Here is a 288,358-nt window from a genome sequence, read left to right on the forward strand (position 1 = left end):
TATGTGGGCGGGGCACCCCAGGGTTGGTAATGGGGCCATGCATAGTTGAGATTAACCGTATTGTTATAAGAGAGGTTCAGTATAAATTTGAAGTGAATCGGTGTACAAATGAAGAAATAATAGTAAAAGGCCATTTTGGGTGGGCGTGGCCTATGTGGGTGTGGCCTATTATGGGCGGGGCGCTCCAGGGTTGATAATGGGGCCTTACATAGTTGAGATTGACCGTATTGTCATAGAGAAGTTCAGTATCAATAAGAAGTGAATCGGTGTAGAAATGAAGAATGTATAGTAAAAGACTATTTTGGGTGGGTGTGGCCTATTATGGGCGGGTCGCCCCAGGGTTGGTTATGGAGCCTTACATAGTTGAGATTGACCGTATTGTCATAAGAGATGTTCAGTACCAATTTGAAGTAAATCGGTGTAGAAATGAAGAAAGTATAGTAAAAGGCAATTTTGGGTGGGCGTGGCCTATGTGGGCGGGGCGCACAAGGGTTGGTAATGGCGCCATGCATAGTTGAGATTGACCGTATTGTCATAAAAGAGGTTCAGTATCAATTTGAAGTGAATCGGTTTAGAAATGAAGAAATTATAGTAAAAGGCAATTTTGGTTGGGCGTGACCTATGTGGGCGGGGCGCCCCAAGGTTGGTAATGGGGCCATGCATAGTTGAGATTAACTGTATTGTCATAAGAGAGGTTCAGTATGAATTTGAAGTGAATCGGTGTAGAAATGAAGAAATTATATTAAAAGGCAATTTTGGGTGGGCGTTGCCTATGTGGGCGTGGCCAATGTGGGCTGGGCGCCCCACGGTTGGTAATGGGGCCATGCATAGCTGAGATTGACCGCATTGTCATAAGAGAGGTTCAGTATCAATTTGAAGTGAATCGGTGTAGAAATGAAGAAATTATAGTAAATGGCAATTTTGGGTCGGCGTGGCCTATGTGGGCGGGATGCCCTAGGATTGGTAATGGGGCCATGCATAGCTGAAATTGACCGTATTGTCATAAGAAGAGTTCAGTATCAATTTGAAGTGAATCGGTGTAGAAATGTAGAAATTATAGTAAAATGCAATTTTGGGTGGGTGTGGCCTATGTGGCCGAAGCGCCCCAGGGTTGGTAATGGGGCCATGCATAGTTGAGATTGACCTTATTGTCATAAGAGAGGCTCAGTATCAATTAGAAGTGAATCGGTGCAGAAATAAAGTAGTTCATGTAAAATAACTTAAAAAATGAGTGAAAATCTCTGACCCGGCCCCGCCCCAACCCCTATAAAGTTTGACCCAGGGGTCCGATAACAATTCCGTCACTGTCACCGTCGCACATATGCTCATAGCTACCATGTTTGTAAGTTTCAAGGTTCTAGTGCTAATAGTCTAGGAGGAGCAGATGGCCAGGACGGACGGACGGACGGATAGACGCACATAAATACAATATCCCCACTTTTTCTCCGAAAAATGTGGGGATTACAACACAACTCCCCAAATTATTCAATCGTTTTGCGTTGCAACGCTTTATAATTTTTTAAATCGTTAAAAGATGCATATAATGGCTATATTAGACCATGGTAAATGTTCAGTAATACTGTTTCTTCACAAATAACATAACTAAAACGAAAATTTGCGAATCCGATACAACTTTTTTCAATTTTGTCAATTTACCAAAACGTGAAAAGATCCCTTTAAAGTTAAATGAAATGTATCACAGTAAAAGAGACATTAAGGCGATTGTGGCCAATTTAGATCCAGATCAGCCTGCAGTTGCTTGAAAGCTGTTTGCTTAAGAGCGGTTTTCTGACAATGACAAATAGTTTACCTGGCTAATTAAATTCAGAAGCCTGGTATCAGTTTGACGTTAATATGACGAATGTGTCAGACCAGGGCCTGGATTTTGAAATCTAGGACATGCATGGTCAGAAGATGTCATTTAAGATTAAACATTTTTTCAAACACATACAAGTATCTGTAGCTGATGTAGATGTTATAAATAGTAAAGTAGTCAGAAGGCATTTGCTAATTGATGTAAAATGCTTGCAGGAATAATATTTAAAGTTTAAGAAGGCATTTTCTTTTTGTTTTAAAGGATTTCTTTGAAAATTATATTTCTTATGAATTTTTTGGCAACAAGGGGTAACGCATTTAAAAAAAAATGTAATTAATTTTCTGAAAAAAAACTGGTACCATGAGTAGCATGAAATATTTTTTAAACATATGTAATTGATGAAAAATGATTGCAAAAATAATATCTAGGGTCTAATAAAGCATTTTTAGCTCGACTATTATATATGAAACATATATAGTAGAGCTATCCTACTCACCCCGGCGTCGGCGTCTGCGGCTGCGTCTGCGTCTGCGGCTGCGTCTGCGTCTGCGTGCAAATGTTAAAGTTTTCGTACTACCCCAAATATTTTCAATGTCCCTTGAAATATTGCTTTCATATTTTGCATACTTGTTTACCAACAAAACCCCAACCTATAAACAAGAGCAAACAATTCTATCAAGCATTTTGTCATAATTATGACCCCTGTTCCTCTTAGAATATGCACCAAATGTTAAAGTTTTCGTACTATCCCATTTATTTTCATTGTCTCTTGACATGTTGCTTTTATATTTTGCATACTTGTTAACCAACATCACCCCAACCTATAAACAAGAGCAGACAACTCTATCAAGCATTTTGTCATAATTATTGACCCTTTTATACTTACAATATGCATATTATTGATAAATCTATGTTAAAGTTTGCGTACTACCCCAAATATTTCCTATATCTTTTGACATATTGCTTTTATATATTGCATACTTGTTTACCAACATGAACCCAACCTATAAACAAGAGCAGACCACTGTATTAAGCATTTTGACATAAGTATGGCCCCTTTTACACTTAGATAATTGAACATTTTGCTTAAATTGCCATAACTTCTTTATTTATGATCACATTTAATTATTACTTTGACAAAACAACACTTACCTGAATACCACAATGGATTCCACCCAAACAATACCCCACGCCCCTAACAGAATCCCCCCCCCCAACCTCACCCCAATTTTTTTTTTTAAGCATCATCTTATAAATTACCACACCCCACATTATACCCCCCTCTAAACCCCCCCCTAACACCTTCCAACCCCTCAATTTTTTTTTAAACATCATCTTATAAATTACCACACCCCACATTATACCCCCTCTCACTCCCCCACCCCCCTACACCCCCACCCGCCCCCATTTTTTTTAAAAACATCATCTTATAAATTACCTCACCCCACATTATACCCCCCTCTCACCCCCTACTCTCCCCCTTACCCCCCATTTTTTTTCCTTTTTTTATTTTTGAAAGATCGTCTAATACATTAATGAATTTGAACAATTTCCCCATGATGGCTTACGTTATACTGTCAAGCACTATAGTCGAGCGCGCTGTCCTCTGACAGCTCTTGTTTATTTTAATAGGTTACTCTGAAAATTCTATTTTTCATGATTTTTTTTTGCAACTAGGGTTATGAAATTTAAAAAATGTTATTGGATTTTTAGACCAAAATTGGTACTATGATAACACTATGATGCACTTCACCAAAACATTTATAATTATATAGTTTATTCTTGAATATGTATTTCCCCTATTCACTAAAAATAACAATTTTGATCAGAAAATTCATATGTAATGATGTTTACTTATATTTTCAAGAAGCATAATGCCTCTTTCTATTTGTATTCAGCCACAAGTTCTTGTCAGCCACTTAGGGGTTATATGTTGCCTTTCTTTTACTAAATGCAAAATAATTCTACACTTTGAGACATTTCATAAAATATTTTATGTCTTTACAACACCCAAAGGCTAATAAATTTAGATATCCGGTACTTCCATACTAACAGGACTATTCTAGGTGGGCAACCTATCAACCTTGATGTGTTATGAATCATTTGTTCGGAGAACATTTAATGTTTGTTATAACTTTTAAATAATTCAATGTTCAAAGTGATATTGTTATTGACCGATAAACCAACATACTGATTAAAAGGGAATGTTTTATTAATTATTTGCATTTTATCTTACATGAGTAATATTTACCTCAATGTTTTTCAATTTATAGAGAAATCTATGTAAAATTGACGACGTTTATCAAAATAAAACATTTAGGAAATGGAAGTTAAAAGATAAAAATAAATAATGCAAGTTTTATTAGATAATTTCGTAATAATTTCCAATAAAATTTTGTGACTGAGCAATGTGGATGAATTAATATATCGGATGGATGAAACACTTGACTACACTTGAATTATGATTTATTTTTCAATATGTTATGCACGTAAGTTTAGCCTTAATGCGTATTTATAAGCATTTATAGACAGTGTCCCTCCCCAAAATCAAGGAATTATTACTTGTTATTCGTTTGTGTAATGGTATACAATAATTTTGTGGTAGAATATTTGAGAAAAACATTAGAAACGAAACTTGTCAGTGATGAAATTTTCCATATGGTTACGGAAATTACCGATCGTCGGTTTCCGAAAAACAATAAGTCGCGGTTTCCAAAAATATGATGGTTGTGCCGAAAGATTTTGGTGTTAATGAACATTACTGGTTTAAATTTTAATTATTTCGATTCTCATTTGATTAATAGGTGATTTCAAGGCTGATAAACTTGAAATATGTTAGCAATTTTTTCGTTTTGCGTATGTCTGTCAATTCATCTGTACAATCGGTAATTTCCGTGACCACTCGTTAAATTGTAGCAGACACAAGTTTAAATAAAAATTCTTATGTTTTACACAAATATTCTACCTCTTTCTTGCTAAAAACTAATACATGAATGATTTAAAAGTAATATTGCATCGTTTTCAGCCAGGAACATTGTCTATGACCGCGAAAAAAACAACAAACTTTTTTATTTACGCTATTTGCTTTCTAAATAGCTTGCATGCGGCATGGCATAGCATGTTCCGCAAGATAAATATCTCGACTTTATTAATTGGATGATTTCGGACTGTTTCATCCAATCAGAAAAAAGCTTTTAAACGAAATTTAGACCCATGTTAAGCGAGATAATTAATACAATTTTTTACACTGCCAAATTGTGACAACGAGTTGCCTCCCTTGTTGGTTCATGCTACTGTATTAGTATGCCCCCCTACGAAGAAGAGGGGGTATATTGTTTTGCACATGTCGGTCCGTATGTTCGTCCACCAGATGGTTTCCGGATGATAACTCAAGAATGCTTAGGCCTAGGATCATGAAAATTCATAGGTTCATTGATCATGACTCGCAGATGACCCCTATTGATTTTGAGGTCACTAGGTAAAAGGTCAAAGGTCAAGGTCACAGTGACCCGAAATAGTAATTTGGTTTCCGGATGATAACTCAAGAACGCTTATGCCTAGGATCATGGAACTTCATAGGTACATTGATCATGACTCTCAGATGACCACTATTGATTTTCAGGTCACTAGGTCAAAGGTCAAGGTCACAGTGACTTGACACAGTAAAATTGTTTCCGGGTGATAACACAAGAAAGCTTACGCCTAGGATCATGAAACTTCATAGGTACATTGATCATGACTCGCAGATGACCCCTATTGGTTTTCAGGTCACTAGGTCAAAGGCCAAGGTCACAGTGCCAAAAAAAGTATTCACACAATGGCTGCCACTACAACTGACAGCCACTATGGGGTCATGCATGTTTTACAAACAGCCCTTGTTTCAAAAATGTGTTCATGTAGTAAACTTATATTGATATTTACAAAATTGATGCATATAAATGATAGACTTTACTGAAAACATTTAAATGATACTGAAGTCATGGCAGTGAATTAATACTGATAATTTTTCAATATATTTTGCTTGATACAATCATGTACATCTATATCAAATGAGATCATACTGTTACTTCAGTGATAAATTTTAGTGATATAAATAAAATCCAAAATATAAGTAACTCCTATATCTCTCCCGGAGCGCGCACACATAAACATCCTGCTGTGAAACTATCCATCCAGATAAAAAAATATGATACATAATTATGTATCATATTGTTAAGAGGAGATGATTTTACCTCTGTTGTATCAATGTATTCTTTAATCAGTGTGTTTAAAGATATATAAACATAGCTCCATGGTCAGCATTTCATATCCTGATCTCTTTCTCTAATGGATATTTTTACTTGTTCCTACATTCAATGCAGTCAAATATATGTTAAGTAGTATCTATACACATTGGTAGATTAAATTTGTACATCAAATATTATTTTTAGTGTTAAAAAGATATAGTTCAAATGTTCATACTAGATTTATTTAAAACTTTAGTCATGTCACGGAGATCTAGAGTCCGTGGTCATGTGGTAATTAAACATTTTTAAATATAACCACTTTTATATGGAGTCCTGACCAGATCTCAAATGCATATCCCTTTTTCTGTCACCCTGGTCATCTATCAAAATGGCAAATTATATGCAGAACAGTTCATTATACACAATGGTTGAATGAAGTACTTCAGGAAAAAAAATATCAACCTTTTCACATAAAAATTTCACTTTGAAAGTCATGGAAAAGAGCCTGCACAAAACAGATCAAAAATACTGTTTATTTGTGGATCATCCCATATCTTGAAACTCTATAAATATCTCAAGTCTTCATGAAATCAGGACAGAAAAAAAATTAAGTCCTAAATTGACCTGGCTATAGTAATCAGATTATTATAAGCTCAATTAGTCTATTTATATCATATGCTTTGTGTATTGTAAACATACACACAATATTGCAGGTACATGATAGCAATAAATAATAACAAAGCCATGCATACTATAAAGGTCAATGGCAAAGCCTGTGAGAAAAATTTGAACACGTTGAGTGTAATCGCACACCGTGCTCATGGTGAGGTTTTGTGATCGCTTTATGGCCGTCGTGAGCCGTCAACAATTGCCTTGTTAACTCTGTGGATGCCACTTTTATATTCCAATCTTCATAAAATTTGGCCAGAATATAAGTCTCAATGATATCTTGGATCAGGTCGAAAATGGTTACAATTGGTTGAAAATAGAGCTGTAACGATTCGGTTCGATGAATCGAAAAACCGGTTCAGCCGCCGATTCGATTTCGATACCAATACGGCCAATTTCGATTCGATTCACTGCAATCCCGATTGATCCGCATTTTAAACCTTACTTTCCAAAACCGTCGTCTTAACGTTGTTGTCATTTGTAATACGTATTGTGATTGGTCAATAGCCAATATGGATCCAATGAATGAATGAATGAATGAATAACATGCTGAGCATTACATCATCCGGTTAAATGGCTTCATTAGCCATGCCGAAAGACGCAGTGTCAAAATTAAAAGTATGTAGAACATTTCGGGTTTGTTTACTAAACTGTGTGCATTCTGTTAAGAAGTCAACTGGATGTTGTTTATATACTTACATTTTTGTTTGTTGTTGTTTTCTGTTAAACGCATGTGCCTTTTATGTTATTTAAGAATAAATCAACAGGATGTTGTGTTCGATAAATGTGTTACTCATAAAACAATGTTGATCCCTATTGATGTTCAGGTCATTAGGTCATAATTCAAAAGTCAAGGTCACAGTGAGTCAAAACAGTTTAATGATTTCCGGGTGATAACTCAAGATTGCTTACGTCTAGGATCATGAAACTTCATAGGTACATTGATCACGACAGGCAGATGGTATCCGGTTGATACTTCAAAAATGCTTACGCATAGGATCATGCAACTTCATAGGTACATTGATCATGACTGGTATATAACCCTTTTGATTTTCAGGTCACTAGATAAAAGGTCAAGGTCACAGTGACTCATAACAGTTAAAAGATTTCCTGATGATATCTCAAGAAAATTTAGGCCTAGGATCATGAAACTTCATAGGTAAATTGATCATGACTGGCAGATGATCCCAGCTCACTAGGTCAAAGGTCAAGGTCGCAGTGACAAAAAATGTATTCACACAATGGCTACCACTACAACTGACAGCTCATATGGGGGGCATGCATGTTTTACAAACAGCCCTTGTTTGTCTTATGTTGGTAAATGTTCATCTCGGTCAATTCAAGGTTAAGTTTGAAAGTAGGTCATATGTGGTCCAAACTAGGTCAACAGGCCAAATCACTGAAAAGGTTAGTGAACACTCCAGAGGTTACATTTTTTCCAGATCTTCATTGAAATTGGACACAACGTTATCTCGATGAAATAAAGTTCCAGTTTGAATGTTGATAGTTTGTCAAAAACTAGGTCATTAGGTCAAATTATGGAAAACTTCCTTTACCTTTCTACAGGTCACATTATCCTCCTGATTTTCATGAAAATTGCTCACAATGTCCATCTTAATCAAATCAAAAGCTGAATTTTCAAGTTGGTCATTTGCAGGCTAAAGCTAGGTTACAACTTAGTAAAATCATACACAAGTTTTTGACACTATAGAAGGAGTTTTGGTTGAGCGATACAGGGCTATCTTGTTTTAGAACAGCCTGTAGTAAGAAAGGGAAGGTATTATAATAGTTTTAAAAGAAACATTTTATTGTTATTGGAAGCTACTTAGCAATTACATGATGTCAAAGTTTTGGTTATTTTGCTCACTTGTTATGATGTGACAAGGTGAGCTTTTGTTACCGGTAGAATGGCATAAAGCAGTTGAACTGTCCGTCAGTCAGTTTGTCAGTATGTGTGTATGAGTGTATGTCAGTCTGTCCGTCCGTCCGAAAAAAACTTTAACATTGGCATTAACTTTTTCACTATTGAAGATAGCAACTTGATATTTGGCATGCATGTGTATCTCATTGAGTTGAACAGTTTGAGTGGTTAAAGGTGCATGTCAAGGTCATCCTTTAAAGTCAAATGTCAATATATGGCGTCTGTCTGTCCGAAAACTTTAACATTGGCCATAACTTTTTTCAATATTGAAGATAGCAACTTCATATTTGGCATGCATGTGTATCTCATGAAGCTGCACATTTTGAGTGGTTGAAGTTCAAGGTCAAGGTCATCCTTCAAAGTCAAAGGTCAATTTTTTTATATAAAATTTTAAGCGGCGTTCTCGTGAAGCTGCACATTTTGAGTGGTGAAAGTTCAAGGTCAATGTCATTCTTCAAGGTCAAGGTCATCCTTCAAGGTCAAAGGTAAAAAAATTAATTCAAAGCGGCGTTCTCATGAAGCTGCACATTTTGAGCGGTGGAAGTTCAAGGCCAAGGTCATCCTTCAAGGTCAAGGTCATCCTTCAAGGTCAAAAGTCAGAAAAAATGGCGTTATCATGAAGCTGCACATTTTGAGTGGTGGAAGTTCAAGGTCAAGGTCATCCTTCAAGGTCAAAGGTATAAAAATAACTTCAAAGCGGTTTTCTCATGAAGCTGCACATTTTGAGTGGTGGTAGTTCAAGGTCAAGGTCATCCTAAGGTCAAAGGGAAAAAAATAATAATTTCAAAGCGGCGCAATAGGGGACATTGTGTTTCTGACGAACACATCTCCTCTTGTTTATCCAAAGTTTATTGTGAACACATAAGATATCATTTTACAATGTTTAAATTTGGGTGTCACCTCTTTGCCAGATTGTTATGAAACGTAGTCACCTCTATGTCATTTTGGGTTTCATATTCTGTCAAAAATTAGGGCACTAGGTCAAATATAAGAAAAGGTATGTAAATACTTTAGTGGTCACATTCTCTCTCTGATCTACTTCTAAATTGGTTAGAACATTATTTTAAATGATTTCAAATTCAAGCTTGAAAGTAGCATATTCAAAATTTAGATCACAATGTCTAGTCTCAGTGATTAACAGGTCACGTTCCAAATTGGGTCATGTGCTTCCATGCATTTGATCAATAACTAAAATTATTAAAATCTATGTTAACACTTACATTGTTTACCTGATCTTCATGGCAGTTGATCAGAATGTTCAAATAAATAAAAGTAGGAACTCGGTAACAAGGCTCAACTAGATCGGATGGACGTAAATAGTTTGTTCATACTCACAATGCCATATTTTTTCTAGATCTTCATAAAAAATTACTTAACATCACTAGGAACAATCAGTTTCAGGTGAGCCACATTGTGCTGTTAAGGTTATCTATGTATAGTATAGATTGTTACAAAACCTTGTTTATCATTAAAAATAAATTTAAAAAAATGGCTTTCTAAAAGTTGTAGTCTTGGATGATATATTCCTCAGTTTATAATCTACGACAATCTTTTGAGAAGAAAAACAAAATTTGACTATTATTATACCCCAACATACTGTGATTGGGGGCTAGCACAGGAATTATCAATTATGTTCCTCAAAAAATTATGGGTTAGCATATTGTTGCTGTCTTATCCATTGGTTGTCTGGACCCTTACTCCAAAAAGAATTGTAGGTTCAAATATGAGACTTTTAGGTAAATAAATCTCATTGAAGGGGAGTGCAGTGTCCAAGAACGAAAACTATTGCACCACAACCATTAACTATTGAGCTGCGGATAAATGACAAGCAATAAAAATTACACAATTGCGGTGATGTAGATTAACTTAAATGGATGCTTATTTATTTTATGCTTTCCGGTGATTTATACAGAAATATCAGTGAAATAAACTGGTATTTCACTGTTTTTAAACAGTGAAAAATAACAGTGAAAATATTGATATTTTTCACTGTTTTTCTGGGAAAATCGATATTCCACCGAATCCAACAAATATCCTCTATATATCCATCCTTTCCAAAAGCATCGTCACACCAGTACTTTCAGTACTTTGATTTATTGTTTCAATGTGTAAACACTTTCTCATCGTGTGCATTTATTCCGATTTAAATTTGTCATCCTAAAATACTTTATGTACTAAATTGCAGGTCTATATTTAGTTACAGCACCAGGTCTGTTGCAACACGCTGGCTTTTCATGCATGGAACTTAACAGACGACAGCAACTATTTCGATCTCTTATAAAACACGTTTTTAGATGCGTACGAAGAGACTTTAATCAGCAAATATTAACAAATGGCTATAGTAAGCGAAAAATACATGTATTGAAGTGAAATTGCTACCGCGTAGATTCTTTAAAGGTTGTTGTTTTCCCAACTTACTCGCCATAAGGATTCAATTGCTCACCATTTGCTTTTAACTTTTCATAAGTACCTATTGTTTACAGTTAAAAGGTGTGGGGATGATGCCCGACATTGTCTTTAATTTATTATATTAATTACCGTTTTATATTAAGAAAATGGTAAAACTGTAAGTATGTGTTAAACAATCTGCCGTAAACGCTCACTTCATTGACCGACGTCAGTAAAAAATAATAGTCGCCAGTTAACTCCGTCCTCAAAAGCATTCTCGGAACCGACTGCACGGCGAAAATTACAGTTTGGCGACTAGAAAGTAACATGCGAATTTCTCGTGACACATCTTTATCAGCACACATGTCTGTAAGGATCCAAATAGTCTAGTGCATGGTGGTAAATGACACCTTAATGTGCATTGGTAGACAATTTAACGACAGATCGTGTCTGGTTGCCTTTAAAAGGACAAGGTTATTCTGCAAATGGAGTGCTGAAAATTAAAGAAGATCTTCTTCCCGCTTCTCGCGCGCTGCGCTGCTTGTATGGCCTCTCTAAACGCCACAAGATGTGGACCCAAACCCCAGAACGGTTTCCCCGAACGCTATCCATCGACAATTCCATTATCTTCATAGGGCCATCCCCTCGAAATCCTGACCTGTCTCTCTGCCCAAGGTCCGCCCCGCCCGTCCTCTACGCTGTCACATCCGCTGCACCCGTCCATCTTCCGGCGATGTAGTGAAACCACTGTCTGCCTACGGACAATTTCCATTCCGCTTAGCGATCCTTCCAAGTACAGCGAAGTCAGCAGGAGAGGACGTCCGGGTCGAGGGATGACGGTACTCGCTTGATTTACAAAGCCGCCCGAGGTGGTTCCCATATCCAACCCTCCTCAGCGATGTAGTGAAACCACTATCATCCTACGGACAATTAACATTCCGCTTTTCGATTCTTCGGAGTCTTCAACACAATCTTCTGCGGGTGACTCTCCCCCCGACCGCGAAGTGCATGCTCCAGCTGCTGACTGAGCTCTGTTAAACTAATGAATACTATATCATTTATAGAGTTACCTTGAATTCTTGGACAATCGCCATTTTCTTTTACATTTTCAACTTTAATCGCGAGCTGACAGATTCATAGCCTTTGGCGATTTTGTCGATCGGAAACGCTAAAATATAATCTCGTGACTTTGAAATTAAGTTAGAAAAATACGCTATTAAAAATTAGAAAAATATGCTTTAAATAACTTAATTAAACAAAAAGATTTAAATTGTTGGTGTTGTTTTTTGTATCTTGTTTATCGCATATTCACCGCTTAAATTTTTGTTATTAATTGCACGTGTATTCAAACCAATCGTAAATGCTTGTAAATGAAAAATATATGACGGGAGATCACATCATTTGAATCCTCAATTTGCTTATTATGAGTTTATTTTTTCACCATCGAAATATATTGCATTCAAATATTTGATTAGCATGCAGTTTTGTTTCGACATGCATTTTTCTTTCGACACATTCAAATCATACTTTTCTAGCCGCTTCATGCGAAAATAGGTCTTATGGCGCTTTGGCTAGCGTAGCTAAAGCCCTGTCTGCGCAGTTTATCAAGGTTTCGTGGTCCCATTATGTATCGCCTTACCTACTGCGAGATGAGCAGGCTGGATCATAGTTACGCTAGCCGCATATGGCATAAGACTCATTTTCGCAAGACGCGGATCTATATACTCAGTGGGCATCAAACGTTGTGCGAACGTTGCTGCAACGTAATATTTAGGTCGCAACGTTGGCAACCATTACCGAACGTTGCCATAACGTTGCATACAAAACATTACCCGGACGTTTCATCAAACGTTGCAGTTTGGTTGTCACAATGGTGTATATGAAAGTTTTCCCGACGTTTTTTTCCAACGTTGCTGCAACGTTGTATTTAGGTTGCATTCAAACGTTGCAGTTTGGTTGTCACAATGGTGTATATGAAATTTTTCCCGACATTTTTTTTCCAACGTTGCTGCAACGTTGTATTTAGGTTGCATTCAAACGTTGCAGTTTGATTGTCACAATGGTGTATATGAAAGTTTTCCCGATGTTTTTTTCCAAACGTTGCTGCAAAGTTGTATTTAGGTTGCATTCAGACGTAGTATTTTTAATTCTTTTTTTTTAATAATAAAAAAAATAAACAATCTATTTACTGCCAACTGCTCTTTCAGGTATTATCGGCAGATATGCACACTGTCGAGTCCGTTTCCTAGAAAGAACCAGTACTTTGTGTCTAAAGAGGAGATAATAAAACGCTCCCCGGGTAGGAATCGTACTTAATAATAATACAGTTCATGCATAGCATCAATAAAAATATGATTTCTTGTAAATTTTAGAAATTCATTTTTTTAATTTTACAGATCAGTTGCTTAAACTTAAAGATGCTAAAGATAAACTTTAACTCAAAATCGCCGGATAAAATATTTTGTTTAAGTTGTGTTATGCATTAATATGGTAGAATCTAGTTTCAAAGTTTCAACAAAAAATAAATAGTCAACATTTTTGTCTGTATCTTTCAATTTTCGCCGTGGTGTAGTGGATGAGGTGTCCGCCTAGCGATCGGTAGTTGGAGGGTTCGATTCCCACTCGGGGAGCGTTTCATTAACTCCTCTATAGACATCAAATAATGGTTCTTTCCAAGAAAGGAAAATGTCCATAACTGCCGATACTAATCAAAAGAGCGGTTGGCAGTAAAAAAAAATTATTATTATTTTATATTATTTAAAAAAAAAATAGAATTTAAAAATACTGCGTTTTAATGCGACATAAATACAACGTTGCAGCAACGTTGGGGAAAAACGTCGAGAAAACTGTCATATACACCATTGGTACAACCAAACTGCAACGTTCGAATGCAACCGAAATACAACGTTGCAGCAACGTTGGATGCCTACTGGGTAAATACCTTTGTTTCTTATAAATGGAACATCCTAGCACAATACTTTTCGATAGGAAATTGAAGTCAAACTGTGTTATTTTTAGCAAACTAGCAAATTTTGGTAGCATTTTAGTATTTCAAGAACAACTTCCATACCGACTGATTTGTGGTTCGATCTCGTCCAAGATATCATTGGGACAAACCTTTTGACCATTCGAATTTAAGAGACCTCAGACCGTTTGTCAGTATGCGAGTAGTCATATAAGACAAGTTCATATAATCGTTTGAAGTCCAAACTACCGCAATGATTTAATATTGCCTGCAAAACCCCTATTGCTCATACCTGTAAACAGTGAGGAAATTTAAATGCATGAATAAAGTTTCCTCATCCTGGCAAACAGTATATTTTGTAATCAAACTAGTTTTTCATATACATTGTAATTGAATATATGACATTAAAAAGAAGACCGTCAAGTTGACTTTGTTCGAACTTAATAACATATAATTCTGAGATCAGTTCTTGAACTTACAAGACGGGTTTAAGTGAATAACTGTCACCAAGCATAACATAATCATGGATCTAATAAACTACAATCGAGTCCTGTTATCGGAGTTTTTGTTAATTATTTTGGTGAGATAACGCGTATTTTTAAAGTGCGATTATTTTCACTAAAAATAGATACATTAAGTGATAATTACTACTAGAGTAGCTCTGTCAATCGTTCATTTCTTAAAAGCAGCATGTAAACACGGTGTTTTTACTAATAAATATCATAGTCACGCGCTAACCACCAGTGGTTTCATGCGAAAGACTGAGTTGTCCATGTTGCATTTAACAATTGTACGATTGACAGAGATTAAAAAAATCGTCAAATCTCGAGCAATTAAAATATCGTCAATAAGGCCTAAAAATACATATAATTTGCACCTTAAAATAAATTTCATGATGTGCGAATACCAATAACTGTCCGCGGTTTCCCGTGATTGAGAACGTTTTTCAATTCAACTTGCTTCAACCTAACTCTGTTCGTGATAGTTATTCTTATGCAGAATCAGTTTCAATATATTCGATTCCATTTTTATCCCTTATGAATATGTGTGCTATACAAACTGCAGTGATATTAACATATTGGGGTTATACCTCTTGGAAAGGGAACATAATAAATTGTGGAAACATAACAATATACGAGCGCTCTTTTTGTTTAATAAGTGAAATTATGTTGTTATTACAGTATAGCCGTTAGTGTTTTTTGTATACAACAGTATGTGGTCAAATCGAGGACCGTACAAGCGTAACTGGCGAAGTGTAAGCGATACAAATGATAACTGTCGTAAAACCTGTGGGATTTCTGCTGATAGCTTGAATGTTTGGTGTAGATTGTAAAAGGTTATCTACGCGTGTGTACTTTTTAAAGCACAGCTTTACGATTTCTGAAAGAAAATATAAACTATTTTTTTGTATAAATTACCAGTTATTTTCTTTCAAAAAGCGAAACAATTGTTGTGAAAGGTTTGGGTGATCAAATTTAGTTCACCTTTCTTTAATAATTGATAAATATATTCGGTACTCATAACATTAACAAGTAATCAACATAGGTTACTGTATTAGGTGATAAAGGCCCGGTCACACAGCGATTTATGGCTTAATGATAGTGACAACTCGTCAAACATTGATCTTCCGTGAAGCAGACGATGTTGTTCGCGTTAATGTCGAGTTTAAGACGGGGTTAAGTCGATGTTCAGACGTGGCAGGAAGCGTAGAAAATTCGGAACGGAGTTGGACGCAGGGAAAATGTTTGAACTGCCGCGGACAACCACGGGTGATACCCGTGGTAAAGACGTGCAATGTGCGTGAAACAAACGTAATAAAACGTGTTCCAGCAGTGATTAGAAATTTGGAAGACGCAGTAAGACGCGAAAGTTTAGTGGGCTGCCAAGGGTAGACGGGTGTTGCGCGTTGGTTTCAATGGAAATGGCGTGTGTTTTCCGGCTTATCACTGACAAGTGAGGTTCTCCGCGCAAATCGCAAACTTTATATGTCAATTTTTATGAACGTTTACACAGATGGTACTCTCATTTGACCATCAATTTCTTTTCAAATTTGTTATTTTGTAATATTTTTAAATTGATATTGAACACTTATGTATATAATAATGAATAAACTATAACCTAATATTTGCTCTCTGTTAACTTATTTTTATTCCCCAAGTATGCTGTAATATTTTAAGAAATTCGAAAGGTCTGCCGAGATCATTATACAATTTATACGATTAGTGTGCGCTGGAAACTAAAAGTCATGATGATAAAACAAAAGTAGGAATGTACAAAAAGGTGGTTATAACACGCTAAATGACATATTTCATTGAATTATACATCACATGACCTTCCAATTTTAAAATTGCATGTATCCAGTCCTGCGCGATTTTAATATTCCATGACGATTTAACATAATACACTACTTAAAGACTTGCTAAGGCCAAAACAAATTGATTAAATGTTCGATGGATTCGCCGCACCTAAAAATCTTAAAACTAAATAAAAATATTTTTATTTTGCGCCCGCAGCAAAAAAATTTGCTGCGCACCTTTTTTATCAAATGATTTAGTTTTATTTAGCCTACGTATTCTACGACAAAGAGTGTTATACCGCTTTGTTATTAGATTGGTTTATGGTAAAAACAAATGGCAGCGTTCGTCTGTCTTGTCATGTCGGCAAAAGACACAAATGGAAATATTAATTTCCCCCCTGGGCAATTAGTCATTGCATCACAGATGATATGAGTTATTTTATAATTTCAAACGCATCAACATCAGTATGTGATATGTCTCCGGTATGCATTCGATTGGTAAAAATCTGCAATAAATTTGTTGGTATTGATTAAGTTACAATATTAATAATAAGCATGCAAAGGAGTGTCGCCGTTGAACTGGACAAAAAATGTCGAGCATAATATAAAATGTACGAACTACCTATCTACTAGTTCAAACTGTTGATGGCTAATGTACATTATGCCCCTAAAACATGAATTTAACATAAGTAAGAAAGTGAAGAAACTATCTGGACCTAAACAACTTAACTGGCATTTTATTGACATTTTTATATTAAAATACAAAACTTTAACTACCCATTTCTAAATTTTCTTTCATTAGGAAGTTATGTTGTTGTTTGTTTACTTTATAAAAGTTAAACTTCTCAATTCTAGTTTTAACATTGCTAATATAACAAAAGTAATGCATCGAGTATTGTATAATACCATAACCTATAATATTTAGAACTAATACAATTTCGAGATATTTCGTATCAGTGTTTTTTGCCCCATATTACAGACTCGTATACGCTGTGTCCAAATTGAAAATTGTAAAAAAAGCTGGTTCTCAAAAAGTAACTTTTTTCTTTTAAAAGTCTCGCCAAATTTCCAAAAGTAAGTCATTTAAAAAAAATAAACTCAATTGATTAATTGAGTTTATCATACAGCAGATTAATGCCCTAGCACTGTATAGTATACATTTTAGAATGCAGTTAAAGATGCACTTATTGGCAATTGGTATACTGTTATCTATAATCATTATAATAATAATTCGATTTTCCCAATTTTATGGTTTATCACACGTTATCTCCAATCAAAAAGGCACAGGCTGTAACATATGACGCGAAGAAAAATCACTGCTTATGTTTGATATTTATTGTATTATTTATTGTGTCATGTTATTAAACCACCATAACAGAAATCTGAGCTTCTTATAAAACTTTGATAATGAAAATTACATGTACCATGTTAAATTTAAGTAACCTCTACCTGGTGTGAGTAAGCAGAACAGCTATTAGAGACTTCTTTTCATTATTTTTACAAACATTTGATAAGGGCTTAAATTATTACTTCTTAATGATCTTGTACTTGTATTTTGCATAAATCATGTATTTATTTGGCAAAATATATCAATTTACATTGACAATAATGAATATATGTATTTTTTATTTTTCGCTTTTCGCTCGCCTGTGATTTAATAAAAAATAGAATAATAATAATTTTATTTTTATTTCGCTCGCTCGCTCCATTTCTGGGAAGCAAAAATCCGTAGAACAAATCATCAATTTGTTGTGGCCTTATCTTCAATTTTGGATTACGTTCATTTTAAATTGTTATTTTGCAGGTTTTTATATTAGAATGTGCGTTTTGGATTTTATTTGTATGTATTGATTTATCAATTTTGCGTGACGCTGGCTGCTCTAGCTAGGGGTGACTTTCAAATTACACATACTATAAAAAGTGATCCTCAGCAAATTTTGAATAGTATATATCACGATATTGCTTTAGCTTTTAATAGGTTTTCCGAAAATTCCGTTCAATTAGATATTGGTAAGAGCATATGAAAACGTCTACAAAAACTAAATATTTACGAGTCCTCGCTAAACAAAAAAAAAAATGCAATTCGCCTAGTTTGATATTTAAATAAAATCACATTTGTTCCATATTATACATTATTATGGGCTGTTTAGGGCGTCCCGAGAATTCTACGAGGGGCATTATTTACTATATATCGAACAATATATTCTGCGAGTGGTGCTAACACGCACGAGTTTTCCAAAACTTCCAATCAGAAGGCGCTCATAATAACGTATATAACAACTCTATGGTGATCAGTTCTTCCTTGTGCAATCTGACCGTCCGCCTGATTCTTTTTATTATCAGAACACCATGTATGTTTGGTATATTAAAATAACTATCAAAGACAGGTTTCGGGGAAAGGTAATAAGTGCCCTTCGTAGTATAATGTTCACCTCGATCTAAGGGGACATCACTCTTCCATGGCCTACATTTTACTCTACCCCTTAACTGCCTATGGTATTTGTATATTACTATACTTTACAGGACTGTCCTATGTCCAATGTCCATGTGCCAGTCCAAAAAAAGTTAATATCCCTTGACGATTGAAAATTATTTATTCCCATAGGGCTATAAAATATTATTGCCATTGTGTGAGGCTTAAAAAAGTAACACGGGTTTGCACAAATATATTGCGTTGAGGCAGACAATTTGTAGACGTTTATTAAAAATTATATAACAACTCACTATTTATGAGTGAATGTGTTTTTATAAAAAAAATGGATATTCGCCTAGTTGATTATAAAATGACAAGCATGCTTGTTCCATACAATAACATTAAATCATAAACAACTCTCTCATCTGCAATGTTCACTATTCCTCACAACTGCATATGCCATCCATATTATATTATGTATGAATGACTAGAACACTTCAATTCACTTATCTTGAGATTGTATCATCATGTAGTAGATTATTTATGAAAACCACTCAAACTCTATCAGATAAGCGATCAATTGCGTAGCCAGGTAATTTATTAGTCATTGGGCCCGGTCATGAAACCAATATACGAAGTAACATTTTATTCAAATTAACGGTAAAATTAGTGCGGTGGCGTAGTGGACAGGGTGAATGCCTAGGTCCCAAGTTCAGGCGTTCACAAAATGTACCCCATAGATCATTATTGTTTGACTCCGCTCAAACTGTTATGGTCCAATGAACTTATAAGTAGACGATCGTTAAGAAATAAATTTCAGTGAGACATGTTTTGCCCAATAATGGCGAATAACCTTTTGTCTGTTTTTCCACATAGAATATAATTTCCCAAAATTGTAACTCCTCTTTAACTACAAAGTGAATCTCCTGCACTTTTTTTCAGCTGTAATACCTTCCTGTGTAAATGATAAGTAAAATACTGCGATAAGTTTTGAACAGTTCGTGGCTGTTCGATCAGTTTTGGCTGAATAATGAAAAATTGAATGTTGTATGTTTATCACCATTGAATATATTATCCAAACATTGATTGCACTGCAATCATCTTGTACTGCTTATTGTATTTCGTCAAACGAAATCGCTGAGATACTGTAATGCGCAGATAATACAAAAGGAAGGATTTTTGGCTACAACCATTGTTGCTAGAACCATGGTCCGTTTTTTATTTTTGTCAACTGTAGCATATAAAGTATATTCTTCTGTTTCCAAACATATCTCGTAAAAGCATGCGTGTTTGTGACACATTAGTAGATCTCTTCAGTCGAAGAAACCTTTATCACTATCCATGCTTATTTTGATAAGCCAATTGGTCTTCGCTATTCACTCTTTAAATAACTTGTATAAGTATTAATTACTGATGTATTGCTTTGTTACATTGTTTGTTGAGACGTTATTTTAGTATCGTGTCAACATGCGGAATGTTGTTCTAACTAGTCGCCAGCGCAAGTTCTCAGTATATCGTACGCTAAACGTAAAATCGTACGAATTTTTCCATGAAAAAAGCATGATCAAAACTTTCAGGTTAACCTTTTTCCGAAAATGTAACCAGTTAACTGGTCGTTTCGGTTAACCGGTTAACCTCTTGCTACCAACTATTAATGAGTGTACAAGTTTTCATTGTGTATGGTATTATTTAAACTGCTAATAATTCTCTTAAAAAGATGCCTGTAAGATTTCGTAAAGAATTGCCATCTTTGAATAAATATGAAAAGATGCTGTAATAAATTGATGTTACATACACCATGATGACATAAGCATACAACTATTTTTTGCAGGTGATACAATTGATTATATGTAATTCATCCTTATGCAAATGTTGACCACTAATGAACCTTCTGGTCTTACATCAAAATAACTGTATGTTCCCTTTTGTTCTATGATTTCAGTAAAATATGGCAGGAGATGAATGTTTATCTAAAGTTGCAATCTTTATTCAAGAAGGAAAGGCACTGAGATCACTTTGGAGAGGCACACGGTTAGCTGAGCCTGTTGTACCCGACAAATTTACATGGATCAGCCACGAACTGTTCCAAGACATCGAACTGACGCCTATCGCTCTACGACATGCGATACAAAAACATATTTTAACCGGCCGGAAAGATATAACAGAGGTCCTCATAGATATATTTACCGGCTCTGGGCAGAATGCGAACACGCTAGCAGCACTCCAAAATCAAGTTCTTGACCCACAGTATGACAATGCAAATTCTCTTATATATTTCGATTGCCTAGCAACGTTTGTTGACCTTGACATTTATGTCGTGCACTCGGAAAGTAACAATGAATGCAAAAGGAATGAATACAAGGCATTGAAATTACTGAATATAAAACGAGAAATAGATTACAATAAGAAGACGTACAAGTTTGATGTTAACGGAACTAAATAACCCAGCTTCCTGATGACGTCCATGCACATGGATGCAAGCGGACTGCATATGTATATAATACGATCACAATCAAGCCAACCTCAGAGACCGAAATGCAAAAGCATGGTCGAGCTGGCGGCACGTCAATTAAGAAGTAGATAAGCGTAACATACGATTTAAATTTTTTCGCTCACTTGTGATATGCACAGGATGAGCTTAGGGTCCTTATTTTGTCTAATGTATGCCGTCAGACGTCAGTGGTCCGTAAACGTTTAATTCAAACGACACCTCCTAAACCTGTAGGGAGATTTTAATAAAACGTCACAAGAATAATCCTCATTTGATTCACTTTAACAATAGTCTTGGCGATAATAAATATACGCATGATAATAAATTTTGCTAACCGGTTGATTGTATGTCAATAGCTTTTTTGCGAATATGTTTCAACGCTAATAATCAGCCATGTTTCCTGTGATACCTTTTTTAGGTACGCCACTAGTTGCAATTGCAGTTCCGAACTCGTTGGTTGTTGATGTTCAGAAGAATGCCGCTCGGATACCATCGCCTTGCAAACGTATCAGCTACTGGATAGAAGAACTTTGGTAAGCATTTTGACAAATGTATCAATGTCGGTGACAGCATCGTATCGAATTAATTCTTCGCATGTTACGTACATTTTAATTTATTATTATATTACGATCGGACAAAACATAACCTGACTATTTCCATTGTTTATATACTTTATTCGTGAGACAGACTCATGGCATATTTACGAAAGGGAAATTGAGGTCCCAAATGTAGACTCCTGGAGCGAACACAGAGTACCAAGATCCGATTCCACACTCCGTCTAAAGTTAATAAAGCATTTGTCGGACGCTTCAAGGGATCACGTGTTAACGTTCTGCAGAGTAAGTACTAAATGCACTTATTATACAATTTGTTTTCCATGTCTGTTGAAACGATCAGGCCACAATTGAAAACTTTAACTAAAATAATTTTGATTCGTCTTTGTTACCATAATGAACATTTGTGAAAAGGCTAATTGCTGTATATATTTCTTGAGTTATGTAACATTCTAATCTACAAGTAAAAATACGAATTTCAAATCCTTATACTAGCATCATTCTTGATAAATAAATTAACTGCGAAGCCATGCTCGTGATCAATTTAACAACCTCTTATTCAAACATTTAAGCGTCACAATTGGATATGAGGTTACCGAAACGACGGCTATAATGTGTTCACTTATGAGTGTAAATGTGTTATTTGGCAGCAACATTATTGAAACAGAGGAGAAACGTTAAAATCTCAAAGCAAGTTAAGAGATGTAAGAGTGTTTACCGAAATTCACACATATATTTGAGTTATTTTCCAACGTTGGTTTTAATTAATACTTCAGCTTTAACCTTATAATAATATAAATATATGTTGAACTTCTCATGACTAAGCGAAAGTTTTTACTTTTTCGATTCTTTTAAGGCGTTGTGAATTCAAAGTTTTAGAGGGTTTGAGTGACCACTTTTAATCAGCCGGTAAGTATGGAATGAAAACGATATTAAGGCAATTAGTTTAATACTAGTCGATGTTTAAAGTTATGAATGGCATTTATTTGAGAAAATAAAGATGCATCAAAATTTAAACTTAAGCAAGTTTATAGACTTTTGCATTTAATGCATTCATTCTAATAGCTTATAAAAACAACTAATGTTAGGCTTAAATCAATAAAATTTGTCGACATGAAATTTACAGGTTTAAAAATGACAATTTTGTGGACACTAACGTCGTCGATTTTCATTAATAAACTTTAAATAATGTTCCCCAAAACATAAAGTATTGCAGTGTTCTGTCATGCGTAAATATTTTTGTCTTAAGAATAGCACTTACTTACAATGTGTCGTTTATTTTTTTATTTATTTCAGATATTCCATTCAAACATAAATACGCAGTTTTAAGCAAATTTGAGACGGAATTAGGAAAGTTCAACGAAGCTATATCTATCGGGACAAAGCCGTCCGAATTACAAGAAAGGAGAGGAATAGTCAACAATGCAGTCATTGGAACATCCATATCCGGCTTGGTTGGAGGTGTTCTCGGAGTTGTTGGTCTTGCTCTCATTCCAGTAACATTCGGGTTATCCTTAGGTTTAACTGTTGCTGGAGGTGTGATTGGTGCCTCAAGCGGAATAGTGCAAGGCGGTTTCCGCGTTCACGAAGCGGTTAAGCAGAACCAATTAACTGCTGAAATGAGGGAAACGTTGGAAAAGGTAAGGGGCGACTTTGAAAAAGCGCTTACAGATTTCACGAGATAATTCAATCTAGATGCCATTGGAAACAGCGGTCCTGAAAGTCCAGGTTTGAACATTCGAGGTTGTTTGTCAATAGGAGCGATTTTACGGTTAGTTCATAGCGGTGTTGGGATAGGTTAGGCTGCTAAAGTTGGGGCCTCCGCTGCAACAGCAGCAGCAGTAATTCTTGCTCCAGTTAGTCTTATCCTTGACGGAGGATTCATGGCAGAAGCGATTTATGGCAAGGCAACAGGTAATCACACCGAAGTCGGGAGGAAACTTGAACGTTTACGAGTTTTTCAGACTATTGTTAATGCTACATATCGGGGAAACGCTGACTTTAACACAAATATTGTCGAAAAAATCATGCAGAATGATTAAGAGGTAAACATATGCGAAAATACCATCGTTAACATATTTCTTATGGCCGGTGCCAAATCTTCTTATTTGGTCGCTTTTTCTTCTGTGTAAAATTGCTAAGCAATAGTATAATTCTAATTTGTAATGTATCAACCGAGGAAAATACCTTTTTTAGACATAAAAATGTATTAAAACTTTTCATCATTACTTTGTTTGATCTTTATGTTGTATTTTGAATTAGTTTGTAAATACATGTTTGTTGTTTTTGTAATTGATCAAACCCCGTGATTTATATAATTGTGTTTGAATATTTGTCTGTGCCTTATTAATTTTTCAGATTGTGTGAAAGGTATGTTTAGCTGCAATAAGCAGATAGTCGATTTATGCATGTCTTACTTTGTTGTTTGTTAAATATGTGCATGTTCATTTTATGTTTGAATAACTTTTTGTTGTCAAATCACGGTGCATTAAATGCTCGGACAATTCATTAATTTGAGTGCAAATTTTACATGTATGGTATACTAAATAAAATTCTTAAGAACAATATAACAACTGGTTTAGCTGGAGTGTAGTTTGTGACTGTCTTTATACGTGTTTAAAAATAATATAGACATTCAGACGCAAACCAACTTCTTATAAGCACTATGTTCTTTACTATTACAAATACAATGCTTGAAAATAGCGCGATGCAAAGTTCTGGCAGAAAATTAAAAAATATTGACGACATTGGTATGAGATCATTAAAATATAAATCAAGTTTGTAATGTGACAGTGTGCGCTCTAATCGAATTCCAAAGTGCATTGAAGTATTAAAATTTGGCAAACACTCTTATAATAATCGAAAATGTTCATGTGCCGAAATTCAGTCTCATTTAGTTTTAGATTTTCTTTCTGCAAAAGTATAATGATTGAAATATTAAGTGTTGCGTTGTTTGCATTAACAGATCCAAGGCGCTGACAATACGATGGTTTAATTGTATGGGTAATGTTGGGATGTTAGAAACGACTGATCCAAGGTGGTGGCAATTGTTTGATTTGCTTGAATGTTTGATGCTCCGAAAAATGCAATTAATACTGAAAAAGGCGATGGCAGATGTGTTTATCGGTATATATTGTTAGTTGTTCTTGTGTACGTCTTTTTTAATTTGATGTAGATGAATGCTCTCAAGTATTATTTTTATTCACAGCAACATCTATTTCACTTGGTGTGATCAGACATATGTCATGTGGAGTGGATGGGCTCTTTAATATCAATTTCCCACCACATTGTATTCATGATTGAGTAGCTTTTTGTTATAATCTTAAACAGTTTTAGATGGAATATTTTCATTTTTATACTGTCACCAACATGCATTTTTTTTAAGGACAGCTAATTAATATAATTGTCTGTTATTTATGTTATTAGAATTATCCACATTCACAAAACATAACTATACTAATTTGTCAATAATTTATCTAAGTAATGCTCTATTGAATGGTCTATTCATGACAACACACTATTAAAAAGCAAATACACTGTCTGCATTACCTGTGATTGAGGAAAGCACAATTAGTGCAACATAACTGACGGTGGTCATTTCAAAACATTTTTTTTTACGTTTTTCTTCATGAAGTTATGAAGGTCATATTTCTGATAGAAATCCTCCTCTTCCTTAGATACTGCCCACTTATTTGGGTCTCCCCTTCCGAAGGTCACATGTTTCCCTAAAAATGACCATGCAGGGTAATACATTTTCCACAATAAAACGTTTCGGAGTTAGACTCGGCCCAATGGTCAATGTTGTGATTAAGAAAGGGTAAACAACACAATTTAATAACTAAATCAGCGCCCATAAGTTTACCGACAAAAGGTCGCCATCTTTAATATTTAGTTTAAGTTAAAGAATCCTGGTGGACTTCAATTTTACTTTAATTTAAACGTTTAATATGTTTATTTACCAAACAAACAAATATAAAATTATTATGTCAGATTTCAAACAACTTAAATATTTAAAATACCTCAAACCAGATAAACTTTAGATAACTTCCGAAGTTTGGCTTATTCTTATGGAAGCAAACGGAAGTAAATATGCAAATATGTCCCATAAGCATAAGGATTTACCAAACCTACAATCACACAGCAAAGTTCTATTTGGGTTTAAAAAGTTAAAAGGCACTTGAATGAAATACCCAACGTCTCAACGTCTTTATTGATTCACTACTTAGGTGTTCATAAAACACACTATAATGTGAACGGTTTAATTAAGATTCCGACTATAAAAAATATAGGTTGTGTTTCTTACGTTTATTTCTGCGAGGTTTGTGATCCTTAAAGTGTGTATCCACAATTGTTAAGTCAATGTAGTAACCCTATTACAGATAACCAAGTAAAGTGAATTAAAAATGTTCAACACGTGAATATTAAATTTTGATTTTGAACATGTTTGTTTAATTTTAATATAAAACATAATGACCTAAAGGCTCTATGTCACTCACCAGAGACATTAAGAAAACAAGCACATTGCGTGATGTTTGTGTAACGACCTGGGTTTTAAATCTAGAAATCTGTGTACGAAACAGACTTAATGTGGTCAGTATTTGAAAAAAAATTCTCAGTTTTAATATAAATAATAGATTGTCATGGGTCCTACAACTTTCGCATGAGACTTGAAGAAGCTTAAATATTTGAGAAGGTGGAAGCTAAATTGATGAAATTACGTTTTATAACACATAAATATGCAAATTCTGGGCACATTTCTATTTTAAAACTCGGCTTAGGTATAATTAGAACAAATGTTCTGAACAAGTATCAAATAGATTACACACAAAGTTTACTTCTAGAGTGTAAAAAGCTTTGTTAATTTGACATATTTGACTAGTTTTTGAACTCACATGACCCAGTTTCAAACAATGAGGAAACTTCATTCGAAGAAATTTTCTGACAAAGCTTCATGAAGAGTATACAATAAATGTTGCCAATGTAGTGCAAACAAGGTTTCAATTAAGCCATATAAGTAAAATTCCCCTCCTCGGCCACCAAAATATCATCAGTACAAATGTTCAGACCAAGTTTCACGAAGTTTGAACAAAGCGTGTTAGTTCAATAGTGTTAACAATGTTTTACTATAACCATGTAAGGAAAACTGCCATCCCCTTTAGCCGTGTTTTTCTACCAACCACTTCCATTTTCGATAACGGCCGTGATATCCTTAGAACACATGTTTTGACCAATGTACACGAAGGTTTAACCCTTACTGTGTCTACTAGAGTCTCAGCAAGGTTTCAATATAACCAAATACGTAAAACTTTCGGCCCTCGTTGCGGCTTTTTTTTATTGACGAACCGGAACTATCAAACTCGGCTTATGTGTTGTACTGTTTTGGCAATTGGTCACTTGCCTTAAATCAAGGACCAACTAATAGTATATAATGAGAATGCAATACTGCTCCAGCAGCTGGAGTTTTACTTTTTTATATTAGATATCTTTAGAATACATGTTCTAACCTAAATATATCAATTTTGGACTAAACATGTTACTTTTAGATTGTGTACAAGGTTTCATGATCAACATATAAGCAGTACTGTACCGACCCCTCAGGCCATGTTTTTTCGACCAACCGAAACTATTTGAAATTTGAAATCAGCCGAGACATCATAAGAACAAATGTTCTGGCTAAGTTTCATGTAGATTGAACAAAAATGTGTTTCATCGAGTGAGAAAAATGTTGTGCTATACTTATATATGGAAAGCCGCCTCGTCCCTTGGTGGACATGCTTTTCGTCCTACTACCAACATTTTCAAAATGTATCAAGACATTATCGCAACAAAATAATGTTTTGCCCAAGTTTCATGAAATTTACTATAAATGTTACATCTAGAGTGTTGACAAGCTTTTACCTTAATTTGACTTAGTTATTTTGTTTTTTACCTCACATTTCCATTTTTCAACTTTGCGATAAATCTTTATGACAAATGTTTCTAACAAATTATCATGACGAGTGGAAATAAATGTAGGCTTAAGTATAAACACACTCAATGTTTACGACGCATGACTGGCGACGCAGAACGGACAAAAGGCAGCCACAAAAAGGCAGCCGCATTAAAGCATATAATGCACAGGTGAGCTAAAGACACATTAATTTCGATTATTTTAAAATGTATTTACAGGTATTTTTTACGCTTTTTCAAACAAACATGTTGAAAGAAAAGTTATCATATTTGTGTTGTATTATTGTTTTACCACGCATTTGTCTTCTTTATATTTATGATTATGTGTGGTATTCGAGCTATATAGATTAGCATTTGCACGGAACTATTTGATGTATAGCAGACCATTATTTCAACACTTCTTAAAATATACTTAACAGAAGTTTTAAAATAACATACAATAATTATCAGCTGAAAAATAATAGCGAATAAAACAGAGACGTAGATTTAAATTGTCCAGTTGAAATCAACAGTATGTAGCATCATATTAACGTAAATAACAAATAACCGTTGTTTATAAGACTTCCTTGGTTTTTATATTTTCGTGTATCGTGTAATGGACTGTTTGTTCAATTAAATCTTCTGAATAATGAATACGCGTTTCTAACGTTTCAAGTATTAGTAGTCTATTAATCAATACTTTACACACGTTCCTTTCCTGAACGTAGAAGAGGTAATTATGTATGTATTGCGAATATGTTTCCTTTCTTGCAATATATATAAACAGTATTTTATTATGGAATTTTTATTTGTTGTAATGGCAGCTCATTTTGAATCGAACTCTTTATCTATCAGCACGGCGGTTTGTGTATCTGTTAATACATCCATGATTGCACGGCCTGTGCTGTTCGTGAAGTAATTTACTCGGGTTAAGAATATATTATTGAACACGTAAAAGTAATCCTTTTTTGTACTAATATAAGCATATCTGTTATATTAAAAAAATGTTTTTATGCTTCTGGTGGTTTATAGAGAAATATCAGTACTTTAAAACTAATTTTTCACTATATCAAACAGTGAAAAATAACAGTGCAAATTATCGATAATTTGTGTTGTTTAACAATTGTTTACCCCCCCCCCCCCCCCACCATGTTACCAAGGACGTTTACTCTGCATTGTATGTTTATAAATAGAAACGAATAAGTTTCCCTTGAACATATAACATTCGGGGCGCCCAACTGAGAGTTATTTTGTCCGGAATGGCAAAAATGCAGCAATAATCATTTGTAAGCATAACATATATATTCGGTATTTACGGTATTATCACGTCGTCAACATAGGTTGTAATGTTATTTGGATTAAGTAAGAAGCGATTGATTTAAATACCAAGATAAACCCTCATGTCTTCAAAGCTGAAGTATTCAAGAGTGTATACGAAATCACCGAAGGTTATCGTTTTGCTATAACTGTATGATAAGGTATTACCCCACAGTGTCTTGTTTACAGGTTTCCTTCTGAAGGTAAATGATAAACTTACTTTTCCCAAATGAACTAACTTGTCATATAAATTATTATCTTAAATGAACTTTTTAAAACATTTACCTTGACATCATTACAACGTTAATCGGTTTGCAATTTCAACAGCGAGATGTTTGTATTTTATCACTGACGCGTTGTTTGGAAATTTGGTTTCACAGTTGCAGTTTTCTGTAATCTGTGCAAGTAAAGATTTATCGAATAGACAAAGATTTCCATTTTAATTTTAGTACGCCCGTTTTTAAAAACGGGTCGTATTATAGTTTCACCCATGGCGGGCGGCGAGCGGGCGGCGGGCGGCGGGCGGGCGGCGGGCTTGCCCGTGCGGGGCGGCGGGCGGGCGGCGGGGCGGGCGGCGGCGGGCGGGGCGGCGGGCGGGCGGCGGGCTGGCGGCGGGCGGGCGGGCGGCGGGCGGGCGGGTGGCGGGCGGGCGGGCGGCGGGCGGGGCGGCGGGCGGGCGGCGGGCGGGCGGCGGCGGGCGGCGGCGGGGCGGGCGGGCCGGGCGGCGGGCGGGCGGCGGGCGGGGCGCGGGCGGGCGGCGGGCGGGCGCGGGCGGGCGGCGGGCGGGGCGGCGGGCGGGCGTGCGGGCGGCGGCGGGGCGGGCGGCGCGGGCGGCGGGCGGGCGGCGGGCGGGCGGCGGGCGGGCGGCGGGCGGGCGGCGGGCGGGCGGCGGGCGGGCGGCGGGCGGGCGGCGGGCGGGCGGCGGCGGCGGGCGGCGGGCGGGCGGGCGGCGGGCGGGCGGCGGGCGGGCGGCGGGCGGGCGGCGGGCGGGCGGCGGGCGAGCGGCGGGCGGGCGAGATGTTTGTATTTTATCACTGACGCGTTGTTTGGAAATTTGGTTTCACAGTTGCAGTTTTCTGTAATCTTTGCAAGTAAAGATTTATCGAATAGACACAGATTTCCATTTTCATTTTAGTACGCCCGTTTGTAAAAACGGGTCGTATTATAGTTTCACCCATGGCGGGCGGCGAGCGGGCGGCGGGCGGGCGGCGGGCGGGAGGCGGGCGGGCGGCGGGCGCGGCGGGCGCGGCGGGCGCGGCGGGCGCGGCGGGCGAGCGGCGGGCGGGCGGGCGGCGGGCGGGCGGCGGGCGGGCGGCGGGCGGGCGGCGGGCGGGCGGCGGGCGGGTGGCGGTAAACATTGGATCTTAAAAGCTCCAGTTAAAAATCCAGAATAAAATGCTTAAAAAAAAGGAGCCCGCAGCAGGGCTCGAACCAGTGACCCCTTACTCCTGAAGTAAAAACGCATTAGCTTGCTCGACTATTCTACCAAGTATAAATGGTTGACGTATTTTATACCTAATATAAGCAATCTTCGTAGTTTCACAAAATTAAACGACAACTAGAAATGGCGCGGCAGAGGCCAACGCGCATCCCCACGCCGCATGTTTGACCCAGGGGCCCCCAGAGTTGGTAATGGGGTCATGCATAGCTGAGATTGATCGTATTGTCAAAGAGATGTTCAGTATTAATTTGAAGAAAATCGGTGTAGAAATAAAGAAGTTATGGTAAAGGGCAATTTTGGGTGGGCGGGGGCGCCTCAGGGTTGGTAATGGGGCCATGCATAGTTGAGATTGACCGTATTGTCATAAGAGATTTTCATTATTAATTTGAAGTAAATCGGTGTAGAAATGAAGACGTTATAGTAAAAGGCAATTTTGGGCAAATATTGTGACTTCTAGAGTGTTTACAAGGTTTCTCTATAGCCAATTAAGGAAAACTGCCCCCCCCCCCTCGGCAGCCATGTTATTCAACTGACCGGAACCATTTTCGAACTCAACTCTCATATCAAGGAAACAAATGTTCTGACCAAATTTCATGAAAATTGGGCCAAAAATGTGACTTCTAGAGTGTTCACATGTTTTTACTATAAACATATAGAGAAAAATGCCCCACTCACTGGCGGCCATGTTTTTTCACCGATCTGGACCATTTTCGAACTCACTTTCATGATGATTGGGAAAAAAATTGTGACTTCTAGAGTGTTTACAAGTTTTCTATATAGCCAAATAAGGAAAACTGCCCCGTCCTCTGGCGGCCATGTTTTTCAACGGACCGGAACCACTTTTGAACTCATCCAACATATCAATAAGACAAACATTTTGACAAAGTTACATGAAGATTGGGCATAAAATGTGACTTCTACAGTGTTTACAATTTTTTCTCTTTTTTTGACCTAGGGACCTAGTTTTTGACCCGGCACGACCCAATTTCGAACTCGACCGAGATTTAATTGGGACGAAGCTTTTGACCAAGTTTCATGAAGATCGGACAATAAATGTGGCCTCTAGAGTGTTAAAGAACAAATGTGGACGGACGGACGGATGGACGGACAAACGACAGACAAAGACCGGTCACAAAAGCTCACCTGAGCAATCAGTTGAGCTAAAATTTGTGTAACACTTTAAAACACTTCTAATTTCTGTACTGCTTGCTTAAACTGATACTAGGTCACATATGCATTTATGTTTAAAGAAAGAATAAAAATATACTCAAATAGCACATATAACTGTGAAGATTAATCAAGCAATTAACATTTTCTATGAAAAAAGACTGAAACTTTAACTTAACTTTATAATTTCAAACCTTTAATCTATATCTAGAATTAAAAAACACATAATATAATTCAATTTAAGAAAGAATATTTTATTTTCCAATCTGTTATTTCGCAAACATTAATAATTTAAAACAAACTCTAAAACACATAACTCCCACTATTTATCCTGATATTTATTTTAATATTATTAAAAAGGTGAGTTTTTTTGTAATTAACAACTAATTAATATCTCTACTGCAATAGAAATCGGGTAACAACAAAACTTGTAAAAGAAAAGTGTACACTATTAATGTTTCAACAATTTTGTTTACCATAGAACTAATGGGAATAGAATCTTTCAATTTCCTCTTGTCAAAACTGGATCCTCAAAGACAAATATTTGTTATTTATTTTCACGAGAAATAAAGTGAAATCAACAATCTTTTATATTTTATACCATAACCCAAAGTGCTCTATTTTTGAAACTACAACATTAAAAAGCTATATATAGTATTCAATATAATTCTCCCATTCTCCCATGCTTCAGATATTTACAATTTATAATAGATGAAATTAATAAATTTGATGTATGAATCTTAAATCAAGTTAATCGGCCTAAAGAATCTACATAAAAGCTATCATTTTCATTTAAATATGTAACAATTTCTCACAATGTCTTATTTAATTTAGTAGTTATACGGAGCGTTTAATGATATCAAATGTTTCGAGGACCATAAACCAGATCATATCACACCATTTTAAAATTTTATAGACCCTTAAATCGTAATATCCATAGCTTAGCATGGAAACCTGAACCCCAAACCTGAATGTGCAGTTTACAGCAGTAAAACAGATTATGCAAATGTGACTCATATGAAGTTCATGTGACAACTTCATGAAATCCACAGGTTCTGCCACTTAATTATAAGTCTGCCCATTATATAACTTAGTTTTTTTCAAACAGAACAAACACTATTTGCCTAAATATGCACTAATTTGTTGACCGAACATCTTTGCAGATCAATTCAGCTTGATTTTGTTTAACAAACATGTCATTCATAAATCAAGACACTATTTTTCTAAATGTATATATAATTAGTTTGTTTTATGAGTTTTAAGTCAGTCAAGCAGTCATATGGTTGTGTAAAAAAGCGAATATTCAGCACACGTTTTGGTTTCACATTATGCATTAGTATAATTGTTAATACTGAGTATTATCAAGTTTAATCTTTATTTAAATATCTTACTTTGTCCAACTGCAATACATAATCATGTTCTAAGCAAAAAATATTGTTCAAACATGTTGTTTTCAGTGTGAAAACAGTACATCAATGTTTAGAGAGAAACAACAACAACAAAAAATCATTCATGATTCTTTTCATGTAAGAAACAACCCTGAAACTTCAGGGAATGATCTTCATTTTTGCACTTCCACGGAAATGCAGCCAGCCGCTACCAAGATTATATAATTCAAAAAGCTTATGCAACAAGATAACAAGAAGCTCTGGTTCTTGTCACAAAATGACAGAGAGTCCGGGCGTTTCAAATCACAACATGGTTTTTACTGTGTTTAAAAATATATCAGTGTATGTTGCAAAGTTTAGTAACACTTTTATCTAGATTCTATGAGTGATTAGATCAAAACTATATACAGCAGCACTACTTAATGTCTTGGAGACATACTGCATGAAAACATTAAAATATTTTATTACAAAATCATAAAGCAAACGCAGATTTAAATGTTTAAAAAATATTCCTTTAGAAACAATTCTAGTGGTTTAATGTGTAACTGCCAGAATGAAAAGTGTTTGCACAAAAAATGACATTTTCCTCAAAAACAAACTTTTGCATTTTTGAAAGAATAAAAACAGCAAAAAATAGGTAGCAGTACGTAAATTTGTAACAAAAATCAAAGAGGCCCCTTTGGATATGAAGAAATGATAACACGCATCAGCCTTCATTTAGATTTTTTTCCGTTGTCAATAAAGGCATTGCTGATCAAGAATACGGTTGATTGGGAACCGATTTGGAAATTTAGTTGTCCGATTAACAACCAAGCTATGTGCGTTTAATATTAATGGTCCACTAAGGATATTTATAAGCCTGCTGCCAATAACGTGTCCCGCTGTTTAAGAGCAATCAATTTTAACTGTCTAGTTCAAGATATGGTTTCATAGATTAATAAACCTTTAACATAATATTCATTTAGACCTTACGATAACATTTGTTGTATTAATAACCCACTGAAAAGTGTCATAGAGGCACTTACACACATGCATTAAACCCTTTTTTTTCAGAAAATGGCTCATTTAATTGTACTTTATGATGGGGAAAGTATTGGACATCATGCATGATTTGATCAAATACAAAAACTTGTGACTACAATCAATGTTACAATCCCATGATGTCATTACTGCATTTTTATTACAGCACATTGCTGTGCTTTTACATCGTTGTCTTCCTGCATTTCTGGACACTTTATATAAAGAAAAGCTGTAAGATCACCAAAGTTTACAGATTTTAGCAACAGGGTAGGAACATGGGGTAGAAATACAAAAAATGCCTGTTTGAGATTGAAATAAGATATGCTAGAGTCATCATAGCAACACACAGAAATGCCACATAACCGTTTAGAAAGCTGTTGTAATTTATATTCAGCGATTTTATTGCTTCACTGAGAAAAGTACCAGTACAGTAACAATTGGGAAATATTAGTGAGAAAACCCCTATAAAATTGCACAACCCAAATCAATCATATTCATTTACATGCATTTTGACTTCAATGTTAAGTTTCAGTGCTCTTTTTTTTGTTCACTTGCAGATAATGCGCTATCTGAACATAATTGACGGAATAGCCTTTCATTTTTGGAATTTTTCAGACCACAATTGGGAATTTTGTAGTTTTTCCTCAATTGGGAGATTGCCTTTTACGGGTTCTTCAGAAAGAAGGGAAAAAACGCTGATATTGTATTTCAGAAATCTATTTTTTGCAAGGAACGTGTTGTGTTTACACCATTAATAATGTCATTAGCTAGGTCATTCTCTGTAATGTACTGTCAAGATATAGCATTTAAAATAATCCCTGTTTAGAGACTTCTTTTAAAGCAAAAAATTCCATAAAAGCAAAATAGCCAGCACAGACTGCACAGGCTTATCTTGGGCAACACTTCAAGCACACTAATACCCAGTATTACAGCGTCATTTAATCCCAGTATTCATTTGGTTACATTTTTTTAAACCCATTTATGCTTTCCGTCTAGAAAAAAGCCTTGGCAAACAGCGTAGACTCAGATGCGTCTCATCAGGGTCTGCGCTGTTTGCTTAAAGGAATTTATTGAAGAAATATTCTAAATATAAAAATAAATATACTAGACATCCCTTATTTTGGAAATAAATTGATCCAATTTATAAGGATGGGAGAGTCCACTACGCATAAATGGGTTATTAGCTCAAAGAACACTGAAGGTTCTGTGTGTCATCATTGGATACCAGGTGTGCTGCATAAACATTGTCCCTAAGAAGTGCAACTTGGAAAACAGACTTTAGAATGGAGTCTCAGCGCATAAGCGCATATAAGGACAGGTTATCCAAAAGACAACAAAACGACATGTGTCCAATGGGAGGCGGAAAACGACAACGGGCGAGGCATGGTATGGTATTGCGCAAGGGGGGGGGGGGTTAGAGGGTTGGGGTTAGGGTTAGGGTTAGTGTTAGGGGTCGGGTTAGGGTTTGGGTTAGCCTAAACCCAACCCTAACCCTAACCCGACACCTAACCCTAACCCTTACCCTAACCCTTTTTGGGGGTTATCACCCCTGACCATGCCTCGCCCGTTGTAGTTTTCCGCCACCCGTCCAAATGTGCAGGATGATATAAGAGGGCTGTAGTTATAAATCATGCACAGTTTGAAGAGCATTTACATGATTACGTTTCCGGCGTACACCAAAGCGGCACTGTTCAACAAAATGTCAAAAACACATCCAAAAGAAATAATCCAGATTAATATGCCACTTATTAAATGCGCCAAAAGATAACAAATGACAGTCTAATACATGTCATCCCAACCCTTTTGATGCATACCCCGGTCTAGGTACACAAAAATGCCGCAACATTTTGAATTATGACTCAATAAATAATCCCCATACCTTCTGATAAGGCATGTGCTACAAACTAAATAAAATGCGTTTGTTAAGAAAATACAATTTGGTTATGAATTATGAACTTTTATGAAAGTTATTTTTGCAAGATCCTATATGTATTCCTGAGAAGCTCGGATGTTCAGTTGTCTTGTTAAAATGTATCTATCTTTTTCTTTAACCCTTTCCCTTATAAGAAGCAAAGTGAAAATGGATTTTGCAACCAGAATAAAACCAGAACAGCCGGCAGGTAACTCGCAGTCTGTTCAGCTTTTATGCTGTTTGCTACTCATCAGTATTTAAGGGTTGGAAATGAATCCTTTAAATCTGGAATCTAGTAAGACATGTTTTTTTATTAGATTTAACTTTCTAAGGGACCACAAATGCGTCAAAATATGTATCTAAGTGCTAAAGGGTGCATTTTCATGGGTCTGCAATGCAATGCCCTATGGAAACTGTTGTAACCATGAAGTATTTGTTTCTCCACAGTAAACATCCTAGTCATAAATACATAAAACAAGACAACTTAAGCCTACTACAAAACAACCTATCTTGTCATAGAATATAAAGCACGCTTGACTCTCACACTACATATTATCCCATTCAAATTACTTGACAGCTGATACAGCATGTCGACTAAACAAGCATGGGAAAGTAATTTCAGTTACTGAAATCAAACATGGTACAATGCTGAATATTTGTACTTCACGAGATCCCAATTTGCGCCTTCATAAAGTATGTGTGTTGAATTTGAGGGTGGCTCTGGGAAACTGGGGCTTAATGCATGCGTGTAAAGTGTTGTCCCACTCACTCGGATTGGCCTGTGCTAATGAGGGAAAACACTTTCTGCTTTTATGGAATTTTTCGTTTAACCCTTTCCCTCTCAGAAGCAAAGTGATAATGGCTTAATAATGTGCAATGCGAGTAACTCGCAGTCTGTTCAAGTTTAATGTCGTTTGTAGCTCATCAGTATCTAAGGGTTGGAAATAGAGCCTTTTAACATGAATTTAGTAAGAAAGGTCTTTAATTAAATTTAACTTTCTATGGGACTACAAATGCCTCAAAATACGTATATAAGTGGTAAGGGGTAAAATAAAGTCTATCCATATTGAAAAAGAGTTAAGGAGAAATTGTTGCCCCTTTGCGGACTGCACAGGCTGACTCAAGGACAAATTTTTCAAGCACATGCATTAAAACCTGTTTTTCATGAGCGAGGCTCATGAATCAGCAAGAGCAGCTGTTGGCCATCAATATTGAGGAACACATTATTTCTAATTATTTCCAGGCCTATAATTTGGACATTACAATTTAGCTACATTCAACATGTAATATAAACAATTTAACATTATTACAATTCGTGTCTGATTCAGGGAAATAAAAAGCATACTTGAAGGCATTACCGGTATGTTATTCCGATAGACACTTTTTTGCTTGTAATAACTGTTTGATGATGTATTAAAAAAGACATTTTACATTATATAATACTGCAGGGCAAATGGATTGTCAGGCTGTCTTGACCTGCTTGGTGAGCGGATTTGGAAAACTTGAACTTCAAAGCCTAATGATCTGAAGGTGACCTTTAACTTTTATGTATGGCAGTTGTGGTAACTGATATTAAAAGTGCACAACTAATAACCAAGATACAGTCTAGATTTTAAGCGCAATCAGACAAACTCACACACATACACTCCATTATTGTGACTGCTACATCAAGCTTTATGCATTTGCCAACTCTTCAAAAATCGTGCTATTATAGAGATACGTAAAGATGGTGTGTTTTTTCGTAGTTTCTTGCTCAAAGCAGTAACTTAGAAATACTTTATCCTTATTCTTAGCATTGCGACAAATCACTAGTGTACTTTTTACCAAGCTCTGTTTCCATTTGAATGGCCTCATATTTAAGCTTTTAAGATGGCATGTGGAAAAACATTCAGTAATTTTCAACTCAAGTAAAGCATATGCCCCTTGGAGAACGATAAAACTTGAAATGGAGTAAAGAACTTTTCTTCCATAAATATGTTTGTGTGCAGTGCACCATTTGCTACGGAATTATTTTGCAACTTTGCTTGAACAATCATTGATTAATGAAAAATAAACAACTGATTCAGATGTGTGGCCATTCAACAGCCCAATCATTAATAAATCTACGCCTGAGAGAATGGTTTTAATGCCTATGCGAAAGGACTCCAACTCGGCCCATACACTATGATAAATGTTATCAAGACCTTTGAACTCTTGATTTGAAAATCATTAGCGGTCATCCTTTTCAATAATAACCAGCATATTAACTTATGTAAACTCATTATACCAAATATAATTATCCTAGGTTATAGCATTCTTAAGATTAATTGTTTCATGCAGAAACAAAGTAACTGTTGCAAGCCCCCGAGATCTTGAAAGCAACTGTGACCTTTACCTTTGACCTGTTGGCATGAAACTCAGTTTCTTCCTTTCCTACTAAGTAACCATCATATTAATTTGCAGGTAAATGTTGGTAAAAGCATCGTCTAGCAATCACACCAAAACAAATGGTCTACCATCATCAGGGTGCAGGATCACGTGACTTTATGCGGTTCCACCTTTTAACTTTAACGGATTTAAACGACGGTAAGTGGTACTTCATTTCAAATAACTGTTTAAAACAAGTTTTCTTAAGAATATCAACTAGTGCATAAAAGACAGATTTTTATGCTGCTTATGGCAATGTGAAATACATCAGAATTACTTTATTAAATAAGGATGTGTTCTTGTTCAAAAATTCAATTTTCACTGCATTCATGTGACACGCAACGTGACATTTTGTCACCGATTTCAGACGTATTCAAGGATTTATTCTTATAACTTAAGAAATCGGCACAAACTGCAAGAAAACCTGTCTTTAAGTTCTTAAATGGAGTCATTACATTCTGTCAAGCCCGTGTGTATAAACCCCTGAAAACCCCGTTGATTCGCACCCTGATCATATTGACCTACCCACTGACAGAACTACTGACCGATTGACGGGCAGGTGCAAAGCACAGCATTTTTTCCTAATTTATAAATTACCAGAAAACCGCACTTTCTTAATAAGAAAAAAACTACAAATTTTCCAACTGCTGCCAAAAATAATCCATTTGAAGGCTTCCATATATATATATATTTATCAATAAAATGCAACATTTAGTTAGTTTCCATATATGCAGCTTTATTACTTTAACCTCAGTAAATATAATGTTGACAACTTGACAACACTAAGTTATTTTTATTATTTATTATTTTAAGTATTTGGGAGCAAAAAAATCAAGTACACCAATTTCCCAATATGAAGATTTCAAGAAGCGAATTTCCCCAATTATAGAGTTTTTCGCGCACATTTTTTCCAATTGGGCTGGTACCGCTACTTTCCCAATTTGGGACAAAAATCGCTGAAGCAGCATTATATGTAACCCTCTCTTCTCCAAATTGGGGGGGGGGTAGGTATATAAAAAATCATGCTTTAACCACACAATAAATATTTTACATGTAAATCAGATTAAAATTTACTAATGACATATGAATTTGTAGGCATTTCCAAATGAAGAAGTAGTACACTTCCTCTATACAATCTAAAATTATAACATGCTGTTTATGTTTAAATACAGTTGTATTCCAATTTTCTTCTTGTTACATAAATATTAAAATACGAAAGGTTTTTACTAAAATCCTCTAATACTTGCTATAACAAAACTATTAAATGCTAATTTATTAGAACAGTCTATAGCTTCTTCATTTTTTAAGCAAGTATTAAGATTGAAACGTCAACAGCTCAACATTACGCAATCTGAAACCAACATATGACAATGAACGAGGAATGCTATATAAAATTTATTACATGTATATAAGGCACTTAATAATAATAAATGTTGTTCACTTCAATTAAATTTGTAACCAACAAGTTGACTGAGAATCCACATGTTTACTCATCTTTGTTGCAGAACCAAAATGTGTGTCTTTGTGTCGAAAGAACAAAACTGCACAGAGTTAAATGTTTCTTAAAAATGTTAATTTATCGTGTTTATGAAGGAGTTAAATTCTGCTGTACATGAAAACACTATTGCAATTAACTTAAAATCTACCTGTGTTTATTTTCTGATAATGCTATATCTAAACTAAGCTTTTTTATTCATAAATTTTATTTTGCACACACAGTTATACAATCAAATACGCGTGCTGTAAATGTGTAAAATATAAAATCAGTCAGTGGTGTCGCTAAACAACCGTCATTTTACACCAGTATGACATAATATATGGTGACATTTTTTGACAATTTATTTTATTTTTACCACAAAATTAATAAACATGACAAAACGCAGCTCAAAATTAAAGGGCTTTTAAGAATTAGAATACAGGCAGTTTTTCATATGGATATATCCCCCCCCCAAAAAAAAAATCACAAAACAAAACAAAGATATGATTGCAGGAATTGTGGCTAAACTACCTGACAGACCCAGTGGCAAGCTTGAACAGGCAATTATTTTGCAGAATTTTTATGTCCCCTACCACTATAGTGGGGGACATATTGTTTTTGCCCTGTCTATTGGTCTGTCTGTTGGTTTGCTCCAACTTTAACATTTTGCCATAACTTTTTCAATTTTGAAGATAGCAACTTCATATTTGGCATGCATGTGTATCTCACTGAGCTGCACATTTGAAGTGGTGAAAGGTCAAGATTTTCCTTCAAGGTCAAAGGTCAACAAAAAAAAAGTTCAAAGCGGCGCAGAACGGGACATAGTGTTTCCGACAAACACATTTCTTGTTGTATTTGCTTTCAGGCATGCCATTACAATGTACATGTATTTACTTGAAATCTTGAGAAATAAAAAGGGCTCAATGATGACATTTGTATTAAAGGGTGATTATACAATTTTGTCAAAAATTTATTAATTTATATAAAATGTGTAAAAAACTTATTATACATATGTTTCAATATAAATTAAAATAAAAGTTAACAAAAACATGTGTCGAAAAATGCGAAATAAGCCAGATATTAAATTCTGAAATCGAAAATTTCTGTTCAGTCGAATTTGCCAGCAGCAACACTAACTTCGATCCAAATAAAAAGACGAATGCTTCGGTTATTGTAGGAAAATATGTGCGAATCGTCTTTACTGCATTTTTATGAAATTCGTCCTCAATGTATAATTTTTCTTGCCTTTTTTGTTATTGTAATATATTTTTATCAATTTATTACAATTTAACACATATACACATTGTATAATCTACCTTTAAGACAAGTAAAACAACTTTTGCCGTTGTTGTTGGGTTGTGCACCTCATACTTCTAAATTCAAAGGATAATAACCCATCATTTTTGCAATTCTAATGTCTTAGTGTGTTGATGTATTTTGTTTATAAGAACTTTAACCACCACCACAACAACATCAATCATTTTAACCTATTATCTTTGAAATACTTTAGTCTGTATAATATGATATTTACATCAAAATGGATTGAATATAGAGCTAGTAAAATTTTAGTTATTTATCTGTCGTGTCTATTATTACTTGGTTAATTAGAACTGCTGGAAAAATTAAGATACACAAAAGAAATATAATTATGTGTACTACAGTGGTATACTTCAATAATGTCATACACATATATATATATGTGTTGTAATGCCCTACATGCAAACCCTTGTGTCCGAGTCTGCACACTTCTCCCTAGAGTCTCCTTCCTAAATCAGTGTCCAGGGAGAAGTCACTTCTCCCTAAAATTTTAGACCAGCGTGAGCCCTGTTTAATTATAAAGGTTACAAAGCCTTGAATGACCCAATATTACCCGATAGCTCCACCCATTCTTACGTTTTATTCAACAACGTCATCTCATGCGTAAGCGAACTCAATGTTAATTGGCCAGCTACCATGTGAGCTTCAACGAGGCCAACCGATGTCTCATATTCTGGAGCAGACCGTGTTTCGTTTATTGTTCAAATTGCGAACACTTTCATTGACAGAAAGACAACAAGAGCTGTCAGAGGACAGCGCGCTCGACTTTTTGAGTGCTTGACAGTATAACGTAAGCCATCATGTAGAGGGTGGTATAATGTGGGTGTGCGGTCATTTAATCGATGATCTTTCAATAAAAAGAAAACAAAGATTTTTTGATTTTTTGGGGGGGAAGGGGCGGGGGATTCTGGGGTGGGGCGTGGGGGATAGTTTGGGTGGAGTCCATTGTGGTATGTCAGGTAGGTAGTGATTTGTCAAAGTATGAATCAAATCTGATGCTTAATAAAGAAGTTATGGCAATTTTGCCAAAATCTATTAATTTGACATTGAGAGTCAAGGTCATTCAAAGGTCAAGGTCAAATTCAACTTGCATGGTAAAGTAACATCATGATTATAAGTATTTGAAGTTTGAAAGCAATAGCCTCGATACTTTAGAAGTAAAGTGGATCTAAACACAAAATTTAACAAAATATTAAAAGTTACAAAGACAAAAAAGGGCCATAATTTCTACAAAATACTTGATACAGTTGTCTGCTCTTGTTTATAGGTTGGGGTCATGTTGGTAAAGAAGTATGCAAAATATAAAAGCAATATGTCAAGGGACATTGAAAATATTTGAGGTGGTACGCAAACTTTAACAAAGAGTAAATAATATGCATATTCTAAGTGGAAAAAGGGCCATAATTCTTACAAAATGCTTGATACAGTTGTCTGCTCTTGTTTATAGGTTGGGGTCATGTTGGTAAAGAAGTATGCACAATATGAAAGCAATATGTCAAGGGACATATTTGGGGACTAGTACACAAACTTTAACATTTGCACGCTCACGCTCACGATCACGCTAACGCCGGGATGAGTAGGATAGCTCCACTATATATATTTCCTATATAATAGTCGAACTAAAAATATTGAAAACCAGTCCGGATTAAAATTGCGGATGTTCTCAATGAAATTTTAACATTTTCGCAAATCAGATTTTTCTTGAGCCAAATTCTCAATATTTTCGCAAATGGCTCAAATGGCGAAGGACAGCACGAGCCATGATTTTAAATTTTATAAAGTATCAACTACTATTACTTATTAACATTCCTTGCAATATCACTAAAACGGGCATGAACAAACTGATTATTTTTCTCTTAACAATTTTTCAATATACCGGTACATAAGAAATCCAAGTATTTAAATACTGTTAGTTTTGTTTGCTGAAGTGAAATCAATTTTGGAATAACTGAAAGGTAAATGCAATAACATGTACAATACTAGAAATGGCGCGCCAGAGGCCGACGCGTATCCCCTAACCGCATGTTTGACCCAGGGGCGCCCCATGGTTTGTAATGGGTCCATGCATAGTTGAGATTGACCGCATTGTCATAAGAGGTGTTCAGTATCAAATTTAAAGTAAATCGGTATAGAGTAAAGAAATTATAGTAAAAGGCAATTTTGGGTGGGCGTGGCCTATGTGGGCGGGGCGCCCCAGGGTTAGTAATGGCGCCATGCATAATGAGATTGACTGTATTGTCATAAAAGAGGTCCAGTATCAGTTTGAAGTGAATCGGTGTAGAAATGAAGATACATTGGTAAAAGACAATTTTGGGTGGGCGTGGCCTATGTTGGCGGGGCGCCCCAGGGTTGGTAATGGGGCCATGCATAGTTGAGATTAACCGTATTGTCATAAGAGAGGTTCAGTAACAATTTGAAGTGAATCGGTGTGCAAATGAAAAAATTATAGTAAAAGGCAATTTTGGATGGGCGTGGCCTATGTGGGTGTGGCCTATTATGGGCGGGGCGCCCCAGGGTTGGTAATGGGGCCATACATAGTTGAGATTGACCGTACTGTCATAAGAAAAGTTCAGTATCAATTAGAAGTGAATCGATGTAGAAATGAAGAAATTATAGTAAAAGACAATTTTGGGTGGGTGTGGCCTATTATGGGCGGGGCGTCCCAGGGTTGGTAATGGGGCCTTACATAGTTAAGATTGACCGTATTGTCATAAGAGATGTTCAGTATCAATTTGAAGTAAATCGGTGTTGAAATGAAGAAATTATAGTAAAAGGCAATTTTGGGTGGGCGTTGCCTATGTGGGCGGGGCGCCCCAGGGTAAGTAATGGCGCCATGCATAGTTGAGATTGACCGTTTTGTCATAAAAGAGGTTCAGTATCAAGTTGAAGTGAATCGGCGTAGAAATGAAGAAATTATAGTAAAAGGCAATTTTGGGTGGGCGTTGCCTATGTGGGCGGGCGCCTCAGGGTTGGTAATGGGGCCATGTATAGTTGAGATTAACTGTATTGTCATAAGAGAGGTTCAGTATGAATTTGAAGTGAATCGGTGTAGAAATGAAGAAATTATAGTAAAAGGCAATCTTGGTTGGGCATGGCCTATGTGGGCGTGGCCAATGTGGGCTGGGCGCCCCAGGGTTGGTAATGGGGCCATGCATAGCTGAGATTGACCGTATTGTCATAAGAGGGGCTCAATATCAATTTAAAGTGAGTCGGTGTAGAAATGAAGAAATTATAGTAAATGGCTATTTTGGGTGGGCGTGGCCTATGTGGGCGGGATGCCCTAGGGTTGGTAATAAGGCCATGCATAGCTGAGATTGACCGTATTGTCATAAGAGAGGTTGAGTATCAATTTGAAGTGAATCGGTGTAAAAATGAAGAAATTATAGTAAACAGCAATTTTGGGTGGGCGTGGCCAATGTGGTCGGGGCGCCCCAGGGTTGGTAATGGGGCCATGCATAGTTGAGATTTACCTTATTGTCATAAGAGAGGCTCAGTATCAATAAGAAGTAAATCGGTGCAGAAATGAAGAAGTTAATGTAAAAATAACATAAAAAAACGAGTGAAAATCTCTGACCCGGCCCCGCCCCAACCCCTATAACTTTTACCCAGGGGTCAGATAAAAATTCCGTCACTGTCACCGTCGCACATATGCTCATAGCTACCATGTATGTAAGTTTCAAGGTTCTAGTGATAAAAGTGTATGAGGAGCAGGTGGCCAGGACGGATGGACGGACGGACGGACAGACGCACATCAATACAATATACCCACTTTTTCTTCGAAAAACTTTGGGATAACAACACAAATCTCCAAATTATTCAATCGTTTCGCGTTGCAACGATTTATAATTTTTAAATCGTTAAAAGATGCATATAATGGCTATATTAGACCATGGTAAATTTTCAATTGTACTGTTTCCTCACAAATAACATTACTAAAACGAAAATTTGCGAATCCGATACAACTTTTTTCAATTTTGTCAATTTACCAAAACTTGAAAAGATCCCTTTAAAGTTAAATGAAATAAATCGCATTAAAAGAGACATTAAGGCGATTGTGGCCAGTTTATATCCAGATCAGCCTGCAGTTGCTTGAAAGCTGTTTGCTTAAGAGCGGTTTTCTGACAATGACAAATAGTTTACCTGGCTAATTAAGTTCAGAAGCCTGGTAACAGTTTAACGTTAATGTTACCAATGTGTCAGACCTGCAGGGCCTGGATTTTGAAATCTAGGACATGCATGGTCAGAAGATGTCATTTAAGATTATACATTTTTTCAAACACATACAAGAAGTATCTGTAGCTGATGTAGATGTTATAAATAGTAAAATGCACTAAGTCAGAAGGCATTTGATAATTGATGTAAAATGCTTGCAGGAATAATATTTGAAGTTTAAGAAGGCATTTTCTTTTTGTTTTAAAGAATTTCTTTGAAAATTATATTTTTATGAATTTTTTGGCAAGAAGGGGTAACGCATTTAAAAAAAAGTACTTTATTTTCTGACAAAAAACTGGTACCATGAGTAGCATGAAACAATACTTTTTTAAAACAGATGTAATTGATGAAAAATAATTGCAAAAATAATATCTAGGGTCTAATAAAGCATTTTTTGCTCGACTATTATATATGATATATATATTATCATTATTATTATTATATATTACCAACAAAAACCCCAACCTATAAACAAGAGCAGACAACTCTATCAAGCATTTTGTCATAATGATTGCCCCTTTTATACTTATAATATGCATATTATTGATAAATCTATGTTAAAGTTTGCGTACTACCCCAAATATTTCCAATATCCTTTGACATATTGCTTTTATATGTTGCATACTTGTTAACCAACATGACCCCAACATATAAACAAGAGCAGACCACTGTATCAAGCATTTTGACATAAGTATGGCCCTTTTTACACTAAGATAATTGAACATTTTGCTTAAATTGCCATTACTTCTTTATTTATGATCACATTTTATTATTACTTTGACAAAACAACACTTACCTGAATACCACAATGGATTCCACCCAAACAATACCCCACGCCCCTACCAGAATCTGTTTCCCCCCCCCAAACCTCACCCCCCCCCCCAATTTTTTTTTAAACATCATCTAATAAATTACCACACGCCACATTATACCCCCCTCTCACCCCACCCCCCCTATCACCCCACCCCCTCATTTTTTTAAACATCATCTAATAAATTACCACACCCCACATTATACCCCCCTCTCACTACCCGCCCCCCTGCCCCCACCCCCCCCCCCCAAAAAAAATTATATATATTTTTTAAACATCATCTAATAAATAACCACACCACACATTATACCACCCTCTCACCCCCCTACCCCCCCCCCCCTAAAAAACAGTTTTTGTTTCCATTTTTTATTTTTGAAAGATCGTCTAATAAATTATTGAATATGAACAATTTCCCCATGATGGCTTACGTTATACTGTCAAGTACTCGAATAGTCGAGCGCGCTAACCTCTGACAGCTCTTGTTTATTTTAATAGGTTACTCTGAAAATTCAATTTTTCATGATTATTTTTTTTTGCAACAAGGGGTTATGAAATTTAAAAAATGTTATTGGATTTTTAGACCAAAACTGGTACTATGATAACACTATAATGTACTTCACCAAAACATTTGTTTATTGTTGAAAATGTATTTCCCCTATTCACTAAAAATAACAGTTTTGATCAGTAAATTCATATATTATGATGTTTACTTTTATTTTCAAGAAGCATAATGCCTCTTTTTATTTGTATTCAGCCACAAGTTCTTGTCAGCCACTTAAGGGTTATATGTAGCCTTTCTTTTACTAAATGCAAAATAATTCTACACTTTGAGACATTTCATAAAATATTTTATGTCTTTACAACACCCGAAGGCTAAAAAATTTATATATCAAGTACTTCCATACTAACAGGACTATTCTAGGTGGGCAACCTATCAACCTTGATTTGTTCATATCTTCCTATCAATCTGTTATATGTGTTATGAATCATTTGTTCGGAGAACATTTAATGTTTGTTATAACATTTAAATAATTCAATATTCAAAGTGATATTGTTATTGACCGATAAACCAACATACTGATTCAAAGGGAATATTTTATTAATTATTTGCATTTTATCTTACATGAGTAATATTTGCCTAAATGTTTTTCAAACTATAGAGAAATCTATGTACAATTGACGACGTTTATAAAAAAAACATTTATGAAATGGAAGTTTAAAGATAAAAATAAATAATGCAAGTTTTATCAGATAATTTCGTAATAATTTCCAATATAATTTAGTGATTGGGCAATGTGGATGAATGAATATATCGGATGGAACGCACACTTGACTACACTTGAATTATGATTTATTTTTCAATGTTATGCACTTATGTTTAGCCTTAATGCGTATTTATAAGCATTTATAGACAGTGTCCCTCCCCAAAATCAAGAAATTATTATTTGTTATTCATTTGTGTAATGGTATACAATAATTTTGTGGTAGAATATTTGAGAAAAACATTAGACACGAAACTTGTCAGTGATGAAATTTTCCACATGGTTACGGAAATTACCGATCGTCGGTTTCCGAAAAACAATAAGTCGCGGTTTCCGAAAATATGATGGTTGTGCCGAAAAATTTTGGTGTTAATGAACATTACTGGTTTATATTTTAATTATTTTGATTCTCATTTGATTAATAGTTGATTTCAAGGCTGATAAACTTGAAATACCAAAATTTTTCGGCACAACTATCATATTTTTGGAAACCGCGACTAGATTAATTTAGAACCTTAGTCATGTCACGGAGATCTAGAGTCCGTGGTCATGTGGTAATTAAATATTTTTAAATATGACCACTTTTATATGGAGTCCTGACCAGATCTCAAATGCATATCCCTTTTCTCTGTCACCCTGGTCATCTCCTATCAAAATGGCAAATTATATGCAGAACAGTTCATTATACACAATGGTCTAATGAAGTACTTCAGAAAAAAATTGACATCCTTTTCACATGGAAATTTCACTTTGACAGTCATTGAAAAAGAGCCTGCACAAAACAGATCAACATTTTTTATTTGTGGATCATCCCATATTTTGAAACTCTATGTGCATAAATATCTCAAGTCTTCATGAAATCAGGACACAAAAAATGTTTTTTAAGTCCTAAATTGACCTGGCTATAGTAATCAGATTATTATAATCTCAATTAGTCTATTTATATCATATGCTTTGTGTATTGTAAACATACACACAATATTGCAGGTACATGATATCAATAAATAATAACAAAGCCATCCATACTATAAAGATCAATGGCAAAGCCTGTGAGAAAAATTAGAACACGTTGAGTGTAATCGCACACCATGCTCATGGTGAGCTTTTGTGATCGCTTTATGGCCGTCGTGAGCCGTCAACATTTGCCTTGTTAACTCTGTGAATGCCACGTTTATATTCCAATCTTCGTAAAATTTGGCCAGAATATAAGTCTCAATGATATCTTGGATCAGTCCGAAAATTGGTTGAAAATAGAGCTGTAACGATTCGGTTCGATGAATCAAAAAACCGGTTCAACGACGCCGATTCGATTTCGATACCAATATGGCCAATTTCGACTCGATTCACTGCAATCCCGATTGATCCGCATTTTAAACCTAACTTTCCAAAACCGTCGTCTTAACGTTCTTGTCATTTGTAATACGTATTGTGATTGGTCAATAGCCAATATGGATCCAATGAATGAATGAATGAATAACATGCTGAGCATTACATCAGCCGGTAAAATGGCTTCTTCAACCATGCCGAAAGACGCACTGTTAAAATTAAAATTAAAAGTATTTCGAACATTTCGGGTTTTCGGGTTTGTTAACTAAACTGTGTGCATTCTGTTTAGAAGTGAACTGGATGTTGTTTATATACTTACATTTTTGTTTGTTGTTGTTGTTTTCTGTTAAACGCATGTGCATTTTATGTTATTGAAGAAAAATCAACATGATGCCGTGTTCAATATATGTGTTACTCATAAAAAAATGTTGACCCCTATTCATGTTCAGGTCATTTGGTCAAAGGTCAAGGTCACAGTGAGTCAAAACAGTTTAATGATTTCCGGATGATACCTCAAGATTGCTTACGTCTAGGATTATGAAACTTTATAGGTACATTCATCACGAATGGCAGATTATCCCTATTGATTTTTAAGTCATAAGGTCAAAGGTCAAGGTGACTCAAAACAGTAAAATGATATCCGGATGATAACTCATAAATGCTTATGATCATGACTGGTATATATAAACCCTGATTGATTTTCAGGTCACTTGGTCAAAGGTCAAGGTCACAGTGACTCATAACAGTTAAAAGGTTTCCTGATGATATCTCAAGAATAGTTAGGCCTAGGATCATGAAACTTCATAGGTAAATTGATCATGACTGGCAGATGATCCCTATTGATTTTCAGGTCACTAGGTCAAAGATCAAGGTTTCAGTGACAAAAATGTATTCGCACAATGGCTACCACTACAACTGACAGCCCATATGGGGGGCATGCATGTTTTACAAACAGCCCTTGTTTGTCTTATGTTGGTAAATGTTTATCTCGGTCAATTCTAGGTAAAGTTTGAAAGTAGGTCATATGTGGTCCAAACTAGGTCAACAGACCAAATCACAGAAAAGGTTAGGTAACACTCCAGATGTTACATTTTCTTCCAGATCTTAATGAAAATTAGACAAAATGTTATCTCGATGAAAGTTTCAGCTTGAATGTTGGTAGTTTGTCAAAAACTAGGTAATTAGGTCAAATTATAGAAAACTTCCTTTACCTTTCTACAGGTCACATTATCTTCCTGATTTTCATGAACATTGCTTACAATGTCCATCTTAATCAAATCAAAAGCTGAATTTGCAAGTTGGTCATGTGCAGGCTAAAGCTAGGTTACAATCATACACAAGTTTTTGACACTATAGAAGGAGTTTTGGGTGAGCGATACAGGGCTTTCTTGTTTTAGAACAGCCTGTAGTAAGAAAGGGAAGGTATTGTATTTGTTTCAAAAGTAACATTTTATTGTTATTGGAAGTTACTTAGCAATTACATGATGTCATAGGTTTGGTTATTTTGCTCACTTGTTATGATGTGACAAGATGAGCTTTTGTTATCACTCTTTGTCTGTTGTATTTTTACCCTCGGTAGGATGGCATATAGCAGTTGAACTGTCCATCAGTCAGTATGTTAGTATGTGTGTATGCGTGTATGTCAGTCTGTCCGTCCGTCCGAAAAAAACTTTAACATAGGCCATAACTTTTTCACTATTGAAGATAGCAACTTGATGTTTGGCTTGCATGTGTATCTCATGGAGATGAATATTTTGAGTGATGAAAGGTGAAGGTCAAGGTCATCCTTCAAGGTCAAATGTCAAATATATGGCGTCTGTCCGTCCGAAAACTTTAACATTGGCCATAACTTTTTCAATATTGAAGATAGCAACTTCATATTTGGCACGCATGTGTATCTCATGAAGCTGCACATTTTAGTGGTGAAAGTTCAAGGTCAAGGTCATCCTTCAAGGTCAAAGGTCAAACAATATATATAAACAATTCATATCGGCGTTCTCATGAAGCTGCACATTTTGAGTGGTGGAAATTCAAGGTCAAGGTCATCCTACATGGTCAAGGTCATCCTTCAAGGTCAAAGGTAAAAAAAAATTCAATGCGGCGTTCTCAGGAAGCTGCACATTTTGAGTGGTGGAAGTTCAAGACCAAGGTCATCCTTCAAGGTCAAGGTTATCCTTCAAGGTCAAAGGTAAAAAAAAATTGGCGTTATCATGAAGCTGCACATTTTGAGTGGTGGAAGTTCAAGGTCAAGGTAATCCTTCAAGGTCAAGGTCATCCTTCAAGGTCAAAGGTAATTTTTTTTAATTCAAAGCGGCTTTCTCATGAAGCTGCACATTTTGAGTGGTGGAAGTTCAAGGTCAAGGTCATCCTAAGGTCAAAGTTAAAAAAAAAATTCAAAGCGGCGCAATAGGGGGCATTGTGTTTCTGACGAACACATCTCCTCTTGTTTATCCAAAGTTTATTGTGAACACATAAGATATCATTTTACAATGATTAAATTTGGGTGTCACCTCTTTGCCAGATTCTTATGAAACGTAGTCACCTCTATGTCATTTTGAGTTTCATATTCTGTCAAAAATTAGGGCACTAGGTCAAATATAAGAAAAGGTCTGTTAATACTTTGGTGGTTACATTCTCTCTCTGATCCACTTCTTATTTGGTTAGAACATTATTTTAAATGATTGACAAGTCAAGCTTGAAAGTAGCATATTCAAAATTTAGGTCACAAGGTCTAGTCTCAGTGATTAACAGGTCACGTTCCAAAGTGGGTCATGTGCTTCCATGCATTTGATCAATAACTAAAATTATTAAAATCTATGTTAACACTTGTCTTATCCATTGGTAGTCTGGACCATTACTCCCAAAAGAATTGTAAGTTCAAATATGAGACTTTTAGGTAAATAAATCTCATTAAAGGGGAGTGCATTGTCCAAGAACGAAAACTATTGCATCACAACCATTAATTATTGACCTTCGGATAAATGACAAGCAATAAAAATTACACAATTGCGGTGATGTAGATTAACTTAAATGGATGCTTATTTATTTTATGCTTTCCGGTGATTTATACAGAAATATCAGTGAAATAAACTGGTATTTCACTGTTTTAACAGTGAAAAATAACAGTGAAAATATCGATATTTTTCGCTGTTTTTCTGTGAAAATCGATATTCCACCGAATCCAACAAATATCCTCTATATATCCATCGTTTCCAAAAGCATCGTCACACCAGTACTTTGATTTAACTTGTGTATTGCATCTATAAAATAGAATGTTAATCTTTATGAACCTACTAGATAGTTAAGTATAATATGTGTCTTGTTTGCATATAATTATTGTATTATAATACAATGAATTCTTGTGGTATGATTTTTACGATGTTTATATATCCATAGTAAACATAATGTGTGTGTATGTCTCTCTGTTGTGCTTTTAACACATAATCTTTTGTACGGTATGAAGCAGGATGACATCGACCTGCACATATCTATGGACGAGGTACAATAAGTATATTTTCTCTTAAAACAAAGTTTGATGTGTAAACTCGAAAGTGTATTTAATAGGTCATAATTTGCCATAAATAAGCTCTTGAATATTTTGTAGTTTTCCATAAAAATATACAGTATAAATACAATACAATATTTATATTTTACAATATAAAGTTCTGAGTGTGTTCTTTTACGGAATAGTGTGCTAAAAATCCTTTGTTGGTATATCATTTTCTTGTTATGTCCCACCACTATAGTGGGGAACATACTGTTGTTGCCCTGTCTGTTGGTTTGTTTGTTTTTTTGTGCAAACTCTAACATTTGCCATAAATTTTGCAATAGTAAAAATAGCAACTTCATATTTGGCATGCATGTGTATCTCATGGAGCTGCACATTTTGAGTGGTGAAAAGTCAAGGTCAAGGTCATCCTGCATGTTCAAAAGTCAAATATATGGGTCAAAATCGCTCATTTAATGTACACTTTTGCAATATTGAAAATAGCAACTTGATATTTGGCATGCATGTGTATCTCATGAAGCTGCACATTTTGAGTGGTGAAAGGTCATGGTCATCCTTCAAGGTCAAAGGTCAAATAAATAGGGACATTTTTCACAAACACGTCACTTGTTTTCTTTCAATTAAAATATGAAGTACCGTAATTACTCTAAATTCTCGGACAACCCCGTATTTAGCCAAAATTATTATTTTTCGTTACTAAATTTTGGGACGACTGGTTTTCGTCCATAATTAATGACTCAGAGGTTTTAGGACAGTTTATTTTTACAATGGTATTTAACCATAATTCTGCTATGTTGCGCTTATCTCGTGACATTTCGATCATATGTTTTTACAACTGGATTAAGGTCATAAAACCTGTTAGACGCATGCCTTAAGGCGACGGATCTTTACATATGCGTTTTGGGGTAAATAACTATGTATACCGGAAATAGATAATGATTTTACCCAACAGCTCGAAGTGAAAAATATATACGTAAAGTCATTGTATACTAAAAGGCGTGGTATTTTGTAAGCCTGTGCTATTATTTGTTCAACGCTGATACAACTGATCGTCAATGCAATATTTATATAGTATCTCTAAATGTTCGAATATCTCTAAATTTGTTTGTCACTAAATTTTCAGACACCTGTAATTACAGATTTTTTTGTACCTAAATGTTCATGCAATATTAAAAGAATAATCTGTTAGTGCAGTATGCGTTTATGGTGATTCAAATTTGTAAATGAAGGAAGTGTGTAAACTCGGAAACTTTTTTAATTCAACACTTATTTCAGATTTGATCAGTTCAGTTATGGGTGAAGATTATGGTTAAACATTGTACATTTGATACAAAGAAAACTTAATCAAAGTTGTATTAATAACATATTTTCCTTGTGTAAGAACTCACAAAATATGATGAAATAAAATAATGATTATCTCGCGTTTCACCATTGCCACCTGCAAAAAGAAGAAACCAGTACTTCATATGCTAAAGAGTCTGATCGCCATACAATTTTAAATAAAAATCTTCACTCATACGTGAGAACTTTTGTGGAACTTCCGGAAGCTGTAACGGAATGGCTAACAGAAACCTCAACAGCTCTGTATACCAATTACTGCGTGTACGACGGAAGGCTATCAGACTTATCTCGCAGTGAAATCGAGGTTCAGAACATTTGGTATTAGACAAATCGGGGATACGCATAAGCGAACATGTTTTCCCAAGAAAATGACAATGTGTCTGTTGCAAAACCCAGATGGGTAGGATGCCAAGTGCAAAATATTTCTGTCTGATGATTCTGTTTGGACGAAAACAGATCAATCAATGGGTGACTCCAAATCGAAAAAATATTCCGTTTTCAAGGACCATTCTGTTCCTTGAATTTTTAATTGGTCTGCCAACACATTGTTATTGTCACAATTAAAATCGCCTGTAGGGACACTTTATTCTAAATAGCCCACTTCCACATTTCCCAAGTTTTCATGCACAATTTGCCGAAGCGAATGCTCCCTGGTGATTGATATATCGCATACAAGTTGTATTGCCTGTTTTGATCAGTATAGTATTAAATAATATTAAATACAGGTAACATAGAAATAATCCTTCAACGACATTGCTCTCGTAACGCATCGTCCTATTAATTTTTGACATCGGTGTAAGACTGATACTCAGACGAGACATAATTACATACAAAGCAAAAATAAACCAGGCGTGATCAATAAATACGAAAATTCATGCGCGGAAAATCCGATATACTTGAAAAGCTGTATTCGTGTGTCAACAAATAGTCACTGACAAGCGGACCAATAGAAACTTTGCCTACAGCTATTGTCAACTATACCATTCACAATATGTATTCATGTGGATGCACATAAATCATTTGCCCCATGACTATTCAGTGAACTGAGGCTGAGGCCCTGGGCATTATCTGAGCAGTAATCAGCGCCATCATATCCAGTATTTTGCCGTGAACAATATAATCACATGTATTGCAAACCATGCTATTAAGATCGACAGGAACAACAATTTCACCATGCTCATACAAATATGTAATATCGTTTTCTTAAATTTCAAACAAATCACATTAAATGTGTTATATAGAGGATACTCATGCCGCCATATATGAGTTGCACAGAACAAAATCATCTGAGAAATTAAAGCATGTTTGTTCAATTTAAACCAGAAAATTATATTACAACGATTGTAATATCATCAACTTCACGACCTTTAGCTAATTTGTCTTTAATTTACACAACAGGCACAACACAATTAAAACGAGCTTTTATATGCTGATTTTTTTCAAGAAGTTAAAAGGCAAATTTACACTAAAATTGATATCACTATCATTATCTGTCCAAACAAACGTTTATCATGAAAGCTCAAAATATAAACAAATCCATTAAGATTAAACGACATGATGTTTACGTCATCACTGATAGGGATATAAGAACAGCTAAACCTAGGAGAGTTTCGTCTTGTGTCTTGCTGAAGGGACAACATATGTGGTGATTTGGATCTTACGTGTATGCATAACTCAATGTATGCTTTCTTTTATTGTACATAATATAAGTGCTTATTTCAATTTTTATATGTAATCGCTTAATCAGGATAACAAAACATAACTTACGTCTTTTGTGAAATACAATATGCCGCGTTATTTTAATTTGCAGCGCTCGTAACTGTTTATCTTTGGAAACGCTTACAATATCAAATTTAGAAAGAACTCACATTTCATTTAACTTATGTCTGTTTTTCCCACTATAGAAAATAAAGTCCTAAAATGTTGTGTTTGGACGCCTAACTACAGGGTGGATTGTGTGCATTTATTCTCTGCTTATTGACCTTCATGTGTAAATAATCATGCAAGTGGACTTTGGACTGCAATCAGTTTGGGCAGAATTATTACGCAATTGTCTGTTGTGTTTTTCACTTTTGACAATATTTACCAAAACTATTTAGTACTTAACCCAGATTTTAATTCTTGGTGTATTTCGTCTAACTTAACAGCTGACATAATGTATTGCGTAGATGATCGAACAGGAAGAAATTTTGCTGCAATATGGAACTTTTAGTACAATTTTGAATTTTCGTCTTTTTGTCCAGTGTTAGTTTTTTTCGTCTGTTTCCAAACATGTGTCGTAAATAAAGGCGTGATTGGGGCATATTTGTAAATCTAGTAATATGTATTAGTATAAGTGAATATCAAAAGTATACTATTTAATTTTAGATTAAATTGGTATTATTTAAACTGTAAGTAATAGCTCATGATAACATGTGTCTAAACACTCGCGGAGTATTGCTAGCTTTGAAAAAAGATAAAATTACGTTTTAATAAAATGGAGATTAAAAATATACTAGCCATGAATATACGTCCGGTCTGGATTCACCATCTGTATATGTTCATGTTTGTTCTATGATTTCAGTAAAATATGGCCGGAGATGAATGCTTGTCTAAGGTAGCAACCTTCATCCAAGAACTTAAGGCACTTAGATCTCTTGTGAAAGGTACACGAACAGAGGAGCCTGTGTTATGCGACATATTTACCTGGATCTGTCATGAGCTGTACAATGACATTGAACTGAAGCCATTAGCTCTACGACATGCAATACAAAAAAACATTTTAATAGACCGTAAAGATATAACAGAGATCCTCATAGATATATTTACCGGAGCTGGGCAGAAAACTAGCAAGTTAAATGCACTGCAAAATGAAGTACTTGACCCACAGTATGACCAGGCAAATTATGTTATATATTTGTATTGCCTAGCAACGTTTGTTGACCTTGACATTTATGTCGTGAATTCTGAGGTCGACAATGAATTTAAATGGATGGAATACAAGTCCTTAAAAATACTGAACATCGAACAAAAAATAGATTACATAAACAAGACGTACACGTTTGATGTGAACAGAGCTAATAAAACACCAGGTTTCCTGATGTCGTACATGCATATGGATGCGAACGGACTGCATATGTATATGATACGACCAGAATCAAGCCGACCTCAGAGGCCTAAATGTCGAGGAATGGTCGAGATTGCTGCACGGCAATTAAAATGTCGGTATATCTTAATAAGCAGGCCACTGCTTTTAATTTAAGAAAGTATTTGTGTTTAAGTGCTGCTGGTTCAAAAATCTTATTTGCTTTTTTTGGTCTCAGCGATAATTAATCTTTTCATGTTGATGCTGGTTTTAAAATACTTCTTTTGTTGAATTTGTATAGCTTATGTGAAATTGATTTTCAATATAAACAATCAGCTATGTTTTCTGTGACAATAGGTACTCCACTAGATGCAATTACAGTGCCGAACTGGTTGGTAGTTGATGTTCAACAGAATGCCGCTCAGATACCAACGACTTGCAAACGTATCAGACTCTGGGTAGAAGAACTTTGGTAAGCATTGTGACAAATATGTCTGTGTCGGTGACAGTATTTGATCGAATTCTGCGCATAGTACGTGCTTTTTAATTAATTATCGTATTATTTAGCATTTGAACTAAACCTAACATGACTAAACCCAGTGTGTTATATTATAAAGTCGTGAAACAGACTGCCGGCACATTTATGAAAGGGTAATTGAGGTCCCAAATTAAGACTCCTGGACTCGACTAAATGTTCCATTTGCCGATTACACACTCCGCCTGAAGTTAACAAATCATTTGTCAGACTCGTCAAGTGAAAATGTGTTAACATTCTGCAAGGTAAGCACTAAACGCACTGATTATATCTTAATTTTCCCTGGTTGTTAATTAAAAGTGACTAGTACCTCAAGTACTATTTGTGAAAGTATATTTAAACAACACACCATTGTGAAAGGAAATTGATAGTTGATCAATTTAATGGATGTCATGGTTATCTAGTAGTATTGTTATAAACTTGGAACTTGTGTGAGAGTAAAACTTGAAATTGATAGGAGGAATAGCGGAATATAATACACACTGTACAAATTAAACCATTGTGACATCATTTATATTTTATATTTATATTCGTTGCCATGAAGATTTATGGATTAAAAAAAACATTTTCATAGTATTCTGTAATGCGTCAATATTTTTTCATAAGAAAAACACTAAATTACAATGTGTCGTTCACTTTAGACTTTTTTCCAGATAGCCCATTAAAACATAAATACGCAGTCTTACGCAAGTTTGAGACGGAAGTAGGGAAATTCAATGATGCTATATCAATTGGGACGATGCCGTCGGAATTGAAAGAAAGGAGGGGAAGAGTCAACAATGCAGTTATTGGTTTATCACTATCTGGCATAGTAGGAGGAATGATTGGAAATTGTTGGTCTTGCTCTTATACCAGTTACATTCGGGGCATCATTGGGTCTAACTATTGCCGGTGGTGTGATTGGTGCCTCAAGCGGAATAGCGCAAGGAGTTTTCCGCATTCACGAAGCGGTTAAGCAGAACAAATCAACTGCTCAAATAAGGGCAACGTTGGAAAAGGAAAGAGGAGACTTTGAAAAAGCGCTTACAGATTTCACGGAAGAATTCAATGTAGATGCCATTGGAAACAGCGGCCCTGAAAGTCCAGGTTTGAACATTCGAGGTAGTTTGTCAATAGGTGCGATTTTACGGTCAGTTCATAGCGGTGTTGGGATAGGTTTGGCTGCTACTTAAGTTGGGGCCTCCGCTGCAACAGCAGCGGCATCCGTTCTAGCTCCAGTTGGTCTTATCCTGGACTTTGCTTTTATTGCAGACTCGCTGTGTGACAAGCTAAATGGTAATCACACCGGAGCTGGAAGGAAACTTGAATGTTTACGAGTATTTCAGACTGTTGTTAATGCAGCATACAGGGGAAATGCTGACTTAAGCACAAACATTGTAGAAAGCATATTGCATAACGACTAAAGGGTTAAGAATAAATATACATATGGACAGGCTAAATACTTTTGAAAATCGTATTATTATCTGTTTAACTCATTTAGTTCATCCATGTTATTGGCTGGCTTTATTGTGTCATTCGTATCACATAGGTATTGTAGTTTTTAGCTCATCCCAATAAATGAAACGACACAACTGATGCTTCAGCCGAAAAAAACGTTTAGATAATCCCATTCTAATACATCTTATTTTAGTGTAACCATATGTTTAAATGCCGATTTTTTTTAAGTGGATGATGTTTCCACTACTATCATGTACAATTGTTCCACTGGTCATGCACTTGTATGGTTAAAAGAATTATTGTAAAAACAAGAACCAGGACGCACATTTAGATTCGATACTAGTAGATTGAGTCAATGATGTTATGCAATTCATTTTAATAATCGCAATTCAGTGAAAGAAGCATGAGAAAAATTGGACAAATACTATTCAATGGGTAGCAAATGGGACAAATACTGTGGAATGGGCTACTCTTAAAAAGAAACTATCAGTTCGTTTTCATATAACTCAAAAGTTTATTCGTCAAAACAGTGAGTAAAACTTTTAAATTTTATTGATGTGATTGACTTGCTTATGAACTTAAAACTCGTTTGAAATTACTGTTAAGTATGTTTTGTATAATCCATATTTTCATTAATGCTTATTTGTTATGTCTTTTATCGTGCATGTGTGTTTTGGTGTGTTGATAATTATGACTTTGCATTTTTCCAACTGATTTAAAGTAGCCACATATAAATTTTATCTATTGACGTTTATCGATGCATTCGTATTAAAAATGTTATATTTTGATGATCGGCGTGTAAGAAACAAATGTTAACCTCGACGTCCTATATCAAACATTTTAATTGAAGGACTTAATTTACTACAACCAAGTTAAGTACAACAATTTTTACTCGCTAAAATTTAAATAGGTTGTTATAGGTTGAAGATTAACTGTAAATCGTGTAGACCAGTAAATAATTGAATAAAAACACGATTAAGACCAAAATAGTTATATTTTAAACAAGTTTCGTTAAAACCTCAGCTGGATCGGTCGCCTCAAGTATTTTTGGTTTTGTTAAATTGTGTATGATTCCCAATTTAATTGGAATATTCAATAACATACGGATCTCATCAAAATCAATTAAATGTTTTCTTTAGATAATATCAAGTTCGTTAAGCGATCGTGATCGAATAACACATATACAAAAACACAAAAGTTATTTAAAAGAATAACAAAAAAATAATCGGAAACTTAATTTTGACACATTTTGAAGATGTTTTGGGTCGGCACAAAAAAGTTCTATTGGGCTACCATAACCGACATTTTCTCAAGTGTTTTGTTATCAAGACTGTTTTCTTAAAATCATCTTAATCGTCATCATATTATATGGTATCAGTGTATAATAAATATATAATCAAAATCATTATGAGTGTATAGTCACTTGCTTTTAAGCAATAATTCAGTAACTAGACACCAGCACTCCTGATTTGTCTATATCAAAGCGAATGACAATTAATATTGATAAACTGGTAATGAGAATAAATTGCTGCTGATTATGCTGATATTAATTATAACAACATATTAATTTTATCATTTACAAATGTTGGAAACTTTTGCTCTTGCAAAATTAGTAAAAGGAAATAAATATAATTTTGCTGAACACCATTTAATTGTAAGTTGATACAAGTATATTGCATATTATTACATTTATAAAAACTGAGGAACATGTCTCCAGTCGCCTCTTTCTCAAGCAATGCTAAACAAGTCTGATCATCTCTGAATTGCGACGTCCAAGTATGTTGACTAACATTTACTATGGAATAATTATTTAAGCATAGTACCGTACCAATTATAATTCAACTTTTATATTGACCATAATAGTTTCCAGTTTATCCGACCATACATAACACGAATTATAAATAATTTTGTCGGTATGAAGCTGCAATAACTGTTTAATGTTTATATTTTCGAAATGTAGTAAATTGAATTCTACAATCTAACAACAATCTAAGTTCTCTTAACGTGACCACTAATATATCATTGTGTTACAAAAACCCTTTATCTTCAATGACATTCATAAAACATTTCAAAATATATGAAAATATTTAAAATTAACCTGAATGTGTTTCCAAATGGTTATCCGACACCAACTTGTGAACTCCTATCTCTTACATCGCTATAGAAACTAAACCTACTTACGAAACACACATGGAACTTATGTTTTTAAACTTGGGTTACCATCTACAACAATCATAGCACATGAACCTGATTCAAATATTGTTAAACACTTTACCTTTTACCGATTATCAGCAGATGTTTAAAATATAAAATAATTAAGATTGTAAAAACATTAGATTTATATTATAATTTAATTTGTTTAAGAAGTATAAACATTAAGAAGTATAATACACTACGGGCCAATGCGTTCCGGGATCGCTTGGCTGAGTTACATTTTTGAGTGATGAGTTTTTAAAATTAATTCATGCTGTATATGTTTACATAAATCATCAGGTCTTCCACTTTATTCCACCACCCCCCCCCCCCCCCTAAAAAATGCATCGGTATCCTACAATAAATAGGTGCAACTCCAGGAAGTGTTTATGTTGCAAGTTTTTAAATATGTCCTCTTTTATTCTTTCATCTGTTAATAACCGCAAATTTTCAGTTAACATTAAATCCGATGTCTCATGAAATTCTATGCATGTGGTTTATGTTATTACTTGAAATATACCCTGTTGTGGTGCGCAATACGTTGGGCAGACTGGTAGATCACTTAAAACACGTTTTAGGGAACATTTTTTTTTAATTAAAAATAACAATAAATTTTACAACTTCATTTACCAGCACTTTAATCAAACGGGTCATAGCGTAACAAATATTTCAATTCAACCTGTGGAGCAACATATTTTTAATAATAGTACTTCAAATCAGTGCCAATTAAAAGCAATGTGCATGTCAGAATTTGAATAGATTAAGCGTTTGCAATCAGCTTACCCACTTGGATTAAATGATAATATTCTAAATATTGGAACAATTTCTAAAAATAAATCGATAAATTCATTTTCAGTGTTTAGTAAACGTCTAAGAAATAAACGTTCACACGGCATTAGGAAAATGGTAACTTAAGGCGTAAATTTAAACGTCTGCTTTCTTTAAATGACTGCTACACATTATTACAAAATGGGGGTAAACATAAATTACTAAGTGCACTTTGCTCTCTTTCTGTTTCTTCGTTGGCGCATATTGATAAGGGATGTAAACTTATTTTACTTCAATCTGACTCTTTATATGAATGTGCTTGTATTATTGAATCTTTCACTGACTACTATCTTAAACCTTTTATTGAAAATGCACTTAACAAAACTAGAAATCGTATCAAAATTGAGTTTTGTAACAAAGGTCTTGATTTAATTGACCTTCCAAAAATATTCAATGATAAAAATGTACGTCGGTTGATTCCCCCTTATTTCCGCAATAATGAATCACCACTTATTTGCTACAAATATAGTAAACCTGTAAGAAGTATCGTTTTTAATTATATTTCTATTTCCACAGATATAAATGTAATAAGAAATTGTCCTACATTATGTGACTGTTCTAGTTCCAAATATATATATTTGGTCCAGTTGGACATTCTATTACTGGGGACCTTAATTTCATTCAAAATAAAAACCTTAGAAATTTACTACGCAGAAGCCCTAAGTACAGACTGCCTATTCCTGTTGATTTTGATGACTGCATTAAGAAAATCGTAACATCCTTACAGGAGTATTGCACTAAATGGTGCAGTAAGGAAAACGCTGAAATTAATGCACTCAATGATTGGAAAACAAAAATATTTAGTATGGCCATGAATAAAATATGTTTTTATGATACAAATCCTTTGGCCCTACCACATTCACCTAAATTTAATAAACAAAATCTCTGTAAATTTCTTGAAGACTTAAAATCTAAATTCGTCATAGTTCCTGCTGATAAGGCTGCTAATAATGTTATAATAATATGACGAGTGTTTTATGTTCAAACTATTTCACAAGAACTTTCACAAACTACATCATATTGTGAGTACAATAAGCAACCTAATGAAATTATTGCCGACCATATTGCCCTATGCAAAAAATTTAATGTAATAGAAAGTATTACTGACAAGAAATTGCCATCACTTTATTGGATACCTAAATTACATAAGACGCCATATAAAAGTCGTTTTATCGCTAATTCAGTGTCTTGTACCACCAAACAATTATCAGTATATCTTACATCTTCATTGAGGGCTATTAGATATCATATAGCTAAATTTTGTAATAAAGTTTATGAAAATAGTAATATTAACCTATTTTGGTCAATAAAAAACTCCTTAGAAGTTATTGATAAAATTGAAAAGAAAAAATATAAGGTGTCACAGGTAAGTACTTATGATTTTTCTACACTATATACAACGCTTCCACACGCTTTAATAAAATCCAAACTTGTTTCTTTGATTGAAAAAACTTTTGCTAGAGAGAAGTGTTTGTATCTAGCTTTAAACACTAAAACAGCTTTTTTTTACTTATCAGATATAAGATAATTACATCATTTGGACTGGTCTTGACTTTTGTGCATCACTTACTTTTCTTCTGGATAACTTGTTTGTTGAATTTAATGGCAACATATTTAAACAAATTATTGGCGTTCCTATGGGTACTAATTGTGCGCCACTTATAGCTGACCTTTTTTTATATTGTTATGAAAGCGAATTTATGTTAGAATTATCTAAAACTAAGCAAGTAGATTTGATTCATTGTTTTAACCTTTCTATTAGGTACATTGATGACATACTTAATTTAGATAATTCATTATTTGAACAATATATTCACAAAATCTACCCAAAAGAACTAGTCTTAAATAGATCGTGTATATCCAATACAGGCGCTGCGTATATAGACTTACATTTAACTATTAATAATAATTTGATCAAAACTAGTTTATACGACAAACGGGACGACTTTAACTTTGAACTTGTTAATGTTCAGTTCCTAGATGGCAACATCCCTAAAGGACCTTCCTATGGTATTTACATTTCGCAGTTGGTACGTAATGCCAGAGCATGCTCATGTATTAAAGATTTTAATGATCGTAATCTAATATTAACAAAAAAATTGCTAAAACAAGGCTTTTTGTATCATGACTAAAGAAGTAAATTCGCTAAATTTTACTCTAAGTATGGTGATTTAATTTCAAAATATAATGTTTCTTTAAAACGGCATTTAAATAATGGAATTCCCCATCCATCATTTTATGAAGATGTTTTGAAGCGTGTCCGCAAATTAAAATATGTTAAACCATATGTTATTATTAAACTTTTCAATTTAATTAACTTGTTTTACCAAAAGGATACGATGCTTATGTAATTAAAAACACGTGTTTGATGGTTTTCGATTCACTATATCTTTCTTCTCTTAAAATTTGGAATCATTAGTGATATTATAGGCATTTTTCACTATTGAACAAAATTGTGTCGTATGCACAAATCTGCATGAAAGCTACATTTGGACTCACATCGTACATCAAATCATTTCTGTCGTCAGTTGTCAAAACACCTATATACTGTTTGATTCCAATAATGTCGCTTAAATGGAATTACTATCTTTATACATTTGATTCTTAATATTTAATCAACTAAACTTGTTTTATTAGTAGTTCAATTTTGCAGTAGCCCCCCCCCCTTAATAGTTTTATTATTACTTTACAGTATTGGCCCTTGATTTTGTTCACGTCATTGTGTCTTCGCTTGTCAATTACGTCATAACTCTTTCTCTGTTCCTGGGTTCATGGATTTTTTGACGTCATACGATCAACTTTCCAGTTGTAATCTACATGCATAGGTCATTGGGTTTATAACGTTCAATTTTATTTATATTTTCTCTCTGATAGGCGTTTCTTGTTTGATTTAATTATTATTATTTTATTTTTTAGCAGTCACATAAACAACCAAGCAATTTAATACGGAATTTTTACACCCATTATTGCTGCTTCTTCCTGTATTTGCGCGATGATTATCTGAAATATTAACTTAATGACGCTATATTCTTAAATCTTTTTCTATAAAGAAGGAATGTAGTTGACACTTGTTTTTAGTTTCATTTGATCGTTCGTCAAAAAGTTGTAACTCTGTTGCTCTGGTAGCTTCAATACCATTGAGTAATTAAATTGTAATTAAATTGAATGCGTTTTAATTCCCTTTTATTATTGTTTAATTTGAGTTACAATCCTATGACGTTAAATTTTATTTACACTTGAATGTATTATGAATATTGCTTGGCCTAGTGTGAGGTCAAGCGCTCTATAACCGGTTTAAGCCCCCAATGCTTTGCATTGACCGTTCCAAGGCGGTGACCCCAGTTGTATTCATATTTTGTGTTTATGTTGGTTTGTATTGTGCTGTATTGTGCTGTTTTGTACTGTTTGGGCAATCGGTCACTTGCCTTAAATAAAGGACCAACTAATTGTTTATAATGAGAATCCAATACTGCTCCAGCAGCTGGAGTTTCACTTCTTTATATGGTTTGAATAAACTTGTTAAACAAAAACAATACGTAGCCAGTTTTCACGAATATTGCACAAACATTGCAGGGCCTGCAACAGTACATACTTTATTCGTCCATAAACTGCAAAAAGTTTATCCTCCGACAGAGAATTAACATAGTACAGGTTTGGAATATAACGTGTGTTTTACGATTTGAAACCCACTATGAGCGGAACCATTTTTAATCCCATAAACATCAGTTGAACAAACTTTGTAGAGGACAAATATACAATGTAAAATACTTAATACTGCTAAACCAAATGTTTAATTTAAGATGTATGTTCAAAGTTATTTTGCTAAGTAAGTCATTTGTTTATGTGAACCCTAGTTTGTGGTTGGGACTTAGTTATTCTGAACTACCATAACGATTTAATCAAAGTTTTGAAGACCGGGAAAAAACGTATAATAGCTGGTTTAAATAACCTATATTCTTAAAATTGTGACAATCAAATTGTATTTTAAAGTCGGTATAGATTATAGCGTAATACCTTAGCTGCTTTGTCTGTGTTTGGTTTCCGTACCTTAATTGGCAAAGACGATGGTTGTGCCCATACTGTTTAATAAAGATGAATTGCAGCGTATTCTTGTAAGTTACAATGAAACATGGTTTATAATGCCCGTTTGTTTTGCAGTTATGTACACAATTAAGCCTTGATCGGTAGTATTATAAACATATAAAGGTAAAAATGAACTTGGCAAAGTGCAAGCGCTCATACCGGTAACTCAAGAATGTGCAGATAACTACACATGAAAATTGTGATTTGCATGGCGATGTCTTACATGTATTTGAAGTGAATGATAGTGTGTATACATTTGCATGAAATTGCCTTGCTCTTCTACACTCCATAGTGATTATACATATTTCAAGCTTCAATTCAATCGCTTCAGAAATTCAACAGAAGTTTTCTCTATACAATGAGAACAGTTATGCTTCGGTCGTAAAAATGGATATGCTCAGAGCACATTACTGAGGATCATAGGAAATAAAAAAGTGTATTGCATATCAACACTTCAATATGATGCCTATCTACATGTGCACTCCTGGTTATGTCATATTTTAAGATTCAATACAATCGCCTGAGAAATAAGGAACAAGTTCGCTTCATATAAAACTTATTTATAATATAACTACCCGTAACCGGCAAACCATCGTCCTGACCTATATAATTCCATCAAAACAGCGTTTGCAGCGGATGGGAGTGGGGGAAACAAAAACACTCGATATAGGTATTTTTAATACAAAATAACAAATGTCAATATGATTGAACAACTTGTAACACTAAGTAATCAATTGAACGATATACATGTACTATTATTGTAATATAAATTGTAATATAAATATTATAGAAAATGAACAACATTGTAGCAATGAAAAGAAAAATCTCATAGGAATACACAATAAATTGACAGTTGTATACACGTATACAGAAAATTATACGTTTGGTACATATTATAAAGATTCAAAGTTTCAATCCCAAACTCCCTTAATAAATGTGCCAATACAATTAATTTCAGATTAACGTTAATTGTGAACATTTCAGTATGCACATGTTAATACTATAGCTGAAAAATATTTTATTGTATTGAACGATGGATTTTCTATAGATCCTATGTATTGCAATATGCTTTTCAGGTACGGAAATATATCGTTACGTATTTCATACTGCAGGATTTCATTATTACTCCCAAAGATAACACAGTTTTACATATAATTGTTGCCAAAAAATGATCTAATATAACTTAAAATATAAAATTAATACTGCGTTATTTGGAAACATAAATATAATGTCAAACAATTACATATTATCTTTATTTATTAATCTTGGCATTAACAAAATTGAAGTGATTACATAAGCCATTTTATTTATTTCAATAAATATCAATATTTGTTTTCCAACTTCCAATACATTGCTATATATTGTGATTTCCTTATTTATGCAGCCTTGGTTGATATTAACATATTGTGGTTTTAGGAGTTCTAACATAAGTATTACTTAAATATCCATTCATTAAAACATATAATATGACACGACTTAGATATTATAAGTTTTTGTAATATCATCAATAAATCTGTACACAATAATGTTTGTCGCTGGAATTAATGTAAACCTTAAATATTTTAAACAAAATATGGTACTGCTTATGTGTTTAATTCTGAAAAAAATAGTGCTAAATGTTAAAAATAATGAAACATAATTTAAACAAGAGATGTGTTCGTCAGAAACACAATGCCCCCTATTGCGCCGCTTTGAAATAAAATTTCAATATATCATTTGGCAGGTTTAGAAATTATCTCCCTTTTATAGCTTATAACTTCCCTTGGATTTTATTTTTTTTTACTTTTGACCTTGAAGGATGACCTTGACCTCAAAATTTATTTTTTATCATATCCTTTAAAAAAAATTACTTCCCTTGTGAAATTGATCTGTACCTGCCAAATGATATAAAATAGAAATTATCTCCCTTAAAGCTTATTACTTCCCTTGGATTTTGTTTTTACCTTGAAGGATGGCCTTGACCGTGACCTTTCACCCCTTAAAATGTGCAGCTTCATGAGATACACATGCATGCCAAATATCAAGTTGCTATCTTCAATATTGCAAAAGTTATGGCCAATGATAAAGTTTTAGAACGGACACACAGACAGACAGACGGACTGACAGTTTAACTGCTATATGCCACCCTACTGGAAGCATAACAATCGCTAATATTTTAGCATTTTTGTACTGTGTTAATTTGATTGTACTTTTTAAAAATTGTAATATATAGAGGATGCATCTAAAATAAAGTACCATATGCCAACAACAATGAATACTATTTCATGAAAAAAGGGTCTCTAGACCAGGCGTTCAATAAAATATGTGTGAGTAATGACTGAATTAATCATGACATGCTTCAAAGTGTTCACCATCAATATATTTCAAAGTTGTATCCGATGAAGACAAGTTTGCAAGAAAGAGAGGCCATCCGAAAAGACATCCCTTTGTGCTAAAAATGGAAAAGTTTACATCAAACATGCTCTCTTTTTTATACTACGAGAAAAATAATAACATTATCACATTCAAGCAACACTCTAATTTGCTACTTAACAAATGATTATTATAAATTACATATTGCGCTTTATTATTTTTTTTAGATAGCTTCTTTTTTTATAAATCTGCCTAGCTTTCAGCCAGTTATAACTGTTATGGGATGATATAAACAAAAATTAGATACCAAATGTATAACTTCAGGGTCTTATACATCAAATATTTTCACTGCGTTATATTTTATACTATCAGGCAATATATGTAGGATCTGGCACGAGTTATCATATCATACCATATTTTATTAAACGAGTTCAGGAATTGTGTTAGTAAACGAGCCTTTGGCGAGCTTACTAACGAATTTCCTGGATGAGTTTAATAAAATATGGTACATGAAAACGAGTGTCAGATCTTTTTTATCACCTGCATTTAAATGAGCAAATTAAATAAATATTTACGCAAACATAATGATAAATACCAAATGTTGTTTACATTTTGTGATGTCATTTGACGTTGCAACGTCATTTCAGCAAAATAACAAAATGCGATTGGTCAATCGAACAAAAACTAAGCCAATGAAAACGCTTAAAAAGTATAATACACATGTGTAAGATAGAAATATTCGAAATGGTTATATTACATGGGAAACAGGGTATAGCATGTGATAAATAACCATATCACATTACAGTACATCTGTATCAGTTACAAGATTGTAAATATGTATAATCCACACAGCACTATATTTTATACTATCATGTTATATATAACCATATCACATTTAAGCACCTCTGTATCAGTTATTAGATTGTAAATAGCACTTTAAAATATAATATCGCTCACCTCAAAGTCACTTTGCTAGCTAAGTTTGTATTAAACGACTACGTACATGTTGTGACCAGTTTTTACGCAATTGTATAATATAAAAAAGTAAGACATCAATGACTTATGAGCCTTAAAGTATGACAAAACAACATTTACCACATATTTTTGTAAAAGAGAGGCATCATAAAAGAATCTTAGAAGAAAACCTTTTTAAAGAGTAACATATCAAAAACAAAGGGGCCAAAGGCACGACTGAAAAAAACGCTTAACCACACGTTTTAACTACCCCCCTTGTATTGCACTGCTGAGATCAGGCATGTGGTTAAAGCTAGAATTAATATGTGTATATACATTTATGAAGCCATGAGAGTGTTGGACTAAGTATCGTGCTCTGTCATTCTGTCAATGCTGTATGACTGAAGTCAATGACAACTGAACCAAAGGTGAACTTGGCCCCAAAGTGGCCTGCCCAGAACTGCCTGTCCTTCCCCTTGTGAAAGAAGCCAATGTATCGCACACCTGCTGGGTAATCTTTAAACACGTGCTCAGCCTGAAAAACAACAAGAATATATAACAATATTTCAATTATGAAAAAAATATGTAATAAAAAATGTAATAGAAAGGACTAGGATTCCCCATACGGCAGCTAACTACTTGTTACTAATATTTTTGGCAAGTATCAAACTCAGACCACTCGTTCATTTTAGCTTCATAATTGCAGTGGTCGAAAATGCCTATATAAAAACATACTTGTGTCTGAAGGACAATAAAAATAATTTATTGTAAAGCCACATTCCTCTTTTGTCTTAAAATTCTGCTCCTGTTGAAATAAATGCACCAAAATACCAAGGAGCGAAAGTGTACATGCTGATTTATATAAATGTAAAGTTTCATTACTCCATCAGCTTTACTTCAGAATTTAGCATAACATTAGTTTAAAATTGTCCTTACCATGTAAATAAGATTTTCTATATGGTGGGCATGTTTTAACAGTGTGCAATCCTTCCCCAATTTACACAGGATATCATTGAGACAAATAATCTGATCAAATTTCATGTTGTTTGGGTAAGGAAGTGTTTTCCAGTGTTTTTGTTTTTACCTTGACCTAGTGACCATATTTGCAACCCAAGGTGATACAGTTTTGAAATCAGCTGAATTTACATTGAGACAACTGTTCAAACAAAGATTGGATATATTTGTAAACGTTACAGTGCTTTCGCTCAAAATCAATTTAAAGATTTCAAAAAAGCCTGATGTGGAACAGCTCTAACTTCTGGTGAGCTGGTTTTCAATGCAGCTGAACCAGTTTCTAACTCTGTTCAGATATCTTCAATGACAAATGTTATTATTTAGTTTCATGATCATTGTCCACAAAATCAGCCATTGCAAGCTCATTCTAAAGCCATATAGGTAAACTAACCCACTCCCTGGCTGCAATGTTTATTTCTAAATGTAACAATCTCTCACATCTATTGAGATATTTCTTAGAAATATATATTTGCCAAGTTTTATGTGTCTTTGGCATAACATGTGACTACTAGATTGTTCATGTAATTTTCTTAAGCTATACAAGGACAATTGCTAAGACACCTGGCAGCAATAATTTTTTTTATGAATGGAATCCCTTTTAAGCTCTTCTGAAACAAGAGCTCCGCGGTTGGAGACAAATGCCCGCCCAAACAGGGCCGTGACACAGGATTTGTTGCAACAAAACTGATCATAATAGTTAATAATATAATATAAGTGTGACTTAGCCACTTAAATAAGTTTTTAGTTGACGCAGAGTTATGCACTTCTGTTAAATCATCCTTAAAGTAAATAGGTTGAGAATATTATAATATTATAACTAGGGGTGATCTACTGTCCAAGACCAATGCACATGTGAAGTATCAAGCCAATCGGTCAATTCGTTGACGAGTTATTGATCGGAAAAGATTTTCACACTTATTGTGACAGTGACCTTGACCTTTGACCTATTGACCCCAATTTCAATAAGGGCCATCTACTGGCAAAAGCCAAAACACATGGGAAATATCAAGCATATTGGTCCCTCCGTTCACAAGTTATTGATCGGAAACAATTCTTACTCTTAGTCTGACAGTGACTTTAACCAAGTTACCCCAATTTCAATAGGGGTCATATACTGGTAAAGTCCAATGCATATGGAAAGTATCAAGCCAATTCATTGGTCATATCAAGCCAATCGGTCAATCTGTTCTCAAGTTATTGATCGGAAACAATTTTCACTCTTAGTGTGACAGTGACCTTGACTTTTGACCTAGTGACCCCAATTTTGATAGGGGTCATCTACTGGAAAAGCCGAATGCACATGGGAAGTATCAAGCCAATTGGTCAATCCGTTTACAAATTATTGATCGGAAACTAACTGGTCTGCTGACAGACAGACCGACCTACCGACCAACATCCAGCAAAACAATATACTCCCTCTTCTTTGATGGGGGGCATACATGTATTAACATTACAACAAATGCCTCAACTACGTTTCATGCTTTTCGGACAAATATTTGTTGTTCACAACCCTTATCTAAAGCCATACTATAAAAATAGCCATTAAATGTTAAATGTTCACAAGCTTTTCCTAAAGTCATTTAACTTGATAAGGACAATAGACCCGTCCCAGAATTTTGTCATTGTATAAGCTGATTTTATTGCATATTTGGTAAAATATATAATGAAGGTTAGATGAATGTAAAATTGAATCAGATAAAAGTGCATCAAACCTCTCTTTTTTAAAGCCCATTAATCAACAGCAATACATTAGCAACAAAGAACAGGCGGTTAGTAACAAACAACAGGCGGTGAGTTACTGCGGCTTACTTTGAACCAGTCTCCACCTGCTGAAAGAATTTCTTTGGCAACATATAAGCAGTTTTCTGTTATTGTCTTCTTCCAAAACAACTCCTTCTTATTGTTTTTAAGCAAGGCTACTTTCAGGACATATTTGGCTGCGCAGTCAACCCTTGCTGCATACCTAGAAATAGGAAAAACAACTATGGTATATTACCAGTAAATATAAAGCATATGAGGTTACCAAATTGCATGTGAAAATGGTTAAAGGTTAATTCATAGGATCAATTAAATGTAAAACAAGAAACAAATGTGGATACAGTCTCCTTTACTAATTTTTATAATAGACATTATGAGTTATCAAACATTCCCTATGTCCTTGACTGTCCAGGATTTTCCGAGAATTTAATGACCCTCACGCAGTCCTAGAATTAGATATAATATCTTTGTGAATACAAAGTCTCTTATGCACAGCGCAATTTCAATTATAAATCAAGGGCAGTTAATAAAATCATCCACTTACACTAATATCTCACACCAGTAGCTCCAATTAAAACCATCATTAAAATAGTAAACGAATCTGTCAATCATATTATGCTGATACTGTAACAACAGTGACAGCGCCTATAATTATCTCAGGCCTCTAAAATCTGCATGCTGTTGCCCATAGCAACAGTGATTGTCAGGCCAAATTAGGACCAGGAGATGTCGCTTTGAATATGAGTAGAACTATTATCACGTATTTGTTGAAAAACCCTTCATACATATTAATTTCCTCGCCAAACCAAGAGAAGTTGATAACACATTAATAATTAATTTTCTCTAAAAATGTACAGTGTGTGAAAGAGTACCAGTAACAGTTTACCAATGTCAGTCAAAACAATTATGTTTCATTGTCAAAGAATGATATTGAAATTGCAAGCGCTTCATGCTAGTATAGTAACATACCGGTACTAGCTACATATGATGCATTAATGTTTAACAGAAACGATCTCAGTAGTTCTAAACCTTTTTAGTCTAATAAAACTGAAACAAGATTGCCATAATTATCCTAGAGCGCTCACCTAAGTATAGGTATAACAATGGTTGACAACTTGACCTGGTGAACTTTTACCACATATGATCCATATTCCAACAAGGCATTTATATTCTAAACTCTACTCATGTTCTATAAAATTGAGAAGTTTTAGAGTGGTTTTATGGTTTTTTTTAATGATTTTTCCCGGTGATTTAGTTTTTGGATGCAAAGGATACAGTTTTAAACTTAGCCTAGATATTGTTAAGATAAAAATTTTGTTAACAAAATGGAGTCATAAAAAAGAGGCTTCTTAAATGGTGACAAGGTTTTTTAAATAAGTTTCGAACAGGTGACTTAGTTTTGTCCATGTTCCCCAGATTCAACCTTGGTCTAGATATTTTAAAGATAAACATTCTGAACAAGCTTCATAAACAAGAGGGCCTGAAAGGCCCAAAGTCGCTCACCTGAGATAACAAGATATCATTGGGACAAATCTTCTGACCAAGTTTCATGAAGATCGGAAAATAAATGTGGCCTCTAGAGTGTAAACAAGGTTTTACTAAAGCAATATAATGATAAATGCCCCGCCCCCAGGCAGCCATGTTTTTCAACCATCCGGCATCATTTTTAAACTCGTCCATGATATTATCGGGATGAATCTCCTGACCAAGTTTTATGAAGATCGGACAGTAAATGTGGCCTCTAGACTGTTAACAAGATTTTACTATAGCCATAATAGCCATATAAAGAAAAATGCCCCGCCCCTTGGAGGCCATGTTTTCAAGCAAAAGTTACCATTTTTAACTCATCCAAGATATCATTGGGAAAAATCTTCTGAGCAAGTTTCATGAAGATCGGAAAATAAATGTGGCCTCTAGAGTGTTAACAAGGTTTTACTATAGCCATATAAGGAAAAAGCCCCGCCCCCTGGCGGCCATGTTATTCAACAAACCGGAATCATTTTCGTCCAAGATATTATTGGGATGAATCTTCTGACCAAGTTTCATGAAGATCAGACAATAAATGTGGCCTCTAAAGTGTTAACAAGATTTTACTATAGCCATATATAGACATAGAAGGAAAAAAGTCCCGCCCCTTGGCAGCCATGTTTTTTAGCAAACGTAACCATTATCGAACTCATTCTAGATATCATTGAGACCAATCTTCTTACCAAATTTCATGAAGATTGGGCAATAAATGTGGCCTCTAGAGAGTTAACATGGCAAATGTTGACGCCGCACAACGGACGACGGACAAAAGGCGATCACAAAAGCTCACCATGAGCACGTTGTGCTCAGGTGAGCTAAAAAGGAACGTACTTCATTGCATTAGTCATTAGGCCAATTAAACTTAACAATTTGATCCACTCAACATATGTTATATCAACTTTAACAGTTAATAAACTTTATTATTAAACCTCTCTTCGGACCAAATTTCATGACGATTAGACAAAAAATTTGGCTTCTAGAGTGTTAACAAGGTTTTACTATAGCTATGTATGGAAAAATGCCCGGACCCCTTGGCAACCATGTTTTCAACCAACTGGCAACGTTTTCGAAAAAGCAACCAAAACCATTTTCGTAATCATCTAAGATTTCATTGGGACAAATTTTCTGACCAAGTTTCGTGATGATCGGAAAATAAATGTGACCTCTAGAGTGTTAACAAGGCTTTACTATAGCCATATAAGGAAAAATGCCCCGCCCCAATGGTGGCCATGTTTTTCAACCAACCGGCATCATTTTTTAACTCGTCCAAGATATTATTGGGATGAATCTTCGGACCGAGTTTCATGAAGATCGGACTTTAAATGTGGCCTCTAGAATGTTAACAAGATTTTACAATAGCCATATATAGCCACATAAGGAAAAATGCCCCGCCCCTTTGCATCCATGTTTTTCCAGCAAACATAACCATTTTCGAACTCATCCAAGATATCAATAAGACAAATCTTCTGACCATATTTCATGAAGATTGGACAATAAATGTGGCCTCTAGAGTGTTAACAAGGCTTTACAAAAGCCATATAAGGAAAAATGCCCCGCCCTCCTGGCGGCCATGTTTTCGAACCAACCAGCATCATTTTTGTACTCGTCCAAGATATTATTGGAATGAATCTTCTGACCAAGTTTCATGAAGATTAGACAATAAATGTCGCCCCAAGAGTGTTAACAAGATTTTACTATAGCCATTTATAGCCAGGAAAAATGCCCCGCCCCTTGGCAGCCATGTTTTTCAAGCAAATGTACCCATTTTCAAACTCATCCAAGATATTATTGAGACCAAACTTCTGATTAAATTTCATGAAGATTGGACAATAAATGTGGCCTCTAGAGAGTTAGCGAGGCAAATATTGACGCCGCACAACGGACAACGGACGACGGACAAAAGGCGATCAAAGAAGCTCACCATGAGCACGTTGTGCTCAGGTGAGCTAAAATGAGTCAAAAAATGTTGCTTCTATAGTTATAGGTTTTTCTAAGATTAAGACCCAGTTTGGAAATTAGCCTAGATATTGTCAAGAAAAACATGTATACCCAAGTTCATCAAAATTGAGTCATAAACATGACTTCTATAGTGAAAACAAGATATTTTTTAAAGATTTCACCTGATTACCTACTAAGTTACATTAATATTGAGTCAAACATGTAGATTCTAGAGTGGTAACAAGGCTTTTCTAAGATTTGACCTGGTGAACTAGTTAAAGGATGCCTATGACCTAGATTTAAACTTGAACAAGATATTGTCGAGATATAAATTCCTACAAAGTTTCAACATGATTAAGCCTTTAATGTGATTTCAAGGATGAGCAAAAGATTTAACCTGGTGATCCAGTGTTTTCAGGAGATATAGTTTCATCAAGATTGGGTGAAAATGTTGCCTCTAGATTCGTAGCAAGCTAAAAGTAAGCTACTCATGACCCACAACGCTGGACACAGACTACCGCACTAGCTCAAACTGAGCAGTTTGTTCTAATGCAAGCTACACAAAAAACATGGCAATTCCATAAAAATAACAAAAGGTTTTCTAAAAAAAACTTATTAATGTACTTAATAAAAATCAAGTCAATCCTAGCTTAGGTCTGTGTGAAATGTACCTATACATGTACACACAATTATAACAATGTCAATGCAACACCTCCATCAGGATTCAAGTTATTGCATGAAAACATTTTTTCCTACTTTAAGTAATCTGTGACCTTGACCCAACTGTTTTATGGTGAAAGGTCAGTAAATCAAGCTTACCACTCCGATACTCGAATGCTGGGCCTCACAACGTCAAGAACATGTTCACTGCAGCCTACTTCAAGTAAATCTATAATCTGGTACTTATGACAGGACCCATATGAGGTAGCCCAGCATCCAACTGGACCATCTGAAATACAAATGGGCCTTCCGGGAAAACAGGGTTTAATGCATGTGCGTATAGAGTTGTCTCAGATTAGCCTGTGAAGTTTGCATTGGCTTCTCATGTAGGAAGCTTTTTTCTAAACACAGAGAGGCTCAAATGCATACTTTGAATTATTTGTATAAACTTGTTTTCTTTTGTGTTCTGATTTAATCTACTGGTATATCAAAATCGAATAGTAATTTAGCAGTTGTTAATACATGTACAACACAGCCATTGGGATTACCTATATAAAGTTATATAAAAATCCAACTAGGAATAACGTAAAGAAACTAAATATTTTATTGAATATTAACCATGACATTTGATGGACAAAGTCTCGGGCCTTTTGCGGCAGATAAAACGATTAACCTAATTTGTGTTGTTTTTTCCTTTTACACATAATTGGTTTCTTGACCTCTCTTGGACAAGAATTGGTCATGTATGGCATACATATTGTGGTCATGGCGCAATAATAATCTTGAGGTCTTTAAAAAATGAAGGCACCGAGAAATTAACGGAACACATTCAAAATACAGACATCCTCACATTGATGTGTGGCGTAAAATGTGACTGACATACAGTGTTCATTTATGGTACAAAAACTTGTGCTATGGTCTGGCCTGAAAATGGTTCTTAATACCATGCTTTGAAAGTTGCACCTTTTTTTGCATTTAATTTTTTTCTTAAAACCAAATACATGGTAAACATGTACTGGTTGCTAAGAAAAAGGCAAATGCTTTAGAGCTACGTCAAAGTTAAAAAATAGTTTGTAAAATTGAAACAAAATAATAAAATAGAAAAGGATTAATGATTTCACAAGCTTTTTGTTTCTATTCATTATTGTGAAAATATATTTTTTTAAATTTATTTATCCAAAAGACCATATGAATTTTACCAAAATTACCACATGTTTCAGAAGCTTTTTCTTAAATTTTCAATGTTTATAAAGTTCTTGACACCATTGACAAGAAATATGTTTTGTAATAGAAGCATACCATGAAATTCCTTACTTTATTACAACAACAAAAAAATTCGTCGAATTGATATCCCCCGCCAATTTCATAATTGTGACAGACGGACAGACTGACCGACAACGCCAATTCTATATCCCTCCGCCTTAAGCGGGGGGGGGGGGAGTAAGTAGTCTTAATGTACAAGAAATTAAGAATGTTTGGTGAACATGGGTCCAACATGTGTGTATCATTAGTATTTGGGAAAATAAAAACTTAAAACATTTTAGTATGGTAAAATCCTTACCAAATAAGGCATATTTAATCAAAATGTGTGATTTTGACCTTTGTGTGTGACTTTGACCATTTCCCTAGCAACCTGGATCTTATATTTGCCACTCAGCTAGATAATGGAGAACAATTGTGGACAGTTATTACAAAATCCCTTGACGCATAGTAAAGGAATGACAAAATAATGAACAATTCATCAAATTTGTGACCTTTGACTTCAATGTGTGACCTTGACCTTAGCGCCTAGGATTATCGGTGTTGAATGTAAAGCTCCCCCGGATGATTGAGAACAACTATGGCAAGTTTCATGGCTCTGGCTCATGTGTTAATGGAGATGAAGCTCTAAGTTTAATTTAAAAAGCTTTTTCCAAGATACAAAGGGCCATAACTCCGTTATAAACAGATGGTGTACTATGCCATTTGGCGTGCATCATCCTGATATCCATATATACTCATACAAAGTTTCAATGAAATCCGCCATAGCACTTTCAAGATATGGCTCCGGACACAAAAGTGCCGGACGGACGGACGGAAAGACGGACGGACGGAAAGACGGACGGACGGACAACGCCAAAACAATATCCCTCCGCCTATGGCGGGGGATAACAAAGTATGCGTATGAATTTGCAAAATTTTAAATCCCATAAACACTCAAAGTCAACAAATATTTCGTACAATATTCCGAAAAATAAAGTTAACATATACAAAATCAATATTCCATACAGCAATAGCTAGAATTTAAAAGCTACATGTGTTCTGGTAACATAGATTTAACACGATTAAAATGCTTGTATTTATTTTGTCTGTCACAATATATTCCATGTGAATTTCCGGTTACGATATCCGGACATTAACGAGTGAAAACGAGATTGGCTTCGGCCAGCTTCCGATGCACGATGTAGTTCTCATGACTACATCGTTCATCAGACGCTGCCAGACGCCAGTCTCGCTTTAGCTCATAAATGTTTGGATATTGTTGCGCGAAATTAAAATGGATATATTGTCACACTAAAAAAAACAAGCATTTTGTATCTCATTAAATCTATGTTACCATACCACATATAACGTTGAAATTTTGGCTTAGCTATAAGGAACACTGGTTTTGTATGGGTAAATTTTATTTTGCTAAATATTTTGCAAAATTTCGTTGATTTTGAGTATTTATGTTACTTTAAATTGAAAATAAACTCAAACCTGTGTGAGTTAATTGAGACAGTGTATGAAGCCTATAGGGAATTTTTCTACCTGCCAACCATCTCCCCCCTGACTTTGTCACCTTCCAGTGCTTCATATCTGAAAAATAGACTTCATTATTTGTTTCTTGCTCAAGGACCTAATGGCAAAGCTGTTAAATCCTTTCCCACTTATAAGCTAAGTGAAAATGGCTATGTGTAAACAGCATAAAACAAGAACAGCCTGCGAGTAACTCGCAGTCTCTTCAGGTTTTTTGCTGTCTGCTGCTAAAAATGCGTAAAAATACGTATCTAAGAGGTAAAGGGTCAAGAAACATCAAACGTTAATAATAAATTGATAAAGCTATTGAAGCCTTATACTGTTCATGCATACTAGAAATATGTTTTCAGAAAATGCTGTTTATGTCTAAACAGTGCTTGGATGCTCAGTATTTTACATTTTGATTTAATTTTATGAGTGTATACCAAATGTTATGTAATGAAAAGGTAGCCTTGACATAGTGGTTATAATGTCCACAATAAAATTTACGTAAGTGTTAACATAATTCTTTTTCTGACACTGATGACATAACATCAGATGTTTGGACACTCTCAAATCCAGTGCATATCTTACTGTGGACAAAAAGACAAAGATTCATAATTCAGCCAAAACTGTTTGCAATTTAATTCCTTTCTTTACGTATCGTATACACATTATAATGATTAAACTGTGTAAGTATGAGCAAGATTCACCCAAAAGTTTACGTGTTGTAAAAAATAAAATGGGAACTATATATTCTAATGCAGAAAAAAATAGACAGATTGTCATAATTCTGCTCAACTTGTTGCAGCCATAATTCCTTTCTTTCAGATCATCTAAACATTAAGGTCATTCAACTGTGAAGTTTTGAGTGAGATCAACCAATAATTAAAGAGGAGTTAAACACACAAGCTTCAGGATATACCTACATTTGCATACAGTTGGACATAATATTGGAATATTAAAACATAATACAGGGCAACAGATAAAGATCAATTTATCGTTTTAACGATTTGTAATACAGTATAAGACATACAACTAATTGAAATATAAAAACCGTTGTACATAACACATTTATGAAAATGGGAAAACGAATTGCAATTGATTCTTAGTCGTATAAGTTGTATTGTTTCGCTCCGTATCGCATAATGATTTGAATAAGTATATTGTGAGCTTCAGTGCTGCCATAATATTTGTAGTAAGTTTGCGCGCCCAGTATTATAAGACAGTATGGGCTAGGGCTGGATCATGTAATATTTAAAAGGACACAATAGTCAAGCACAATAATAGTACCAAACACAAGGATGCAGAGGAGAAAATATGTAAGTTTTTATCAAATTGTCAAAAACTACCGTAATTGACATATATATAGTTTTGAGGGAAAAAACTACTTGTTACAAAAAATCTTGTAGTAAAAACGAATTGAAATGAAATCTTATCTGTTGCTCTGATAATATGCATGGGGCGTAATAATTTGAAACAATGAACATCTTTATTGCAGATCTATAACTTTTAATTGTCTCATGCATTTCTGACCAAAAAGAAATAACACTGACCAACCCACACTAGACAAGGGGAAACACAGAAAAATTCCCAAAATTACCTTGTGATGCATCACAATTCTTTATCAAGTTCCTCTCGTACGGTCTCTTTATATACAGCCTTCGGAAATCTTCCTCTTCACTCAATGAATGTAATAGGTTCTTTGAAAACTTGAAGTCACGTGCACATTTCTGCAGCCAAAAACCCCTCGTGTCAAGAAGTGCTGCAAATCTCTGTAACTCTTACAGACCTTGAAACATGATTTCAAGTCAGTGAGAGGAAGTCGAAGAACAACTTCGAGTATAATGTCATCTGGAATTTCGTCAAATACAGAATATGCACCATCAACATAGTCTGAAGACATATCACTTAAACGCAAATTAATTCGTAATTTAGCCTGGACTCCTCCCATTCTGACCTTACAAGTGTGAATGGATCGGGTGCTTTTCTGTCGTATTGTAAAATACCTGCAATTTTAAGCAACTAAAAACAATAAGAAAGTCACACAAAGAAACATTAAAAAAAATGTTTCACTCTTTTATACTTACTTTACTTTATTAATTAATCCAATGTGATGTATTTTATCAAATATTAAGGGAAAATTCTAGCTATACAGGGCTCTAGTAATATTGAGCTACATTTTATATGGGAAATATTGTATCACAAGCCATACTGCTTAAAAATCAAAATGGGAAATTATCATTCTTAACAAATATTGAATTAACCAAATTATGGTTCCAACTTTTTTAGCACCAAATAGGCATGCTAACAATAAGTATTTTATGGGCATGAATAAATTAAATTGTGAGTCATAAAGCCTTTAATTTGCAATTATTTTCCCCTCATCATTAGTGCGATATATTCCAAGAGGTTTGTTCTCTTACAAAGATTTGATCAAGTAATACTGCATTTTATTCATCTATAAAAAATAGCAAATAAAAACAAGTTTGGTATGTCTGTATTTACAACGCAAACACATGAATGTGACAAAACGGGAAGGGCATATTTTAAAAGGGTGCAGCATAAAAATGGAAGGAGTGAAGAAGTTTGATCTTGACCTTTGAGGAATGCAGACAAGTTTTGCACACAATGTGTGGTCTTATACAAGATTGAATTTTTGACAGGTGAATTCAAATCCATCAATATATATGGCAATGTTATGTCAGAGACAGGAAATTTCATGTTGTTTTATGGCCAACTTTGACATGTGACCTCTACATGCAACCTTGAACTTTGGATGGGGGACTTTTGTTACATACAACATGTCATCTTATAATGCTTTACTTTTTTGCCAGGTTATTTCAAAAGTTCTCAATAAATGGCAAAGTAATGGCTGAGACAGAAATATTCAAGCTGTATTATAGACAATTCGACCTTAAAACACTAAGCTTTAGCTTGACCTTCAATGTAGGAGACAGGTGCTACACATGACACATTGTCTCATGATGGTAGAAAGGGGATTTTTCACATTTAGAAAATAATTAATCCAGATAATGAAGCGAACCATCCCAAGAATAGAAGCTTGCGAAATCCCAGACAACACCCTCTGCTACTTGGATTTCTATTCATCAATAACTTTTCGTTGCTGTCGCTTAATATGTTCGTTCGTTCTTCCGTTTCTTCATTCGTCCGTTCGTTCGTTCGCCCGTCCGTGGGTCCGTACGTGCGTCCGTTCATTCATTCCTTCGTTCTGCCGTTTGTTCGTCCGTCCGTTCGTTCGTCCCTTTCTCTGTTCGTTCCTTCGTTCGTTCGGTCCGTACGTGCGTCCGTTCGTTCTTTCCTTCGTTCGTTCCTTCGTTCGTTCGTTTGTTCCTTCGTCCATCCGTTCCTTCGTTCCTTCGTGCGTCCGTTCCTTCGTTCGTCCGTTCGTTCGTTCGTTCCTTCTTTCGTCCGTTTGTTCGTTCGTCCTTTCTACTGTTCGTCCGTACCTTCTACTGTTTGTCCGTCCGTTCGTTCGTCCGTCCGTCAATTTGTCCTTGCGTCCATGCGTCCGTCCATTTATTCGTTCGTTCGTTCGTTCATCCGCCCGTTCCTTCGTGCGTACGTTTGTTCTTTCGTGCGTCCGTTCGTTCCTTCGTTTGTCCGTATGTCCGTTCGTTCCTTCTTTCGTTAATCGTCCATTCGTGCGTCCCTTCTTCCGTCCGTCTGTCCGTCCGTTCGTTCGTCAATTCATCCGTCCTTTCGACCGTCTCTTCATGAACAATATCTTAAACACTATTTAAATTTGATTGTTATGGTATGTCAAGGGTAAGAATAAGTGCACTACCTTAATTTACATGCGGGGTTGCACCCCTTAGAATAGAAACAGGCAGATACGAGGGAGTACCCGAACATGAACGGACTGCCTCATATATAGAGAGAAAATGAAGAAATGTGTAAATGCACTGCAACTTGTATGGCAGAATTTGCCAAGATATATTTGTTAACGTTATGAATATTGAACCTGATTTCTTATCGTTAGAAACTTCAGGACAATTTTGTCAGTTAATGTCTAACGAGTCTTTTGTAAAATACACTGCCAAAGCATGCAATGACATTTTAATACATCGTAAACACTGTTTATATGTATGATACTTTTACACATGTACCTTTTAACATGTTTTATTGATATTCATATGACGATAAATCTGTCCATAGTCTCTTGTAACTCAATTTAGTGGTTTTGTACATTTTATTGTATGTATTTTAACTAAACTACCTTTTATTATATTTTATTAAATGACACATGTTTTAATCATATATACAATTGTATGTGCAGAAATGAGACTTTCTGTCTGTCTACAGTTGCTTTCAACGGTTCCTTTAAAAAAGTAATTAAAAGTATTTGAGATCGCAATACTTGTTTGCATCCGTATTGAATAAATATGCTGATACATTATTGTATTTAAAAAATTTTCCTCAAAAATACTTGTTTATTGATTTGCATGTCTATGTGTTTTATGTGAAAAAATGCTTTCCGTCATCTATGCTCTACAACCGCCCGACTTTACAGCGTGACATCGAATAGCTAGCTGTGTTGGAGTCTTTCTTGCCATTCTTGTGCACAATAATACAAAGTCAACCATTCATAATTAATAATAATTATAACTCTTAAACAAACCTAGCCTGATCACACAGTTTCTCAAGTAAATGTAAAATTAACACATACAGTTTGTAACGCGCTTATTATCTTCTACCTTCCACAATTAATTAGCGCCGTCTTTAATAATGAAGGGCTCTATTTAAAAACGGATTACTGAGAACTTAAAGAAAGCCGAAGAATTTGAAGCATACGATAATATCATCTAATACAATTAATGTACTTTGTTGTGCCTGTTTAAACTGGTTTTCGTAAACATTTTGTTTATACTCAATTCATGGTTTATATGAACATACAACAAATACTTTTTTCTTCACACATGTATGAAAGTTTAATGATAGTTTATAAGTTAGTTGCAGTCTCATCAGCATAATTTTATATACAATCACAACATACAATAAAACATAAGCATAATAATAAAATGCTGCCACTCGGAAGTATCGAGTTATAAGAGACTAGAATACACTTATAGTGAAATGAAGGGAGCTGAACCCTGAATTCAAATTACAGAAACTGTAACATGAACTACAGAGTTGCCTCTCTTCCAAATACCATAAAGTTATATAGTCTCCACTCAAGTCTGGAAATTAGTTAAAACAATATTGGAGTTATGAGACTAAGTCACATGTAGCACAGTACAGATAAAGACTATATTACATAATAAAGGTTTGATTGCCCACACGGACCTCACCTTAAAATTTTCCATAAGAAATTAACCATAAAATACTGACAGCGAAAATAAAGCACTATTGCACATAGTAAACAAATGTCTTACAAAATCATACACATGTATCGCCTTAAATCCCTCTACACATTGCTTCAAGAATAAAGGGCGACAGTCATCAGGACCACAGGCTTTCGAAGATTTTAAGGAGCTCAAATGTTTGAGCAACTAATCCGGTGAAATAATAATTTCTGAAAAGAAATTTGTTGGTGCTATTTTTGGAAAAGTGGGTAATTTAGAATTATCTTCCTGCGTAATAATGAGGTTTCATTTCTCAGAATAAGGGACTTATATAACATTTAAACTACTTAATTGTTAGATGGAAGAATTATTTAGTGTACCTGTTTGTGATTTCATATATGTCGAACACTTTTTACTTTTCCAGCGTAAAACAAACGTTTCCAAAAAAGTGACTGTCACTGATAGTTCGTCGACCAAACATCAACATTCAAGGTAACCAAGCTCCTAAAGACTCCATCTTAACTAATCAAGCGTTTAGGTAGCCATGATCAAATGTAGGGAATTAACAATGGAATTGCACAATTTTCGTTGCTGCGAGTCATCTATTGAAGAGAGAAACAGTTTTAAAGAGAAAGATACACCAACTGATACATCTATTGAACAGGTTTCTGAACAGAACTTTTTTTATTTTGCTGTATTTACTTTTTTCATGTAATTTCGCGATCTTTAACAAATTGGTTACACACAACCAAGAATCGGGGGCTACTTTCGCACGGGCGTGTAGAAAAATCTAAATCTCCTTATAGTTTACTTATTAGTCTGTACTATCTTCAAATAATGAAAACCTAATTTACAGATAAAAGTTTATTTGACAGCTGCTAAAGATGACAAGGGCATGGGGTCTGCCCGAATAAGATAACTTCGCCTTGTTCAAAGAGCTTGGAGAAATCTATTCGCCCTAATATTCAAGTCAATGCATTAACAAAAAATACTCGGAAATCAACTTTAAAATCAAATTAATCTAATTCAGTAAAATATCTGATATTTTTCACACATTATCAAGCTAATGCATAAATGCCCTATCAATAAGATCGCTGTGGTGTAGTGGATGAGGTTTCCGCCTAGCGATCGGGAGTTCGTGGGTTCGCTCCCTGCTCGGGGAGAGTTCTCATTATCTCCTCCATAGACACCAAGTACTGGTTCTTCCCTGGTTACGTACTCGATAATGCCCATATCTGCCTAAAATGCTGTATAGGGCGCATGACAGTATACATAGATAGATAGAATAGCATTTTTCAGATTAATTGGTATTGATTGATGACTTTTGAAATGACCATGTTTTGATCGTGTTACACGCTCACAGGTCTATCTCTTAAGAAATTGGCCCCAGTTCGCCAGTCACATTGAAGACCTTTTAGGTCAGACGGACACCATAGATAAATTCAAATAACAGCTTTGCAGATTTTTTATGCAAAGGTCTATTAATATGACGTCAAACAGTGTTATTCTCTAAGACTGGTGTGATTATCAAGGACTAGTGTTTTGAACAGGTTTTATTGTTGTTTCAATTGAAAATATGATACAATCTTAATATTACAGTTATAATAAAAACAAGAGGGCATGAAAGGCCCAAAGTCGCTCACCTTAGATTCAAAGGAACTGACCTGTTCTGTGCTGCCACATGATGTCATTAGAACAAAATGTTCTTTCCAACTTTCATGACTAGTGAACACCATGGCAGCCACGTTTTTCAACAGACAAGAACCATTTTCATACACATCCAAGATATCATTTAAACAAATATACTGACAAAGTTTCATGATTCATAAGTCCATATAAGGAAAAATGCCCCGCCCACTGGTGACCATGTTTTTCAAGCAACTGGAAACCATTTTCGAACATGTCCAAAATATCATTGGGACAAATCTTCTGACAAAGTTTCATGATGATCGGATAATAAAAGTGGCCTCTAGAGTGTTAGCATGGTTTTACTAAAGCATGGTATATAGCAATATTAGGAAAAATGCCCCGCCCCCTGGTGTCCATATTTTTTAAGCAAACGAAACCATTTTCGAACTCTTCCAAGATATCATAAGGACAAATCTTCTGACCAAGTTTCATGAAGATCGGAAAAAAAATGTGGCCTCTAGAGTGTTAACAACGGTTTACTAAAGACATATAAGGAAAAATGCCCCGCGCCCTGGCGGCCATGTTTTTCAACCAACCGACATCATTTTTGAACTCGTCCAAGATATTATTAGGATGAATCTTCTGACCAAGTTTCATGAAGATCGGACAATAAATGCGGCCTCTAGAGTGTTAACAAGATTTTACTATAGCCATATATAGCCATATAAAAAAAAATGCCCCGCCCCTTGGCAGTCATGTTTTTCAAGCAAACGTAACCATTTTCGAACTCATTCAAGATATTATTGAGACCAATCTTCTGACCAAATTTCATGAAAAGTTTACAATAAATGTTGCCTCTATAGTGTTCACAAGGTTTTACTATAGCCATAGATAGCCATATAAGGAAAAATGCCCCGCCCCTTGGCTGCCATGTTTTTCAAGCAAACGTAACCATTTTCGAACTCATACAAGATATCATACAGACCAATCTTCTGACCAAATTTCATGAAGATTGGACAATAAATGTGGGCTCTAGAGTGTTAACAATGTTTTACAATAGCCATATAAGGAAAACTGCACCGCCCCCTGGCGGCCATGTTTTTTCACCGATCTAGACCATTTTCGAACTTGTCCGAGATATCAATAAAACCAATGTTTTGACCAAGTTGCATGATGTTTGGGCAAAAATTGTGACTTCTAGAGTGTTCACAAGGTTTCTCTTTAGCCATATAAGGAATTCTGCCCCGCCCCCTGGCGGCCATGTTTTTCAACGGACCGGAACCATTTTCAACTCAACCAACATATCATTTAGACAAACATTTTGACAAAGTTACATGATGATTGGGCATCAAATGTGACTTCTACAGTGTCCACAAGGTTTTTCTTTTTTTTTGATCTAGTGACATAGTTTTTGACCCAGCATTACCCAGTTTCGAACTCAGTCGAGATATCAATGGGACAAATGTTCTGACAAAATTTCATGAAGATCAAGCAATAAATGTGGCCTCTAGAGTGTTCACAAGGCAAAATGTTGACGACGAACGACGCACGTTGTGCTCAGGTGAGCTAAAAAAATAATTACCTCCTTGCCTTAAAAAAAAGAATCGGGGGACAGGCTACGGATGAACATATGCTGTTTCATACACTATTGAATGCTATAAGTGATACGAGTTGTTTGTATTTGCTGTTGTCTGTTTACTTGAAGGTCAATTTAATGAAGATTGTATATAATTTAATGCAAATAATTCATTATTTCCATATAAATCCAATACTTTCAAATTGTAAAGAAAATAAAAAATGTATATTATCTAACACTCACAACAACTTCTCCTTGGCTACTCCTTAATATCTTCTCAGAGAGTATGCTCACATGTACGGGCCAGCTGCTTCTGATGGACAGTAATGATGAATTATATTGGTTTGGTCATGCCCATTTTATCGATGTTTTCCATGTATGTTTTTTTAAACTTTAAAATTATATTTGTTTTGTCAAGTCCTTTTTTACATGCATGTTTACCATGTATGTTTTTGTACGTTTTTTTAAATTCGATGTTTTTGCCTAAGATGTATGTTCCTAATTAATATATATCAAAAATATATATTAATTACTAAGGTAAAGAAATGAAGCTAGTGTCGAATGTCAGTGACAATACACGTTGAAGTATATATATTATATATATCAGCCGAACAATTAACCTTATTATAAGCCCATATTAAGACGATCAATTAAGAATATGTTTCTACTAATTTCATGTACAATTGTTAAATTAGTCAGGCCCTGTATAGTTTACAGAACTTTTGTCAAAACAAGCATAACGACGCACATTAAGATCCGATACTAGTACTAGTAGATTGAGTTAAGGATGGTATGCAATTCTTTTTAACACAAGCAAATGATTCTATGATAGAAGCATGTAGCAACGTGGACAAATGCTGTTGAATGGGCAGCAAATCGGACAAATACTATGGAATGGGCTACTATATGAAAGAAACTCTCAGTTCGTCGTAATATTCAAAAATAGTCTCAAATGTTTATTATTCAAATACATGGAGTCATACTTTAAGTTATATTTATCTGATGGACTGGCTGACGAACTTCGAACTCGTTTGAGATTACTGTTTATTTTTGTTTTAATATCCATATTTTCATATAGGCTTATTTTTTATTTGCCTTGTATCTGTTATGTTTTTATTTGTGTAGATAATAAATAGTATGCATTCCTTCCATATATATACATGTATACGTTTTATTTACTGAAGTTTATCGAACCAAACGTAATACAAATTTTATTTTTTTATTTCGGCGAGTTCGCTTTTTTAACCTTAATGTCTTATATTAAACGTTTTTAAATGTTTTAACCATTGTCATAAAAAACTAACTAGTATAGATCGGCTTGAATGTTGTTGTTTTTTTGTAAACTTTTGTGTACGGTTCCTAATTTAATAGGAATATTCAATGACATACGGAACTCGTCAAAATCAATTTCATGTTTTATTTAAATAATCTAAAGTTCTTTAAGCGAATGTCATCGAATGTAGATGAAGCAAATAATCGCAAAACAAAAAAGTTATCTAAGTGAATAAAAAATAAATGATCTGAAACTTAATTTTGACACCAAATCAAAATGTTTAGGGTCGTCACAATAAAAGGTTCGGCTGGGCTACCATAACATATTATCAGTTTAAGTGTATAATAACATGTTTCAAAGCAATAATTCGGTAAGTATGCATTAACATTCCTGATATGTCCATATCAATGAGAATGGGCATAAATATTGATAAACTGGTGAAGACAAAAAATGTTGCAGATTATGCTTATATGAATCATGACATCATATTTAATCATCGATAAATCTGGTCTGCCATTTAATTGTAAGTTGATACTTGCATATTATTACATTTTTAAAAACTGAGGAACATGTCTCCAGTCGCCTCATTCTCAAGCAATGCTTAACAAGTCTGATCATCTCTGAATTGCGACGTCCAAGTATGTTGACTCATATTTCCTCTAGAATAATTATTTAAGCATCGTACCGTACCGATTATAATTGAACTATTATATGGACCATAATAGTTTCCAGAAAATACAGCCATACACATACATACATATCTAGCACTATTTATGTGTAGCATACATAATTGTCTCGGTCTTAAGCTACAATTAGTTAATGTTTATATTTCCGAGATGTAATATATTAAATTGAAATTTTCTTTTTGTGACCGACTACTATATCCTGTGTTTTAAAGACCCTTAATCTTCAATGGCATTCTTAAAAGCATTTCAAAATATATGTTAATATATTTAAGAAACCTAAATTTGTTATTCAATGGTTCTCTCACAACAACTTGTGAACTCCTACGTCTAACTGATCTTTAGCAACTATACGCACTTGAGAAACACAGATGGAACTAATGTTTTTAACTTGGGTTACCGTCTAAAACAATCAAAACACATGAAGCTCATTCAAACATTGATTAATTTTTTTGCCTTTAATCATCAGCAATGATAATAATAATTAATAAGAGTGTTAAAACAGTAAATAATCTGTTTTAATTTGTTTAAGAAGTATGACTATTATTTTAATAAAACACTATGGGCCAATTTGTCCCGGGATCGCTTGGCTGAGTTAAGTTATATTTCTGAGTGAAGACAGTTTGTAAAATTAATTAATGCTGTATATGTTTACATAAATCATCAGGTCTTCCACTTTATTCCCCCCCCCCCCCCCCCCCCCCGTTCAATAAGTATGGTGTGAACAAACTTGTTTAAACAAGAGGGCCTGAAAGGCCCAAAGTCGCTCACCTGAGATAAAAAGAATGACCTGTTCTTCAACAACAATGTGACTAAACTATTTTTATTCTTTCCAAATATTCATCATTTATACTTAAGCAATAATGCAAACAATACAAACAATTCATATAGAAATACAGTTCATAAACTTTCAAAAGTTAATCATAGTTAAAACAAGGTTTCAAAAACAATTATACACTTTCATGTCTAAATTTGGGCAACAGTTTGCGTTCAGTATGAGGCAAGTGCCTGTATAAAGCACTAGGATAAACAAACACCCGTTATCACTATAATTGAATTCACTCAATTCACTTCACTGAACAAATAATTAAGAACTCACTTTCATTGTATTATTCACTTAAGTCTAATGTTAGACACTTTCAGAAACCAAACAGTTTAAATCCATTAATTCGGCTTTGATTAATCACTTATAACTTGCGTTAATCACAACACACTAAGTCACTTTAATTAAAAGATTAGCTGAGATTTGTCATTTAATAAATTCACTATGTTCACTCATCACTTATTAAAAACACTTACTTGTTGTTGCATAAATTCACTAAGTACTGTTCTTTATTAAATCACTAACTCAATATTTTCACTTAGAGAAAAAAATACTAATTCACTTTGCCTTAGTAATCACTTAACTAATAGTTGCACTTAGTTAAAAGAACTAAACTAACTCCACTAACTTAACATTCCCGGTTAGTGAAACACAGTAAATCATTAATTCAAAATTTTCATTTAGAGAAAAATAAGACTAAGTCTCTTTTACTTGGTGAAATTGCAACTTAGAACATTAAACTCACCTCCATGATAAAACTAACAGTTGCTACATTAAACAGGTCTGGCAGATTAGTAATTCACTTACCCCAATATTTCAATTAGTGGACTAACTCTTTCAACTAAGAGCCAGGGGGTCTAGCATTAGTCTTTCACATGTATATTAAGATATTTTGGTTGATTAGTTCTTATGGGAGAGGTCAACAATGTGCCAGTCCCCTGATTCTGAAGTGTAGCAGACATAGTAACATAGGTAAACATCCAATCAAATGTGAGCACTGCTATTCTTAGCATCCAGGTAAAGATAAGCACTGATCAAAGATCATCACTGACTACTGATGTAAACTATCTGCACTTACAAAGAGTTTAAAGCATTTGTTTCATTTCTTAAGAATTATCATACACTGAAAATATACCTGATCTATCATTAATGAATTTATAAGTTATTAACTATCATCAATGAATTTTAAAGTTATTAAAAATTGTAATTTAAAGAATTATTATTGTAAGAATAAAAACAAAGAAAACAATTACAAGGCAGGCTTTACAATACATATAAAGAAAACTGCCCCCCCCCCCGCCGGCCATGTTTTTCCACCCATCATGACCATTTTTGAAAAATCGGAACATAAATGTGGCCTCTAGAGTGTTAACAAGGTTTTACTAAAGCCATGTACGGAAAAATGCCCCGCTCCCTGGCGGCCATGTGTTTCAACCAACCGACATCGTTTTCGAACTCGTCCAAGATACTATTGGGATGAATCTTCTGACGAAGTTTTATGAGGATCGGACAATAAATGTGGCCTCTAGGGTGTTAACAAAATTTTGCTATAGCCATATATAGCCAAATAAGGAAAAATGCCCCGCCCCTTGGCAGCCATGTTTTTCATGAAAAAGTAACTATTTTCGAACTCATCCAAGTGTAGCGCGAGCCGCCGACTTCCTGAGACCGCCACCGAGCGCTATGTGCGCGGCCTCACAATGCCGATGTTCCTTCCGAAACCCACGGAAGGCCAATTACAAAATAACAATGTAATTATAATTTTCCTTAGGCTACCTGCCTTCTGATTATGAACTTAAAATAATCGAGTCGCTACGAATATTTACAATGCGACCAAAGAGGGGACCGATGCCTTCAACTTCAATTAAGCCGCAACTCTTCACCAATCCCTCGGTGAAGCTACCGGCCTCCTTGAAGCAACTGGCTTCTGCCTCCGTGAAGGTACCCCAAGGCCTTAGGTGAAGCTTCCGTCACTGCCTTGTACGACGTCCGTAGATTCCAACCCTTTGAGGACCCTCCAACCAAGAAACAGGAACTCTGCAGCCCGGGCAGCACCGTTTAAAGCTTGCAGCCAACGTAAATACCCAACTGCTTCAGAATACTGTTCTTTTAGAGTAACGTCCCTTTTCTTCAGATGTTGATCCGCTCGCATACACCGGAGAACTCCCCCAACTTGCCTATTTGCAAGCCTTTATATACTGGCGAACAGAGAAAAACACGATCCGGAAACTACCGACGTTTCCGAATTCCCTCCGCACTCTACGGAAATTACCGATCAGCATTTCTCCTTCACTTACACAGAAACTAGCCGAATATATATGCAGGGGTTTACTTAAAGCATTCCTTAAATATCAAATACTCTTTAAATGCTTAATACATTATTTTTAGCTATACAATTAACTTACTTTATGAAGAACAAGTTACAATTTCATATTGTTTACCTGGCAAATTTAAAACTAAGGGAGGTAATTATAATGTAGCAGTAAAGAAACGCAAAGCATCTATATCGACCACGAATCCTTTCGTTATACAAGATATCATTGAAACCAATCTTCTGACCAAATTTCATGAAAATTTGACAATAAATGTGGCCTCTAGAGAGTGAACAAGGCAAATGTTGACGTCGCACAACGGACGACGGACAAAAGGCGATCATAAAAGCTCACCATGAGCATGTTGTGCTCAGGTGAGCTAAAAAAAACTATACGTAGCCAGTTTTCAAAAATATTGCACAAATATTACAGACGCTGCAACAGTACATACTTTATTCGGCCATAAACTGTAAAAAGTTTTTCCTCCGACAGAGAATTAACATTGTATAGGTTTGGAATATAAAGTGTGTGTTTTACCATTTGAAACCCATAAAGAGCGGGGCCATTTTTAATCCCAGAAACATGAGTTGAACAAACTTTGTACTGGACACATATACAATGTAACATACTTTATACTACTAAACTAAATATTTAATTTAAGATGCATGCTTTAAGTTAGTTTGCGAAGTAAGTCAGTATTTAAAATGTGAACCCTAGTGTGTAGTTGGGAATTTGTTTTTCTTAACTGCTATAAATATTTAGTCAAAATTTTGAAGACTGGGAAAAACGTATAATAGCATTTTCGTATCCAGTAAGGATAAAAATAAATTGACACAGAACGAGTTTCACTCTTTCCTGATATATTACGCCTGAATTGTCTTTTTTAAAGTTTGTTTTTACAAATTGGCTACATTTTCTTATATATAAATTATTTGTTTTCGTATAAATTAAGGGTTAGTATGCTAGCAGGTTCAAATACCCAATGTTCTTAAAAAGTTGACGACCCAATTACATTTCAAAGTCGGTATAGTTAAAAGCTTTATAACCCAGCTGCATTGTTTGTGTTTTTTTTTGTTTCAGATATTTTTAGATTAGTGGTGCCTAAACTAGCAAGGACGATGATGTTGTGCTCTACCTGTTAAATAAAGATGAATTGATGTGTAATTTTGTATTTTACTGTGAAACATAGCTTACAATTCAATGTACACAGATTAGCCTTAACCGGAGTAAGCATAAACGTCACAATGTAAACATAATCATGGCAAAGTGAAAGCGCTCATAACTCAGAAATATGCGGATCGCTACACATGAAAATTGTGATTTGCACATCTACAGTTAATGGAGATGACCTGAATTTATTTTAAGTGAATGATACGGGTGTAAACTTGGCATAAAAAAAGTGTATCGCTCATCTACACTCCATAGGCACTGTGATTACACATATTTGAAGCTTCAATTCAATAGCTTCAGAAATCCAACAGAAGTTTGCTCTGTAAAATAAGAACAGTTATGCTTCGGTCGTAAAAATGTACATGCTCAGAGCACATAACTGAGGATCATCGGGAATGAAAAATGTATTACATATTAAAAATCCAAGGTGATGCATATATACACTCACAGGTGATGTCCACACACTTATGAGCAGACTATCGGTAACCGACAAACCATCCAACTGACCGATATAATTCCGTCTAAAACGGCGTTTGCAGCGGATGGAGGTGGGGCAACAAAAACACCACATGCATGTATTTTTTAATACAAAATAACAAATAGAAATAGGATTGCACCACTTATTACACTAAGTAATGAATCGAAAGATATACGTGTCCTATTCTTGTAATATAAAGATTATACAAAATGACTAACAGTGTAGAAATAACAAGAAAAATCTCAAAGGAAAACACAATTAATTGACAGTTGTATACATGTATACAGAAAATTTCGTGTTGGATAAATATTATTAAGATTCATAGTTTCAATCCCAAACTCCCTCAATGAATGAATACACACAATTTATTTCAGAAATACGTTAACAGTAAACATTTCAGCATGCACATGTAAATACTATAGCTGAACAATATTTTATTGTATTGAAAGATGGATTTTCTCTAGATTTTATGTATTGAAATATGCTTTTCGTGTACGGAAATATATGGTTACATATTTGATTCTGCAGGATTTCATTATTACTCCCAAAGATAACACATTTTCACATATAATTGTTGCCTAAAGTAAGCTAATATAACTTACAATATAACATAAATACTGAGTTATTTGAACAAAGAATTTTAATGACGAACTATTACATATTATGTTTTATTTAACAATCTTGGTTATAACAATCTTAATATTGACAAAATGTAAACTAATGACATAAGCCATTTTTAGCTCATCTATTTTTTTTTTAAATTATGAGCTATTGTCATCACCTTGGCGTCGGCGTCTGCGTCGGCGTCGGCGTCCGGTTAAGTTTTGCGTTTAGGTCCAATTTTCTCAGAAAGTATCAATGCTATTGCATTCAAACTTGGTACACTTACTTACTATCATGAGGGGACTGGGCAGGCAAAGTTAGATAACTCTGGCGTGCATTTTGACTGAATTATGTGCCCTTTTTATACTTAGAAAATTGAAAATTTTGGTTAAGTTTTGCGTTTAGGTCCACTTTTTTCAGAAAGCATCAATGCTATTGAATTCAAACTTGGTACACTTACTTACTATCATGAGGGGACTGGACAGGCAAAGTTAGATAACTCTGGCGTGCATTTTGACAGAATTATGTGCCCTTTTTATACTTAGAAAATTGAAAATTTGGTTAAGTTTTGTGTTTAGGTCCATTTTATTCCTTAAGTATCAAAGCTATTGCTTTCATACTTGCAACACTTACTAACTATCATAAGGGGACTGTGCATGCAAAGTAATGTAACTCTGACTGGCATTTTGACAGAATTATGTGCCCTTTTTATACTTAGAAAATTGAAAATTTGGTTATGTTTTGTGTTTAGGTCCACTTTATTCCTACAGTATCAAAGCTATTGCTTTCATACTTGCAACACTTATTAACTATCGTAAGAGGACTGTGCAGGCAAAGTTATGTAACTCTGACTGGCATTTGGACGGAATTATGGGCCCTTTATACTTAGAAAATTGAAAGTTTGGTTAAGTTTTGTGTTTTGGTCCACTTTACCCCTAAAGTATCATAGATATTGCTTTCATACTTGGAATACTCGCAAACTATCATAAGGGTACAGTAAAAGGACAAGTTGCATAACTCTGGATGTCATTTTTACGGAATTATGGCCCTTTTTTGACTTAGTAACTTTGAATATATGGTTAAATTTTGTGTTTCGATCCACTTTACTTCTTAATTATCAAGGCTATTGCTTTCAAACTTCAAATACTTTCATGCTATCATGAGGTTACTGTACCTGGCAAGTTGAATTTTACCTTGACCTTTGAATGACCTTGACTCTCAAGGTCAAATTATTAAATTTTGCTAAAATTGCCATAACTTCTTTATTTATGATTAGATTTGATTGATACTTTGACAAAACTACTCTTACCTGACATACCACAATAGACTCCACCCAAACCATCGCCCTTGCCCCCCCCTTCCCCCCCCGAATCCCCCACCTATTTTTTTTAAGATCATCTCACAAATGGCCACCACACCCTCACACTATACCCCCCCCCACCCCACCCCCTCCCAATTATTTTTTTAAACGGTTAAAAAACAAAACTATTTATTTTGATTATTTTATGTTTGAAATACCGTCCAACCATCGCACCCAAGAATCCCCCCAACCCGCTCCCCCCCCACCCGAATCCCCTCCTAATTTTTTTTTTTAAGATCATCTCACAAATTACCACCACACCCTCACACTATACCCCCCCTCACCTCACCCCCCCCCCCATATTTTTTTTGAAACGGTTAAAAAACAAAAATATTTATTTTTATTATTTTATGTTTGAAATACCGTCCAACCATCGCACCCAAGAATCCCCAGCCCCCCCCCCCCCGCCCCCACCCCCCCACCCCCCACCCTCCCCCCCCCCGATTTGTTTTCCTTTTTTTCGCATTTTTTGGAAGATACTGTAATAAATGTCCACACCCCATCACAATGCACCCCTCTTCACTCCACCCCTCCCTCCTTTGTGATTGAAAATGAGAGTCCCTTCACCTTTAAAAAGAAAATAGATGAGCGGTCTGCATCCGCAAGGCGGTGCTCTTGTTTTTTATTTCAATAGATAGCAAATATATAGCAATATATTGTTATTTCCTTATAGAAGCAGCCCTGGTAGAGATAAACATATTGTGGCTTTACGAGTTCTAACATAAGTATTACTTTAATATCAATTCATTTATACATATAATATGACACAACTTAGATATTATACGTTTTTGTAACATAATCAATAAACGCTACAAAAACATGTTTTTCGCTGGATTTTATGTAAACCTGAAATATATTAAACATAATATTGTACTGTTAATGTGTTTAATTCTGAAAAATAGTGATAAATGTTAGAAATACTGGAACATAAAAAATCTCTGATATTTTAGCATTTTGGTACTGTGTTAATTTGATTGTACTTAGTTTTTTAAAGTGTAATATATATCGGAGGCATCTAAAAGAAAGCACCATATTCCAACAACATATAATACAATTTCTTGAAAAAATGGTCTCTAGACCAGGAAAAATATATCGTTCCATTAAATTTCTGTGTGAGTAATACCTGTATTGATTATCACATATTTCAAAGTGTTCAACATCAATATATTTTAAAGTTGTATCCCATGAAGACAAGTTTACAAAAAGAATAGGATTTCTGAAAAGACATCCCTTTGTGCTAAACATGGGAACGTTTACATCAAATATGCACTCTAATTTATACTATGAGGAAAAGAATAACATTATCACATTCGAACAACACTCTTATTTACTACTTTAAAAATAATTATTATAAATTACAAATTGCGCTTCATTAAACAAAATTATTTTAATAGCTTCTTTTTTATTAATCTGTCTAGCTTTCGGTCAGTTATAACTGCTATGGGATGATACAAACAAAAGTTAGATATCAAATGTATAACTTCTGGGTCTTATACATCAAATATTTTTACTGCATTATATTTTTTACTTTCAGGCAATATATATCCATATCACATTCAAGTAACTCTGTATCAGTTACAAGATTGTAAATATGTATAATCTACACTGCACTAAAAAAATATAATATCGCTCACTTCAAAGTCACTGCTAGTTAAGTTGGTATTAAACAACTATGTTCATGTTGTGACCAGTTTTTACCCAATTGTATAATATAAAAAAAGAAAGACATCAATGTCCAAATATATAACTTATGAGCCTTAAGGTTCATGTAGAGGCTTCATTTTGAAAAATGTGGGACCCCTAGCATTGAACTCAAATTTAACTAAACGAAAAGTGCCACATTGAAAATGTAAACATATATGCTTAAAACGATGTTTTTCCTTCAAACTGCTACCAATTTTGTACAGCAACGTCTCATACCATCGACAAAATCAATCAACATACAAAGCGATTTGAACACAAAAATATACATTATTTTCAAAAATCTGAATCATGTTTATTCAACGTATTTCGGCGGAAAATTATATAACTAGTGAATAATATCGACATTGATGAGGGCAAGTTACGCTTAAATAGTAAAAAAAAAGTTGACATATCTAGAAATATCAAAACTCGAGCACATGACATTTCATCACCAAAGAGGCAGCCATTTTTAAATTAATAAAATAGAAAGAAACATGCTAAAAACTCACTCATCGCCTGATTGACGTTCCAAGCGGTTGACGATGCCAAATGGATTGGATTGTAATCTTTCCGTTATATGTGCCAACTGCATGATCAGACCTCATAAACACTCAAAAAAATAACTTTGTAAGAAGCATTTCACCAATGTTTACAATTGTTGTCGAATCACATGTACTTGTATTATTGCGCATAAAATAGTACGCTTACAGACTGACAGGAAGATCGATACGAAACTACGTTCAATTCATCACGGTATACTATTTTATTGATAATATATAATAATACATCGCTTCAACAACCTAAAAGTAAAAATAATTCTTTTAAACGGAGTTTTTAATAACGAAAGTGAAAACAACGGAAGTTGGATGGATACTCTGTGAGATGCACTTCGGCTCCAAAAAAAAACAATACACATACACTTAAAAAGACGTGTGGGGGACAATTTTCAGCTGGAAAATATTTGAAATGGGGTAAGTGATTATATCTCTGCGTGGTCATTTATGTTATTTAGTGCGATCTCTTCCTGATTAATTTTAACAGTTGTTTTACTAGTTGCGACCCAACTGTCAAAATAATGATGTGTTTTCTCAGGTATGTGTATACACATACCCAGTTTTCTCACCACTTCACGTGATTTCGACCGATTTGTTTTGCACGTTTTTCTACGGAGCACAGCGAGTGCCACGCTTTCCAAATGGGTAGAAGGAATCGAAATATAAAATCAATCGGTATGCCAATTTCTATTTATTCCTTTACAATTTTATATGTCGTCTGTAATCTATTTCAATTTGAGATGGTTTAAAATTTTCAATTAGGTTGAGGGGTATATAGCAAAATTGTTAAGCCTTTGAAATAGAATGGTGACTGTTATTATCCACCATACCTGGATTTTTAAAAAGTAGTTACGTTTTCGTTATTTTTAGAACTTTGTTTAGAAAATTTATCCAAAAATGAAGTTAAAAAAACTCATTTGTTGTTTTCTGACAATAATTTTCTGTGAAATGTTGCTGACATGACCGTGTATATGTATATAGCTTTGTTTTGATTCAACTTAAGGTAGTGCATATCTTTCCTAACTTTAGATTGAGATTTTGTAAATTAGTGTAAAAATGTATTGGTTTTGAACCAAAATATGAATAAAGCACAAAAATATTGAATGTCAAAAATGTGTTTATGTTATTCTATCCGTATTTAGCTTTAAAATGATATATAGTTTGACCCTGTTGTACCACATTGAATGAAGAAAAACCAAAGCGAAGTTTTAATGAATTTTATCCCTCCCATGAACCTTAAAGTATGACAATTTATTTCAACATATACCAGATATTTTTGTAATGCAGGGGCATCATATTAGAATCTTAGAAGAGAACCTCTTTACAGAGTACATATAAAAAAGGGGCCAAAGGCACAACTTAAAAATATGCTTAACCAAATGCTTGAACAAACCCTGTGTATTGCACTTCTGAGCTCAAGCATGTGGTTAAAGCTAGAATTAATATGTATATATACATTTATGAAGCCATGGGACTGAGTGTTGGACTGAGTGTCGTACTTTATCATCCTGTCAATGCTGTATGACTGCAGTCAATCATTACTGAGCCAAGGGTGAACTTAGCCCCAAAGTGTCCTGCCCAGCCCTGCATGTCCTTCCCCTTGTGAAAGAAGCCAATGTACCGCACACCTACCGGGTATTCTTTGAAAACGTGCTCAGCCTAAAAACAACAACAATATATAACAATATTTCAATTTTGAAAAATTTATATGATAAAATATGTAATAGAAAAAACTAGGATTGTGTATAATTCCCCATACGGCAGCTTACTACTTTATACTAATATTTGTTGGCAAGTATACAACTCAGACCACTTGTTTATTTCAGCCTCATACCAATTGCAGTGGTCGTAGCTGTAGCATAAATAACAATAATTTATTGTAAGGCCACATTCCTCTTTTGTCTTAGAATTTTGCTCCTGTTGAAATAAATGCGCCAAAATACCAAGGAGCGAAAGTGTACATGCTGATTTATATAAAGTTTCATCACTCTATCAGCTTTACTTCAGAATTCAATTCAGCATTACATTAGTTTTAAAATGTCATAACAATGTAAATAAGACTTTCTCTATGGTGGCCATGTTTTAACAGTGGGCAATCATTTCCAAATTCACACAGGATATCATCGAGACAAATAATCTAAGCAAATTTCATGTTGTTTGGGTAAATAGTGTCTTTAAGTGTTTTTGTTTTTACCTTGACCTAGTGACCATGTTTGCAACCAAAGTTGATCCAGTTTCGAAATCAGTTGAGTTCACATTGGGAGAAATGTTCAAACAAAGATTGGATATAAATGTAAACGCTACAGTACTTTTGCTCACAATCTATAAAGATTTCAAAAAAGCCTGATGTGGAACAGCTCTAACCCCTGGTGACCTGGTTTACAATATAGCCGAATCAGTTTCTAACTCTGTTCAGATATCTTTAATGATAAATGTTTTGATTTAGTTTCATGATCATTGGCCACAAAATCCGCCAAAGCATGCTTATTCTAGAGCCATATAGGAAAACTGCCCCACTCCCTTCCTGCAATGTTTATTTCTAAATGGAACAGTTTATCACATCTATTGAGATATTTCTGAGAAGTATATTTGTATAGTTGTATCATTTGTATATTGTTCATGTAATTTTCTTAAGCCATATAGGGAAAACTGCTAAGACACCTGGCAGCAATAAATTACAAATGAATTAATAACTTTTAAACTCCCCAGTCGGAGACAAATGCCCGCCCAAACAGGACCTTGACACAGGATTTTTTACAACAAAGCTGACCATAAGAGTTAATCTTATCATATAAGTGTGACTTAGCCACTAAAATAGGTTTTAAGTTGACACAGAATTATGCACTTCTGTTTTATCAACCATATAGTAAATGGGTTGAGAATATTATAGTATTATAACTAGGAGTCATCTACTGTCCAAGACCAATGCACATGTGAAGTATCAAGCCAATCAGTCAAGTCGTTGATAAGTTATTGATTGGAAAAGATTTTCACATTTATTGTGACATTGACCTTGACTTTTGACCTAGTTTACCCAATTTCTACTGTCCAATGCCAATGCACATCGGAAGTATCAAGCCAATCTGTCCCTCCGTTCACAAGTTCTTGATCGGAAACAATGTTTTCTCTTAGTCTGACAATGACTTTGACAGAGTGACACCAATTTCAATAGGGGTCGTCTACTGTTTAAAGCCAATGCACATGGAAAGTATCAAGCAAAAGGATCAATACATTCACAAGTTATTGATCGGAAACAATTTTCACTCTTAGTGTGACAGTGACCTTGACCTTTGACCTAGTGGCCCCAATTGGTCAATCCGTTTACACTTTATTGATCGGAAACGAACTGGTCTACCGACAGACCGACCTACCGACTGATATCCAGCAAAACAATATACCCCCTCTTCTTTGAAGGGGGGCATGCATGTAATAATATTACGACAAATGTCTCAACTACATTTAATTTTTTTTTTTACAAATATTTGTTGCTCACAAACCTTATAAAAAGCCAAACTATGACAATGGCCATTTAATGTTAAATGTTCACAAGCTTTTCCTAAAGTCATTTAACTTGATAAGGACAATAGACCCGTCCCAGGATTTTGTCAATGTATAAGCTTATTGTATTGCATATTTGGTAAAATATATAATGAAGGTTAGATAAATGTAAAATTGTATCAGATAAAAGTGCATCAAACCTCTCTTTTTTAAAGCCCATTAATCAACAGCAATACATTAGCAACAAAGAACAGGCGGTTTGTAACAAACAACAGGCCCGGAGTTACTGCAGCTTACTTTGAACCAGTCTCCACCTGCTGAAAGAATTTATGTGGTAACATATAAGCAGTTTTCTGGTATTGTCTGCTTCCAAAACCACTCCTTCTTATTGTCTTTAAGCAAGGCTACTTTCAGGACATATTTGGCTGCGCAGTCAACCCTTGCTGCATACCTAGAAATAGGAAAAACAACTATGGTATATTACCAGTAAATATAAAGCATATGAGGTTACCAAATTGCATGTGAAAAATGGTTAAAGGTTAATTCATAGGATCAATTAAATGTAGAACAAGAAACAAATGTGGATACAGTCTCCTATACTAATTTTTTTAATAGACATTATGAGTTAGCAAACATTCCCTATGTCCTTGACTGTCCAGGATTTTCCGAGAATTTAATGACCCTCACGCAATCCTAGAATTAGATATAATATCTCTGTGAATACAAAGTCTCTTATGCACAGCGCAATTTCAATTATAAATCAAGGGCAGTTAATAAAATCATCCACTTACACTAATATCTCACACCAGTAGCTCCAATTAAAACCATCATTAAAATAGTAAACAAATCTGTCAATCATGTTATGCTGATACTTTAACAACAGTGACAGCGCCTATAATTATCTCCGGCCTCTAAAATCTGCATTCTGTTGCCCATAGCAACAGTGATTGTCAGGCCAAATAAGGACCAGGAGATGTCGCTTTGAATATGAGTAGAACTATTATCACGTATGTGTTGAAAAACCCTTCATACATCTTAATTTCCTCGCCAAACCAAGAGAAGGTGATAACACATTAATAATTAATTTTCTCTAAAAATGTACAGTTTGTGAAAGAGTACCGGTAACAGTTTACCAATGTCAGCCAAAACAATTATGTTTAATTGTCAAAGAATGATATTGAAATTGCAAGCACTGCATGCTAGTATAGTAACATACCGGTACTAGCTACATATGATGCATTGATGTTTAACAGAAATGATCTCAGTAGTTCTACACCTTTTCAGTATAATAAAACTGAAACAAGATGGCCATAATTATCCTAGAGCGCTCACCTAAGTATAGGTATCACAATGGTTGACAACTTGACCTGGTGAACTTTTACCACATATGATCCATATTCAAACAAGGCATTTATATTCTAAACTCTACCCATATTCTATAAAATTGAGAAATTTTAGAGTGGTTTTTTGTTTTTTTTTATGATTTTACCCGGTGACCTAGTTTTTGGATGCACAGGATCCAGTTTTGAACTTAGCCTAGATATTGTTTAGATAAAAAATTTGTTAACAAAATGTAGTCATAAAAAAGAGGCTTCTTAAATGGTGACAAGGTTTTCATAAGTTTTGAGCAGGTGACTTAGTCTTTGTCCATGTTCCCCAGATTCAACCTTGGTCTAGATATTTTAAAGATAAACATTCTGAACAAGCTTCATAAACAAGAGGGCCTGAAAGGCCCAAAGTCGCTCACCTGAGATAACAAGATATCATTGGGACAAATCTTCTGACCAAGTTTCATGAAGATCGGAAAATAAATGTGGCCTCTAGAGTGTAAACAAGGTTTTACTATAGCAATATAAGGAAAAATGCCCCGCCCACTGGCAGCCATGTTTTTCAACCAAACGGCATCATTTTCAAACTCGTCTAAGATATTATCGGGATGAATCTTCTGACCAAGTGTTATGAAGATCGGACAGTAAATGTGGCCTCTAGCGTGTTAACAAGATGTTACTATATTCATATAAGGAAAAATGCCCCGCCCCCTGGCGGCCATGTTTTTTAAGCAAACATAACCATTTTCGAACTCATTCAAGATATCAATAAGACAACTCTTCTGACCATATTTCATGAAGATTGGAAATAAATGTGGCCCAAAGAGTTTTACAAAAGCCATCTTTAGCCTTATAAGGAAAAATGCCCCGCCCCCTGGTGGCCATGTTTTTAAAGAAACCAAAACCATTTTCGAACTCATACAAGATATCATTGGGACAAATCTTCTGACCAAGTTTCATGAAGATCGGAAAATAAATATCTGGCCTCTAGAGTGTTAACAAGGTCTTACTATAGCCATATAAGGAAACATGTTCGGCCCCCTGGCGGCCATGTTTTTTTACCAAAGGGCATCATTGTAAACTCGTCTAAGATATTATTGGGATGAATCTTCTGACCAGGTTTCATGAAGATTGGACAATAAATGTGGCCTCTAGAGTGTTAACAAGATTTTACTATAGCCAAATATAGCCATATAAGAAAAAATGTCCCGCCTCTTGGCAGCTATGTTTTTCAAGCAAAGGTTACCATTTTCAAATACATCCAAGATATCATTAGGACAAATCTTCTGACCAAGTTTCATGAAGATCCAAAAATAAATGTGGCCTCTAGAGTGTAAACAAGGTTTTACTATAAACATATAAGGAAAAATGCCCCGCCCCCTTGCGGCCATGTTTTTCTACCAACCGGCATCATTTTCAAACTCTTCCAAGATATTATTGGGATGAATCTTCTGACCAAGTTTCATGAAGATTGGACAATAAATGTGGCCTCTAGACTGTTAACAAGATTTTACTATAGCCATAATAGCCATATAAGGAAAAATGCCCCGCCCCTTGGAGGCCATGTTTTTCAAGCAAAGGTTTCCATTTTTTATCTCATCCAAGATATCATTGGGACATATCCTCCGACCATATTTCATGAAGATTGGACAATAAATGAGGCCTCTAGAATGTTAACAAGGCTTTACAAAAGCCATATAAGGAAAAATGCCCCGCCCCCCTGGCGGCCATGTTTTCCAACCAACCAGCATCATTTTTGTACTCGTCCAAGATATTATTAGGATGAATCTTCTGACCAAGTTTTATGAAGATCAGACAATAAATGTCGCCTCAAGAGTGTTAACAAGATTTTACTATAGCCATATATAGCCACGAAAAATGCCCCGCCCCTTGGCAGCCATGTATTTCAAGCAAATGTACCCATTTTCAAACTTATCCAAGATATTATTGAGACCAACCTTCTGATTTAATTTCATGAAGATTGGACAATAAATATGGCCTCTAGAGAGTTAACGAGGCAAATGTTGACGCCGCACAACGCACAACGGACGACGGACAAAAGGCGATCAAAAAGCTCATCATGAGCACGTTGTGCTCAGGTGAGCTAAAATGAGTAAAAAAAATGTTGCTTCTATAGTTATAGGTTTTTCTAAGATTTGGACCCAGTTTGGAAATTAGCCTAGATATTGTCAAGAAAAACATGCATACCCAAGTTCATCAAAATTGAGTCATAAACATGGCTTCTATAGTGAAAACAAGATATTTTTTTAAAGATTTCACCTGATCACCTAACAAGTTAATTTAATATTGAGTCAAACATGTAGATTCTAGAGTGGTAACAAGGCTTTTTTAAGATTTGACCTGGTGAACTAGTTAAAGGATGCCTATGACCTAGATTTAAACTTAAACAAGATATTGTCGAGATATAAATTCCTACAAAGTTTCAACATGATTAAGCCATTAATGTGGTTTCAAGGATGAGCAAAAGATTTAACCTGGTGATCCAGTATTTTCAGGAGATATAGTTTCATCAAGATTGGGTGAAAATGTTGCCTCTAGATTCGTAGCAAGCTAAAAGTAAGCTACTCATGACCCACAACGCTGGACACAGACTACCGCACTAGCTCAAACTGAGCAGTTTGTTCTAATGCAAGCAACACAAAAAACATGGCAATTCCATAAAAATAACAAAAGGTTTTCTAAATAATACTTATTAATGTACTTATTAAAAATCAATGCAATCCTAGCTTAGGTCTGTGTAAAATGTACCTATACATGTACACACAATTATAACAATGTCAATGCAACACCTCCATCAGGATTCACGTTATTGCATAAAAACATTTTTTCCTACTTTAAGTAATCTGTGACCTTGACCCAACTGTTTTATGTTGAAAGGTCAGTAGATCAAGCTTACCACTCCGATACTCGAATGCTGGGCCTCACAACGTCAAGGACATGTTCACTGCAGCCTACTTCAAGTAAATCTATAATCTGGTATTTATGACAAGACCTATATGAGGTAGCCCAGCATCCAACTGGACCATCTGAAATACAAATGGGCCTTCTGGGAAACAGGGTTCAATGCATGTGCGTAAAGAGTTGTCTCAGATTAGCCTGTGAAGTTTGCACAGGCTTCTCATGTAGGAAACTTTTTTTAAACACAGAGAGGCTCAAATGCATAATTTGAATTATTTGTATGAACTTGTTTTCTTGTGTGTTCTGATTTAATCTACTGGTATATCAAAATCGAATAGTAATTTAGCAGTTGTTAATACATGTACAACACAGCTATTGGGATTACCTATATAAAGTATATAAAAATCCAACTAGGAATAACCTAAAGAAACTAAATATTTTATTGAATGTTAACCATGACAGTTGATGGACAAAGTCTCAGGCCTTTTGCGGCAGATAAAAAGATTAACCTAATTTGTGGTGTTTTTTTTTCTTTTTACACATAATTGGTTTCTTGACCTCTCTTGGACAAGTATTGGTCATGTATGGTATACATATGGTGGTTTTGGCCCAATAATAATCTTTAGGTCTTCAAAAAATGAAGGCACCGAGAAATTAACGGAACACATTCAAAATACAGACATCCTCACATTGATGTGTGGCGTAAAATGTGACTGACATACAGAGTTCATTTATGGTACAAAAACTGGTGCTAATGTCTGGCCTGAAAATGGTTTTTAATATTATGCTTTGAAAGTGGAACTTTTTTTGCATTTAATTTTTTCTTAAAACCAAATACATAGTAAACATGTACTGGTTGCTAAGAAAAAGGCAAATGCTTTAGAGCTACGTCAAAGTTCACAAACAGTTTGCAAAATTGAAACAAAATAATAAAATAGAAAAGAATTTATGATTTCACAAGCTTTTGGTTTTTATTCTTTATTGTGAGAATATATTTTTTTAATTTAATTTATCCAAAAGACCATATGAATTTTACCAAAATTACCACATGTTTCAGAAGCTTTTTCTTCAATTTTCAAAGTTTATAAAGTTCTTGACACCATTGACAAGAAATATGTTTTGAAATAGAAGCATACCATGAATGTCCTTAATTTCTTACAATAACAAGAAAATTCGTCGAATTGATATCCCCCACCAATTTCAAAATTGTGACAGACGGACAGACTGACCGACAACGCCAATTCTACATCCCTCCGCCTTAAGAGGGGGGGAGTAATTAGTATTAATGTACAAGAAATTAAGAATGGTTGGTGAACATGGGTCCAACATGTGTGTATCATTAGTATTTGGGAAAATAAAAACTTAAAACATTTTAGTATGGTAGAATCCTTACCAAATAAGGCATATTTAATCAAAATGTGTGATTTTGACCTTTGTGTGTGAATTTGACCATCACCCTAGCAACCTGGATCTTATATTAGACAATCGGCTAGATAATGGATAACAATTGTGGACAGTTATTACAGAATCCCTTGATGCATAGTAAAGGAATGACAAAATAATGAATAATTCATCAAATTTGTGACCTTTGACCTCAATGTGTGACCTTGACCTAAGCCCCTAGGATAATGGGTGTTGAATGTGAAGCTCCCCCAGATGATTGAGAACAACTATGGCAAGTTTCATGGCTCTGGCTCATTTGTTAATGGAGATAAAGCTCTAAGCTTAACTTAAAAAGCAATTGCCAAGATACAAAGGGCCATAACCTCGTTATTAACAGATGGTGTACAATGCCATTTGGCGTGCATCATCCTGATATCCATATATATACTCATACAAAGTTTCAATGAAATCCGCCAAAGCACTTCCAAGATATGGCTCCGGACACAAGAGTGCCGGACGGACGGTCGGACGGAAAGACGGACGGACGAATAACGCCAAAACAATATCCCTTCGCCTAAGGCGGGGGATAACAAAGTATGCGTATGAATTTGCAAAATTTTAAATCCCATAAACACTCAAAGTCAACAAATATTTCGTACAATTTTTCGAAAAATAAAGTTAACACATACACAATCAATATTCCATACAGCAATAGCTAGAATTTAAAAGCTACATGTGTTCTGGTAACATATATTTAACACGATTAAAAATGCTTGTACATTTTGTATTTATTTTGTGTGCCACAATATATTTCATGAGAATTTCCGGCTACGATATCCGAACATTAACGAGTGAACACGAGATTGGCTTCGGCCAGCTTCCGATGCACGATGTAGTTCTCATAACTACATCGTTCATCAGACGCTGCCCGAAGCCAGTCTCGCTTTAGCTCGTAAATGTTTGGATATTGTTGCGCGAAATTAAAATGGAATATATTGTCACACAGAAATAAAAACAAGCATTTTGTATCTCATTAAATCTATGTTACCATACCACATCTAACGTTGAAATTTTGGCTTAACTATAAGGAACACTGATTTTTATGGGTTAATTTTATTTTGCCAAATATTTTGCGAAATTTCGTTGATTTTGAGTATTAATTTTACTTTAAATTGAAAATAAAATCAAACCTGTGTGAGTTAATTGGGACAGTGGATGAAGGCCTATAGGGGATTTTTCTACCTGCCAACCATCTCCCCCTGACTTTGTCACCTTCCAGTGCTTCATATCTGAAAAATAGACTGCATTATTTGTTTCTTGCTCAGGGACCTAATGGCAAAGTTTTTAAACCCTTTCCCACTTATAAGCTAAGTGAAAATGGCTATGTGTAAACAGCATAAAACCAGAACAGCCTGCGAGTAACTCGCAGTCTCTTCAGGTTTTTTGCTGTTTGCTGCTAATCAGTATCGAAGGTTTTGAGATGAAGCCTAAAAAACTTGAATGCATTAAGAAAGGTCTTTAACTAAATTTAACTTTGTTAGAGACTAAAAATGCGTAAAAATACGTATCTAAGAGGTAAAGGGTTAAGAAACAGCAAACGTAAATCTTAAATTGATAAACGCTATTGAAGCCTTATACTGTTCATGCATACTAGAAATATGTTTTCAGAATATTCTGTTAATGTCTGAACAGTGCTTGGATGCTCAGTATTTTACATTTTGGTTTCATTTTGTGAGTGTATACCAAATGTTATGTAATGAAAAGGTAGCCATGACATAGTGGTTATTATGTCCACAATAAAATTTGCGTAAGTGTTCACATAATTCCTTTTCTGACACTGATGACATAACATCAGATGTTTGGACACTGTCAAATCCAGTGCATATCTTACTGTGGACAAAAAGACAAAGATTCATAATTCAGCCAAAACTGTTTGCAATTAAATTCCTTTCTTTACGTATCGTATACACATTCAAGTGATTAAACTGTGTAAGTATGAGTAAGATTAACCCAGAAGTTTATGTGTTGTAAAAAAATAAAATGGGAACTATATATTCTAATGCAGAAAAAAATAGACAGAGGGTCATAATTCTGCTCAACTTGTTGCAGCCATAATTCCTTTCTTTCAGATCAACTAAACATTAAGGTCATTCAACTGTGAAATGTTGAGTGATATCAACCAATAATTAAAGAGGAGTTAAAAACACAAGCTTCAGGATATACCTACATGTGCATACAGTTGGACATAATATAGGAATATTAATACATAATACAGGGCAGCAGATAAGGATCATTTTATCGTTTTTTCGATTTGTATAGGACATAAAACGAATTGAAATAAAAAATATGTTGTACATAACACGATTATGAAAATGGAAAAACGAATTGCAATTGATTCTTAGTCGTATAAGTTGTATCGTTTTGCTTCGTATCGCATAACGATTTGAATAAGTATATTGTGAGCTTCAGTGCTGCCATAATATTTGTAGTAAGTTTATATAGACACATGTTTGGCCGGCTGCAAAGCGAGGACAGGCTAGGAAACTTCCGTTATTGGCATGCGCGCCCAGTATTATAAAACAGTATGAACTAAGGCTGGATCATGTAATATTTAAAAGAACACAATAGTCAAGCACAATAATAGTACCAAACACAAGGATGCAGAGGAGAAAATATGTAAGTTTTTATCAAAATGTCAAATAATAATTGACAAATAGTTTTGAAGGAAAAAAACTACTTGTTACAAAAAAATCTTGTAGTAAAAACTAATTGACATGAAATCTTATCTGTTGCCCTGATAATATGCATGGGCGCATAATAATTTGAAACAATGAAAATCTATATTGCAGATCTATAACTTTTTATTGTCTCATGCATTTCTGACCAAACGAATTAACACTGACCCACACTAATTAGACTAGGGAAACACAGAAAAATCCCCCAAATTACCTTGTGATGCATCACAATTCTTCATCAAGTTCCTCTCGTACGGTCTCTTTATATACAGCCTTCGGAAATCTTCCTCTTCACCCAATGAATGTAATAAATTCTTTGAAAACTTGAAGTCACGTACACATTTCTGCAGCCAAAAACCCCTCATGTCAAGAAGTGCTGCAAATCTCTTACAGACCTTGAAACATGATTTCAAGTCATTGAGAGGCAGTCGACGAAAAACTTCGAGTATAATGTCATCTGGAATTTCGTCAAATGCAGAATTTGCACCATCAACATGGTCTGAAGACATATCACTAAAATAAATTCGTAATTTAGCCTGGACTCCTCCCATTCTGACCTTAAGAGTGTGAATGGATTGGGTGCTTTTCTGTCGTATTGTAAAATACCTGCAATGTTAAAAGAAACTAATAGCAATAAGAAAGTCACACAAAGAAACATTTAAAAAAATGTTTCACTCTTTTTTACTTACTTTCCTTAATTAATTAACCCAATGTGATGTATTTTTTAAAATATTAAGGGAACATTCTAGCTATAAAAGTCTCTGGTTGATAATATTGAGCTACATTTTATATGGGAAATATTGTAACACAAGCCATGGTAAACATTAAAAATCAAAATGGGAATGTATCATTCTTAACAAATATTGAATTAACCAAATTATGGTTCCAACTTTTTAAGCACCAAATAGGCATGTTAACAATAAGTATTTAATGGGCATGAACAAATTAAATTGTGAGTCATGAATCCATTAATTTGCAATTATTTTCCCCTCATCATTAGTGTGATATATTCTAAGAGGTATGTTCTTTTAAAATGATTTGATCAAGTAATACTGCATTTTATTCATCTATAAAAAATAGCAAATAAAAACAAGTTTGGTATGTCTGTATTTACAACACAAACACATGAAAGTGACAACAAAAGAGGGGCATATTTTAAAAGGGTGCAGCATAAAAATGGAAGGTGTGAAGAAGTCTGACCTTGACCTTTTAGGAATGCAGACAAGTTTTACACACAATCTCATTAAAGATTGAATTTTTGACAAGTGAATTCAAATCCATCAATATATGGCAAAGTTATGTCAGAGACAGGAATTTTCATGTTGTTTTTTGGCCAAATTTGACATTTGACCTCTACATGCAACCTTGAACTTTGGATGTGGGACTTTTGTTTTACACAACATGTCGTCTTATAATGCTTTACTTTTTTGCCAGGTTATTTCAAAAGCCCTCAATAAAAGGCAAAGTTATGGCTGAGACAGAACTAATCAAGCTGTATTATATACAATTCGACCTTAAACCGCTAAGCTTTAGCTTGACCTTCAATGTAGGGAGACAGATGCTACACACGACACATTATCTCATGATGGTAGAAAGAGGATTTTTCACATTAAGAAAATAATTAATCAAGATAATGAAGCGAACGAGCCCAAGAATTGAACCTTGCGGAATCACAAACAACACCCTCTGCCAGTTGTATTTCTATTCATCAATAACTACTCGTTGCTGTCGCTTAATCTGTCCGTTCGTTCTTCCGTTCCTTCATTCGTCCGTTCGTTCCTTCGTTCTATCGTTTGTACGTCCGTGCGGACGTTTGTTCGTCCGTCCGTTCGTTCGTCCCTTCGTCCGTCCGTTCCTTCGTTCGTTCGTTCGTCCGTCCGTCCGTGGGTCCGTACGTGCGTCCGTCCGTTCATTCCTTCGTTCTGCCTTTTGTTCGTCCGTCCGTTCGTTCGTCCCTTTCTCCGTCCGTTTCTTCGTTTGTTCGTCCGTCGGTCCGTAGGTGCGTCCTTTCGTTCGTTCCTACGTCCGTTCGTTTATTCCTTCGTCCGTCCATTCTTTCGTGCGTCCGTTCATTCGTTCGTCCGTCCGTTCGTCCCTTCTTTCGACCGTTCGTCCTTTCTACCGTTCGTTCGTCCCTTCTACCGTTTGTCCGTCCGTTCGTTCGTTCGTCCGTCAATTCGTCCGTGCGTTCGTTCGTCCGTCCATTCCTTCGTTCGTTCATTCTTTAGTCCTTTCCTTCGTGCGTACGTTTGTTCCTTCGTGCGTCCATTCGTTCGTTCGTTTGCCCGTATGTCCGTTCGTTCCTTCTTTCGTTCATTCGTCCATTCGTGCGTCCCTTCTTCCGTCCGTCCGTCCGTTCGTTCGTCCATCCGTCAATTCGTCCGTCCTTTCGACCGTCACTCCATGAAAAATATCTTAAACACTATTTAAATTTGATTGTTATAGTATGCCAAGAGTAAGAATAAGTGCACTAGCTTAATTTAGATGCGGGGTTGCACCCCTTAGAATAGAAACAGGCAGATACGAGGGAGTACCCGAACATGAACGGACTTGCTTTCACTGCCTCATATATATATATATAGAAAATGAAGAAATGTGTTAATGCACTGCAATTTGTATGACAGAATTCGCCAAGATATATTTGTTAACGTTATTAATATTGAACCTGATTTCTTATCGTTAGAAACTTCAGAATAATTTTGTCAGTTAATGTCTAATGAGTCCTTTGTTAAATACACTGCCAAAGCATGCAATGACATTTTAATACATCGTAAACACTGTTTATATGTATGATACTTTTACACGTGTATCTATATGTACCTTTTAAAATGTTTTAATGATATTCATATCACGATAAATCTGTCCATAGTCGCATGTAACTCATATTTAGTGGTTTTGTACATTTTATTGTATGTATTTTAACTAAACTACCTTTTATTATATTTTATTAAATGACACATGTTTTAATCATATATACAATTGTATGTGCAGAAATGAGACTATAATAAACTGTCTGTCTGTCTACAGTTTCGTACTACGGCACGTTTAAAAAAAGTAATTAAAAGTATTTGAGATCGCAATACTTGTTTGCATCCGTATTGAATTAATATGATGATGCATTATTGTATTTCATTTATTTTTTTCTCAAAAATATGTTTTTATTGATTTGCATGTCTATGTGTTTTATGTGAAAAAATTGCTTCCTGTCACCTACCACCCGATTTTACAGCGTTACATCAAATAGCTAGCTGTGTTGGAGTCTTTCTGTTAATCGATCAATTTTATTTTTGTCAGTCTTGTGCACAATAACACAAAGTCAACCATTCATAATTAATAATAATTAACACCTACACAAACCTAGCCCGATCACACAGTTTCTCAAGTACATGTAAAATTGACATATACAGTTTGTAACGCGCTTATTATCTTCTACCTTCCACAATTAATTAGCGCCGTCTTTAATAATGAAGGGCTCTATTTAAAAACGGATTACTGAGAACTTAAAGAGTGAAAGCCGAAGAATTTAAAGCATGCGATAATATCACCTGTTTATTATAAAATTAATGTACTTTGTTGTGCCTGTTTAAACTGGTTTTCGTAAACATGTTGTTTATACTCAATTCATTGTTTATATGAACACACAACCAATACTTATTAATATTTTAAATACTTGTTTCACACATGTGTGAAAGTTTAATGATAGTTTATTAGTATATTACAGTCTCATCAGCATATATACAATCACGACATACAAAAAAACATAAGAATAATAATAAAATGCTGCCACTCGGAAGTATCGAGTTATAAGATACTAGAATATTATATCAACACAAGAATCATCATACACTTAAAGTGATATGAAGGGAGCTAAACCCTGAATTCAAATTACAGAAACTGTAACATGAACTACAGAGTTACCTCTCTTCGAAATACCGTAAAGTTATATAGTCTCCACTAAAGTCTGGAAATCAGTTTAAGGGGCCTTTTACAGATTTTGGCATGTTTTGAAGTTTGTCATTAAATGCTTTATATTGATAAATGTAAACATTGGATCTAAAAAGCTCCAGTTAAAGATCAAGAATAAAATTTGAAGAAAGGGGAAAAAAGTAGCCCGCAGCAGGGCTCGAACCAGTGACCCCCGGAGTCCTGGATTAAAAACCAATAAGACCGCTCGGCCATCCTGCCAAGTATCTATAAGAGACGTATTTTATACTTCATATAAGCAATATTCGTAGTTTCACAAAATTAAACGACAACAACAGAACTCTCCAAATTATTCAATCGTTTCGCGTTGCAACGATTTATAATTTTCAGGTTTTTAAATCGTCAAAAGATGCATATAATGGCTATATTAGACCATAGTAAATGTTCAGTATTACTGTTTCCTCACAAATATCATAACTAAAACGAAAATTGCGAATCTAAAACAACTTTTTTCAATTTTGTCAATTTACCAAAAACGTGAAAAGATCCCTTTAAAACAGATTTGTTCAAACTTGGAGTTATGAGACTAAATCACATTTAGCACAGTACAGTTAAAGACTATATTACATAATAAAGGTTTGATTGCCCCCACTGACCTCACCTTAAAATTTGCCATAAGAAATTAACCATAACATACTGAAAGCGAAAATAAAGCACTATTGCGAATAGTAAAAACATGTCTTACAAAATCATATATCGCCTTAAGTCCCTCAACACATTTCTTCAAGAATAAAGGGCGACAGTCATCAGGACCACATGCTTTCGAAGCTTTTAAGGAGCTCAAATGTTTGAGCAACTAATCCTGTGAAATAATAATGTCTGAACAAAAATTTGTTGGTCCTATTTTTGGAAAAGTGGGTAATTTAGAATTATCTTCCTGCGTAATAATGAGGTTTCATTTCTCAGAATAAGGGACTTATATAACATTCAAACTACTTTATTGTTAGATGGAAGAATTATTTAGTTTTCCTGTTTGTGATATATATGTCGAATACTATTACTTTTCAAACGTAAAATAAACATTTCCAAAAAAGTTACTGTCACGGATAGTTCGGCGACCAAACATCACATTCAAGGTAACCTAGCTCCTGAAGACTCCATCTAAACTAATCAAGCGTTTGGGTAGCCACGATCAAATGTAGGGAATTAACAATGCAATTGCACAATTTTCGTTGCTGCGAGCCATCTTTTGAAGAGAGAAACAGTTTTAAAGAGAAAGAAACACCAAATGATACATCTATTGAACAGGTTTCTGAACAGAACTTTTTTATGTTGTTGTATTTACTTTTTTCATGTAATTTCGCGATCTTGAACAAATTGGTTACACACAACCAAGAATCGGGGGCTACTTTCGCACGGGCGTGTAGAAAAATCGAAATCTCCTTATAGTTTACTTATATACTTCAAGTCTGTACTATTTTCAAATAATGAAAACATAATTTACAGGCAAAAGCTTATTTAACAGCTGCTAAAGATGACAAGGGCAGGGGTCTGCCACAATAAGATAACTTCACCTTGTTCAAAGAGCTTGGAGAAATATATGCGCCCTACTTTTCAAGTCAATTCATTAACAAAAAATACTTGGAAATCAACTTCCAGCAAATGTAATTTATTGCTTCAGACCAGTTTAAAATCAAATTAATCTAATTCAGTAAAATATCTTATATTTTTCACACATCATCAAGCTAATGCATAAATGCCCTATCAATAAGGTCGCGGTGGTGTAGTGGATGAGGTGTCCGCCTAGCGATCGGGAGTTCGTGGGTTCGCTCCCTACTCGGGGAGCGTTCTAATTATCTCCTCCACTGGTTCTTCCCACGAAACGAACTCGATAATGTCCGCTCTAAAGGGCGCATGGCAGTGTAGATAGATAGATAGAATAGCATTTTTCAGATAAATTGGTATTGATTGATGACTTTTGAAATGACCATGTTTGGATCGTGTTACACGCTCACGGGTCTATCTCTTAAGAAATTGGCCCCAGTTCGCCATTCACATTGAAGACCTTTTAGGTCAGACGGACACCATAGATAAATTCAAATAACAGCTTTGCAGATTTTTTATGCACAGGTCTATTTATACATATTGCAGTTTTGAGGCTCAACAAATCAATCAAAAGGCACCACTGTTGCTTTAGCCGAAAAATTACCTTAATATAAGACAATCAATTAAGATTATGTTTCTACTACTTTCATGTACGATTGTTCAATTTGTCAGGTCCTGTATAGTTAACAGAACTAGCATAACGACGCACATTAAGATCCGATACGAGTACTAGTAGATCGAGTCAAGGATGGTATGCAATTCTTTTTAACACAAGCAAATGATTCAATGATAGAAGCATGCAGCAAATTGGACAAATACTGTTGAATGGGCAGCAAATTGGACAAATACTGTGGAATGGGCTACTATATAAAAGAAACTCTCAGTTCGTCGTAATATTCAAAAATAGTCTCAAAAGTTTATTATTCAAATACATGGAGTCATACTTTAAGTTATAATTATCTGATGGACTTGCTGACGAACTTCGAACTCGTTTGAGATTACTGTTTAATTTTTTTTTAATATCCATATTTTCATATAGGCTTATTTTTTATTTGCCTTTTATCTTTATGTTTTTATTTGTGTTGATAATAAATACTATGCATTCCTTCCAAAGTAGCCACATACATGTATACGTTTTATTTACTGAAGTTTATCGAACCATCCGCGATACAATTTTTTTTTTTTAATTTCGGCGAGTTCGATTTTTTTAACCTTAATGTCTTATATTTAACGTTTTTATTGTCGTACATCAAACGTATTTAAATGTTTTAACCATTGTCATAAAAAAAACTAACCAGTATAGGTCGGCTTGAATGTTGTTGTTGTTTTTTTGTAAACTTTTGTGTACGATTCCTAATTTAATAGGAATATTCAATGACATACGGAACTCATCAAAATCAAGTTTATGTTTTATTTAAATAATTAAAAGTTCGTTAAGCGAACGTGATCGAATGTAGATGAAGCAAATAATCGCAAAACACAATATTTATTTTAGTGAATAAAAAATAAATGATCTGAAACTAAATTTTGACACCAAATTAAAATGTTTAGGGTCGGCACAAAACAGGTTCGACTGGGCTACCATAACATATTATTAGTATGAGTCTATAATAAAATGTTTCAAAGCAATAATTCGGTAATTATGCATTATCATTCCTCAAATGTCCATATCAAAGAGAATGTGCATAAATATTGATAAACTGGTGATGACAAAAAATGTTGCAGATTATGCTTATATTAATCATGACATCATATTTTATCATCGAGAAATCTTGTCTGCCGTTAAATTGTAAGTTGATACAAGTATATTGCATATTATTACATTTATAAAAACTGAGGAACATGTCTCCAGTCGCCTCATTCTCAAGCAATGCTTAACAAGTCTGATCATCTCTGAATTGCGACGTCCAAGTATGTTGACTCACATTTACTCTAGAATAATTATTTAAGCATCGTGCCGTACCGATTATAATTGAACTATTATATGGACCATAATAGTTTCCAGAAAATACAGCCTGCAGATGGATTTCGTGATAACAACCGTAGCAGCAGGGATTGAAGTCTCTCAAACAATGATAGGCCGGAGAGAAATTCCCAGAGTGATCGACAGGGGAGAAATCCCAACAATGACAGACGGGGTTTGAATTACTCTAACGACAGGAGGGGAGGGAATAGTGATAATGATGGGCAGGAGAACAGCAGATATAGTGACAGGCGGGGTGGGAATAATGGCCGCGATATGCAGGAAAAAAGTGATCGTGTTGTGCATGAAAACAACAGATATAGTGACAGGCTGGTCGGGAATAATGACTCTTCTCAGAATAGGGGAGGATGGCAGAGGGGTGGAACAGGACGTGGAAGAAGCCGTGGTCGTGGGCACTATAGAGGTCAAAACAGAAACAATCATTAGTTATAAGCCGGGTTTTGGAATGTCCGTGGATGGAATAACGTCTCTAATACTGACAATTTTAACTTACGCTATTCATGTATTATTAAGGAAGATTTTGACATTTTAGGTTAAGCAGAAACGCACCTGTGCAACAATGATGTTTTAAATGTTGATGGTTTTATTTGGTATGGTTTAAATAGAAAACAATGTTCATAAAAATGCCAGAAAAGGCTCTGGTGGAGTAGGGTTTTTAATTAAAAAGGATTGATTAGATTTTTATAATGTATCTGTTTTAGATGATAGTCATGAGGGGATTTTATGGATTAAATTACAACATAAATATTCAGAGTATGCAATAATACCGTGCGTTTGTTATTTACCACCTGAAAACTCATCTCGTCCCTTTGATGTAAATTCTTTTTATGATCAATTGCTGACTGGAGTGTATAAGAACCAAAATATGGGCAAAATATATATATGCGGGGATTTCAATAGTCGATGCGGGGAACTGGATGATTTTATTTCAGGTGAGGATGATATTCCACAGCGTAATATTGTTGATTATGCCACAAACAAATATGGAGAGCTATTTGTAAATTTTTTAATTAATACAAATATGTGTATGCTAAATGGCCGTAGTAATGGGGAGAATAATTATACATCAGTTTCTGTAAATGGAGCATCTGTAGTGGATTATTGTATTACTTCTCATGAGCATCTGTGTATTTTCAAAGACTTTAAAGTCACCCTCACATCAGATCTGATCATAGCACTTGATAGTATTGTAAACATTACTCCTGTTGGCATTCCAGACCACTCGCTGCTGTCTTGGAATATTGTTACTAACTTAGAGTACGAAGGTAGCCGTGGTGCTAATATTGTTTCTAGTCATGTTAAATTTGATCTGGAGAATGTACCAAATGATTTTTTAAATGATCGGTGTGTTTTAGAAGATGTAAATATTTAAATAAATAGATTGGAAAGTAACGAGGTAAATATCAATAACATTGATAATGTTTACCAAGATTGGTGTGATATTGTTAGAAATAATATGTATAAGAGTGTTCCTCATAAAATTATTGTAAATAATATGTCTAGCATGTTTAGGAAACATAGACAAGGCAACCTTTGGTGGAGTGTTTTACTTACAGATCTGTGGTCTAAATTATGTACTGCTGAAAATAAATGGTTAAGTTGTACTGTTCGTAGTCTTAAACATATTTTTAAAGCTGATTATGTTAAGTTACGCAAGCACTTTGACCGTGAGGTACAAAAAGCGAAGCGTACATATTGGTTTAATTTACAGAATAAATTGTTGGAGGACTATAAAAGTGATAAAAATAACATTTGGAAGTCTATCGGAAAAATTGGTGTAAATAACTCAAAGAAAAAAGCTGATCCCAGAGCAAGTTGTTTTGGACAATTGAACAGTCTCTTCATCAATTTCAGATGTATTGAATAAATGGAAGCATGATTTTAGCTCACTCTTTAATAATAGAAATGTACAGGACTTATCTGATGTTGATAGCGATAATACTACTCTTGGTAATGAAATAATACCCATTTTAATAATGATATAAGTATTGCAGAAGTTAAGAAAGCAATATGGAAAGCTAAATGTGGGAAAGCTTATGGGGTGGATGAGATACCCTCTGAAGTACTTTTTAATGATACATCCATTTATTATTTACATGTGATGTTCAATGTATGTTTTGATAATGGAATTGTACCATCAGTTTGGAGTAAATGTATCATCAATCCTATCCCCAAGTCTCCTACGCTAGATCCTAGAGACCCGGTGTCATATCGAGAAATTGCCCTTGCGTCTGCAATCTACAAGGTCTATTGTAGGATACTTGATGATAGGTTGAGCACCTATATTAAAAGAAATAGTATTCTAGTAGATGAACAGAATGGCTTCAGGAAAAAACGTAGTACTGTTGATCACTTACCTTCTCTAACAAGTATTATAGAAACCCGTAAACAGCATAAATTAGCAACATTTGCTGTTTGTATTGACTTTAGAAAGGCGTATTATTCAATAGATAAAACAAAACTTTGGAATAGATTTCTTAGTAATGGTGTGTCAGGAAAAATGCTACAGGCAATCAAACCTATATATAATTATGTTTCTTCCTGTGTTAGAGTTAAATCGCATAAAACGGATTGGTTTGAAGTAAAATGTGGTTTAAGACAGGGGTATCGTTAGAAAATTTAAATCGTTAGATATTGGTGTTAAAATTGATGATGAGATTGTATGTGTTTTATTATATGCTGATGATATTGTACTTCTGGTCGATAATGAGCAAAACCTTCAAACACTATTAAATGTACTAAGTGAATGGTGTAATAGAAATAGCATGGATATTAATGTAGGAAAAAGCAATATTGTTCACTTTCGTACAAGATCTATGCCGAGATCTAATGTTGTGTTCACATGTGGTGACCAAGTGATAGAATATGTAAATCAGTATAAATATCTGGGCTTAGTTTTGAATGAGTTTTTGATCTTGATGGTACTGCTAAGATGGTAGCTCAGTGTGCTAGTAGAGCTTTAGGTTTACTTATTGCCAAAGTTAAAACAATTGGTGGTGTACCATTCGATGTCTTCACGAAGCTTTACGACTCCGCTGTTTGGCCAGTCATTGCTTACGGGGCGGCTATATGGGGGCCTAAATCCTTTTCATGTGTAACAGCTGTCCAGAACAGGGCAATGCGGTTTTATCTAGGAGTGAATAAATACACCCCAAACCTTGTTGTTTCTGGAGAAATGGGTTGGACTCCAGTCCATATCCGCCAATGGAAAGTGGTGGTAAATTACTGGGCCCGTCTTTCCACTACCAATTCCTCTAGATTAAACAAGCGCACAGCACTCTGGGCTAGCACAAAATCAGAAAGATGTAAAAATTGTTTTTTCTTTGTGCGAAAGCATCTATCTCATTGCAATCTTAGACATTATTACGATGTTTCTATTTCCAAAGGTGTTATTGTTAAGGACATGGAACAGTTTATGTTAAATGAGTATAAAGTAGATTGGCTACATAGAATTAACTCTAGTAATGGTGTATCAGGTAGAGGTGGTAAAAAGCTTAGAAGCTACTGTATATTTAAGCAGAACTTTGGTGTTGAGATATATTGCAAATTAATAATCCCTAAGAGTCATAGACCGGCCCTGTGTAAATTTAGGTGTGGCGTTGCTCCGATTCGCCTTGAGACAGGAAGGTATGAAGGTCTGCCTGCTGACAGACGATTCTGTCCATTTTGTAGAGATAATACAATTGAAAATGAATGTCATGTATTATTAGAATGTAGCATGCATAATGATATCAGATATAATCTTGTTGAAAAAGCTGTTGATTCTACTCCAAATTTTATGAACATGTCGAATAGCGATAAGATGAAATCCCCCTTTATCAATGAAGGATTAACAAGAATCTTAGCCAAAACCTGCTTTTTAATTTTACAAAGAAGACAGTTTTACATGTGTTAATAAGAAGTAGTGTTGCATGTTTTATGTAAATAGCAGCGATAGTATATTTATTATCTTTGATATATAATGTACGTGTGTATAGTAAGAAATTTTAGTCATAAGTTGATAGTGTATTGAGCGTCTTTGTGTATAGAATCTATTCTATAGGATTAAAGGTGATACATTTTGTGTAACGCTCAACTATAGATCTTTATGTTTTAATGAAATTAGTTGTTTATTATAAAAATGTCTCCTATTATTTTATCATCTAAAATAACTGTTTTATTAAAATACAGAAGGCCACTGTTAACCAGTCCACTAATGACCTGATCCTATCTGGTAGTCACTCTTTTACTTCATTTTTCACTTTGCGCATTAGTGCCCTGTTTTACAATCACCAGTGTTTTATCAACTTCAATATTTTATTACAGGTGTTTAACAAAAGGTTAACAGGGGTAATCTGGTTTTAATGATGTATGTAAATGAAACATGTACCTGTAAAAAAGGCAATAGTTTTAATCGTAATATCACACATTTAAAATGTCTATTACAAATCTATAAGATTTGCCATGCATGTTTGTATATTGTGTTATTTTATGTATTTTATTGTACATGTCATGGATTAGACAATAAACTTTGAAACTCTCTATGCATACATACATATCTAGCACTATTTATTTGTAGCATACATAATTGTCTCGGTCTTAAGCTACAATTAGTTAATGTTTATATTTCCGAGATGTAATATATTGAATTGAAATTTTCTTTATGTGACTGACTACTATGTCCTTGTGTTTTAAAGACCCTTAATCTTCAATGGCATTCTTAAAAGCATTTCAAAATATATGTTTATATATTTAAGTAACCTAAATTTGTTATCCAATTGTTCTCTCACAACAACTTGTGAACTCCTACGTCTAACTGATCTTTAGCAACTAAACGCACTTGAGAAACACAGATGGAACTCATGTTTTTTTAACTTGGGTTACCATCTAAAACAATCAAAGCACATGAAGATCATTCAATCATTGATTAAAAAATTTGCCTTTAATAAGGCCCGGTCAGACCGACTAACGAATATGTAACGGAGAAAAACCGGACAAATATGCAGAGTTTGGTTATTCGGTGATAAAATTTACCTGCTCTGCCGCTCCCCTTACAGAAATCTAAGGCCTCTGGCTACCTATAGCGGTTACCTAGCTGCAACCTAGCGGCTACTCAGCCGCTACCTGTAGCGGCTGAGTAGCGGCTATTTAGTATTTCGTATGTTAGTTTTCCGGCTACTTAGTAGCGGCTATGTAACGGCTACCTTTTGTGGCTACTTTTCCGCTACCTGTTCTGGCTACGTAGCGACTACCTTTTTCTGGCTACCTAGTAGCGGCTACGTAGCGGCTACCTTTTCTGGCTACTTTCCTGCTACCTAGTAGCGGCTACATTACAGTTTTTTCAAATTAAACACATTTTTAATTCCAAATTTAAGGCAAAAATGGTATAACACAGCCTTATCAATAGAAATAAGTGTTCCAGCAAATGCTTAAATTCAAACATCAAAACAAGGGCTGTTTGTAAAACATGCATGCCCCCATATGGGTGTCAGTTGTAGTGGCAGCCATTGTGTGAATGCGTTATAGTAACTGTGACCTTGACCTTTTACCTAGTGACCTGAAAATCAATAGGGGTCATCTGCCAGTGATGATCAATGTACCTATGAAGTTTCATGATCCTAGGCCTAATAATTCTTCAGTTATCATCAGGAAACCATTTTACTGTTTCGAGTCACTGTGGCTTAGACCTTTGACCAAGTGACCTGAAAATCAATAGGGATCATCTGCCAGTCATGATCAATGTTCCTATGAAGTTTCATGATCCTAGGCGTTAGCATTCTTGAGATATCATCCGGAAACCATTTTACTGCTTAGTGTCACTGTGACCTTGACCTTTGACCTTGTGACCTGAAAATCAATAAGGGTCATTTACCAGTCATGATCAATGTACCAATGAAGTTTCATGATCCTAGGCGTAAGCACTCTTAAGTTATCACACGGAAACCATTTTACTATAATATTTCGAGTCAGTGACCTTGGCCTTTGACCTAGTGACCTGAAAATCAATGGGGGTCATCTGCCAGTCATGATCAATGTACCTATGAAGTTTCATGATCAATACACAATTGATTATTCTGCCACTAGAATGGTTTTAAACTGATTTAAAAGCACTTAAAAGTATGTATTTCTGATGTGTCCAAATCAGAAAAAATTAAAACTGCGATCCTGAATGAAACGTCTGAAGTGGTTGAATCCTAGTCTAATGTTTGCTAGCACTATAACAATGTCAACAGCTGTTTCACGAACACGACCCGCTCCTTTACACCGACTCTCTGCAGACTCGACTTGTCAACGAACCCGTTGGGCGCCATTTGTAACTCTACGTGTTTTTCCAAACAACGACGACAGTTCAGGTTTTAACGGGGGTTCTTTAATGTTGAGCAACATCAGTATGATCAACTCCAAAACAATCTGTGTGATGGATAGCCTTTACAGGTATCTGAAATAAACAAAATTAATATGCTAATGCATAATATAAATCACATAAACTCTGAAATAAGAGAATACATATTAATCACATTTACAATACTAAATGCACAATAGTTTCAATTGACATTCTAGTGGCAAACGTTTATAATTTCCCTTACGAAGCATCAAAAAGTAATACAAACATATAAAACAAGGTAAGACATACACAATGGCATTGCATGAACATTGTTCACATACAATACATTAGCTAAAGAAACTTCAGCGTACAGTTTATATAGTATTGACATACCTGTACGCTGAAGCCATCCCCGTATCGAAAGTCAACTAGAGTCGTTACATATTGATGTCACGTTATGAATCAAAGAAAACTAATTTTCTTGGATACATTTCTACATATATTGGTGAATGAATATAAATTACTGCACCGGGGACTATTTTAAGGTTCAAATGTTTCGAATGCATCTTACAATAGATTAAAATAACTCTCATTAGTTACTTTTTTTGCTGAAATTGTAAACATTACTTTCGTTTTCTGAAATCTATTATTTGTGATTAACAACTTATGTCTGGTGGATTATAAGACTGATTTCAGTGTGAATCAGGTACTTTAAAATATTATTTACTTAAGAGTTTATATTTACACTACAATTTATTTACAAAACAAGCCAGAATAATCTAAAATACCGGGAAATGTCATTCTGAATTTGAAAATACTTGAGCACATGGTATGTTACTAAAAATAGAAATAATGTCATTTGACCGTGAAATCTCGGGTGATTCGCATTTCAAGAAAGTCTGTCACATCGCTGTTTTTCTCGATATGTATCAAGAGGAATTGTGTGAAAGAATACATCAGTTAAAAAAATCAAAAATTGAAAAATGTCAATCTTTCCGATCAAGTGCATGGTTGATTAGGGCCAATAACTGCATTTAAAAGCTGTTTTGGACCGGTCTTTGTTAACTGTCAACTTTTCGGGAATTTCTGGTTGACTTTCCTAATGGGGTTGGTCCATAACTATAAAGTCGCGCCAGTCAAAAATCATAAAAAGCGACATTTAAAGTTATGGTAGTCAGAACTAACAATACATAATACATTACCGATTTAGGGAATCGAACATCTCTTCCTTCAATCCTCTCACTTACACATCTACATGTGCGGCTGCTGTAAATTAATTACATGCAAACATTAGTTAGAGCCATTTAGTTCAACTGGTTTAAAAATAAAGATAAGAAGTAAGAACCATTGAGCCGCTAATTCTGCAGTCGCGAAAACATGTTATCCAAATTAGAAACGTGTGAAATCATTCCAGAAATACAAAACAATGTGAATGCAGTTCACTACAAACATCAATAGACAAAGAACTACAATGCATACCTTATAATCAACGCATCTTATTTCAAACCATGCAGCACCACGGCCTCCAATGTCAGCCCAGACGAACTTAATTGTAGTCAGAATCCACTAGAGCCATCAATAGCACCAAGAGTATTGGGGAAATTCCAGCTGTCCCTGAAGCCGTCCGCTATTCGAGTCAAATCGGCAGCTGTTGTTGGCGACGGCATCACCTCGTCAGCATACTCATATATGCTCTACAAACCTGTGGTGTAAAAGATAACAGTATGATAAACTAGCGTGGATTACAAGTGTATGACACAGTAGATAATCCATGACTTAGCGAGTGGATGCTTAGGTCAATATACTACTTGATAAACGGTGCTTATAATTGCGTGCATTTCCAGATATTCAAACAAGACAGTACTAATGGTAATGAACATTTTAGGAGGTTAGTGTTGTAATGATGATAGAAGTAGACATTAAAATATATGAATATATTAAAATGACTAACAGAAGCCTTTTTAAATTAATTTTAACACTTTAGTAAATTAAGCGGTACTTACTTCTGGCACGAGAAGAGAAATAGTGTTGTGTGGTACCTTCCAGCCAAATCGCAGGGAAATAACATTGTACAGGTTTGGAATATAATGTGTATTTTTACCATTTGAAACCCATAAAGAGCGGGGCCATTTTTAATCCCAGAAACATGAGTTGAACAAACTTTGTACAGGACTGATATACAATGTAACATACTTTATACTACTAAACTAAATATTTAATTTAAGATGCATGTTTAAAGTTTTTCTAAGTAAGTCAGTATTTAAAATGTGAGCCCTAGTGTGTAGTTGGGAATTTGTTTTTCTTAACTACCATAACGATTTAGTCAAAATTTTCAAAGTTTGTTTTTACAAATTGGCTACATTTTTTTATGTATAAATTATTTGTTTTCATATAAATTAAGGGTAAGTATGATAGCAGATTCAAATACCCAAAGTTCTTAAACAGTTGACGACCCAAATACATTTCAAAGTTGGTTTAGTTTAAAGCCTTATACCTCAGCTGCATTGTTTGTGGCGTTATTGTGTCAGATAGAGGTTTAGATTAGTCGTGCCTAAACTGGCAAGGACGATGATGTTGTGCTCTACCTGTTAAATAAAGATGAATTGCTATGTAATTTTGTATTTTACTGTGAAACATAGCTTACAATTCAATGTACACAGATTAGCCTTGACCAGAGTTAGCATAAACATCACAATGTAAACATAATCATGGCAAAGTGAAAGCGCTCATAACTCAGAAATATGCGGATCGCTACACATGAAAATTGTGATTTTCACATCTACCGTTTATGGAGATTACCTACATTTATGTTAAGTGAATGATACGGGTGTATACTTGGCATGAAAAAAGTGTATCGCTCATCTACACTCCATAGGCACTGTGATTACACATATTTCAAGCTTCAATTCAATACTTTCAGAAATTCGACAGAAGTTTGCTCTGTAAAATAAGAACAGTTATGCTTCGGTCGTAAAAATGGATATGCTGAGAGCACATAACTGAGCATCATCGGGAATGAAAAGTGTATTACATATCAACAATCCATGGTGATGCATATATACACTCCCAGGTGATGTCCAAACACTTATAAGCAGACTATCGGTAACCGACAAACTATCCAACTGACCGATATAATTCCGTCTAAAACGGCGTTTGCAGCGGATGGGGGTGGGGCAACAAAAACACCACATACAGGTAGTTTTTAATACAAAATAACAAATAGAAATATGATTGCACAACTTGTAACACTAAGTAATGAATCGAAAGATATACATGTCCTATTCTTGTAATATAAAGATTATACAAAATGACCAACAGTGTAGAAATAACAAGACAAATCTCAAAGGAAAACACAATGAATTGACAGTTGTATACATGTATACAGAAAATTTCGTGTTGGATAAATATTATTAGGATTCATAGTTTCAATCCCAAACTCTCTCAATGAATGAATACGCACACATTATTTCAGAGTTAACGTTAACTGTGAACATATCAGCATGAACATGTAAATACTCTAGCTGAACAATATTTTATGGTATTGAAAGATGGATTTTCTATAGATCTAATGTAGTGCATTATGCTTTTCAGGTACGGAAATATATGGTTACATATTTGATACTGAAGGATTTTATTATTACTCCCAAAGATAACCCATTTTCACATATAAGTGTTGCCTAAAGTAGGCTAATATAACTTACAATATAACATAAATACTGAGTTATTTGAACAAAGAATTTTAATTTCGAACTATTACATATTATGTTTTATTTAACAATCTTGGTTTTAATAATCTTGGCATTGACACAATGTAAACTGATTACAAACACCATTTTATTTATTTCAATAGAAAGCAATATTTGTTTTCCAACTTTCAATGCATAGCACAATATATTGTTATTTCCTTATTGAAACAGCCTTGGTAGATATAAACATATTGAAGCTTTACGAGTTCTAACATAAGTACAACTTAAATATCCATCCTGTAATACATATAATATGACCCAACTAAGATATTTCAAGTTTTTGTAATATCATTATTAAACTGTAATAAAAAATGTATGTCGCTGGAGTTTATTTAAACCTGAAATATTTTTAACAAAATATTGTACTGATTATGTGTTTAATTCTGAAAAATAGTGCTTACTGTTAGAAATACTGAAAAATATTTTTTTTAAATCACTAATATTTCAGCATTTTGGTACTGTGTTAATTTGATTGTACTTATTTTTTTTAATTGTCATACATAGAGGAGGCATCTTAAAGAAAGCACCATATGCCAATAACAAGAAATACTATTTCATGAACAAGAGGGCCTGAAAGGCCCAAAGTCGCTCACCTGAGACAACACGATATTATTGGGGCAAATCTTCTGACCAAGTTTCATGAAGGTCGGAAAATAAATGTGGCCTCTATAGTGTAAACAAGGTTTTACTATAGCCATATAAGGAAAAATGCCCCGCCCTTGCAGCCATGTTTTTCAACCAACCGGCATCATTTTAACTCTTCCAAGATATTATCGGGATGAATCTTCTGACCTAGTTTCATGAAGATCAGACAGTAAATGTGGCCTCTAGAGTGTTAACAAGATTTTAATAAAGCCATATAAGGAAAAATGCCCCGTCCCTTGAAAGCCATGTTTTTCAAGCAAACATAATTATTTTCAAACTCATCCAAAATAGCATTGAGACAAATCTTCTGACCAAATTTCATGAAGATTGGATAATAAATGTGGCCTCTAGAGTGTTAAAAAGGTTTTAGTAAAGCCATATATAGCCATATTAGGAAAAATGCCCCGCCCCTGGTGGCCATGTATTTAAAGCAGCCAAAATAATTTTTCGAACTCATCCAAGATATCATTGGGACAAATCTTCTGACCAAGTTTCATGATGATCGGAAAATAAATGTGACCTATGGAGTGCTAACAAAGTTTTACTATAGCCAAATAAGGAAAAATGCCCCGCCCCCAAGGTGGCCATGTTTTTCAACCAACCGACATCATTTTTGAACTTGTCCAAGATATTATTGGGATGAATCTTCTGACCAAGTTTCATGAAGATCGGACTTTAAATGTGGCCTCTAGAGTGTAAACAAGATTTTACATTAGCCATATAAAGCCATGTAAGGAAAAATGCCCCGCCCCTTGGCAGCCATGTTTTTCAAGCAAACATAACCATTTTCGAACTCATGCATGATATCAAATCTTCTGACCACATTTCATGAAGATTGGACAATAAATATGGCCTCTAGAGTGTAAACAAGGTTTAACTATAGCAATATCAGGAAAAATGCCCCGCCCCCTGGCGGCCATGTTTTTAGACCAAAGTGCATCATTTCTGAACTCATCCAATAAATTATTGGGATGAATCTTCTGACCAAGTTTCATGAGGATTGGACAATTAATGTGGCCTCTAGAGTGTTAACAAGATTTTACTATAGCCATATAAGGAAAAATGCCCCGCCCCTTGGCAGCCATGTTTTTCAAGCAAACGTAACCATTTTCTAACTCATCCATGATATCGATAAGACAAATCTTCTGACCATATTTCATGAAGATTGGACAATAAATGTTGCCTCTAGAGTGTTAACAAGGTTTAACTATTGCCATATAAGGAAAAATGCCCCGCCCCCTAGCGGCCATGTTTTTCAACCAAAGTGCATCATTTTTAAACTCGTCCAAGATATTGTTGGGATGAATCTTCTGACCAAGTTTCATGAAGATTGGACAATAAATGTGGCCTCTAGAGTGTTAACAAGATTTTACTATAGCCATATATAGCCATATAAGGAAAAATGCCCCGCCCCTTGGTAGCCATGTTTTTCAAGCAAAGGTTACCATTTCTACACTCATCCAAGATATCAATGGGACAAATCTTCTGACCAAGTTTCATGAAAATCGGAAAATAAATGTGGCCTCTAGAGTGTTAACAAGGTTTTACTATAGCCATATTAGGAAAAATGCCCTGCCCCCTGGCGGCCATGTTTTTCAACCAACAGGCATCATTTTCGAACTCGTCCAAGATATTATTGGGGTGAATCTTCTGACCAAGTTTCATGAAGATCAGACAATAAATGTAGCCTCTAGAGTGTTAACAAGATTTTACTATAGCCATATATAGCCATATTAGGAAAAATGCCCCCCCACTTGGCAGCCATGTTTTTCAAGCAAACGTTACCATTTTCGAACTCATCCAAGAGATAATTGAGACCAATCTTCTGACCAAATTTCATGAAGATTGGACAATATATGTGGCGAGTTAACAAGGCAAATGTTGATGGCGCATCACGCAAGACGGACAAAAAGCGATCACAAAAGCTCACCATGAGCACATTGTGCTCAGGTGAGCTAAAAAGGGTCTCTAGACCAGACAAAATTTAACGTTCCATAAAATATGTGAGTGTTATGACTGTATTAATCATCACATATTTCAAGGTGTTCAACATCAATATATTTTACAGTTTTATCCCATGGATACAAGTTTACATGACGAAGAGGATTTCAGAAAAGACATCATTTTGTGCTTAACAATGGGAAAGTTTACATCACATATTCACAGTCACTCTATTTTATACTATGAGGAAAAGTATAACATTAACACATTTGAGAAACACTCTTTAATTTACTAAATAACAAATACTTATATTACATATTGCGCTATATTTAACAAAATTATATATTTTATAGCATTTAAAAAAAACCTGATTCTAGCTTGTGGCCAGTTTTAACTGCTATGGGATAATATAAACAAAAGTTAGATACCAAATATATCATGTGTGGGTCTTATACACCAAATATTCATACTGAAATCTATGTTATACTATCAGGTGATATTATAACCATATCACATTTAAGCACCTCTGTATCAGTTACTAGACTGAAAATATCTATAATAAACACTGCACTATATTTTATAATATCGCTCACCTCAAAGTTGTTTAGTTTTTATTTAACATCTATGTACATATTGTGACAGTTGTTCACTTAATTGTTTTTCATGAAAACAGTGAGACACCAAAGTCCAAATATATATCTTATGAGCCATATAGTATGAAAAAAAAACATTTACCAGACATTTTTGCAATACAGAGACATCATTTAATAATCTTAGTAGAGGACCTCTTTAAAGAGTTACATAATATCAAAAACAAAGGGGCTAAATGCACAACTGGAAAAAAAGGCTCAAACACATGTTTGAACAAACCCTGTGTATTGCACTGCTGAGCTCAAATATGTCTTAATAAGTAAGTTTAAAGCTAGAATTAATATGTATATATACATTTATGAAGACGTGTGAGTGTTGGACTGAGTATCACGTTCTTTCATTCTGTAAATGCTGTATGACTGAAGTCAATGACAACTGAGCCAAGGGTGAACTTGGCCCCAAAGTGTCCTTTCCAGAACTGCATGTCCTTCCCCTTGTGAAAGAAGCCAATGTACCGCACACCTGCTGGGTAGTCTTTAAACACGTGCTCAGCCTAAAAAAAACAACAATAGGAAAATTGATGATACAATATGTAATAGAAAGGACAGAGATTGTGTAGAATTCCCCATACGTCAGCTTACTACTTTCTACTAATATTTTTGGCACATATAAAACTGGGACCACTCGTTCATATTAATCTCATACCAATTGCAGTGGTCGAAGATGCCTATATAAACACAAAGGACAATAACAATAATTTATTGTGAAGCCACATTCCTCTTTTGTCTCAGAATTTCCCTCGTGTTGAAATTAATGCTACAAAATACCAAAGAGGAAAAGTGTACATGCTTATTTATATAAATGTAAAGTTTCATCACACTATCACCTTTACTTCAGGATTCAGCATAACATAAGTTAAACAAGAGCGACGCCTTGCGGGTGCAGACCGCTCATCTATTTTCTTTTTAAAGGTGAAGGGACTCTCATTTTCAATCACAAAGGAGGGAGGGGTGGAGTGAAGAGGGGTGTATAGTGTGGGGGTGTGGACATTTATTACATTATCTTCCAAAAATGCGAAAAAAATGAAAAAAAATAAAAATTCGGGGGGAGGGGTGGGGGTGGGGGGGTGGGGTGGGGATTCTTGGGTGCGATGGTTGGACGGTATTTCAAACATAAAATAATAAAAATAAATATTTGTGTTTTTTAACCGTTTAAAAAAAAACAACAATTGGGGGGTTAGATGGGGGGGGGGGTATAGTGTGAGGGTGTGGTGGTAATTTGTGAGATGATCTTAAAAAAAAAAAAAAAAAAAAAAACAAGGGCTGTTTGTAAAACATGCATGCCCCCCATATGGGCTCTAAGTTGTAGTGACAGCCATTTTGTAAATATGTTTTTTGTCACTGTGACCTTGACCTTTGACCTAGTGACCTGAAAATCAATAGGGGTCATCTGCGAGTCATGATCAATGTACCTATGAAGTTTCATGATCCTAGCCATAAGCTTTCCTGAGTTATCATCAGGAAACCATTTTACTATTTCGGGTCACTGTGACCTTGACCTTTGACCTTGTGACCTGAAAATCAATAGCGGTCATCTGCCAGTCATGATCAATGTACCTATCAAGTTTCATGATCCTAGGCATAAGCTTTCTTGAGTTATCATCCGGAAACCATTTTACTATTTTGGGTCACCGTGACCTTGACCTTTGACCTAGTGACCTGAAAATCAATAGGGGTCATCTGCTAGTCATGATCAATCTACCTATCAAGTTTCATGATCCTAGGCATAAGGGTTCTTGAATTATCATCCGGAAACCATTTTACTATTTCGGGTCACCGTGACCTTGACCTTTGACCTAGTGACCTGAAAATCAATAGGGGTCATCTGCTAGTCATGATCAATCTACCTATGAAGTTTCATGATCCTAGGCATAAGCATTCTTGAATTATCATCCGGAAACCATTTTACTATTTCGGGTCACAGTGACCTTGACCTTTGACCTAGTGACCTCAAAATCAATAGGGGTCATCTGTGAGTCATGATCAATGTACCTATGAAGTTTCATGATCCTAGGCCTAAGCGTTCTTGAGTTATCGTCTGACAACCACCTGGTGGACGGACCGACCGACAGACAGACCGACATGAGCAAAGCAATATACCCCCTCTTCTTCGAAGGGGGTCATAAAAAAAATTTAGGGGGGGGGATTCGGGTGGGGGGAGGGGGGTGGGGTGGATTCTTGGGTGCGATGGTTGGACGGTATTTCAAACATAAAATAATAAAAATAAATAGTTGTGTTTTTTTACCGTTTAAAAAAAAAAAATTGGGGGGGGTGGGGAAGGAGTATAGTGTGAGGGTGTGGTGGTCATTTGTGAGATGATCTTTAAAAAAAAAACAAAAAAAAATAGGGGGGGGATTCGGGGGGGGGGGGGGGGGAGGGGGGGCACGGGGGATGGTTTGGGTGGAGTCTATTGTGGTATGTCAGGCAAGAGTAGTTTTGTCAAAGTATCAATCAAATCTAATCATAAATAAAGAAGTTATGGCAATTTTAGCAAAATTTAATAATTTGACCTTGAGAGTCAAGGTCATTCAAAGGTCAAGGTAAAATTCAACTTGCCAGGTACAGTAACCTCATGATAGCATGAAAGTATTTGAAGTTTGAAAGCAATAGCCTTGATACTTAAGGAGTAAAGTGGATCGAAACACAAAATTTAACCATATATTCAAAGTTACTAAGTCAAAAATGGGCCATAATTCTGTAAAAATGACATCCAGAGTTATGCAACTTGTCCTTTTACTGTACCCTTATGATAGTTTGCGAGTATTCCAAGTATGAAAGCAATATCTATGATACTTTAGGGGTAAAGTGGACCAAAACACAAAACTTAACCAAATTTTCAATTTTCTAAGTATAAAGGGCCCATAATTCCTTCCAAATGCCAGTCAGAGTTACATAACTTTGCCTGCACAGTCCCCTTATGATAGTTAATAATTGTTGCAAGTATGAAAGCAATAGCTTTGATACTGTAGGAATAAAGTGGACCTAAACACAAAACTTAACCAAATTTTCAATTTTCTAAGTATAAAAAGGGCACATAATTCTGTCAAAATGCCAGTCAGAGTTACATTACTTTGCATGCACAGTCCCCTTATGATAGTTAGTAAGTGTTGCAAGTATGAAAGCAATAGCTTTGATACTTAAGGAATAAAATTGACCTAAACACAAAACTTAACCAAAATTTTCAATTTTCTAAGTATAAAAAGGGCACATAATTATGTCAAGATGCACGCCAGAGTTATCTAACTTTGCCTGCCCAGTCCCCTAATGATAGTAAGTAAGTGTACCAAGTTTGAATGCAATAGCATTGATACTTTCTGAAAAAAGTGGACCTAAACGCAAAACTTCACCAAAATTTTTAATTTTCTAAGTATAAAAAGGGCACATAATTCAGTCAAAATGCACGCCAGAGTTATCTAACTTTGTCTGCCCAGTCCCCTCATGATAGTAAGTGTACCAAGTTTGAATGCAATAGCATTGGTACTTTCTGAGAAAAGTGGACCTAAACGCAAAACTTAACCGGACGCCAACGCCGACGCCAAGGTGATGACAATAGCTCATAATTTTTTTTCAATAAATAGATGAGCTAAAAATGTCATAACAATTCAAATTAGCTTTTCTAAATGGTGACCATAACAGTAAGCATTCATACTCAAATTTACACAGGATATCTTTGTGACAAATGATCTGATAAAATGTAATGTTGTTTGGGTAAAACAAGTGTTTTCATTGTTTTTGTTTTTAACTTGACCAAGTGGCCCTGTTTGCAACCCTAGGTGATAGTTTCGAAATCATTGTTTTACATTGGGAGAAATGTTCTAACAAAGAAAGGATGTAAATGTAAAAGTACTTTATCCTGACTACATTTCATGTTAATTAAATATGTGCTGTTCACAAACCTTATCTAAAGCCATATTATGAAAATGGTCACTTACATTCAATGATCACAAGCTTTTCCTAAAGTCATTTTACTTGTAAAAGACAATAAACCCGTCCTTCTTGTAAACTTCCTGTTTTTTTAAACGTATAAGCCGATTTTATTGCAAATTTGGCAAAATATATAATGATGGTTAGATAGATGTACACAAAATCAGGTAAAAGGGTATCAAACCTCTATTTAAACCCATTAAACAACAGTGATGAGTTTCTGCAACTTACTTTGAACCAGTCTCGACCTGCTGAAAGAATTTCTTTGGCAACATATAAGCAGTTTTCTGATATTCTCTGCTTCCAAAACAACTCCTTCTTATTGTCTTTAAGCAATGCTACTTTCAGAACATATTTGGCTGCGCAATCAAACCTTGCTGCATACCTAGAAATAGGAAGTACATGAGTTTACCAAATTGCATGTAAAAACTTGTTACAGGTTAATTCATAGGATTAATTAAACATACAACAAGAAACAAATGTGGAGACAGTCTCAAATTCTAATTTTTTAATACACATTGTGAGTTAACAAACATTCCCTATGTCCTGGACCGTCCAGGATTGTCCGAAAAACAAATGCCCCTCATGCAGTCCTCGAATAAGATATAATATCTTAACATTCGGTGTATACAAAGCCTTTTATGCACAGCACAATCTCAATAATCAATCAAAGGCAGTTGATAAAATCATCCTTTTACGCATTTAATTATCCTAGACTTCTAAAATCTGCATGCTGTTGCGAATAGCAAGTGTTTGTTCTGTTGACAAAAGTTTTTGAAGTCACAGCCAAATTAGGGCTAGATAATGTAGCTTTGAATGTGAGTAACACTAGTGTCAAGTAGTTGTTGAAAAACCCTTCATAAATATACATTGCTTCATCAAAGCAAGTTCAAAACACATTTATAAGTAAAGTTCTCTGAGAAATTAACAGCGTATAAAAAATATCAGTTAACCAATGTCAGTCAAAAAATTATGTTTAATTGTCAAAGAATGATATTGAAATTGCAAGCACCTCATGCTAGTAGTATAGCAAAATACCGGTACTAGCTACATACATGTATGATGTTTGACAGAAATGATCACAGTAGTTCTACACCTTTTTCAGTGCTATAAAACTGAAACAAGATGCCCTTAATTATCCAAGAGCGCTCACCTAAGTTCAAGGTACAACAATGGTTGACATCTTGCCCGTGGTTTTTAACACATACAACCCATATAAAAACAAGGCATTTATACTCTCAAGATAACTCTAACCATTTTCAAACACAATTCGGGGCTTATGAGGGCTTATAGGGTGGTTCTATGTTTTTTGTAAGATTTTACCTGGTGACCTAGTTTTTGGATGCACATGATCCAGTTTGGAACTTAGCCTAGATGTTGTTAAGATAAAAAAAAAAAAAAAAATTGAGTTATAAAAATGTGGCTTCTAAAATGGTATCAATGGGACCAATGTTCTGACCAAGTTTCATGAAGATCGGACAATAAATGTGGCCTCTAGAGTGTTCACAAGGCAAAATGTTGACGCCGCAAGACGGACGACGCATGGCGGACAAAAGGCGATCACAAAAGCTCTAAAAATGCAATCCTAGCTTAGGCTTGAGTGAAATGTACCTAAACACAGTATGTCAATGCAACACCTCCATCCGGATTCAAGTTATTGCATGGAAACATTTTTTAATAATTTATGTAATGTTCGACCTTGACCCAACTGTTTTTGTGAGAGGTCAGTACATCAAGCTTACCACTCTGATACTCGAATGCTGGGCCTCACAGCGTCAAGGACATGTTCACTGCAGCCTACTTCAAGTAAATCTATAATCTGGTATTTATGGCAGCACCCATATGAGGTGGCCCAGCACCCAACTGGACCATCTGAAATACAAATGAGCCGCTTTCTGGGAAAACAGGGTTTAATGCATAAGCGGAAAGTGTTGTCTCAGATTAGCATGTGAAGTTTGCACAGGTTTCTCATGTCAGACACTTTTTAAACACAGCGAGGCTCAAATGCATAGTTTGAATTCTGTTTATGAACTTGTTTTCTTTTGTGTTCTCATTTAATCCATATCCAAATTGACTAGTAATTAAGTAGTTTGTAATACATGAACAATACAGCAATTGGGATTACCTATGTAAGGTTATATTAAAATCCAACTAGGAATAACATAAAAGGCTTTTATATTGATTTTAACCATGACAGTTGATGGACAAAGTTTCAGGCCTTTTGCAGCAGATAAAAAGATTAACCTAATATTTTTTTTTTCTTTTTACACATAATTGTTTTCTTGACCTCTCTTGGACAAGTACATGTATTGGTCATGTATGGTATACATACTGTTGTCTTGGAGCATAAATAATCTTGAAGTCCTCGAAAAAAATGAAGGCAAAGAGAAATTAATGGAACACATTTAAATACATACATCTTCACATTTATGTGTGGCGTAAAATGTGACTGACATACATAGGTCATTTATGGTAGAAAAACTGGTGCTATGGTCTGACCTGAAATGGTTCTTAATACCATGAAAGTGGCACTGTTTTGCATTTAATTTTTTTCTTAAAACCGAATACATGGTAAACAAACGTGTTAAACACTGTGTGTGTGAGGTTGCTAAGAAAAAGGCAAAGGCTAAAGTTCACAAACAGTTTGTAAAATTGAAACAATTTAAACAATAAAAAAGAAAAGAATTAATGATTTCACAAGCTTTTTGTTTTATTCTTTATTGTGAGAATATAATTTTTGTTTTCATTTATCCAAAAGACCACATGAATTTTACCAAAATGACCACATGTTTCAGAAGCTTTTTCTTCAGTTTTCAATGTTTATAAAGTTCTTGACACCATTGACAAGAAATATGTTTTGTAATAGAAACATCCAATGAAATTCCTTACTTTCTTACAATAACAAAGTATGCGTATGAATTTGCAAAATTTAAAAGCCCATAAACACTCAAAGTCAACAAATATTTCGTACAATATTTTGAAAAATAAAGTTAACACATACAAAATCAATATTCCATACAGCAATAGCTAAAATTTAAACATTAGATGTGTTCTGGTAATATAGATTTAACACGATAAAAAATGCTTGTATGTATTTTTTTGTGTCACAATATATTCCATGTGAATTTCCGGTTACAATATCCGAACATTTATGAGTGAACACAAGATCGGCTTCGGCCAGCTTCCGATGCACGATGTAGTTCTCATGAATACGTCATTCTTCAGACGCTGCCCAAAGCCAGTCTCACTTTAGCTAGTAAATGTTTGGATATTGTTGCGCGAAATTAAAATGGAATATATTGTCACACACAAAATAAAAACAAGCATTTTTTATCTCGTTAAATCTATGTTACCATACAACATCTAGCTTTGAAATTTTGGCTATAGCTATAAGGAACACTGATTTTTTATGGGCTAACTTTATTTTGCAAAATTTTGTTGGTTTTGAGTATTTATGTAACTTTAAATAGAAAAAAAATCAAACCTGTGCGAGTAAATTGGGACAATGGATGAGAGCCTATAGGTTCTTTTTCTACCTGCCAACCATCTCCCCCTGACTTTGTCACCTTCCAGTGCTTCATATCTGAAAAATAGACTTCATTATTTGTTTCTTGCTCAGGTACATGTACACAAAGGCATAGTTGTTTAAGAAACATCAACAGTCATTCTTAAATTAATTGATAAAGCTATTGAAGCCTTAAACTGTTTCATGCATACTAAAAATTGTTTTTTAGAAAATTCTGTTAATGTCTAAGCAGTGCTTTGATGCTCAGTATTTTACATTTTGATTTCATTTCATGAGTGAATATCAAATGTGATGTAATGCAAAGGTAGCCTTGAAATAGTGGTTATTATGTCCAAAATAAATTTTACATAAATGTTAACATAATAATTCCTTTTCAGGAAAAAAACCCAGAAATGTGTCACAGACACTGATAACATATACAACACATGTTACACTATTGTTTGGACACAGACAAATCCAATACATACACTTACAATGTATGTGGACAAAAAGACAATTACTTTCATATTGTAGTCATAACACTGTAAAGTATAAGCAAGATTACCCCAGTTGTTAAATTGTAGTAAAACAAATAATATGGGAACTATATATTCTATTGTCGAAAAAATATAGACAGATGGTCATAATTCTGCTCAACTTGTTGCAGCCAGAATTCCTTTCTTTCAGCTCAACTAAACATTAAGGTCAATCAACTGTGAAATGTTGAGTGAGATCAACCAATAATTAAAGAGGAGTTAAAAACACAAGCTTCAGGATATACCTACATGTGCAAACAGTTGGACATAATGTTGGAATATTAAGACATAGTTTGCGTGGGGGCAAATTTGAAACAATGATCTATAACTTTTTATTTTCTATAGCATTTCTGACCAAAAAGAATTAACACTGACCATTCCACACTAACTAGACTAGGGAAACACAGAAAAATCCCAGTAATTACCTTGTGATGCATCACAGTTTTTTATCAAGTTCCTCTCGTATGGTCTCTTTATATACAGCCTTCGGAGATCTTCTTCTTCACTCAAGGAATGTAATAGATTCTTTGAAAACTTAAAGTCCCGTACACATTTCTGTAGCCAAAAACCCCTCATGTCAAGAAGAGCTGCAAATCTCTTACAGACCTTGAAACATGATTTCAGGTCAGTGAGCGGAAGTCGAAGAAAAACTTCCAGTATAATGTCATCTGGAATTTCGTCAAAAGCAGCGTATGCACCATCAACAGTGTCTGAAGCTACATCACTTGAATGCAAATTCTTGTTTCGTGATTTAGCCTGGACTCCTCCCATTCTGACCTTAAGAGTGTGAATGGATTGAGTGCTTTTCTGTCGTATTTTAAATACCTGCAATGTTAAAGGAAACTAAAAGCAATAAGAAGGTCACACAAAGAAACATTTTAAAAAATGATTCACTCTTTTATACTAACTTTCCTTAATTAATTAATCCAATGTGACGTATTTTGTAAAATATTAAACGAAAATTCTAGCTATACAAGGCTCTGGTTGATAATATTGAGCTACATTTTATATGGGAAATATTGTATCACTCCTTAAAATTCAAAATGGGAAATTATCATTCTTAACAAATATTGAATTACCGGTAACCAAATTATGGTTCCAACTTTTTAAGCACCAAATAGGCATGTTAACAATAGTATTTATTGGGCATGAACAAATTAAATTGTGAGTCATGAATCCTCTAATTTGCAATTATTTTCTCCTCATCATTAGTGTGATATATTCCAAGAGGTATGTTCTTTTAAAATGAGTTGTTCAAGTAATACTGCATTTTATTCATCTATAAAAAAATAGCAACTAAAAACAAGTTTGGTATGTCTGTATTTACAACACAAACACATGAAAGTAACAAAAAAGAAGGGGCATATTTTAAAAGGGTGCAGCATAAAAATGGAAAGGGTGAAGAAGTCTGACCTTGACCTTTGAGGAATGCAGACAAGTTTTACACACAATGTGTCTTATTCAAGATTGAATTTTTGACAAGTGAATTCAAATCCATCAATAAATATGGCAAAGCTATGTCAGAGACAGGAATGTTCATGTTGTTTTATGGCCAAATTTGACATTTGACCTCTACATGCAAGCTTGAACTTTGGATGGGGGACTTTTGTTACACACAACCTGTCGTCTTATAATGCTTTACTTTAGGTAAGCCAGGTTATATCAAAAGTCCTCAATAAAAGGCAAAGTTATGGCTGAGACAGATATATTCCAGCTGTATTATAGACAATGCCACCTTAAACCACTAAGCTTTAGCTTGACCTTCAATGTAGGAAAACAGGTGATACACACATCGTCTCATGATGGAAGAAAGAGGATTTTTCTAATATTTAACCTGATGACCTGGTTTTTAAACGCACATGACCTAGATTCACACTCTGCCCCTTATAATACTGATAATATAAACATTCTGACAAAAAATGAAGATTTAATTATTATAATTGTAAAAAGTTTTTTCTAAGACTTGAAATCGTTACCTTATGTTTGGATGCATGTGACTTGAGTTAGATATAATTCAAATAAACATTCTGAGATTTTTTTGAAGATCGAGTCATACATGTGGCCTCCTGAGTGGTAACAAGGTCTTTCTAAGATTTGACCAGGTGACCAAGTTTTTGGAAGCACCTTACCCCAGATAAACTTGACCTAGATATTGTCCAGATAAACATTCTGACCATGTTTCATCAAGATTTGAAGAAAACTGTGGCCTCTAATAAATTTATTTTTAAGAAATCAAAAGTGGTGACCCATTATTTTATTGTCCACAAAAATTAATGTACCAAATAATCCAATTAGTTTAATTTGTTCGTAATATTAATTGAGAAAAAACCATTAAACACAATTTTAATTCAACAATCAGTGCTTTTCAGCTTACAAAATCAAATGTTTACATCATGGTTGTTCCAATATTTTATCATTCTTCTATGATATGTATCTGGCAAGAGTATACCAGTTTATACACATGAATTTACTTATTATCCCACCGCTTTTTGAAAAGCGTAGGGATATTGTGGTTATCTCTGCCGTCTGTCCATCCGTCCGTCCTGGCCACTATCTCCTCCTACACTATAAGCACTAGAACCTTGAAACTTGCACACATGGTAGCTATGAGCATATGTGTGACCCTGCACTGGAATTTTGATCTGACCCCTGGGTCAAAAGTTATGGGGGTTGGAATGGGGCCAGGTCAGAGATTTTCACTCATTTTTTTTATGTTTTCTTACATTATGGTCTATGTGGGTGGGGGCGCCCTTGGGTTGGTAATGCGGCCATACGTAGTTGAGATTGACCGTATTGTCATAAGAGATGTTCAGTATCAATTTGAAGTAAATCGGTGTAGAAATGAAGAAGTTATAGAAAAAGGCAATTTTGGGTGGGCGTGGTCTATGTGGGCGGGGGTGCCCCAGGGTTGGTAATGGGGCCATACATACTTGAGATTGACTGTATTGTCATAAGAGATGTTCAGTATCAATTTGAAGTAAATCGGTGTAGAAATGAAGAAGTTATAGTAAAAGGCAATTTTGGGTGGGCGTGGTCTATGTGGGCGGGGTGCCCCAGGGTTGGTAATGGGGCCATGCATACTTGAGATTGACCATATTGTCATAAGAGATGTTCAGTATCAATTTGAAGTAAATTGGTGTAGAAATGAAGAAGTTAATGTTAAACTAGAAATGGCGCGGCAGAGGCTGACGCGTATCCCCATGCCACATGTTTGACCCAGGGGTGCCTCAGGGTTGGTAATGGGGCCATGCATAGTTGAGATTGACCGTTTGTCATAAGAGAAGTTCAGTATCAATTTGAAGTGAATCGGTGTAGAAATGCAGAAATTACAGTAAAAGGCAATTTTGGGTGGGTGTGATTTATGTGGGCGGGGCGCCCCAGGGTTGGTAATGGGGCCATGCATAGTTGAGATTGACCGTATTGTCATAAGAGAGGTTCAGTACCAATTTGAAGTGAATCAGTGTAAAAATGAAGTAATTATAGTAAAAGGCAATTTTGGGTAGGAGTGGTCTATGTGGGCGGGGCACCCCAGGGTTGGTAATGGGGCCATGCATAGTTGAGATTGACCGTATTGTCATAAGACAGGTTCAGTAACAATTTGAAGTATATCGGAGTAGAAATGAAGAAGTGAATGTAAAATAACCTAAAAAAATGAGTGAAAATCTCTGACCCGGGCCCCACCCCAACCCCCATGACTTTTGAGCCAGGGGTCAGATCAAAATTCCAAATAGTGCAGGGTCGCACAAATGCTCATAGCTACCATGTGTGTAAGTTTTATGGTTCTAGTGCTTATAGTGTAGGAGGAGATAGTGGCCAGGATGGACGGACGGACGGACAGACTGCGGAGATAACCACAATATCCCCACGCTTTTCAAAAAGCGTGGGGATAACTACTTGTTACTGTCGCTTAATCCTTTTACTTTTTTTAGAAGTCTCTCGTGTGGTAAACTGTCGAAAGCCTTGCTAAAGTCTAAAAATATTATTTCAACGTGGTCCATGTCTAGGAAATCCATCCAGATTTCCAACACAGCAAGCAGTTGTATCAATAGATTATGGGTAGTCATAATAATTATGCTAAACAATGTAAAGTGAAATTATTTTCTCAATAATTTTGCAAACAGTAGAAGTTAAACATATTGGACGACAATTTCCTGGTTCACATTTGTCATCTTTGTTAAAGATACAAAATACATTCCCGGTAGCTAATTTCCACTTACTTCGCAATAAATCAGTAGAAATCGATTTCTGAAATAGTTCACAGAGGGGTGTACCACAGGTGTTGGGCGTGTGGCTTACTTTCTAAAGTCCCACTACACATGGCTTCAAGAATAAAGGGCGACAGTCAAGAGGACCACAGGCTTTCAAAGCCTTTAAGAAGCTCAAATGATTGAGCAACTAATCCTGTGAAATAATAATGTCTGAAAAAAAATGGTTGGGTCCAATTTCTGGAAAGTGTGTAATTAAGAATTATCTTCCTGCGTAATAATGAGGTTTCATTTCTCAGAATATGGCACTTATATAACATTCAAACTACTTGTTAGATGAAAGTATTATTAAGTTTACCTGTTTGTGATTGTATATATCTCGAATACTATTACTTTTCAAACGTTAAACAAACGTTCTAAAAAAGTGACTGTCAATGGAAGTTCGGCGACCAAACATCAACAATAAAGGTAACCAAGCTCCTGAAGACTCCTATTAATCAAGCGTTTAGATAGCCACGATCAAATGTAGGGAATTAACAATGGAATTGCACAATTTTCGTTGCTGCGAGCCATCTTTTGAAGAAAGAAACAGTTTTAAAGAGAAAGAGACAACAACTGATACATCTATTGAACAGGTTTTTGAACGGAACTTTTTTATTTTTCTGTATTTACCTTTTTGCATGTAATTTCGCGATCTTGAACAAATAGGTTACACACAACCAAGAATTGGGGCTACTTTCGCACGGGCGTGGTGAAATATCGAAATCTCCGTATAATTTACTTATTTGCCTCAAGTCTGTAATATCTTCAAATAATAAAAAATATATGGTTGCAATAATAGATGTAATGATTATGTGTTCAACCAAATTTATGGGAAAAAGCTTATTCGACAGCTACTTTATCTTGTTATTAAAGTAAATGCATTAACAAAAAATACTTGTAAATAATTTATATACCAGCAAATGTAATTTATTGCTTCACACCAGTTTAAAATCAAATTAATCCAATTCAGTAAAATGTCTGATATTCAATTGTTCAAACATTATCAAGCTAATGCATTAATTCTCAATCAATGGCACTTGTATTTGTTTGATAAATTAGTATTGATTGATGACTTTTAAAATGGCAGGGCACTTGAAATTTACCTATTTGTGTATTTTTCTGCACCTAGCCCTTCTTAGGTCTATTTATGACATCAAACTGTGTTATTCTGTAACACTGGTGTGATTATGATCAAAGACTAGTGTTTTGAACAGGTTTTATCGTTGTTTCAAGTGGAAATATAACTTGCGAGGTATATAAATTAATAATGTTTTGTTAAGCAAAGACTTTAATATTACAATTTACATTTGTAAAACAAAAAATATAATTACCTTTCCCCCTAAATAAAAGATTTTAGGTACAGGCTATAGATGAATATATGCACTTTCAATCTTTCATGCACAATTGAATACTATAAGTGATACAAGTTGTTTTTGTTGTTGTTGTTTTCTGTTTACTTGCAGGCTTGGCGAAATTGCCGGTCCGCCGGTCCTGACCGGCAGATTTCAATTTGGTCCGGCAGGTTTAACAAGAATGTCGGTCCTGGTGACCGGCAAAATGTGAAATGATTGCAAACAAATCTTTTTTTTTCAAGTTGAAAATTCGAAGAGCAAATCGCTTACTACATCATGAAAATGAAATCGCTCGTTGTTTTGATGTTTGCTGTAGGTTTGTTACGTACAATTAGCAAATCCAACTTGTAACACAACACCTACTTTAAACTCGTTTGCAAAATCGCCAACTGCGTTCTAACAAAAAAGATCTTGATAGCTTTTACATATTTTTCGAGTAGGATAAGGACAATAAAATATGGTATCTCGATCAACACAACCATATGCATACGCCATTTTTCATAAGTGTAAAGAGTACAGTGCATTATGGGGCAGAGCTTTCATTGGACGAGCGAATTTAAATTTAGATTGAATGCAATACGATACATGTACAAAGAAATGTTTTTATTGCATCATATGCAGTGCCATGTAAAAAAACGTGCTTCCCGGGGACTTTCTGATACTGGTCAAAAATGAAAATGAATCTCTGTTAACAATTACACTGCGTTAGCATGTAAATAAATCGTCTTTTTTATTTAATTAATTACTAGTAAACGTTCTGAAAAATGAAATGCCTTAATCATTAAATGTCAGGTAAAGTGTTTTGTACTGTGCGCAGTATATTTTAACAGCCGCTCCAAACTGCAATCATATTAAAGTAAGAATGTTTAAATCGTTTCGAATAACTTTAATTTGATAATTATTCGGCTTGCACATACGTTATTGAAATTATCGCACCGAACCGTTCTAATAGGGAATACATGTAATAAAAACTGACACGCGAATTTTTCACAACATGATTGACATTACACAACCGATTAACACCAATTAGCTGCCAGTGTAACCTCTAAGCGATTAAAATCAATTTAACGGCCGGTTGAATAAAGAGATCAAGATGTGATCGCTGCCATTTTTGAATTTTCTAGTTAAGTTGTTGTTGCTTTACGGTCCGGCTAAATTTTCTCCGGACCGGCACATTTTCTGAAATGCCTGTCCGGATGACCGGCAGATTTTTTCTAATTTCGCCATGCCTGTACTTGAAGGTCAATTTAATGAAGAATTTATATAATTTAATGCAAATAATTCATTATTGACATATTAATTCAATACTTTCAAATTGTAAAGAAAGTAGATAATATATATTATCAAACATAAACCACAACTTTTCCTTGGTTACTCCTTAATCCCAGTCAATGGTGAAGTGACTTCTCCGTAAAATTTCACATTTGGCAAAGCCCCTTAAGGATAGTTAATGTCTGCTTTATAAAGGTGTGACATAAAGGGGTTGATCTCCACTGTGGGAGTGTTTTTTAGATCTCCCCCATAGACACCCAGGAAACGGACTCGAGAGCGTTTCAAATAAGCCTGAGGCTTTCTATGCAATCAAGCTTAAATATTATTAAATAGGTTTTTAAAAAAGAAAAAAAGGTGTGACATCAATGCTGCCATATTTTGACAAAACATGCATATGCTACATTATAGTCAGCAGAAAAATGTTAAAAGATCCAAATAGTAAAATGTTTTTATCTTTTTATTACATATGAATTGTATTGATCTCGTATAATTAATTTTAATAAATGTTACAAGACAAGGCTTCCCGGTGTGTATGCATATTTGCATACTCATAAGTAACAAACAACAACATTTTTAGCTCACTTTAGTTTGAATTGTTTTCTAGGTTCAAGTGGAAGAGTCAGTCAGAAAATGTTTCAGCAGTTTTAAACACCGATTAGAAGTGGACCAAGAGTAAGTGCTCAATAAGTAAATGGCTTTTTTTGTTCTTCTTGTTTCTTGAGTCCCTTAACAGTAAATCAAGTAAATCAAAGTAAATAAAAGGCTGGATGTTTAGGAAAAGAACATGTAACGAGTTATGACATTGTTCTTGTAAACGCTTGCTGGAGTGCACATGTATTTGTACGCATAACTTTGACAAGAACGCTTATCTCAAACCGATCGATAGTCCCACAGACGCACATGTTTTGCATGACTTCATATGAGGTAATGAAAACACTGGTCCTTCAATATTATCTTAATTTGTAATTAAATATGTAACTACTGCAATTATACACTGTGCCATTTAATCATTATTAGAGTATAAGAGCTCATTCTTCTGGTAAAATATCACAGACTGTAAACAAAATTGACCTAGTAACACCCTTTAAATTCACATAAATGTTTGCACAAATTGTATGAAGGCCTTTGCAATAATTGTGCATTCAAATGTATATTCATTTATGTCAAATTATATAACCCATCAGTGCTTTTGCTTTAGGTATTTACATAAAAGCTTTTAGGGGCTATTTCTTTTACATAATACAAAGTAAGTCATTAGAAAAGTGGTACATATATATACTTATAAATAAATGTGTTTAAGTTTAATGGGTAGTCTACAGATAGATTTTTACATGGGCTTACATAATATATCACAAAAATTAATGTTTTAGAGTAAGGTTTATTTATTTCTGTTGTATTAAGTATTTATGAAAGACAGTGTATTAAAATATTTATCCAATAAATATGACTTTTTTAGATGCATTTTGCCAAGACTGGAGAGAGACATGCATGTTGGTTTCCTTCTAAAAGGCTTGACTCACCTTTCTGAATCATACGAGGTTTGCTTTTTTACCTTTTTGTCCCCTACCGGTGAAACCGTAGGGGACTTATGGTTTGCGCTCCGTGTGTCAGTCTGTCCGTCACACTTTTCTGGATCCTGCGATAACTTTGAAAGTTCTTCATATTTTTTCATGAAACTTGAAATATGGGCAGATTGCAATATGAAGATTATGCAATCTTCATATTCATTTTGTTTCTACGTCAAAAATTGTGGTTGCTATGGCAACAAATATAATTAAAAAATATAAAAAAATAAAAAAAATACTGACAAGGGTGGAGTTTCACTGGTAGGGGACAATATTGCTTGGCAATCTTTTGTTATTACATGTAGTTTGTTATTTACGCTTTCCCACTCAAAAGCAAAGTAAAAATGGCTATGTGCAAACAGCATAAAACCAGAACAGCTTGCGAGTAACTCCCAGTCTGTTCAGGTTTTATGATGTTTGCTGCTCATCAGTATCTAAGGGTTGGAAATGAAGCCTTTTAAACTTGAATCTAATTAGAAAAGTCTTTAATTAAAGTAACTTTCTAAGGGACTACAAGTGCGTCAAAATACGTATCTAAGTGGTAGCGGATTAAATCAGGCGATAAACCTATAGCCATGTTAGCACTCTTGTTAAATGTGGCTGTGGATGTTTTCAGTGTCTGGATGCTAGCCGACCCTGGTTGTGTTACTGGATCCTCCACTCCCTGGAACTGCTGGACAAGCCTCTCAGTGATGAAACCATCTCCCAGTAAGACAGAACAAGAAATTTGCTACTGACATTATGAATTAATTTTTAGCTCACAACTAATTGGTGATTGATTATTTGTTAACTATGTACCGATTAATGAAGAACGTGTAAAAGATTAAAAGGTAATGAACAGAATTCTTGAAATAAACTAATCATTTTTAAACGCCCATTAAAAACGGGACACATTATAGTTTTATCCTTGGTGGGCATGCGGCAGGCGGTGGGCGGCAGCGCTCACTGCAGTGTCCGCTCTCTAATTCAAATAGATTTCATCCGATCTTCACTTGGTCAAAAGTTGTATCTAGACAATATATATGTCAAGTTTAAATATGGGTCATTCCGGATCAAAAACTAGGTCACAAGGTCACTCAGTGCATTTCAAGGATTAAGCATGGTGTCTGCTCTCTAATTGAAATAGTTTTCAACCGATCTTAACAAAACTTGGTCAAAAGTTGAATCTAGACAATATCTAGGTCAAGTTCGAATATGGGTCATGCCGGGTCAAAAACTACATCACCGGGTCACTTAGTGCATTTCAAGCATTAAGCATGGTGTCCGCTCTCTAATTGAAGTAGTTTTCATCCTATCTTCACCAAATTTGGTCAGAAGTTGTGTCGAGATATTATGTAGGTCAAGTTCAAATATGGGTCATGGTAAAGTTATCACATTGTCCAAAACCTTCAAACGGGTATATCTTTTGACAGTTTGGCACTCTTGTTATTTTTGCAATAATTTTAATTGCACATTAACCTTTATTGACATAATTACTCTTAAGTTAATCTTTTCTTTACATGTGCTTAACTTTGAAAATAAAATAACTGAAAATGTATTTCAATCATTTAACTGATCTTTTTACATTTTTAGTACATGCATTATCTGATATACAATATGTTTGTATCATAGTGTTTTGGCTTTTGATCTTAAAGATATAAAAAATTGTCTATTTTTTCAGGGTGGCTCAATTCCTTGGTAAATGCCAGTGTCCAACAGGTGGATTTGGAGGTATTGATACTTATATTGTTAGAGGTTTCATCTTAACTACAAGTTATAAAAAGGCATATTTTATATCTTGTAGTGTTAAATGTTAAGCATTTTTTTGTGAATGGTCACATTTTGTGATTGGTGTTGGATTTTATTAAACTTGTTAATTTAACCACAGTTTGTATAGAAATAATGCTGCTTCGTCCAAAGCCAATGGTCTCTTAAAAACAAGTTATTGATTAAACATGAATTTTCTCCTGTACTTAAAAAATGTACACATTGGGGCAGCATCTACCGGGTCGACAAGTTAATTACCGTAACAAGAAAAAGATTCATCTTATGATATATTCTTTATTGCTAATTCAAGAAAGTGATTTTAATGATACATGTAAATCTTAAACTCATATACCCAAATATTGAAATGCTCTATTTTTTGTACAAATGTGGGCTGCGCTCTAAGAAATTCAGCTGATGCATTTGTGGAAAGTACCATCCAAGATTAGCCAGTGTAGTTTGCATAATCGGGGATGGTTTGTTCAGTTTTTGTGGAATATTTTGTTTGCAGGAAGTCTTTTTAATTGAATTCCAGTCAAGGCTGATTGAGTTTCATATCTTTGCAAACATTCTCGCTCATTTACATAAAAATGTTAAAATCTAGACCTACAAAAAATGTTCACGTTTACGCTTGAAAATGGTAGAATCTTAATCTTTGAACACATTTTTCTTTAAAAAAAAATATTATGGTAGTAACCTGTTCAAAACTTTATTGCAAAAACTTCAAAATTGAAGAATCTTAATAATTAAAACTCTTTTCTCAAAAACTAAGTTGATCACTGTAACGAGAGCATTGTTCTATCTGTGTGACCCTAAGCTGACCATGTGTGTTGAAATTTACCTGCAGGTGGACCAGGTCAGGTGGCTCATCTGGCTCCCACTTACGCCGCAGTCAATGCCATCTGTGTACTCGGAACCGAGGAGGCGTACAGGATTATTGACAGGTATGGGAACCAGTCTGATGATAGGGTAGTTGTTATAAAAACGTGTGAACTTCACTTTGTGAAACAGGGTTAAATGCATGTGCGTAAAGTGTCACAGATTAGCCTGTGCAAAATGCACAGGGACGACTTTCTGCCTAAACTAGATTTTTGCTATGAAACGGAAATTACAATAAAAGTGGAAAGTATCACTCTGATTAGTCAGTGTGGACTGCTCAAGCTAATCTGGGACGACACTTTACGTACATGCATTAAGTTCTTTTTTCTCCAAGAGCAGTTTATGAGTCTGATGACTGGTTGAATTTGCAATTTGTTTAAAATGGTGATTACTTGCAATGTTAGTTATAATGATTCATGTAATAAGTCATGTTATCAAAATATTTTAAAAGTACAAATTATTTTTTGTCAATGGCAAAGTCAAGTGCTTATTTGTCTGTGTTGTGTCATAACCTTTTACTAGTGTACACAGTCGAATTTTAATTATTTCGAAGTGTTGACACCATGAAAAATACTTTGAAATAACTGTTATAATTAAGCAGCTTTTGGAGGAAGGATACGATTTATTAACATATCTTGTTTAAATATAACATTTTATATGTTTTCTTAGTAAAAAGATGTTAGATTCTGTAAGATAAGCACATCAAATAACCAATTGATACTGTAATTACTCTATGTTTTTGGACACTCTAAGTTTTCGGACACCCCTTTTTTTAGGAAAAATAATTATTTTTCGTGACTCTTAATTTTCGGGCACACGAGTTTTCGTCCATAATTAATGTCTCTAAGTTTTCGGACAGTATATTTTACAGCGCTATTTTACCAAATTTCGGTCCTGTTTTCGATATCTAATGACACTTCGATCATGGGGTTTTACAACCAGATTAACATCATAAAACACGGCAAGTGCATGCTTGAGGGCAACAGACCATTACATTTGCTTTATTGGGTAAATAACCTTGTAAACCGGTATTAAACAATGGTTTCCCCTATAGCATAAGCGTTATGACAATTACCAGGGATAATGCCAATTAACAGTTCAATTATCTACTGCAATGGTACTACCCCTTCTCAGTTAAATAACTGTGACAAATACTAAACGCCTCAAAGTGTGATGCACTCTATTGCAAGTTATACGAACAATGGAGGCTGTTAGACAACAACTTTCGGAAATGAACAAACAAAGAATTCATAGTTTGCGTTTATTACAGGTTCATACTAGCGAGTATTGATACCTCACATGCTCATCTTTGAACTCCTTGGTCAAAGTACAACCTTGTAGTAACTTTCTGTCTGTTAAAATCATTTAAAATGCAGTGCAAACATATTTAACTGTAATTTCTACTATACGGCATTGTATTTTACAAGCGCGTGCAATAACCGGTAGTCATTGATACAATTGACGCTATTTTCGGACACTTTAATTTTGGACTCTAAGTTTTCGGGCACCTGTATTTTGTGAATATTTTTCGTGTCTAAGTTTTCGGACACGAAATTTTTTTATTTTTTTTAAGTGTCCGAAAACATAGAGTGATTACGGGGTACTAAAAAATACTGCAAAACTGATGTGTTTCATTGGACACAAGCTTTTTTTTTATTTGTGTGGGTCAACTTAAAAATCAAATGTTCAACAAATATTTTCATTCAAAGTCTTGCAAAAAGTTCACAAAGTTAAGATCCAACAAATGTGACCAATCTTACTAATTAATGAATGTTCATGTCAACAAAATTAATTGAATATACAGTAACAAATAATTTGTATAAATGGATGACCGGGTTACATGAAATTTTATTGTAGTGTATTAGTTATTGGGCTGGAATTTAGAAATATGTTTTAATTTATAACTTTTTATATACGAGCAAATAAGGATTTTGATTTCTGAGATTGATTTAAACAAAGGGCATAGTTCTTTTCTAATGCGTCAATGTATAGCTTATTCACTAATTCCACAGATGGTGGCATTTTTGAAACAGGTTAACAAGCCTATAAGTTTTTATATGTTGGCTAACCTGCACATGATCTGTGAAATGTAGGCTAACAATCACTTTATCTTATGTAAGGTAGGCTAAATCATGCAGTGAATGGACCTCTACCCCTCACATTATCTGCTCTTTCTCCAGAGAGACCTTGTACGAATTCCTAATGAGGATGAGAACCAGCCATGGATCCTTCAAGATGCATGAGGGAGGGGAGGAGGATATCAGGTCTGTTGACACGTTTGAAGTCTCTTAGATATTAAAATTGAATTTAAGACCTCGCCTACTATGTTTTAAAGGCTTCATTTTCAACCCTTAGATACTGATGAGTAGCAAACAGCATAACATGTGAACAGCCTGAGTCTCAGTTATTTGCAGGCTGCTCTGGTTTATTTCTGGTTGCATGTAGCCATTTTCACTTTGAATCTGAGCGGAAAAGGGTTCAAATGAAATTATTTTCATTCGCAACATTATGCTTGAATTAAATTTGGAAGTTAATGCTGTGAAATCTTGCTTTTTTGGAATAGTCACAATGACTTTCATGATATGATCTACGTACTGTACATAGGGTTTGCATGTAAACATAACCCCAAATCTGTACCCTCTAATTGGTTTGACAGTAAATAATAACGTAATAAATTATTTCTTTTTATTCACGCTTAATTTGATGTTTTTAGGGTTTTTTTACCTCCGATTTTTGGAATTGTTTTTTCATCTTCGTTTAACGACAAATATCGTACAAATATACGTTATCAGGCATCTTAAAAGGGAACTTATTTGGGACAAGTTTGCTATTTGATTAATTACAATGCCTACTTAATCACCAACAAACACTGTATCAGTGAAGGAATGTTGCAGTCAGACATCCTCAAAAGTATTACATGCTTGCTTCCTGAATCCCTAAACACATCTTATTCCCCTCAACCAGTCAACACAATCTGGATGTAATATATTCTATTTCAGGGGAGCTTACTGTGCTGCTAGTGTTGCTAGACTGACCAATATTATGTCCCCTGAACTGTTTGACGGAACTCCAGAGTGGATTGTACGGTAATGGTGTTCACAACATGCAATACGTCAATATAAATTAAAATGTTTGACATGCAATAAATATTTTTAGCTCATCTATTTTTTGAAAAAAATTATGAGCTATTGACATCACCTTGGCGTCGGCGTTGGCGTTGGCGTCGGCGTCCGGTTAAGTTTTGCGTTTAGGTCCACTTTTCTCAGAAAGTATCAATGCTATTGCATTCAAACTTGGTACACTTACTTACTATCATGAGGGGACTGGGCAGGCAAAGTTAGATAACTCTGGCGTGCATTTTGACAGAATTATGTGCCCTTTTTATACTTAGAAAATTGAAAATTTTGGTTAAGTTTTGCGTTTAGGTCCACTTTTCTCAGAAAGTATCAATGCTATTGCATTCAAACTTGGTACACTTACTTACTATCATGAGTAGACTGGGCAGGCAAAGTTAGATAACTCTGGCGTGCATTTTGCAAGAATTATGTGCCCTTTTTATACTTAGAAAATTGAAAATTTTGGTTAAGTTTTGTGTTTAGGTCCATTTTATTCCTTAAGTATCAAAGCTATTGCTTTCATACTTGCAACACTTACTAACTATCATAAGGGGACTGTGCAGGCAAAGTAATGTAACTCTGACTGGCATTTTGACAGAATTATGTGCCCTTTTTATACTTAGAAAATTGAAAATTTGGTTAAGTTTTGTTTTTAGGTCAACTTTATTCCTACAGTATCAAAGCTATTGCTTTCATACTTGCAACACTTATTAACTATCATAAGTTGACTGTGCACGCAAAGTTATGTAACTCTGACTGGCATTTGGACGGAATTATGGGCCCTTTATACTTAGAAAATTGAAAATTTGGTGAAGTTTTGTGCTTTGGTCCACTTTACCCCTAAAGTATCATAGATATTGCTTTCATATTTGGAACACTCGCAAACTATCATAAGGGTACAGTAAAAGGACAAGTTGCATAACTCTGGTTGTCATTTTTACGGAATTATGGCCCTTTTTTGACTTAGTAACTTTGAATATATGGTTAAATTTTGTGTTTCGATCCACTTTACTTAAGTATCAAGGCTATTGCTTTCAAACTTCAAATACTTTCATGCTATCATGAGGTTACTGTACCTGGCAAGTTGAATTTTACCTTGACCTTTGAATGACCTTGACTCTCAAGGTCAAATTATTAAATTTTGCTAAAATTGCCATAACTTCTTTACTTATGATTAGATTTGATTGATACTTTGACAAAACTACTCTTACCTGACATACCACAATAGACTCCACCCAAACCATCCCCCGTGCCCTCCCCCCCCCCTCCTATTTTTTTTTTGTTTTTAAGATCATCTCACAAATGACCACCACACCCTCACACTACACCCCCCCCCCCCACCCCACCCACCCCCCCAATTTTTTTTTGAAACGGTTAAAAACACAAATATTTATTATTATTATTTTATGTTTGAAATACCATCCAACCATCGCACCCAAGAATCCACCCCCCCCTCCCCCCACCCGAATCCCCCCCCCCCCCCCTCAATTTTTTTTTTTTTTTTAAGATCATCTCACAAATTACCACCACACCCTCACACTATACACCCCACCCCCCCAAATTTTAATGCACCCGCAAGGCGGTGCTCTTGTTATATCTCCCACTATCTGTAATTAAGGGTCCAAAATATATTTTAGGAAATCACTTTTTCTAATATGTCTTTTAATTTTTCTGTCTGAAAGAATGCACTCTTTAGAAACGCTATGTTTAAGATAGTCATACTTTGAGGCCAAAGATTTCCAATTTTATTTCTGCATGCATTATAGCATTGATAGATTTTTTTAATGACACATATTTAATGTTTTGCGTCATAAAATGGTATGTGACCATATGACTAAAGGTCAAAATGTCAAAGATAAAACAAATGGCATTTATTGTAAAACAATTGCTCTACAATTCTTTACTTTTCCGATGCAATCAAGAATTGTTATAAAACTGCATTAATGTCCATTTTAAGGAGACTTTGGTCTAAACTTCAGTGATTTGTTTTATAGTAAAAAAAGACAAGCTGGCTCAAAAATGTCATCATGTATTCAATGAGCTTGATATTCAAGTACACAAATTTTACCTTTTTTTGTACTCATTCACATGTAAGAGCCACAATTCTACCTTGAAGGTCACTGTTGAAGATTGAAGGTCAAATGAAGGTCACTGCTTCTGTGCCAAAGTAGTATTTTGGGGTATTAATCACAGTAAAAACTCTTGTTTTCTTTAAAAAAGTATGTTGCATTTTTTTAGTTCTACAGATTTCCAAAATAATTTAACATACTTGATATGACAATCATTCATTGACATAATACACATAGTCATTAATATTTTGATTTTTAATTTCTTTTCAACCCCTTTAACAAAAGTCTAGATGATGCATTTTGCTTGGTGTCACTTAAAAACTCTGTATATTCCAGGTGTCAGACATACGAGGGTGGGTTTGCAGGCTGCCCAGGTATGGAGGCCCATGGTGGCTACTCTTTCTGTGGTATCTCAGCCTTGGTCCTTCTCAATAAGACCAACCTCTGTGATATACAAAACCTACTGGTAGGTGAACTTGTGTATTTGCTTGTACGTTTTCTTTGTCATTCGTTAACCTTTTAGCACTTCCTGAATTTACTTCCTGCTAAATAGTAATTTAATGAATTTCTCGAAACAAACTTTTGATACTGACTCCTATGTGGCTAACTATGTTTGTTTGCCACTGGCACAAAGACTCATTTAATTGAACTTTTATGCTATGTTTTAAAATTGCAATCAAATCATTGGCAAACTTCATATTTTCATTATTGGACTTGCGGTCAAATTGATATAAAGGATACTTGTTCATACATATCACTATACTAATGCCTTCACGTTTCTCCAGCGATGGACTTCCAACCGTCAGATGCGTTACGAAGGAGGCTTCCAGGGTCGGACCAACAAGCTGGTGGACGGATGTTATTCATTCTGGCAGGGCGGGGCCTTCCCACTCATACATATGGTCCTGTCACTGAAAGGTTCTTGTTCTGAAATGACTCTTTTGTAAAATATCGTAGAGAATGTTTGCTTTGACCTTTTAAGTTCCATTAAACGTTTGAACAAATGTTTAAAAGAAGGCAAATCACATTTACAAGTAATTTTTTCATTCTATTGAGTAGCCAATATAATTCAAAAATACTATTATCATTATTCCCCCACAAACGAAGTTTAGGGGGGTATGTAGGAGTGAGCTTGTCTGTCGGTTGGTCTGTCTGTCGGTCTGTATTAAGTGTCCGCTCTCTAATTCAAGTTGTTTTCATCAGATCTTCACCAAACTTGGTCAGATGTTGTATCTAGATGATGTCTAGGTCTAGTTCAAATATGGGGCATTAAACATTGAGCATGGTGTCTGCTTTCTAAGTCAAGTAGTTTTCATCCGATCTTCACCAAACTTGGTCAGAAGTTGTATCTAGATGATGTCTTGGTCAAGTTTGAATATGGTTCATGCCGGGTCAAAAACTAGGTCACGGGATCACTTAGTGCGTTTTAAACATTGAGCATGGTGTCCGTTCTCTAATTCAAGTAGTTTTCATCCGAGCTTCACCAAACTTGGTCAGAACTAGTATCTAGATGATGTCTTGGTCAAGTTTGAATATGGTTCATGCCGGGTCAAAAACTAGGTCACGAGGTCACTTAGTGCGTTTTAAACATTGAGCATGTTGTCCGCTGTTTTTTGTGAAGACAACATGCAAAATATTCTGTGTCCATGCGGCATGTGGGGGTATTCTTCAGGTCTGTGACAAAGCTGTAGTTTGTCCTTTATTGTGAAAAATATCCTTTAGATAGTAACATTGTGAATAACTGTCTTTTGGTAATTTGCAATACAAAAGTTGTGTTCTGATCATAGCAAATATGATTGTAGTCATGTTTTGCTATCATAGCCAACCAAGATTATCTGTACAGTTTGTGTTTCATCACAATCTGGTACTTATTCTCTGCTAGAGCTGATGATCTTAATTTCTCTTTTCATCAAAATTGGGATCTAATCTTAGCAGGAATCTCCTTTCCCACTTTTCAATAGCAGATTGATTGATTGAGCCTCATTCTGGGGAAACTGGGCTTAAGGCAGGTGTGTTAAGTGTCATCCCACATTAGCATGTGCTGTTTGCACATGTTAATTAGGGGCGACACTTTCTGTCTAAACTTGATTTTTGCTATGAGACTTTATTTAATTAAAAAATCCCTAAATGCGGAAAGTATGGTCCCTGATTAGCCTGTTCTTACTGGACAGGCTAATCTTGGAGGACATTTTAAGCATGTGCATAAAGCCCAGTTTTCCTATAATGAGCCTTAATTCTTGGATTGATTGCAGACAATGGTTCACTGAGTGCCGAGAGCTGGCTGTTTGACCAGAGGGCCCTCCAGGAGTACGTGTTGGTATGCTGTCAGTATCCAGGAGGGGGACTCATTGATAAACCTGGCAGGTCAGTGAATGTGATAAACCTGGCAGGTCACTGCATTTGATAAACCTGGCAGGTAAGTGATGTGATAAACTGGGCAGGTCAGTGTATGTGATTAACCTGGCAGGTCTGTGTATGGGATAAACCTGACTGGTTTGTGTATGGGATAAACCTGACTGGTCTGTGTATGGGATAAACCTGGCATGTCAGTGTGTGTGTGATAAACCTGGCAGGTCATTGCATGTGATAAACATGACAGGTCAGTGTATGTGATAAACCTGGCATGTCTGTGTATGTGATAAACCCGGCAGGTCAGTGTATGTGATAAACCTGGCAGGTCAGTGAATGTGAAAAAACCTGGAAGGTCATTGCATGCTCATTGATAAACCTGGCAGGTCAGTGTATGCATATTAATAATTTAGGCAGGTAAGTGTATACATATTGATAAACCTGTAATGCCAGTGTATGCACATTGATAAACCTGGCAGTGATCAACATTGTTAGTCAGTGCATGATCATAAACCTGGCAGTGATCAACATTGTTAGTCAGTGCATGATCATTGGTAAACCTGGCAGGTCAGTGTATGCATATTGATAAACCTGGCAGGTTAGTGTATGCACATTGATAAACCTGGCAGTTCAGTGTATGCATATTGATTAACATAGTAAGGCAGTGTATGCTCATTAATAAAGCTGGCGGGTCAGTTTATGCATATTGATTTACATAGTTAGTCAGTGTGTGCTCATTAATAAAGCTAGCAGGTCAGTGTATACATATTAATTACATTGAGAGTCAGTGTATGTACATTGGTAAACCTGGCAGGTCAGTGTATGCATATTGATAAACCTGGCAGGTTAGTGTATGCACATTGATAAAGATGGCAGGTCAGTGTATGCACATTGATTTACCTGGAAGGTCAGTGTATGCATATTGATAAACCTGTCAGGTTAGTGTATGCACATTGATAAAGATGGCAGGTCAGTGTATGCACATTGATTTACCTGGAAGGTCAGTGTATGCATATTGATAAACCTGGCAGGTTAGTGTATGCACATTGATAAAGATGGCAGTTCAGTGTATGCACATTGATTTACCTGGAAGGTCAGTGTATGCATATTGATAAACCTGGCAGGTTAGTGTATGCACATTGATAAAGATGGCAGGTCAGTGTATGCACATTGATTTACCTGGAAGGTCAGTGTATGCATATTGATAAACCTGTCAGGTCATTGAATGCACATTGATTAACCTGGCAGGTCAGTAAATGCATATGGATAAACCTGGCAGGTCAGTGTATGCACATTGATATATCTTGCAGGTCAGTGTATGCACTTTGATAAACCTGGCAGGTCATCGTATGCTCATTGATAAACCTTGCTGGTCAATGTATGCAGATGGTTTGATATACCTTTAACACCCCTAGTGATAGTTACAGACTGGATTTAAGATTCAATAACAAAACAATAGTTGTTAAGGTCGTTTCTAATATCTAAATTTATGATCGATTTACTTTGCTTTGACATGAAATTTGGTCGATTGGGAGAAATTATGCATATTAGTTGGATCTTCAGTGTGTGGATTTCTAAGTTTAGCCAAATACCTAAAAACTACATGTTCTATGTGTATTTGTTTGTTCTAACACTTTTCATGTGCACTTAACATGCACTTAAACAACAGCTATATTGAATTAAAACTTTGGACATGAACATTTGTGTTGTGGATGGGGGGACCCACACAAATCCACTTATATTCTTGTCAGACAAATGATATTGGTTTTGCAGTATTGATCACAAAAACACAAATAATTTAATCATAGACTGACACATTAACAATTAAGACAAAGGAAACATTTGACACCAATAAAAATATGTTTGTATTATAACAGTTACTGTTTTACTGCTAGTACACTCCTTAAAAATAGAAGTATTTTGTCAAAGAAGCACAGTTCATCCTGGTTCAAAAATGGTACTTAACCAAATTGGTCTTACAGTCTTTATATTAAAATGCTTTATAAAAAATATATATATATGAATGTACTACTGATGAAGGCTATGGCCGAAACATGTTTAGTACCTAAGACATTTTAATAAACAGTGATGTGTTTGTACGATTTATCTAATTATGCCCCCCTGCAAAGAAGAGGGGGTATATTGTTTTGCACATGTCGGTAGGTCGGTCAGTCCGTCCGTTCACTAGATGGTTTCCGGATGATAACTCAAGAACGCTTAGGCCTAGGATCATTAAACTTCATAGGTACATTGCTCATGGCTGGCAGATGACCCCTATTGATTTTTAGGTCACTAGGTCAAAGGTCAAGGTCACAGTGACTCGAAATAGTAAAACGGTTTCCGGTTGATAACTCAAGAACACTAACGCCTAGGATCATGAAACTTCATGGGTACATTGATCATGACTCGCAGATGACCCCTATTGATTTTCAGGTCACTAGGTCAAAGGTCAAGGTCACAGTGACTCGAAACAGAAAAATGGTTTCCAGATGATAACTCAAGAACGCTTACGCCTAGGATCATGAAACTTCATAGGTACATTGATCATGACTCGCAGATGACCTCTATTGATTTTCAGGTCACTTGGTCAAAGGTCAAGTTCACAGTGACAAAAAACGTATTCACACAATGGCTGCCACTACAACTGGCAGCCCATATGGGGGGCATGCATGTTTTACAAACAGCCCTTGTTTTATTATTAAAATAGCCTTTGTTGGGCACACAGAACACAAAGAGCAGTCTCCAGTGAGGCCCCAAAACAAATATTGACCATAAGGTCAGGAAAACTTAGTGTCTGTAGATATCACTAGCCCAGATGCAAAGTCATGAACAAAATAGTACAAGACTTGAAAACCTCACAAGCTAGGAGGGCAAGTATGCTCAAAATTATTCCCGTATCTCATGCTTTTAACTGGCCATATCTGAGTGGTTAACAGATTTTTGAAGACCACACTAAAGTGTGTTATGTTTTCTACTTTCCAGGTTTTGGAATATGCTTAAAATTACTTTTGAATCTAATTACTGGCTTTGTCTGAGGGCTGACAGATTTTGGTTGAAAAAATTAAAGTGTGTTATGTTTTCTATTGTTCAGGAGTCGTGATTTCTACCACACGTGTTACTGTCTGAGTGGACTGTCTGTCGCACAACACTTTGCTGGAGGAAAACTAAGCCATGTTCTAAATATTGGGCATGAAAACAACATACTTGTAAGTAGTATTACCTGCAATTAAAATATTGGGCATTAATATGACACAATATAACAGATATGCAAGAGTAGTGTACAAATGTTTAATGTTCAATGATGATATGAAAGTCCTATATTATATACACAATATAATATATATTCTTCTTATATCACGTTTTCGGTCAAAATTTTGAAGGCTGTGAGAGTTTGTATTCAATATCATATATTTATTGTTTTGAAGACCGATGTAACCTTGGATAATTTCACACAAACTGGAGTGAGATTATCAGGTTGCCAGTTACTGGTATTCTCACCTCATTTACAGCATTTAATGGAATAAACACATTCCTTGGTTTGTAAATTATAAGTCCTGCAACTTTTACTTTTTATTTGGGCCTTATCCATAATGCTGCTAAGAAAACATTTAATGAGATGCACTGAAAAATTCATTATCAAATCATGTTGTTTATGTGAACAACCTTCATCGAACTTTGGAGTTTGAGTTTGGTATGTCATCTACCATACATTTTTAACAATGATAAAGGCATAGAAGGGAAAGCGATTGTGCAATTATTTGAAAAAAATATGATGACTTTGACAATTTTATATTTCAATGAGTTTAATTCATATGCGTACAGTGTCATGTAAGATTAGCAGCCCACAACTGATAATGAGCAACGACACTTTCCACCAAATTTGATTTTTTTCTAACAAAAGACATTTTTTAAATGAAAAATTCCATTAAAGTGGAAAGTGTTGTCCCTGATTAGCCTGTGCAGACTGGATAGACACTACGCTCATGCATTAAGCCCCGTTTTCCCAGACATACTGACATTGATGTGATTTCTACTTGCAGAGAGCTACCCACCCAGTGTACAATGTGTGCGTGGACAATGTGGTCCATGCTGAGATGTACTTCCAGCAGCTAACACATCCTAAACACGTCACCACTGAATAACGGACTTAAATGCTATTCTTAAAAAATATATAGAATATATAGAAAACCAGTATGTTAATTGGACTGATTTATTGTAAATCCTCTTGAATTTGAAATCTTTAAATGTACTTAAATTTTTATTTTAAGTTTCCACTTTTTAGCTTTTGTGATCGGTCTTTGTCCGTTGTCTGTCCATCCGTCGTCCACATTTGGTTTGTAAACACTCTAGAGGCCACATTTCTTGTCCGATCTTTATGAAACTTGGTCAGGAGATTTGTCCCAATGAAACCTCGATTGAGTTCAATACTGGGTCTTGCTGGGTCAAAAACTAGGTCACTAGGTCAAAAAAAAGAAAAACCTTGTAAACACTGTAGAAGTCACATTTTATGCCCAATTTTCATGTAAATTTGTCAAAATGTTTGTCTTAATGATGTGTTGGTTGAGTTCAAAAGTGGTTCCGGTCTGTTGAAAAACATGACCGCCAGTGGGCGGGGCAGTTTTCCTTATTTGGCTATAGAGAAACCTTGTAAACACTCAAGAGGCCACATTTCTAGGTACAAATCTTACAAAAACTTTATAAACATACGTAGAATTAGCATTAGTTGCAAATGTTTGCATTGCAAAAAAAACATGCAAATGGACAGTACTCAATCAAAATTAATCATATGCTCACACTGCAAAAGTAAACAGAAGAGAACCAATCTAATATGCTCTAGAGTTCTGAATTTTCAACTACCGGTAAGCAATGAAAAAGGCCTTGTACATAAAAGTGAGCGAACTAGGGCCCTCTTGTTATATTTATTTGTATCCCTAATGAAGACATAGATTTTTTTTACTAGTATGCAGAAAACATCAGGAAATGAATGGGGACACATTTGGGGAAAACAAAAACTGTGTTCTATTATTTTTACTGTTTTAAAATATTGATCAACCATGGATACATCATAATAATAGCATTTCAACTAGCAATACTGTATGGTTAGGAAGGAACAAAAATCACTGTTTCTTGGCTGTGTCACAGATTCATTTGTGCTTTACTGGTCAGTGTTGTTGCTAAGCATTATTTGGTGTATATGTATCATTCCATATTAATTAATTTCTTAACATTCAAGGTTAAGTTATTGTACTTAATGCATAATATAGTTCACATCGTGTTACTGTTTTTGTCAATCATCTTGTTGCTTGATATCAACTGTTTTAATAAAATATGTCCTCTAAAACTGCTTGGAGGAAATAAAATCTGCAAGAGTGGTCCTAGAGTGACCCTATTACAAAATACATAGATTTCTTGTGATCAATTCAACTACATGGCTTCCCTTTATTATTCTCCCGCTATGAAAGTGGAAAAAAGGGCTTATAGTGTTAACGATTACTGCGTGTGTGATTGCATGCGTGTGTTTGTGTTTTATTTGCGTTGGACATCATGTATCTGGATCATATTAATGTTTTATGACATTATGGGGTTTCAAAATGATTTCTCCTTATATGTCTGTACTGAAGGTACATGTTCATGTCTGGCTCATTACTTTGTTGTGCAGGATGGGACTCCAATATAAACTATAGACCATAATGATCATCATACCAAGACGATGTGTCACATGCAACAATTGGTCTTTGATAAAAGGTCAAATTCACGGTAGCCACGAGTATTTTGCATAGACCTTATATGCATATATTGAAAAGAAATGTTCCTGTACATCCCATAACTTTATTTTAACAATCCTTTGGAAATAAATTTGCACAAATGGTTATCATTTCAATAAGATGTGTTAGTAGTTTTTGCATATTCGTGACATGTATAAATTAATGTGAAAGTACATGATCATGTCAAGCTCATGTCTATGTTGTTCATTATGGAATTTTAAATAAATTGTAACTAATGATCATCATTTTAAGACGGCGTATCACATGCAACGACCATATCCCTTGCTTCAAAGCCAAGGTTACAGTGGACACTTGTACTTTCCAATGTTGATACAGTCAAAGTACATGTTTGTGTCTGGTCAATAGCTTTGTGGCACATTATGGGATAATAAATTGGCAGAGATATTAACTTATCAGGACAATATGTCACATAAAATCCAGTTGAGTCCCTTCAAGGTCAATGTCACACTGGACACTTGAAGTTTGTGCATAGTGAATATATGGTAATAATGATAGTAGATGTTCATGTGACTTTCAAATCTATTTCTTCAAAGTGTATTGGCAAAATTTAAAAACAGAATATTTGTATGCATCAACTTTGGTGCCTGCTCAGGACATTTTATTTAGCATAATTATTTGACTATGAAGAGATTTTTGAAAATCTACATAAACTTCTGCTCCTTTTTTGAGCAGCCCAGGGCCATGTTGTATGATGTAAATTACATCGGCCGTTTTCATATCTTATCTGAACAGCAATACATGTATTTTGTATGGGCATTAATGGAAAAGATATTGTTCCATTTATTTTATTATTGAAACTGCATTAATGTAACAACGGGACAAGTTTATAAATTGAATTTTACATACTGGTAATGTGTTGATGTTATGTATTTAAGATTACAGATTTTGTATGAGTTTTATTATGTATTAAATACTAAAATATGTGTCACATAATTTAAATATGCTGATATTAATACAGAATTAATACAGAACTTCTTCAAAAGTAAATGATACAAAATTGCAAAGGATTGGGAAACAGTTTGTTAAGGGGATTACACAACTACTGGTAATCAAGACATATTGAGTAGTTATTGTCCCCTACCGGTTAAACCAGAGGGGACTTATGGTTTGCACTCAGTGTGTCCGTGAGTCTGTCAGTCAGTCAGTCAGTCAGTCTGTCACACTTTTCTGGATCCTGCTATAACTCCATAAGTTCTTCATATTTTTTCATGAAACTTGAAACATGGATAGATGGCATTATGGAGATTATGCACGTCATTTCATTTTGTTCCTATGTCAAAAATTCTGGTTGCTATGGCAACAAATATATATATTTTTTAAATCTGACGATGGTGGAGTTTCACCGGTAGGGGACCATATTGCTTGACAATAGTCTTGTAATTCATCACTTTACAGGATTGTGAACATGAAGCTTTATATGATATTTATATTGAAATTGTATTCAAACAATTAGCCAATCACATGGTCAGAGGCAGATATTTACAATGTGCAACATTACTTTTATATAATTGTAATGGTCTCAAAACGTTGGTAGTAATTAATTATACATTTTTTCTCATGAAGTGAGAATTTCACCTTCTGAAAAAAATCGTACCAGTTTAAATTGTAAGTTTAAATAATTGAACTTTTTCCCCCAAATTGTATTGTTTGTTGTTGTCAGTAAGTGTTTGACTAAAGGTGTGTTGTGAACATGTTGTGTTATTTTATTTGGTGCAAATGTACTTTCATGTTAGCTCTGTATTGCAATTAAATGTTCTTTCAAATGCCTTTGATGCTGTTGTTATTTTTGTGTTTATGCGTTTTTAGCTTTTAAACATATGGTACGAATGGGAATTAATTAAATGTTAATGTTGTAAGTGGCACTTTAGGTTTTTGCTATCAAAACTTTACATAAGAAGCAAACTGCAGGGAAGTTGGAGGCTAAAAACCTCAGTTTAAATTACGGTTGCTTACTAGAGTTAATAATCTTCAGGAGATGTATTCAACTTGCCATGTTCTAGCTTAATTGTCATTGAAATCTTGGGGGCAAGAGACAAATTTCAAATCTTTTTTTGCGCAGCTGTTTGACCCAGCTTTTCACCTATACTCACCTTTCACATAATGCCAGCAAACCCGAATGAATAAATTACATTGATTCTATTTGCTGCTTTGAGCAGCATCACCATGTCTTTGAAGGGCGTAACACTAATTAATGTAGGGAGCTGCGGACACGCATATTGGCCCAGTTACAGATTACGGGTAAATTCCATCCCCAGGACTTTCAGTTTGCTATAGTATAAATAACTTCAATTTTCTACCGCAAAGCATCATGGTTTGATGTTCAATTTACCAGATGAAAATTAGATCATTAAAGACTCGCGCGACGCGAAAATGGGTCTTGTGCAAAATGAAGCCAGCATAGCTCCAGACCAGCCTGCGCATCCACGCAGTTTCGCAAGGAAATGCATATTGAATAGGCTACTCAGGAAATACCACGAAACTTTCGTGCTTTTTTATAGCCGAAAGCGTAGCCCCTGACCAGATCGCGCAACTGCATATGCCATAAGACCAATTTGCACATGACGAGGATGTAACAGCGTTATTTCAATGTGTCGAAAGAAAACTGCGTCTTAATCAATCCAAATATCATGTATTTCGATGAGGAAGAAATAAGTTCATAATAAACCATGTGAGGACACACATGGTGTGATATCACGTAGTAAAATTTGTATTATCTACAAACACTAGTATGTGGTTTAATACATGGCACGTCATAACAAACAATTCATGTGGCGTATATGCAACAATTAAGTGAGAAAATTACACAATACATAACCCTTTTTTTTTTAATTGGTAACTTAGAAACGTCAATTTTCTACCTTCATTCTCAAGTCAGGATATACGCCACATATCTTTTTTAAATGAATTTTCTTGTTATATATAACATTGTTGTCAACCGATTTGTGTTTTTCTTTGCAAGCTTAGCTAATCCAAGTGGTTCACCAATACTAAGTGCATATTCTTAGAATAATATCTGACAACTGCCCTCCTAGAACCTTGTTAGACTGGGTCTGTAAACATAATTTAATGACCAGTCCCCACAAAACTTGTGACCAGACTAGGATTCAAACTCATGGGCCCCAGATTAGGGGTGTGACTTTGTGAACACCTTGAGAAAACAAAAATACTGCCCCCCACCCCTCATATGATTCATTCAAACTATTTTTTTTAAGGATCCAGCGAATCTTAAATTAATTTGTTATATTATCCAATCTGGATCTAGACAAAAAATAATTAACCATCACTATGACTATGAACTAATTTAAGAAAATGTAACAAGTTTCATATCCCTGAGAAAAATCATTAAAGGTGAACATTATCTTTGAGCCATGCATATCAAACTGAAATCCTTAGCTATAAGTGGCCAAGAAAAGAAACAGCTAAGATAGTAATCTGTATAGTGGGTGTTTCTGCATGTATTGCAATGTCCCTTGTCAAAAATTATTGCATCATACATCTTATCCTAAACCCAGGGCAGATTTACACAAAACTTCACAGGGATGTACCTCAAGTGACTCTCAAAGACTTGATATAGAGCCAAAAAATGTCTAAAATACAGACCCCGGGTTGCAATATTTGGACCTTTTCTTCTAGGTTTGTTTATAAAATGACCATTGGATCAAAACTGAACGCCCCCCTGAGGGCAAGTTATTTTCATAATAAGAATATTGTGGAAACTAAAGTCTCCAGACAAAATGGTTTGATTCGTTAAGTTCATGACCCATGAGTTACAAAAAATGTGCCAGTAACTTGTATATGTACTTGTGTATAGTTAAACTTCAACCAAACTGTAAAGCTAATAGCCTCTTGGTAGATATTTTGTGTTAAGGCCAGTATAGTAGTATATACCACTTCAATGTCAACATGTTATTCTGGCAATCTTAAACAAACATATGAATATGGAACAAATGTTGTATAAACACACTAACTTTATATGGAACCCATCAATGATTGTTTTCTTCAAAGAAATGTGTACGAAACAAGTTTACACAAAGGATACTTAAAAGTTATTTTCTTGCAAAACAAAACTTGTTCGTGTCTGTATCATTTTAGGAAATCTGCACTATCTAATGGGATTCTCAAACAGTGTTCTTGCTTGCGAACATTATTTGCATTTCAATCCAACTATTTTCGTTTACTTTATTGTACTACTTCTGAACTTTTTTTTTTTTTTCATTTATGTTAGATGATCTGTTATGAAAAAAGTAAAAAGATGGTATATACTTGCTTAAGGCAATATAATGACAATTTACGTGTAGTTTATATGGTTTCTGCCTAGCGACTGGGAAGTCACGGGTTTGATCCCAACTGTGGAGGCATTCTTTACATCTGCCCCAGAAACACCAAGTACTGGTTCTTATCCCAGGAAATGGACTCGTGGGCGTTTCAAATAAGCCTTAGGCTTTCTATGCAATAGAGCTTAAATGAATAGGTTTAAACTAGAAAGCAACATAATAAGGTGTTTCTAAAAGAACAAGAGCTGTGTAAGTGAAACACAATGCCCCCTATTGCGCCACTTTGAAGCCATATCTTTGACCTTGAAAAATGACCTTGACCTTTCACCACTCAAAATGAGCAGCTCCATGAGATACACATGCATGCCAAATATCAACGTTAAGTTTTGAGACAGAATGACAGACAGACAGGCCATAAGCAATATATCCCCGATCATTCAATCCGGGGGCATAAAAATGTATTCAAATCATGACTATAATAGAAATTCTCATGTCTCAGATCACTCCTGTATGCCAATGTGTATTCAGATGAGAAACTAATGGCAATCTTGCTTTCATCTTCAGTTGTAAGACTAACATCATAAGAGCAAATATAAGCAATTCTATTATATGTACATCGAAAGATATTATTTCTTCATCAAGCCAACTCTTGTTTCATCACAATTTATTAAAATCTATACAATTATATAACATAAACAACTAGAAAACACATTCGCAATGTAAATGTGTATTGATACATAATGGCAAAAAATAACAGGATAATTTTGATGACATGAAATGTGCTTCATGTTACTTTATATCTGCTTCACAAAGCAGACTTCATTATTATTATCAGAATTTAAGGAACATCTATTAAGTTCTTAAATAAGGCCCTTATTTTTTAAACATGTACCTAAGAAGAGCATGCAGCTCAAGTTGTCTTAAATGGGCTCAATTTTGGATTTACCCAATAATTTGGGCATACAAAGCATACAAATTTCAAATCCTTTCAAAATCGCAAACTGTATCAACCATTGTTTTTATAATGGAGCTATCATGGTTGGATAAATTCGGTCAGGATTGTTTGTATCTACAGCTTAGATAGGTTTTCCCATTGTTATGGAGATCCAGAAAACACATATTTATTGAAACAGCAATACTATTTAGGTCACTTTTTACTAGTCTGCCTTACAATTCTATCTACCATGCACAACAAATAAAGAAATTAACAAGTTTTCTCCAATTCCAGACTGGATACACAAATGCACCAAACATAATAAATTGCATGCTGACATAAAACATCCATCATATACCAATAACTATATGCATCACCATTATGGCGTAAGAAACTATTGACACTGGAAACAAACATTTTTGTTATTTTAACCAATCATGGTGTTTGTATAACTCAATTGTTAGTAAATTAATAGTGCGCAACATGTCAGGCATGTATTAACAAAATCCTAGTGTTTAATAAAAGTTTTGGTAGCTTATATGTATTTGTCAACTAAAGTTTAATGATCAACTTCAACAATAACATCATCTTGTTTATAACTTAAAATATATAATTTAAAAAAAAACTGTTGTTGGTTTGGACTTGATTTACAATCCTATATAAGCAGGTTACAAACTAATATTTTTGAGTTGAACCCAGCTCATAAAATACATGAAGCATAGAATCCCAATAACAGAAAAGATTTTTCATCAGATTTCTGATTTTCTTTTCTGTTTCAATAACGCTAGTAATTGAAGCAAACCATATAAAGTTTCCATACAAGCAATGGCACTTTGCTATACTGTACATTTAAACCACACTATTTGCAAACCAGGCTTAAGGTGCCAAAGTTTTGTCCCATATTAGCTGTGCAGTCTTCAAAGGCTTTTCTGGGGCAACACTAATGTGGGGTGAGACTTTCTTCCGCTTCTGGATTTTCTTTTAATAAAGACCTCCTTTCCACACAAAATCCATAAAAGAGGAGTGTTGTCCATGATGAGACTGTGCAGACTGAACAGGCTTATCTGGAACGACACTTTAGGCACATGCAATAAGCCTGGTCTTCCCACAGCGCGGCTCTTTTGCATAACTGATCATTTCAACCATTTCAAAACCAGTTCCAGTACTTACTGTAGTACATGTATGACACAAATAAATCCCGTCAATCTAGCTTGAATTTCGAAAATCTAATCTCATTCACTATCACATCTTCAGTGGCCATGTAATTTCAAATTCCTCAAATCTTGAGAAAAACATTATAGAACCACATTCTGTAATGCAATAATTTGTCATGACACATTCACACACACATTTATGTATATTTTGGAATTGCTGAGTCTCAAGGTAACAATGTCTTTCCCGTAACAATGTGCTGCCCATTTTTGTCAGTCTAAAGACAGTTTTATTTTTTTTGCCACTGGTACTTGTCCATTAGGTTCCTCAGAGTCAGAACCAGAAGCGTCAAACGACAAAGATCCACTGCGAGAACTCACAGATCCTGACACTGCAAACTGTCCTGTGCTTTTTGCCTTTTCTAAAGATTTTACTGAAACATAAATGACACAAAGTTTTCTTTATAAAGAAATATCATTTATTTTATTACACTAAACTGGTATTTATACTGGTGAAACTTAAAAAATGCATATTGACCAATCCTTTCCAAACTGGAGCTTTGTAAATAACTGCATCACCACCTATGTTTTTTAAAGGGAAGATAACTCCATAATACATGGGGTGTTTTAAAAATCTCATGTGGTTTTCCAGTCATTTTGGGAAAATGAATCTAGTCAAATTGGGACTTTAAATTGATAAAATGGCAAATTTGGGATTTTTTTACAACAAAATGGACAAAATTAGGTGTTTTTTTATTTAAAAAATCTACACATCAGTCCGTTTTCCTTGCCATTTTTGAACAAAAAAATCATATACACTATAGTTATGAACCTTTGTGAGATGTTGATCAAATAAAATTGAGAGATAATAATTAATCATTTTTACACTTCTTTCTAAAAAAAAAAATTGGAGGGGGGGGGATCAGAAGAAATACGGATTGGGATCAGGTCTGTTTGGTTTGGGATCGGGTCCGTTTACGGCCTATTTTACATAGCACAAAAACCCCTACATTTTATACTTCCTGGTGATGACATATCTGACATTAAAATATAACTCTGCTTGCTTTGCTAATGTTGCTTTGTAGAACATTAAGAAAAGTTTGCCACAATCAAGGTATCTCTGAGCACAAAGAATGGTACACTATAAATATTAATTATTATAAATAATCAGTACATATAGTAATAATACACTTCTAGCAGTTACATACATAAAATGGATAATCCATTTAGTTTTAGAATATGCATTTTCCATTATGCATCTTCTAGTTTGTAATAAGTGCTTCCAATAGCTTTCAAAAGTTGGAAATCCTGATTTTTTAATCCTTAAGATTTGGACATCCCAGACATTAAGTTCGAAGTTTTGATTTTAATTACAGTATTAAACTGCGTACATTAGCCATATTCAATGCTTCTACTCACTTTGTTGTTCCAATATGCTGTTGTGTTTTTTGAGTTCATCAATATCCTGCTGATGACTGTGGTTTTTCCTCCTCATGTATGTTATGTAGTCTGCTGCCTTTTTCAAAATTTGTGCTCTCGAAACCTGCATGATCGAGAAAAAGTGTTACCTAAATAACCAGTACACAATCATGTTAATGCACAACATTCTATAGATCCATATCTTCACATTAATTTGATTATTTACTAGTAAAATGTGAAACCAAAAATTTGATCTCTGAATGGCTCTCTTTGTGAAATTGAAATGTCGTCCTGTTTTGTTTTCCTATACTCGTTTAAGATTGTCAACTGTCATTTTGTCAAATAAGTAAACATACGCATATTGTGATTTCAATTTCATAATCTCATTCTAGTTAGAACTGAGCAACATTTAATTATAACAGTTTCAGATATGGAAAACTTACATAACAAGGGCTGTTTGTAAAACATGCATGCCCCCCTATATGGGCTATAAGTTGTAGTAGCAGCCATTGTGTGAATACGTTTTTTGTCACTGTGAGTGGTGGTGGTGGTGGTGGTGGTGTTGGTGGTGGTGGCAGGAGAAATAGTAGAAGTAGTAGTAGTAGAAGTAGTAGTAGTAGTAGTAATAGAGTAGTAGTAGTAGTAGGTGGTGGTGGTGGTAGCAGAAGAAATAGTAGTAGTAGTAGTAGTAGAAGTAGTAGTAGTAGTAGTAGTAGTAGTAGTACTAGTAGTAGAGCAGTAGTAGAAGAGGTAGTAGTAGTAGAAGTAGTAGTAGTAGTAGTAGTAGTAGTAGTAGTAGTAGAGTAGTAGTAGTAGTAGTAGTAGTAGCAGTAGAAGTAGTAGTAGTAGGAGTAGTAGTAGAAGTAGTAGTAGTAGAAGTAGTAGTAGTAGCAGCAGCAGCAGTAGTAGTAGCAGTAGTATGCATAACAAAAATGCAGTTAGCCTTACATTTGGTAAAATTTAAATATATTACAAGGGAGGCAAATCTGTTACAATAAATTTAAACTTATTGCATTTGTTTCCCCTGTAGTGTATTACCTCCCCTGTCCTGCTTATATTTATATTAATCAACAAAATTAAACATTAACACAATATTTTATATACAAAATATACAAAAAATCTCATATTCTGATAATATTTTTACTGATCCACTGTATTTTACTAAAAGGATGATGTTTCATTGGACTGATAATTATAGATTTAGGATTACAGACCAGTTGCTTCAGTAATATTGTTCAGAGTGTGCCCTGTTGGCCGCGTATGCATTCTTGAATTATCATTCAAAAAACCACTTTACTATTTCGAGTCACCTTGACCTTGACCTTTGACCTAGTGACCTCAAAATCAATAGTGGTCATCTGCGAGTCATGATCAATGTACCTATGAAGTTTCATGATCCTAGGCCCAAGCGTTCTTGAGTTATCGTATGACAACCACCTGGTGGACGGATCGACCGACAGACCGACATGAGCAAAGCATTATGCCCCCCTTCGAAGAAGAGGGGGTCATAATAAATGAATACGAATCTCTGTGTTTGGTCAACATACTTTTACCTTTTCACCATGAAGCTGAGGGACAGAGTCCCGTAAGCTGGTGAAACTTTCTTTGATGTGGTCTCGACGTTTTCTTTCCAGAGCATTGTGGTGAGCTCGACGTTCAGCCTGAAATGATACAAATGGACACCTGAGTTTTGTTAGGGAAATAAAAGTATACTACACACAATTTTATTTGAGGGAGCTTAACCATTGATATTTCCATACAGTATAACAGAAAGTCATATCAGACTCCGAGTTTGTTACTGTAGAAACCTACAAGTGGATGTTTTAAGATTTCTATCAATGGTAAGAAAATTAAAAAAATAAAACTTTATATATTCAGAATGAAAGTTTTAATTTCTGGGCCAATAAGAAGGAGTAGGTAGTAATAGTATGTTCATGTTTTATAATTATGTTGTTTTAAACACAATTTAACTGCACGCTTAAGGTTCCAAAAAAAGTAAAATAGTAAAACTTTAAATAATTAAGTCCTTCCATTACAGGGAAGGGAAAACCATTTGATTTATGCAAATCGGTGACAAGGTCTGGGCTAGCTTGATGCTCTAATACGAGACAGTAACCTTATGTTATGCATTCTTAATGACGAGTTAAATTGTAGCGACAAAATAATACCATGCTTCCCTACAAACACTAGGTTCAACCAATGAAGTTTTTACTTCCTTTTTTTATAGTATGATTACTAAATTACCAAATTACTATAGCTAAGCTTTAGGTAAATTTCAATAATGCAAATCACATATAAAAATATGAATGATTTTAATAAGAGATAAGACAAACTTCTTTTTTTTTTCAACGAACAGATGACTACACAAAATACTTAAAAGACGTGGAAATTCACTCGTTATTTTCTAATAATTTATTATGGTTGCATACATGTACATTTTGTGTTTACACTAGTTGCGCATGCGCGCAAAGTTCGCTACGATAGCTAAATAGTCTTAATCTGATTTCTCTTAATAAATCTTCAAATAAACTCTTCTCATTTCTAACCAACTTAACAATCATTTTTATACCGGCGTCATGTAGCTGGTCGAGCTCTGTGTACCCATACTGTTAAAGCCATCTTCGTCCTCTTCCTATAAAGATGAGATCATCGCAACAGTGTTATGGTTGTGCATGAAATACACAAACTTACATCACTGTAAATCGCGAAAAAAAGTAAACAATAAATTAAGGATAGAGTTGGGAATATGCTTACGTCGCTTTCGATGTCGACATCGCGGTCTTCATCACTCATTTTGATTAATGAACGTTGACAGTGTTGATGATTTCACAAAAATGGCGACCAAACAACGCCACGAGGTCAGTACCCACGTGCTGTTCTGTCAGTAAACAAAATAAAAAAATATTTTTTATTTCGGATTAAAAAAAATGTTGTTCTCACACAGTTTTAAATAAAAGATTATGGTTAAGCTTTTTAGTAGTTATTTTATAATAAAAGTGTTCATTTCATTCCAAGTGTTTAATATTATTATGTTGGACTATTTTTACAAAGGAACTTATTTTAGTGTGCTTACTTTAAATAAGGTATGCTGGTTTGTACTCAATTTATTTCGAACCAAAAACTGATCAATATAACCAACATTGGTGTATGTTGTTAGATGGTGCGGTGATTTAGTTCAATTAATCTACAAATAAAACCATAGTATTCCTCTTTCCGTTAAAATGCAGGACCCATTTGAAGCATCGTTGTACATTGGGATATGTTCAAGGTGACTGTGAAACAAAGTGCGTTATTGGCTAAAATTGAGAAAACATTGTTCGCCGACCAGTGGAGGGAGCTGAGCCATGGTCGGGACTGAAACGACTTGTTCCAGAAGTGTGTTCCGTGCTCTACCGGACGGGAAAATGATGTATGTAGACACTGGTGCGACAGAATAGCACGAATTATGGAGCGTACGACCCGTGGTTGAGAGCGGGTTAGACCGGACGTATTAAGGTCGCGTTTATTCAACTATGGCATTGTTGACGCGCTATATGAGCACATGCATGGCATTTTTTTCGACGCTATTGAAGCGTCGGCTATTTAAGTGTGGCAATCATCTGTCTGATGCTGCTGGTTTGTTTGATGTATCCAGTGACAAAACGGACTATCCGTCTCTGTACCGCAACAAGTTTGTTGAAATTCTTATTTGAGAAATAAAATTTAAAATGCGTATGTACATAACACATCGACAGATCGCCTGGTAATCAATGTAAAATAACAAAAATTTAAACAAACAAGTTGTCCGGCAAAAATTCTAGCGGGCGGGCAAAATCTGTGAAAGTAGTAAAATCGTTAAAGATCAAATGTAAAGAAGGTTCATGCACACTCTCACTGAGATTTTTCTACACGCACGAAATCCAACTAAAGGGGCTTATCGAAAAAAGTAAAGTACCTGTATATGTAAATATATTTTTCTAAACGATTTGATCAATGTGATAGTGTTACTATATAATTGACTGCATGAAGATCGATGCTATACATGGCCGTGATAAGGATAAAATACGTTACCTTCGGTATGATTTTGGATATAACCGTCGTTTATTGCACGAGTTTTGCTAAAAACTAGTTTATTCAGCACTATATTACTATATATTTCTTCATGTTTGCTCTCACAAAAGCTGCTTCAAAGATCTAACATAATAGTACTAGCTATTTTGCCGCTTTCATATTCATCATCGCAATTGATTTTGCGTTAAATGAATATTTCAAACAATTGAACATATGTGGTTTGCGTTTTACCTGCTCCGTAAATACGATTCCGCTAAACAATGGTCATTTCTTGCATCTATCATCCGTGATTAAGATTTAATATAGTTCTTAGTGTGTTATTATTTATTTATTTATATTTAATAACAGTCTACACATTTTCAAAATCAATAAACAATAGCTAGGCAGTTCGTTTAAGCTATATTATTGTTAAATAAATGTTACAAAATGTTTACAACTAAAATATTGGGTATACATGACTGCGTCCCTTAATATTTTACTTCAGCAAATCGTATTGCATTTGTAAATTTACACACGTAGCAAATTAAACGGAGTGGTTTTTCGCATAAGGCCATACAGGTGCTGCTAAATTCATTGATTTCTGGTCATTGAAGTTACTGAGAAATACTGACCCGGCCAAGAAAACACCCACATTCGTTGAATTGATACCCCGTCAAATAAATTGTGTTTATTGATGGATGCAGAACTAAAAGAAAAGGTCGAGCTCACTTATTTGAACACGTGAAATCACTATTTATGAATCCATTAACATTGATATATTAACACTCATAGGATTTGATGTTGAAATCTTGTATCGTGTCCGAGAAAAAGCTCAAAAACGTTACGTCATACAAACAAGGACTATAACTCTTTTTCAAGAAAATTTAGGGTTATTTCTCTTGCGCATGTCACTTATCCACGTTGATATCTATACAAAGATACAGTTTCGTGTTGAATAATTGTATGATCCGAGATATAACCATTAACATTAAATACAAAAACAGAAAAAGGCAATAACTCTTATTTGAGAAAGTGTATTGTTATGGTTCTTGTGCATGGTAATTCCTCCTCATTCATGATTGATATCTGGTCACCAATGAAGTTTCATGTTGAAATTTAATATATCCCCCGATAGTTTCTGCGATATAGCCCCGAAAAGTCTGTTACTTAGAGACGGATGGACAACGCCAAAACTATGTCCCTCCGCTTTCGGTTGTGGATAAACAAGGACGGACAGACGACGCGGCTATTGACATATCGGTTCCCCAGATAATCAAAGTACTGACAGTACTGGTGTCACGATGCTTTTGAGAGGATGGATTTAAAGCATCAAGTTAAGTTTATCTACATCACCACAATCAACACAATTGTGTATGTTGCAGGGGACAAAAATACCACTCGTCCGCTCGTATTGACGAGTAAAATCTCGAAAGGACGAGTGAATTTCCCTAAAGCTCTCGTCCTACAGGACGAGTGAAAAAAGCTGATGTTAAAATATGTATTTTCTGGCGAGTAAGACTTGTTTTCATTAAATAAAATCATTTTCTTAAATCATATCTATTCCGAAAGTAGATCGCGAATGAACCGGAAATTGTAATTGTAAATTTCATACAGCAGGTGCGCGTTGTTATGCGAGACTGTGTCCCCAGTAAATATTGGCTTTTTGGTGTAAACTTTGCGCGTCCATGGTGACAGGGAACCAACCTATGCATTCACTGTAAGTATTGAGTTTTAAAGAATTATTTAAACGCGAAGTAGAATCTACGGTTTCAAACCAGTCTGAATTTCGTCAGAAAAATGTCTGACATACGAGCGTTCGTTAAAGTTGGCGGTAGCGATGTTCAAACGTCCGAAACGGAAAGCACGCGAGTATTAGAAAAACGGCAAACACAAAATTGTCTTCAATTATTTATTGTGTGTTCCTCATAAATAAAGTAATTTATTTCACTGCTTAACATTTATTTTGTGATCAGCTGGCATGAACAACTGAGTAAGCAGCAATTTAGCAGTGATACAAGAAACTTTATTAGTCATATCAGCCCTTTGAAATCTTCATTTCACCCATATTTTAAGGACAAGTGCATGTGTTTGCAGGACGAGTGAAAATGTTAATGCACTTGTCCTGCAGGACGAGTGCAGTTTAGAAATATTTTTGTCCCCTGTGTTGGTACGAAAAAAAATTTGGTACAAAAATTTTGCGACAAAAATTTGGGTATGAAAACAAATTTGGGTACGAAAAAATATTTGGGAACAAAAAAATTGGGACCGAAAAAAATTTGGGTACAAACAAAAAATTGGGGATGAACAAAAAATGGGTACGAAAAAAATTGGGTACGAAAACAAATTGGGTACGGAAAATTTTAAGTACGGAAAAAAAATTGGGGGAACGGGAAAGTAGTAACTGTGGGAAACTTGACGACCCACACTCGCACATTTTCGGCCCTTTCCGTCAAACGTCAGATAAGTTCCTCGAAGGCAATAGTATAAATACACATTTCGGAAGCGGTAATGCGGTCCTACCTACGCGCGTCAAAATGTAAGCGAAATATGTACACAAGTCTGTCAGGAATGATTGAATTAACGAAGAAAATCGTGTATTGATGTAATTTTTTTGAAGAAATGTGCAGAAAATATATTAAACAAGAGCTGTGTTTGTGAAACACAATGCCCCCTGCTGCGCAGCTTTGAAGCCATATATTTTACCTTTGACCTTGAAGGATGACCTTGACCTTTCACCACTCAAAATGTGCAGCTCCATGACATACACATGCATGCCGAATATGGAGTTGCTATCTTCAATATTGCAAATTTTGACCTTGACGGATGACCTTGACCTTTCACCAATCAATATGTGCAGCTCTATGAGATACGCATGCACGCCAATATTGAAAAAGTTATGGCCAATGTTAAAGTTTTCGGACAGACAGACGCTTTATATTTGACATTTGACCTTGAAGGATGACCTTCACCTTCACCTTTCACAACTGAAAATGTGCAGCTCCATGAGATGCACATGTATGCCAAATATCAAGTTGCTATGTTCAATATTAAAAAGTTATGGCCATTAAAGTTTTCGGACGGACGGACAGACTGACACACTGACTGACTGACTGACTGACTGACTGACTGACAGTTCAACTGATATAAGCCAACCTACCGGGGGCATAAAAAGCAATGACAATATTTTTCTCAGCCACATAATTGTTAATAGTTTGATATCACAAAATGAAACTGAAAGTAGAACTGTCAAAAATGACAACCTGTCAACGTGTTGTTTTTGCTGGCACGAGAGGGCGATTACACTCAATGTGTTCACATTTTGACCATAGGCTTTGTCAATGACCTTTATAGTATGGGTAGCTTCGATATTATTTATTGCTATCATGTAACTGCATGATTGTGTATATGTTTACAATACACAAAGCATAAATAATGATATAAATATTCTGATTGAGCTTATAATAATCTGAGAACTATAGCCAGGTCAATTAAGGACTTAAAATACAATTGTGTGTCCTGATTTCATGAAGAAATGACCATGCATGTCCTAGATTTCAAATTCAAGTCCCTGGTGTGACACATTGGTAGCATTACCGTTAAACTGTTACCAGGCTTATGAAATTAGTTTTTATTGAACTATCTAAGGAAATCTAAATCAGGCACTGATTTTTCTTGTTTTAATACAGTCATAGATCAGTTGTGGCCTCTGAGTAATGACCAATTTTTGCTTACTTGTCACCCCCTTAAAACTTTCCACACGTCTATAATAGCAAATCTGGATTTAGGTGATCTTCAATGGTACATTTAAACTTTAGCTCTGTTACAAGAGTGCTGGTAAAGTCCAGTCACATATTTAAATCTAGGCCATGTCAAAATCAAAGTGTCAAAGACAAATGAAAGATGCGTTCATTAATTATTGTCCAGTTGTTTACTACTGCTGTAAGTTTCTATATAATATGACTGATGAACATCATTTGAGAGAAAATTCACATTATCATTGTATATCAGGTTTAGCAGCCTTTTAGATAACAAAGTATGCTAGTTTTCAATGTCGCTTCTGGGGATCAAACCCGTTGGACTTTTAGGAAGATTCTGAAATTTTCGATCCCTCGAGAGCAACCAAAGCAAAAATTAAGTCAAATATTGCCGACTCGGTTTTTTGAGTTGATTCATGAGGGATAATGGAGCTTGATTGGTCATTGTCGGCTCTGGTACTACTTACATGTACCCCGGGTACTCTTAAGTATACTTACATGTACCCTGGGTACTCTAAGTATACTAACATGTACCCCAGGTACGGTAAATAAACGTAATTGTACTCGGTCCATATTAGACTGTACCCGAGTTGTATTCGCGCCCAAAATCCGATGTCGTAAAACGCGCAACCGATTATCTTAAACACACTTCTCTTCAAAAAACACTGCATCAACATGCTTTTTGAGTATGTGTTCCGATAATATAGAGGCCATTCTACAGAAAATTGACATACATGTATATATATAATTATTACAAAAAAATAGTCGACAACGACTGATTTAGGGTTTAATTTCCCGGGTACATTTTAGTATATTTACCGTACCCGGGATACATGTAACTTCAATGATGTAAGTATACTTAAGAGTACCCGGGGTACATGTACGTAGTACCCGAGCCGACAATGAACAATCGAGCGATACTGGAAGGTGCAACATCTCTCACGCCCCCTAGCATCGCCTTTAGCAGTATTCAATTCTCAACAGGAAAGTGCTGGAGTCATTGATCCCGAGGGGCAAGAAAAACAATTGATTAATGTTTGAAATAAATAATTTGATTAATGACAATTCTATTATTTGAGCCAGGTCACAGGAAAAGCTCAGTCAAATCAGTATCCAATTAAATTATTTGTTATTGTCGGAAAAACGCTTTTAAGCAAACAGCTTTCAAGCGACTGCAGGCTGATCTAGATCCAAACTGGCCACAATCGCCTTAATGTCTCTTTTACTGTGACACAGTTCATTTAACTTTAAAATGATAAAAAGTACTAACACTAAGAGAGTGTACAAACCAGTAAAGAGTTTGAAATCAATGTTGAATTTCAGGACAGCTTGGTGATCTGCAAATCCCCGATGAAATGTTGATATCGGGTATCAAAGTCATTCAATAAGTCGCAAAATGCTCGAATACAATTTATAAAGCACAATGTGACTTATATTGATAACTAAAAATACCAGTATGCCAGCTTTTCGGTGTCAAGCTGTTACGATCCAGAAAGTTCTTCATTCACATCGAGTATATATCCTTCGAATTCCAACTATTGTTGTCATAAGCGGAGATTTAGTGAATAAATAATTCATATATCCTGAATGACAGCTTCTAAATAGCGAAACAAGCCAATTTATGCAGTAAGAAAGTTTTGAATCGAGACTCTCATGGGGGCAGCCATTGTTGAATGTTGAAACACGAACGACAACTCTGCTAGGAGAATTTTATCAATGACGAGCAATCTCCTACGCAGTGGCGAATGCAAAAGGGAAGTAACTGAAAAATCGAGTTATCTCAATCGGACTGGCTCGGTCTTTTACATAGGTCGCCATTGTGAATTTTTTTTATGGTTATGGTACCTTGGACGATGCTGTTCCAGCATCGTCAAAAATTCCTCGAACATATCATATTGATATAACTCAAAACAACTCTATATATCTTTATTTATTGATAAGCGTTATATTTAGACGAAAGAGGAACATCACTTTTATAATTATCATATGAAATTCCCCTGCTTAAAAGTGTTGGCGAGACAAGCGATACTTGTTTGCAGTACATTCAAGAGCCACCCAATATCAAACAATAAATATCTTTAAAAAAAAAGATATACGGCGTTGATTGTAGTTGGAGTTGGTGAAAGGTAAAGAGTTCAATGAATGAGATCAAAGATAGCGAATGTCTTTTTCTGTGCAGTTCTTAGCTTCATCACACGCAGTACGGGATGTTACGCAGAGTTTTCGCGGCTTATTTTACATTATTACATATTGCTGGTCATAAACCTTTAGATACAAAAAAGAAAACCAAAAGAAGAATGGAAGTGAAATTAAAACATATGAGTCAACCGGCCACACGCGAAGTATCCGTACATAATATTTTATACGCGCGTTCTTCGAACAGACCTGTTTTAGTGGTTTGACGGGCATTGCTATTTGATTCGATCATTAACAGTATCGAGAATCATCGCGCTCATGGTTAATACATTTGTCAATATGGTGGAATAATTTCTGTTAAATTAATCAAAAATAATATTTATTGAATTGTTGAAAAGACATTAAGAATCTATTATTGTCATACCATAATTATATCGCTGAATATCTTCATTTAACATATTTTTGGTCTAAAGAAAATTCCAGTTCACCTAGTTCACGCGATAGCGTCTATATTATTTAACGATTATTTTACTGGCCGCGAACTGACCCTGATACTTTGCGGGTTACGGGGAAAAAAATGGGTACGAAAAAAAATTGGGTACGAAAAATTTTAGATACAGAAAAAAAATTGGGGGAACGGGAAAGTAGTACCTGTGGGGAACTTGACCCACACTCGCACATTTTCGGCCCTTCCCGTCAAACACCAGATAAGTTCCTCGAAGGCAATAGTATGAATACACATTTCGGAAGCGGTAATGCGGTCCTACCTACGCGCGTCAAAATGTAAGCGAAATATGTACACAAGTCTGTCAGGAATGATTGAATTAACGAAGAAAATATTGTATTGATGTAAGTTTTTTGAAGAAATGTGCAGAAAATATATTAAACAAGAGCTGTGTTTGTGAAACACAATGCCCCCTGCTGCGCAGCTTTGAAGCCATATATTTTACCTTTGACCTTGAAGGATGACCTTGACCTTTCACTACTCAAAATGTGCAGCTCCATGACATACACATGCATGCCGAATATGGAGTTGCTATCTTCAATATTGCAAAATTTGACCTTTGACCTTGACCTTGAAGGATGACCTTGACCTTTCACCAATCAATATGTGCAGCTCTATGAGATACGCATGCACGCCAATATTGAAAAAGTTATGGCCAATGATAAAGTTTTTGGACAGACAGACAGACGCTTTATATTTGACATTTGACCTTGAAGGATGACCTTCACCTTCACCTTTCACAACTGAAAATGTGCAGCTCCATGAGATGCACATGTATGCCAAATATCAAGTTGCTATGTTCAATATTAAAAAAGTTATGGCCATTAAAGTTTTCGGACGGACAGACAGATCGACTGACACACTGACTGACTGACAGTTCAACTGATATAAGCCAACCTACCGGGGGCATAAAAAGCGATGGCGATATTTTTCTTAGCCACATAATTGTTAATAGTTTGATATCACAAAATGAAAGTGAAAGTAGAACTGTCAAAAATGACAACTGTCAACGTGTTGTTTTTGCTGGCACGAGAGGGCGATTACACTCAATGTGTTCACATTTTGACCATAGGCTTTGTCAATGACCTTTATAGTATGGGTAGCTTTGATATTATTTATTGCTATCATGTAACTGCATGATTGTGTATATGTTTACAATACACAAAGCATAAATAATGATATAAATATACTGATTGAGCTTATAATAATCTGAGAACTATAGCCAGGTCAATTAAGGACTTAAAATACAATTTTGTGTACTGATTTCATGAAGAAATGACCATGCATGTCCTAGATTTCAAATTCAAGGCCCTGGTGTGACACATTGGTAGCATTACCGTTAAACTGTTACCAGGCTTATGAAATTAGTTTTTATTGAACTATCTAGGGAAATCTAAATCAGGCACTGATTTTTCTTGTTTTAATACAGTCATAGGTCAGTTGTGGCCTCTGGGTAATGACCAATTTTTGCTTACTTGTCACCCCTATTAAAACTTTCCACACGTCTATAATAGCAAATCTGGATTTAGGTGATCTTCAATGGTACATTTAAACTATAGCTCTGTTACAAGAGTGCTGGTAAAGTCCAGTCACATATTTAAATCTAGGCCATGTCAAAATCAAAGTGTCAAAGACGAATGAAAGATGCGTTCATTAATTATTGTCCTGTTGTTTACTACTGCTGTAAGTTTTTATATAATATGACTGATGAACATCATGTGAGAGAAAATTCACATTATCATTGTATATCAGGCTTAGCAGCCTTTTAGATAACAAAGTATGCTAGTTTTCAATGTCGCTTCTGGGGATCAAACCCGTAGGGCTTTTAGGAAGATTCTGAAATTTTAGATCCCTCGAGAGCAACCAAACCAAAAATTAAGTCAAATATTGCCGACTCGGTTTTTTGAGTCGGTTCATGAGGGATAATGGAGCTCGATTGGTCATTGTCGGCTCTGGTACTACTTACATGTACCCCGGGTACTCTTAAGTATACTTACATGTACCCTGGGTACTCTAAGTATACTTACATGTACCCCAGGTACGGTAAATAAACGTAATTGTACTCGGTCCATATTAGGCTGTACCCGAGTTGTATTCGCGCCCAAAATCCGATGTCGTAAAACGCGCAACCGATTATCTTAAACACACTTCTCTTCAAAAAACACTGCATCAACATGCTTTTTGAGTAGTTGTTCCGATAATATAGAGGCCATTCTACAGAAAATTGACATAAATGTGCAGGGCTTAACACTAAGGCACGTCCGAACGCCATTCACTTCCTGTACCTTGGTCCGGGCTAGCCAATGTCCCAGGAACATGCCCGACCGGTCGTGTGTATTTTGGGCGGGATTATATGTTCTATATCAAAAACTGCGTTTTAAATAAGCTTTTCAAAGATGCAAAAATCTTAATACAGTACGATCAGATGACAATTAAATCCCAGAGTGAGTTCGGAGACAACAAACGGATCGTATCTCGAAATAGATTCGGACCCCCCTGATTGCAATCAAAAAGAGGCCGACAATTCAGAAAATCCCCGGCGGTTTTCCTGGTAAAACACGTCAGTACCTATTTTTAAACGGAATGCCGCTAGACACGGTTTTTGATTGGTTTCCTCGAAGTGACGTGTTTTCTCAATGAAAATACGTTTGAAACTAAAAGCCGGGATCGCCCAGGATCGTCCGGAATGATGAAGGTATAAAACTCGACATTAACACAAAGTAACTATAAAATTAATAGTTATTTATCAATATCAAATAATTTTAATTTGTTGTCATAATGGAAATGTTATTCCATCCTTTAGACGATTAATAAATCCATTTAGAGGAAGATAGAGACTTTATTTAGATTAGAAGTGTTTTGACAATATTTTTTACGCAATTCAATTAGCAAAACTAATATTAATGGTCGATCCCGGCTTTTAGTAGAGAGTTAACCCTGTACAATTGTTACAACTACCGTAACACGTTATTTTGCTAAGATTCACTTACCATTTCTTGTAAGACGGTAACCCGGCAATCTATGTAAAAAAAGGTTTTAACGTTCATGTCGTTGTTTAAGTTTGGCTTTACGGGTGGGGATGGGGGTTCCTCGGATACGAAAAGAAAAGGGAAGGAGAAAAGTAAGAGAAGTATGAGGAAATAAAAAAACAAGAAAATTTCTCCAGAAATGGCGTGAAGATTACAAATAGATGTCTTAAATAGATGAATATTGAATTCAATAGCATTAGTAAGGCAAGCTAATAAGTATGATTTAATCATAATTCCGCATCTCCAAGCACAAGAAAATACAAGTTGATTGATAAATATAAAGGTTTTTATAATACTTGGGTCAGGGCACATGAAAGATTGATCAGGGCTAGTAGGTTCTGCATTTACTAGCCCGAACGGGCTAGTTGAAAAAAGTTAGTGTTAAGCCCTGATGTGTATATATAATTATTACAAAAAATAGTCGACAACGACTGATTTAGGGTTAAATTTCCCGGGTACATTTTAGTATATTTACCGTACCCGGGATACATGTAAGTATACTTAAGAGTACCCGGGGTACATGTACGTAGTACCCGAGCCGACAATGAACAATCGAGCGATACTGGAAGGTGCAACATCTCTCACGCCCCCTAGCATCGCCTTTAGCAGTATTCAATTCTCAACAGGAAAGTGCTGGAGTCATTGATACCGAGGGACAAGAAAAACAATTGATTAATGTTCGAAATGAATAATTTGATTAATGACAATTCTATTATTTGAGCCAGGTCACAGGAAAAACGCAGTCAAATCAGTATCCAATTAAATTATTTGTTATTGTCAGAAAAACGCTTTTAAGCAAACAGCTTTCAAGCGACTGCAGGCTAATCTAGATCCAAACTGGCCACAATCGCCTTAATGTCTCTTTTACTGTGACACAGTTCATTTAACTTTAAAATGATAAAAAGTACTAACACTAAGAAAGAGTATACAAACCAGTTAAGAGTTTGAAATCAATGTTGAATTTCAGGACAGCTTGGTGATCTGCAAATCCCCGATGAAATGTTGATATCGGGTATCAAAGTCATTCAATAAGTCGCAAAATGCTCGAACACAATTTATATAAAAGTACAATGTGACTTATATTGATAACTAAAAATACCAGTATGCCAGTTTTGCCGTGTCAAGCTGTTACGATATTATCAATATTACGCCATTGTGAAAAAAAAAAATCATGGTTATACCTTGGACGATGCTGTTCGCATCGTCAAAAAGTGCACGCACAAACTGTATTGATGTCAAGAGTTGAGTGTAAAACTGTTCTATCTATCAAGCATTTTCATTAGAGATAAAATTGTTTAATTCATGCTGAACACGCAGTAAAACAGTGTTACAAAGACGCGGTCATGTTTCCAATGTTCTGGTGGTATGCTCAAAACTGCCCTTTGGAATAAATGAAGTGTATTCATTCGTGTCTAGCCGCGGGAAATTGTATTTGAATTTTATTGGCCACTTACAAAGGTCAGGTAAGGTCAAAAGTGCCGTTAAACAGCTAAGCCGAAAAAAAAACTAACTCCACACGATTTTACCAGACATATGCATGCGGTTGTTTTGAATTTGGTACGAACGAACGAATTAGATTTTCCTGGATATTGTCCGAGGTTTGTGGGATCAGAAATACAACAAAATATTAAAGCGGGTATATACGATTTTTTATATGTGTTTAATTGTTATATATTGATAAAATATGTTACAATAACACAAAATAGGCAAGAAAAATTATACATTTAAGCCGTATTTCATAAAATGCAGCAAAGACAAATGAGCGCTCCGAGCCGATTCGATTGTGACGTACATATATTCCTACAATAACCAAAGCATTCGTCTTTGTATTAGGATTGGAGTTAGTGTTCGTGTGTCGTATGAATAGATATCGTTGCAGGAACTCAAATAAACCGTTAAACTAAGTTTAGATTCACATCGTACATGTATGGTATACATGCTGGCAAACAGAGCGACTCTGGTCCCTGGCCGTCTGTACAGCCGTTTTCAATTTCAGAAGTTTTTTACACATTTTATATAAATTCATAAATATTTGACAATATCGTATATACCCGCTTTAAAGGGGCCTTTTCACAGATTTTGGCATTTTTTTAACTTATTCATTAAATGCTTTATATTGATAAATGTAAACATTGGATCGTAAAAGCTCCAGTAAAAAATCAAGAAAAAAAATTAAAAAAGGAAAAGAACATCGCCCGGAGCAGGTTTCGAACCAGTGACCCCTGGAGTCCTGCCAGAGTCCTGAAGTAAAAAAGCTTTAACCTACTGAGCTATTCCGCCGAGTACACATTGCTGACGTATTTTATACCTTATATAAGCAATCTTCGTAGTTTCACAAAATTTAACGACAAAAACAGAACTCTCCAAATTATTCAATCGTTTCGCGTTGCAACGCTTTATAATTTTTAGGTTTTAAAATCGTCAAAAGATGCATATAATGGCTATATTAGAGCATGGTTAATGTTCAGTATTACTGTTTCCTCACAAATATCATAACTAAAACGAAAAATTACGAATCTGAAACAACTTTTTTTCAGCGTAAGCTGCATAAGCCAGCTTTTCACCTTAGCCTGACCTTTGTAAGTGTCCAATAAAATTCCAATAAAATTTCCCGCGGCTAGGTACGAATGAATACACTTCATTTATTCCATTGGCTGATTTGAGTATACCACCAGAACATTGGAAACATATCCGCGTCTTTGTAACACTGTTTTACTGTATGAAACAATTTTATCTCGAATGAAAAGGCTTAATAGATAGAACAGTTTTACACTCAATTCTCGACATCAATACAGTTTGTGCGTACACCTTTTATTTTCAGAGTATTACCAGCGCAAGAGCGTTTATACTTAAAAGGCTATGTTCTCATATTTAGTACTTACTTCCTAATTCCTGTCAACATGTTAACATGTAAAAGTATAAAGAGCAATGGAAGCGAGGCCTCACTTTAAAGCATTGCATTTCAACCCGCGAGGTATATCGGGTCAATTCGCGGACATTCAGAGTTTATATACAGGTCATCACCGGAGTTGGCGGCCAGTAAAATAATCGTTATATAATAAAGACGCTATCCGTGAACTAGGTGACCTGGAATTTTCTTTAGACCAGAAATATGTTAAATGAAGATATTCAGCAATATAATTATGGTATGTAAATAATAGATTCTTAATGTGTTTTCAACAATACAATGATAAATATTATTGTTGATAAATTTAACAATAATTATTCGTCCATATTGCCTAATGTACTAAAGTGATATTATGAGCATGTAACAGTTTATAGGTGTCTATCGCAACCGTTGATTATTTTTGATGTTTCTACTTCATATACATTTATATTAATTAATGCAGCATCATCATACTTAAACAATATACCAGAAAGAGAAAAATAATGCATTTGAATATCAACCGTACTTTCGTTTGACAACTGATCATGCGTTTACGAGTTGAACCTAAATTTAGTTTTAGTGCAGATTTGTTCATACGACACAAAGACACGAAATTGTTTTACGGATCATTTCAGCTTACAGGACTGGGTGGGTCACGTAAGAATATCGAATATAAAATATATTTTTATAAACAACTGGTAGGAAGGTAAGTTGCAGATAATTAATCAGAAACCACATTTAAACTAACTATTTTCACCTGTTAATTCTTTTCAGCTCAATTCAACAGTGCAAAATGCCCATAATATCACTTTAAGCATTAGCACGATGATAATTGATACTGTTAATAATCGAATCAAATAGCAATGCCCGACAAACCACTAAAACAGGTTTGTTCGAAGAACGCGCCTATAAATACGGATACTTCTCGTGTGGCCGGTTGACTCATATGTTTAAATTTCACTTCCATTCTTCTTTTGGTTTTCTGTTTTGTATCTATAGGTTTATGACCAGCAATATGTTATAATGTAAAATAAGCCGCGAAAACTCCCCGTAACATCCCGTACTGCGTGTGATGCAGCTAAGAACTGCACAGAAAAAGACATTCGCTATACTTGATCTCATTCATTAAACTATTTACGCCGTATATCTTTTTTAAAGATATTTCTTGTCAATTTTGTCAATTTACCAAAGCGTGATAAGATCCCTTTAAAGCTCGATTGGTCATTGTCGGCTCGGATACTGCTTAAAAGAGCCTTTTCACGTTTTTGTAAATTTACAAAATAAAAAAAAAGTTGTTTCGGAATAACAAATTTTCGTTTTAGTTATGAATAGCAAATTTTCGATTTAGTTATGGTTTTTGTGAGGAAACAGTAATACTGAACATTTACCATGCTCTAAAATAACCATTGTAATATATGCATCTTTTGAAAACCTGAAAATTATAAAGCGTTGCAACGCGAAACGATTAAATAATTTAGAGAGTTCTGTTGTTGTCGTTATATTTTGTGAAACTACGAGGATTGCTTATAAAAAGTATAAACGACATCACTTATTGTAAGAGCACGGATGGCCGAGTGGTCAAAACGGGAGACTTTTTACTCCAGGGGTCAGTGGTTCGAGCCCTGCTGAGGGTTACATTTTTTCTCTTTTGTTTTAAATTTTATTCTTGATTTTTTGTTGTAGATTTTTACATTCCATCCCATGTTTAAATTTTAACAATATAAAGCATTTAATGACAAACTTCAATATATGCCAAAATCTGTGAAAATCTGTGAAAAGGCGCCTTTAAATGTACACCGGGTACTCGAATTAACTTAAATGTACCTCGGACATTCTTTCGTTTAATTGGTCGTTGTCGGCTTTTATTTTCCAAATAAATTGTATTAATATTCATTTCAATATTTTGTAAAATGGTCTCGATATTATCGAAACTCGTACTCAAAAAGAATGTTGAGGCAGTTTTTGTTGAAAGAGAATGTAATTTCGTATTCCGTAGCGCGTTTTATGACAACGGATTAGGGGCGGGAAAAAACTCGGGTACAGTCTAAATAAGCCTGGTACGTTTAAGTTTATTTTCTGTACCCGGGGTACATTTAAGTATGCACAAGAGTGCCAGGAGTATTTGTAAGTAGTACCCGAGCCGACAATGAACACTCGAGCGCTATTTAAACGGCGAATCGGGCAGTCGACAATGAATATATTATTAATCCAATCTTATATAAATAATTAATGTTCCATCTCAAGTAAAATGGTAGTGCACAAACTTCATCCAAACTAAAGGTATTGAGCGTAAAATGTGTTGTTGTTTTTTTTAATTTAACAGTGACCTTGACCGTAACCAGACTGGCCCCTATTGCAATCTCAAGCCTGGTCTGCAAGATACATACACCGCGGAGCGTATATCATCTAGAGTCCGTGCATACACATACAATTTCCGTGAAACATATTCTTCCAAACTTAAGTTATTGAGCGGGCACCGTTGTTCAATTTTTAGTAAACATGACATTGACGTGACCAGCCCCAAATGCAAGCCCAGGCTAGATGTCCGTGTAAGCTACCGAAACACAAGATCTAAAGACAACATGCTCCAGACAAACTCAAGTTTTGTCAGCCTCTAGCGCTTTCTATCCCCTGACGGCGCCACTGTGTACACACCGGTCTTACTGACCTGTGTACTAACGCGAAATAAATTGTGGGTAGCACTTCTTTTACGAGGGAAAAGTGAAAGCGAAAGTAGGTCAGGTAATCGTGCTTCTGATGATCGCTATCAGTCTTAATAGAGATTCAAAATCACATTTAAACATAATTAAATAACTTTTTTTTAACAACATTCCGTTTTAAACACACAATAAAAAACGATTTTCTTATTATTAACAATTTCATTCCTACGCAGAACTACTTTTGCGGAAGCATAATTCCCCAAACCAGAGGAATGTGATGCGTCTTAGTATAGAGGTGACAATAACGTAGTGACGTCACCATCTATGTATAGAATGCTGACGGCGCTGCTAATATCTTTCTTCTTGGAAACATACCACTTTATTTGCAGATCGCTTGTAGCTGGCGGTAATTACGATGTGAGCATAGATGGCCTATTGAGTGGCTCATGGAAGTATCCAATCGACCTCTTCGTCTGTCCTTCGTCATCTGCGATCACTTCTTCATGCTTGTTCCGTGCTGGCCTCTCTGGTGTGGCATACTTTCCTGCTATTCTGTTTGTGATGGAGTACAGGTCCTTGGTTCTGTTATGGATTACTGTCCCATTGCTTTTGTTGGCAGCGTTATTAGGAAGTACCGCTTATCTGCTCCTATATTCCGCTTTACATTCATATTTTCATATTTTTGTGTTCTCTTCTTGTGCTTTTGATTTTTCTGCTCTTGTTCTGCTGTTGTTGACGCTTTGTTTTCTCTTCGAGCTTCAACTTTCTGTAGTCTCTGCTGTTATCAAATCCGAATGGGTGTACGCCTGGGGCCCAAGTACTTCTTGGTATGTTGAGGTCACTGCTTCATTCACTTTCTGCCACTTCTCTTCCATCGTCTCTTCTTCAAACTGCCCCATAAGACCTGGAGAATAACATTTAACTCTTCTTGCTTAAAGGTGTCTTGTTGGCTTGACCCCTATCCAACTGTTCTACAGCTTCAGTTTCAATCCAGCGACACAGACATAATGGTCCCGGGCAGCATCATTTCCCCGCTGGACCCATACATCCTGAAGAGATCTACGAAACATCCGTACGATGCACGGTGGTCGATCTGGTTCTCCGTTGACAGGTCTGGTGACATCAAGTTGCTTTGTGTCCTTCTACGGTGTAAAACTCTTCCTCCTGTGTCATGAACCAAGTTGTTGCGCGTCCTTCTACAGTGTTAAACTCTTCCTCCTGTGACATGAACCAAGTTGTTGTGTGTCCTTCTACAGTGTAAAACTCTTCCTCCCGTGACCTGGTTACTTGTGGTGCACGGGTCGGCAAATCTTTCACCCTTGTTGTTCAGCTCGCCTAGACCTTGCTTCCCCAAGATTTCCTTTTATGCTCGATTGTAATGGACATTCTGGTTATATGCCCCTGCTTTCATATCTAAATTCTTGCATATGAAGTTATTTGCACCAATTATTATAACATAGAAAACTTATTCTTACGTTGCACATTTACGATAGGGGTTGAGTACTCATTGATATGAAAACACTGTAAACGTTAAAAAAATGAATGAAAACTGTAAATTGCATAAGAAGCTGCATACTTTGAAATTCAGTAAAAGGTCATAATAGATTTATTGCTCCGATATTCATCATTTTCAATAGGGTTCGAGTAATACTGATATAAAAACACTTCACAAGTTTGGAAAGATTCAGACGAAAGCTGTGAAATCTTTTAAACAAGTGGAAATTGTTTATTTTGTCAAATTTAATAGAAAAAAATGCCGGACTTATTGTACCGGTGTTTCTCATTTTAAATGAGGTAAAAATGCTCATTGATATGAAGACACTGTAAGTTTGGAAAGAATCTGATGAAAAGTGTTGACATAATCACCTAACCAAGCAGTTTTTCACTTTTATTTTTAAATTCAAAGAGACATCATTCTGGACTTATGGTCCGATATTGCTCATATAGAGTTTGGGCTGGGTCCTCATTGAAAAAAAAACCTGTGCAAGTTTGGGAACAATCGGATGAAAATTTTGGACATCGATTAACGATTTCAAAATTTCTCAACTTCTAAGGAAGATAACTATGGACGTAATGGTCGAATAATGCTAAAGGGCCCATACCACCTAGATAGTAATACGTGTCGCGCTTCGCGATCTTTATGTGGTTCTTAAAAAAAACTCAGTGGAGTGCTTGACTCTAGGGAAACGGGTTGCTGGGACACAGTACCTCCTTGATAAGCGGCTGCTTCCTTTATCGCAACTCATTGTTACAATCAATAATACGTGTCGCGCTTCGCGCTCTATATGTGGTAGGGATAGTACTTAGGGCCTATGATAGACAACCATAAAAATGCATGGATAATAGATGTGTTGTTTGCATTTATTTGTTAATATAAAAACACGTGTATTTTTTTAAGATATTTAAGTGATGGTAGAAATTTTAATTAACGTTGTCACCACGCGGCATCCATTAATTTGAATAAAAATGGATTTTAAAATGTCTACATAAAATAAAGCTTTATTGTTTTTATTAACGTGACTGAAAAAAAAATTCAGCCGACGAACTGTTCCGTTCGTGTCGGAACCCGGTATTGAACCGGGGGCCTTTAGATGATTGTTGCGTAAACAAGTTCAGTCTAACGCTCTCCCAACTGAGCTGTTCGGCTGACATCATTTATGTACTGCTATTTGGTAAAGTTGTGTATAGCGATCGTTATTATATGTCTATTAATAAACTAATACATTGTACGTTTTCGTACCACTGCCCCTTCCAATAAACTTGCTTGCGCGATAGGTCGTCAAATATCGTACTACATTGATTCTCCACTAAATAAGCAATTTAGAAAAAACACCGAATAAATATATTTTTATTATGTTTTGTTTTTATACAGAAAGTTTCGCGTATTTGCCCAATCCCTGTGATCTTTCCCCTGTGATCAGTTGTGGATCAGTTATTAATTAAAACAATTAGCCTATAAATGTTGCAATAAATGTAATAGGCACAAATGCAGTACTTATTTACACTAATTTACACAAAAAATCACCACTATGCAAGTTATTCTTAAAACAAAAATATATACATTGATCCGTAAAATAACTTCTCCTCCCATAAGCGAAAAAAATGCATTACATACTAGTCGCCGCTCTCCAGAGCGACGCAAACAATAAAAACAATACATACAAATAATTCACTCGTGATTTTCTAATAATTTATATTGGTTGCATACATGTACATTTTGTGTTTATACTAGTTGCGCATGCGCGCAAAGTTCGCTACGACAGCTAAATAGTCTTAATTTGATTTCTCTTAATAAATCTTCAAATAAACTCTTCTCATTTCTAAGCAACTTAACAATCATTTTTATACCGGCGTCATGTAGCTGGTCGAGCTCTGTGTACCCATACCGTTAAAGCCATCTTCGTCCTCTTCTTAAGATGAGATCATCGCAACAGTGTTATGGTTGTGCATGAAATACACAAACTTACATCACTGTAAATCGCGAAAAATGTAAACAATAAAATAAGGATAGAGTTGGGAATATACTTACGTCGCTTTCGATGTCGACATCGCGGTCTTCATCACTCATTTTGATTAATGAACTTTGACAGTGTTGATGATTTCACAAAAATGGCGACCAAACAACGCCACGAGGTCAGTACCCACGTGCTGTTCTGTCAGTAAACAAAATAAATAATTATTTTTTATTTCGGATTTAAAAAATGTTGTTCTCATGCGGTTTTAAATAAAACATTATGGTTTAGCCTTTTATTTGTTATTTTATAATAAAAGTGTTCATTTCATTGCAAGTGTTTAATATTATTATGTTGGACTATTTTCACAAAGGACCTTATTTAGTGTGCTTACTTTAAATAAGGGATGCTGGTTTGTACTCAATTTATTTCGAACCAAAAACTGATCAATATAACCAACATTGGTGTATGTTGTCAGATGGTGCGGTGTTTTAGTTCAGTTAATCTACAAATAAAACCATAGTATTCCTCTTTCCGTTAAAGTGCAGGACACTTTTGGAGCATCGTTGTACATGGGGATATGTTCAAGGTGACTATGAGACAAAGTGCGTTGTTGGCTAAAATTGAGAAAACATTGTTCGCCGACCATTGGGGGGAGCTCAGCCATGGTCGGGACTGAAACGACTTGTTCCAGAAGAATGATCCGTGCTCTACCGGACGGGAAAATGATGTATGTAGACACTGGTGCGACAGAATAGCACGAATTATGGAGCGTACGGTGCCCTGTGGTTAAGAGCGGGTTAGCCCGGAAGTATTAAGGTCGCGTTTATTTAACTGTGGCATGGTTGACGCGCTGTATGAGCACATGCATGGCATTTTTTTCGACGCTATTGAAGCGTCGGCTATTTAAGTGTGGCAATCATTTGTCTGCTGCTGCTGGTTTGTTTGATGTATCCAGTGACAAAACAGACTACCCGTCTCTGTACCGCAACAATTTAAGTTTGTTGAAATTCTTATTTGAGAAATAAAATATATAATGCGTTTGTACATAACACCTCGACAGATCGCCTGGTAATCAATGCAAAATAACAAAAAATTAAACAAACAAGTTATCCGGCAAAAATTCTAGCGGGTGGGCAAAATATGTGAAAGTAGTAAAATCGTTAAAGATCAAATGTAAAGAAAGTTCAGGCACACTCTCGATATCGGGTTTTCAGTGTTAAAAATCTCACTGAGATTTTTCTACACGCATGAAATCCAACTAAAGGGGCTTATCGAAAAAAAGTAAAGTACCTGTAAATGTAAATATATTTTTCTAAACGATTTGTTCGATATGTGATAGTGTAACTATATAATAGGGAGGAAATACGTTACCTTCGGTATGATTCTGGCGATAAACGTCGTTTATTGCAAGAGTTTTGCTAAATACTAGTTTATTCAGCACGTACTATAATACTATATATTTCTTCATTTTTGCTCTCACAAAAACTGCTTCAAAGATCTAACATAATAGTACTAGCTATTTGGCCGCTTTCATATCTATCATCGCAATTGATTTTGCGTTAAATGAATATTTCAAACCATTGAACATATGTGGTTTGCGTTTTACCTGCTCCGTAAATATGATTTCGCTAAACAATGGTCATTTCTTGCATCTATCATCCGTGATTAAGATTTAATACAGTTCTTAGTGTGTTATTATTAATGTATTGATATTTAATAACAGTCTACACATTTTCAAAATCAATAAACAATAGGCAGTTCGGTTAAGCTATATTATTGTTAAATTAATGTTACAAAAAGTTTACTACTAAATATTGGGTATACATGACAGCGTCCCTTAATATTTTACTTCAGCAAATCGTATTGCATTTGTAAATTAACACACGTAGCAAATTAAACGGAGTGGTTTGACGCATTAGGCCATACATGTGCAGCTAAATTCGTTGATTTCTGGTCATTGAAGTTACTAAGAAATACAAGCCCGGCCAAGAAAACACGCACATTCGTTGAATTGATACCCCATCAAATAAATTGTGTTTATTGATGGATGCAGAACTAAAAGAAAAGGTCAAGCTCACTTAATTTAACATGTGAAATCACTATTTATGAATCCATTAATATTGATATATTAACACTCATAGGATTTGATGTTGAAATCTTGTATCGTGTCCGAGAAAAAGCTCAAAAACATTACGTCATACAAACAAGGACTATAACTCTTTTTGAAGAAAATTTAGGTTTATTTCTCTTGCGCATATCACTTATCCACGTTGATATCTATACAAAGAAACAGTTTCGTGTTGAATAATTGTAGAGGCGTATCCGAGATATAACCATTAAAATTAAATACAAAAACAGAAAAAAGGCAATAACTCTTATTTGAGAAAGTGTATTGTTATGGTTCTTGTGCATGGTACTTCCTTCTCATTCATGATTGATATCTGGACACCGATAAAGTTTCATGTTGAAATTTAATACATCCCCGGCAGTTTTTGCGATACAGCCCTGAAAAGTCTGTTACTTAGAGACGGATGGACAACGCCAAAACTATGTCCATCCGCTTTCGGTTGTGGATAAACAAGGGCGGACAGACGACGCGGCTATTGACATATCATCGGTTCCCCGGATAATCAAAGTACTGACAGCACTGGTGTGACGATGCTTTTGAGAGGATGGATATAAAAGCATCAAGTTAAGTTTATCTACATCACCACAATCACCACAATTGTGTATGTTGGTACGAAAAAAAAATTTGGTACAAAAATTTTGCGAAAAAAAATTGGGTATGAAAACAAATTTGGGTACGAAAAAATATTTGGGAACAAAAAAATTGGGACCGAAAAAAAATTTGGTACGAACAAAAAATTGCGGATGAAAAAAAAATGGGTACGAAAAAAAAATTGGGTACGAAAAAAAATTGGGTACGAAAAATTTTAGGTACGGAAAAAAATTGGGGGAACGGGAAAGTAGTACCTATGGGGAACTTGACCCACACTCGCACATTTTCGGCCCTTTCCTTCAAACATCAGATAAGTTCCTCGAAGGCAATAGTATGAATACACATTTCGGAAGCGGTAATGCGGTCCTACCTACGCGCGTCAAAATGTAAGCGAAATATGTACACAAGTCTGTCAGGAATGATTGAATTAACGAAGAAAATCGTGTATTGATGTAAGTTTTTTTGAAGAAATGTGCAGAAAATATATTAAACAAGAGCTGTGTTTGTGAAACACAATGCCCCCTGCTGCGCAGCTTTGAAGCCATATATTTTACCTTTGACCTTGAAGGATGACCTTGACCTTTCACCACTCAAAATGTGCAGCTCCATGACATACACATGCATGCCGAATATGGAGTTGCTATCTTCAATATTGCAAAATTTGACCTTTGACCTTGAAGGATGACCTTGACCTTTCACCAATCAATATGTGCAGCTCTATGAGATACGCATGCACGCCAATATTGAAAAAGTTATGGCCAATGTTAAAGTTTTCGGACAGACAGACAGACGCTTTATATTTGACATTTGACCTTGAAGGATGACCTTCACCTTCACCTTTCACAACTGAAAATGTGCAGCTCCATGAGATGCACATGTATGCCAAATATCAAGTTGCTATGTTCAATATTAAAAAAGTTATGGCCATTAAAATTTTCGGACGGACGGACGGACTGACACACTGACTGTCTGACTGACAGTTCAACTGATATAGGCCACCCTACCGGGGGCATAAAAAGCAATGGCGATATTTTTCCCAGCCACATAATTGTTAATAGTTTGATATCACAAAATGAAACTGAAAGTAGAACTGTCAAAAATGACAACCTGTCAACGTGTTGTTTTTGCTGGCACGAGTGGGCGATTACACTCAATGTGTTCATATTTTGACCATAGGCTTTGTCAATGACCTTTATAGTATGGGTAGCTTTGATATTATTTATTGCTATCATGTAACTGCATGATTGTGTATATGTTAACAATACACAAAGCATAAATAATGATATAAATATACTGATTTTAATAATCTGAGAACTGGCTCCATGTCAATTAAGGACTTCAAATACAATTTTGTGTCCTAGTTTCATGAAGAAATGACCATGCATGTCCTAGATTTCAAATTCAAGGCCCTGGTGTGACACATTGGTAGCATTACCGTTAAACTGTTACCAGGCTTATGAAATTAGTTTTTATTGAACTATCTAAGGAAATCTAAATCAGGCACTGATTTTTCTTGTTTTAATACAGTCATAGATCAGTTGTGGCCTCTGGGTAATGACCAATTTTTGCTTACTTGTCACACCCTTAAAACTTTCCACACGTCTATAATAGCAAATCTGGATTTAGGTGATCTTCAATGGTACATTTAAACTTTAGCTCTGTTACAAGAGTGCTGGTAAAGTCCAGTCACATATTTAAATCTAGGCTATGTCAAAATCAAAGTGTCAAAGACAAATGAAAGATGCGTTCATTAATTATTCATTATTGTCCAGTTTATTACTACTGCTGTAAGTTTTTATATAATATGACTGATGAACATCATGTGAGAGAAAATTCACATTATCATTGTATATCAGGTTTAGCAGCCTTTTAGATAACAAAGTATGCTAGTTTTCAATGTCGCTTCTGGGGATCAAACCCGTAGGGCTTTTAGGAAGATTCTGAAATTTTCGATCCCTCGAGAGCAACCAAACCAAAAATTAAGTCAAATATTGCCGACTCGGTTTTTTGAGTCGGTTCATGAGGGATAATGGAGCTTGATTGGTCATTGTCGGCTCTGGTACTACTTACATGTACCCCGGGTACTCTTAAGTATACTTACATGTACCCTGGGTACTCTAAGTATACTTACATGTACCCCAGGTACGGTAAATAAATGTAATTGCACTCGGTCCATATTAGACTGTACCCGACTTGTATTCGCGCCCAAAATCCGATGTCGTAAAACGCGCAACCGATTATCTTAAACACTCTTAAAAAAACACTACATCAACATGCTTTTTGAGTATATGTTCCGATAATATAGAGGCCATTCTACAGAAAATTGATATAAATGTATATATATAATTACTATAAAAAAATAGTCGACAACGACTGATTTAGGGTTTAATCTCCCGGGTACATTTTAGTATATTTACCGTACCCGGGATACATGTACGTAGTACCCAAGCCGACAATGAACAATCGAGCGATACTGGAAGGTGCACCATCTCTCACGCCCCCTAGCATCGCCTTTAGCAGAATTCAATTCTCAACAGGAAAGTGCTGGAGTCATTGATCCAGAGGGACAAGAAAAACAATTGATTAATGTTCGAAATAAATAATTTGATTAATGACAATTCTATTTTTTGAGCCAGGTCACAGGAAAAGCGCAGTCAAATCAGTATCCAATTAAATTATTTGTTATTGTCAGAAAAACGCTTTTAAGCAAACAGCTTTCAAGCGACTGCAGGCTGATCTAGATCCAAACTGGCCACAATCGCCTTAATGTCTCTTTTACTGTGACACAGTTCATTTAACTTTAAAATGATAAAAAGTACTAACACTAAGAAATATACGAACCATTAAAGAGTTTGAAATCAATGATGAATTTCAGGACAGCTTGGTGATCTGCAAATCCCCGATGAAATGTTGATATCGGGTATCATAGTCATTCAATAAGTCGCAAAATGCTCGAATACAATTTATAAAGCACAATGTGACTTATATTGATAACTAAAAATACCAGTATGCCAGTTTTGCCGTGTCAAGCTGTTACGATTCAGAAAGTCCTTCATTCACATCGAGTATACATCCTTCGAATTTCAACTATTGTTGTCATAAGCTGAGATTTAGTGAATAAATAATTCATATATCCTAAATGACAGCTTCTAAATAGCGAAACAAGCCAATGTATGCAGTAAGAAAGTTTTGAATCGAGACTCTCATTGGGGCGGCCATTGTTGAATGTTGAAACACGAACGACAACTCTGCTAGGAGAATGTTATCAATGACGAGCAATCTCCTGCGCAGTGGCGAATGCAAAAGGGAAGTAACTGAAAAATCGAGTTATCTCAATCGGACTGGCTTTACCTAGGTCGCCATTGTGAATTTTTTTTATGGTTATGATACCTTGGACGATGCTGTTCCAGCATCGTCAAAAATTCCCCGAACATATCATATTGATATAACTCAACAACTCTATATATCTTTATTTATTGATAAGCGGTATATTTAGACGAAAGAGGAACATCACTTTTATAATTATCATATGAAATTCCTCTGCTTAAAAGTGTTGGCGAGACAAGCGATACTTGTATGCAGTACATTCAAGAGCCACCCAATACCAAACAATAAATATCTTTAAAACAAGATGTGTTTGTGAAACACATAGTCCCCCTATATGATGTTTGACCATGTAGGATGACCTTGACCTTGTAAGGATGACCTTGACCTTTCACCACTCAAAATGTGCAGTTCCATGAGATACACATGCATGCCAAATATCAAGTTGCTATCTTCAATATTGCAAAAGTATTCATAAAATAAGCGATTTGGGCCACATATATTTGACCTCTGACCTTGAATGATGACCTTGACCTTTCACCACTCAAAATGTGCAGCTCCATGAGATGCACATGCATGCCAAATATCAAGTTGCTATCTTCAATATTGCAAAAGTATTTATAAAATAAGCAATTTGGGCCAAATATATTTGACCTCTGACCTTGAAGGATGACCTTGACCTTTCACCACTCAAAATGTGCAGCTCCATGAGATACACATGCATGCCAAATATCAAGTTGCTATCTTCAATATTGCAAAAGTATTCATAAAATGAGCGATTTTGGCCACATATATTTGACCTCTGACCTTGAAGGATGACCTTGACCTTTCACCACTCAAAATGTGCAGCTTCATGAGATACACATGCATGCCAAATATGAAGTTGATATCTTCAATATAGCAAAAGTTATTGCAAAATGTTAAAGTTGGCGCAAACAGACAGACCAACAGACAGGGCAAAAACAATATGTCCCCCACTACTATAGTGGGGGACATAAAAAGATATACGGCGTTGATTGTGGTTGGATTTGGTGAAAGGTAAAGAGTTCAATGAATGAGATCAAAGATAGCGAATGTCTTTTTCTGTGCAGTTCTTAGCTTCATCGCACGCAGTACGGGATGTTACGCGGAGTTTTCGCGGTTTATTTTACATTATTACATATTGCTGGTCATAAACCTATGAATACAAAACAGAAAACCAAAAGAAGAATGGAAGTGAAATTAAAACATACGAGTCAACCGGCCACACGCGAAATATCCGTACATAATATTTTATACGCGCGTTCTTCGAACAAACCTGTTTTAGTGGTTTGTCGGGCATTTGCTATTTAATTCGATTATTAACAGTATCAAAAATCATCGCGTTCGTGCTTAATACATTAGTCAATATGGTGGAATAATTCTTGTTAAATTAATCAAAAATAATATTTACCATGGTATTGTTGAAAAGACATTAAGTATCTATTATTGCAATACCATAATAAAAATTAATTATATCGCTGAATATCTTCATTTAACATATTTTTGGTCAAAACAAAATTCCAGATCACCTAGTTCACGCGATAGCGTCTAAATTATATAACGATTATTTTACTGGTCGCGAACTGACCCGGATACTTTGCGGGTTGGAATGAAATGCATTAAAGTAAGGCCACGCTTCCACTGCTGGAACGACGGTTTGTTAAAAACTTTATACTCTTACATGTTAAATGTTCAATTTCGAAAACGATTTAAAATGGTTTGGCCATAACGAATATCAGGATAGGGAAAAACGATACTTTTATGAACTTAAATATACTAGTACAGACAGGAATTTGGAAGCAATTACTAAATATGAGAAAACATAGCCTTTAAGTACAAACGCTCTGGCGCTGGCAATCGTCTGAAAATAAAAGGTGCACGCACAAACTGTATTGATGTCAAGAGTTGAGTGTAAAACTGTTCTATCTATCAAGCATTTTCATTAGAGATACAATTGTTTCATGCTGAACACGCAGTAAAACAGTGTTACAAAGACGCGGCCATGTTTCCAATGTTCTGGTGGAATGCTCAAAACTGCCAATGGAATAAATGAAGTGTATTCATTCGTGTCTAGCCGCGGGAAATTCTATTTGAATTTTTTTGGACACATACAAAGGTCAGGTAAGGTCAAAAGTGCCGTTAAACAGCTACGCCGAAAAAAAAACTAACTCCACACGATTTTACCAGACGTATGCATGCGGTTGTTTTGAATCTGGTACAAACGAACGAATTAGATTTTCCTGGATATTGTCCGAGGTTTGTGGGAACAGAAATACAACAAGCTATTAAAGCTCGATTGGTCATTGTCGGCTCGGGTACTGCTTAAAGGGGCCTTTTCACATTTTGGTAAATTTACAAAATAAAAAGTTGTTTCAGAATAACTAATTTTTAGTTATGATTAGCAAATTTTCGTTTTGGTTATGGTATTTGTGAGGAAACAGTAATACTGAACATTTACCATGCTCTAAAATAACCATTGTAATATATGCATCTTTTGAAAACCTGAAAATTATAAAGCGTTGCAAGGCGAAATGATTAAATAATTTGTAGAGTTCCGTTGTTGTCGTTATATTTTGTGAAACTACGAGGATTGCTTATAAAAAGTATAAACTACATCACTTAATGTAAGAGCACGGATGGCCGAGTGGTCAAAACGGGAGACTTTTTACTCCAGGGGTCAGTGGTTCGAGCCCTGCTGAGGGTTACATTTTTTCTCTTTTTTTAAATTTTATTCTTGATTTTTTATTGTAGATTTTTACATACCATGTTTAAATTTATCAATATAAGGCATTTAATGACAAACTTCAATACATGCCAAAATCTGTGAAAAGGCGCCTTTAAATGTACACCGGGTACTCGAATTAACTTAAATGTACCTCGGAAATTCTTTCGTTTAATTGGTCGTTGTCGGCTAAATTTTTTTCAAATAAATTGTATTAATATTCATTTCAATATTTTGTAAAATGGTCTCGATATTATCGAAACTCGTACTCAAAAAGAATGTTGAGACAGTTTTTGTTGAAAGAGAATGTAGTTTCGTATTCCGTAGCGCGTTTTATGACAACGGATTAGGGGCGGGAAAAAACTCGGGTACAGTCTAAATAAGCCTGGTACGTTTAAGTTTATTTTCTGTACCCGGGGTACATTTAAGTATGCACAAGAGTGCCAGGAGTATTTGTAAGTAGTACCCGAGCCGACAATGAACAATCGAGCGCTATTTAAACGGCGAATCGGGCAATCAACAATGAATATATTATTAATCCAATCTTATATAAATAATTAAAGTTCCATCTCAAGTAAAATGGTAGTGCACAAACTTCATCCAAACTTAAGGTATTGAGCGTAAACTGTGTTTTTTTTAATTTAACAGTGACCTTGACCGTAACCAGACTGGCCCCTATTGCAATCTCAAGCCAGGTCTGCAAGATACATACACCGCTGAGCGTATATCATCTAGAGTCTGTGTATACATACAATTTCCGTGAAACACATTCTTACTAACTTAAGTTATTGAGCGGGCACCGTTGTTCAATTTTTAGAAAACATGACATTGACCTGACCAGCCCCAAATGCAAGCCCAGGCTAGATGTCCGTGTAAGCTACCGAAACACAACATCTAAAGGCAACATGCTCCAAACAAACTCAAGTTTTGTCAGCCTCTAGCGCTATCTATCCCCCGACGGCGCTGCTTATATCTTTCTTAGTGGATACATACCACTATTTGCAATTCGCTTGTAGCTGGCGGTAATTACGATGTGTGCATAGATGGCCTGTCGAGTGGCTCATGGAAGTACCCTTCGTCTGTCCTTTATCATCTGCGATCACTTCCTCATGCTTGTCCCGTACTGGCCTCTGGTGTGGCATACTTTCCTGTTATTCTGTTTGTGATGAAGTACAGGTCCTTGGTTCTGTTCTGGTTTACTGTCCCATTGCTTTTGTTGGCAGCGTTGTTAGGAAGTACCGCTTATCTGCTCCTATATTCTGCTTTACATTCATATTTTTGTGTTCTCTTCTTGTGCTTTTGATTTTTCTGCTCTTGTTCTGCTGTTGTTGACGCTTTGTTTTCTCTTCGAGCTTCAACTTTCTGTAGTCTCTGCTGTTATCAAATCCTAATGGGTGTACGCCTGGGGCCCAAGTACTTCTTGGCATGTTGAGGTCACTTCTTCATTCACTTTCTGCCACTTCTCTTCCATCGTCTCTTATTCAAACTGCTCCATAAGACCTGGAGAATAACATTTAACTCTTCTTGCTTAAAGGTGTCTTGTTGGCTTGACCCCTATCCAACTGTTCTACAGCTTCAGTTTCAATCCAGCGACACAGACATAATGGTCCCGAGTAGCATCATTTCCCCGCTGGACCCATACATCCTTAAGAGATCTACGAAACATCCGCACGATGCACGGTGGTTGATCTAGTTCTCCGTTGACAGGTCTGGTGACACCAAGTTGCTTTGTGTCCTTCTACGGTGTAAAACTCTTCCTCCATTGTCATGAACCAAGTTGTTGTGTCCTTCTACAGGTTAAACTTTTTCTCCTGCAACATGAACCAAGTTGTTGTGTCCTTCTACAGGTTAAACTCTTTCTCCTGCGACATGAACCAAGTTGTTGCGTGTCCTTCTACAGTGTTAAACTCTTCCTCCTGTGACATGAACCAAGTTGTTGCGTGTCCTTCTACAGTGTTAAACTCTTCCTCCTGTAACATGAACCAAGTTGCTTTTTGTCCTTCTACAGTGTAAAACTCTTCCTCCCGTGACCTGGTTACTTGTGGTGCACGGGTCAGCAAATCTTTCACCCTTGTTGTTCAGCTCGCCAAGACCTTGCTTCCCCAAGGTTTCCTTTTATGCTCGGTTGTCATGGACGTTCTGGTTATATGGCCCTGCTTTCATATCTTAATTCTTGCATATGAAGTTATTTGCACCAATAATTATAACATAGAAATCGAAGTTTAAAAATAATGCAATACATGTAAATAACAATAAAAGCAGTACATACATAAATAACTATGTTAATTTTTATTATGGAAACGGAAAAAGCAAACATTATTTAACATACTTAATTCTATATACATGCATGATACATTGAGATGATTATGCAATGATTACATCGGTCCTCGAATGGACTGTGATATTATAAAATAAATACAATAAAATGTAGATATAAATGAAAATTAAAACATATATTTCTTAACAAACAATAATGCTTAACGTGTCATACAATATTTCATATAATTCAGATGATGGCAAACAATATAAATGCACGTGCCCTACTGTGTGTATGAATGAAAATATGTTAATTACGACATTTGTCTGTGACTCAAATGCAGTCACAATCTTTTGAACTAGCTTCCTTGTTATGCAATTAAGTTTTTTGTTTATAATATAATGAAGTTTAATTCTCAAGTAAAACAAATAATAATAAAAATGTTGGTTTATATGAATTGTTTTTTATCTGTGTTAAATGAACCTACTTATGCCAGTGACATATGTCCGCTGCCTTACTTCAATCTTGTAAGTGAAGAATGGCTGTAAAAATAATTAAATTCCCATAACAATCACATAAATTATAAGGCCATGCCAAATATTGAAACCGGGTTCCTTGCATTGATATTCCAGCATTCAACCAAGCTAGCTGACCTGGTTTTCAATAAATAACCTTGGATAAATAAAATACTCCAATAGATCAAAGATATTAGTTTATGGTGTCCGTACTTTACTTAAATAAAATAAGGAAATATCACTTTCAGTTTGTATGATATTCAGTAAAAGGAAATTACAATGTATATACAAATCATGAAATACCAGTTACACACAATCATTAAGAAAAAAACATAGTTTTGAACACTGTACAAGCTTTATTAAAACTCAGAGCTGAATATTTACTTTGAAATGTTATTTTGACTCTAAAAACAGATCTTGGTAAGCTACATAACCACCTTCACTTTGCAATCATTTTATGATAAACTTCACAAAAATGTATGCTTTGCCACATACTTCAAATGTTATTACGTCATGTACAGCATATTTACGGCAGTTATTTCCCTTCATTAAAAGTATTGTGACATAAGCACAATAGGTTAACTCCACAAAACAAGAGGGCCAGTGGCCCACAGTCGCTCACCTGAGACTTCAGGGAACCGATCTTAAGAAACAAATCCAAATAACCTAACCGACTTCCTTTCACATATTTCCAAACAATTGACCATAAATTTAACTTAACTTCAAACAAGCATGCGAAGCAACAGAAGTTATGGTTTTGTTTGCTGTACTTGTATATGATGGGCTTCCGGAAAACCTAGCCACAGCAAAAATTAGCTGCAAACTAAACTTCGATAACATTCAGCATAAATGGCACTCGTGTAAAAAGGATGGATTTTACAAAAGTTATGATGAAAGTAAGTGATGTATGAGGTAACAATAAATGGTGTACTGTTTTTACTTTTGTTTAGTTGGAATTTCTGCCGTTTTCAAGGTATTTATATGATATGGCGGTCAGTACACCAACTCCCAATTTTCTTGTATTATTTTCAAAAAACTGACAATGCAATACTGGAATAGTGGGAAATTGTTTGTAGAAAGGATTTTGTGACAAATCATCACACAAGCTATGTGGCTGGGCTAGGGATTGCATATTTTTTTGGTACCTGTTATATTACTGATCAAACATATGAAGCATTTATAGGTAAATCCACATTGTTTCACATATCACCAAGAACTGTAGAAAATTAAGTGTTTATATTGTAAAGAAGATTTAAGAGTCAGTGAGTTTGCCCAAATTATGAGCTTATAAACTTTTCCAAACTAGAAGTATCATCATTCTGTTGACATTTCCTTTGAAACAAATAGACTGTAAGTAACTATTCCTTGCAAATTGCAATATAAATCCTGATTAGGCTGTTTAAACAAAGAGAAAGAGAAATGGCACAATATCAATGTGTACAAAGTCAGGGCTGGAATTTAACTTTTATTTCCACATGTGATTTACTGTATTTCAGCTGGCAAGTTTGTGTCTCCTCTTGTGATTTTATTTCGTTAAATCAACTAAATGCCCCCTTCTGTTTCAATCGTTGAATTTATTCCTTTGATTTTTTGCACATCATGGCATGGACAGTTGGAAACAACAAATCCAAAATAAACTTGTATTTTAAGCGTGCTAAATAGGAGCCCTTGATACAATGGATGAAAAAGACTTTCTACAGATGTTTAACATTCAAATGTTGAAATGCACAAAACTGTCATTTTATTTCCTGTATATAACAACATAAAAGTTCCGGACAAACAAAAAGTTTCTTCCGACAACCTTCACGCTTGTACAATAAGCACATAAATTACTCCTACCAACTGCGCTCAAGCAGGTTCTAATACTCAGGCAGGGGACAGGCGCCATCTGCATGAACCATCACCATGTTATCAAGTTCAGCATAGAACAGTCAGACCAGTGCCTCTGTAAGACAGACAGCATGACAATTGAACACTTTGTGCAGTCCTGCCCACTACGCTATGGCCTCAGATGACATTTTGGGTTGAGGAGACCATGATGTTAGGGAAGCTCTACATCAGTCTGGATAACCTGCAGAGCTAGTCTAAATTGTGCAGAGCCGGGATGTCCATCTCAGTTATAGACAAGAAGAAAGAGAAAAAGTTCAATAAGCACATAAAAATCTTGACACCGCTGCAAAGCAAAAGCTACATTCTAGCAGTGACCTCACTCTAGCCCCTTCCAAAAACATACCAGCCATGCAGCTGGCCCACCTGTGTATTCAATACCATTCCAAACTGAGCTACAAAGTCTATATAATGTGCTTCACCAATCATGTTGTTCATTGTTGTTCTTTATAACACACAAAACAATGTTGTAGCTTGCTTTCACATCATGTTTATGAATCCCATCAGACTTCTATCGACTATTTATAATGAAACAAGGGCTGTTTATAAAACATGCATGCCCCCCATATGGGCTGTCGGTTGTAGTGGCAGCCATTGGGTGAATACGATTTTTGTCACTGTGACCTTGACCTTTGACCTAGTGACCTGAAAATCAATAGGGGTCATCTGCGAGTCACGATCAATGTACCTATGAAGTGTCATGATCCTAGGCAAAAGCGTTCTTGAGTTATCATCCGAAAATCAATTTACTATTTCGGGTCACCGTGACCTTTGACCTTGTGACCTCAAAATCAATAGGGGTCATCTGCAAGTCATGATCAATCTACCTATGACGTTTCATGATCCTAGGCGTATGCGTTCTTGAGTTATCATCCGAAAACCATTTTACTATTTCTGATCACCGTGACCTTGACCTTTGACCTAGTGACCTCAAAATCAATAGGGGTCATCTGCAAGTCATGATCAATATACCCATGAAGTTTCATGATCCTAGGCGTATGCGTTCTTGAGTTATCATCCGGAAACCATTTTACTATTTCGGGTCACCGTGACCTTGACCTTTGACCTAGTGACCTCAATATCAATAGGGGTCATCTGCAAGTCATGATCAATCTACCCATGAAGTTTCATGATCCTAGGCGTATGCGTTCTTGAGTTATCATTAAAAAAAACATTTTACTATTTCTGGTCACCGTGACCTTGACCTTTGACCTAGTGACCTCAAAATCAATAGGGGTCATCTGCGAGTCATGATCAATGTACCTATGAAGTTTCATGATCCTAGGCCCAAGCGTTCTTGAGTTATCGTCCGACAACCACCTGGTGGACGGACCGACCGACAGACCGACATGAGCAAAGCAATATACCCCCTCTTCTTCGAAGGAGGGCATAATCCCAAAAAGTGACCACTTTAATTTACATGGGACTCAAGGATGACGCAAATTATTGGTATCAACAATTATCTTCAATATCATTGCGTCGTCTTTAACATATTTGGGATTCTCCAGCACACTATGTGCAACAAACAGTGGGCATCCAGATGCCACATTCATGTCTGTTGTGGGTTTTCTGAAGCTAGAGCTGTTGACATCAGGCATGAACGAGTCCGTCAAATTCGTCTGGCCGCTGTCCTGGTCCAACAGCTGTAGTGTAACCTTCTGTTTGAATGGCCATGGGAGCAGATTGTCAAACTCTCCTTTCATCACAACGAAGAACAGGCTCAAGTGAGTGCCCTTGCCCATGCCATCTCCATTGAGGTACACCTGTTATAATATAATGTCATAGAAGTATATTTAATGAATGACAGTATTGTCGATATAGGTATTTGAATTATACCATATACTAGTGGATATCCATGCTGTCTCCATTAAGCTTCATCTGTAATATAAATACATATATGTAACACTTACAAATACAATAGGCAATGACTGAGAGTGTTGTTGATATCAGTCATTCAATTATACAGTATGAAGCTTTACATTATTAAAAGATCCGAGTAAAAGTTATTCAAGCAAGTATAAGGTTAAAGGTTATCCACTGACTTACTATGTTAGATCATAATTGTTACACAAATTAATTTGAAATAAAAAATATAAACATATTCTTCATACACTCACAATTGTCAGGGGTGGCGAAATCAAATGTCCGAGTTGCCCGAGTCGTACATTTGCTTGTCTGGGCAACTGATTTTTTTCAATTAAGTTGTCCGTGGACAACAAGTTTTTTAAAAGTCGGGTCCAGGTATACAAAAAAATACATTGTATTAAAGCCGTAATTAAGTTTTACAAAACCCGATGTTGACATGCGATATATTGTCAGTGGAGCAATCAAGCTAAAATACGGGCACTCTCCTGCGCAGTGATCTCCCTCATTCTATAAGAGACCAGGAGCATGCCGCATTTTAAACATTCGGCACGACTGTTAGACAGTGAACAGACTGGTTTCTTTATTTTTACAATCAGACGGAAATAAAAAGTATCAAAGTAAGATAATCAAAACACGGTCTACCTTGTTATTTAAGACGACTTTAATGGTAAAAATGGAACATTTAGTTTTTTTAAATCTTCAACAACGGAGCAGAAACACGAAGCTTTGAGCAGTCCACCTCCCAAAAAACTAAGAAAGATTATGATAAAAAAACATGATCTAAGTAAACGCACCAGAACTTTTCAAGAAACTTGGCTCACAGATTTCGAATGGTTACCAGTTGATGATAATCAAATTGCTACCAGTAGCGGCGCAGAGCCTCAGTCTGATGAGGTCGACATATTGGACTAGTTTAATTTGTTAAGATTACGATGTACTTATGTTCAACACATGTTTTAATAACACTAGCTTTGCAAGATTAAAAGTTTTAGAAAGTCTTTATATTGTTTATAATATACTGCTATAATGAATGTACTATTGAAATACAACTATAAACAAAACTATCAAATCATACTCATTTTGGTATATTCCACATTGTTTTACATTAATCAATAAATGCGTTTATAATTTATATAAACATTAACTGACAAGTGTAGTTGAGCAACAGGCAAGTTAAATGTCCTAAATGGTTGTCCGTGGACAAGTATAGTTTTTTGAGATTTCGCCACCCCTGTTGTGTACGGCGTTAAGTTAAATGTGCAACCTTAATTAACAAGACTGTGTTTGTGAAACACAATGCCCCCTACTGCGCTGCTTTGAAGCCATATATTTGACCTTTGACCTTGAAGGATGACCTATACCTTGACCTTTCACCACTCAAAATGTGCAGCTCCATGAGATACACATGCATGCCAAATATCAAGTTGCTATCTTCAATATTGCAAAAGTTATGACCAAGTTGCCACCAAGGTGAAAGTTTTGGTACACACACATACAATGACAGACGGAAAGGCAAAAAACAATATTCGATCCGGGGGCATAAAAAGTTAAAACTTATATTTATGTATAGTTATATCATAACCATTTCAACTTCCGCATAAAGTCCAGAAGAAGCATTAACACTTTGTATGTACCGGTATATAGTTTAATAATGTCAACAACATACCCTTGCACACATTTTGTATCCATAGCGATGAGTAAAGAATGGCTGACTGTACAAAGATAATGTACGACCTGCAACAGCTTCAGCCTTCCTTCGCTGATAGTCACGTATTTTCCACAGAAGTATACCATCATAACTTGTTGTCTCTAGAATCTGGAACCTTAAGTCCAGCTCTCCCATTTGTACGTTGATTGCTGTTAGTGATGTCTCCTGTGCAGTGACCTTCCTTCGTAGCTCAGTTGCTAACATTTTAAAGAACACATTCTTTCTGAACAAAAATTGTTTAACTTTACTAAAAAGGCAAATTACAAACTATCTTTATTATAATCTAAACATTGAACGTTTTCTACTTTGAATAGCAGAGCTATGCTGAAATAATGTTTGTATACCCTATTTTGACCATCTATTGACACAGCAATTTTCATCAAAGTACCTTTAATTATTGCAAACTGACATAATGTGCATATTCCCCACGTGGCAATCTATCCACAAACTGATTTTTATCAATCTATCATATGTACTTTTTGATTAATTGCAGGATCAAGATGTAAGCGTTACAGGCTGAGTGACTTACTATCTTCACTCGCCCCTCCGGGTCGCCGTTGCTCGACAGTTGTTTTTAGTTCCTCCATGATGCGGTTCTGTGCCACGAGTTGTGACTGCACCTGGGTCAGCCCCACAGTGTTGGATCTGATATCCTGGTCCAACTGATCCACACGATCCCTGGTCGCACACAGCTCAACCTTCCTCTCCAAATGTACAACTCGCTGTACTACCTCTACCATTTTTAACTGTAATTAAAGTTCGGAAGATACCTTTCAAAGCAGGCAAGTTATCACTGCTTTATGAACACAAAAATCCTTCACCGACATTGAAAATTTCATGCTATTATGCCTTGCTTATCCTTATTGAAACTTTTACCAGCTATTGATCATGTATCAAATACAGTAGATGGATGATTTTGCCATAAGACATGGTGGACACCCGAAGTATATATACTGTAAATGCTTTGCTCTTGCATTCTAGCATAATTTGTACAAATTGTCTCCACGAAACTCTGCTTTAGAGCTGCAACGAGTCACCAACAGCTCGATTCGATTTCGTTTTCAGACACTCCGATACCGATTTTTTTCGATTCGATTCATCTTCAAACATAGTTTTATCATATATTCACTCTTCTGCCTCAAAAATAAACATTTCTGTTCAAACGTGTCGCATACCTAGATATCTTGGGCATTTGTCAAATTTTGTGTTTGTTTGATATAGTTTGGTTTGTTCATCAGTGTTTTAAAAACTGTTGAAAGTGTGTTAACCAACATTTGTAAGAAATATTTTGCAAGAAACTGCCAATTTCTATACAAAAAACTATGTCAATATTTCAATAAAACACATAAAAAAAATTAGCAAATTAGGACTCAATTTTAATATAAAAAACTTCTGACTAGAAGATTGTGTTGAATACACAATAATATAAAATTAAATAAATAATCATAAGAACATCTGGAATCAGTGGAGTGATAGTACTATCACTATTATGCTTATATCCAAAACCGCTTTAAGCATGTCTACCATTGTGCCGTGACAGCGTCACCTGTTACCTGTAGGACAAAGCACATTCTCTAATAAACTTAACAAATTCCCAACAGAAACAGAACTACTTTTCTGGCTGGCGACTTGAGTAGTTGCACTTGTGCTACCTCTTAGTCTTGCTAAATCAGCGTTATGTTTGCATCCGTGAAGCACAGTTTACACTTTGCTTTATCGGCAGGGCTACCATCCCGAAACCCAAAATACTGCCACACTTTTGATTTTAACTTCTTAGGCGCATCTGATAATTTCAATTTGTGGGCCACAACTTGTTCAGCCATTTTGACGCTTTTTCCGAAAGTAGACCGTAATGCGCTTATTGATTGGATGACTAAAGTAATAAGCAGTCAATCGCGCCGGTCGTAATTTCAGGTAAAGATAAAACCTACACCTTCCCGTATCAAATAGTCAGAATACAGCGAGCTTTACGTATCTATGTATACATATGTCTATATGTTAAAGAATCGATTCAAATTTGGTAGGTTTGGTATCGTAATCGAATCGACGCATTTTGAACCGATTTTCAATACATTGGAGCGAATCGTTGCAGCTCTACTCTGCTTATGTATGGATGAAACTGTGTGCTTTTTTATATCAGCAGGAATCATGTTTCATATTGTTAAGAAAAATAGCGCTTTCTCAAATGATTAAAATGTATAGGATAGAATGGCATTTTATTCACATGATGTGACTTTGAAAAATGAATCATGGCACTCAAAACCATGCTTTTTACATTAACTACTTAATTAACATATATCTAAAAAACTGTCAAATCCTTTGCTACCTACACAACAAAAATTAACTATAATACCTATATCAAAACTCCTCTAATTAAGCAGTTAAATAATTATTTTTTTAGCAACAGTAACTATGAACTTGATGTAGAAAGTAATTGACCAGAAACAATCCGTATAATGTTCCCTACTCTACTCTTCCCATTCTTATAACCAAGATTTGAACATTCTTTAAAAACATTCAATAAAATTAACCTTTGACTCGCGATTCTCTGTCTGTAGTTTCTGAGCAAGAAGACCTATCCTTTCTGTTTCTGACTTGAGTGTCCTTTGTTCTTCCATCAGTTGCTGCAATTAGGTAAATACATAAATGCTTATCATTTACAAACGAAAATAAAAGTACACTTCAGTTAAATATTATTTATCTTCAAAACTAAATAAAGTATATTACGCAAACAAGAAGCTGTCAAACAGTGTTTATCCCCAGCCACAGGTGCATTGTTGTGAAATGGGTACAGTGAGATATTGCAATTGAATATGAACAAGAGCTGTTAAGAGGACAGCGCGCTCGACTATTCGAGTGCTTGACAGTATAACGTAAGCCATCATGGGGAAATTGTTCATATTCAATAATTTATTAGACGATCTTTCAAAAATAAAAAAACGAAAAAAAAAAAAAAAAAAATTGGGGGGGGGGGGAGGGGGTTGAGAGGGGGTATAATATGGGGTGTGGTCATTTATTAGACGATCTTTCAAAAATATAAAAAAGGAAAAAAAAATTGGGGGGGTGAGAGGGGGGTATATTGTGGGGTGGGGTAATTTATTAGATGATGTTAAAAAAAAAAATTGGGGGGGGGGGTGGGGGGTGAGAGGGGGGTGAAACACACTGTCCCCCTATATGACGTTTGACCTTGAAGGATGACCTTGACCTTGTGAAGGATGACCTTGACCTTTCACCGATCAAAATGTGCAGCTCCATGAGATACCCATGCATGCCAAATATCAAGTTGCTATCTTCAATACTGCAAAAGTATTCATAAAATAAGCGATTTGGGCCACATATATTTGACCTCTGACCTTGAAGGATGACCTTGACCTTGACCTTTCACCACTCAAAATGTGCAGCTCCATGAGATGCACATGCATGCCAAATATCAAGTTGCTATCTTCAATATTGCAAAAGTATTTATAAAATAAGCGATTTGGGCCACATATATTTGACCTCTGACCTTGAAGGATGACCTTGACCTTTCACCACTCAAAATGTGCAGCTCCATGAGATACACATGCATGCCAAATATCAAGTTGCTATCTTCAATATTGCAAAAGTATTCATAAAATGAGCGATTTTGGCCACATATATTTGACCTCTTACCTTGAAGGATGACCTTGACCTTTCACCACTCAAAATGTGCAGCTTCATGAGATACACATGCATGCCAAATATGAAGTTGCTATCTTTAATATAGCAAAAGTTATTGCAAAATGTTAAAGTTGGTGCAAACAAACCAACAGAGACCAACAGACAGGGCAAAAACAATATGTATGGGGGACATAAAAATTGAGGGGGGGGAGGCTGGGGGGGAAAGGAATTCTGGGTAGGGGCGTGGGGTATTGTTTGGGTGGAATCCATTGTGGTATTCAGGTAAGTGTTGTTTTGTCAAAGTAATAATAAAATGTGATCATAAGACTTATTAATTTCTGAATATAAATAAATAATATTTATTTTCGCGGAAACAAATGTTGTTTGCTGGTTTCTATAGATACGATTACGGATGTAACGTTATGTACGGAATGCTTCGGTTGAGTTCGTTAAAACAATGAAATTACGCATTTCCGTACCACGTAATATTACGTCATCCCGCCTTTTGCAAACTGCCTGTGCTTTTGTTCGGATCGTAAACAAACTTAATTTAAATTAAATCTCGAATCATCTGAAATAATGCCGCGTGGAACAAAGCGGAAATTACCCGAAAATGTGGAAGAGGTTGGAGAGGACGATACCCGGCTCTTACAACCGGACCCAGGTAGAGGCTTTATTGATTTTGAGAAGATAATAGATCTAAGGGCATCTTAAATCGTTCCTCCTTTTAATACACGTAACGTTGAGAGGTGCGGTGTTAGCGGGGAATCAACTCTAAGTTTCCCGGTAATCGAAAATACACAAGTTCAATCTCTTGCTTCAGCTATTAATCAGGGTCGAAACATGATATAGTTGTCAGGAATTAACGCGCTTATCAAACGATGACTTGGCTGCGCACGTGCCAGCCGCATTGAAACAACAAATTTCTAGAGGCGAATATGTCAATTTGGCTTTACTGTTAAAAGGTGCCTTCGAATTATCCGCTTTTTGTAACGGTAGTGTTTTGCAACTTTCGGCAGAGGGCACTCTTGAACAGCGCCCTAAGGAGTGTAGGGATAAAATTCATAACATCAAATGGTGGTCGGACGCTTTCTTGATTTATGCGTCAATCTACCATAGCACGCGACGCGATAAAGTGCAGGAGATTTTGCATTAACTTTCCCTGTAATGACCTTCTTAATCTCGCACCATCGCCGGTGAATAGCAAAATATTACGTGAATATTTAACATCGTATAATTCTACAGATCGAAATGACCTTTTAAATGTTTTTTACAAATGGGTTTTCAATGCATTATAACGGACCCAGAGTCAGTAGATTTAGTAAAAAATTAAAGTCTGCAATCGCAAATGCTGACATAATTCAAGATAAGATAAATAAGGAGATTTTGGCGGGGAGGTTGGCTGGGCCTTTCAGCGAACACCCTTTTTCTAATTTCATGGTTTCCCCAGTTGGCTTGGTGCCAAAAAAGACACCAGGTGAATTTAGGATGATTCATCACCTTTCTTTTCCAGAGGGTAACTCGGTTAATGACTTCATTGATAAAAAATACTCATCCGCTCAGTACACAAATTTCGATGAGGCGGTTCACATGGTTCAAGATTTAGGGCGACACTGTAAACTTTTCAAAATGGATCTTAAGATTGCATCTCGCCTACTCCCAGTTCGGGGAGAAGATTTCGAAATACTGGGCATACAGTTTAATGGTATGTTTTATGTGGAAAAAGCATTACCATTCGGAGCTTCAGTCAGTTGCAAAACATTTGAACAGTTTTCCTCATTCCTTGAATTCTGCGTTAAGAGTAAAATGTAATCGGGCAAGCTTATACACTATTTAGACGATTTTCTGGGTGGCGATAAATCTGAGCTAGGTTGCCGCAAGGTGATGGATTCGTTTATCAATTGCATGCACGAGCTAAAGTGCCGTTAGCCACGGAGCATAAATAAAGAAGTTATGGCAATTTAAGCAAAATGTTCAATTATCTAAGTGTAAAAGGGGCCATAATTATGTCAAAATGCTTGATACAGTAGTCTGCTCTAGTTCATAGGTTGATGTCATCTTGGTAAACAAGTATGCAAAATATAAAAGCGATTTGTCAAAGGATATAGGAAATATTTGGGGTAGTACGCAAAGTTTAACATAGATTTATCAATAATATGCATATTCTAAGTATAAAAGGGGCAATCATTCTGTCCAAATGCTTGATACATTTGTATGTTCTTATTTATAGGTTGGGGTCATGATGGTTAACAAGTATGCAAAATATGAAAGCAATATGTCAAGGGACATTGAAAATATTTGGGGTAGTACGCAAACTTTAACATTTGCTGCATATTCTAAGTAGAAAAGGGGCCATAATTATGACAAAATGCTTGATAGAGTTGTCTGCTCTTGTTTATAGGTTGGGGTCATGTTGGTAAACAAGTATGCAAAACATGAAAGCAATTTGTCAAGGGACAATGAAAATAATTGGGGTAGAACGAACTTTAACATTTGCACGGAAACGGCAACGGCAACGCCGACGTGAGTAGGATAGCTCCAATATATATATTTCATATATAATAGTCGAGCTAAAAAAGAGAAGAAAAAATCCAATCACAAGGCCCCGGCATAAATCCTTAAACATTAAGGCATAACCTTGACAATATGCGGTGTACACTAGGAGATAATTAATCTGTAAAAGTTTTATGAAAATTGCATGCAAAATGTAGGAGAAATTGCAAACAGAAAAGTGTGTGATGACCAAAAGCATGCACATATACACGAAATGATGTATACACTTTCTTTTTCCCTTGGTCTTTTGGAATAAGCAAATTAAACCAAAATGAATAGAAATCATAAAAGCAACTAATGTAAAGAATTGCAAGAGCAAATCAATGCTGCTCTTGACTGTCTGTTACAAAGAAATTTACTTGAACTTTGTGTTCCAGCTCCATTTTCTTGATCTCCATTTTTCTTGAATATATGGTGACTTGTTCAAGGTGACTTGAAGTACTCTCCTGTAGATGTTTTGCCATTTCTCCTTTTGTGCCCTGTAGAAAAAAATTAGTAAAATAATGCAACAAGAGCACCACAGAGCGGGTGCCAACACTCAGCTGCGGGTGCAGTTTTATTTTTAAATATTTTTTTTAGAGGTCACAGTGTCCTTGACCTTTGACCAAGAGACCTAAAAATGGGTGTGGCGTGTAGAACTCGTCAAGGTGCAGCTACTTATGAAGTTTCAAAGTTGTAGGTGGAAGCACTTTGATTTTAGAGCTTATGTTAAGGTTTAAGCACGACACGGACGGCGGATGAGCTGGCTATGACAATAAACTGGTTTTCTCCGAAAACAGCCTAGCTAATAAATACTGTGACAGATAACTTTCTACATTTACCTCTATAAGTTCATTGCAAAATTCTATCCTGAAAGTGTACATAGACAAGTTGAAGGAACAAAAATGTAACAAAAAGACCTATTAAATTAATCATGTCAGACGGTCAACCATCAAACAAGTTAGGCATAGGATTTGGTGGTATTTATAATTCACATGATTTATAACTCGCATTTCAAAGTTTCTTTAATAATAAATTACATTTTTCTAACAAATGTTAACTTCAATAATATGCAATAGATATCAATTAGGCAGCAAAATTGTTTTCTTTAAATGACTGGAAATTATTACTTAATCATGCAGTATTCCATAACCATCCATCAATGGGATACAAGAATTGCTGTGAACAAACCCTTTCAAAAAACAAGAGCTGCTGGAAATGTATGTATAACAAGAGATGTGTTTGTCAGAAACACAATGCCCCCTTCTGCACCGCTTTGAAGCCATATGTTTGACCTTTGACCTTGAAGGATGACCTTGACCTTTCACCACTCAAAATGTGCAGCTCCATGAGATACACATGCATGCCAAATATCAAGTTGCTATCTGAAGCAACATAGAAGTCATGAGCATTTTTCGAAACCTAAACGCGAAACCTAAACGCAAAGTGTAACGGAAGGACAGACGGACAGACAGACAGTCTGATCACTATATGCCCTCCTTCGAGGGCATAACAAAACAAGAGATGTCAGAGGACAGCGCGCTCGACTATTCGAGTGCTTGACAGTATAACGTAAGCCATCATGGAGAGGGGGTATAATGTGGGTGTGTGGTCATTTAATAGATGATATTTCAAAAAAAAGAAAGAAAAACAATTTGGGGTGGGGGATTCTGGGGTGGGGCGTGGGGGATGGTTTGGGTGGAGTCCATTGTGGTATGTCAGGTAAGTGTTGTTTTGTTAAAGTATGAATCAAATGTGATCATAAATAAATAAGTTATGGCAATTTAAGCAAAATTTATTAATTTGACTTTGAGAGTCAAGGTCATTCAAAGGTCAAGGTCAAATTCAACTTGCCAGGTACAGTAACATCATGATAGTAATTAAGTATTTGAAGTTTGAAAGCAATAGCATTGATTCTTTAAAAGTAAAGTGGATCTAAACACAAAATTTAACGAAATATTCAAAATTACAAAGACAAAAAAGCCAACAAGAGTTATGCAACTTGCCCTGTACAGTCCCCTTACGATAGTTAGCGAGTTTTCCAATTTTAAAAAGCAATAGCTATGATACTTTAGGAGTAAAATGGGCCAAAACACAAAACTTAACCAAATGTTCAATTATCTAAGTATAAAAGGGGCCATAATTCTGTCAAAATGCTTGATACAGTTGTCTGCTCTTGTTTATAGATTGGGGTCATGTTGGTAAAAAAGTATGCAAAATATGCAAGCAATACATCAAAGGATACAGGAAATATTTGAGGTGGTACGCAAACTTTAACATAGATTTATCAATAATATGCATATTCTAAGTGAAAAAAGGACCATAATTCTTACAAAATGCTTGATACAGTTGTCTGCTCTTGTTTATAGATTGGGGTCATGTTGGTAAAGAAGTATGCAAAATATGAAAGCAATATGTCAAAGGACATAGGAAATTTTTGAGGTGGTATGCAAACTTTAACGTAAGATTTATCAATAATATGCATATTCTAAGTGAAAAAAGGGTCATAATTCTTACAAAATGCTTGATACAGTTGTCTGCTCTTGTTTATAGATTGGGGTCATGTTGGTAAAGAAGTTTGCAAGATATGAAAGCAATATGTCAAGGGACATAGGAAATATTTGGGGTAGTACGCAAACTTTAACATAGAGTTATCAATAATATGCATATTCTAAGTGGAAAAAGGGCCATAATTCTTACAAAATGCTTGATACAGTTGTCTGCTCTTGTTTATAGGTTGGGGTCATGTTGGTAAAGAAGTATGCAAAATATGAATGCAATATGTCAAGGGACATAGGAAATATTTGGGGTGGTACGCAAACTTTAACATTTGCACGCTAACGCCGGGGTGAGTAGGATAGCTCCACAATATATATTTCATATATTATAGTCGAGCTAATTAACACTAAATTTCTTGAATAAAAGCTACCATCAATACTTTCTCATGTGTAAAATGTGAACTTTTTATAAACATCAATACGTCATCTGTACAATAAAATTTACACAAAGCTGCAAAACAAAATAAACCAAAATAAATCAAAGACTTTACCATGAATTTGCACCCAATCTCTTTGAAACTGCATTCCTCCGGTTTATTTGGACAAGCATCTTGGTGAACTTCCAACTGAAACAATTTTTACCGCCTTTAAAGTTTCTTAACTTTTTTCTTTAAGATGTTAATGGTGCATTGCTCTAGACCATAAAAGTGTATAGAATATCATCATAAGTTGTCTTGAGCTATGAGACATTTGTCCCACTTTTTTGTGATACCTTGCCAAAACAGTGTGCAACTATCATTTTCAGGAGTTTAAGACACAAAGACATTCCCACCTTTGTAGAAATATACTTACACAACAACACAGCTTCATAAATCTTCTCATTTTGATGAAACGTCTATTGCTATTTTAAGCTGCTATTAAATCACTGGAAAACCAGCTAATACTTTTAACTGGAATACCACCAACATCTATTTTTAGTTTTTTGGAAAATTTATCAATACTATATTTATATTTTAGTTACACACTCCAACATAAATTTATAAATAAAAATAATTAAGAAATTAAGATAAAGTTTAATTTTGTTTAAATTAAACAAATTTAAATTAAGACAAAATGACTATAATATTTTATTCATAAAAATCCAAATATGTTAATGAAACGGATATAATTATTGCAAAATTTTGGACTCTTCCAGATAAATAAAATGTAACAAAACCTCTCTCACACCTACCGCTCTTCTCTTGAGTCCCTTTACACCACAGCCAAATGGACAGTCCAAGGGAATCTCCATACATTCATTCTGATAATGTTCCTGTAAGAAATGAGCACGCATATTACAACATGACTTTAACAACTATGAAGATCATATGGGAAAAGGTATACCTTTTATACAAAACATTGTACAAAATCCCAGACATTTGCTGTGATTGGTATTTCTGCATTACCACGGATTTATTTAAAACAGCGCTCCAGCTAAGATTTGAAAAGGGCAGGGGGCTTTTTTGTCAAAAGGGCACTTTGGACGCGCAGTATTTTGTCAAAAGGGCACTTTCGAGCGCACGGGCGTTTCTGGAATGCTTCCTCTCATATGTTAATTTATATGTTATTAATACTTGTCAGAATATATTATTCCCATTATTATTAAACAATTCAAATATAATGTCTACAATGAGGAATAAATTAATTGCAATGTATTGTAATAACAGATTTATTAATCATCATATGTTTTTTTGTTTTGTTTTTTAAGGGCAGGGGGGGGGGGGGCCCAAGGAAGGGCCGGGCGGAGGTTCGGGAGGGCAGGGCGGGGCGCCCTTCAATTTAGGCCTAGCTGGAGCACTGTTAAAATGTAGGTCTATAGGACAATTCTGCAAACTATTTTCATATGCATTTGCTCAAATTGTAATGTTTTGTTACTTCAAAATATATAATCTTGTCAACTTTTATCAAATTATTTTTTAATAAATTTTGCAGAAAAATAATTAATGACCAATAAAACAGAAAAAACTTTGTAAAGCCACCAATGCAAGTGAAGTTGCAGGAATATATACATACAAAACTATTCATATTTATCCAAGCACCTATCATATTTTATTTGCGTTTTTAAAACAACAAGGGCTGTTTGTAAAACATGCATGCCCCCCATATGGGCTGTCCATTGTAGTGGCAGCCATTGTGTGAGCACGAGTTTTGTCACTGTGACCTTGACCTTTGACCTAGTGACCTGAAAATCAATAGGGGTCATCTGCGAGTCACGTTCAATGTACCTATGAAGTGTCATGATCCTAGGCAAAAGCGTTCTTGAGTTATCATCCGATAATCATTTTACTATTTCAGGTCACCGTGACCTTGACCTTTGACCTTGTGACCTCAAAATCAATAGGGGTCATCTGCAAGTCATGATCAATCTACCCATGAAGTTTCATGATCCTAGGCGTATGCGTTCTTGAGTTATCATCCGGAAACCATTTTACTATTTCGGGTCACCGTGACCTTGACCTTTGACCTAGTGACCTCAAAATCAATAGGGGTCATCTGCAAGTCATGATCAATCTACCTATGAAGTTTCATGATCCTAGGCGTATGCGTTCTTGAGTTATCATCCGGAAACCATTTTACTATTTCGGGTCACCGTGACCTTGACCTTTGACCTAGTGACCTCAAAATTGATAGGGGTCATCTGCGAGTCATGATCAATCTACCCATGAAGTTTCATGATCCTAGGCGTAAGCGTTCTTGAGTTATCATCCGGAAACCATTTTACTACTTCGGGTCACCGTGACCTTGACCTTTGACCTAGTGACCTCAAAATTGATAGGGGTCATCTGCAAGTCATGATCAATCTACCCATGAAGTTTCATGATCCTAGGCGTATGCGTTCTTGAGTTATCATCCGGAAACCATTTTACTATTTCGGGTCACCGTGACCTTGACCTTTGACCTAGTGACCTCAAAATCAATAGGGGTCATCTGCGAGTCATGATCAATCTACCCATGAAGTTTCATGATCCTAAGCGTATGCGTTCTTGAGTTATCATCCGAAAACCATTTTACTATTTCGGGTCACCGTGACCTTGACCTTTGACCTAGTGACCTCAAAATCAATAGGGGTCATCTGCGAGTCATGATCAATCTACCTATGAAGTTTCATGATCCTAGGCGTATGCGTTCTCGAGTTATCATACGACAACCACCTGGTGGACGGACCAACCGACCGACCGACCGACCGACCGACCGACATGAGCAAAGCAATATACCCCCTTTTCTTCGAAGGGGGGGCATAATAAATCTTAAAAAAATTATAACATTTTCTTTATTCCGTGAGCCAAGGAAAACCCCTTAACTTTATATATAAATACAATGTAACTAGAAAATCAGCAACACATATTTGTCATAAACATCCCATTCAAAAGGTCAGGGCAAAGATAAGAAGAAAATTAGTTGGGTCTGCTAAGGCCAAAAATGTAAAACCAAGATCATTTCCAATCCAGTCAGTAAAAAAATACCTCTAGTAACTTTCAAAAGGCCCTTAATGGGAGCTCACAATGTCATAAAAACTTCAGGGTCAATCAGACATGGCAAAAGCCCATTGGACATTGCCAAAAAACATTTTAAAAGGCAGATGTTAAAATGCAATTCGTCGGACTGACTTTACGATAATTTTTGCTTCCAACGATTGTTATTTACTACCTGACAAACAACAATTTAATTAAGGACAAACACTTATATTTAGTATTGATTAACGAAAAACGTTTGTCATTCAACGATGGAGAAAATGTTTTTGATAAAAATAACACAATTTATTAAAGTCACAGAACGAGTGTTTGTAAATTGGAGTTCAATCTACTGAGACAACTCGCAATGTAAAACATCTTAAAAGATTATCATTCGAAAATGGAAAAAGACAAACATGATTTTTTAAGTAAGTGGATCTGTGTCTAATCAGATCATTGTGCATATTCTGCTTTATAATGTTTGTTTGTGAAATGGAAGATATTGAAAGGTAGACTTATTAAGTATAATTATTAATCTAAGTAAAATACCTCAAGTAAACTACAGTATGTATGTTTATAGGTGTAAATATACATGTATAGCCCAAACTGAAACTAAAAAGCTTAATTTAATAAATAAATAATTATTTATTTCCCCAAATCAGGCTTTTCATGCTTTTGTTTGCCCTCTTAAACCAACCATGTGTTAAAATGCCCTTTTAATGTCCCCCGTATGATGGCATATAGCAATGGGACCGTCCTTCCGACCAGCATTTCATTTTTCAGACTTTTTTCCTAAACACTTTCAGATATTGGCCTTTTTTCCTAAACACTTTCCGATATTGGCTTTTTTTATGAAACACTTTCAGATATTTACCTGATATTTGGTGTGTGAGTCTACTAACATGACTTACAGATGAAGTGAGAGTTTCTTTCCAGTCCATTTATTTTGGGCGAAGAAATGGGCCTAGTACTAGCCTAGAAATTTCTCTATAATAACCGTTTTCCGGATTTTTCATTTTAAAATGCTTTCAGATATTTAGCTGATTATTGGTGTGTGAGTTTACCTACTTGACTTACAGATGAAGTGTGAGTTTTGGGCCATTGATATTTGGCAAAGTTATGGGCATTTGACTAAATTTTCTTTCAAATAACACTTCTGGAATTTGTTCCATAAGGCTTTCAGATACTGTCAAAGGCCCGTAACTTTTTCAAATATCAATGGACCATCATCAGAATATTTTTTCTTAAGATAAAGCTGCTGTGTGGCGTCAAAGTACAGTAGGGGGTACTGTGTTTCACAAACGCAAGTCTCGTCGAATTTACTTTGCCATGCTTCTATGCCTTCCTGGGATAACTAGAGCTTTGTCACAGACGTACACCCCCATGTGCCGCATTGACACAGACTATTTTGCATGCTATCTTCACAAAACAAGAGAATCTAATTTACGGCAATTTTTAAGAATTATTATGCCATTATCATTTATTGCCATTTCAACCTTTAACTCTTGAAATTTTTCGCATGACATGCCGTCCAATGAATGTGAACAAAATTAATGTACAGAGTCATTTTATAAATCTCACAATGAATGACATACATGTAGTTATAGCGGGACAAGCTCATTTATGGCCATTTTTTACCTTTGGACTTAAAGTGTGACCTTGACCTGGGAGATATCGACGTAATTCTTATGCACAACACACCATCCAATGATGGTGAACAAATGTGCCTAATGATTTTAAAATCTCACCATGAACGACATAAGTAATTGCCTAAACAAGCTCATTTATGGCCATTTTTTATCTTTCAACTCAAAGTGTGACCTTGGAGATATCGATGTAATTCTTTCGTGCGACACACCGTCCCATGATGGTTTAAAAATTTGCCAAATGATTTTTAATCTCAAAATAAATGATAAAGTTATGGCCTGGACAAGCATTTGACCTTTGAACTCCAAGTGTGACCTTGACCTTGACCTTGGAAACATCAACGTTCTTTTTTCACACAACACACCGTCCCATGATGGTGAACAAATGTACCAAGTCATTTTAAAATCTAACAATTAATGACAAATATGTATGAAGTTTTAATAATGTCCTCCCTCTGGAGATGCAATACATAGAGTAATAAATGACAAATTTTTGGTCCGGACAAACTTTCGGTTCAAAACACACTTAGTAACCCTGTGACCTAGATTTTAACCCAGCATGACCCATATTCAAACTTGACCTAGACATCATCTAGATACAACTTGTCACCAAGTTTGGTGAAGATCGGATGAAATTTTGGGACAGACCGACAGACCGACAAGTGACTCATATATAGCCCCAATTACCAATAGTAATTGGGGTATAAAAATTTACAATTCAAGCCTGTGAAATTTACAACTGGCTTGTATTTTTTTCTCTTTTTAGGCTAGTCCCAACTATTTTTGGGTTAGATCAGCAGGTCAACAAGAGGCTGTCACCTGGATGTATCCTTTTCCACACATGTATTGTTGTCTAGAGAGTACAGAAAGAATTTGGGATTGTGCAGAGACACTTTTTGTGCAATTTTAAACAAAAGGGCAATAACTTCTATACACATTCACAATAAATATTCTATAGCTCTAACAGATTATTGTTCCGTAAAAGTAAGAAGAAAATCACAAGCATAATATAGGACTTGCATACAAAAGCATTCACATTAAATTTTAAACAAAAGGGCAGCACTCCTTAAATTACAGGGCATAGGCCCTGAGTCCCTAGCTAAAAACATGTGACCTACATATGCTCTATATTAACAACTTTCAAAGAGGTTCACCAAAGGCTCATTCCAATAAAATTGGCTAAAATCTGTCAAGAGGTTTTGGAGAAGTTTTTCCAGTAGAAAAAATTATTGGACAAGCGTCAAAAAACATATCCTATAAGCCGTCATGAGAACTATATGCTTAGGTTTTATTGATTTATTGAAAAACATTTATTTTAATGTCTTATCTTGATTTATTACAATCATTTGTATACTAATAGCTTTGAACAAAAAAACAAAAGTTGAAGTTCTTGTAAATTGTACTTTGCACTTCCTCTATAAGTATTTTATGAAGTTTTATATGAAAGTCTTTATCACAGTTTGAGTTACGATCAGCACAATAAATTAATGCTGTAATTTGGCTTTGCTCTTCACAAAAATTAAATATCATAATAACTAAGGTTCAACTTATAAAGCTAGACAAGGAGATCAACTAAATGCTGCAAATAATTAATTTTAAAAAATGCAGTATTCTTTGGAAAAAAATCAATAGGAAATTCTATGCAATCGAAAAATATATACTTTTGCCATTAGGAATGGGACCAAATGTTGGCCAAAAAACCACACATTGCACTATGCTGAGTTATGAGATTTTGGATATCATTTGTCAATTGTGAACACCAGCCATAACTCTGGATGTAATACAGATCTTCAGTACTATATTTAATTTGTTGCAAATCTGAAATTATTTATTAACATAATTGACCTATGTATATTGGTTTGTTTGGACAAAATACAAACTATTAAAGTGAGAAATTATAATTGTTTATCAGACCTTTTATAGATAGTACACTTATTTTACTTGACATTTTTTCAAAAGTTAGTTTACGTTAACCTTCAAACGGTGTCGCTCGTGAATAGTCTCTACTATTGATAATGCTAGATAATGACGTGTCATCTATCTTTGATCATAAACTTAAACATATTTGTTTACAAGTTTAAAAAGGGAATCAATATGTATATAAATATAGCTTTGTAACTTTTTGGAGTGAGTCCAATTGCGATTCATAAAAAATAAAGACTGGAGAATAGTCTAGAATAGATACCGGAAATGACGAGTCATTCTTACAATGAACAAATATTCAAAGCATGGAACATAAACTAACTCTATAAAAGCCTTTTGAAAAAGGAAATTAATAATTGATTTTGTGATTGTGTGGGGTACCACTTAAAGACAATTGCAATAGAAGTGATCAATATTTGTTCACAGGACATGAACTAAATTGTTTTTTAAGTATCAGGTGAGTCACATGTGCACGAGTCATTCACTTTTGAACATACGATTTGAATAAGATATAGATCTTTGTTACAATACAGATAATTATCTTTGTAAATCAAAATATATTTAACAATAACACAACCGTGTGTGTGGTAAGCCTAATCTCTGAGATGCTAGCCAGGCTGTTGTGTACCACAAAATAACCTTCATCCTTACATGATGCAATGTTGCATCATTTCAAGACTTGAACTATATGAAGGTTTCAGCAGCATATCAGACAGCAAAACATCTGGTTTAGCATAGAACCAAAAAAAGTGTCCATTAAAAATTATTTATATTTTGATATGAAAATACAGCTAAACTTTGCTATTTTCTAACAAGGATTGCGTGCATTCCAATTGTATAATTATTATGTAAGGGCAAGGCTCCTCCTACTCAAAATTTTATTTAGCAAAATTAATTGTATAAAAAAGAAATTATCATTTTGGCTGATTTATGGCATTAAATGAAAAAAACAACAGTTGTAGCCAAATAAAATTTTCTTAAGCAAAGTATTTGTATAACATAGAAATTCTCATTTTGGCTGTTTTATGGGGGGGGGGGGGGCAAATTTAGAAAAATACAATATTAAAAGAAAGACAATACAAAATTAGGCTGAGAAAGGAGGAGGGTTGGGTGTAGGGTTAACTACCCCAACCTGTGAAAAACCACCTTCAACAAAAGCAAAACAGCATACAGACATTGGGGACCTGGTAGATGATTGACCTCCAGCTGGAAAGTGTATGACGCTGGGTGGTGAAAACCAGAATCAATTGGACGCTGTTATGCAAAAGACTATAACCTACACAAGGACCACCCCCACCACCAATATATGTAATCTCTGAACCATGTCTGAGACCGAGAAGACAGATGAAGTGGCCGTAGAGATGAGAAAGTTCAACCTCACCATCATAGGAATCAGCAAATAAAGATGGATTGGTTCTGAGAATAAGCAACTGACTAACGGCAAGTTACTGCTGTTATTAGGAAAGTGGCAGGGAGATTCAGCACACACCCAGAGAGTAGCCCTGATGCTTTCCAAGTCAGCACAGACAGCACTAATCCGATGATGACAGCGTCTTTCCATACAATAAAGAAGATTAACATGGATATATTCAAGTGCTACTTTCTGAAAATGAAGGACACATTTACGACAGACTTTCAAACATCAAACATGACGGACAGCGGTGAGTGTCAATCTGTGTGTCCAATGAAACCTGGTCATCAGAGGAAGTGTTATTCACCTTACATTTATACACAAGGCAACTAGGGCTTCACCAGACATGTCAATGCAAAACAACATTGACTATGTGTGCATCCTGAGGAAGTTTTGTTGTTTTCCTAAGAATGTACAAAGACAAGCGAGGAACAAACACTGCTTCTGACCATCATCTTCTTGAAACTGAAGCTTAAGAAGAATTGGACAGAGGGTACAAAAAATGCAAACTTTCAAACACAACTATGATGAAAAACACCAAGAAGCAAAAAGAGTTCAAGGGATAACCATGAAGAATGAACTACATTATCTTCAAACACAAATCACATATTGCTAGTGCTTCATGTGCCTCAAAATAAAAATGGATCTGCTGGTCAGCTTGACTACACTTATCGAACCAAAATCATACTTAAAACACTGAATCAAAATATTGCAGGACAAACCAAGACATTATCCAATTTTTACAGATAAGGGTATACATATTTTTTGTCACAAAATCACTATTTTGACAACGCTTAGAAGTTTTGTTCAGAGTAGTTATAATGTTTAAGCTGAAGAAATAAAATAATCACTTATTTTACCACATAATCAAAGTACCACGACAGATTTTATTTTTGTATTGAAACGGCCTCGTGCATATCATGATCTCCGTTATGTACCATTTTGTCATCACTCAAACAGGATTATGTAAGGGAAACTTTTGTTGAATTTCAATGAAAATATCAGTGTAATATGCCGAACAATTATTTTCTTTAAGAATATAGATTAAACTTAACTTCCCTAACAGTGCAGAAAGTTGTATGTCTGTGTTTGGGTACCCAGTATTAAAAACTAGACAAAAATTGAAAATTAAAGACATGATTTAGGATTGTTGTTTCAATCAATCATCTCCACTCCACCCATAAACATAAAAAATCGAAGCATTTGAAGACTGTGGAAAAATAACCTCCAAGCAAACATAAGGACTCACAATTATCATGATTTCTGTAAACAATTTCTAAAAGCCTTCCATGCTGGACGAATATTTTGTCTGGACAAAGTGTCATGGGTTAATTCCTAATAATTCACCTTTAACCGTGAATTGAAACCTTGACCTCAAGATATGGCTCTTGTGGAGGTCGCTCTGTTTCACCATGCTTATCACTTCGGAACATATTTAAAGCAATGCCCATACTGAAAAGTTATGCTTCAAATTGAATTTCTTAATGAAGCTCTATGACTTTGTGGTCATTCACTTAGTAGACGTTCATTTCAAAAAGGCCCAAAATTATATATACATGACCAACATTTTACGGTTGTTTTTCTCCCTATAATTAGGATGGATATGAACATTCAAGTGAAGCATTGAAAAAAATGTTGCTTGATTTCGCTTATTAAATTTGTCAATGACCTCACCACCAACCAAAGATCCAATCAATTCTTTACAATTGAAAACAAAAAAAGTTTATTTAATTCTTTGACAGTACAGCCCTTTTAAAATATGCAATAGTTCTGTGTCATAAAACAGATCTTGATAAAAATAAAATACAACTATTTTCAATGATTGCTACTTGATCTTATCTCAAATATTGTAACTTAAAGAAGCCCTTGTGATTTTGGCTCCATTCCAAACAATTAAAAAATGAATGAATGCGTAATCAAATTAAATCAATTAGTTACCTCGTTATTTATCCACTTGAATATTACATGCAAGTTGCACTAAACAAAGGTCCCATGTGTTTATGAAGGTATAAACATAATATTTGAAAACATACTTGACAAGAATTGTGGCATACTGTTTAAACAAATGCATACTTTAGTTTATTGTTTAAACAAATTATATTTGTATGGCCCATGGTGCCACAGAACTTTGGCCCAGAATGCTGCCTTTTATGGCACAGTTCATTGAAGTACAATGTTCAAGACAGGTTGTAAAAAATACCACACATATTGATCTGAGTATTGATTAGCCCTACTTCAAAATCATTGTTTACATTGATATTAAAAACTCAAATATTGACTTTAGTATTGGTTAGACTATCAATAATTGCTTGATCCAGTTACAAACAGGAGTGCTGGCTTAATTCCAAAATAGATATGACACTGAGGAAGTATATGTCGTGCAATGAGGCCGTAAAGTATACAATGAAATGTATGCGTCAAGATTGGTTTTCACCATATGTGTGACGTGGAAGTATATCTAATTCTAAATTGGTACAACACTTTTACAATAATGACACTTGATAGCGTGAGAGGATATTGCTATACAAAAGTACTTTTAATGATTTTTATGATCATTACATAAGAATACAGGTATCTAAATAATTATGCATTACACCACTTAAAAAGTGGCCTCGTTTGTTTAGACATAGTTATTAATTGTATGTTTATGATGGACATTTTAAAAGCATTTGATTAAAAAAACATGATTGGATTTAATTTTGTGTCAATGTTCCTTAATCATTTTGCTCTGTGTTTTTGCCTTTGAATTAACAATTGGACTACAACCTTGCAATAAAGACACTAATTATTTCACATAAAGAAAGGGATATTGCCAAAAAATATTTTGTCGTGTTGAGATTTACTGTTAGTAAGCAATATCAATAGATGGAAAAATACTTTTGGTTTCCCATGATTAATTTAACAATTTTCTTCTGAAATTTGATATGTAAGGCTAACATTAGTATCAGCTGATTTTTTATTTACAAATAATTCTGTAAGCTTAAGAAGGTTTTTAAAATTAATTACTGAAAATTCATATTTGTGAATATTTCTTACATTAACTACTAATCTGAGACAAGTCTTATGTAGGTAAGGAATTGACAAGTGTTGACAAAGACAGATTCTGGATTTCCCACAGAGTTTAAGCATTCCATTGCTTTTGGTAAAGGTTTTAATTTTCATTGAACCTATCTTGTACAACAAAATGTTTAGTTACCCATAAACATGTAATTTCCAAAATACATAATTGGCTATCGTGAGTTAATTTGTTTGATTCCTTTCTGGATTTTTTGCCTTGTTTTTTTGCTTTATATATTACAGCTTATGCCTTTTGGATTTGGAAAAATAGCACCATAAACCATGAAATAGTGAAAAATGAAACATTATTAATATGATGATAAACAACATTAAAATGTATTCCAAACGTTTTTTTAATTTATATTAAACAAATGCTACAGAATTATATTGTTGTATAATCAACGCAATAAACTAATTATTGAGTTTATTGGAAAAAATGTGCTTTTTTTGGGGGGGGGGGATGATTTTGGTTAGATATTTTGGAGAAAATGTTTCTGTTTGTCATTTGGAAACAGCCTGTAAAAGGCTTTTTTTTACAGTATTTCAGTCATTTCACAGCTGTTAATAAACATACTTACACTTTTTCTTGGTAAGCTGGTTTCCAGTACTAATTGCACATTCTGATACTCAGAAGCATGCGTATATTGGCCATTCAAATAATTTCCAGACCTGTCACCATACAAGTTATGTTACCAGCAAGGTAGTAAACCCAGAGTCCTCGGATTTGTAGTGCAACACTTTGCTATCTGAGCTAGAAAGCCCAGTTGCAGGTGAATTTAAATAGGTGACACAAGCATTGGTGTCAAGTTTGGTTATTAATGCCAGGTAATCTTCTGATTTTTAAGTCCACTGATTTATTGAAATTGATTTGTCAATGTTTAAAACGGTTTGCTCTTGAATTTCAAAACTCTCTTTGGAAATGGGAAAACTAAAGCTTAGTCTTCTTATCAGCAGGGGTCTATATTATGCTCCCAGACTTTATGACAGAACTTCAGTTAAATATGTAAACACAAATGTTTTACCTTCATATAAAACCCCAGCTTGTGTTCTGTTTTCTAAATTTCTTCATGCGCAGAACAGGTACACAAAGCCTTTTAAGATGTTTCCACATGTTATGTAATAAGTAATCAATGAAATTGTATTTCTGGGGGAAAACAACTTAAGCCTCATTGCTTTCCTTAGCTGGACATACTTTTTCTAATTTTTTAGGGACTGGTCTACCACAATGCCTGCAGTTTTGGAGATGGTATTCACAATCACTGTCGTGACTTCCCATTGTTTTAGCTGGTAACATCACAGAGCATCCATGCTGTGAATTGGGGCATGGCACAGGTGTGAATGGACACAATGGTAAGTGCTTCTGAAAACATACAAAAACAACAGATTTAATATATGATACACACTGTTATCTCATATGAATACATAAGGAATTTGATGTTGTTACCAGTCCAGTTTTGTTTCTTAAACTTGTGTTTTTGCATACTGAAGTTCTTTTGCGACTGAAGCATTTCACAAAATATGAAGACAAATAGGCTCATTTCTTAATAGATTTTAAGTACATGCATTTAATAAAAGGTACACCTGTCAGTTCTCTTATAAGTGTAAAGTTTTCAAATTAATAAAAACCCTACATGGTACAATAAATGAGTGTAAGGCAATTATCAGGAATAATCATTCTTTAACATGATTTTTGAGCAACATGTATGAACAAAGTTGCATTTTTCAATTCCAGCTACAATTAATAGGGAAAGAAAAGGACCTTACTGGTGCAGAGGCCATTAAACACCAATTGATTCTTTCCTGCAGGGCTAATTGGGAGGTAAGAAAGCTAAAATTGCTCACAAATATATTTATAAATAGTATATCAACTTTATTTGGCCTAAACCCTAGCTAAATAGTGCTTACTAATATATTTATAAATAGTATATCAACTGTATTAGGCCTAAACCCTATAACATCGCAAGACACTCCATAGTCTGCATTTTCTACTTTGCTTTTGAAAAAAATGAAAATATCTCAATCATTGATGCATGCAGTAATTTTCTGAATATTTAACAAATATAACTTCCTTTCAATACTAACATATACAGATGTTGAATAAGTATTTAGTGGTTGTAATCTCACAAGACAGCTCATGGTTTTGTATAAAAATGAGGAAGTTATCACTTTCCTACTTGTCTCCTCTGACCCAGTAAAAAGGCATTGAAGATTTTCAAATATGAACCTTAAGCGAAGGATAGGTTTTGTTTATCACTTATTGGAATTCGTCATTTTCTTTGAAGCAAATTGTACACCACTTGAATTTTTAAATATATAAGTTATTCAAAAATTTACGGACTAAATTAATTGATAAATAACTGCTTATGTTACATTTTCTTTCTTGGGAAACTAGGACACATAATGTGAACATGAAAATATCATTAGTTGAATAGGTCAATCCTCATTAATTTTCTAAAATGTTTAGAAACATTTTTGGGTGAATAAAATGTTAACTTAATTTCTAAATAATGTTTAAAATACATAGAATTCTATTTTACTTGCAGGACCTTGTTTTGTTTTACATTATTTCTGTGGCTGTTTAGTCTATTTTTCTGATCATTAGTTCATTCTTTGTACTGTTCTAAACTGCATCATGCAAACCACTGGTATTTTACTAGCTTACCTCTAGGTCTGCCCATCTACACTGCTCCTTACAGCCATATGACTGATTGTTGCAGTAAACTTTGAGATTTCTGACCTCTTTCCTACCACTGGGATCGGGGGTGATCTAGAGTAAAGTGAAAATCCATGAGAATAAACATGATTTTTCATCTAAACAATCTGTACTTTAGCTTTGAAAATTATTAACATTTGCTTTTACAGAGTTTTTTCTCAGCATTTGGTAAGATAGCCCATGGCTTTGAGATTGGGAATTTTATCAGCATTTTCAAGAAATTGGGTTAATAAATTGGGATTTAAACTACATGAAAGAGTTCAACATCTTTAATCACAAACTCCACAAACACCATCATGATTAACAGTTTTCCACATAATACACACACACAAAGTTTTCAGTCACAAACTTATTTCCCTAGTTTCAACATGTTGAATATCAGTCAGCACTTTGCTTTCGGAAATCAACAATGACGATGTAAAAGAGTCACTTGTTATTAAATTACTATCTTTGACAATGGAAGGAGTTTCAAAGGGAGGACTTGTACTTGTTGACGATGTTTGTTTATTTAATGATGCTTGCTTAAAAAAATCAACAGTTTTTGTTTGGCCACATTTTTGCTAAGGAATCTTTTTCAAGTAATATTTCCAATTGTATGACATATTTGTTTTCCATTCAGCCGAATCACAAAACACTTAAATTTCATCACAAATTTAATAAGCGCCCGAACAACACAGAGAATATCGGGCACATGAATAATGCCGACTTTAACCAAATCGCGGTATAGTCAAAAAACTGTACGAGACTGGATCGGACTACGCTTTGTTAAAAATCTAAAAAGCCAATGTCATTAGCTTTTTCTCCCCAATTGGGAATTTTTTAGCATATTTTGGGAAAAAAGTATACTTTTTGCCATTGGGAATATAGCCAAAATTTCGACTATAAAATCAGGCCAAAAAAACCTGTTTTAATAAGTATTACAAATCTACCAATCTATCTATCAATCAATCTATTAAATACAATTAGTGCTTACAAAATACTACAATCTTATGTATGTTAACCATATTTCTTTAACTAGTAACTTCTAATTACAACAATGCAGATAGTTTCATAAACATAAACATTTAGAATTAATATAATTGTAATTAAACTGGTTCAATAATGTAGATATGACACGAATGCTGGTACATCCAAAATACATTTAGGAGTAGTTGATTTCTAAGTGCTTAACTGTTTAATGCGATTTCACTACATGTATCATATTAAGGGGCAGAAGTACATGTAAGTTACACAAAAAAGGTCAAATTAAGATTAACACTACCGACAAAATTTTCACCACATTGTGAACTCACGTACATTGTTATTATTGGTTGAAGTTTTAACACTTTGCTTGCACTTGAATAAAACAAGAGCACCGCATAATGGGTGCCACGCTTGGCTGCGAAAGCTCGTCAGATTTTTAAAAAAAATTTTAGAGGTCAGTGACCTTGACCTTTGACCTAGTGACTCAAAATGGGTGTGGCGTGTAGAACTCATAAAGGTGCATCTACATATGAAGTTTCAAAGTTGTAGGTGGAAGCACTTTGTTTTTAGAGACAATGTTAAGGTTTTAGCACGACGCAGGCGGACGGCAGACAACGAGCAGGCTATGACAATAGCTCTGGGTTTCTCCGAAAAAAGGCTCACTAATAACTGTTATTCTCTAAATCACTATTTAATTAAAATTTGGAAACAAAATTCTTTGACATTTTTCAACCAGGAAGAGCTGAATGTTCATGACAAATAGCACATATTATTGGTTACAGTACACTCCACGCGGTTTCCCAAATTTCCCTCCATACTCCGCGGTGATTGACCTGGAGGGAGATTAAGAAAATCCTGCCAGACGCGGCGTTTGCATGATTTTTGACGCAGCGGTTAACTATCGGCAAAACTGATAAGCCGACGCGGCGGCCCTTGGCGTTGGCGACGCGGGGGAAACTCCGCGTTTTACGAGATAACGATCAATTTAATTTTGTTTGACTTCCTGATTTTCAAAATGAATAAAATTATATTTATTACAAGTACATGCATGTACATGTAGTATATTTACAAAAAAAAAAAACAACCAAGATAGCTCGCTCCCGACGTGGTTGTAGAAGTAGTTGTTGTTGTATAGAAAACTCGTTGATTTACGACAAACAAAACGTCGTCTTTAACTAATACTTACCAATTAATATAAACACAGTTTGCAACATTGTTTTTATTTTGATAATTTAATCCAAAGTTTTCATGTTAGCAGGTGATTTTCTATACTGAACATGTAAACAAATGACCAAGGACCCTAAAAATCTCGCAAATCTGTGTGAATTGACAGTTTGACGTAATCAAAGAAAAGCTGCTTTCTGAATAAAGGCATAACTTACTCAAGTAAACACGTTCAACGAATGCATAAGGAATGGTTTTAATTGTCGGAACAAAGTCAATTCTCTGCTCGCTAATGCATTTATTTTCTCTTTGAAGTTAGGTTATTCCATTGATTGCTAAAAGAAGGTGGTAACTATTGAGTTGATAGTTGCATTTAATATTCACAGTTGTATTCTTGTTGCATCGACATTCAAAACAATGTTTAGCAGTAATTATGGACCAAATCAGCAGAGTGACATTCACACATGTTAATCCCTTTTGTCAAAACACCGCAGACAGCAGTCTACACAATAGGTCAGTAGACAAGCTTTGCGTGTTTTCATAACGTCAAACACTTAAAATCCAGTTCCGCCCAGATGTCTTCTTTAATCAGTTTACAGTACACTTACTGTTAAAATAATTACTCTACTAAAATACCGTAACTATAAAGATTCGGCGTGTATGATTTGAAATTACTTTGAAGGAAATATCAACTTATTCACGATATAATTTTGTTAAAAAATACCAAAGAAACTTTTAACCGAAATCAACAAAATTCAATGTTCTCTGCGCTATAAAGTTTGTATAAAAAAAATCAATGCACGCACGCTTTGCAGGAGTATACCTTGTACATTGCAGCATAATTTTCGCACGCTTTTGACGGGAAATATACATGATGACTGTATATTGGAAGCATTTGATAACGTCGTGTTAACATTAAAAATCGTAGTGTGTTTCGGATTACTAATTATTATTCTCATTTGGAAATTTTACGGAACATTTATTCTTGTCTTATATGTGTTATGATTTAAATATTAATTTGTCAAATGTCTTATATTCATTCATATTGTAGACGTACCTGTGAATTAAAAAGCATAATTTTTATACGTATTAATTTTCTATACAATTATCTTTTTTATACATGTACATTTTGTACTACAGTATTTAAACAATTTATTATAACAATGTTTTAATTTTTTGGCATGCCCAGTAGCACACTGCTAACGCGGCGTTGCGCGGCGGTCACTGATAAGAACAGAAATTGTCTGCATTTACCGACTAGGCTAAAGTAATACACGCCGCGGGAATAAGCGAACGCGGCGTAATGCTGAGCGTTTTATCGAGTTCACCTCGCTCTCTCAACGCCGCGTGAACACTCGCTAGCAGAAAAAACGCGGAGGGAGCGCGTTTTTTGGGGAAAACGCGTGGAGTGTACTGTATACTGCTTCATGTTACCAAAACACAGTTTGAAAACAAACGAAAACCACATAAATGTTACAAGTACTAAAAATATGCTTACATCAGAAGGAAAGAGTTTGTCACAATCATTTTCTCTTGCTGGACATTCGACGGGATGTGGTTTATCTGGGAAAAACAACTACATCGTGTAACATGTATAATCTGTTGGACTGGCCTTAAATTTTCATTTAAAAATACACGCAAAAAATTAAAGCCAATAATTACTATTTTAAAAATTTTAATAATTATTTATAATGTCATGTTGGATAAAACATTCACCATGCAAATTATAAACAACACAATATAACTGACAATCTATGACAATTATGAGTTGATGTGACATAATCAGGGTGCAGAATCACATGACTTTGTTGGGTTCCTAATTAAACAATAATGGACGTAAACACACTGGTAAGTGCTGCTTTTTTCCAAATTACTTTTTAAACCAATTTTTCTTAAGAATTTCAACTATTGCATAAAAGACAGATTTTTACGCTGCTTATGGCAATGTGAAATACATAAGAATTACTTTATTTAACAAGACTATTGCCAAGCAATATGTATCCCCTACTGGCTCCACCATTGTCAGAAATTCCACCATTGTCAGATTTTTATTTTTTATTTGTTGCCATAGCAACCAGAATGTTTGACGTAGGAACTAAATTTAATGGCGTGCATAATATCCATATTGCCATCTATCCATGTTTGAAGTTTCATGAAAATTTATGGAGAGCTTTTAAAGTTATTGCAGGATCCAGAAAACCACCATTTTCAGCAGTATTTCTAGTCTATTTGTTGCCAAAGCAACCAGAATTTTTGACATAGGAACAAAATGAAATGACGTGTATAATGTCCATATTGCCATCTATCTATGTTTCAAGTTTCATGAAAAAATATGAAGAACTTTTAAAGTTATCACAGGATCCAGGAAAGTGTGACAGACTGATGGACAGATCACAAACCATAAGTCCCCTCTGGTGAAACCGGTAGGGGACAATAAGCATGTGTTCCATGTATACTGCACGTCAATGCTTCACGTAACATGGACTTTTGTAACCGATGTCAGACGTATCCAGAGGATTAATTCTTATACCTTAAGATTTGGACACAAACTGCAAGAAAACCTGTCGTTCATGCACTAAAGATTTTTGCAAATGTATTTTAATAACTTGACATATTTGCAAATATAAAGTTCTTAATGGTGTGTTTACACTCTGTCCAGCCCATGTGTAAATCCCTGAAAACTCTTGATTCTGCACCCTTTTATTTATTTTTGTTTTTGAAAAGATCCATTTAAAAAATATTACTTCCCTTGTAAAAATGATCAGTACCTGCCAAATGATAAATAGAAATAATCTCCCTTTAAAGCTTATTATTTTCCTTGAATTTGTTTTTTTACCTTTGACCTTGAAGGATGACCTTAACCTTTCACCACTCAAAATGTGCAGCTCCATGATATACACATGCATTCCAAATATCAAGTTGCTATCTTCAATATTGCAAAAGTTATGGCCAATGCTAAAGTTTTCGGACAGACAGACAGACAGACGGGCGGACTAAATGACAGTTCAACTGCTATATGCCACCCTATCAGGGGCATTAAAAGCTAAATAATAGATACATTTATCAAAGATGTTCATTTAGAATAAGCCATTTTAATTTCTTGTTACCTTGAAAGATACTTGGCACACAGGGTTCACACACCCTATGGCCACATGATGTCTGCATGGAATTTCTAGCTACATTCAAGCAGACTTTACACAAATGTCTACTAACAATCTCTTGGTCAACAAACTTTGGATAACCAGCAGGTGTCTGAATAGAGGCCATGATATTCTTCAATATATCTGTTGGAAAAAGATAATGACTAGAGTGAGCTAAAACATGTCAATGAAAAAGATGTTTGCATTGTAGTTAAACATGATAACAAATTGGTATTTCAAGAGCAGATTAAATAAATATAATATTTTTGTCACTTGTGCATGATTTTCTGTAACTGATAAAACATGGTGACAACACAAGTATTCTTAAACAATACTGACATTTTTGTCCGCTATTAGTACTTACGAATCAAAGCGAATGATAAAGATGTTTATAGTGAAATGTTAATTCGCGCTTGTTCCTCTGCCAAAAATAATCTGTTGTCTGAGATATCTTTAACTGAAAGAAAAAGTATGCAAAAGAAGATAAAAAGTGAACATTTTAATTCTAAGAATTTTGTCCAAATAAAATTACAAGTGAAGTGCAGAGCAAACAATTAAAGGTCGATTTATTTGAGAGAAATATGACAGTTCTTGTTAATTACACACAAAAAACAATATAGTTAATAAAAATAACAAGACTTTTGGATACTGTTAATTACCTTTTAACAATTTAAGTACTTAACAAACTTAATTTAGTTGTTAAAAAATCACCATGACTCTAAAGTTACAGCACATACATTTTAGTTTTGTTAGCTTACCAGACTATTGTGACGCCATGATGTCCAACACTTGAACTTTTTTAAGTGTTTGTAGTTAAATTTTGGGCTATTCTTTAATGCTGCCGTGATGGCCGTCGGTTCACTTCTGTTTGCAAACCTGAAACACAAGGCTGGGAGTGGTGGCACAGTGTGGTAAAAATATATAAAAAAATTGTTAAAGAATTTGACTTACCATTTCATGAAAGGTGCTCTTTGCTCAGAATATTCATTTATATATGAATTAGTTAGGTTTAATAGACACAGAATTTATAGCATTTTTTTCAAATTTGAGACTGATATTTTACAGATATATAAACAAAAAGAATATACAGGTTTAATCAAGCTCAATTATAATATTTAAAAAATACATTGTTAGCCCCCATAGTGTAGTGAAAGGTCACTTCCAACACTTTCCCCTAGTTCTTCTTTCAACCACCTTTCTCCCAATCCCCATTGTTTACTAAAACATATATACATAATTCATTTAGCCTACTACAATGGGATTTATTATAATATTCTTATATTTTACTGTTTTATTTAAAGAAACAAAAAATCGAAACTAAACACGTGTGCCATGTATGACTTTGGTTATCGATGCGAATAGTCAGAACTAAGTCACTACCTCTAGTATAGTTTTTTATCAATGACAATCTTACAATGATTTAGAAAATCCCCTAGCAAATTGAACAAAAAGTGTTGTTTAGGGTGTCCCTCTAACTCACTTTGTTCCATTTTTTCAAATGCCAAGCGTCTCTTATCAAGGGCAGAGTGCACTAAATCCAATGGCCCTTCCGGCACGACATGTATGTTCCAACAAATTTCAATGCTTTTATATCCTTTCTTTTACTTCAGATTGTTCAAGCATGGTATCAATTTAAATATGAATATTTTCTCTTTCGAGTTTCTATAAAAAAAATACGACATATACTTCTAAGAATACAATTAGTGGAAATGTAGACACAAAACTGGATTTCGGAAGTAAAAAACGAACTAAAGCCCAGCACTTAAGGACGCACCCCACAGGATCATCTTTCATCATAGTCCCCAATGCGATGCAACACAAAGTGTCAGATACACATATGATATAGTAAATACTCAAAAAAGGATTGTCTTTGATAGCTAACTTGCATTTATTGTAGGAGACACAAGGAACGCATAAAAAATAAGCACTACTTTCACGAACCACGGAGGGATATTCAGTGTAATATAGCCCAAACTACTATTTAGGCTAACCACCAGTAAATAGTGATACCCCAAATGTTTTAAACCCGAAACCAATTTAAAAACCCGGACGATTTTATGGGAATTTCAAAAACCAAATCAATAAGTTACAAAAGCCATTACATTTACACGAGCTTTTCAAAATTAATACCGTTGTAAAGATTAATCGTCAATATTTTCATAATTATATTAATAATGTACCATTACTAAGACATTGAGGCCCGATTGGTCATTGTCAGCTCGGGTACTACTTAAATGAACCCCGGGTACTCTCAAGTATACTTAAATGTACCCCGGGTACGGAAAATATACTAACACACAACCGGCTAATTTAGACTGTACCCGAGTTTTTTATTCCCGCAAAAAAGCCGATGTCGTTAAACGCGCGATTCGAAGGAATACAAAATAAAATTCTTTTTGAACAAAACCTTCCACAACATACTTTCTGAACAGGTGTTTCGATAATAAAGAGGAAATTTTCAGAATATTGACATGAATATTATCATAATCTATTTGGAAAACAAGAGGCCCACGAGGGCCTGAATCGCTCCACTGCTATAAACACTGTGCACGTTTGGAAATAATAAGATAAAAACTGTGTACTTAATCGCGCAAACAAGGAGAATTTTATCAAATTCAAGGGGAGATTATTGTGTACTTATTTCTCCGATACTGCTCATATTCAATAGGGTTCAAGTCCTCATTGATATAAAGATACTGTGCAAATTTGAAAATAATTGGATGAAAACTGTGGAATTAATATAATTTTCTTATGATTAACTCTTCTTTTTCTGCTTAAAAATAAATACCGGTATATCATCACTATTTGGTGTTTGTTTCTCAATCATTATACGTTATGACGGAGTTTTAATATACCGTTACTCGCTCAGTCAGTTAAATGTTTAGCAGTAAATTGAAACAATATTAAATTGTATTTATATTAAACAATTAATTAATATGATACACGTTGCTTAATTGCGTAAGCAAGCGGTATTTCAAAATTTTCTTATATTCAAGGGGAAGTCGTTCTGGATTTATTGCTTCGATATTGCTCTTTTTAAACAAGGGCTGTTTGTAAAACATGCCCCATATGGGCTGTCATTTGTAGTGGCAGCATTGTGTGAATACGTTTTGTGTCACTGTGACCTTTGACCTAGTGACCTGAAAATCAATAGGGGTCATCTTCCAGTCATGATCAATGTACCTATAAAGTTTCATGATCCCAGGCCTTATTTTTCTTGAGTTATCATCCGGAAACCATTTTACTGTTTTGAGTCACTGTGACCTTGACCTTTGACCTGAAAATTATTAGGGGTCATATGCCAGTCATGATCAATTTATCTATGAAGTTTCATGATCCTAGGCGTAAGCATTCTTCAGTTATCATCCGGAAACCATTTTACTGTTTCGAGTCACTGTGACCTTTACCTTTGACCTAGTGACCTGAAAATCAATAGGGGTCATCTGCCAGTCATGATCAATGTAACCATGAAGTTTCATGGTCCTAGGCCTAAGCATTTTTTTGTTAAAATCTGGGTCAAAGGTCAAGGTCACAGTGACTCGAAATAGTAAAATGGTTTCCAGATGTTAACTCAAGAATGCTTAGGCCTAGGATCATGAAACTTGATAGGTACATTGATCATGACTGGCTGATGACCCCTATTGATTTTCAGGTCACTAGGTCAAAGGTCAAGGTCACAATGACTCGAAAAAGTAAAATGGTTACTTTTTCTGGTTTATCCGATAAAGTCAACAGTTTTCATCCGATTCTTTTAAAACTTGTTCAGTTTCTTTATATTAATGACGCCTCAAACCCTATGGATTATCAGGTCACTGGCTCAAAGGTCAAGGTCACAGTGACTCAAAATAGTAAAATGGTTTCCAGATTTTAACTCAAAAACGCTTGGGTCTAGGATCATGAAACTTCATAGGTACATTGATCATGACTGGCTGATGACCCCTATTGATTTTCAGGTCACTAGGTCAAAGGTCAAGGTCACAGTGACAAGAAAAAGTAAAATGGTCACTTTTTCTTGTTTGTCTGATAAAGTCCACAGTTTTCATCCGATTCTTTTCAAACGTGTTCAGTGTCTTCATATTAATGAGGACTCAAACCCTATTAATTTTCATAGGTACATTGATCATGACTGGCTGATGATCCCTATTGATTTTCAGGTCACTATGTCAAAGGTCAAGGTCACAGTGACAAGAAAAAGTAAAATAGTTACTTTTTCTTGTTTGTCCGATAAAGTCCACAGTTTTCATCAGATTCTTTTCAAACTTGTTCAGTGTCTTCATATTAATAAGGACTCAAACCCTATTGATTTTCAGGTCACTGGGTCAAAGGTCAAAGTCACAGTGACTCGAAATAGTAAAATGGTTTCCGGATGATAACTCAAGAATGCTTAGGCCTAGGACCATGAAACATCATAGGTACATTGATCATGACTGGCAGATGACCCCTATTGATTTTCAGGTCACTAGGTCAAAGGTAAAGGTCACAGTAAAATGGTTTCCGGATGATAACTGAAGAATGCTTATGCTGTTTGTATTTCACACTTGTTTAAATAAATGTTCTCTGAGCGACCTTTTATTAAATCCATTTACCAACAAAGTCATAACTTTGCTTTTGTTGAAAAGGAAACTGCAGTCAGGCGGCGCGCTATCTTTCTGGCTTTGAATATGCATACATTTTCTAAGGGCGATTCTTAAACAACTTATTAAACAAAACTCGACTTGATAAAAAAGATGACTTTCTGGGTTGAATAATGTAAGGTTTATATAACTTATGTTTAATTGAAACAGTAATGTGTTTAATTGAAACAATAATGTCACTGATTAAATTTTGTTATAAAAATTGGAACATTAATGTCACTGCTTACTTTTTTTATTGCAAATACATAAAAAGGAATCTATCATACAAAGTCATTGTGTCCTAGTAGCAACTGCAACGGTCCAATCTTTAGTATCTAGTTTGATTAATGAACATCGAATTTCCTTAGAAAATATATGGAACGGACTTACTAACTATTCTTGCATATAGATGTTTTTTGCATAGAGAACAGAGCACACGAAGGAATGGTGATTATGTAGATATAGAACTTTAATGATGAAAGCAACGTTTGATTTTAGTGTCAATTACAGGATTTTAAATTATGCAAAGAGATGAAACTTGAAATATATATGAGAAATATTTACTTTTATCATTTCTTGCCTGTCAAGGGACTACATACAACATAATTTGATTTGAATTGGAATGTCTTTCCACATTAGTAAATCATAAAAAAGGAATTGCATAATATAGCAGTAAAGTTTAATAAAACCATTAATACTCAAACGCTGATATCAGACCTAACGATGATATACATGTATTGCGCTACAACAAAGTTATAAATCATAAATATACAAAAGTCATTTAAAAATTGGAATATAGTCACGTTACCATTACAGGATCATAACCCATAGCGTATAAGTTTGCATTTAATAGGACTCATTTAGATAGAATTTGGCACATTGTCTTTTCAATGTTTGTTATTTAAAATGCAATCTTTGAGTACGCCATCAATTCCTGCATGTTTTATATATGTCCATACTTTGTTTACAACTGACGCACTTTGAAAACGATGTTTCAAGAACATGTTAACATTGTGTTAGTAAGTAATAAGTATTAGCAAGTACCGGTATTTAAAGAGCGTTATTAAGTGAAGGGTTTGTCTCAACGTATTAACAACCACTCAATCTTGTTATCAACTCTACCATTGAACTTTGTTCAACGGTTTAGAGTGTTCGTAAAGTTAAAGCAGTTGATAATTACTTTTGCCCATTTTGATAAGAAAACCCTTATTAAGCATAATATAATTGTTCATGGCTTTTTGTTGACAATAATATTTTCCCCATAACATGGAAAGCTCTTTCACCAAACCAAGAAGAAATTGTGCTTTAGTATGGCTCATTGGGCCATTGTCGACCTGAAATGGCTTGAAGTCACCCGGGGATGACTAAAAGCTTATTCTTGTCAACCTAGGGTGACTTCAAGCCGATTCATGTCACCCTGGGATGACTTCAAGCCGACCGGGTGACTAGAATCGGCTTGAAGTCACCCCAGGGTGACATGAATCGGCTTCTAGTCACCCCGGGTGACTTCAAGTCATTTCAGGTCGACAATGACATAATGAGCATAGCGCATGTCACCCTAGGGTGATTCTTGTCACCCTAGGGTGACATCAAGCCGATTCATGTCACTCTGGGGTGACTTCAAGCCGACCGGGTGACTAGAAACGGGAATCGGCTTGAAGTCACCGCAGGCTGACATGAATCGGCTTCTAGTCATTCCCGGGTGACTTCAAAAAAAACATTTCAGGTCGACAATAACCCAATGATCTTTAGTATAAGGTTTAACTAATAATACTTTTATGATTTTTATTTTTTACACAGATGTATTTGTCAGTGTAAGGTAGTCAGTGAAAAGGCTAACAGTTCGGTCACCAACTCCAGGCTTTCAAGAACTGTCATTAAATATTTAACATCATAGTTTATGCGTACTATATTTATAATAAAGTTTTGCAAACTTTCTGTAGATAGAAAAGCAGAGACACTTTATTACTAACATGGAATATACCAAACCACTAGATAAGGACACATGACAAGTATGGATTCAAGAACTGTTCAAACTTAATTCAACTTTCATGAAATGCTCACCGATAATAAAAGACATGTACAATTGTCATATATTGATGGCTGGCCTGTATGTCATGCACAAATCATGTCGCCAGGTTACTTTTTTATGGCATTATTCAAGAAGATCTTTGTCATAAAAACTCATTCCATGTCTTATACTCGTCTCCATAATCCTGTATGTAAATATATGGTGTCTGTTGATAACGCAAATAGTTAATCTGAATGTATAAATGAATCACTTTCCTATCTGTTCGAGGGAAATGCAATGTTAATATCATGACGTTGATTATTTGCATGATTGTATACTATTCATTAAATAACCATGTTTTACAAAAACAGGAAAAAACACGCAATAAGGCAAGACTTTTAATGCCCATATTTATTTGGAATTCAAAGACATTCAACAGAGACATTGCTTTGTTGTGCACGCACTTTATTCGAACATTGAACTTAGTTTAAATGCACAGCATAAATTGCAATTAGCTATATTCACAATACAAACTGTATTGAAATTATTCCCTCTCACCGTTTTTAATGGAAATAAATGAACTGACCGAGGAAAGACAAATTGGTATCATTTCAACTTATCTTTTAGGTGTACTCATTCCTTTGTATCCAAACCCAGTGTTTTTTCCCCATTATGGGAATGGGGCCGGGTCGAATAAAATTAAGAAATTAATGCTGTGCTACACATTTCTTCAATATTGAAAATAAAAGTGTTTTCAGTATTATATTTACTAAGGAATAAGTATGTACTTCGATAGCTGGACAAAAGGTTGAGATTGAAAACTATATATTTATATATATATGTATATTTTTTTAATTTTTTTTTAAACTTCATTAGGGAATTTTAGGACCCTTTGGGAAAAATATAAACTTGTTTCCATGGGAATGGGCCCAAATACCTGACCCGATTTCGAACGAAAAAACCATACACACTGATAAAACCATCACCCCCGGATGACTACAATCGGCTTGATGTCACCCGGGGGTAACATGCGTCGGCTTAGTCACCCTAGGGTGACAAGAATCGGCTTCTAGTCACCCGCGGGTGACTTGTGGGCCATTTCAGGTCGACAATGACCCATTGAGCGTAACTTAACAATACATAGAAAATAAATGGTGGAAGAATGATATTACATTATATTTATGTGGGCGTGGCTGACAAATCGGCGTGTAAACAAATCGCATTCGGGGTCGTTATCAAGACCTTGGAACCCTTACGTTTTAGAGAATTAGACCTTAACATGAGATGTGCCAATAGGTAGGCATAAAAGTAATGATAATATTATAATGAATGTATACATAAAAATGTCTGTCTCATCACAAAGTAAATGTAGTTTGAAGTTGATTGTAATTGATAAAGTTTATTTAGTCGAAGTATAAATAGATTAAATATGTCATTATAGAATTTTCTTTTAGCAAGACTTAATCCAAAAACATGTTTAAGCAGGTCGATTTATTAACCTGTCAGGTTGTATAGAGTAGATACGTGGTATTGGAATTTATAAATACACAACGTCAATGACATGTCATGTACCGGTTTGAAGTTTGTTTTGAGGTATTTACTGATATTATTTGTTGTAAATTAGGTTACCTAGTTAGTAAGTGTGATGACTGTATTTAACATTAACTTACAGGGATATTATAAATGTTTGCCGTCATTATTGATAACTGGTGTGCTAATTCGACCAGTAAATGCGAAGTTTAAACACAATACAATCATAAACGAATGTTTCAACACAATACACGTGTACGTATCCATAAAAGGTTGAAGAAATACTTCATTAATATCTAGAGCACGGGGACGTCATTGTGCCCACTCTCAAAGTAAACGCATGGTCTTTATCGTAAGAACAGAAACAACAACGCGATGACGATGGTTATAACGGGTGTTACAAAGGATTTAGCAACGTGATACACATCAACACCGAAGCACCGACGTGATATAAGCCTTTTCAAATATCAGACACCAATCACGCAAGAAACAACATAGACGGAAAACAACAAACCGAAACATCTACTTGACAGCAAAAGGAGCAGATTCAACCCGGGCAACACCTACTTCAAATGGGCAGTGTAGGAAGTCACTGGTCAAACAACGCCTGTTGTGTAACTTGGACAATTGATCAACGTCATGTTATGTTGTTCCAGTTCATTGTGATTGACATGTACATTACATGACGTTACACACACTTGTTTTTTCAGCAGAAACATTTATGAAATTTTATGCACACATAAAAGGTTTTATGAATCGAGCTTTCACTTTGTGTTTAACACATATTTGGGCATAGACCATATGGTACACATATTAGATGATTTTCTAATTCTAGGCCCCCCAAATTCACATATTTGCCAACAAAACTTATCTAAATTCTTGTCTTTTTGTGCTGAAGTAGGCATTCCTATTAAATTAGAGAAAACCGAGTCTGCTCGAACTGTGATTACATTCATGGGTTTGGAATTGGATAGTAACTTAATGGAAGCTAGACTTCCCCAAGAAAAATTAGATTAACTTAGAAGCCTCCTTCATTCGGTCAAACGTACTATAACCTTGAAAAAACTGCAATCCTTGCTTGGTTACCTTAACTTCTGTTGTCAAGTCGTACTTCCAGGTCGTAGTTTCCTGCGCAGACTCACTGATCTGACAAAGAAAACTACTAACCCAAACCACTTTATCACTCTCTCTTAGGAAAATAGGCGTGATATTGCAGCATGGAAATTATTTGCTGATTACTTCAATGGTAAAACGTTACTTTCGGAAAAACGCTGGATCGATTCTCCTGCGTTACATTTCCATACTGATGCAGCAGGTTCTTTGGGTTTTGGAGCAATTTATGCACAGCATTGGTTTTACGGCTCATGGCCATTTAACTTGCAATCAGAGGGAATTACTTTTAAAGAGTTATTTCCAATTGTTTTGGCCTTAGAAATATGGGGTCCCATCCTTCGAAACAAGTGCATCATACTTCATACAGACAATTCAGCTGTCAAACATATAATCAATAAACAAACATCGCGTGTCCCAACAGTGATGTCTCTTGTTAGAAGATTAGTACTTTCTTGTATGAAGAATAATATTTTGTTTAAATCTGAACACGTCCCAGGGGTAAATAATGTTTTACCGGACTTGCTTTCTCGTCCACAGGTAGCCAAGTTCCGCACGCTAGCGCCCGAAATGGACAGAGAGCCAACACTCATACCGGAAGATCTGATTTCAATACACTAAATTGTAGAGTGCTCTCATTACTAAATAAGTCCTTAGCACCATCAACTTTTACTTCCGCGTGGAGGCACTATCAGTCATTCCACCAGCTTCATTATAACAGCCATGTCTTGCTGCCAGTCCCAACCGAAAGGCTGGCCCAATTTATTTCATCCTTGAATCTTAGGAATCTTTAAGCTTCATCTATCACATCTATTGTGTCGGGTATAGCCCATGTCCACAAAATACGCAACCTCCCTGACCCAGCTGACTCTTTCCTAATTAAAAAGCTACTATATGGCCTTCGTAGAGGATCCTGTGAAGATAAACGCTGTCCGTTTAATCTAAATGAACTTCAGCTGGTGATTTCCTGTTTACCCGAAATTTGCGAAAGCCGCTACTATATAGTCCTTTACTCTGCTATGATTTTAGTTTCATTGTTTGGTTTGTTTCGCGCAGGAGAAGTTTCGCTGTCTAACACTGGTTTGAACAACGTCTTACATAAAGAGGGTTTACAGTTAAACCATGATGGGGGTAAAGTATCTTCTGTAACAATCAAAACAAGGGCCTTTAAACATTCCGCAGGACGTGCAGCAACAATTCCCTTGTGCAGGCAACAACCTCAAGTTATTTGTCCCGTTAGAGCTTTAGTAAAGTATCTAAGCAAGTCAACAGGTCATCAAGGTCCTCTATTCCACCACCCTGACGGTACTCCAGTCACGACAGTAGAATTCCGTTCCATTTTAAGGAAATCAGTTAAAGCAGCACACTTGGATTGCAACAAGTACACCTGTCATTCACTCAGGATAGGAGGCGCCACGCACGCTCATCTTTCAAATATGCCGCACTCTCAAATTCGTCAACTAGGTCGTTGGCGCTCCAACGCGTACACAAAATACATAAGAGTTAAACCTTTGGCCGTTTGAGGCATTGCTCCTGGCTCCCAGGCATTCTGTCCAAGACATATGGTGTGCCGATACTTATACATGTAAATAGTTTTTCATTAATGCCATACTGTGATGAAGCAGATGACAAATTCATTTGTTTATGTTCATGTTCTTGTTGGACAAAAGCCCCACTGTGATTAAGCAGGGGTCTACTTTTGTCCCAACAGGAGTTTCCTATGCTGTTTATGTTCATGTCCCTGTTGGTCAAAAGCCCCACTGTGATTAAGCATGGGTCTACTTATGTTCCAACAGGAGTTTCATATGCTGTTTATGTTCATGTTCCTGTTGGACAAAAGCCCCACTGTGATTAAGCAGGGGTCTACTTATTTTCCAACAGGAGTTTCATATATGCTGTTTATGTTCATGTCTTTGTTAGACAAAACCCCCATTGTGATTAAGCAGGGGTCTACTTTTTTATGAATCGAGCTTTGTTCTAAGTTATGTAAAGACGCGGGGCGGATTGGAATTATGCCAATAGGTTGCCTAATGTTGCATAGCGCTCAGCCAATCGGGCTCCGGGGTCCGAGTCACGTGACCACGCGCTTAGCGTCCTTTCGCAGACAAAGCAAAGCGCCCTTCTCTCAGTCTTAGAGAACGCTGTAAGCAGAAAGTTGCTAGAAAAATTATCGTACCTCCATTCCGCCTCCGCTTTATACAATAATATATATATAAAAACAAAGAAATTTTTTTTTTTTTTTTTTGCTCATTCATAATACCTTCTATGTGTGTTTTTGACTAATGCCTTTTTACATTGTCATGTATATTGATGCAGTTGTAAATATGCCTTTTATTATGTACCTTCAGGTATGCTCTGCCTTATATGTAATAAGGCGGGTTTCTTGCTTGCCCAGCAGGGTAGAAGGGATCTAGTCATAAATCTAATAGATTAATTTAGATGTTTTGTTTAATTTATGACATTTTGCAATAAATGTCCTTTTCACTCAGACTGGTTTTCTGTACTTTCTTTGTTACTCCGTCCTTATCCTTTGGTGGTGATAAGTCGCTATTTAAGTGGAAAGGCGATTCATAAATACACAATATTACAAGAACTACTTTGTAGTTCCGAATTTAATTTTTGCTAACGATTTCTAATCATAAAATATAAAATCATTTTTGATGAGGGTGAGGTGTGTTACAAAGTTAATAATCTGTGAAAGATACATTATAAAATGAATTAATGGCTTATCAAGTTCAACATTACACATTCCATGTATGAATAGAGATCATATGACAACGTTAAATTAGCCCGCACTGAGTATAAGTCATTGGCAAATTATTTTTGAAGTATTGTTTTATATTACTAGATCCACCTATGTACTGCCTAATGGCGGTCAAAATGTTATCAGGCTGCCCGGTGGCTTATTTTACAAATACCTTTTTAATTGGTGTTTCATGGCAAGCATATATTGTAATGACATGTTGAACTCGCTTCGTAAATGCACAAGATATGCAAGTCGACGTCAAATACACAGAAAATCAACTCGTGTTTAAGTCAATTATCTGGACAGCCGTCACCCAATTTGTATGTCAATTTTTAGTATTTATTGCTGCTTGCGTTGTATGAAAGAACAGTTGAGAACATTACATACGAGAGAACAGTTATATCATTGTTGAAGTTGTAAGGTGCCTCTGCGCTCCTTACGCAGGTTCTAGATATGTTATAAGCTAATTAGAGATATTGTGTTGACTTAAACAACGCTATGATCATGATAAAAATGCAAATAACTATTATGAGTTTATTTTACGGTACATTTGTGTTTATCCAAAAGAGTAATGGATCTAAACAATATTCTTCTTTTGATTACCCCTGTACTGTACTGTATGCTGTTTCAGAACATATCGAAATAATTTATACCAACTGAAATTATTAGTAAGGTAAAGTTGAATTCAAATAAATTGTCGGATTCCTTTTATCCTGAAATAATTGGTTAAACCCTAAATGTAATGGTCAGCGATGCATGCATGATACGCCCCGCCTCAGCCAATAGAATCTGGCGGTATTTAATATGCTTGTATTCCATTCAGTTAGTTGCGCTTTGATCGCTGTAGTAAATAAACGTGTGTAAAATCTATCCCTCTTTGGGTCTTGTGTTTTAAACCATCCCTTTTAGGGTCTAGACATAAATAATCATAAAATAAGCAACATTACACTAAGTAAATAAATGCAGATAAAATAGACACCCATGGGAAGAGCATAACGAAAGACAAACAGATCACCACATTGTAATCCGGTTGTCAAGTCTGTAAAATCTGTGAAGCAATTACAACAATTAAATAATTATACAGTGATCATGTGTTCTTTTATAATGTGCATCTTTTAATAATACACGTAATCATTATTCTTCAAATTCCATTGCAACTGCTGCCTGTAACTTTGTTGTGAACTTTATAAAACCATTTTGAAATTAATTTAATACAGAGTATAGTTTCATACAGACAAGCTTCTGTATCTGTTAATAGTTTACTAAGACGTCGTCTGTCTGGTGAAGTAGCTCTGGGAATCAGAAACGGTCCACAACCTGTATTTAGCAAAAACGATGAGGAGATTATGGCAACATGGCTTCAGGAATTGTCGCTTGCATGCTTCTTATTATGTAGAGTGTGTCAGTTAGCTCTTTTATGATGTGCAGTTAGCTATGTTATGATATTCGAAGAGGTTAAAATCATTGCATCTAGGAATTAATGTCACCTTATATCGCAAGGCCTCTGGAAAGTCAACTGCTACATGACACAAGCTTACGTCAGTTTGTAAAGAGTAAAGTGCATCTGCACCATCTTATTCTATCAGAGGTACTGCTGTTTTGTGAGTAATATTTACATTTGTTTAATTATGATATTTTTTTAACCATTAAATTCATGTGCATGGTACTGCTGTTTTGAGCATAATATTAACACAATATTTTATATTATGATATCTTTTTGCACCATGTTATGTAGATGCATAGATTTTCCTATATTTACTCTTAACTTTATTTTTCTACAAAATATGTGATATTATCATGAACATGCTGGTTCTTCATGTCTTTTAACTAAATATATTTTTATTTTCTCATTAAAAAAAACTTTCAATGCTGCATTTTAATATTTGGATTATTGTGTTACATGGACTGGACTTACGATAAAACATTACCCAGCAATTAAATTGTTATATCAACAGGCAGTCGTTTTTTTAGAAATAAAACTTAAACATTAGTACTTTATCATGTTTTTTATTTGCAACCCGAAAACTATAAACAATGTGTCTACATATGCCTGTACATAAACTGTCAAAAGTTAATCACAAACCTCTTAAGATGACCCCTCGATTGAATACATATAAAGAAATAAAAACTAGCATCGGAATTTGATACGTTGGGTGCGTTGTTTACGTGCGTAGTTTACATACTTATACGTCATCGATTTCATTCAAATAGGACTTTTATGGAATAAATAAGAATTATAGTTCATCAAACGAAAATAGAGAAATGCTTCTAACGCTGGTGTAAAATTTGCAGTGATTTAAAAAATGTGGACCGGAACTGGTTCACTGACTGCATTCATAATGGACGATTTAAATCAGTTGTAGCAATATGCATTGTAAACAAGCAATCGACATCTGTTAGATCTATTGAAGAGTTCTCACTAACCTGTTCTTTAGGAAATAGCTGATCCATTTATAATCCTTTGAAAATGATTAAATCACATTCCATTTTGAATCAAAACTGTTTATTTACATATAAATATAATTCAATGTGTTTCTGCATTAAGCAATGTAAAAGTCCACAATATGAAAAGTGTAGAAAACAAGAGCTGTCAGAGGACAGCGCGCTCGACTATTCGAGTGCTTGACAGTATAACGTAAGCCATCATGGGGAAATAGTTCAAATTATTCAATAAGGTCAAGGTAATAGTTCAGGTATATTTTCCACAATCTATTGAACATTTGTAAATGACATAAAACAAACTAATAAGATTTTATTTCAAGTTTGATAGCAATAGTTTTGGTGGGACGGTCCTTCAAAAATAAAGTAAATAAATATTTGTTTTGTTTTTTAACCATGTTTCAAAGAAAACAATATTCTTTTTGGGTTGGGTAGAGGGGGGGGGGGTATAATGTGGGGTGTGTTCATTTATTAACTATCTTTTAAAAATAAAAACAGGAAAAAAATGGGGGGGGAGTGGGGGGGCATGGATTCTGGGTTGGGGCGTGGGGTATTGTATAGGTGGAATCCATTGTGGTATTCAGGTAAGTGTTGTTTTGTCAAAGTATTAATACAATCTGATCATAAATAAAGAAGTTATGGCAATTTAACTAAAATCTATTCTTTTGACCATGAGAGTCAAGGTCATTCAGAGGTCAAGGTCAAATTGAATTTGCCAGGTACAGTACCCTCATGATAGTAAGAAAATATTTGAAGTTTGAAAGCAATAGCTTTGATACTTTAGAAGTCAAGTGGATCTAAACACAACATTTAACAAAAAAAATCAGTTACTAAGACAAAAAAGGGCCATAATTCATACAAAATGCTTGATACAGTTTTCTGCTTTTGTTTATAGATTGAGGTCATGTTGGTAAAGAAGTTTGCAAAATATGAAAGCAATATGTCAAGGGACATTGAAAATATTTGAGGTGGTACGCAAACTTTAACATAGACTCATCAATAATATGCATATTCTAAATGGAAAGAGGGCCATAATTCTTACAAAATGCTTGATACAGTTGTTTGCTCTTGTTTATGGATTGTGATCATGTTGGTAAAGAAGCTTGCAAAATATTTAAGCAATATGTCAAGGGACATTGAAAATATTTGAGGTGGTACGCAAACTTTAACATAGATTTATCAATAATATACATATTCTAAGTGAAAAAAGGGCCATAATTCTTACAAAATGCTAGATACAGTTGTCTGCTCTTGTTTATATGTTGGGGTCATGTTGGTTAAGAAGTATGCAAAAAATTAAAGCAATATGTCACGGGACATAGGAAATATTTGGGGTGGTACGCAAACTTTAACATTTGCACGCTCACGCTCACGCCGACGCCGGGGTGAGTAGGATAGCTCCACTATATATATTTCATATATAATAGTCGAGCTAATTATTACATGTCAATTAATTTAAACTAGATTAAATCCTATTTTGCAATATAACGTTATCATTGCTAACATTTGTGATGTTTTGACAGTTCAATAAACGTTTGAGATGCCCCCCGGTTTGTATGTATCACGCGATACGTTATGTATACAACTAATACAAACACAAATAAACCAATGCATGAATTCCGTGACGAAGAAAACGTATCACAAATTGTCTGCCTTTAAAATGGTTTAACATGTATTGCTTTTAACGGCAAAACTTAATTGCGCTATTGATCCGTTAATGTCTTAAAACAAGTGCGTTATTCCGATAAAGACAATAAATGTTCTGTTCCGTATAATCACATTCAAGCAGTCGATAAGAATGTATAAATTGCGATAGACATCTACTATTTAAATATAACAAAACTCGAAGAACAATGTGCATATTTTATAAATATTCCATTTTCAAAATATCAACACCAAACACAGAAACGACGCAATTAGTTACTCAACAACATATGACGAATGACACAACCTTAGGTTACAATAAACTAATATGCTCCCAGACAGTCTATTTCTTATACAATCTCCACGCAGAGTTGTCGTTCCTTGCTCTCACATACAGAATGTAATGTTACCGTCGTGCAAGAGATTGTTTCTTATATATCGTACCATCTCCACTTGGTTGCAAAAAAAAGAAATAATAGAACTTAGAACATTTACCAGTAATTTATACCAGTAAAAAATATATGAAAATAAAATTGTACAAGTTGATAATTGAATGAGATTTTAACTTTTTGCCACTCATTGATAGTGAAATTTCGATTGTAGGGGTATATTGACTTCATTATCACCGTCTGTGCATGATAATACAGCATGGAAGAATTTGAATCATTTATAACAATGATTTAATTTAACTTACTTAACTAGTCTATACATGTACTTATACAAAATCTTCATATTTCTGTGGAGGTATAATATTTCTGGTCCTTGATGATTTATATGAACTTTCGGAATTAACCACCGTTTGTCTGATCGTTGCTCTGTTTTGGGCAATGACTCCACGTGAATTGAATTTTCTTTACAATAAGAGGTTTTGTCACAAATATTACCCTTTTCACTAGTGGCTGTAATTTCCATATTTGATACTTGATTCACTTCTCTTTACTCTTTATGACCTACTTTTCTGCACACTTTTGATCATTGAAAACGCTTGTATTACTGATTATTGACTCCGAAATGACTTCTGATCAAGATCTTATGTAATTTTGGTTGCGTCTGTATACATTCCCATTAAAATCGACAACATAGGATTGTGGTGAATGATGTTCCACGCGGGTTCCGAGCCGCCGTTTTTCTCTCTCGATCATTTGGTAGCGGCGACATACGGACAAATTACTCACATGCCCACTGCTTTCTGAAGTGTAACATATACGGCTTACGATGCATCCGTGACCTTGTCCCACTGCCTTTCAATATGGTGCCTAATACTAGTCCATCGCGAATCATTTGACATCTAAGAGAACCAAATTAATAAGAGTTTCATAAACGCGTCAGTCTGGTAATGTAGCTGATCGGAATTATTGAAAACAAAACGTTCATATATTATATTTGTATTTGGCATAAACTGTTCCTTAAGTAGTTCGAGTGTTGCGCCCACTTTCTGCCGATCGACGACATGAATATCTCAGAGTTGAAAAACTCGATAGTAGTCTCTGCTATAAAAACTATTTATAGAAAAAGCAGATGCGCATAGTGAGAAACCTTAGCAACCAATCAGATGGGCCGATATTACGAGAAACTTTGAAAATGATGCAAATAACTAAAGGGAGCTAAGTCTAGCCAGTTTTTTCTCAAAACATTTCCGATTTTAATGCAGTTGTTGTTGTTATGTTCAGGCCTTCAACTGCTTTTCGATAGAAAAGTGGGTAAAAAAGTAGGAGATTTTCTAAAGAAAAAGTAGGAAAAGTAGGAAGATTATCAATAAAATAAGTAGGATTAATAGGAAGGATATCCACATATTATTTATTTGTTTAAACCAACCTTTACCTTTACAGATGATTATTATCACCTTTCAGAAAGCTAATTTATTGTAGGTATCGTGTTAAGTGTTGCGTGTCAAGCTTCTGTAGTTGAAAGGTGCAGCCATCGCACAGCCAAATTTTAATTTTAATATTATTATTAACATAATTACAGAAACACGTTTTTTATAATGTTGTTAGCATTATTAAGATCATCTCACAGCACACAGCTGACTCAATTATAACACATGTCATACAATAGTTTGTACTCAAGCATTTAGGTTCACATTATCAAAATAACTATATTCTACAAAAAATTAAGTTGGGTCAACTCCAGAAGCATATTCAGAGCAGTGAGCAAGTGTTAATAATATCTACATATAAAGCTTACACATGTGCAATATACAAGAAGACCAACTAATTCAGAATACATTATGTGGTTATAACACGCGGAACCCTTAATAAAGCACAATGTCTTTAATTTTTCCTGACCCTTTTCTGATAAGGATGATTGCTTTGAAAGGCATGATTCAATCATTTTCCCTTTTTATTTCAACTACATCTTTTTCCTCTTTGCACTTTTCTACAGCCTTAGTTGCTTTCTTAACGTTCAGTTTTGTTACTTCAAGCAAGGACTGTGAAATGTTCAATTCTTTTAGGTCCTTTGCCTTTAAAGCTGCTACAAGTCTTCTATTAGCCCTTTTCAGATTTTGTGAAAGACCCTTTTCTTGTAACTTCACGTCTTTTCCTTTTTCATTCAACTTTCTTCCTTTCTTGCTGCTTCTACACAATTTCTTTCTCTATTTCTTAAGCTTGTTTATCTTCAGTTGCTTTTTTATCACTTAATAATTTCTCTTCCTTTTCAGCTTCAATTCTCTCTGAATGTTTTTTTGGCTTGTCGAAAACTTGTTAAAAGTTCTTTACATATGGGAACATCAGTAACATCACCATACATGCTTACAATGTATCTCGTCATTCTCAGCCCATTCGAGGATTCCACAGACAGACATGTTCGTTCACAAGTCAGGATTTTTGTGTAAATTGACAATCTTCTCTCTACATCTGCGTTCCCATGGGGAATGCACAGGGTTGTTTGCAAACTTTTTCTTAAGTTTATATACTTCCATCCTCCTGCTTTGTTTTTGATGCTAAGAATATATCTCCAATAGTACTCTATTCTTTTCAAATTGCCTTTCTCATCATACATTTCGGGATTAGTGATCTCTTCAACTCTGTATACTTTCCATTCATCTGTGATGGAAGAAACATCCTTATCAGGCACTGTTGGCAGGGAAGTGCACAGCACAGTCAACAGCTTCAACGCATCGTCCTGGACCCGCGCCTCTGGGCGGAGACATTTGGCTAGTTCTTCTGTGGGTAAGCAACTACAGTCTGGTAGAAAGCTCTAATGTCAAATAACAACCTTTTTTATTTCTATGGACAATGGAAGATTTATGTCACTACCAGCCTCTTTGGTATCTACACTCACACACTGATTTTTTTTTTACATCAATGTTCAACAAAAGTCTTCCTTTACAATTGTTCACAACATCAAACTTTATGAAGCGTGACATGATTGTTTTCAGCAGGGTTGCAGCTTCAGAGTAAAGCACGTGAATTAGAGGTTCTTGTTTTTGGAACAATTCAAGGAAAGATTTCAGCATATGTTTCTTTTCCTCTCAACAGGTTAAACATTCAGGTACCTGAAAGTTTTCTTCAGGATTGATTCTGCATAATTTTCTCTGGCAAGCTTTGGAAGATCCGTCGTGAAGAATTTATTCACAGCTTCCCAGTTGCGAAAAAAAAATTCTGAAGAGAGGGCATCATATTAAACCATCTGCACTGCACATGGCGCACAAATATTTTATCTTTTAAGACCAAGTCCTACAAGTGTTTTCGAAACGTTTTCTTGTTGACATGTGTGAGATTTTAATTACTGAAATAAGTCTAAAGCTAGCGGTTCGGCAATCAGTCAAAACATGTATGCCTTTGTTGAAAGCATTGTGGACAACATGTAGGGTGCATGGTAAAGGAATCAATTCACCAAACCCTTGTTATTTTGTATAGTCATTGGGGGGGGGGTTCAAAATGGACTTGTTAACATTTGGCCCATCACTTCCAATCGAGACCAGCTATTTCAAATTCAGTTGAAATTCAAAGTTTCAATGATTCCTTCAGAAACAACCTGAGCAGGTGAATGACCAACAAGCAAGATTTTTAGATAGATGGTAGATATTTCTTCCTTCTTTACACTCCAAAACCATAAGAGAATGTCACACTGTTTGTTTGTCTTGGCAAGTCCCAGTTTAATTAAACTGAACAGTATAAGGGGCCTTACTGGAATTTATCGGCTCAACAAGTGTTTTCTTAGAAATGGTCCAATGCCGTTCGATTTCAAATGATAAGCTTTGGTCTTACTCATTCTAAAGTCATCAGTCACTTGACCAGGAAACATAGCCCTAAAAAGATCTGGAAGACCGTCACACATGTACAAGTTGTATGAAAGACCACCGGATGCTACGTTTAATGCCCATAGAGTTTCTGATTTTGTAACTTGATCCAAATGGATAATGAAGACTTGTTTGCAGACATCACCCACTTCTTGGAAACTTGTTGGTGGTCCAGGGAAGATCAACTTCAGAACATTACATTTGGTTGCTTTGATACCAGTTCAGCGTTTTTGTCCATCAGTATGATTCAATATTTCATTTTGCTGTGTACGACTGTAAGAACATGATATGCTCTTGGAACATACGATTCAGAATGCAGCAAAGCGATTTGATGAATCTTGCGACACCAATCACTAATAATTGAATCATTATTGTCCTGTTTAACTAGTCAAGCAGAGTTGAACTTAGTTTTGCCTCCAGACATTGTAACTGTTAGTCATGTTTAGGATAAAACAACCGCAAGCATGAATCAACAGTCTAAGGAAATCTGCAAAAGAAAATGTTAATACCCACTTGAATTATTCAGATATGTTATATCAATACTACCATATACATTTAAACCTTATCTTAACTATAACTTAGTCGTAAATTGTATTTTGCATTCCTTAAAATATAATCTTAGGACAAAACTGTTGTTCGAACATTAGTAGCATGCAGTAATTGTATCACCTATAACCAGAACTGTTACAAGCAAGTGGCAGAAAAACAAATAAAGCTGCAGCAAATGGAATGATTTGTTTAAACATCATGTGCTGGTCATAGCTTTATAATATTGGTTACTTTTAAATGTTAAACACAAAAACACATAATTCGTTATAAGGATCTCGGTTAAAACTTAAATGGAAAGCATCTTCATATTGGCCACATTTTTTTTGTTAATTGTTACTTATTACGTTTACAGATGAAACTTAACATTTTAAGGCAAATATGAATGTTCAAGCTTGCACAATGACTGAGATGATTTGCATCTATTGAATGTCAGGAAGAGAAAATACCAGTCCATTTTTTGTATAATTTCCTGATAATTCACTGGTTTTACCAAATTTTGAAAATACCTGTTTTTTCTCAGAGGGATCTTTTCGACTGATACTTTTCACTGTTTTCCAGAATGTGTGGCCACTGTGATCATATTGTTATATTGCCCATAATATTTGATGCTAGAATTGTCCATTTGACATCAGCAGTGCATCATTGGGTTACATATATTATAAAGCGTTTCTGGATGCTTCTGGAGTTGTACCCATATAACAACTAGCAGTCCTATTTAATCAATAACTCCAATACTGACCTTAAAAAGTAGAGTTTACATTAGATTGCTGGAGCTGCTTGCCACACCTTTCATCAACAGAAAAATGCAAGTTTAACATTCCGAAAATACAACTAACAAACACATTGTGTTTTCTCCAGCAAAAAGTAGGAATAGTAGGAGGTTTTAGTGCAAGTCTAAAGGAAAAAAAAAATAAGTAGAAAAAAGTGGAAAAAGTAGGAAAACATAGAAACGGTTAAAGGCCTGTATGTAAAATTATACATATTGAAAAATTATACATATTGAACTATAGATTGACGTATTAAACATGTGTGTTGTTCAATCTTTTCACTTAATAATTTAGATGTTTCCATTAAGAGGGATGATACTACAGATACACATGCTAGCTGCGTGAATAGTGTCATTCTTTTGTATCCTGACATAAGAATTCAATACTGCTCCAGCTGCTGGAGTTTCACTTCTTTATATTGATGCTATCCCATAATTGTCTAATTGAGATTGGAAGAAATTCCAGTTATCCCATGGTATTCCTTTCATCTCCAATGAAAAAGGCACTGGAAGTTTGCCTGTCGCCATCGTAGCAAAGGTTTGTTGGAAAACACGTGGTCGACAAACACAAGTAACAAAAACGCTCGTTTCAGGTATTGAAACGCGATAGATCCAGGATTTGTTGAGCGTTCATGTAATCCGCATATTACTTTGTCTATTCAATGTGTTCCTGATATTGACAACCCGTTATTCGTCCTGCAGTTGGTGAAAAAAGTTGTCTGGTTGGACTTCTAACACCATGTTTATGTGATATCTTTATATATGATGACGTAGTTCACAGTACACAACGTTAAAGGTTACAATATACTAATATGCTCGTAGAATGTCTATTTCCTATATATCGTAATAGTGAATAATTGGGATCCCTTATTTAAATGTATAGTTATTTTTAGTAACGTATGAGTGATCGCTTATAATAAAAAGATTTGGGATTTTTCTTTTAGCATCATGTTTTTAATTTCCAATATGAAGTTACCTTCCCCTGTTTTGCTATGGTGTAACTCGCCATTGAGTCGATTATGTCATCGATTCGGATATTGTTATCTGTGTGGTTTGAAAATTCAGTTGTTGCTTTTTGGCATGATTTGAGACGTGATAATAAGCTCTTAACCCTTGATACTCAAAATAAATACAATTTCGAAATAAAATGTAGTCAAATATTTACTCAACATGAATTTGGATATGTTACAGTATTCAACTTCTGGTGTTAGTTAATTCAGAAGTTTCAAATATCGTTCGTTTTTATAACACCGGTATTTTTGCTTTCCAATATCTAACCAGACTACACTAGTAAAGAACAATGCAGCCAGATTTGTTGCTTCCTATGGCTTGTATTGAGTGTTCTGAAAATAAACCCGAGAAAATATAATGCAGACATCAATACAGCTGCGTAGTTGCTAACGTGCATAAGGTGGCATTATTTATTTATTTGTTGGCGTAAGACTATTTACGCTGATTTAAAACCTTAATGTTATTTATCGTAGCTGTTTACGTCAGGTTCTCACAATTTTCTCCTTTGTTATTTTCCAAAAGAATCTTTACATATGTTCGCACATGTAGGCCAAAACAAATAAATGGCATTGTGTTATTTGTTAAAAATACCCCCAAAAATGCAAAATACAAGACGTGCAATCTTCAAAATTACATTAGCATATAATGTCATTATCTATTTACTCTGTCAAGTATAGCGTAAACATAATTCTAATCATGCATGGGTAAATTTAAAAATCATTGAATGCGCAATTGCGTATTGAAATTCAAATTAAAAGGAAAAGGTTATACAACAGTTTCAAATTCAACAATTGTGACTGTTTTGGCACATTGTAAGCAACAAAGCGTTTTTACCGTAAGGGTGTGTTTTCATACTTAAGAATTCTTACCATATTACATGCTGTGCACTAATATTTGTTTATATAATATAGGTACTGTTGCTTGCTATTCTGATAAACATTATTTTATATTGCTTTCGTTGAGACCTTTAAATGTGAGTTTAACAAAAGCCATCATTCTAGCAGTGTACTTAGGACCTCTCTTGAAATGTTTTAAGTCTTTCTATCGTTTTATAAACGGATAAATCACCACAAGTATATCATATCAATATATAGGTTACCAAAACTTGCGCGACGCTCCGTTATTAATGTAGTGTTATGTAGCTGTGCAGATCTACGATATTTGATATAATTTGTATTGCAACAATGTCCAAAGAAACAACCAGTACCGCTTCGGTCCGAAGAACCGCCACGGCGACTTCAGCGATGGATAGATTGAGCAGGCTGTGTACAAATAGGTCCATCATCTTCCCCAGCAAATAAAGGCTGTACAAGTTCCTTGGTGTCTTCATCCTACTGTACGACTGCAAGACATGGATCCTTCATGCAGGCTCAAAAAGCATGATACATGCCTTTGATCAAAAGTATCACCGAAGACTGCTTTGAATCTCCTACATGAAGCACAAGCCCAACGTATACGTCTGGACATGAGAACAACACATGTTGGCTCACAAGAGCCCCTCCTAACGACCGTATAACGACGAAACCTGGCTTGGTTTGAACTGTTCACCACTAAGGTAATCAGTTGGGCCTCTCTGTGCACGCTAGAGAAAGGTCGTCGTCGAGACCGTCAGAAAAAGATAAATGAACGATATGAAAGAGTGGATCTACTTTCGGCAACCCACAACAGAGATGACTGGAGTTGAATCTACATTTTGGAAATGACGGCGATATGACTTCAACAGTATGAAATGTTGTATTTAATTGATTCAATGTTTTTGTTGATACGGGATCAAATACCAGTTTTCAATTTCAAGTAAAATCGTTAGTTGTTTCATATAAACCTAATAACAAAGAAGGTCAATTATATATTTTTGTAATTAAAACTCTTTGCAAAATATTCACTAAGAATATATTATAAATATAAATAGATATAAATATGCAACGTGTTTGAGCGTGTTCCCAAAACTGTAGTTTATTCCGTAAATACGTAAGGTATTGTTTACAGATACTTCGGTTTTGAATATATATGTTATTGAAATATATTATATGTTAAAATAGAAGGAATGTCAAAATTTCAATTTCAAATAGTATAAAAAAAAATTCCCTTTAAATCACAATTACTATGTATACGCATATTTATGGTTTACTTATTCAACTGCATGGTCTGTCATGTCACGAAACTGTATACAAACTTACGTCCCTGGCTAAGCTTTCTAATGGACTTCTTCAATAACAAATTGAAATCCATATTTTGCCTAGTAGTTTATGCTATTACTCATGAGTAGGGAAACAAGATCAATATTGCCGGTCACACAAAAACATCTTGAGCCCAAAGAACAAAATCACAAACAGTTCAAAGACAAGATGTCAAAATCACAAAATATTTCAAAGGCAAGATACGACAAACACGCAAAAACACTCAAACATTTATCACAGGGCGAAACTGTCAGAATCCAACAAGATAAACGTTGGAAACCAGCTATTGTAAGAAAACAAATACATGACAGGTCGTATATTGTTGAAACTGAAGATGGTGGGGTTTATAGACGAAATCGTGACCATTTGTTAAAAACGAATGAAAAACCATTGCACATTTTCGATCCACAATCACTACCTATAAGTGACAATCACAACAATACCCCACATAGTGACATACAACAACAACAGCAGCAACAACAACAGCAACAACAGCAGCAGCAGTTACAACAAAATGTATCGGTACCAAAAGATAGTAGTAACCGAATACAGGCAGATAATCAATATGTCACTAGATCGGGCAGAACCGTCAAGCCGCCTCAGAAGACAGACCTGTAAAATAACTGTACATGTAATTTGATTTTATAATATGTATGTTTAATATTATATGTGCATGTTTTTTATCACAATACTATTATATGTATTTCATATATATATGTATTTTCATATGTGCAAGTCGTCATATTCTCATACTGCAGTCTGCAGTTATTTTGTGAAAGTATCAAAGTGTTAAGAAATCGGGAAATAAACAGGTGTATTTTGTTAAGTTTCAATATATTTCTTTTTCCCGTGAGAAAGTAACATTTTGGATTATATTTCTACAGTGTTAATTGGATTTATCAACAATGTTAAGATGAGGCTAGAACAACGCCACAATCTATGTCATTTTCGAGAGAACTTGAGCAGTGTTATCAGGATGTTAACATTAGCCAGCAGTGTGTGAGATTTATAATCAGTGCTTTACCAATTAACGTTAATGTGAAACATTTGTTATACCTGGACACAAGATTTTGTTATATGATCACCATTGAGATACAGATTAAATGTTTTCCCAGGAAAACATTTATTTGAAAAGAAGGGAGATGTTACATATTGTCAAGAAATATGTTAAAGGGACATGACTGTGTTACACTAAATACTAGATCCCATAAGAGTTGTCCTACTGTGAATCTTGTGTTTATATGACTATGCTTAATAGTTTGTTGTACACTTGTAGCTTGGGTATGAATGAATAAACATGTAGCCACATACGCCTTACGTTACATTAATAACACCGGCTAGAATACAACAAAGACCACCTGTGGGACTTTTGAAAAGTGGTCTTAATAGCGAGGTGGTTTTAATTTTTAGTTTTCATGTACAGATAATACAACAACGTTAATATTCAATGAATTTTGATCTTTTTGCATAAAATATAACAGTAATTAATTCATGAAGTGTACAAAGATAATATCTCCGGCATTTCAAACAAGAAGTGAAAATACAAGTACATTAAGAATGGGTTATACAATTAAATGTGAGGATTGCTGACGACATTTCACAACTGACATGTTTTTTAAACATAGCTTAAACAGGAGTTTCCCATAACGGGCAATTTAGATTAATAGCGCATTTTTTCTATGGCTTATGCAATTTTGTTCTGTCACAACGTAATAGGGTATCAGCGGCATAAACATTTAATTAAGCGGAGTCATTGCCAACTATCAAATGACAGCACGGAGCCGAGCGCTTTTGAAAGACGGAACAAATAAAAATGAAAACACCCGAGTCTTTCAAATGCCAAATAAATCGGCCAATTGCCGTTGAGATTTCCAATCACTCGCATTGATCAAATCAATCTTTTCTATTAATAACAAATCTTTCCGTTTTCGGTTATCTTTTTTGAATAACGATATGGTATAATACAGGTCGGTTTTTATATCCATCATGAACAAAACCATCTTACTCAACTATCCATACTGTTAAATAATTCGCCGTTTTTAATCTTTAAAGTGTACCAAACAATAACCAATTTACCCATCAAAGACTCGATAATTATAGCTTATTGTAAATCAAGAAAAACGGGCTAAAAAAATAAGAAGTGCCGAAAATCTAACACCTGCGTCGCAAATCGATGCCAAAAAACCGTTTTCGTGAATTGTGGTAAATTGGGTCATATCGTTTAATGATTTTCGGAGGTTACGCGATAGTTTTAAGATCTATCCTATACGACGTGCTACATGCTCATACTGTCACATAATTCATATAATGCATGCCATATATTAACGTCAATATAGCCAGAGGCTAATTAGTTCCTTGACAGTAGATGCACGCTTGCAACAGGGATCAGTCAGTTTTAATATATAATGACAAGATAACATGGTTAATTCATGTTTGTTTTCGTGTCGGTGCATTTACCATATAATAAATACGCCCGTATATGCATTTCAACAAATTAGTAAGTATGATCCATCAATATGACATGTTTATGTAACGATACATGTATTTAAGCAGAAATATCTTAGCTACCTGTTTGGGTGGATTTGAACGGAAATTATGATGTCCTGGGAGTTTTATCAGTGGATTACAATATTTTATTGACTTGGGAAACTTGTGTAACAACTGAATAGGAACAAAGGACTATTCATCGAGTTAATTTGTGCATGCGTTATTACAGTACAATACTTTGCTCTGAAAAAGTGCCCATTTAACTATGGTATCCTTAAAATTAAGGAATTAAAAATCAATGACACATACTTAAAATTTCCCAATTTTCCGACGATACCTCTATAATCCTTGATGCCTCTGGAGCATCTCTCAATTAAACTTCCTAATTATGTCACACGTCGCACAATACTAAGGGTTAAATGTTAATTTTGACAAAACGAAAGTTGTCTGGATAAAGTAGAAGAATTAAAACAAGAAGGACATTTAAATGAAACTAACAATTATTTCCCCTCAAAAAGGGCGTAACAACTGCATAACTTTATTATGCTGACACAATAGTTAAAATAAAAGCCTCATTAAAATACTGTTCTAGAATGATTTAAATACCGATTGAAATAATTCAAGTTGTGTTAAATCATCTCTTTGTTTCCTTGCCAAATCAACCACATCATTTGTAAGCAGATATTAATGAACGGATTTTTTTTAAAATTTGTCTTGAATGGAAAACTAGGAATAAATAAAATTATTATAAGAACAGAATATAAAGAAGGAGGTTTAAAGAGGATTATTCGGCTTTCTTTTGTCAGTTCTCTGAAGTGCTCATGCGTCCGTAGAATTCTCAGAGGGAATGGAAAATTGACAAATAGTTTTAATACAATTATTGACTTTCAAAAATTATACAACTGCGGAACTGAAAACGTAAGTAACAATATAGAAAATGAATTTTGGAAAAAATGAACAGACGAATTAATCGTTAAATTTTAAGAAGAGAACCATTTAAATATCAGCTTTTGATTCATAATCCATTATTCTATAACACAGATATAAAAAATGATAACAAAAGTGTAGGTTTAAATCATGGTTTGAAAAAGGCATTCATTTTGATTCCAAACTTGTAACCATTTACAGCTTTACTTTGCAAAGTATATTAAGTCAATCCAAACTGGTTATTTTTGTGAGGAATTATTAACGCAGTTACCAGGTACATGAAGCCCAAAAGCTCTAATGACGCTTGCTTTATTAAGCCGTTTATTCCCACTAACCTACGGGCCATATCTTGTCAAACACAAAGGGTACAGAACCTTGGTATGATATAATAACTACAAGTGAGTCTTCGCCAGTGTGTATAGATAAAGATCTATTATTTTTAAGAATATTGAAACAAAAGAATGGCAACATATTTTTGTCTTACACGGGATACCAATTTACAGTGGTTTCAATTTCGAATCGTACATATAATCAAATGTACAAACGCCTTGATATGTAAAATGGGCTATTCCATTTCAGCCAACTGTTCCTATGTTAAATGAATGTGAAACTTTTCATCATATATTTTTAGATGAAAGCATGTCAATCAGTTAATAATACAGCACTGTGGTCTGATGCAAATACAAGAGGACTTCGAAACTTATAATTTGTTTCTATCAAAAGGTTAATTAATAATTTTAAAATGAAAATGAAACTAAAGTGGACCCACTCTTAAAGCAGCAAAAACGTACATGTTCTTGCATCGCTATGAACAAAATGAATTTAACTATTTTAATGATTTGCGTTGAAATACAGAATGGAAACTATTGTATAGTGTTTGAAATCGCATACTCAACGATACCAAATGATACTAATTTAAGCAAAACATATAAATTGTTAAGTTTCAATAGTTATGGTATTACTCCAGCTGATGATCTCTTGTTTACGTGTACGGAGAGTTTTAAACTGTTCATGTATTATTGTTATTTGTTAATAAGCAACAACAAACAGTATTACAAACCTTTCAGTTGACGACGAAGTCCGACTTTTTAAACAAACCTCAATACCGGTATTCTCCGTTAATAACATAGTATATAACATATACTGTGTATATGTACTTAACAAATAAAAACTGCACAAGAGGTCTAAAAAAGTGTTAAACGAATGTTATTAATACAAATATGAATACACATTAAGACTCAATTGATATAGGTCATTCATTTACTATCATAAAATATGAGCAACCAACGATGCTCAGTTCTGATCAACAAACTTTGCGATAAATACAATTTTCCTAAAATTTAAAATTATGCTCTTTGGAGAAGTCACAGAATTTCTTATGATCAGTAAATATTACCTGTTTTAATGGCTCCAACATAAGTATTTATCACGATTACTTAATCTTCTATTAATTGTTCCATTTTATTACACGTTCTAAATTATTTGAGGTTTGTAGCTTAACCAGGACATTGATTTCGTAAGGGACAGTTACAGTTATGCGAGGTGGTTGATGAAAAATCATCATTAAAGCAACGACACTTTTTAGTTGTTAGAAAACAAGTAACTTTGTGCAGGACCACACTCTTATGATATATTCCAAATATACAAGCTTGGTGGTTTGAGGGTTTGTTTTTAATATTATTTTAATTAATCAATATAATTCATTCCACATTTACAGCCCAAGGCAAGTCAAATTTTTACACCATGGGGATTTTTTGAAGAAACGAAGTAGAGAATCACTATATGACGTTTCTTTGCAAATATCAAACTTCCGGGCCTTGACGTTTCCGAGAAAGTTTTTTTAAGATAATGTTTGCCACTTTATTAATTGTGCTACCTTTTGGGTGGCCAGTGGGAATGATACGACCAATCTTGGCAGAGTACAACTATGCAATGAAAAAGACCCTTGGCAATTGCGGTTTCAAACATTTTGAAAGCTTTCATTTTAAAAATATATTTATACATGAATCGGAAGGGAGGAGTTGAGCGTGATTTAATAAAGCAATTGCATGATCATTACTGTGGTATTTCGTGGAATTATGCCGGTTTAGGAGAGATCGTTTGAATTAAATGTTATTGCACGAAGGAGAACTGCGGTCCCAAAGGCATAAACTGTTAAATATGACATTGACCTTTGAATAAGGGTTAATGTCTTGCAAACAATACGTGCCAGATGCCATATATTATATAATGTTTTCGAATTTTATTTTTTAAATTCCAATTAGACTCAAGTCTACAATTGTTTTCGTGGAATACTGATTATTGTGAACAATTCAGCAAAATCCAATCTAATGAAAAAGCGCAAGGCCATGAAGTAAGAGTGTTACCATATTGCTTATGATGTAGCCAAGCTAAACTCAGGACTGATCGGTCGACTGTCAATCCATAATAATATTGATTTTTCAATTGATCAGTTTAAGGACTTAACACGCGACAAAACGTATTAAGTTCGTATCTGCGACTATATAGATAATGTAATAGAAAACTTAAGATTTTGCAACAAACATAAGAGGTAGATACAAGAAATATATTTTAATCAATATAAACTAATAATTGTAAAAAAACGGTGTTTTAGAACTTTTCTTTTTTCGTCATTCGTGGTTGACGGTCCCTTTAAACTTAAAGAGTAAATTAGCTTAATATTTTGTATTTCTAAAGGGAGGAGACTAATAAAAACGTTAATCGTATGTATTAGATCGTGTAACCTCCCATCATATATGTATACAATAGAACAAATTATCAATTAATTAAATTAGTAATAAACATTAGTATTTAAGAATATATTGTTTTATTGTAAAGATATATTAAGAGATGAATCTGCAGGGTTATAATAAAACATTTAATAACTTTTGAGTTTTATCAGGAAATATTCAAATTGTAAGAGAGGTTCCTTGATGAGGAAATATTGAAAATAAAATGTTATAATAAAAATGTTAATAACTCGTATACAAGCTGTTTTTATTTTTTGAATGAGGAAAAGGAAATCCATTACATATTGTGTCCGATATATTTTAATTATATTGAGAAACATGTCATGCTTTAAAATTTTAAAGTCGTTAATCACCATAATAAAAACTGATACCGCATTAATTATATTTACAGCTAAATTACACTTACAATGAAGCGTTACAGGTTTTATAAATGAGCAATCTTAATCCACACGATGTGTAAACAAAATAGCTATGCATGCGTTATATTTTTGTATATTGATCAACGAGGTTGAAAGCCTAACGTAACTTCCGTTAACAAAATTATCTTTATAAACACTTACTTTCGCATTTATTCCATTGTTTGTTGTTGATTACGTTCAAAGTTACACTGAGGTCTGATAAAAACTTATGCATATTATACTCTTCCAATTAAAAAGCCCCACAATGAAGTAAATGTTTTAATTTTAAATTATGTCGGACATCCTGGTAAGTCACGTTCTAAAATAGGGACTTTTATTACATGACTCATTTTGGCAAGAGCCACCTATAAACGTTCATTTTTCAACGCAGTAGGATTGAGGAAATAACCTCAAAAGTATTGGTTGTGATTGCTAAATGGAAGAGAAAATGAATAACTAAGAAATAGATAAAAATAGATAATGTACAATGATTAAGTGGAATGTAACATGTAAGAAACAAACTGCTTTGTACTTTGCTTTTGTTGGCGGTGTCAACGAATCTACACAAAGTCATTCTTTATCGGAATTTTCCAAATTTCTGTAAGAAACAAATATAATTGCTGCAAACGGAAAGTACAGTTTGTCGGCAACTGTTACCAGTGCTATTATATGCATCTTCTTCACACGAATAAGGTACTTTACCCGTAGCCAGGGGGTGCATTGGGTGCGTTCGCACTCAATGTTTTTTGACGATTAAACAAAAATTGTTCTATAAGTTGCACCAAACTTAATTATTTGACTTTAAACGGTTATTTATCCTTTCCAGGAACCCAGTGAGTCATCGTCTGTAAGCGTTACAATAATGTTGTATTCAATATGCAACCGACAGGTCACCATATAATTAATTTCTCGATGAAGTCATTTCCAAGATTATATATGAATAAATAGATATGTGTTTTCTGTATAATGCAAAATTAAAAACATGGCACTCTTATCCGTATAAAATCGATACTTATTTATAGATATTTGATACTTAATGATTGTTTTGTAACGTTTGTTATTAATGTCTGTTAAAGCTATAACTTTAACAGGTATCATAACATAATGATGAAGCCTACGTATTGTGGGTTTAAATCCCAGTCTAATAACCTTTTTCGACAATTATCAAAATGGCTGGGGGAAAAACAATTTGATTAACTTGAATAAATAATATTTTAAAATAGAAAATACATTTTAGATGATTATTTACGGAATGTTATGCCAGCTTCCGAAAATGACTGAAATCAAAAGGAAACCCTGTCGAATATTGCCGAAGACTAATGAGTCACTGGTTAATAATTTTGTATTATACCACGATTTATACAGTGCCTCAGATAAGCTGCGTATCGGCGTTTTTCACCCTATTAAAATGTTTAAAAACGCAAAGAAATTCAATATAATGCGTATTGAAAACGCAATCAATTTGACTTTTACGCTTATTAAGATTTGATGCGTATGATACAAGTCTCGATCGAAAATTCTTTGCTAAATTTTGGTAACTTTTCATTGGAATAATTATCGTACCGCGGCGAAGATTTTATTCATTCGAAAGTTAGCAAGCGCCTGGATGACAGAGAAGCAGAGCAGTCGAAGTTATTTAAACACTACACGGACTTAATTTCATAGCAAATTAAGCGTCTGACTAAAATAGTTCCAACGTGAATGTATTTGTAAAGCGTCTGTACTTTCAGTTTCTATAATGGTGCGTAATAAAAATCTCTAAGCGAGGTCGAAAGACGTCCGCGATTGTTAGCTAAATATATATCGATCGCAAACTTTTTCCAACCAAGTACAAACAACCGAATCATTTGTGTTATCAATTTGTTAGAAACTGTGTATGCAGCAGTTGAAAGTAGCGAGTTGACATCCAAAGACATGACGGAAAGTCCGTGATTAGAAAAAAAATGTCAAAAGTGGAAAAAGTCATATTCCTGGCCTGGTTAGAAATTGTTGACATTAATGGGACAGAAAAAAAGTTGAAATGTGCATTCTGCAAATAGTCTGTTTAACAGCAGCAATGATTTAGATGTATAAATATTAATAACTTATTTCACCCTATTTAAAAATTGAAATCACCCTATTTTTCAAAATCAATAGGTGAAAACCCTATTACCCAAATAATTATCTGGGGCACTGGCAACAGATAAATCACACTATCATATGCGGCGCACACAGACTAGCGCCCTTAGGGCTTCTTCATGTACACTCGTCGTCTGGAAAAGATCGTTTGTAGGGTTATGTTGACCCAGAATCAGTTATAGGTGTTGAACCAATAGCTGTTTCAGAGAAACATCAATTGCTTAAACCCAACTCATAGAAGCCATGGACGGTCGCATAGCACTTATAAATAAATAACACGTATTAGTCACCACACATATGGAAGAATTAACGTATATGTGTTGTCAGAAACACAACTAGCATTAACCAAAGCAGTACATCCTCTTCTTAAACACAAACTGTTTCACAGGTCATTCAAAACTAAAAAAAACATACTGTTATGCCGTATAACAAGATAAAACAAAGGGTTATAAACGTTTCTGTATTTTTACTTTCAGTTTCATAATCAGTTTCATTATAACAAAAGCATATATCAAAATATCGTATACAATCAATAATAAAAATATTCGTACCTGCATCTCACTATTTTCAAACCCTAAGTGTTTATCAATAATCTGAAGTATGTTTAAAGTTATTTACTAAATTTTATCCGTATTCGTTTTAGCTGTATTCGAAAGTGAAAGTTCTTGGTTGTTGTTGTTTTTTTATCGAGTGCACCGGGATTGTCTCCCATATGGCCATCGCCCCCAGAAAGACGTGTTAGTTGGTTACGGGGGATAGTGCAAGATACAGGAGACACCCCGTTCCAGAGGTGACCCTGTGTCTTTTAGTGCCCGGTGTATAGCACCTAGTACACTGCACCTCGGTTTATCGTCTCATGCGAAAGACGAGTTAGAAGGTTAGGTGCAGCGGGGGATCGAACCAGCGATCTCTGGATTGTGAAGCCAGTGTGTTACCACTAGACCACGGGGCCCGTATTCACCAAACAATTCTTAGACTCAGGTCTAAGAATAAAGAAAATTCTTTAAATTGGAATATTCAAGAATTTCTTTAATTGTGAGTCAAACTCTGCAGTAAACATCTCTATCTATATTATTCTTCATATAGAACAATTTGTTAATGACATAATCACCAGTGGAGGCCTGTATGCATTCAAACACTGAACACATTTTTCTTGGTTCTAAGTCTATTCTTGATTCTTAAGTCTAAGAATCGGTTGGTGAATACGGGCCCGGATCCGCTACAGAGAGAAACTTCTTAACGTTTGACCCCGCTATTTATACTTAAACCGGGCCTGACGTCAATGACATGTGACGACATAAAAATAACTACCAATGAACGTCATACGAAATGGCGGACTTAATGAATGAATAAGATGCAAGCGCGAACAACAAAAATAAGTTACATCGTGGACAAATTCAGAAGTTTAACAATGGGTATGACTTTAAAGCGGGTATATACGATTTTGTCAAATATTTATGAATTTATATAAACTGTGTAAAAAACTTATTATATATATATTTCAATATAAATTAAAATAAAAGTTAAGAAGAACCTGTGTCGAAAAATGCGAAATAAGCCAGATATTTAATTCTGAAATTGAAAACGGCTGTACAGCCGAATTCGCCAGCATGTATACCATACATGTACGATGTGCATCTAAACTTACGAGGGGTGTTCAGAAGTTCGTGGATTTTCGCTATAACTTTCATTTGATAACATAAATGGACAAACAAATAGCATGTTAAGAATATTTCGTCCTTTCGAAATATACTCATGGAAATACATAAAACAATAAATATATATCAGAGATTTAAACATGTGCACAATGCGCACACCGACGCACGTGTAACGTTTCTGTTCAACGTCAATGACGTTATGAAGTTAACAACTGTAAAATCTTTTCCACATAATCACCTCCAACGCGAATGCAATTTATGTGTCGGGAAATCCACTTGTCAAAAGTGTCTCTATACCAGTCAGCGTCAAAAGACGACACGATTCGCTTTGCTGCAACTGTAAGTTCCTGTTTACTTGCAAAGCGAATACCGCGCAACTGTGATTTAACTTCCGGGAAGACGCGGAAGTCCATAGGGGCCAAATCCGGGCTGTAAGGAGGACTTAGGCGCTTTAACGTGAAATTTGCCGTAAATTCTGTTTATCAACGACATTTAAACCAATTTAAATTCGCGTAACGCTCATACTTATAATAAAATACACGCGTGCGCCGCATGTCGTTACTGAGGTCTCTATGGCAACACGTTTCAAACGCGCTTTATGGAATTCATGCATTTTTAGCTTATATATAAAGTCCATGATAATTGGTTTGTATAATATGTAAATTTCATTGACTTTTACCAGCAAACTAATAAGTTATAGCGAAAATCCACGAACTTCTGGAACACCCCTCGTAGTTTAACGGTTTATAATACAAAGACGAATGCTTCGGTTTTTGTAGGAAAATATGTACGTCACTATCGGCTCGGGGCGCTAATTTGTCTTTGCTGCATTTTATGAAATTCGGCTTTAATGTATAATTTTTCTTGCCTATTTTGTGTTATTGTAACATATTTTATCAATATATTACAATTAAACACATATAAAAAATCGTATATACCCGCTTTAAATCAATTAATAAGATATTTATCTTTAATGTTTCAGATAAATTCTTACTATGATTATGATATTAAATCGGAAACGAACCTTATTTAAATTACGCAATACAATTAAGACTGGGTGGAGTAACGGCCTAGCAATATTCACAGCAACTTACTTAACCAGTACGAAAAATTGGTCTCACCTTCTTCGTCAGGATACAACGGAGCTTCATTCAATATTACAGAAACTAGCCCGTTAAGCTCAAACAAATTTTGTATAGAGAAACATATAGAGAAAAATGGGCATAAAGTCCAGAGATTTTTGTTGAGTCAATAAACCCGTAATGTTAAGTAACACAAATAATATTATTCGTATATTGACTTTGTTCTACATTCCCAGATGTGGGGAGACATTATATACAATGACCCTTTTCGATGTCATACGTCGATTGTGCATTACGCACTATCGGTCAAAGGAAATATGCAATAAAGCTTGAGTGACCAAAGCTTCCATTTTAATCCCATAAGCAAACAAAACACATATTGCGGCGTTGCCCCCTAAATTGAGGTATATACGCGTTGTGGTGTGGGCATGCCCGGATCTAAAACGGCATATTACGAATTGCGTTCCGTATATTAGAGAACATGTACGGCAAGGTTATGTTACCAAAAAAGCCGACGACATTCATTGTGGTGCCAACTTAATAAGTGACCTTTAAGTGAAGTGGAAATTTGTATTTTCAGCTTTGAAGATAAATTATATGTGTCGCTTAAAAAGACTTAATTGGCATAAAACCGACAATCATCCTTGTGTAGGCATGCCCAACATGTCATCTATCTGCAAGCAACATCACTTAGCTACAATGCCATCGTTTCCTGCATCCGATACTGTCCATGATCTTCGTTCCGTTATATGAGCATATAACGTTTAGAGCAGAGTACACCGACATAGTTCCGAATGCATCAGTCCATGAGACAATTAACTGAATATAGTAGGCATTCAAAAGAACAAAAGTCATTTGGGGTGGGTCCAAGTCATTTTAACATGTTTTCAGTTGTTATGCTGAATTGTTTACTTTATAGATGTTGTTTGTTCGCGTTTTTAATGGATTTACAATAACCACACGTATTTGGAATCATAGTATATTGGCCCTCAATTTAACTAGTGTAAACCAAGCGAGTACTTCGTTTATAACAAACCCCATATTTTGAATATTTAAAGTAAACAATTGAACGTATTAAATACTATTGACTGTTTCTAGTAAATTTGTTCACCATCGCTTTCATGAATGGCGTATGATAGAGGGGTTTGGTATATTCAAAGACCTATAAAATTCTATTGGTCTTTGGTATATTGGAAATAATGACCAATCCATAAGAGTCAACAAGTCATTAGATGGTCAAATAGACCATCATTAGATGGTTAAATAGATGCTTCAGAGTTGAGAAAATATATAATTCGTTATCATATATGGTGCAATTGTTTTCCGTAAAATGCTTGGAACAAACAAGCACAATTTAACAGGGGTTTCAGTCCGAACAGGATAGTATACGCGTTTTTCTCATGTCATTGCGTTTGTGTATGTTTTACGGCCGTATGATATGCCAATTTAACTTCTGAATACTCAATTTCGTTTACGGAAATGATTGCTTTATTTTACAGCGTTAAATACATCACGTCCAGATCTGTTTTCCATGATTCACTTAGGCTAAGAAAGCAATTTCCTACTAAACAACAATCATATATAAAAACAATATTGTTATAAATTTTCCATTCATTCAACATCATTCGTTCCGTACATTTCAACAGGCTCACGAGCCAGTCAGACATCTTAAGTATTATCAACGCAAACATTAATTGCAATATCCTTAATGGTTATCGTAGGAGGGTATTATAGCGAATTTAAATAATTTAATTTTAAACTACTATACATTTAATGGAATGAATACTAATTTCTAATTATGTCTATAACGACATTAAACTTACGCCCTTGTCTAGACTTTCTGTTGGACACGAGCATGAAGAGGAAGACATCCATTTCAGACAGTGACAATTAAGCTCTGCTCTTGACCGAGATGCTTAGGATATTCCTTAAATCAAAAAGAAAGATTTTGTTAAACTGGCACGATTAAATGACAATTTAACGTTCTAGCGAATTGAGAAACATATGAAATTAACACACATCATAAACAGCTGCGCAATACAATATTTTTTTCAAAAACCAATATGTATGGCTATGTGGATTCTCAGTCCTACTTAAATATATAAACAAGCGAATTCGTTGAATTGATACCCCCCCCCCCCAATAAATTTTGTTTTGGATGGGTGTAGAACTAAAAGTAACGGTATACATGAAGGGTTGTGCTTCTTGTCAATTTTTTTTTAACTCATTTGTACCTGTGATGGGTTTGAAGACAATAAATTGCACATAGTATATTTTTCATTAATCAATTAACATCGAAAGTATCATGAAAAAAGGAGAAATTGCTTGTTATGAGTATTTTCTTAAATTGAAATCTTACATACTGAGTTATTGCCCCGAAAAGTTACATCTTACAAAAATAACAATGGACAATAATGCAAAACTAAGACAGAGGAGGGTTCTTGAGCGTTTAATATTTATTTAGGTGAATTAAAAAGGCTTGCCTTTTCCACGAAAACATTCAATCTTAATATACACTAAATTTTCAGAGTGCTGCAGAGTGAACACAACATCCGTCATGGCACACGTGGAAATAACAATAATAAGTTTTTAAGGTTAATCATCCATCATTGAGTACGACCTTACATAAAGCATTTGTGTAACATTGACCCTTGATGTGAATCGTATTACCTTACATGAAGTATATTGGGTGACGTAGACTTTAACCCTAGACATGAACCTTGACCTTAACCCTAGACATGAATCTTACATATGACGCACAGTAAGGAAGAAGATGAAGAAGAATTGTGGAAGGTTATTACAGAATCGACTGATGCATAGTAAAATAATGACTAAATAATAAATAGTTCTACAAATGTGTGACCTTTGATGTGTGACCTAGACGTTGGTAAAAAAACACATAGGTCTTGCACTGCCTGATAACTGAGAACAATTACATCAGGACATTTTGAGAATCCATTTTAATATGGTAGAATTCTTACCAAATAAGGCTTATTTAATCAAAACGAGTGATTTTGGTCTGTGTGTGTGACTTTAACCATGACCCTAGCAACATGGATCTTATATTTGACACTCAGCTAGATAATGGAGAACAATTGTGGACAGTAATTACAGAATCCCTTGATGCATAGTAAAGGGATGACTAATATCTATCGTAATAACAAAGAATACGTATACAAATGGACACTCGCCAACGCGATAAACTGGTTTCGATATTATTTTTTTTTAAAGCGTGAACGAAGTTATCTTAATAATGTGACATTGAATACATCAATATTTATCACACTATTCATTTGATTACGTTTTTCTTAAGAGTATATGACAAAATGAACTTGTAACTTAATAAAACAGGTATATTCATAGTTGCTCGCCAACATAACAACTGACTTGTTTTCATTAAAATATCACCGAATTGAAAACTTACTGCCGAAAACTCGAATGTATATTCGAATCAATACAATAACAATAGAAACAGGAAATCACTACATTGACTGAAATCAAATTATATGTACATAAAACATGTTATTATGTATTTATTGGCAAGCTATATCATTATCATCATCATCATCATCATCATCATCATCATCATCATCATCATCATCATCATCATCATCATCATCATCATCATCATCATCATCATCATCATCGTCATCATCTCATCATCATCATCATCATCATCCTTATAATAATAATAACCATCAGCAGCAGCAGCATCAACACTATGATTGAATCTCGTCAATCGTTCAACTTAAAAAAGAAGAAACTTCAACCTGTATTAACAGTTGCAGTAATGCCAAACTACAAGTTAAACAGCCATATTATCATATTCGAACAACATGTAATAACCATAGTTAATGAACATTTAACTCGTAATGCGAATTCTAAAGCGTGAACAAGCTATTTCTTTTATTTCACAAAGTGACATAGCTTTTGACCTCACGTGATTTGCAAACGCTTCTCAGATATGATGAGAACATGTTTGATACCAAGATTAATGAGGGGACGATGAATGTGGCCTAAAGAGTGTTCACTTGTTTACAAATAACCGTATTTTTGAAAAATCTAAATAAAAAAACAATGTAATAACAAATCTATACAATGATTTGAACAATCTGAGCTAATTACAAATGCAAGAAAAACAGTAGAGTGGATCGAGGGACCTCGGGAAGAAAAAGTGTTTGCTTTAAAACTTCGCACGTATTTTCTAAAAGAGCAAGGCAAAGTGTGATAAACACATTATTGTTTTACCAATTTCGGACAATGATTATCCATTAATTAGCAAATAGCGTTTTTTACAATTGATTTAGTTAGGACTGGTTTTCGATTGTTTAAACATAATTCATACACTATTTTTTGAATCTATGCTAAAACTGTGAACAAGTCATTTAAGAATGAGGCCGCACGGAGGACAACGCACGACGAAAGACGATAAAACGACGATGAAAAAATTCTCAAAAGGGGCATTTTGAACACATAGCCATACAAATGTAATTTAATGTTTGCATTATAATAATTACACAGAAGTAATAAATGCAGTTCTTCAATTTAAATGATGAAATGCACAATATTCAAACGTGTTTTGTTTCAAATTAATGTGTTGTTGAACTTCAAAATCTTTTTATGAATTATATACATGAACATGTCGTACAAAAGTTTTCGATAACTAGCTCGCAATGCCACGACCCTGGAAAAAACACGTTGATCCCACTTCATAAATTGGGCACTGAGTTTGATACACCACTTTCATTAAAAACCGCGTAGTTCCGCTCATTACCTTCTTACAATAAATATAGACTTCTTCAAATGCGATAATGCACGTTCGGGCAAGTTAAAAATCAAAACTATATGTTTAGGCTTCAAGTGAACACATCACTAGCTCAAATAATGACTTCAATAACTATATATTGGGGTAAATGTGCTAAGGAAAGCAAAAATTGTAGAATGCTGATTATCAGACGAAATAAGCTCATCGATATGCATTCTTGGGTCATTTGCACTATACAAGTTTTGCTAAATTATCTTTTGAACTTAGAAAATTCTATTTTTTCAATGCACCTTCTAAAACTATCGTGTTAAATAGGAACAAGAAAACTTGAAACATAAATCATCTCAAGATACAATGCACGAAGGTATATCATACAGTTTGTAATATTTGTAAATGTAAAATGCAAAAAAGTAGAAAATTACGCCAATTGTTTTATCATGTTCTATTTTAAATCTTAAATTAATTAGAATAAAAGTTTATGTTTGTTGTATAATGTTTTACGTATATTAAAGTGTCGTTATTTGCAAAAATGAACACTTTAACAACTTGTACTTATTTTTGTGCATATCTCACTTAATCGGGATAATTAAACGTGTTACTTTTAAAAATACCTTTTTGTTTGCGTTTAAAGCTTACATGTATTTCTATCTTTATTTCTGTCTCATCACTGTACAAGTATATACAACAATAAAAGTATTCATATCAATTACAGTGCCAATCATATAATGGATTTATAAGAGACATAACAGTAGTCAAGAACACAATTACTATGCATCAGTTAAAAGTTAACCAAATATGTTAAAATTATAAAACATGGATTATAAAACAATAAAACAATATTGCATAAGTGGAATATTGAGACCTTTGATAGTTTCAATATAAAAATAATCTCATGAAACCTGTGTGTAGAATTTAAAAGTATTAGTTAGGATATTTACTTCCAGAGTGTCATGTTGGAATAATTTAGAGCAACAATCAAAGGTCCTATTCCCTTATTGTACAAAAATGTAGTTTGTTTATGTTATCTACAAATAATTGATAAAATCTAAAAACTAAAATGCCATATAGAATGTGTAACCTATCTATACAAATAAGCATTTCTGGTCATTAAAATATTGTAGCAGGCTTTGGCAGTATCTCTTATCAATAATTTGTTGGAGAATAAAACTACCATCTTTTCTATATCTGACATAGAGTTAAAATCAGTAATGGTATGACATTTTTCAAAAAGAGAGGTCCTGATATCAGAATAAAGTGGACAGTATAGCATAACATGAGTTTCTGATTCAACACAAGTTGTACAATTAGGGCAGAATCTATTTTCAACAGGCACATTAGCATAACGCCCAATTTCCAACATAATTGGGGCTACCCCACATCTAAATTTAGCAAAAGCAGAACGATGTCTATATGGTAATATCATCTTACAATACTCTTCTGTACAATATTCATTCTTGAATTGACAATAGGTTCTTAGCTTGTTTCTGCCATTCCCTCTTATTGCATTTGGTTGTAATACAGTATCTTTCCAATCACTTTTAAACTTACAGAACATAGCACTATCAACCTTGTCACTAAAAGTTTGTTTAGACACAGTAGCTGGATAAATACAGAATTCTTCAAGATTCAAATCTTTAAACATCATTTTCACACTGAACACCCAGTTCTTACACTTAACTCCAGCAGTATTAACAGTCCACTGAAAAACCTTCCTATTGACCCGGTTCATATTCATACTACCAAATCTATGCCACAAATTACAAACATGTTTGTACTGTTTAACTAGAGGTGGTTGCCATCCCATATCACCGGCTAATGCAGCTGATGGAGTATATTTACCAACACCCATAAAGAAGCGTAGGGCCCTATTTTCAACAGCATTTATACATGCATATGTCCGTATGCCCCATATAGCTGATGCATATGAGATAACTGGCCACACTGTAGAATTGTACATCTTGCTATAAACTGCAAATGACATACCACCCATACTTTTATATCTAGCAATAAGTAAGCCAAGTGCTCTACTAGCACTCTGTGCAACAGATTTGGCAGAAATACTAAAGTCCAAATGTTCTGATAGTAATAAACCTAAATAGGAGTATTTGTCAACATAAGTTAATCCATGAACACCACATTTGAAGTTGAATTCAGATCTGGGCACAGAGTTTGGCCTGAAATGCACAATGTTACTTTTATTTGCATTGACCACCATACTATTCGAGGTACACCATTGGCTTAATACATCTAACATGCATTGCAAATCTTGCTCGTTTTCCGCAATCAACACAAGGTCATCTGCATAGCACAATATACAAACTAGCTCGTCTTCAATCAAAACACCTTTACCAACCGCCTTAATCTGCACAGATAAGTCATTAAGGAAGAGATTAAACAGCAACGGTGACAACGAACAACCTTGCCGTAAACCAGTGGTAACTGCAAACCAATCAGTATAATGGCTATTTATACGAACACAAGAGGAGACCGACGCATACAAGGATTTGATTGCATCTAACATTTTTGTTGGGACACCTATACTATTCAGCCTCTGCCAGAGTAAATTCCGCTCAATACCGTCGTACGCACGTCTAAAATCAATAAATGAACAAAACGTAGATTTATGTAACTTCTTGCGAACATCTATAATATTGGTCAGTGCAGAGATATGATCTAAAGTGCTGCGCTTTTTGCGAAAGCCGTTCTGTTCATCCTCTATTTTATCATTAAGTTCTGACCAGCTTGACAGCCTATGGTTCAAAATACTTGCATACAATTTATACATAGTACAAGCCAAACTAATACCACGATATTGTAAAGGATCTCTCTTATCAGCAGTGCTCGACTTAGGGATAGGGTTTATGATATTCTTACCCCACATTGATGGGACCATACCAGTTTCATAACATACACAGAATAAAGAATGCAAAAAGGAGACAGACATGTCATTCTTAAGAACTTCATTAGGAATTTGGTCAATGCCCGTCGCTTTATTCAACTTGGCTCGGTCAATAGCTGCTTTCACCTCAAAAACTGAAAAAGGTCTATCCAACTCCTCATGGTACACATTATCAAAACTACTTGTATGCTGGCCGACATTTGAATTAACAGATTGATTCAAAAGATTTGCAAAGTCATTCTTCCATCTCAACAACACATCCTCCAATTTTGAAGAAACTGTCCCATTGTCTAACACAACTTCAAGAGGAATACCCTTCTTACGTTCCTGGCCAACACCACAAGTTCCAATAGTCTTCCAAAACTCTACATCATTATCAGAAGCTAAGTTAGATAATCTAGACTGTGTAGAAAACCAGTAATGTCTTTTGGCCTTTTGTACCGCTCTATCAAAAAACCTCCTAGACCTTATATAGTCAGTCTTAAGCTGAACTTTTAAATGCTTATTGTTACATCTTAACCATAACTTCTCTTTTTTGCACATATCTGACCATAGACTACTTAATTCATTACTCCACCATGGCTTACCAGACCTGCGCTTTCTTCTACAGGAATCATGAATAATCGTTTTGAACGGAAGTTTATCATACATTTCATCCCGTACAATACCACACCAATCTCCAAATGCCTGATCTATGTCTGATTGTGTTCTGTAACCCTGTTCAAGGTTAGAAATACAGTCGTTAATCTGACCTACCAAAACTTGGTTTAGCAGAAAATCATTAGGAATTCTGGAGCAATCAAATTTATCTGTACTTTGTACTGACCCAGTCTTATCTGTAGCAAATTCCAAGTCAGTGGATTCAATTTCCATAACCCATGTGAGAATAGAGTGGTCAGGGACACATGTTGGAGCAATACTATCCTGCAATTCAATACTGTTCATAACATCAACAACTGTATGCACATAGAACTGACTATATAATGACAAGTATTCATAAGGTACTATGCAATAATCTACAACTGATTGACCCTTTACAGAAATTGACGTGTAATCATTATGGACTGTATTACGTCCATTTAACATGCAAAAATTGCAGTTAATTAAAAAATCAATAAAAAGATCTCCATATTTGTTTGTTTTAAAGTCTATCACATCTCTCTCAATAATATTATCAACACCTGCTATGAAGTCCTCCAAATCGCCACAACGACTATTAAAGTCTCCACAAATAAAAGGCAGACCTAGGTTTTGATGTTCATATAAGTTTACAAGTATTGTGTCAAAAAAGGCAGTTGCATCTACATGCCTAGCAGAGTTTTCTGGAGGAAGATAACAAACACATGGTAAAAAGCAAAAGTTATCATTTTTGTGTACAAATTTCAGCCATAATATACCATCTGTGGAGTCATTTAAAATAGATACATCAAAAACATCTAGAACACTGTTACGGACCAAAAACCCAACTCCACCAGAACCAGTTCTTGCATTCACATGAATATTTTTACGATTATTACCAAACCATGTATAATCAGAAACATCAATACTATTAAAGTTCTTTAAATGAGACTCAGCAATCCCAATTAAATCAAGGTTCAAATGCTTAATAAATTGTTCACGTAAAATAAAATTGTCACTAGAGCTCGAACTGCTCCAACCATGAACATTCCAAAAGCCTGTTTTTAACTAATAATTGTTTCCTCCTCGTCTTCCTCTGTTCTGCTGTGCTCTTTGCCATCCACGATCACTGTTGGTACCACGCCCAGAAGACCCACCGCGTCGAGGAGCACCACGAGGACCATTCCACCCAGTGTTGCGCTGTGAGCCATCACCCTGTGAATGACTAGTTCCTTGGTTCTGCCTGTCATCACTCGACATTGGCCTGTTTCGCACCACACGATTCCCTCGAACACTCACCCCCTCGGCATTCATTGCGTCAACTAAGGTTCTAAAGTTACTCATCATCAAACGCTCTTCTCACGATTGATCGCACTGGATGTAAACATCAGAATAAGTTCTGCTTTCGTTCAGCTTTGACTTGTTTTTCAACACTTTCTGCCTATCTTCTTGTGACTGCATGGTAGCAATAACAACACCCGGCTTGGAACTGTTAGCACTTGTCTTTCTCTGTGTGTTGCATACTTGCACATCACATTTCATTACGTCTTTGAACATAGAATTCACTTTACTGTTCAGATTTTCTCCCTCATGATAGGGAAGGCCACGAATTGCCAAATTCTTTGAGATATCTTGACCACCACTGGGTCCGCCAGCTGCAGCCGTGACTGAGGAACACTTTTCACTGACTTCTTGTAACTCTTCAGTAATTTTCTCCTTAAATGAGTCAAGTTGCTCTTGCACATTCGTCTTAATACGACCCAGCTCAATGTTAACTCTCTTGTCCAACAGTTGTGCAAATTTATGGGTCAACTTTTGCTCTATGGAACTTTCAAGTTGATCAATACGATTGTTTATCGAGACATTCATGGCACATATGTCAGTAGAGAGCTTTGATAATAGGGCCTTGAGATCAGAGTTAACTGGATGAAGTTCATTGGACACCGGCTCAGACAGGGAGCTCATTTTATCGCTAGAAGAACTTTCACAAGCAACATCCTCCTTTACCTTCTTCGCGGATCCATGAACTGGGGACGAGTGGTTTCGCTTCCTGTTCTGTTTGACAGGTGTGAACTCTGCTACTTGTGTGATGGACGGGCCCATGGTCGACTCGACATACTCATGTGACTCTTTAGTGTCTAAAGATGCCATACTGAAACAACTTCAGGTTTACACAGGTTGCTTATGGGCTATCGAACACTATAATGACAGCAGTTAAAACGGATACAGTGTGTAGAAGATAATAATCGACAATATCTGAGCCACGAAAACTGATGACACTTTCGGATTACCCGGTGCTCAGGTACAAAGTTCCCGTCCAAATGGTCCGCTTCTAGCAAACTGATTATATTTCTTCAATTACACAAACTACCATGCACAAATACCACTTTTTCCTTGATGCACAATGTCACATACCACTTACTGCCTATAATAAACTACTATATAACTTGTTAATCTGTAAGTTTTTCTTAAAATTTTCAATATTTTTCCCCGTCTTCAAAAAGCGCGTGCAGCTTCTAGGTTACAATCCACGCTTAATGTACATATAAATACTTTTTATTCAAATACGATAGGTATGCACTCTTTTTTTTGGTACGAACCACTCTTAATGTGTTTGTACACGAGTTTCAGAAAAGCGCAAATATTGTGTTCGTGAGTGTTTTTGTTAAAATGAACTTGGTAACATTTTATTTAAATCATTTAAAACAGAACAGAACAGAAAATTTTATTTAAGACCTGTACAAGTGCATCGTCTTTGATACATATACATGTATAATTCATAAAACAACATGACAGAGCATTAAATGAAAGAGTTATACGAACGTATTAGTTAAACAATACATAATCGGGAAGTTATTCGGAGATGAACTGTGTTGCAGTTATTAACAAAATTTAGTACATTTCTGTAGATTAGAGCGTCCTTAACAAACTTACAAAGATTACTTATATCGGTCTTATGACATGAGGTCAAACGTTGTGTAAATTTAAATACAGATGGTTTAACATAGTTATATTGTTTAATATACTGCTTTCTAATTACAGTATAACAATTGCATATAATGACAAAATGGTACTCGTCCTCGATATCTCTAGAATTGCAAAAGGTACACTATCTTTCCTCTATGGGAATTCGTTTATAACGGCCTATTTGTATATGTAGAGAAAGTTCGTTTAATCTAAGCTTGCTCATAAACGAACGATTTCTTTTGGACAAAATATGTGGATAGTGTTCATAGTAATGTTATTGCTTACAATACTTGTATAGATTGAACATAGAGCTATTTTCTATTTTAGACATAATTTCTTGCTTAATAGTGTCTATAATACGAGTTTTAAATTCATTTTAAAATGTATCCTGATCGATAACGTAAGGGTTGTCAAATATATATGCAAACCCATATTCGGTAAACAATGTTCTGATATTTGCAGCCCAATTCGAATGACCGTTATAACTATCTGCAACATATTGTGAATAAATAGTTTTAATAATTATATTGTTTTAGGTTACAATTTTCAACCAGTATTTAATTAACTAAAATACCTATTTATAAACAACGGATATCGTCCTGATTCGCTATATGTGACTGCATTACAGGTATTTATGTTAACATTCAATAACCGCTTACAGAACTTGAGATGCACTCTTTCCAGTTCCCTTGACTTAGTATATTCCCAAACCTCACATGAATAATTCAAAATAGGACTCACAAAGGCATCAAATAACTGACACATTGTTTAAGGTCTTAAGTCAAATTCCTTTCACTTACACAAAAGAACATTCATAGCTGTCAACGCTTTTTAAACTAGATGCTCTTGAATTAAGATAAATTTACCAGTGTAATTAAAGACTGTTCCTATGTAGTTAAAATCATTTACAACTTCTATGTTTTCCCCATTGTACGTCCAGCTTTCATTTTGTAATAAGCCTTCCCGTTTACGAAAAACAATATTTTTTGTCTTTGAAGTATTTACACTTTGACGCGTGTATGGTTTGAGATTAATGCTGGGCTATGTGTAAGATTCGACCAGCTCTCAAATCAGTTTCAAAAGCAAATATTGACGGTTCTATGGCAGTGATCACAGTTTGATTGATTTTAAGTTCATGTTTTCTGTTCTGTTACATAAGTAGTAGGAAAGAACAATAATGACCTCCGATAACGTTTTCAGAATTTCATGGTATGCATGATTATTTTCGATATGACTTTTTTCGAAAATACAACAGCGAAAATAAAAGTATCTTGCATACGAGTCTAATTTTGGATACATAGTCAATTTAGCATTCGGACTCGGTTTTACAATGGATTTGTTTTCCTGAAAATGTGGCCGCTACGAATGGAAATCTAACTGCACGAAGTCAAATTTATCACTCTTAAATAATCTCTAACGAGGAGTTGACGCGCGACTGTGACTAGGGAGCAAATTAGAATGGCGGAAAACGATAAAACGACACGATTTCCTAAGTCAACGGAACAAAAAAGACATTACTGTTGTATATCTAGCAATTACCGAGGAACAATATGCATGTAGATCTTTTTATGACTATTTTATTATTATTTATGAACATAGGACCCATACTGTTGTTTTTTTCCCCTATAAAAAGCGCAGCGCGGACGACGTGTCTTTACTTTATGCATTATTTGTATGTAACAAGAAATAACATCAGGTCGACACGCTTACATTTAGTGTTTTTGTGATTTAAGAAGAAGTAATCAACGCCATATGACCACACAGAACACTTTCGTTAATCAACAAAATAAACAGATAATGTTGTATTTCAATGCCCAGAAAGGCTATTACCCTTCCTGAAAGCGTTCATTTCGATTAAATCCGAATTGGGCACTCACTGCAATAGGCTACAACTATTCCGAAAATAAGCAATGTTACGTTCGTCATGTTTACAGTTAGTTTATCATCATAAAACAAAAACGTACGACAGACACACAGCACATAAAATGAAGTGAAGTACGGAGTGACGACAACACGTTAACGTTACACTGCTCAAAAACGTAACGTCACCATCTTAGGACACGTTGATCTTAAACAATTATCTGGTAGTGAACGCTTGTATAAAGCACTTATTTTGATAACTGTTAATCAAAGTGTTAACACAAATGTAATTAGATTGAATGATTATCTTTTTAAATAAAAACGTGTTAAGACATTTGTTTTAACAGAAAAGGTTATGCATGAGTGCAATTTCCGGTAACATTTGTAGTCGGTCTTTTCTTTGCCGAAAAGTATATTTGACGATAGTGCCAAA

The 288,358-nt window shown here is 35.0% G+C and overlaps 5 protein-coding genes and 3 long non-coding RNA genes across 26 annotated transcripts in view; 3 read left to right on the forward strand and 5 right to left on the reverse strand.

The window, feature by feature from the left end:
* Nucleotides 1-21,603: 21,603 nt before the first annotated feature.
* LOC127836491 (uncharacterized) lies at nt 21,604-23,476 on the forward strand. The gene is made up of 4 exons (XR_008028784.1): nt 21,604-21,718; nt 21,873-22,024; nt 22,596-22,648; nt 23,036-23,476. It is a non-coding gene; the product is annotated as an uncharacterized LOC127836491 (long non-coding RNA).
* A 31,694-nt stretch (nt 23,477-55,170) lies between these two features.
* LOC127836486 (uncharacterized) lies at nt 55,171-59,399 on the forward strand. Of its 2 annotated transcripts, XR_008028779.1 has the most exons (5): nt 55,171-55,251; nt 56,136-56,772; nt 56,994-57,108; nt 57,254-57,416; nt 57,825-59,399. It is a non-coding gene; the product is annotated as an uncharacterized LOC127836486 (long non-coding RNA). The 2 variants fall into 2 exon arrangements; XR_008028778.1 differs by lacking the exon at nt 55,171-55,251 and having other exon boundaries at nt 56,135-56,772.
* A 6,974-nt stretch (nt 59,400-66,373) lies between these two features.
* LOC127836482 (F-box only protein 6-like) lies at nt 66,374-114,802 on the reverse strand. Of its 2 annotated transcripts, none has more exons than XM_052363138.1 (6): nt 114,655-114,802; nt 110,200-110,380; nt 108,441-108,539; nt 76,075-76,204; nt 71,842-71,995; nt 66,374-69,553 (listed from the first exon to the last, which is right to left on the reverse strand). In XM_052363138.1, the coding sequence occupies exons 2-6, from the start codon at nt 110,348-110,350 to the stop codon at nt 69,398-69,400; spliced, it is 690 nt and encodes a 229-aa protein (XP_052219098.1). In that variant the 5' UTR covers nt 110,351-110,380; nt 114,655-114,802; the 3' UTR covers nt 66,374-69,397. The 2 variants fall into 2 exon arrangements, with proteins under 2 accessions (XP_052219098.1, XP_052219097.1); XM_052363137.1 differs by having other exon boundaries at nt 110,200-110,591; nt 114,655-114,780.
* On the forward strand, nt 84,626-164,894 carry LOC127836481 (protein farnesyltransferase subunit beta-like). Of its 3 annotated transcripts, none has more exons than XM_052363136.1 (13): nt 84,626-84,642; nt 146,225-146,292; nt 147,077-147,158; nt 147,802-147,893; nt 148,846-148,895; nt 149,776-149,872; nt 151,988-152,071; nt 152,807-152,893; nt 155,329-155,458; nt 155,778-155,910; nt 157,245-157,356; nt 160,433-160,547; nt 161,382-164,894. In XM_052363136.1, the coding sequence occupies exons 3-13, from the start codon at nt 147,105-147,107 to the stop codon at nt 161,481-161,483; spliced, it is 1,056 nt and encodes a 351-aa protein (XP_052219096.1). In that variant the 5' UTR covers nt 84,626-84,642; nt 146,225-146,292; nt 147,077-147,104; the 3' UTR covers nt 161,484-164,894. The 3 variants fall into 3 exon arrangements, with proteins under 3 accessions (XP_052219096.1, XP_052219095.1, XP_052219094.1); XM_052363135.1 differs by lacking the exon at nt 84,626-84,642 and adding an exon at nt 115,107-115,217; XM_052363134.1 differs by lacking the exon at nt 84,626-84,642 and adding an exon at nt 143,449-143,589.
* On the reverse strand, nt 122,854-125,461 carry LOC127836490 (uncharacterized). Its single transcript, XR_008028783.1, has 3 exons — nt 125,282-125,461; nt 125,005-125,068; nt 122,854-123,916 (listed from the first exon to the last, which is right to left on the reverse strand). It is a non-coding gene; the product is annotated as an uncharacterized LOC127836490 (long non-coding RNA).
* LOC127836483 (F-box only protein 6-like) lies at nt 126,993-143,422 on the reverse strand. 2 transcript variants are annotated; one of them, XM_052363141.1, is made up of 6 exons: nt 143,313-143,422; nt 139,175-139,574; nt 138,193-138,291; nt 136,451-136,580; nt 134,940-135,093; nt 126,993-131,278 (listed from the first exon to the last, which is right to left on the reverse strand). In XM_052363141.1, the coding sequence occupies exons 2-6, from the start codon at nt 139,518-139,520 to the stop codon at nt 131,123-131,125; spliced, it is 885 nt and encodes a 294-aa protein (XP_052219101.1). In that variant the 5' UTR covers nt 139,521-139,574; nt 143,313-143,422; the 3' UTR covers nt 126,993-131,122. The 2 variants fall into 2 exon arrangements, with proteins under 2 accessions (XP_052219101.1, XP_052219099.1); XM_052363139.1 differs by lacking the exon at nt 143,313-143,422 and adding an exon at nt 142,967-143,231.
* A 3,154-nt stretch (nt 164,895-168,048) lies between the features above and the next one.
* LOC127834790 (protein max-like) lies at nt 168,049-193,565 on the reverse strand. Of its 7 annotated transcripts, none has more exons than XM_052360827.1 (5): nt 193,436-193,565; nt 173,475-173,537; nt 172,453-172,566; nt 170,906-171,029; nt 168,049-169,920 (listed from the first exon to the last, which is right to left on the reverse strand). In XM_052360827.1, the coding sequence occupies exons 1-5, from the start codon at nt 193,472-193,474 to the stop codon at nt 169,760-169,762; spliced, it is 501 nt and encodes a 166-aa protein (XP_052216787.1). In that variant the 5' UTR covers nt 193,475-193,565; the 3' UTR covers nt 168,049-169,759. The 7 variants fall into 7 exon arrangements, with proteins under 7 accessions (XP_052216787.1, XP_052216788.1, XP_052216786.1 ...); XM_052360828.1 differs by lacking the exon at nt 193,436-193,565 and adding an exon at nt 173,660-173,815 and having other exon boundaries at nt 172,459-172,566; XM_052360826.1 differs by lacking the exon at nt 193,436-193,565 and adding an exon at nt 173,660-173,814.
* Nucleotides 193,566-204,412: 10,847 nt separating this feature from the next.
* LOC127834014 (TNF receptor-associated factor 3-like) overlaps nt 204,413-288,358 on the reverse strand; it is an 89,126-nt gene continuing 5,180 nt past the window's right edge. For 3 of the 8 annotated variants that reach the window (XM_052359571.1, XM_052359570.1, XM_052359569.1), the window contains exons 2-15: nt 276,640-276,743; nt 239,316-239,433; nt 238,922-239,014; nt 238,525-238,701; nt 236,916-236,980; nt 233,240-233,344; nt 231,770-231,937; nt 220,281-220,361; nt 219,601-219,675; nt 216,932-217,051; nt 212,912-213,004; nt 210,910-211,126; nt 210,339-210,577; nt 204,413-208,569 (exon numbers count right to left, since the gene is read on the reverse strand). In XM_052359571.1, the coding sequence (XP_052215531.1) occupies nt 208,234-208,569; nt 210,339-210,577; nt 210,910-211,126; nt 212,912-213,004; nt 216,932-217,051; nt 219,601-219,675; nt 220,281-220,361; nt 231,770-231,937; nt 233,240-233,344; nt 236,916-236,980; nt 238,525-238,684 (1,659 nt within the window). In that variant the 5' untranslated portion in view covers nt 238,685-238,701; nt 238,922-239,014; nt 239,316-239,433; nt 276,640-276,743 and the 3' untranslated portion in view covers nt 204,413-208,233. Of the gene's footprint in view, nt 208,570-210,338; nt 210,578-210,909; nt 211,127-212,911; nt 213,005-216,931; nt 217,052-219,600; nt 219,676-220,280; nt 220,362-231,769; nt 231,938-233,239; nt 233,345-236,915; nt 236,981-238,524; nt 238,702-238,921; nt 239,015-239,315; nt 239,434-239,971; nt 239,991-240,037; nt 240,265-252,991; nt 253,120-276,639; nt 276,744-288,358 lie in introns of those variants that run through there. The other 5 variants (XR_008027763.1, XR_008027762.1, XM_052359573.1 and 2 more) reach the window with 5 other exon arrangements.

Source organism: Dreissena polymorpha, chromosome 6 (assembly GCF_020536995.1).
Source record: "Dreissena polymorpha isolate Duluth1 chromosome 6, UMN_Dpol_1.0, whole genome shotgun sequence".
NCBI classification, from domain to species: Eukaryota; Metazoa; Mollusca; class Bivalvia; order Myida; family Dreissenidae; genus Dreissena; species Dreissena polymorpha.

What these genes read in the sequence shown, in the direction of transcription:
- LOC127834790 (XM_052360827.1), bottom strand. Translation starts at nt 193,474, where the DNA reads ATGAGTGATGAAGACCGCGATGTCGACATCGAAAGCGAC. An exon ending in ATGTCGACATCGAAAGCGAC is followed by an intron (nt 173,538 to 193,435) that starts GTAAGTATATTC and finishes TCATCTTTATAG; the next exon opens with GAAGAGGACGAAGATGGCTT. An exon ending in TTCATGGTGAAAAGGTAAAA is followed by an intron (nt 171,030 to 172,452) that starts GTATGTTGACCA and finishes TCGATCATGCAG; the next exon opens with GTTTCGAGAGCACAAATTTT.
- LOC127836481 (XM_052363135.1), top strand. Translation starts at nt 115,122, where the DNA reads ATGCAATTGCACAATTTTCGTTGCTGCGAGCCATCTTTTGAAGAGAGA. An exon ending in GTGATATACAAAACCTACTG is followed by an intron (nt 155,459 to 155,777) that starts GTAGGTGAACTT and finishes ACGTTTCTCCAG; the next exon opens with CGATGGACTTCCAACCGTCA. An exon ending in CTCATTGATAAACCTGGCAG is followed by an intron (nt 157,357 to 160,432) that starts GTCAGTGAATGT and finishes TCTATTGTTCAG; the next exon opens with GAGTCGTGATTTCTACCACA.
- LOC127836483 (XM_052363141.1), bottom strand. Translation starts at nt 139,520, where the DNA reads ATGGGAGGAGTCCAGGCTAAATCACGAAACAAGAATTTGCATTCAAGT. An exon ending in AAACTGTGATGCATCACAAG is followed by an intron (nt 138,292 to 139,174) that starts GTAATTACTGGG and finishes TCTATTTTTCAG; the next exon opens with ATATGAAGCACTGGAAGGTG. An exon ending in GTCCCAATTTACTCGCACAG is followed by an intron (nt 136,581 to 138,192) that starts GTTTGATTTTTT and finishes TTTGTATTTCAG; the next exon opens with ATGGTCCAGTTGGGTGCTGG.
- LOC127836482 (XM_052363137.1), bottom strand. An exon ending in GAATTGTGATGCATCACAAG is followed by an intron (nt 108,540 to 110,199) that starts GTAATTTGGGGG and finishes TCTATTTTTCAG; the next exon opens with ATATGAAGCACTGGAAGGTG. An exon ending in CAGGTGGAGACTGGTTCAAA is followed by an intron (nt 69,554 to 71,841) that starts GTAAGCCGCAGT and finishes GTTGTTTTTCAG; the next exon opens with GCTGAGCACGTGTTTAAAGA.